We start from the raw sequence: 243,220 nt of genomic DNA on the forward strand, positions 1-243,220 counted from the left end.
GCAGCAGGCAGGAGGTGGTGCAAGGGGACTGCATTTTACAAGGTGAAGGGGGGACTGAAGCTGATTGTTTATGACTCAATGAAGCATTAAAATCAAATAAAGCTTTTCCTATATTGCTAAACTGAGCAGCATTATAGAAATCATGAAGTCAGACCACTTGCTTAAATGCGTTACAAACTGTGGACCGTTCTATAGAAACGTAAAAAACCTACAGCAAAATACAGGCCCTTCGGCCCACAAAGTTGTGTCGAACATGTCCCTACCTTAGAAATTATTAGGCTTACCTATAGCCCTCTATTTTACTAAGCTCCATGTACCTAAAAGTTCCTTAAAATCCCTATCATATCCGTCTCCACCACCATTGCCGGAAGCCCATTCCACGCACTCACCACTCTCTGAGTAAAAAACTTACACCTGACATCTCTGTACCCACTCCCCAGCACCTTAAACCTGTGTCCTCTTGTGGCAACCATTTCAGTCCTGGTAAAAAGCCTCTGACTATCCACATGATCAATGGCTCTCATCATCTTATACACCTCTATCAGGTCACCTCTCATCTTCCGTCGCTCCAAGGAGAAAAGGCCGAGTTCCCTCAACCTATTCTCATAAGGCATGCTCCCCAATCCAGGCAACATCCTTGTAAATCTCCTCTGCACCCTTTCTATGGCTTCCACATCCTTCCTGTAGTGAGGTGAGCAGAACTGAGCACAGTACTCCAAGTGGGGTCTGACCAGGGTCCTATATAGCTGCAACAGTACCTCTCTGCTCCTAAATTCAATTCCACGATTGATGAAGGCCAATACACCATACGCCTTCTTAACCACAGCGTCAACCTGCGCAGCTGCTTTGAGTGTCCTATGGACTCGGATCCCAAGATCCCTCTGATCCTCCACACTGCCAAGAGTCCTACCATTAATACTATATTCTGCCATTGTGGTGACCCACTTTCTGCTCAGGCGAACCGGCTCACAAGTAGCCAGCGCGTGGGGAGACTTTGATAATGCACCTCTGACGTCATTTCCACCCGGAGAGGGCGGGGGCTAGGGATTAAATGCCAGTGCCGCGAAGTTTGAATAAACTAGTCCCGAAACGATTTACTGACTGCGTGTCGTTATTTCAGCGCTGTGTGTAGCACATCGCTACATTGGTGACCCCGACGGTCCAAACGCGATTTGGACCGAAGATGGCCGACTCTTCATCTGTTCACACAGTTTCACTAAAACTGCCAACTTTCTGGACGCTGTGACCACACGTGTGGTTTAGCCAAGCAGAAGCCCAGTTCCAGATTCGGCAGATATCCTCTGATTCCACGCGTTACTACCACATGGTGAGCACCCTTGACCAGGAGACGGCCGCCCAGGTTGAGGATTTCATACAGTCGCCCCCGGAAGAAGGCAAATATGAAGCATTCAAAGCGCTGCTCATTGAGACCTTTGGCCTCTCACAGCGTGAGCGGGGTGCCCGCCTGCTTCATCTGGACGGTTTAGGAGACAGACTGCCATCAGCATTAATGAATGAGATGCTGGCCCTGGCTGATGGACACAAGCCCTGCCTCATGTTTGAGCAAGCGTTCCTGGAGCAATTGCCCGAGGACATACATCTGCTGCTGGCCGATACAGATTTCAGCGACCCCCGGAAGGTGGCAGCCCGGGCAGACGTGCTGTGGAATGCCAAGAGGGAGAGCATGGCATCCATCAGTCAGATTACCAGGCCATGTGCCCAACAGCGGACCAGACCAGGCCCAACAGGGGGGTGCACACAACACAGAGGCAGGAGTGAGGAGGCCAGTGAACAGTGGTGTTTCTACCACCAGTGGTGGGGCACAGAAGCCCACTGTTGTCGCCCGCCTTGCAAGGGCCAGGGCCAGGGCCAGCTGCCACTAATGACTATGGCGGCTGGCCACCAGGACTGCCTCTTGTACGTCTGGGACAAACAGTCGGGACGCCGCTTCTTGGTCGACACCGGAGCAGAAATCAGCGTCTTGCCCCCAATGTAGTACAACACCCGCAACAGGAAGCCAGGACCCACCCTGAGGGCTGCAAACGGCAGCACGATATGGACCTATAGCACCCACACAGTGCAGCTGCAGTTCGGTGCCAGCCAGTTCAATTGGGACATCACACTGGCCGAGGTGGCCCAACCACTCCTGGGGGCGGACTTCTTGCGAGCTCACAGCCTGCTGGTCAACTTGCAAGGGAAAAGACTGGTACATGCCGAGACTTTCCAGACGTTCTCCCTGGGTGAAGCCAAGTTGCCGGTCCCACACCTGGACTCTATCACGCTGTCCGACAACGTATTCACCAGAATCCTGGCAGACTTTCCATCAATTCTGGCACTGCAGTTCACGGCAGTCATGCCCAGACACGGGGTTCAGCACCACATCCCGACCAAGGGACCACCCCTCCACGCCCGCGCACGGTCTCCCCCTGGAAAAGCTCCGCCTGACGAAGGAGGAGTTCAAGAGGATGGAGGAATTGGGGATCATACGGAGGTCCGACAGCCCATGGGCCTCCCCCCTGCACATGGTGTCCAAAGCAGCTTGGGGGTTGGAGACCATGCGGTGACTACCGCAGACTGAACGAGGCTACAACTCCAGACCGCTACCCCATGCCGCACATACAGGACTTTGCTGCAAACCTGCACGGGGCAAGAATATTTTCCAAAGTAGACCTCGTCCGGGAATACCATCAAATCCCGGTGCACCCTGAAGACATCCCCAAAACAGAACTCATCACCCCGTTCAGCCTGTTCGAGTTCCTCTGAAAGCAGTTCGGCCTGAAGAATGCCGTACAGACGTTCCAGCGGCTAATGGATGCGGTGGGACGCAACCTGGACTTTGCGTTCATCTATTTGGACGACATCCTTATAGCTAGCAGTAGTTGCCAGGAGCATCTGTCCCACCTCCACCAGCTCTACTCCCGCCTGAGTGATTTCAGCCTCACGATCAACCCGGCCAAATGCCAGTTCAGTCTCGATACCATCAACTTCCTGGGCCACAGGATTACCAAAGATGGGGCAACACCTCTGCCCGCCAAGGTAGACACAATCCACCACTTTGCCCGGCCCATCACGGTCAAAGGCCTACAGGAGTTCGTTGGTATGGTGAACTTCTCCCACCGTTTCCTCCCCTCAGCGGCCCGTATCATGTGCTCCTTGTACACCTTGATGTCGGGTAAAGGCAAGGACATTACTTGGGACGAGGAGGCCGCTTTCGTTAAAGACAAAGAAGCCTTGGCGGATGCCGCGATGCTGGTGCACCCCAGAACGGACGTTCCGACCGCACTCACGGTGGACGCATCCAACACTGCATTCATCGGGGTGCTGGAGCAGCTCATCGAGGGGCGCTGGCAACCCCTGGCATTCTTCAACAAGCACCTACGACCACCCGAACTCAAGTACAGTGCTTTCGACCGGGAGCTGTTGGCACTGTATCTGGCAATCCGGCATTTCAGGTACTTCTTAGAAGGCGGGCTGTTCACCGCATTCACAGACCACAAACCGTTGACCTTTGCATTCACGAAGGTATCCGATCCCTGGTCCGCTCTCCAGCAGCGACATCTGTCCTACATCTCCGAGTACACGACGGACATCCAGCACGTCTCGGAAAAGGACAACATCATGGCGGACCAGTTGTCCAGGCCCTGTCCCTGGGGGTGGACTATGTAGCACTGGCGGAGGCACAGCAGGCAGACGACAAGATGCCCAGCTACAGGACCGCATTCTCGGGTTTGCAGCAACAGGACTTTCTCGTAGGCCGAGGTGAGAGGACCCTCCTGTGCGACGTGGCTACCAGCCAACCTCACCCCACCGTCCCGGCAGCCTGGAGGCGGCGAGTTTTCGACTCCATACACGGTTTGGCGCACCCATCTATCAGGACAACCGTCTGGCTGGTCTCCAGCAAGTTCGCTTGGCACGGACTTCACAAGCAGGTCAGTGAATGGGCCAGAATGTGCGTGCAGTGCCAAACAGCCAAGGTGCAGTGGCACACTAAAGCTCCACTACAGCAGTTCAAACCCACCCACTGGAGGTTCGACCACATTCATGTGGATATCGTGGGCCCCCTACCAGTGTCCCGAGGAGCACGGTACCTCCTAACTATGGTAGACCGGTTCACGAGGTGGCCAGAGGCGGTCCCACTCACCAACACATCTGCCGATTCCTGTGCCCGAGCACTGATCGCAACCTGGGTAGCACATTACCTCCGACAGAGGCGCCCAGTTCACCTCCAGCCTGTGGTCAGCTGTGGCCAGCCTGTTGGGAATGCAGCTGCATCACACAACTGCCTACCACCCACAGTTGAACGGACGAGTGGAACGCTTCCATTGTCACTTGAAGTCGGCTCTCATGGCCCGCCTGAGAGGACCTAACTGGGTGAAAGAGCTTCCCTGCGTCCTGCTTGGAATTTGTACAGCGCCCAAAGAGGATCTGCACGCCTTGTCGGCCGAGTTGGTGTACGGCGCACCCCTGGCCATCCCGAGAGAGTTCATACCAGCCCCAAGGGGGCAAGAGGAAGAACCCGCAGCAGTCCTGGACAGACTACGCGAGAGGCTCGGCAACCTGGCCCCCATACCGATTTCACAGCACGGACGGACCCCGACCGGTGTACCCAAAGACCTGCAGAACTGTAAGTTTGTGTTTGTACGAAAGGGCGGACACCGGGCGCCGCTACAGTGGCCGTATGAGAGGCCATTCAGGGTGATCAACAACAATGGGTTCACGTATATTCTGGACATTGGGGGGAAAGAGGAGGTTTTCCCGGTGGACCGACTCAAACCAGCCCATGTGGACTTGGCACAGCTAGTCGAGGTTCAGGCACCGCGGCACAGAGGCAGACCTCCCAAACAGTGTCCGGCCCAGACTGAGGACATTGCGGGGTGTATCGCCGGTTCTGGGGGAGGAGGGGTTATGTGGCGACACACTTTCTGCGCAGGCGAACCGGCTCACAAATAGCCAGCGCGTGGGGGGAGACTTTGGTAATGCACCTCTGACGTCATTTCCGCCCGGAGAGGTTGAGCACTGGGATTAAATGCCAGCGCAGCGAAGTTTGAATAAACTAGTCTCAAAACGACTTACAGACTGCGTGTCGTTATATCAGCATTGTGTGTAGCACATCACCTCACCATCATATTTGACCTACCAAAATGAATCTCTTCACACTTATCTGGGTTGAACTCCATCTGCCACTTCTCAGCCCAGTTTTGCATCCTATCAATGTCCCACTATAACCTTTGACAGCTCTCCACAACACCTCCAACCTTTGTGTCATCAACAAACTTACTAACCCATCCCTCCACTTCCTCATCAAGGTCATTTATAAAAATCATGAAGAGTAAGCGTCCCAGAACAGATCCCTGAGGCACTCCATTGATGACCGACCTCCATGCAGAATATGACCCATCTACAACCATTCTTTGCCTTCCGTGGGCAAGCCAGTTCTGTATTCACAAAGCAATGTCTCCTTGGATTCCATACCTCTTTACTTTCTCAATAAGCCTTGCAAGGGGTACTTTATCAAATGCCTTGCTGAAATCCATATACACTACAACTACTGCTCTTCCTTCATCAATGTGTTTAGTCACATCCTCAAAAAATTCACTCAGGCTCATAAGGCATGACCTGCCCTTGATAAAGCCATGCTGACTACTCATAATCATATTATACCTCTCCAAGTGGTCATAAATCCTGCCTCTCAGGATCTTCTACATCAACTTACCAATCACTGAGGTAAGACTCACTGGTCTATAATTTCCTGGGCTATCTCTACTCCCTTTCTTGAATAAAGGAAGAACATCCGCAACCCTCCAATCCTCTGGAACCTCTCCCGTTCCCATCAATGACGCAAAGATCATCGCCAGAGGCTCAGCAATCTCCTCCCTCACCTCCTACAGTAGCCTGGGGTACATTTCTTCCGGTCTCAGTGACTTATCCAACTTGATGCTTTCCAAAAGTTCCAGCACATCTTCTTTCTTAATATCTACATGCTCACACTTTTCAGTCTGCTGCAAGTCATCACTACAATCACTAAGGTCCTTTTCCATAATGTATACTGAAGTAAAGTATTCATTAAGTACCTCTGCTATTTCCTCCGGTTCCATACACATTTTCCCACTGTCACACTTGATAGGTCCTATTCTTTCACGTCTTATCCTGTTGCTCTTCACATCTTGTAGGATCACATACTTGTAATCCTGCCCGCCAAGGCCTTCCCATGGCCCCTTCTGGCTCTCCTAATTTCCTTCTTAAGCTCCTTCCTAGTAGCCTTATAATCTTCTAGATCTCTAACATTACCCAGCTCTCTGAACCTTTTGTAAGCTTTTCTTTTCTTCTTGACTAGATTTATACAGCCTTTGTATGCCACAGTTCCTGTCCCCTACCATAACTTCCCTGTCTCATTGGAATGTACCTAGACAGAACTTCACACAAATATCCCCTGAATATTTGCCACATTTCTTCTGTACTTTTCACTGCGAACATTTGTTTCCAATTTAAGTCTCCAGTTTCCTTCCTGATATCCTCATAATTCCTCTTATGCCAATTAAACGCTTTTCTAACTTGTCTGTTCCTATCTCTCTCCAATGCTATTGTAAAGGAGTCAGAATTACGATCACTATCTCCAAAATGCTCTCCCACTGAGAAATCGGACACCTGACCAGGTTCATTTCCCAATACCAGATCAAGTGCAGCCTCTCCACTTGTAGGCTTATCTACACATTGTGTCAAGAATCCTTCCTGAACACACCTAACAAACTTCACCTCATCTAAACCCTTTGCTCTAGGGAGATGCCAATCAATATTTGGGAAATTAATATCTCCCATCATGACAGCTCTGTTATTATTACACCTTTCCAGGATCTGTTTCCCTATCTGCTCCTCGATATCCCTGTTATTATTGGTCAGCCTTTAAAAAACACCCAGTAAAATTATTGACCCCTTCCTGTTCCTAACCTCCACCCACAGAGACTCCATAGACAATCCCTCCATGATGTTCACCTTTTCTGCAGCTGTGACACTATCTCTGATCAACAGTGCCACGCCCCCACCTCTTTTGCCTCCTTCCCTGTCCTTTCTGAAACATCTAAAACCTGGCACTTAAAGTAACCATTCCTGTCCCTGAACCATCCAAGTCTCTGTAATTCCCGTTATCAGTAATTTTAACCCAAACAAATCTGCAAGAGAAAGCACTCTCTCTCTAGTTATCATAACAAAGAAGCATTCTTACTTTTAACAAAACAAAGAAGCCATTTTGATTAACATATGCAGTAACATAAAGAAAAAAAACCCTTATACCAAGAACCCCCTTACACAAATAAACTCCATCAGATATCCCTTCAGCCTCTGCCAATCCAGAGAAAATAATCAGTCTGTCCAACCTCTCCTTATAGCATGTTCCCTCTAACCCAGTCAGCATCCTGGCAAACATCTTCTGCACTCTGTCCAAAGTCTCAACAGCCTCCCTATAAAGGGAACTGAATGCAATACACCAGATGCACCCTAACTAGAGTTTATAAAGCTTCAACATAACTTCCTGACTCTTGAACTCAGATCCTCAACTAATAAAGTTAGTTTTGACATAAGCTTTCTTTACAACCCTTTCAAAATGTATAGCCGCTTTCAGGGGGCAATAAACTTTGACCACAAGATCTCTCTGCTCATCAGCACTGTCACATGTCTTTCCATTAGCCTTACTGTCTCCTTATATTTGATTTCCCAAAGTGCAACACTTAACATTTGGTTGGTTTCATCTCCATCTTCCATTTTTCTGCCCTTATCTGCAATTGATCTATATCCATAATCCATAGCCCATCATCTACACTATCTATAACACCAGGGGTCTTCATATGGTCTGCAAATTTACTAATCCACCCATCTACCTTTGCAGCCACATCATATTTATGTATATACATGTAAATACTAAAATCCATGAAGATAACATCTGCAGTCTCCCTTCACTACTCACCTTTGTCATTTCCTCAAAAAACTCAAACAAGTTAGTAACACATATCATGTCTCACATAAAGGCACTGACTGTCCCTAAATAGATCTTTATTTTCCAATTGCTAATAAATCCTATCCATAAGATTCATCTCCAGTAACTTCCTTACTGCTGATGTGATATTCACCAGTTCATAGTTTCTAGGATTGTCCCTGTTTCCCTTCTTGAATAATGTAACAACATGCCAGTCCTCCAAGACTTTGTCTGTGGCTAGAGAGGACCCAAAGATATTGGACAAGGCCTCAACAATCTCATTTCTTCCCTCTCTCATAACCTAGGTATATATTCTGGCAGGCTCTAGTGACTTATCCATCATAATGTTTCTTAAGAGACCTTAACACTATCTCCTTTTTTTATCTTAAAATACCCTAACAAATTAACACTAATCTCCTTGTCCTCCATGTCCTTCTTGGTAAGTGCAGATGCAATGTACTTATTTAGGACCTCACCCACAATCTCTGCTTCTTAACATTCCTACTTTTATCCTTGAGTGGTCAGACACACTGCCTAATTCTCCTCTTGCTCTTCATGTATGCGTGGAATGCCTTAGGATTCTCTTTAATCCTGCTTGTCAAGGGCTGTTCATGGTCCCTCCTCTCTTTTCTAATTCCCTTCTTGAACTATTTCCTGACTTCTTTATAATTCTTAAGGGATCTGTTTGGTTTTTAGATTCCTAAATCTTATATATATTTCTTTTTCCTTCTTGACTAAATTTGCCACCTCCTTTGACATTCAATGTTGCTGATCTTGTCAGCCTTATCCTTCCTTCTTATTGGAATATACCTGTGCAGTTGGTCTTTAAACACATTCCAAAGAAGAGCAAAAGTCTATTTTCAGTATACAGTAGGATACAGTTCTTAGGAAGCTGGAAGAATTTAAAAGCAAATCCAGCATTAGTCAGTACGTACAGCTGTGGAAGAACATGAATCACAAGATTTGCTTGGAAAAGAGATGACAGGAGACAAAACAGATGCAAGGATCACTGCTAATTGAGGGCGGGGAGTTTGTCTTTATGGGCATAAATAATGAATAGATGTACATGCAGCTGGTAGGACAATCTCAATCATTATATTACTCTTTAGAGATGAGGCATATGTAGAAGTTTGCCATCGAATAACGAAATGCTTCATCTCCAGAATGATGCTGAAGTTGTGAGCAGTTATGGCAAGAGAGAAGAGGCACAATATTGCCGAATGTGATTCACTCAACTGCTGGGTATCTCAAACATATATATGTTAACCCCTCTGCTTCCTTGATGAGGGTGAAAAGATAGCATTTTTTATTTTCAATTTTCCATATCAAGCTCTTTATAAGGTAACAAGAAACCTTGTGCCTAAAATATTGCAACATGTGATTTGTGACTATAATGACTTAAACAAATTTAAATCATGTTCTCTTCATAAGTTTTTATTAAATTGCTTTCAAAGAAAGATGTACTATGTATAGAGTCATAGAGTAATAAAGAATTACAGCACAGAAACAGGCTCTTTGGCCCATCTAGTCCATGCCTAAACCCATTTAAACTGCCTACTCTCATAGCCCTCCATCTCCCTACTATCCACGTACCTATCCAAACTTCTCTTAAACATTGAAATCGAGCTTGCATGCACCATTTGTGCTGGCAGCTCATTCCACACACATTGTCATGACCCTCTGAGTGAAGAAGTTTCCTCTCATGTCCTCATTAAAACTCTCACCTTTCACCCATAACCCATGACCTCTGATTGTAGTCCCACCCAACCTCAGTGGAAAAATCCTGCTTGCATTTACCTTATCTACACCTTCGTAATTTTGGATACCTCAATCAAATCTCCTCTCAATCTTCTATAAGACCATAAGACGATAAGATATAGGAGCAGAAGTAGGCCATTTGGCCCATCAAGTCTGCTCCACCATTCAATCATGAGCTGTTCAGACAGACATACTTTATTGATCCCGAGGGAAACTGAGTTTTGTTACAGCCGCACCAACCAAGAATAGTGTAGAAATATAGCAATATAAAACCATAAATAATTAAATAGTAAAGTTAATCATGCCAAGTGGAAATAAATCCAGGACCAGCCTATTGGCTCAGGGTGTCTGACACTCCAAGGGGGGAGTTGTAAAGTTTGATGGCCACAGGTAGGAATGACTTCCTATGACGTTCAGTGTTACATCTCAGTGGAATGAGTATCTGGCTGAATGTACTCCTGTGCCTAACCAGTACATTATGGAGTGGATGGGAGTCATTGTCCAAGATGGCATGCAACTTGGACAGCATCCTCTTTTCAGACACCACCATCAGAGAGTCCAGTTCCACCCCCACAACATCACTGACCTTACGAATAAATTTGTTGATTCTGTTGACTCTGTCTGACACACAGTGTTGCAAGCACACATACTGAGGTCTGCCAGACAGGTAATCAATAATCCATGAAGCATCCACTTGCATCACTGTCAGCTTTTCATCCAGCAGAGCAGGGCAGATGGTGTTGAACGCACTGGAGAAGTCAAGAAACATAACCCTCACAGTGCTCACCGGCTTGTCCAGCTAGGTGTAGATGGTTCAGCAGGTAGACGATGGCATCCTCAACTCCTAGTCGGGGCTGGTAGGTGAACTGGAGGGGGTCTAAGTGTGGCCTAACCTTAGGCCGGAGGTGCTCTAGAACAAGTCTCTCCAGGGTCTTCATGATGTAGGAGGTCAATGCCACCGGTCTGTAGTCATTGGAGCCACTGGGGCGCGGCGTCTTCAGTACAGGGACGAGGCAGGACATCTTCCACAGCACAGGAACCCTCTGGAGACTCAGGCTCAGGTTGAAGACATGGTGAAGTACTCCACATAGCTGGGGGAACAGGCTTTGAGCATCCTGGGGCTGACACCATCCAGGCTGCAGCTGTCTTCTCATCTGTTCAGCTGTGAAGCCCACCGTGGTGGTTTCAAGTGTGGGAGGGCTGTAGTCACGAGAGCAGGGTGGGGGGCTGTGAGGAGTAGTAGGAGGGGAGAGTGGAGTATGAGCTGATTGGGGGCTGACAACAGATGAATCATGTGGGGGATGATTCTCCAATTCTTCTGGACATCCTCACTCTCCTGCCTTCTCCCATACCCTTTGATGCCCTGGCTAATCAAGAACCTATCTATCTCTGCCTTCAATACACCCAATGACTTGTCCTCCACAGCTGCTCGTGGCAATAAATTCCATAGATTTAACACTTTCTGACTAAAGTAATTTCTCCGCATCTATGTTCTAACTGGACTTCCTTCAATCCTGAAGTTGTGCCCTCTTGACCTAGGCTCCCCTACCATGGAAAATAACATTGTGATATCTAATCTGTTCAGTCCTTTTAACATTCTACATTCTAAAGAATCTGCTCCTAACCTATTCAATCTTTCCTTATAACTCAGGTCCTCCAGATCGACAGTATACTTGTAATCTTCTCAGTACTTTTTCAACCTTGTTTACATCTTTCTTGTACGATGGTGACCAAAACTGCACACAATACTCCAAATTAGGCCTCACCAATGCCTTATACAGCTTCAGCATCTCCTGTACTCAATACATTGATTTATGAAGGCCAATGTGCCAAAAGCTTTCTTTACAACCATATCTACCTGAGACACCACTTTCAATGAATTTCAATGAATACCTGAATTTCCAGATATCTTTGTTCTACCACATTCCTCAATGCCCTACCATTCATTGTGTAAGACCTCCCCAGTTGGTCCTACCAAAGTGCAAAACCTAGCACTTGTCTGCATTAAATTCCATCTGCCATTTTTCTGCCCATTTTTGTAGCTGGTGCAGATCCCTCTGCAAGCCATGATAGCCTTCCTCACTGTCGACTGTGCCCCCAATCTTGATGTCGTCCACAAATTTGCTGATCCAGTTAACCACATTATCATCCGGATCATTGATAAAAATAACAAACAACACAGGACCCTACCCCAATCCCTCCAGCACACCTCTAGTCACAGGCCTCCAGTCAGAGAGACAAAACTCTAAGACCACACTCTGTCTAATCCAATTTATTGCTTCATCCTGAACACCGAGCAACTAAACCTTCTTGACCAGCCTCCCATGCCGGACCTTGTCAAATGCCTTACTAAACTCCATGTAGACAAAACTGATATCTTGCCTTCAACCACTATCCTGGTAACTTCCTGAAAAAAAAACCATAAGATTGGTTAGACATGACCTACCAGGCACAAAGCCATGCTGACTATCCTTAATCAGTCCAAGTCATTCGAAATACTTATATATTCGGTCCCTTTGAATACCTTCCAATTTCCTTCTCATATTCGATGTCAGACACACTGGCCTATAATTTCCTGGTTTCTATTTAGAGCATTTTTATAACAGTGGATCAACACTGGCAATCCTCCAATCCTCGGGTACCTTTCTGTCGCAAAGTATGTTTATAATATCTCTCCTAGGGCCCTGGCAATTTCTGCACTTACCTCCCCTGGGATTCGAGGAAACACTTTGTCAGGCCTTGGGAATTTATCCACCCTATTTTGCCTCAGGGCAGCAAACACCTCCTCCTCTGCTATCTGTACCAGATCCAGGAAGTTGATGCTGTTCTGCTTAACTTCTATAGACTCTGTATCCATCTCCCATGTAAATACAGATGCAAAGAATGCATTTACGATATCCCCCATCTGTTTTGGCTGCACAGTTAGGTTTTGGTCTTCCAGAGGACTGATTTTGTCCCTGGAATCCTTTTGCTCTTGGCATGTCTGTAGAATCCCTTTGGATTCTCCTTCACTTGTCTGCTGGAGTCACTTCATGCCTTCGTTTAGCCTTCCTGAATTCTTTGTTGAGTGCTCTCTTGCATTTCTTGTACTCCATAAGCACCTCTTTCGTTCCTTCTTGCATATTCTTACTGTGCACTTCCTTTTTTTTTCTCTTAACCAGGGCTTCAATATCTCTTGAAATCCAAGGTTCCCTACACTTTTTATCTTTACCTTTTATTCTGACTGGCACATACAAGCTTGGTGCTCTCAGCATTTCGTTTTTGAAGGCTTTTCCACTTTCCAAGTGCACCTTTGCCAAAAAAAAAGCTTGTCCCAATCCACACTTGCCAGATCATTCCTGATACCATCGAAATTGGCCTTTCTCCTATTTAGAATCTCAACCCGCAGACCAGACCCACCTTTTTGCATATTTACTTTGAAACTAATGGCATTGTGGTCACTGGATGCAAAGTCTTTCCCTACACAAACTTTTGTCACCTGCCCTGTCTCATTTCCTAATAGCAGATCCAGTATTGCATCCTCTCTCATTGGGACTTCTACATATTGATGAAGTAAAGTTAATGTCTTCTATTATAACAACCTTCTGTTTCTTGCAGCAGTCTGCGGTCTCTTTACAATTTGTTCCTCTAAATCCCTAGGACTGTTGGATGGTCTGTAATATAGCCCCATTAGCATGTTCCTAAATTTCTTATTTCTCAGTTCCACCCATAATGCCTTACTGGTTGAGTTCCCCAGTCTGTCCTGACAGAGCATTGTCATGACATATTCCCTGACTAGTAATGCCACTCCTCCTCCTTTAATCCGTCCCTAATCTATTCTTTCACAATGACTAACCAATAGATTGTTTGGTATGTAACATTACAGACTATATAAAATCAGAGCTTTTCATGAGTTGCTTTGTATGAAGAAAAGTTTGGAATTCAGACAAAATCGGAACAGAACTAATAAGAATGTCGATTTGGGACATAAAATGAATGAGCTACTGAATAAATAAGTGAGAAACTACCTTTGGATAGAATGGGTCAAGTGAGTAGAGGATGTAAAAATAGAATTAGATCTGTGAATTTGGACAGAAAGATAAAAGATCTTTTAGGCTGCACCCCTGGATCATTTAAAAAATGAAGTTGAATCCACCACACACACCTCAGTTGCACATCCAGCAAATGTCACTGGATGGTGGTCTTTTTTCCTTCTTTATTCCCGGAGCATTTTGGCTTTATTACTTGAGGGAGCATGTGAATAATGTTCCTCCATGTAAATAAATTGAACTATGCTTTTGGTAGACTCTTAGACTTCATAGCAATAAATCATAAAACAACTATAATGAGAGAAAGGGAGTCAAAACAAATTTTGTAATCTTTCAAATATGAATGTTCTGTATTTTTATGAGATCATAAATTCATGTAACAACTGCTTTATTGTTTGATGAAATATAGTAAAAATATTCTGATTCATTGAAAAAAAATTGGCACAAAAATATATATCTCACTTACTTTTCTTTTGTTCAAACATGAAGGAGCTACTTTCCTGAAGTTTATTACTGGTATAAATGTGAATTTTTTCTCATTACTAAGTATGAATTTCAAAGTAAAGCAAAATGCTTTAAAATACACAATGTTATTGTGAAATTATAAATTTATAGCTAGGATGGCCACAGTGCTGTTGATTGAGAAATGTACAATTGACCCAGCAACAATGAACAAATTAGGATCATATGCAGTCTCAAGAGAACAGAAGTGAAGATACTTGTTCTTCACAGTGGAACTGTGGGAGATACACTGAAAAGCCTTTGAAGATTAACTACCATAGATTCTATCCTTAGTCAAAGTCGTGTATGCTTTGCAGATGTGAAGTACCTACAGTAGGCACCTCAAAGTCTCCATCATAATTGCCAACTAACTCATGTATCCTTAGCCCATAATCACGCAAAAGAAAAGAGGAACATTCAGGATGGCCTGATAACTACATCTGCACTAAGTGCCCCAAATGAGCTGAAGTTCCAATTAAGGAGTTGAAGCTGCAGCAAGACGATCTTCAGCTCATACAGAAAAATGAGGAGGTGATAGATGGAGCTACAGGGAGCTATAGGTCACCTCTAGTTTGCCGGAGGCAGGTTCCTGAATGACTGTCATAAGAGGGAAGAGGAATCGGCAGTCAGTGCAGGGTATCCCTGTGGCCGTTCCCCTCAATAATAAGTATACCACTTTGGATACTGATAGTGGTGTCAACCAACTAGGGCAGGCTGCAACAGCCAGGTTTCTGGCACTGTATCTGGCTCGGTGGCTCAAAAGGGAAGGGGAGAGAAGTGGGTAGTAGTGATAGTGTATTCCACAGTAAGAGAAAATGCCTATGAGATGGCTTTCTAAAGCAACGTGTAGTTGAGCCCTCTAGGGGAACAGCAGTTCTGGATTGAGAGTTATGTAATGACCCAGATTTGATTAGGAAGTTTAAGGTAAAGGAACCCTTAGGAGCCAGTAATCATAATATGATAGAATTCACTCTGCAGTTTGAGAACGAGAAGCTAAAATTGGATGTATCAGTATTACTAGTGTACTGATTGTGCATCCAGCTCCAATGCCATATTCAAGTTTGCTGACACCTCTGTCGTAGGCTGAATCAAAGATGGTTGCAAAACAATATATAGGAGGGAGACTGAAAATCCAGCTGTGTAGTGCCACTACAACAACCTATGGAGGAAACCAGAGGTCCATGACCCAGTATTTATTGATGGATCAGAGGTAGAGAGGGTCAGCAACTTTAAATTCCTTGGTGTTATCATTTCAGAGGACCAGTCACAGACTCAGCATGTAAGTGCAATTACAAAGAAAGCACGACAGTGCCTCTGCTGAGGAGTTTGCAAAGATTTGGCATGACATCCAAAATTTTGATAAATTGCTACAGATGTGTGGTAGAGAGTATATTGGCTGGCTGCATCACAGCCTGGTATGGAAATACCAATGACCTTAAGTGGAAAATTATACAAAAAGTAATGGATGCAGCTTAGCCCATCACAGATAAAGCTCTCCTCACCACTGAGCACACCTACATTGAATGTTGCAGGAAAGCAGCATCCATCATCAGGGGCCACTCATCTTTCCTAGCACCCAGGTCATCCTTTCTTCTCACTGCTGCCATCAGAAAGTAGGTTCAGGAGCCTTAGCACTCACACCACCAGGTTCAGGAACAGTGATTAGCTCTCAACCATCAGGCTCTTGAACCAATTTCACTTACCCCATCATTGAAATGTTCAGAACGCTAGCGATAGCTAGAAATTTGGAAGATGCAGGGAAGGTACATTCCAAAGATGAAGAAGTACTCTAAAGAGAGAATGAGGCAACCATGGCAGACAAGGAAAGTCAAAAGCAGCATAAAACCAAACAAGAGGACATATAGTCTTGCAAAAAATAATGGGAAATTAGAGGATTGGGAAACTTTTGAAAACTGACATAAAGAAACTAAAAAAGTCATAAAGAGAGGAAAGATGGTAAGCTAAACAATAATATAAAAGACAACACAACAATTTTTTCAAATATACATAGAGAAAAAGAGAGACAAGAGTGTATATTGGACCGCTGGAAAATAACGCAGGAGAGATAGTAATGGAGAACTCATGAATTGCGGATGAATTTATTAAGTATTTTGTGCCAGTCTTCACTGTGGAATACACTAGCAGAAATGCATGCTTAATAATGGAAATTTTCCCAACCACTGATGTTTAGATTATTATTTTTTATTTATTTAGAGATGCAGCGTGGAATAAGTCCTTCTGGCCCTTTGAGCTGTACCGCCCAGCGAACCCCAACAATTCAATTTAACCCAAGATTAATCACGAGATGATTTACAATGACCAATTAACCTACCTGCCACATCTTTACTATGTGGGAGGAAACCAGAGCACCTGGAGAAAACCTACGCATTCCACGGGGAGGACGTAGAGATACCCCTTACAGAGAATACTGGGACTGAACTCTGAACCTTGATACTCTGAGCTGTAATAGTGTCATGCTAGCTACCACATTACAGTGGCAACTAAGTCATGCCAACTGGCCTATAATTTATTTTCTTTTCCTTTCCTCTCTTCTTAAAGAGTGCAATGACAATTGAAATGTTCCAGTCATCCGGAACCATTTTAGAATCTAATGGTTCCTGAAAGATCATTACTATTGCTTGCATAGTCTCTTTGGCTGCCTTTTTCAAAACCCTGAGTTGTAGTTCATCTGGTCCAGGTGATTGATATACCTTCAGAACTTTCAGCTTCCCAAGCGCCATCTCTTTAGAAATAGCAACTACACTCACTTCTGCCCCCTGAGACTCTTGAATTGCTGATATGTTACTGGTGTCTTCCACATTGAAGACTGATGCAATATACTTATTAAGTTCATCTGCCATTTTTTTGTCCCCCATTACTACCTCTCCAGTTTCATTTTCCAACAGTCAGATATCCACTCTCGCCTCTCTTTTCCTCTTTATATATCTGAAAGCGTCACCAACCACAGATTTGGCAGCACAGTAGGTACAGCAATTGTGCTTGTGAATTTGCATTTAATGTGTATATTTTCTTTTTAGCCACAGGATAGGCTTCATTTCCCTTTTGAGAGTTTTAGTTAACAACCCTTTTTGGCCTAACGTTTATTGTTTATTTTCCCTTTAACACTGTTCGCATTAAAGTTTGTGAACTATCGACCTGCTTCAGTGTCTGTCACGCCGCACATGGGCCATATCCGAACCTGATAACAGAAAGAGCATTTTGTACCTCTTTTATATTATTGGCTAGCTTACCTTCATTATTCATCTTTCCTTTCCTTATGTTTTTTTTTAGTTGCCTTCTGTCAGATTTTAAAAGCTTCCCAATCCTCTAACTTCCAACTAATTTGTTTTTATATTATATGCCAACTCTTTTCGTTTTATACTGTCCTTGACTTGCCTCATCAGTCACGTTTGTGTCACCATCCCTTTAAGATGTATCTAACCTGCATCTTCTGAATTGACCCCAAAAACTCCAGTTGTTGCTGTTCTGCCATCATCCCTGCTAGTATCCCCTTTCAATCAACTTTGGCTAGCTCCTGTCTCATGCCTCTATAAGTCCCTTTACTCTCCTGCAATACTGATACATCTGACTTTACCGTCTCCCTCTCAAATTGCAGGGTGAATTCTATCAAAGTACGATCACTGTCTCCTAACATTTCCTTTAACTTAAACACCTTAATCAAACCTGGTTCTTTACAAAACACACAATCCAGAATTGCCTTTCCCCTAGAGGAGTCAACCATAAGCTGCTCTAAAGAGCAATCTCATAAAAGTAAAATGGAGGTCAGGGAGAGAATTGGTCCACATAGAGAACAGCTATGGCGATGGGTAAGATTTTTACCAAATATTTTTCCTCAGTATTTACCGAGGAGAAAATCATGGTTGCTCAAGGCATGAAGGAAACAAGTGGAGGTGTTCAGGAGGACTTCTGTATTACCAGTGAAAAGATATTTGCAGCCTTACAGCGTATTAAGGTGAATAAATTCCCAGGGCCTGACCAAGTGTATCCTCACATTTCATTAAACCCATGAACACTACCACACTACTTTTTTTCTCTTTCTGAACTACTTATTTAATTTAACTTTTTAAAATATGTGTATACTTCTTACTATAATTTGCAGTTTTTATTATTCAGAGTCAGATTTAATATCATCAGCATACATCATAAAATTTGTTAACTTGACAGCAGCAGTACAATGAAATACGTGATAGATAAATAATGAGAAAAATAGTTACATTAAGTGTGTGTGTTTGTACATATATATATATACAAACACACACACTTAATGTAACTATATTTTTTATATATATGTGTGTGTGTGTGTCTATTAGATAGTTCCGTTAAAATAAGTGCATAATAACACCGAAGAGTAGTGAGGTAGTGTTCTTGGGTTCAATGGCTATTTAGAAAATGGATGGCAGAGGGGAAGAAGCTGTTTCTGAATTACTGAGTGTGTGCCTTTAGGCTTTTGTACTTCCTTCCCAACCGTAACAGTTTGAAGAGTGCATGTCCTGGGAGGTGGGGATCCTTAAAGATGGATGCCGCCTTTGTAAGGCACTGCTCCTGAAAATGTCTAGGATACAAATTTCTGCAAACTTGCAAATCAAGTGTAAAGGCCACATCACGGCAAATTGGGAGATGAAAGGTTCGTGAGCTCATCTACACCAGTACCAATTCATGCCTTTTCTCGGGGCTGCAGGCCTGCTTTGGGCTATACTTTGGCTTCCAGAATGACAAATTTCTATTTCTATTTTGTAGATTCTGAGGTAGCTAATGAGGTTAATATAGGAGCTGTGGAGTATTCCACAGGTGGGCTAGATGCTTGAATAGATTATGAGGTGGTGCACTTCTTCTGCAACTTATACAGGGCCTCTTGTACATACAGTACCTGAAACACAGCTTCTATGCCATCCCAAAACCTCCATGTCCACTTTGAGTGGTCATGGGCCAGATGTACCCAGTAATTTGTAAAAGTGTTGCATTTCCCCAAGAAAGCACATCCCTAGTCTCACTATACTCTTTAAGAAGAATCCCAAAGCTGTGTACTGCATACATACTTTTATAATAAAAGAATCTTTGAAACTTTAGAAGGGGGAGAGACAGAAGAAAGGAAATTATAGGCCAGTTAGACTGACTTCAGTGGTTAAGGAGATGTTGGAGTCTATTACTAAGGATAAGGTTACTGGGTATTAAGAGGCACATGATAAAATAGGCCAAAGTCAACATGGTTTCCTTAAGTTGAAACCTTGTCCGACATATCTGTTGGAATTAACAGGCAAGATGGACAAAGGAGAATCAGTGGATTTTGTTTACTTGGATTTTCAGAAGATATACATGAGGCTGCTTAACAAGATAAGACCACATGGTATTACAGGAATGATACTATCATGGAAAACAGATTGGCTGACAGGCAGCAGACAAAGAGTAGGAGTAAAGGGGGCCTTTTCTGATTGGTTGGCAGTGACTAATGAAGTTCCACAGGGGTCAGGGTTGAGGCCCCTTCTTTTCACATTATATGTGAATGATTTGGATGACAGAATTGATGGCCTTGTGCCAAGTTTGCAGATGAAACGAAGATAGGTGGAGGAGTAGTGTTGAGGAAGCAGGGAGTCTGCAGACAGACTTAGACAGATTAAGAGAATGGGCAAGGAAGTGCCAAATGGAATATACTGTAGGGAAATGTATGGTCATTCACTTTGGTAGAAGGAACAAAATCATAGACAATTTTCTAAACGGGGAGAAAGTTCAAAAATCAGAGGTGCAATGGGATGGCAGTTCTCGTGCAGGTTTAATTTGAAGGTTGAGTCAGTGGTAAGAAAGGCGAATGCAATGTTAGCATACATTTTCGGAGGAGCAAGGATGTGATGCTAAGGTTTTGTAAGGTATTGATTCAACCACACTTGGGGTATTGTGAGTAATCTTGGACCCCTTATCTAAGGAAAAATGGGCTGGCATTGGACAGGGTCCAGAGGATGTTCACAAGAATTATTACAGGAATGAAGGAGTTAAGGTATAAGGAGTGTTTAATGTCTCTAGCTTGTACTCGCTGGAGTTTAGAAGAATGAGTGGTGAGCTCATTGAAACCTATTGACTATTGAAAGGTCTGTATAAAGTGGATGTAGGGAGGATGTTTCCTATAGTGGGTGAGTTTAGGACCAGAGGGCACAGTCTCAGAACAGAGATAAAGAGGAATTTCTTTAGCTAGAGGGTAATGAATCTGTGGAATTCATTAGCACAGGCGGCTGTGGAAGCCAAATTATTAAGTATATTTAGAAACATAGAAAATAGGTGCATGAGTAGGCATTTCCGCCCTTCGAGCCTGCACCGCCATTCAGTATGATCATGGCTGATCATCCAACTCAGAACCCTGTACCTGCCTTCTTAAAGCAGAGATTGATAAGTTCTTGATTGGTGAGGAGGGTCAAAGGTTATGGGGAGAAGGCAGAAGAATGGTATTGAGAGGGATAATAAATCAGCCATGATGGAATGACAGAGTGGACTCAATGGGCTGAATGGCCTAATTCTGCTCCTGTGTCTTATGGTCTAGAACTATATTGGAAACAGCAATTTGGAATTTGGCTTACAGCTTGCTTCTCCACCTTTTGAAGATGTAACAGAGTGAGCAGTTCAAAAAGCATAATTTGTTAAATGGGACACATGGTGGTTGATTGCAAGAGCACATCATTATTTAAGTATCAGCTAATAAATTAGAAAGACTTTGTATTTCTCATTAATAATAAACCTTGCATTGAGATGGGCCAAATAAGGAAATAAATTAGGGTTGCAAGGTATCAGCTATGCTGCAGTTAAATCTCCATCTGGAAATTACCATAAGACCATCAGACATACAGTAGGAGCAGCATAAAGCCATTTGGCCCATCGAGTCTGTGTTAACATTCAATCATGGCAGATTTATTTTCCCTCTCAGCATCATTCTCCTGTCTTCTCCCTGTTACATTTGCCATCCTTACTAGCCAAGAACCTGCTAGTCTCTACTTTAAATGCCTCCAATGACTTGGCCTCCATCACTGTCTAGAGCAATTACTGAGAGTGGTTATCTATAACTCCCTGTTTCCCCAATTATCCAAGGAGAAGAAAGCCTCCTTCATTTTCTCCTCCTCCTTACCTTCATCCCCGCTATGATCACTAAATCAATAGGACACGTATCCTCATGTTGCCTGATATGTCCTCTATGAATTTTGCATTGCAAGAGTGATTATTTTAAATCTTGCACAGTCATAAAGAAGAACAAGTGGCTACCATGGAACACTAGTGTGGGACATGCCAGTTAATTATCAAATATATCATTGTGGTTCCTCCTTTACGTGATAGTCGTTGCTGCCTCTTGGTGAATTACCTCACTCCTTCCCTCCTTTGAATGCCATAAATTTCAGCAAAATATGAATGAGTTACTCACAAACAATCCAAGCTGACAACAATGCACCCCTTCTTGATGAGTTTAATGCCTTTGATGCATGTTTTAGCAGAAGGGGAATAGATTACCACCATCTCCGATGCACAGGAATCCACAGGAACCATCATAGATGTAAGGTCAGTCTTCTGGTAAGTGAACAAGTGGAAAGGATCTGGTTGGTTGGAGACCCTGGCAGATCAGCTGGTGGGAGTGTTGCAGGCGTTTTTAACCTCTCTCAACTTGAATCTGAGGTTTCCACTTTTTTTACGAAGGCCTCTATAATTCCGATACCTAAGAAAAATAAGGTAATGTACCTTAATGACTACTGCCGATTCACTCTGACATCCACCATCATGAAGTTCTTTGAGAGGATGGTCTTGGTGTGTATTAACTCCAACCTCCCAGGCAACCTCAACCCACTGCAATTCACCTACTGTCAAAACAAGACTGACAACATATCCCTGGCCTTGCACTTATCTCTGGAGCTTTTGAAGAGTAATGATACCCATTTTAGGCTATTGTTTTTCAACAGCAGCTCAATCCTCAATAACTACTGAACATAGAAATTCCAAGCAAGCTCATCTCCAAGCTCCTAAGCCTGGTACCAACATTTCCCTTTGCAATTGGATCTTCGGCTTTCTACCCAACAGGTTGCAATCAGTGAGAATAATCAGCAACACATCTGCCATGAGTATCCTCAACATTGGTGACCCACAAGGTTGTCATCTCAGCCCCCTACTCAAGTCCCTCTGCACTCACCATCTAACTCTTGTACTCTAATTCCATCTATAAGTTTGCAGCTGACACCACCACAGTGGGCTGAATCTCAAATAATATTGTCTGACTATGCAGTCCATTGATACAGTGTCATTACAACAAACTTTCCCTCAATGTCAGCAAAACAAGAGCTAGTCATTGACTTTGGGAAGGGAGGTAGTGCACACACTCCCACTTACAACAACAGAGAATTGAGAGGATTAAAAGCTTCTTGTTCGTAGGAGTGAACATTGCCAATAGCCTGTCCTGATCCAAATACATAGATATCATAGCCAAGAAGGCACACCAGCATCTCTGCTTCCTTCTCTCCCACTGTGATAAGACTATTAAGCCATTCACTGGTACAATAAAGTGGACTTGTGACCTCTTAATCCACCTTGTTATGGCCTTGCGCCTTATTGCCTGCCTGCAATGCACTTCCTCTGTAACTGTAACACTTTATTCTGCATTTGATTATTGTTTTCCCATGTTCTACCCAAATACACTGTTGAAAAGAAATGATCTGTATGGATGGCATGCAACACAGTAATTTTCACTGTATCTCAGTACATGTGACAATAATAAACCAATTTATCAATTTCATGGCTCTCATCAAATACATACATCGATAGCACTCTTTTGATCTTTTTTATCTAGTTTTCACATAGAAAAATAAAATTCTGGATATTGCATTAATTATGGTTGGAACATCAAGAAGGAAGCAGATGATAGCTGGTAAGAAATTATAAAATTAATTAGAACAATGAATTTCTGGATGAATAATTTTACCACACAAGTTATACCTTCCCATTCAAGTTCAAGTTTATTGATATCATAGATGTACATACAGAGGGTATAAATACCACAAAAATCAGCATTTTACAGAAGCAGTACAGTATATTCCTAACATAATAAACATAAATCAACATTAACTTACCATGATCTCAGGAGTAAACTTTTACAATGAAAGTTAACTCACATCATTTATTCAACGTATTCAAACCCATAATTTTGTAAAATACTTTATGGTTTACAGGATTTTGCTTAATGATATTGTTTAATGGTATAAAATTTGACCAATTTGACCCCCAACTATTTTCATCTCTGAAAACAATTTTATAGCACTCTAACTCTTTTTTTTTTGTTCAGTTATTTGCACTGTATTTGCTTTTAGAATGGATTTGCTTTTAATTCAATCACTGAGCTTGGTTCTGTAGATATTCTGTCCCTTACTCTGTCAGGAATCTATTCATTTAGCTTAACATGCCTCAATAGATTTAAGGGCCCCAAATCATAGACTGTTGAGTCTGGCTGTTATCCCATGAGTAATCCATCCAAAAGGATCAGATTTTCATTAAAGCTGTACCTTTTTGGACCCTTTAATTAGGGATTTTACCAGGAACAAATGAATATGAACAACAAATAAATCTTCACAATCCATCTTATTTTATGTGCAATTTACTTTCTATGCAACCTATGGTCAAATATTTATTTTAGGCTTTGTCTCCTTCAATTACATCAAAATCTACTTTGTGATTCATGCTTTAACTTAGTATTCTGTACTTTTATCTTTATTTAATAATGTCTGATTTATATGGGCTGCTTATTCATTGCATATGCTATTTGTGGCACCATTTCATTATGAATCTGTATAATCTGTCATTGTTATTAATTGGGTTTTGTAAAGATCAGTAACAGAGCAAATATAAGATGGGAAATGTATTATAATGGAGATTCGAACTGCCTGGCTAGAGATCAGCTCTTGAAGTTGCCCATTTTTCCTTCCCTAAAACAAGCAGCAAGGGCAGTGCTCTCTCAACTTGCCAACTTGTGCAGCAGACAACAAAGGGCTCCAGGTTTGGCAAATTGGTACGTACACTCCAAGACCAACAGTTCCTGGCAAAGGAAGCATTGTCTAAATAAGCTTGCAGTCTTTACAGTGAGGTCAAGGGTGACAACATGGCTTTCTGCCTGAACATATTGTGCTTTCATGTGGGTAGTGTACCAGAGTCATAGCAATGTTTTAAAGGGATAATTGATATCTCACAGTAGGTTCCCTTTGTTCTGGCACGGTAGATCAAAAGGCCATGGTTAGTGGATTGGCACAACATGAAATGATCCTAATTGATGGCCTAGGTTTGGTTACGGGCCAACTGCAGGCTCAGGAAACAGAAGCCTTTGCATTGACAGAATATGTTGGCATTTAGCTATGGTACCATTATTGCCATGTGAGCACAGTAAAAGGCAGCCTGTACCATTAGGAAGCCACAAGTGCTGCATGCTACTCGTGGCTGTGGTTGTTTGACAAAGACAAAGGAAATGCGCTGAGCTCTGCTGGAATGGAGAGCGTCTCTGAGCACCCTGAGTACAAGGTGGGAGGGCTGGCATTCTGTTGAAATCAGCTCATATGATCAATTCCTCCTGCATAACAAGTCAATGTACTGCAGTGTACCAAAACTGCAGAAAGTTTGGAAAAGACTAACCCTTAGCTTCCAGTAACCGACACACCATATATCATTACAATAAATCTCCAAGTCATCAGCTCTTCCATATGAGAGAGCTCATGCTGCAGCTAAGGTCTGGATCCTCTGTGGTATGTGAAATCAAATAACTCTTTCATTATTATGCATCTTGGAAACTCCGTTATCAAATCAGTATTGCACAAGAACTGAAGCTACATTCTGCCTAATATGAATGGATCTGGCATACACAATCAACTTCCACACTTCCACTCATCTCATAAGCAGACAGTACAGCTAACACAACAAATATTCACACACATAATGCAGAGTATATTGGAAATCAATCATATAGCACCCAAACAATGTTTGCTACAGAGGCAAATTTTGCAGCCAACATGCAAGCATGAGAAAATATGAAACTCACAGCAGAGATTAGAACAAATAGACTTATTCATACACAGTGATTGTAAGTAGAGTACAAGGCAAAACAGTAAAATAATGTCTGTTTGACTTACACCTTCTCACTCTAAGTTCCTTCCTCCACTGAGTCCTCTCTGAATAATCTTTTATTCTTACAGGGTCTAATTTTGAATTTAAATATTTTAAGGCTGTAATCCGACAATCTAATGAAACTATTTTGTTCTCTAAATTTTTTTTTCAAATTACACCCAAAGTTCAAAACTATTGGTTAAATATCTTTCCCTCTTTCACACTGTTGCTTAGAGATTATTTGCAGCAGAGTGACCTAAGTGAAAATCTACAGAAAACCATTTGAAATCCTAAAAGTATATTGGTAGGAAATATTCTTTTTTGCCAAAAATCAGGTATAAAATTTAATTTAAAAATAACTTATGTAAAACATAATATGATAGTTATAATGAATTTATTTGTACAGGATTAGATTTAACTAAAAATAATTTAGTGGAATAGGTCGAGCATTTCTAAATAGAATCATTACTTCTGAGAAATTTAAGCCAAAAATCCCTTAAAAAATAACAATTTATGATGAAAATTTTTTAATGAATGAATTTGTTAAATCTGCTGACTAACTTGCATTTTTACCGATTGTCTTTTATGCAGAGAATTGGTAAATGTGTGCTACAGAGAACGGAGGTAAAGAGTCACAATATGTTATACGTTGATGACACTGTGATGTTGGTCTTGATTCATGAAAGGTTTATTTTGGCAACATTCAAAGGGTGGGTTATTCCTTCTCAGCTCATCCTAGACCACCCCCTCCCAGACCTCTTTCGGGAAGAAACTTGGTCAATTGAGATGTCTTTTCATGTGATATGTAATCCAGTAACAATCATATTGCCAAGTAAGTGAGTTCTCTAAAAGACAGAACCATTTTAAATACACCCAATGCTGTAAATGAACACTGCTTTTAACACTAAATAAAGACAGGCTTTAAAGGTTGATTGTGATATTCAATTGTAACTAACTTAAGGTGACATTGCCTGATTTTATTTTTAAAGGTAGTAGAATAGATTTTTAAAAAGAGAAAAGCAAAAGATGCTGCGATAGAAATATCTAAAAGAAATCAAAACCTTCCATTAAAAATGCATTAAATTTATTTTAATAACAATTTCACACCCACCCCTACAGCAAACAAGAATTAATATGTTTTCTATTATGGAGGACTGTAAGCAAACATTTTAAGACATCACTAGAAATAATTGTACCAACATTTATAGCAGTCTGGAACATGGCTACAAATAGTGATGTTATCAAATCCAGAGTATGAAATATTATGCAATTTCACTTCCAATTTAGTCAGTAAGAATAGTTCATTTTTCCAAAAATGACTCTTGCATATAGTTTGAAAAACCATACATGGGTTTAGAAGTTGTCTATTGAAAGAAATCTGCATCATACACACAGTTGGACAATGTATAGGGCAATGTCACAAGTAAGTCTGTAGAAGAAGAATAGCCCTTAACTCGGCAGTGGAGTTATCGGGGCACTGTCATGACGGTGTTTTCGTAGCAAGCTATTCTTGTTTTTACGAGGCCGAGTCACTTTGCGGGGTGGAAGTGACGTCGGCTTCCGGGCCAAGGTCTGCCCCGCACTCAGAGCCCTCTTGGTTGCCGCTGGCTGCGGACTCATCCGCGACTGCTGGAGCCGGTTCGCTTGCCACGTGGGCGAACCGCCACAAGAAGTTTTTAATTTATCATTTCATCTTATTACAGTATTTCTTCATTGAGACATTCCACTGCTGAAAATAATTGACAGAAAAATATTTCTCAGTTTACTGAGAAGACAGGAAGATCTAAATGACATTGCACAAAGGTTCAATTGAAACCAATCAATGTTATCTCAAAACAAGGACTAGGCTTTCTGATTCCCTAAACAATTAGATGTGTTGAGAAGTTTTCAGCTGTGTGAGTTAGGACTTACTTCACATTTATTATAATAGAAACCCAGGACATCAAAAAAAACTTGAAGGAAAAGGACAATGAGTATTGACCATTTGTAAATCAGTATCAATTTGACCCCTACACTACAATTTATAAGTTTATACATTATATTCAGTTTCATTACCTTGTAATGGTGAACCTCGTCAGCAAATTCTTGATAGGCTCATTGACATAAATGATGTTGAGGTGCTGCTGGGTTGACATCCACAAAACATATATAGAGCAGTCAAAAATATAATGGAAGGATATGACATTTTGACCATCTGATTGATTACCTAGTGCCAATCTGAACCAGTTATTTGACTAATTATTTATGTACACCAAGCTCCTCACCAATTCATGTGTCCCTTCTGCAGTCCAGTCATCTGGATGCAACAACAAGTAAGCAGCCAAACTGATAATCCTTCAAAAAGTTACAGGAGGATTCTGTTTTTTTTTTAAAAATGAACTGTACAGATTTTGTTCTTGACATCCAAGAGAAGCAGTGCTGTCTGAAATGAAAATAGAAAAAGTTTGAAATATTCAGCAGGTCAAGCAGCGTCTATGAAGAAAGAAATAGAGTCAACATTTCAGGTTGCTGAACTTTTATCAGAGCAGCTTTTTAATTACTGACACCTTCTTGGCAATGTATAAATAAGGATAGACATGCTTTTTTTTCTGGGTTTTAGGCTGGCATGGGCAACATCCAAAGCTCGGTCCCTGTTAAGTTCTGTGCTGAAATTGAAAAGGGACAAATTTTTCATGCACTGCGTTGTGGGTATGTAGAAAGAGCTGCAAGAGGAATTGCTAGAAATAGGTCTAATTACAGTCTTAAGATATTTAGACAGGTTCATGGGTAGGAGAGATTTAGAAGCATAGAGAGCCAACACAAGCAAATGGGATGAGCTCAGGGTGGCTCCTTGGCTAGCATGGACAGATTGAGCCAAAGAGCCTGTTTTAATGCTAACTCTATCATGCGGAAACGAGCAGTCAACGTTTCCAAGGATGCTGCCCACCCTGCTGAGTTCATCCAGCTTGTTTGTACATGTTGATTTGACCACAGCATCTGCAGTGTACTTTGTGTTAACTCTATCACGCTGTTGCAAAGAACTTTAAAGAACAGAAGATTATTCCACTCACTGAACCAGATGTGTTCTACGATTCAATGAAGATACAGTACATCTCAACTGATCCATGGGTCCGTTTGTCTGTCTTAGTTTCATTTCCCTCCATGTCCTTAATAGCTTTATTGATCTGAGACATAAATGGAAATTAATTTAAGATAATATCCATTTTTTGAGTGAAGAAGTTCCACAGATTTACAATTGGCTGCATGAAGGAGCATTTCTAAATATGATCAAAATCATGAAAGCTTCAATATGCCCCCTTAACTATGATTTCAAAGAACATAAACATAATTTATGTTATCTCTCATCTCCTTGCCTTTGGTGGTATCCTGAAAATACCTGGAAGATACTGAGATTTTATTATTGACCTCCCTCCAGTTGTTGAAGATAACACAAAATAAAAATAGTTTTATACCAAAAAAAAATACACTGCTGAACCATAAATGCTATTACATATTTGCAGACCCTGAAGAGCACCATTATCACAACTGGTTGCAGAAAATGTAAGAAGATTACTGGTATATATACGATGTGCCTTTTGAATGGTTTTATTTTTTTCTAAAGAGCAGTATTGCTTATGGGGATTAAATTAGATCTCACTGAGTCAGTTTTTTTTTTACATTTTGTACCAGTGAAGATGAATACAGCAACTACATTAGGTTCTTTTAATAGTTCTATCAAGTCATGAATGAAACATGGAGAAAAATAACTGTTACAGATTTTTACCATGGTTGATATTGTTGCTGAAAAATCCACTTTGCTTCTTTCTGTAGTTGCTTGGTCAAACAAACCAGATAGAAGAAGCAACACACACAAGATGCTGGAGGAACTCAATGAGTAAGGCAGCATCTATGGAAATGAACAACAGTCAACATTTTAGATCGAGACCCTTCTTCAGGACTGGAAAGGAAAGGGGAAGATGCTAGAATAAAAAGGTGGGGGGGGGGAAGGGAAAGCAGGATAGCTAGAAGGTAAAAGGTGAAGCCAGGTGGTTAGGAAGGGTAAAGAGCTGGAGAGGGATGAATCTGTTAGGAGAGGAGAGTGGACCATTGCAGAGAGGGAAAGAGTGGGATCCAGGGGAGGTGATAGACAGCTGAGAAGATATAAGAGGACAGAGTGGGAAAAAGAAGAAAAGGAGAGGAGAAAGGATTTTCTTTACCAGACGGAGGAATCGATATTCATGCTATCAAGTTGGAGACTACCTAAACAGAATATAAGGTGTTGCTTCTCCACCCTGAAGGTGACTTCATTGTGACATGAGAGGAAGCCATGGACCATCATGTCAGAATGGGAATGGGAATGGGAATTAAAATGTTTGGCCACCAGGAAGTTCTGTTTTTGATGGATGGAACAGATGAAGTGGTCCCCTAAATTACGACAGATCTCACTAATGTAAAGGAGGCTGCATCGGCAACATCGGACACAATAGATGACCCCAGCAGATTCACAGGTAAAATGTTGCCTCACCTGGAAGGACTGTCTGGGGCTGGGACTGTTTGAGGTGAGGGAGCAGGTGAATGGGCAGTTGTAGCTGCTTGCAGGGATAAGTGTCAGGAGTGAGATTAACGGGGAAGGACAAGGGAATCAAAGGGAGAGCAATCCCTGCAGAAAACCGGGGTTTAGTGGAGGCAAGAGTTGGCAGATCTAATTGGTCAGAATCAACATCCCACACCCTGTCTTACATTCGATAGTAAAAGTTTAACTGCTGGAATTAATAGTAAAATGGTTAGACTCTAGCAGATTTGAAAAGAGTAGCCAAACCAGGTGAAGAAGGTGAGTCACAGAAATTTCTCACATCACATTAGAAATAGTTTTCTTTGTGGGTAGACATTGAAGGAAAAGAAGTAGCAATGGAACAATGGTGCTGTGTGAGCAGAAAGTTATGACAGATGTTATAGTGCAGCTCACCTCCTTCTTGCTCAGTTACCCTGGGGAAGGGAATCAGTGTGACACGGACGTGTGAGGTGAGAATGAGAATTGGTAGAAGTGAAGCAAAGCTCTGTCTCCTGATACTTTTCAGGAAAGAATCAAATGTGACAGATCCAACACGGCTATCAAATACAAAGCTTGATTGGAATTGGGATCAAAGGTATGAAGAAGCTTTCTGTACCAACTACACTTGATAAGAATCCTTAAAAATTTTCTCAATGAGTTAGGTTATATTCAAGGTGGAAGCTCCAAACTTCAACTGAAGGAAAATGCTGCACCTAGACTCTGTATTGCTCCTTCTGAAGCTTATAGTCTGAAGGTTAAGGAAAAACAGAGAGCCCACAGGAAGCTAGTATCTGATTGAGTTTTCTGATTTAACTGCAACAGATGATGCCGTTAAGATCTTTGGGGATTATAAATTAATAACTAAAGTGAAGCAAAAATAAACTCTTCTTACATCCAACTGATTTGTTGGTTCAACTAGAAGGAGGACAGATCTTCAGAAGCTTTAACATGTTACATACTTACCAAACAAAGAATCATGCCAAACCATTTGAACTGCCCAGTCCAACTGACCTGAACCCATCGCTCTCCATACTCCTGCCATCCACGTACCTGTCCAAACTTCTCTTAAACGTTGAAATCGAGCTTACATTCACCACTTGCGCTGGCAGCTCATTCTACACTGTCTGAACCCTCTGAGTGAGGACGTTTCCCCTTATGTTCACCTTTCTTAGCCCATGACCGTGACCCTTTCTATTCCACATTCTGACTTCTTATATCTTCTCAGCTGTCTTTCACCTCCCCCAGATCCCCTCTCTTCCCCTTTCTGCAATGGTCAACTCTCCTCTCCTAACAGATTCATTCCTCTCTAGCCCTTTACCCTTCCTATCCACCTGGCTTCACCTTTCTTAATCCATGACCATGACCTTTGGTTGTAATCCCACCCAACCTTACTAGAAAAAGCTGGCTTGTATCTATCCTGTCAATACTCCACATAATTTTGTATACCTAATCAAATCTTCCCTCAATCTCTACGTTCTGAGGAATAAAGTCCTAACCTATTCAATCTTTCCTTATAAGTCAGGTCATCCAGTCTACCCACCATCCTTATAAATTTTCTCTGTACTCTTTCAACCTTACTTACATCTTTCCTGTTGGTAGTGACCAAAACTGCACACAATGTTCTAAATTAGGCCTCACCAAGGTCTTATACAATTTTAACATAACATTCTATCTCCTGGGTACTCAATACTTTGATTTATGAAGGGCAAAGTGACAAAAGCTTTCTTTACAAACCCATCAACCTGTAACTACTTTCAAATAATCATGGACCTGTATTCCCAGATCCCTTTGTTCTACTGCACTCCTCAATGCCCTATCATTCACTGTGTAAGACCTACTCTGATGGTCCTACCAAAGTGCAATGCCTTGCATTTGTCGGCATTAAATTCCATCTGCCATTTTTCAGCCCCATTTCCAGCTGGTCCAGATTCGGATGCAAGCTCTGATGATCTTTCACACTGTCCACTGCACACCCAATTTGCTGGTCCATTTAACCACATTATCATCCAGATCATTGATAAAGATGACAAACAACAAAGGACCCAGCACCAATCCCTACAGCACACCTCTGTCATGGGCCTACGGTCAGAGAGGCCGTCACCTAGTACCAATCTCTGAGTTCTGCCACAAACCAATGTCTAATCCAATTTACTACTTCATCATCAATACTGAACAACTGAACCTTCATGTCCAATATCCTATACAGGACCTTGTCAAATGCCTTGATAAAATCCATACAGATGACATGCACTGCCTTGCCTTCATCAACTTTCCTTGTAACATCACAAAACTCTATAAGATTGTTTAGGTACAATCTACCATGCACAAAACCATGTCGACTATCCTTAATCATGTAACACTTACCCAACAGGCTGGTATATGTCCAGGGGAAAAGGAGATCCAGCCACTCACCAACCCCACCTCCTGTACACGCAGGTGCTGTGAGAATCAAGTTTATGCCGCGCGTACACACACAATATGAAACTCACACCAGATACCACTATGGAAAACACTTTAGATATTTTATTAAAACTAAAAGAGTGCTATGCAATACGGTATATATGAAGGAAAAGAAAATAAAGTAAAAGGCGCCAACTTATCAAAGTTCAGTCAGTTTAGTGCACATCGTTGGAGCTCAACTATCGAACCATTCGACCCCTCGTCACTTGCCTCTGACCACCACGTCCTTGCACCTGGGACCACCCGGGTGGTCGACCGAGCAGTGCAGCCCACGTCCACCTTTGTCAGCATCTCCTTCCCGGCTTCCCTGAAAAGACCGCGGAACTCCCAAGCTCCCAGCCTCACAAGACAAAATAACATTCCCCATTGGTTAAAAAATGAATACAATCCCCATATCAGCAAGTCCAAAGCTAAACAACTGCAAGAGAAAACACTTATCAAACATAAAAGCATTCCTCCTCTAGCAAACCAAAGAAGCCATTTTGATTAACATACACAGTACATTGTACAATCAGTCCATGTCTATCCAAATGCTTATATATCTGGTCCCTCAGAACACTTTGCAGCAACTTTCCCACTACTGATATCGGCCTGGCTTGTCTACAACTTCATGGTTTATTTTTGGAGCCTTTCTTAAACAATGGAACAACATTAGTTAGCGTCCAATCCTCAAGAACCTCACCTATCACTAAGGATAATTTAATTATCTCTGCTAGGGCCCCTATATTTTCTGCACTTGCGTCCAACAGAGTCCAAAGGAACACCTTGTCAGACCCTGGGGATTTATCCATCCTAGTTTGCCTGAGGAAACACCTCTTCCACTGCAATCATTATAGGGTCCATGACCTCGCTGCTGATTTACTTCATTTCTATCAACTTTGTGTCTGTCTCCCGAGTAAATCCATTTAAGATCTCCCTCATCTCTTTTGGCTCCATGCATGGATTACCATTCTGATTTACCAGAAGACCAGTTTTGTCCCTTGCAATCCTTTTGCTCTTATCGTATCTGTAGAATCTCTTAGGATTCTCCTTCACATTGCTACCAGGGCAACCTCATGCCTTCTTTTAGCCCTCCTGAATTCCTTTTTAGATGTTCTCATGCATTTCTTATACTCTATAAGTACCTCAATTTTCCTACCTGCCTGTACCTGCAAAGCACCTTCTTTTCTTTCCAAACCAGCACCTCAATATCTCTTGAAAACCAAGCTTCCCTAAACCTGTTATCTTTATCTTTCATTTTGACAGATACATACAAGTTTTGACCCACAAAATTTCACTTTTGAAGGCCTCCCACTTACCAAGTACCCCTTTGCCAGAAAACAACCTGTCCCAGTCTACACTTGCCATATCCTTTCTGATACCATCAAAATTAGCCTTTTTCCAATTCAGAATCTCAACCATTCTTTTCTAATATTTGAAGCAAATGACATTGTGCTCACTAGATACAAAGTGTTCCCCTACACAAAATTCTATTGCTTGTCCTGTCTCATTCCCTAATTCCCTTAATCAGTCTTGTACTGATTAAGGAAACTAGCCTGAACACATTTTACAAATGCTATCCCATCTAGTCCTTTTACAGTATGGAGCAGGATCAATATTACCTACTATAACAACCATATGTTTCTTGCAACAGTCTTCAATCTGAATATTTGTTTCTCTAAATCCATAAGACTGTTGGGCGGTCTACAATATAGCCCATTAACGTGGTCATACCTGCCTTATTCCTCAGATCCGCCTATAAAGCCTCACTGGGCGAGTTCTCCAGTCTGTCCTGACTGAGCGCTGCCGTGACTTTTTCCCTGATTTATTATGCCACCACTCCCCCTTTAATCCCTCTTGCTCTGTTGTGTCTTGAACAACAGAAACCTGGAATGTTGAGCTGCCAGTCCTGCCTCTCCTGCAACCAAGTCTCACTAATGGCTACAATATCATAATTCCAGGTGTTGATCCATGCTCTGAGCTCATCTGCCTTTCCTACAATAATTTCTGCATTGAAATATACACAACTCAGAACATCAGTCGCACCATGCTCAACCTTTTGATTCCTGACTTTGTCTGAGGTCTTAACAACATGTCTCCACAACCTCTCCACTATCTGTTAGAAACATAGAAACATAGAAAATAGGTGCAGGAGTAGGCCATTCTGCCCTTTGAGCCTGTACCGCCATTCAGTATGATCATGGCTGATCATCCAACTCAAAACCCTGTACCTGCTATAGAAACATAGAAAGATAGATGAGGTGTATGTATGTCTTATGGCAGGAAAAACATACAAGATCCTAACTGATCACATGGAAAGGAGGTGTAGGTTCTCTCTCTGCACATAAAGTACATATTGCTCCATGAACTTAGACCATTTATTACTTGACAGGAGCTTTGTTGAATTGTAATATTTCATATAATCAATAATGCAAGTATACATAATGAGTCATCTCAACAGGCAAATTATGAGTGAGAAAATTGGAAAAAAAATTAACAACAACAAATAATATTAGAAGAAACAATAATGTCCATTAGTTTTCAACTTGTTTGAAGTCTTCTGGCTGGTCAGTAATTTGCTCACTGTAGACAAGCAGCATAGACTGTGACAGAAGTTACTGGTACATTAACCGCAGTGCTTGTTGTCTTTGTCAGGTACTTTAACTAACTTGCAGTAGCTGGCTTATAGTCTTCTGGCTAGTTAATCATTCCCTCAGTGTAGGCACTGTGACCAAGAGGTTACTAGCACATTAATCACAGCACTTACTGTTTTCATAGAATACCACTTCAGCTCACTTCCAGCTCCCAGTGGTTCCTTACATGTTTTCTTAATCAAGACCCAATCACCAGAAATCAGGGTTTGTCTTCCTTCTACTGTGTCCACCCAAGCGGCAGAAATGGTTGAGAAGCAGCCCTGACAGCTTGGGCTAAGTTCAGACAATAGTTAACTAAACTGTCTGACATAATGTGTGTATCAGCCTCCCTGATATAGAGGGCTCCTGGAAGTGACATGTATTGTATTGTGTTGAGATATAGCGTGGAATTGGCTCTCCAATCCACGCCACTGAGCAGCCCACCTATTTAACCCTAGTCTAATTTACCATGAGCAATTAACCTACTAGCTGGTTCGTCTTTGGTCTGTGGGAGGAAAGTAGAGCAGCTGGAGGAAACTCACAGAGTCAAGGAGAGAACATACAAACTCCTTAAAGACAGCAGCAGGAATTGAACCCAGGTACAGCTGTAAAGTGTTGTGCTAACCACTACGCTGCCATGCTGTCCCAATAGGACATAGGACAATCTGTTACCAGCTCAAATGAACTTAAGTTTAATTGTCGTTTGGAGTTGTTGTTATGCTACATAAGATGACAGAAAGAGCAATAAGCCATGGCACACCTTCCTTATGATACTTGGTCAGTCATTTTTTTTTAATGATTCCATTCAATCACTCTACTTGTCCTGACGATTCTGGATGATGTGGTCAATGAAAATACCATTCAATATTCATCAGTTGACATAACTCCTGACAAACACTACTAGTGAAATATGTTCTTTGGCCAAAGTCAATACGACGTGGTGATCTCCCAACTAGGAATACAGGTGTGCGTGTCCTGTGTGTGTGAGTCAGTAGCTTTCCTTGCTGGAATTGCTCCCACTCATCTTGAAAACTTACACAATATTACCAGTTTAATATCCTTAGTAGGAAATGTATTAACTGGAAAAGTGGACCAGGTGGAGCCGGAGCACTTAATTGTGGTAGTTTTTCCACTGCTGCAGGATTTATTTTCTGGCAAGTTGGGCATCTTTCTAACTTGTATCAAGCTTGTGCCCTGAATGATGTATTCCACCACCACTGGGACGATCTGTCAAACATCTTTTGCACCCCAAAATGTATATTTGCTGTACCAGATTATTTTGGATGTTCTTCTGCAGAGTTCACCTTTGATTCCAAAATTCCAGTTGTTGGGTTCACTATATATTTCCTTGATTCCTTCCAATGCTAACCTGTTCTGAAATTTCATCCACCAATGCATTTCCACTGCTTTCCAATGTAGTCATCTTAAAGTGGCTTTTACATTTTAATGCAGCAACTTTTGACAACACTTTCCTGACACGACAAGGTGGCCATTCTTGACGGGGATTCCTACAGCCTTAAGAAAACCTCTGTCTCCATAGAATTCCACAACCATGGACAACTCCAAAAGCATATTGAGAAACAATGGCAATATAATCTGATCTTTCTTTTGCCAATTTACAGACTTCAATCAAAGCTTTTAATTTTGCTTGTTGGATAGAGGCATCAGGAACCATGCTTCTTGATGCCAGCATTTCAGTTCCATAAATCATCATTCAGGTTCCATATATCATCGTTCAAATTCCTCTCTCAATCACTGAATCATCAGTGTATAGAATCAGATCTTTGGCAACGTAATAATGAACAGGATGCTGTCGGGCTCCATGTTGTTGAATTAAGACTGTTATGATATATTTCTCTTTGATATACAGGGTGAATTATGTACCTCTATCAGGGATTCTTAATGCAGATGCAGTGCACAATATCACCTTTAAAGTTTGAAATGCTTACAGCTGTTCTTCATTAAGAGTTAGAGGGTCACCTGAGCACTTTATTTATTGAGATACAAGGCAGATCAGGCCCTTCCAGTCCTTCAAGCTGCACCGCACAGCAACCCCTGATTTAACCCAAGCATAATCACAGGACAATTTATAAAGACCAATTAACCTACCAACCACTGCGTCTTTGGACTTTGGGAGGAAACCGGAGCACCCGGAGGAAACCCACATGGTCACGGGGAGAACGTACAAACTTCTTACAGACAGCAGCAGGAGTTGAACCTGGGTTGCTGGTACTGTAAAGTGCTGTGCTAACCACCACACTGCCATGCCTCCCCCTGTCCTTCAGGAGATCACTGAGTGGTTGAGCAATAGTTGATGGATCTATCACTAGCTTATTAATAGTTTCATCTTCAGTCATACGTATCTTCACTCCCTTGGTCTTTATTGGAGAAAGTTGTGACATAGCTGTCAATCTCACTGCTTCATCACTGTCATCCTCACTCGAGTCGCTAGGGGACTCTGCAGAATCTATGCAATGTCCATCCTGTAATACTTCGGAGTTCAGAGGGTGTCCTTGTTCCCGGCGTCTGCCCAATGTAGGCAGTAATTCAAATAGCAGTGCTGCACAAGGAAACTGTTCACTGTAAACTGTAATTCCTCAGGCGGAGCTTCAGAAGCATGTGTTCCACTGGGTGGAATGCCAGCAGTACTAGCATTACTTGTAGCATCACTCACAGGACCACCCACTTGAAATCGAGCCTGCGCTTTCTTACATTCTTTCAGTTCTGGAACTCTGGTTCCAATCTCCTTGCAACTCTACCCACACCTGTGCAGCATTAGCCCCCTCCAGTTCAGGTATAAACCATCTCTTCTGTACAGGTCCCACCTTCCCTGAAAAGAGCTCAATGGTCCTAAAGTCTGATGTCCTCCCTCCTACACCAACTATATTAAACTGGATGTTCTTCCCATTTCTGGCCTCAATAGCATGTGCACAGGTAGAAATCCTGAGATCACAATCCTGGAGGTCTATCCTTTAACTTTGCAGCTAGCTCCCTGAACTCGCTTTCCAGAACCTCATCACTCTTCCTACCTGTGCCATTGATACCCAGAAAGACCACAACCTCTGGCAGCTCCCCCTCCCGCTTAAGACTGCTGAGGACTCAATCTGAGATATCCCAGATCCTGGCACCTGGGAGGCAACATACCATCCACGAACCTCCTTCTCATCCACGGAATCTCCTTTCAGTTCCCCTAACTAATGAATTCAATAAGAAAAATGTTAGGGCCTGTACATAAAATGCTACATTACAAGATTATGTGTAAGTGAACAAAATTTGTATATCAAGAGTTTAAGCAGTTACTAGTGACTTCACAGATTTTTGTTCATTATCCAGCAATGCCATTATTACTGAGACATCCTGCTTTGCGATATTGATGTAGTTTTATCAAATCAATGAAACAATGCTCAGAGTGAGAGAAAAGAGATTTGGATTACATGACAAAATAACAAAGTTCTGCAGTATAGCTGGAATTTTATTATTTTTATAATCACAAACACCTGCACATTATTTTTGGTAAAGAAAGAGATACCTCCATGGTTATTAACTGTGGTACAGATGTTGTAATATTAACACACTATGTGTATGATTACATTCTCAAGTACAAGAATGGAGAAAGTGATCAGAATACAAAAAATGCTGAGCTGGTTACTTGCAGCAAGTGGTGACTCTTTCTACTTCCGTGTACAATACAAATACCAAATAAGATTGTGCCACTGCTAGAGTGCATGGGCATTATACTATTTACAACCCAGTAACTTGTTACCATAATGAGATTTGACCCCATCAGCTCAAGGAGGAAATATATGTTTGCAATGGATATGAAAAGGAATGTATCAGGAAATGTAGAGGAGGCTTGATGCAAAAGCAAAGCAGTGGAGACTATTTCACAGTAAACAGTACTAATAAACTGCAAAGTAACAAGCCACGAGGGCCACAGAGTAAGAGAGACCAGATACTTAACATGACAAGGCAACTGGAGGCTAGGAGCAACTGTTTGAGTCTGGCTGGTTGAATGGGAGAACAAGGACTGTGGATGAGAGCTGGGTTTAAATAGGCTGCAGGTGATGAGTTGGAAATGAGCGGCATGTGACTCCTTCTAGCTGGGTGGAGACTAAAAGGTGGCAGCCTGAGCAAGCCTGACAGATACAAAGCTCACATATTAATTACAGGAAAACTGCGAGTAAAGTATCAAGAGGAGTGCCATGAAAGACTTAGAATGGTGTGCAGCTTTAAACATTCAGACGTGTTGCTTTGCCTTAAGAAAAGAATGTGAAAGTCAAGTATGAGGAATCCCCAAGTTTATCTCATATCATATGCAAGCTGCTAAACATTTTGTTTAGTGATAGTGTTTATAATAGCAGTTGAAAGGATATGAGCATTGGTGAATTAATTGAACGAACCAAAGTATAACTCATGTCCTCAGCTGATCAAACTTTGGCTGAGGATAAGTTATGATTTTCCAAAGCCAGAATTTCTTCGCCTGAATCTGAAATCAATGTTGGCCTGCAGACACACTTCAGGAAGAGTTGTTACCCACTTCTGATCATGTCTCAGAGCCAAATGAGCTGTGTTGTCTGCAGCCCTGATTGTCATAGCTTTGTCATTGGCAGTCCTCAGCTGACTGAACCTTTTCCTCCCTCAAATGTCCACATGTGGATGGATGCCAAAATGTTGATAACTTGGTGCATTAGAACATAAATGTTAATACTAAAGCGCTAATGCATAGAGTAGCTTAGTGGAAACATCCACTACTGCCTCAAGAAGGCAGCATCTATCATCAGGATTGCCCACCAAATGGGTCACGCTATCTCCTTGCTGCTGCAGAAGCTCACAGTCCCACGTCACCAAGTCACCAGCTACTTTCCTAAAACTAACTTGTAGAACCATAGCAACGGAACGCTGCAGACCACATTTTGCACTGCCTCAAGCAGGTTTTTTATTGTATCTGTACCTCACTGTACTTGTACGTATGACAATACACTTGACTTCCACAGGCAACCAGAGACAATATATTTATCCGTAGCTTTCAGAATTTGCCACTCCAATTTTCTTCTTTATATCTTTTATTTATGAGCCCCACCACCTAGCAACCCTAGCCTAATCACAGGACAATTTATAATGACCAATTAGCCTGCTAATGGTATGAGTGTGGGAGGAAACCCATGCGTTCATGGCGAGAAACATACAAACTCCTTACAAATGGCATCGGGATTGAACTCTGAACTCCAATGCTTCAGGCTGTGATAGTGTCACACTATCCACCATCCTGTTGAATTGTAAAAGTGAAATGTTTCCAGATTAGCACATACTGTATTATATTAGAGTATGTGATAATGATGAAGATGTTTGATGTCCTGAACTGTGGTAGAACAGTAGTCCTGATGATGATGTAAACCGACAGGAAGAAAACTGATTCAGTATGGTTACTTTCTCTTCAGACTGAGACTGCAGTACTCTTGTCAGTGTATATGAAAAATATAAAAAATAAAAGGCTGGCACAGTATAAGGTTTTTATTCAATATTTTATTATTCAGACCATTGTGTGTATGTTAGTATTGTCATTGATTTGCAGGTTGGATTCAGCAATTTCCTTTAAACAATATAACCAACAAGGTTAAATAGAACACTGTCAGAAAATATACGCAGCTTTCTTCCTTTCCTGTATTTGCAAAGCATTTTCTTGGAAATTTTTTGTACTTCCTCCTAAGTGCTTTCAAATGAGAGTTTACATTGTGATTTTACAGTCTCTTTAAACCTATTTGCTCATGCATATGCATAGTAACACTGCAGTCTGTAAACAAGCAAATTTAAACAGATGACATTGAAAGGCAAGAATCGGTCTTTGTGTTGGGCAGTTTTTTTCAGTGACCTCTTGTTGCTTAGTCACAGAACAAGTTTTTTTAATTTAATAGTTTACATGAACTTCATGGCTTCATATTACCAACAACAATGTGCTGATTAAATTGGACAGCAGTGGGTTGATTTTCTTTTATTTCAAAGATATAAAATCTGCAAGTACAGATATATGGAACTATTTTGTGCAGGCTATCTCGTCCCATTCACATTATGTCAGCAAGTTATCAGTTTTTCTTCAACTACATTCCTTGAATAAATAGTCTAAAAGTCCTTTTTTCCAAAACCTCAGAGTACAATGGCCTTAAAGCATGATCTTATCCCACAGAGTCATTTCCTTGGCTATTCCAGCTTTGTCAAATTAGTGGGGCTGATTAATAAGCTTGCAGAACACACAAAAGTGGCAGAGTTATGAATGTCAAGAATGTTGTTAAAGAATCTGGTAGTTGAAAATGTCAGCAAAGAAATGGCAAATAGAGTTTAATCTGGATAAGTGTGAGGAATTGTCTCATGAGGTCAAATGCATGAGGAATGTGTACAATAAATAACAGAATCCTTAGGATCAATGATATACAGATGTTCCAGTCTATAGCTCCCTGAACATGGAACACAAGAAATTATGAAGGTAAAAATGCTATTTGGCATATTAGTTGTGCATAATATTATTATATAATATATATTATATAAATTATTTTATTATTGTATACAGAATATATGAAGGAGAATGGAAATCTGGTTGAATGATACTATTTGGTTGTATTGGAAAAATCCTAATCCACCTACTGTTTTTTTTGGCTCTCCTCCATTATGTCATGTTTAAGCTTGTAGAAAATTAGAAGTCAGACGTTTGGTACATCTTTTGAATTTGAGCAAACCTGGTGACCTTTCATTCAATATATTCATATGATTTAAATTTTCTTCTTTTTTTTACTTTTTCATTTTTTTAGGTAATCTTTTTTCTTCTTCTCTGTGATTTTTCAGATTTGACTGGAAGGGTTTTTCCCCTTTTTTTGTAATTATATCCTCAAATGGAACGCCCAGTCTTCTTTTTTTGTTGTTGTTGTGTTAGGTTACTTTAGTGGTTTTTTTTCTTTTTCTTAATAATGGCAATTTTTGATCTTTTTTTTGAATTGTTAAGAGGAGTTGTGGTTATTGAGGAGCTCAATATTATACTATATATGATTTTGACAGTGTACACTCCTTTTTTGTTGTTTGTACTTCTATTGGAATATGTATTTGATATAACTTCTCCTCTAACTTGTATTTGTCTTTATATATATTTTAAATCAATAAAAAAAGATTTAAAATGAAATAAATGAATGATGTCACAACAACAACCTCTCACTCAATGACAGCAAAACCAAAGAACTGATTATTGACTACAGGAGGATGACACCAGAGGTCCATGAGCCAGTTCTCATCAAGGGATTGGGGCTGGAGAGGGTCAGTAACTTCAAGTTCCTTGGTGTTATCATTTCAGAGGATCTGTGCTGGGACCAGCATGTAAGTGTCATAACAAAGAAGGTACAGTAACACCTCTGCTTTCTTAAAATCTTATGCAGATTCGGCATGTCATCTAAAACTTCAATAAACTTTTATAGTTGCACAGTGAATAGTGTCCTGACTGGCTGCATCGTGGCCTGGTATGGCATCACCAATGTCCAAGAAAAGCCAACAAGGAGTTGTAAATTCAGCCCAGTCCATCACAGGTAAAGGGATCCACATCATTGAGCACATGGACGAGAAAGCAGTATTTATCATGTAGGACCTGCACCATCCAGGCCCTTGCTTCATTTCCACCGCTGCCGTTGCAAAGGAGGTACATGAGCCTTAGGTCCCACACCACCAGGTTTAGGAACAGTTACAGTATTACCCTTCAACCATCAGGCTCCTGAACCAGCATGGATAACTGCACTCACATCAACAATGAACTATTCCACAATCAATGGATGAAATGATCGTTACTCCTGCTCCAATGCAGCATATACAAAATACAATAAGCATAAAAACCACAATAAAACACAATATGAATAAACAAGCAATCCTATAAAGCACAATGTACAAGTAAATATATGAGTGAAATACGAAGACAATGTCCAGATGCTTGTTTTGTAGATACTATAAAGCTCTCTCAGCACATCCTTGGCATTAGCGCTCATGAGACAGGTAACGTGGCTGGCCTTTAATTGTAAGATGCTGAAGTGCCTCAGAATAGTGATTGATAGCTACAGAAGAGTTAATGTACCAGCCTTTATTGATGTACACACAGAATGTGAATAATGGTTAATGCTGAAGAGGCTTTGTTATTCAGATGGCTCATTGCGTGAAGCTTTCTGTTGAAATAATGAATGCACTGCTATTCATGCATATGATGTACGTGCTTGTGTTAAGATAGTTTAATGTGAATAATATGTCTGTGTTTAATGTACTTGACCAAAACTGGTCAAATTTCAGTTTTCGTGCATAATGATGCTTTGGTTAAAATTTTGACATTTGGCATGCACACAATACAAAAGAAAATGCCAATGCAATTGTAATAGAAAAAGGCAGATCTGGCAGGAAGCTGTAAACATATCCATTGTAGGTTACATAACGCATATTTTCATTTGGAACCTTTGGCAAAGATTTTAGAAAAATATTGACTTTATTTGAATTGTGATTTTATTCTAATGTTGATAAAATACTTCTATATAAATAAAACTAGAGGCCACTTTTAAATAGAGGATTATGATCCCATAACAATTGCCAACTAAACCAGTGGATTTTCTGATACTATAGTTCCGTTGATTCTTACCACACATTCATTAAAGTGAGGAATAGATTTGGTAATTTAACACAGTGAGATTTAGGATGTCAAAATAAAACAATATGTCTGATCTATTTACTTTAGTAATATTGTGATATCAACAAGGCAAACATCTACTGAATGATCCAATTTTAGTTGAGATTATTTTTATTTAAATATGTCTATTATGAAGTAAAAGTGCTCTATGAGGGGTTGTTTCAATTCATGTTACTAAACATGCCCTGCAACCAAAGCTTTGCTTGTCTATGTTAATTTTATAAATCTGCATTATATGCTGTTGACTTCTACCGTAGCTGTGTTGGTGCCAGCTAGACTGTTACTTTCTGGAGGCCTAAGACGACCCATTTTTAATTCCAAGTTGTCGGAAATTACTTCAGCAAAATCAATACAGCAGGAAGATTGCATGCCGGAAATTCTTCCACATAGATTCAATCTTTTTGTGTGTAATTTGCACACATATGATAAGTTCGCTTAATTAATCGAGCATGCTGCACAGCTGATTAAACGATCACACATAGGATGTTTAACATAGGCACTGTATTTAAAAGTTAATCCCAATCTTATGCTCATTTTCATGCTCTGACAATTTTTTTCTGATTTAGAAGCATAGAGGGGCACTCATAGGTAATACCTTTGACTAATCCCCATTTACAGATTTTGCATTGCTTATAGGCCAACACAGTCTGCTTTCATACAAAAGTCAGTGCGCATTAGAAGAATTTGGAGATTCTAAAGGGATATAAGACTTAATTCCAAGCCTCCTAAAGAAGGAAGGGAAGAAGGTTCATCTATCTGCTTGCTGTTTAACCCAATGTTCTTGTTCCTCAAGTACTGCACATCATTAGTCACATTGCCTTAAGGTGCATTTGTCAATATTGCCAACCTGTACATCAGTAGATGTAAGATAGGCATGAATGCTCTATAAGGAACACCTTTCTTAAACATGAAATAAGTCACTGATCCCTCTCATCAGAAACTAAAGGTTACATCCTTAGTAGCACATCTAATGGTACTAAATTATTTTGTTGAAATTTGGAACCTGTGGGCCTGTGCCTAAGGCATATGTTAAAAAAACATATTGCCCGTGAGCACTGTATATAAGATGAATCGTAAGTAGTTTGAAACTAATCAACAAATATCACAGGTAAGTTTGACCTCCACAAAGCAATCAGTCACACATATATACATCAAACAATGGCTAAGAGTGCTTCACATAATTGTAATGATAGATTCCATAGTTCTGAGGCTTTCTTCAACACCTCTGTTGCAGATTTCATAGGTTGATATCCTACAGGTAATAATAACAAAATGTAAATATGTGGCAGCTAAAGGCAACAGATCTTTATAGACTCAAGAGTGTTAACAGGAACCTGCATGCTTCCCCTTTGTTACAGCTTTCCAAATTGTTTTTCTGAGCCTACTAGCTTTATACAGAGCACTCCTTGTGACACTATCAAAGCCAGTGGAAGAACGTGTCATGTCAGTGAATGCACCTGCAGATGACTGAGAAAGGTGATGGTGAGTAGCTCTGGACCTAAATGTCTTGAACAGGACCGTACATTCTACAACAGCGCAGTGGCACGGCTGGTCATGTTGCTGCGTCTTGCTCCGGTGATCCAGGTTTGATCCTGACTTCCAATGTTGTCCATCTGTGTCTGTATGGGTGCTCCAAGTGCTCCAGTTCCTCCTAAACCCAATTTCATGTTTGTTGGTAGGCTAATTGGCCAAAGTGGGAGGATGGCAGAAGTGTCAGGGTGGAGTTGATGACATTCACAAGAGACCTTTAGACCATAGGATATAGGAGCAGAATTAGGTAATTTGGCCCATCGAGTCTGCTCTGCATTTCACCACAGCGGATCTATTTTCCCTCTCAGCACCGATCTCCTGCTTTCTCCCTGCATTCCTTCACACCCTGACCAATGAAGAATCTGTCAACTTCTGCCTTAAATATACGTAAAGACCTGGCATCCACAACTGCCTGTGGCAATGAATTCCGTAGATTCACTACTTTCTGGCTAATGAAATACCTCCCTCATCTCCATTCTAGAAGAGTGCTCCTCTATTTTGAGGCTGTGTCCTCTGGTCTTAGATACTCCCACCATAGGCAACATCCTCTCCACATCCACTCTCTCAAGGCCTTTTACCATTCGATAGGTTTCAATCAGTTCACTCCTTATTCTTCTAAAGTCCAATGAATACGGTCCCAGAGCCATCAAATATTCTTCATATCACAAGCCGTTTAATCCCTGAATCATTTGTGTGAACCTCCTTTGAACCCTCTCCAGTTTCAACACATCCTTTCTAAGATTAAGGCCCCAAAACTGCACACAATACTCCAAGTGAGGACTCACCAGTACTTTATAAATCTCAATATTACACCCTGGCTGTTATATTCTAGTCCTCTTAAGATAAATTCTAACATCGCATTTGCCTTCCTCACAAGAGACTCAACCTGTAAATTATCCTTTAGGGAATCCTGCACAAGGAGTTCTAAATCCCTTTATGCCTCAGAGTTTTGTATTTTTTCGCCATTTTGAAAATAGTCAATCCTTTCATTTCTTCTACTAAAGTGCATGACCATACATTTCCTGACATTGTATTCAATCTGCCACTTCCTTGTCCATTCTGCTAATCTGTCTAAATCCTTCTGTAGCCTCCATATTTCTTCAAAACTACCTGTCCCTCCACCTATTTTTGTATCATTTGCAAACTTTGCAGCAAGGCCATCAATTCCATCATCCAAATCATCGACGTATAACGTAAAAAGAATTGGTCCCAACACAGACCCCTGTGGAACGCCACTAGTCACCGGCAGCCAATCAGAAAAGGCTCCCTTTATTCCCGCTATTTGCCTCCTGCCAATCAGCCACTGCTTTATCCAAGCTAGAATTTTTCCTATAATCCCAAGGGCTTGTAGCTTGTTAAGCAGGCTCATGTGAGGCACCTTGTCAAAGGCCTTTTGAAAATCCAAGTACACAATATTAACCAATTCTCCTTTATCTATCCTGCTTGTTATTTCTTCAAATAATTCTGTCGGATATGTCTGGCAAGATTTCCCATCAGGAAACCATGCTGACTACGGCCTATTTTATCACATGCCTCCAAATACCCTGTAACCACATCCTTAACAATTGACTCTAATATGTTCCCAAACACTGAGGTCAGACTAACTGGCCTATAGTTTCCTGTCTTCTGCCTCTCTCCCTTCTTGGAGTGGCATTTGCAATTTTCCAGTCTTCCAGAACCATTCCAGATCCAGTAATTCTTGAAAAATCATTACTAATGGCTCCACAGTCCCTTCAGCCACCTCTTTCAGAACCCTGGGGTGTACATCATCTGGCCCAGGTGACTTCTGGACCTTTCAGTTTCCCAAAAACCCTCTCTCTAGTTATGGCAACTTCACACACTTCATGACCCCTGAAACCTGGAACTTCCACCATACTGCTGTCTTCCACAATGAAGACTAATGCAAAATACTTACTCATTTCATCCATCATTTCCTTGTCCTCCATTACTACCTCTCCAGCATTGTTTTCCAGTGGTCCGATATCCACTCTCGCCTTTCTTTACACTTTATGTAACTTCTGGTATTGTTTTTAATATTATTGGCTAGCTTACTTTTGTATTCCACCTTAATGACTTTTTAGCTGCCTTCTAAAAGAGAATAGATTGTTGGTGAATGGGATTAATGAGATTGTTCTGTTCGCTGGGCTAAATGCAATTTGGCTTCTGTGTCTTAAACAACATGAGCAACAGAAACAGCAGTAGTGAGAGACACACAGAGAACTGGATATTGTCAGAGTGTCAGTGCTTAGAAAACAGATGCTGACTTCCTGAAAAAGGACATCACTTTCATGCTTCACAGATCCAATAGCACTTCCCCTAAGGCTACGCGTGAAATTACCTTGCAATGTGGTAGGAACCAAATCACTGCCTCCTGACCTAAACCACCTGATAATAGCAGTCCACAGGTGGAAGCTATGTTTCTGGCTGGCTGCCCAAAAATACATTTGTGATTGGAAGCAAACAATGTTTGAATGTCAATTTACTGTTACTAGCTGCTTTCCCCAAGCTCCTGTCGTGAAGTATGTCAGCCCCATTTTCGTTGTCGTAATTGTACTTTATCTATTGTCGTGATCAAAATCAGTCATCATAGGAGGGGTTGGTTGCCATGGCTGGAGTCTGATCTTCCTCACTGAGAAGCATTCCAGCTGTTCCTGTGCTTTAGAGTTTGTCAGGTGATTCATAAGCCAAGGTTCAATCCTCGCTTCTATTTCAGATATCCATCAGCTGCACCTTTGAATTCTAAATCTAATTTAAAAATTAAGGAATGCTGCATTCCAAAGAAACATCAACTAATCATCCTTGTTCATTCCCTCTGTGCCTTTCTTTCCTAGTCCTTGTGCTCCTGGGCATTGCTACACTTCTGCTTGTGGTGTGATTGACAGAATAATGATGACTTTCAAAAGACAAGATTGCAGATGGTTATTGAAAAAAAACCTGCAGTAGCTCTGGCCCAGAAAGTCTTGTTGCAGATTATAACTTATGGGGGGTGATTGATAAGTTCGTGGCCTAAGGTGGAAGAAGATGAGTTATTAACTTCAAACTTTCTGCATAATCACTCAAAGAGTTGACCTGCATGCGCATGTAACAAGAGCTGTGTAACTCATCTCCTTCTACCTTGGGCCACGAACTTATCAATCACCCCTCATATTGCCAAGAGGGGCAACCCCAGAGCTTGAATGTACTCCAGGCAGAGTGGCAATGGTGGGATCAGGGGTGCAATCCGTTCCACCAGCAAGACCTTGGCAGTCTATACCATATATGGAGAGCAAATGGATGGACTACTGTGAAACTTTGACCATCCTTTTGAAAGTTTGGATCCGCAGCTATGATTGCAGCAATGTGAGCCAGAAGCATAGTTGCAGAATTTGTATGAGAACAGGTGGAGCCTGTTTAGAATCAAGCTGAGCTTCATCTGCTGTACTCACAAAGGTAGAAGCAAAAGGATTGCTTCACATCTTATCCACATTAGACTGATTCAGGACTTCTTTATTGTCCAAAGCTGAATGCAGTGTTTTGGATCTGTTGATTGTTTGCTTTAGCCAGCATTTCATAAGAACATAAGAAAGAGAAGCAAGAGGTCCAAGTGACCGTCTGGGCCTGTTCTGTCATTCAATAAGACCGTGCATGATACAATTTTAGCTTCATCTCTACTTCTTGGTTGCTCCAATAATAGTTTGCCTGTCTCACCTACCAGAACTCTCTGAGGCAGAGTGCTTTATCCGTACAGAAGAAATTCCTTCTCAATTCCATCTAAATTAGCTGACCCTTTATTCTGAAACCAATTTCTTACTTCCAGATTTTCTAGTTTGAGGAAACATCCTCTCAACACTTATCCTTTTCTCAGGATAATATTACTTTCAACAAGATAATATTTTTGATTTTATTTATCATCGCAGGATCAGAAGTGGAGGGGTTCAGCAACTTTAAGTTCCTCGGTGTTATTATTTCAAAGAACCTGCCCTGGGCCCAGGACAAAAGTGCCATTATGAAGAAAGCATAGCAGCACCTCTACTTCTTTAGAAGTTTGAAGAGATTGGACATGACATCTAAAGCTTTGACAAATTTCTACAGATGTGTAGTGGAGAGTATATTAGGCTGGCTCCATCATATTCTGCTATGGAAATACCTAATCCCTCGAAAGGAAAATCCTACAGAAAGTAGTTGATATGGCCCAGTCCATTGTAAGTAAAGCCCTCCCCGCCATTGAGCACATGTACATGAAACGCTATTGCAGGAAAGCAGCTTCCACCATCAGGGACCTCTACCTCCCTGGTCATGGTCTCTTCTCAATGCTGCCATCAGGAAAAAGATACAGAAGCCTCAGGACTCACACCACCAGGTTTGGGAACAGTTATTATCCCTCAATCATCAGGCTCTTGAACCAAAGTATAACTTCACTCAACTTCACTAGCCCATCTTTGAAATGTTCCTACAATGAATGGACTCACTTTCAAGGACATCATCTAATGTTTTCAATATCTATTGTATATATTTGTTTTTCTTTCCTTTTGTATTTGAACAGTTTGTTGTCTTTTGCATTTTGGTTGAACACCCATGTTGGTGCAATCTTTCATTGATTCTATTATGGTTACTATTCTATAGATTTATTGAGTATGCCCACAAGAAAATGAATCTCAGGGTTGAATATGTACTTTTAAAATCAAATTTACTTTGCACTTGTACTCTAGCTCTTACAGATTTTGATATATGGACTTCAATGACCACCTTTCATCTTTACTATTATGTTCTGCTGCTGTGGAAGTATATTGGATTGTACTCCATCAGCTCATACCTGCATTCATCCCCTCACCCTCATTCCATGGCTCCACTGATATTATATTCAGTGGCCACTTTATTAAGTACACCCGTACATCAGATCCTGTACAAGTATCTAATCAGCCAAGCAGGTGGCAACAACTTAATGACATGGTTAAGTGTTTCAACTGTTGTTCAGACCCAACATCAAAATGGGAAAGAAATGTGATCTAAGTGCCTTTGACCAGGGAATGATTGTTGGTGCTATTCGGGTTGGTTAGAGTATCTCAGAAATTGCTGATCTCCTGAGGCTTTCACACACAACAGTCTCTAGTGTTTACAGAGAATGGTGTGAATAACAAGAAAAAATCCAGTGAGTGGCAGTTCTGTGAGCAAAAATGCTTTGTTAATGAGAGAGGTCAGTGATGAATGGTTCAACTTTACAGGAAGGCAATAGTAACTCAAATAACCATGCATTACAACAGTGATATGCAGAAAAGCATCTCTGAATGTGCAACACATTGAATGTTGAGGTGGATGGGCTGCAGCAGCAGATGTACTTAATAAAGTGGCCACGAGTTGTATGTAAACATGTGGCTTCCATTAAGCTCAAACCCTCAGCTGCACAGCCAGCCCCATAACTGAGCAAGTCACAACTTGCAAGAAGGCAATAAATCCTGATATTCTGCCCCCAGAACTGCCTTGTTGCTTGTGAAGTTGATTCAAATAAGCTATTGCTAGCATAAAGCATCAGGGCCATTCACAACTCATGGAATGTCCTGCACTTAGTGGTGTATCCAAGACACAGCATGAGATCAGATATGCTTCAATGTGCTCCATACTTCTCAGCAGCGGTCGACTGGAATACAGCTGCTGGCCGACCATCAAGGGGATTCTATCCATTGCTTAAAATCACTGCTTCCTTAACTCTAAGAATGTGTAAACGCATAGTAATAAACACTTTAAAAAGTTATTTAATATTTAAAATATTTAAAATTTTAAAAATAGTTTTAAAAAGTTGAACTTTTAAATAATTTTCCCCTCTTTAATTTTGCCTTCCATTCATATAACAGTGAACCAATGCTGCCCTCTACTGAATTTAGTTTATCTGTTCTTCAAAGATATAGTGCAATTATGGTGCCACCTACAGTATAGTAATATGGCTTTCTTCCAATTTCTTAAACAATTACCGATGGCTGATGCTTGGGGTTATAAGAACCAGTGTTGAGATGTAAACAAAATTTGAATCTGTCGTCTAGTCTATATATGAGAAATATGTGATCTGTAATCTATACTTCACCAGGGTGGGGGGGGGGGGTAAATTTATATGACCCTTTGGTTGAGGATTAAATATTGGCTAACTCACTGTAGAAACTTTCTGGCTCCTTTATTTGATATTGTCATGGGATATTTTAGAATCAACTCAGAGGGGAGTTGTAGCTTTTGTTCATCCATAAAAAAAATCATTCAATGTCCAAAGCCATCACGAAATGGACAACTCCTGAACTGCATACATGCACACTACCAGCAGAGGTCACTGGGCAGAAAGCACACCAACAAAAAAACAATCCGGAGTGTGAAGGTCAACTAAAGGATTTCTATCCTTTTCCTAAAGGGTAAGTGTTCTTGACACAAGTCAGTGAACAGGATTTCTAAGCACATGAGCAGGTTAATCAGTCAGTGTGGCAGTGCTGGATGCAAAAGAAAAATCAAGCAGTTAATCTCATTTCTTTGTCCTTTTCCAATAGTGTCTAAAATGTATACTTTAAAAAAAAAGCCCTCTGTATAGAGCGATCGTTCAACACTTCTTTGAGATCTACCAATATATGTGTAGGCCTCTGTTAGTCTTGATAGACCATGGATTTGCACCTTGGAATGTTTCCAGGGTGCAAGCCTGGGCAGGGTTTTTTTAATTGAAGACCGGCAGTTGTTCAAGCTGCAAGTCTCCCCTCTCCATGCCACCAATGTCGTCCAAGGGAAGGGCATTAGCTACCAATATAAGGACTAACAGAAATGGTTTCTAGATTCACCTCCTTGGCATTGCAGTTTTTCAGTTCTGTGCAACTTAACTGTTCCCTTGATACCAGTTAGGAACTTCTAAATAGAAGGTTCAACACTCATCTGACATATTGACCACATGTAGTTAAAAATTTATTCATTCCTCCTCCCCCCTTCAACAGCTATTGTCAAACAATAAGGGACAATTGTATGGTATAGTAATTGAGAGTAGAATTGCCTGCATCTTGACATCATGTAATTTCCTAGCACTAAATTCCTAGCATAAATAAAGCTAGTCATAAATGAGCTCAGATCTAAACAGGAACTTTTAATTTATTGATTTAAGAAATCTCCAGCTCTTTTCCATTTTCATTGGGCACTAAAACAATGTTTTTTTTTCTAATTTACTTCCCTGTACAATGTAAAATATAGGTTAATAATTTCATAATAAAAACATCTGATTAGCCTGCAACAAAAGATTTTCTCTTCTTTGTAACAAAAGATCATCTTTAGTTACAAGACTTTGCAGAAATAGTCATCTAGGGATAAGAAGATTGAACAAATACAATGAAAATGTTAAGTTTGTGACTCTTCAGATATTAGAACCAAAGCAGTTCAACATGAAGAAATGATAAGTGACTGGAACTTGTGCAAAATACAATTCTAATATTGACAATCCCAAGCCTGGCTGTGAAAGGAGGAGGATTATTTATGGGGCTAGCAACCCCATAAAAACCCAGTGCTACAGAAACACCAACAAAATCTCCAAAGATCTCCTTCCTAAAGGATCTTTGTAGATGGGCTACATCTGGGAACAACTCCAAAGAACATAAAAACATAAGAAATAGGAGCAGCATTAGGCCATCTGGCCCTTCCAGCCTGCTCCACCATTCAATCAGATTATGGTTCATCTGGCCATGGATTCATCTCCACCTACCTGCCTTTTCCCTATCACCCTTAATTCCCCTTCTATGCAAAGATCTATCCAACTTAGTCAAGTATATTTACTGAGGTAGCCTCCACTGCTTTATTGGGCAGAGAGTTCCACAGATTCACCACTCTCTGGGAAAAGTAGTTCCTCCTCATCTCCATCCTAAATCTAGTCCCCCAAATATTGAGGCTATGTTCCCTAGTTCTAGTCTCACCTATCAGTGGCAACAACTTTCCTGCCTCTATCTTATCTATCCCTTTCATTATTTTATATGTTTCTATAAGACCTCCTCTCATTCTTCTGAATTCCAGTGAGTATAGTCCCAGGTGATTCAATCTCTCCTCATCATCTAATTCCCTCAACACTGAAATCAAACAGGTGATCATCCCCGCACCGCCTCCAAAGTCAGTACATCCTTCCTCAAGTAAGGAGATCAGAATTCCACACAGTACTCCAGGTGCGGTCTCACCTATACCCTGTATAGTTGCATACCTCCCTGCTCTTAAATTCAATCCCTCTAGCAATGAATGCCAACATTCCACTTGCATTCTTTATAGCCTGCAGCACCTGCAAACCAACCTTTTGTGATTCATGGACAAGCACTCGCAAGTCCTTCTGCACAGCAGCACAATGCAATATTTAAACCATTTAAACTGTAATCTGCTCTTTCATTTTTCCTTCCAAAGTGGATGACCTTGCATTTACCTACATTGTAATCCATCTGCCAGACCCTTGCCCACTCACTTAACCTATCTGTATCTCTCTGTAGATTCTTCATATCTTCTGCACAATTTGCTTTTACACTCAAATTAGTATCATCAGCAAACATAGATACAATACACTCAGTCCCCTCTTCTAGATAATTAATGTATATCATGGACAGTTGTGAGGTCAGCACCGACATCTGCGGCACACCACTCACCACTGATTGCCAACCTGAGTAACACCTATGTATCCCAGCTCTCTACTTTCTACTAGTTAACCAATCCTCTGTCCATGCCAATACATTACACCCAACTCTATGTATCCTTATCTTATGGTTAAGTCTTTTATGTGGCATCTCATCGAAGCCCTTATCCAAGTAAATAACATCCATCTGTTCCCCTCTATCCACTGTGCTCATTATGTTCTCAATGAACTCCAGTAAGTTCAGGACCTGCCTTTGCTGAATCCATGCTGCGTCTGCCTGATGGATCTATTTCTTTCCAGATGCCATGTTATTTCTTCTTTAATGATTGCTTCAAGCATTTTCTAACTACAGATGTTAAACTAACTGGCTTACCTGCCTTTTGCCAACATCCTTCTTTGAACAGTGGTGTGATATTTTCCATCTTCCAATCCACCGGGAACTGCCCTGAGTCCAGAGAATTTTGGTAAACTTTCACCAAAACCTCTACTATAACTTCTGCCATTTCTTTCAGTACCCTGGGATGCATTCCACCAGGACCAGGGGACTTATCTATCTTCAGGCCCACAAGTTTGCTCAGCACTACTTCTTTAGTGATAGCTATTGTATCAAGGTCCTCATCTCCCATTGCGTTCATAATATCTCTCTTTGGCATGTTAGATGTGTCTTCCACCATAAAGACCGACACAAAATAATCAACCAAAGCCTCTGCCATTTCTTCATTACCCAATATCAAATCCCCCTTTTCATCTTCCAAGAGACCTATGTTGACTTTAGCCACCCTTTTCTGCTTTATTTGTTTATAAAAACTTTTAGTATTAATTTTTATATTTTGTGCTAGTTTATTTTCATAATCTAGCTTCCCTTTCTTTATTGCTTGCTTAGTGGTTCTTTGTTGCTTTTTAAAGTTTTCCCAATCTTCCAGTTTCCCACTACTCTTGGTGATTTTGTACCCACAAGCTTTTAGTTTGACGCCTTTCTTTATTTACTTAGTTACCCATGGCTGGTTCTCCCCACCCTTACTGTTATTGCTTTCAGCTGGGATATACTTTGGTTGAGCACCATGAAAAATATCTTTGAAGGTCTTCCACTGTTCCTCAACAGTCCCACCATTTAGCCTGTGTTCCCAGTCCACCCTATCCAGCACCTCTCTTGTCCCGTTGTAGTCTCCCTTGTTTAGACTAATACACTGGTTTTCAATCATACTATTGCACCCTCCATTTGTATGAGAAACTCAGTCATACTGTGATCACTCTTTCCAAGAGGATCTGTTACTACAAGATCACTAATTTTACCTGTCTCATTGCACAGGACCAGATCATAGATAGCACATTCCCTTGTAGGTTCAATAACATGCTGTTCAAGAAAGCCATTATGGATGCATTCTATGATGTCCTTCTCAAGACTGCATCTACCAATTTGATTCACCCAATCTACGCATAAGTTAAAGTCGCCCACAATATCTGCTGCTCCATTCATATGTGCCTCAGATATTTCTCTGTTTATTGCCTGTGCCACTGTAATGTTATTATTTGGTGGCTGATAGACAACTCCCACCAGTGATTTTTTTTTCCCTTTACTATTCCTAATCTCTACCCAGATGGATTCAACATTCTGCTCCTTACTCTTACATCGTCTCTCACTATCGCCCTGATCTCACCTTTAATTAAGAGCGCTACCCCACCTCCCTTACCTTCCTGCCTATCCTCCTGTATTACTTGATATCCTTGGATATTTAATTCCCAATCCTCTGCACCCTGCAACCACGTCTCTGTTATACCACTAAATCATAACCTTTTGTACTGATTTGTGCCACAAATTCACTGACCTTGTTTTGTTTACTACAGGCATTCAAATAAAGTGCCCTTACACTCATTGTGCTTTTAAGATCTTGTAATCTTTTACTCTTTTGCATTTGACTTCTCTTCACTCCATTCTTACTTTTCTCTTATCTTTATCCACACTTTTCTTTCTTACTTCTCCAATCTGTTGAACCCACCCCCTTACTATTTAGTTTAAAGCTCTATCCACAACCATAGTTACGCAATCCATGTCCCATCACGGTTCAGGTGAAGCCCGTCCCATTGGTATAGTTCCCTCCTTCCCTAATACCGGTGCCAATTTCCTATGAATTCAAACCGACTTCTCCCACACCAACCCTTGAGCCACGCATTTAACTCTCTAATCTTCTTGACCCTATGCCAATTTGTACATGGCTCAGATAGTAATCCATTGTGTTCAATTCTGGATGTTGCCTGGTTTGGAGAACAAGTCATATGAAGCAAGGTTAGCAGAGCTGGGACTTTTCTCTTTGGAGCATAGAAGAATGAGAGGGGACTTGATAGAGGTCTACAAGATTATGAGAGGCATAGACACGGTGGATAATCAGTACCTGTTTCCCAGGGCACCAATAGCAAACATCAGAGGGCATATGTACAAAATTAAGGGAGGGAAGTTTAGGGGAGACATCAGGGGTAAGTTTTTTACACAGAGGGTTGCGAGTGCCTGGAATGACTTGCCAGGGATGGTGATGGAGGCTAAAACATTAGGGGTATTTAAGAGCCTCTTGGACAGGCACACGGATGAAAGAAAAATGGAGGATTATAGGGTAGTGTGGGTTTAGTACTTTTTTTATGGATTATATGAGTCAGCTCAACATGGAGGGCTGAAGGGCCTGTACTGTGCTGTAGTGTTCTATGGTTCTACTATCTTTTTGGTTCTGCTTTTTTAACTTATTCCCTAGCTGCTGAAATTTCCTCAGTAGAACCTCTTTCCTCATTCTAGCTATGTCGTTGGTACCCACATGGGCCACAACAACTGAATCTTTCCTCTCCCACTGCAAATTCCTCTGCAGGTCAGATAAGATATCCTGAACCCAGGCACCAGGCAGGCAACACAGCCTTCGGGATGCTCTATCTTCACGACAAAGGTTGGCCAGGACAGAGGAGTCTGGTGAGCTGCTGTCGGCAGCCTATACCCCAGTAAAGGTGGTGTGCTGAAGCAAGTAAGTGTAAAATACGCTATAAGGTAGCAGCATATGGATGAGCTGGAGGCAGGAAGATGGATGATGAGAGACTGAGCTGAACAAGATGATGGTGACATGATCACAAGAATTCCAGCATAATGATGGGAGATTTTACCAGATGAAAGTAGACTTGCAAAATGGAAATAAGAATACTGAGAGAGAGGATGTGGTTTGGATCTCAGCTTGAACAGAATCAGCCTTTGAGATGGTATTTGCAACAGGAAGTATAAGTGACATGTTAGTTTCAAATTGTGGTTCCACTTCATTAGGATTCTGATTCTGATCCAAAACTAATTGCATATAAAGTGGAGAGGTGGAGCCAGGTGTAGACAGCACAAATGTGGAAGCTGAATAAACAGAACTAACAGCTCATTATATCCTGATGTAAAAATGGAAATGATCAGCCTAGTCACATTGATTGTGGTGGGCGGTTCTGAAAACAATCCCTGGTATTTAAATTCAAATTACATTTATTATCAACGTACATATAGTATATGTCTCCACATACAACCCTGAAATTCATTTTCTTATGGGCATTCACGGTAAATACAAAAAACTCAACAAAATTAATGAAAGACCACTGCATCCAACAAGACAAACAAACAACCAATGAGCAAAGGACAGCAAACTGGTCAAATACTAAAAGAAAAAAACAGTAATAATAATAATAATAGTAAACAAATAAGCAATAAATATCAGGAACGTGAGATAAAGAATACTTGAAGCTGAGTGCATAGGTTGTAGAAATAGTTCAGTGATGGAGTGAGTGAAGTTGAGTGAAGTTATCCCCTCAGATTCAAAAGCTTGATGGTTGAGGGGTAATATCTTCCTGAACCTGGTGGTGTGGGTCCTGAGGCTCCTGTACTTTCTTCCCGATGGCTGCAGAGAATAGGGAGCTTGACCTGGGTGGTGGGGGCCACTGTCTGCTGGATGCTGATTTCCTGTGTCAGCAATCCATGCAGGTGTACTCAATTTTGGGGAGGTATTTACTGTGATGGACTGGGCCGTATCTCTTTACTTTAGGTTGGCTTTTCTGTTCTGACCCTCCACCTCCCTGATGAGACTGGATCATAGAACTCCAGTTTCCCCTTCCAGTAGTTAATAATCAGCTCCATGGTCTTGCTGACATTTAACTGACAGGTTGTTGTTGTGGCAGCCCCCAGCCAATTTTTTAATCTCCCTTCTATATACTGAATCATCACCACCTATGATTCAGCCAATAATTGTGGTGTCTGTCATTAGCAAACTTTAAAATGATATTCAGGCTATGCTTAAGTCATAAGTACAAGGTGAGTGGAGTAGGGCCGAGCACCCAGCCTTGTGATGCAATTTCTTGTTGGCATACACAATAAATCCATAATAAAATAATAAAAACCATAATAGAATCAATGCAAGACTGCTGCAACTTGAGTGCTCAACCATTGTGCAAAATATAACAAACTGTGTGAATACTACAAGAATGAAATAATAATAACAAAAATAAATGAGTGATAAATATCGAGAACATGAAATGAAGAGTCCTTGAGAGTGAGTCCATAGGTTGTGCAAACATTTCAATGAAGGGTCGAGTGAAGATATCCCCCTTTGGTTCAAGAGCCTGATGGTTGATGGGTAATAACCATTCCTGAACCTGGTAGTGTGAGTTCCGAGGCTCCTGTACATTCTTCCTGATGGCAACAATGAGAAGAGAGCATGATTTGGGTGGTGGGGTCCCTGATGATGGATACTGCTTTACTGCAACAAAGCTTCATGCAAATGTGCTCAGTGGTGGGGAGGACTTTACTGCTCATTGAATGGACCATATCATATATTTTTTGTAGGATTTTTCATTCAAGGGAACTTGTGTTTCTATACCAGGCTGTGATGTAACTAGTCAATATACTTAGAAGAGAGTTGTCAATGTTTTAGATGTCATGCCAAATCTTTGTGTTCCTAAGGAAGTAGAGACACTGCCATACTTTCTTCCAAAGAAACCTTGTTTTGTGGATCCAGAACTGGCTTGCCCACAGAAGGCAAAGGGTGGTTGTAGATGGTTCGTATTCTGCATGGAGGTTGGTGACCTGTGGTGTTCCACAGGAATCTGTTCTGGGACCCCTCCTCTTTGTGATTTTTACAAATGACCTGGATGAAAAGGAGAAGGGAACGTTAGTAAGCTTGCTGATGACACAAAGGTTGGGGGTGTTGTGATTAATCTGAAGGATTGACATAGTTTTAAGGTGCTTGGAAATAGGTAAGAAATAGGTCGGGGTAAGTTTTTCACATGTGGAATACACTGTCAGTGATGGTAGTAGAGACGGATACAATAGTGTCTTTTAAGAAACTCTTAGATAGGTGCATGGTGCTTAGAAAAATGCAGGGCTATGCGGTAGGGTAATTCTAGGCAGTTTCTAGAGTAGGTTACATGGTTGGCACAACATTGTGGGCTGAAGGGCCTGTAAAGTGCTGTAGATTTCTATGTTCTATGTTCTAAACACCACTGTTCTATGGGGTCTCATGATATAGCTCAATCTTCCTGCCACTGCTAAATGCCATAATGAAGAATTGCCAGTTGTAACCTGTAGAAATTCTGAATTGAGGTTCATCTAGATATGGTTAAATTCAATTCAAGCCTTCACAAAAGACAAGGCACCATTCCACACTTTTCCTTCAATTACAGGTAGTTATGGCATTTTGGTGGCAGGAATTTTACACTGTACTGCTGCTGCCATGCCTTGGCTTGGATTAATTTCCACCACCCCTTTCAAACTAATCTACAGTACGTCCCTTTGCAACCTTCTATGTATAACTCCACCGATTTTCATTGGCAAACTTACTAATTAGACCACCTAAATTTTCATTCAAATCATTCATATACATATACATATATCTATATATCTATATATATATATCAAGCAACATTTTCATAGAATTGCCAAACACAGAGTGGGCTGAATAACCTATGGAGAAAGTAAATGAAGAGAATAAATTGCATCTATAAAGCTTTGGATAATGAATCATAAGTTATCTTTCCCAGGATTACGTGACATTTGTGTCTTCAATATGCAGGTCTTATGCATGCCACCATAACATGGTTCCAGAGGAATGGAAAACTGCAAATATCACTCCACTCTTTAAGAAGGTAGGGAGGTAAAAAAAATAGCTGAGTTAAACAAAATGCTGGAGGAACTCAGCAGGCCAGGCAGCATCTAGGAGAAAAAGTATAGTTGACGCTTCGGGCCAAGACCCTTCATTAGGACTAAACAAAAGAAGAAAAGGAATCAGAGTTAGAAAGTAGTCCAATCACAAACAGGAGAAGTCTGCTGATGCTGGAAATCCAAGCAACACACACAAATTCCTGGAGGAACTCAGCAGGTCAGGCAGCATCTGTGGGAAAGATTATAGCCAAAGTTTCGGGCCGAGACTCTTCATCAGGATTTAGTTAGCCTGACTTCAGTGATTGGGAAAATGTTGTAGTCCATTATTAAGGATCAGGTTTTGAAGTACCTTGAGGCACATTAATTAGGCCAAAGTCAGCACGGTTTCTTTAAGGGAAAATCTTGTCTGACAATCTATTGGAATTTTTTAAGGAAATAACAGGCAGGATCGACAAGGAGATTCAATTGATGTTGTTTTTCAGAAGGCTCTTGACAAGGTGCCACACACGAGACACATGAGGCTGCTAAAGAAGATAAGAGTCCATGGTATTACAAGAAATTTACTAGCAAGGGAAGAAGATTGGCTGACTGGCAGGAGGCAAAGAGTGGGAATAAAGGAGGCCTTTACTGGTTGACTACCGGTGACTAGTGGTGGTCTGCCATGTCAGTGTTGGGAGTGCTTTCTTTCACATTAAACATCATTAATTTTGCTTTCAGATTTGATAGCTTCGTGGCCAAGTTTGTGGACAACATAAAGATAAGTGGAGGGTCAGTGTTGAAGAAGCAGGGAATCTGTAGATGGACTTAGACAGATTGGGAGAATGGGCAAAGAAGTTCCAGATAGAATATACTGTTGGAACGTGCAATTTCTTGCTCCCTGGGTGAAGGAATAAAGGTGTAGACTATTTTCTAAACAGGGAAAAAATTCAGAAATCAGAGTTGCAAAGGGACTTGGGAGTCCTCATTCAGGATTCCCTGAAGGATAACTTGGAAGCTGAGTCAGTGGTAAGGAAGGCAAATGTAATGTTAGCACTCATTTCAAGAGCACTAGAATAGAAACACAAGGAGGCAATACTGAGGCTTTATAAGGCATTGGTCTAACCATACTTGGAGAATTGTCAGCAGTTTCGGGCTCTTATCGAAGAAAATTGGTGTTGGCATTAGACAGAGTCCAGAGGAAATTCACAAGAATTATTCCTGGAATGGATGGGTTAACATTTAAGGAGCACTGAACTTGTACTCGGTGGAGCTAAGAAGAATGAGGGGGGTTCTCATTCAATATTGAAAAACTTGATAGAGTAGATGTGGAGAGGATATTTCCTATCGTGCGAGAGTCTGGAACAAAAGGGCACAGCCTCAGAATAGAAAGACATCCCTTTGGAACAGAGAATAGGAGAAATTCCTTTTGTGAGAGTGTGGTGTATCTGGAATTCATTGTAGCTGTGGAGGCCAATTCAATGGGTACATTTAAAGTGGAGATTTCTGGGTTCTTGATTAGTGAAGGCATCAAAGTTTATGAGGGGAATGCAGGAGAATGGGGTTGAAAGGGATAATAAATCAGCCATGATGTAATGGTGGAGCAGACTTGATGGCCAAATACAGTAATTCTGCTCCGAGGTCTTATAGTCTTATAGATGAAATAGTGGAGTTCTTTTATGTAGTGGATGGAGGAGAAGAGGTAGGTGTCGTTTGTTGATTTCCAGGTGCTTTATAATGTGCCATGTAAAAGACTTATCCATAATGTGAGGATCCATGGAGTTGGGGGACAGGCGGGGTATTATATTGGCTTGAATAGAAAATTAGGTAACAATTAGTTAACATTTTGAGGATGTAACTATGAAAATGGACAAGGGAAAGCCAATGGATGTAGTGTACCTGGACTATCAGAAAGGCTTTGATAAGGTCCCACATAGGAGACTAGTGGGCAAAGTTAGAGTGCATGTTATTGGGGGTAGGGTACTGACATGGATAGAAAATTGGTTGGCAGACAGGAAACAAAAAGTAGGGATTAACGAGTCCCTTTCAGAATGGCAGGCTGTGACTAGTGGGGTACCACAAGGCTCAGTGCTGGGACTGCAGCTATTTACAATATACATTAATGATTTAGATGAAGGGATGAAAAGTAACATTAGCAAATTTGCAGATGACACAAAGCTGGGTGGCAGCATGAAATGTGAGGAGGATGTTATGAGAATGGAGGGTGATTTGGACAGGTTGGGTGAGTGGGCAGATAAATGGCAGATGCAATTTAATGTGGAGAAATATGAGGTTATCCACTTTGGTGGCAAGGACAGGAAGGCAGATCACTATCCGAATTGTGTCAAGTTAGGAAAAGGGGAAGTACAACGAGATCTAGGTGTCCTTGTTCACCAGTCACTGAAAGTAAGCATGCAGGTACAGCAGGCAGTGAAGAAAGCTAATGGCATGTTGCCCTTCATAACAAGGGGAGTTGAGTATAGGAACAAGGAGCTCCTTCTGCAGTTGTACAGGGCTCTGGTGAAACCACACCTGGAGTATTTTGTTCAGTTTTGGTCTCCAAATTTGAGGAAGGACATTCTTGCTATTGAGGGACTGCAGTGTAGGTTTATGAGGTTAATTCCTGGAATGGCGGGACTGTTAAATGTTGAAAGATTGAAGCGATTGGGCTTGTATACACTGGAATTTAGAAGGATGAGAGGGGATCTGATTGAAACATATAAGATTATTAAGGGATTGGACACGTTAGAGGCAGGAAACATGTTCCCGATGTTGGGGAGTACAGAACCAGAGGCCACAGTTTAAGAATAAGGGGTAGGTCATTTAGTACTGAGCTGAGGAAAAACGTTTTAACCCAGAGAGTTGTGGATCTGTGGAATGCTCTGCCTTAGAAGACTGTTAGATAGAGCTCTTAAAGATAGCAGAGTCAAGGGATATGGGGAGAAGGCAGGAACACGGTACTGATTGTGGATGATCAGCCATGATCACAGTGAATGGCAGTGCTGGATCGAAGGGCTGAATGGCCTACTCCTTCACCTATTGTCTATTGTTTATTGTTTATTAGAAGGCAGAAATTTGAGTTAAATGGGTGTTTGTCTGCTTGACTGTCAATGGTAAGAGCTGTGCTGCACTGGTCGGTGCTGGTTACCACAACCATTCACTATATTCATTAATGATTTGGAAGCAGGGTCCATACGTGAAGCATATCTAAATTTGTTGATGACACTAAACTGAGTTAAAAAGCAAATTGAGCAGAGGATGTAGAGATTCTACAAAGAGATATAGGAACTGTATGTTAAGTGAGTGAGCAAATGTTCTGGCAAATGGAGTGTAGTGTTAGTAAGTGCAATGTTATGTACTTTGGAAGGAAAAATAGATGATCACATTTGTATTTAAATGGTAATAGATTGCAACATGCTGCTGTGCAGAGGGACTTGGGAATGCTTGTGCCTGAATTGCTAAAGGTTGGTTTGCATGTGCAACAGGTTATTATGAAGGCAAATGGAAAGTTGACCTTCCTTGCTAAATTATTCAATTCATGAGCACTGAGGGTGTGCTGCAACTGTACAGGGTATTAGTGACATTACACCTGGAAGACTCAATGCAATTCTGGTCTTCTTTCTTCAGAAAAGGTAAGACCATAAGATATAGGAGCAAAGTAGGCCATTCGGCCTATAAAGTCTGCTCAGCCATTCAATCATGGGCTGATCCAATTCTTCCAGTAATCCCCACTCCACTGCTTTTACCCCATGCCCTTTGATGCCCTGGCTAACCAGAACCTATCTATCTCTACCTTAAATACACCCAATGACTTGGCCTGCACAGCCGCTCGTGGCAGCAAATTCCACAGATTTACCAACCTCTGACTAAAGTAATTTCTCCACATCTCAGTTCTAAATGGACGTCCTTCAGTCCTGAAGTTGTGCCCTCTTGTCCTAAAATCCCCTACCATGGGAAATAACTTTGCCATGTCTAATCTGTTCAGGCCTTTTAACATTCAGAATATTTCTATGAGATCTCCCCTCATTCTCCTGAACTCTACGGAATACAGCCCAAGAGCTGCCAGACATTCCTCATACAGTAACCCTTTCATCCCTAGAATCATTCTTGTGATTCTTCTCTTAAACCTCTCCAATGTAAGTATATCCTTTCTAAAATATGGAGCCCAGAATTGCACACAATACTCCAAGTGTAGTCTCACGAGTGCCTTATAGAGCCTCAACATCACATCCCTGTTCTTATGTTCTATACCTCCAGCAAAGAACACCAGCATTGCTTTCACCTTCTTCACAAACGACTCAACCTGGAGGTTAACCTTTAGGGTATCTTGCACAAGGACTCGTAAGTCCCTTTGTATCTCTGCATTTTGATTTCTTTCCCCATCTAAATAATAGTCGGCCCATTTATTTCTTCCACCAAAGTGCGTAATCATACACTCTCCAACATTGTGTTTCATTTGCCACCCCTTTGCCCATTCCGCTAAACTATCTAAGTCTCTCTGCAGGCTCTCTGTTTCCTCAACACTACCCACTCCCCCACACATCTTTGTATAATCAGCAAATTTAGCCACATATCTATTAATCCCATAGTCCAAATCTTTGACATACATCGTAAAAAGCAGCAGTCCCAACACCAGCCCCTGTGGAACTTCACTGGTTACCGGCAGCCAACCAAAATAGGATCCCTTATTCCCACTCTCTGTTTTCTGCCGAACAGCCAATGCTCCACCCATGCTAGTAAATACTCTGTAATTTCATGGAAACTTATCTTGCTAAGCACCTCATGTGCAGAACCTTGTCAAAGGTCTTCTTTAAATCCAAGTACACCATGTCCCCTGCATCTCCTTAGTCTCTCCTGCTTGTAATTGCCTCAAAGAATTGCAGTCAGTTTGTCAGGCAGGATTTTCCTTTCAGGAAACCATGCCTATCTTGTCATGTGCCTCCAGGTACACCATAATCTCATCCCTAACAATCGATTCCAACAACTTCCCGACCACTGATGTCAGGCTAACAGGTCTATAGTTTCCTTTCTGCTGCCTCCCACCCTTCTTAATAACATTTACAATTTTCCAGTCATCCAATACAATGCCAGAATCTATCGATTCTTGAAAAATCATCGTTAATGCCTCTACAATCTCTCCAGCTACTTCCTTCAGAACTCAAGGGTGCATTCCATCAGGTCCAGGAGATTTATCCACCCTCAGACCATTAAGTTTCCTGAGCACCTTCTCAGTCATAATTTTCACTGCACATACTTCACTTCCCTGACACTCTTGAATGTCTGGTATACTGCAGACGTCTTCCACTGTGAAGACTGATGCAAAATATGCATTCGGTTCCTCTGCCATCTCTTCACCTGTCATTACAATATCTCCAGCATCATTTTGTATTATCTTATATCTACCCTCGACTCTTTTACCCTTCATATACTTAAAAAAGCTTTTGATATCTTCTTTGGTATTAATCGCCAGCTTCCTTTCATAATTCATCTTTTCTTTCCTAATGACCCTCTTAATTTCCTTCTGCAAGTTTTTAAAAGATTCCCAACCCTCTGTCTTCCCACTAGCTCTGGCTTCCTTGTATGCCCTCTCTTTTGGTTTTACTTTGACTCTGACTTCAGCCACGCTAGAGTCCTTCTTGCCTTTGAAAATTTCTTCTTATTTTGAATATATCTGTCTTGCACTTCCCTCAGTTTTCACAGAAACTCCAGCCATTGCTGCTCTGCTGTCCTTCCTGCAAATGTCCCTTTCCAGTCAACTTCAGCCAGTTCCCCTCTCATGCTATTGTAATTTCCTTTATTCCACTGAAACCCCGACACATTGGAATTTATTTTTTACCTCTCACATTTCAATGTGAACTCGATCATATTGTGATCACTGTTCCCTAATTTTTCCTTCACCTTAAGCTCTCTTATCACCTCTGGATCATTGCGCAACAGACAATCCAGCACAGCTGATCCCCTAGTGGGCTCAACAACAAGCTGTTCTAAAAAGTAATCCCTTAGACATTCTATAATTTCTCTCTCTTGAGGTCCAGTACTGACCTGGTTTTCCCAATCCACTTTCATGTTAAAATCCCCAACAATTATCATAACATTGCCTTTCTGACATGCATTTTCTATCTCCTGCTGTAATTTGTAATCCACATCCCGGCTGCTGTTTGGAGGCCTGTATACAACTGCCATTAGGATCCTTTTACCCTTGTCATTTCTTACCTCAACCCATAGAGGCTCTACACCTTTCAATCCTGTGTCATCTCTTTCTAATGATTTAATATTATTTCTTATACTCAGAGCCACACCACCCCCTGCTTTTTTTTTCAATACGTTATATATTATATGCACTATAAAAACCTATCTTTTCGATACACTATATATCCTTGGATGTTCAGCTCCCAATGTCAGCCATCCTTTAGCTAAGTTTCAGAGAGGGCAACAACATCATATTTGCCAATCTGCAGCTGAATTTCAAGATCGTCCATTTTATTCCTTATGCTGTGTGCATTCAAATATAACACTTTCAGTCCAGTATTTGTTGCTTTCTGTTTTAACTGCACCACGCCTCTATTGCCCTGTAACTCATTCTGCTAGCTGTGATTAAGCCTCATTTCCTGCCTGTTCTTTCTATAATCTCTGTTGCACGCTGTCTTTGATTTATTTCTGTTTTCCCCTTCCTCAACCCTATCACTCTGGTTCCCATCCCCCAACAAATTAGTTTAAACCCTCACTAACAACTTTATTAAATGTGCCCACTAGGGTCGTGGACCCCTTTGGGTTCAGGTGTAACCCGTCCTTTTTGTACAGGTCGTACCTCCCCCAAAGAGGCCCCAATGTTCCAGGAATCTGAATCCCTGCCCCCTACATCAGTCTCTCAGCCACACATTAATACGTCTGATCATGCTATTCTTGCACTCACTAGCACGTGACACAGGCAGCAATCCTGAGATTACTACCCTAGAGGTCCTGCTTTTTAGCTTCCTACCTAACTCCTTGAATTCTCTTTTAGGACCTCCTCCCTTTTCTACCTATGTCTTTGGTACCAACGTGTACCAAGACTTCTGGCTGTTCACCCTCTCCCTTCAGAATACTCTGCACCTGATCTGAAACATCCCGTACCCTGGCACCTGGGAGGCAACATACCATACGGGTATCTCTATCAGCTGACAGAACCTCCTGTCTTTTCCCCTCAGTATGGAACCCTCTATGACTACCGCATTCCTCATCTTCCTCTTTCCCTTCTGCACCACGGAACCAGGCTCAGTACCAGAGACCCGTTCGCCGTGGTCGTCCTCTGTCAGGACATTCCACTCAATCATGCCGAAATGAGATAGCGATTACTGAGGGGGACGGCCACAGGGGTGCTCTCTACCATCTGAGCTCTTCCCTTCGCTTTCCTGACAGTCACCCACTTATCTAACAGATATACCCGTACTGGCTTTGGACGTGATGCAGAGGAGATTCACTGAGTTGAACCCAAAGATGAGGGAGTAAAACAGAACAAGATAATTGATACTCTGGATCCAGTGCAGCGCAAAAATCACAATAGGATAAGGAACACAATACTTTAAAAAAAAGCATGATAAATATAAATATGTAAGATAGCTTATATACTATACATAGATTGATCATCCATAAAATGATGTTAGGCACAGAAGTGTCTGTTCATAAGCTGACTAACGGGAAATTATAATGTAGTGTTGGGAGTGTGGAGGGGTGGGTTAGTGGTGGAAGCATTGACAGCTTTTGAGCTGGTGGTCTTGGTATAGTGCTACATAACCTCCTCCCTGATGGGAGTAGGACAAACAGTCCATGAGCAGGGTTGGTGAGATATCTCATGATGTTCCTGGCCCTTTTCTGTCATCTTTCTGTATATAATTGCTTGATGACAGGTAGGCTGGTGTTGGTGATGTGTTGGGCAGTTTTAACTACCTATTTTAGAGACTTCCTGAATGCTGCAGTTTGTTTCCGCATCATGCAATGATGCAGCTTGTTAGGATGCTTTCTACTGCGCATCTGTAGAATGATGTGCATAGTCCAGTTCTCTGCAGTTTCTTCAGAAAGTAGAGATGTCGGTAAGCTTTCCTGGTTGTGCATGATGTGTCCTAGGACCATGAACCACTGTGTAAGATGAGCACTCCTGGGAGTTTGAAACAGCTTGTAGTTTCCACTGCTGCGTCACAGTTGTAAACAGGGGTGTGAGTGCAATGAGTACTTTTCAACTCAATAACCATCTCCTTTGTCTTGTAGGACATTGAAGCAAGGGTTACTTGCCCGGCACCGAACCTCAACTCGTCACCTCCTCCCTGACGACCATCACATCATTGTTGGTGATGAGACCCACACTGTCTTGTCATCGGCGAAGTTGACAATGTGATTGCTCAGGTGTTTGGCTGTGCAGTCATGTGTGAGCAGAGTGTACAGCAATGGGCTTGGCACACATCCCTGGGGGCACCCATGTTGAGGGTGAAGGGGAGGGAGGAGCAGTTGTTGCATCATAACTATCTGAGGTCTATTGGTAAGGAAGTCCAACACCCATATGTGCAGTGGTACATTTAAATTGAAGACTAGGAGTTTGTTCACCAAGGTCTGTGGGACAATGGTGTTGACTGCCAGACTGAAATCCAGAAACAGCACTTTGGTATAAATGTGCTTGTTTTCTAGGCATGCCAGGGCCAGGTGCATGACAGATGATAGAGTGGTTCTGTCAGTAAACATAGTGGAGACTGTCCGGTATGGCAGGATGGAGTTTTTGGTAAGTGTCATTACCAGTTATTCAAAGCACTTCATGATGATTGGCCGTTGTTTTGTGCCACTGGGGGGAAGTTGTTTAACATAGAAACATAGAAATCTATAGCACATTACAGGTCCTTCGGCCCACAATGTTGTGCTGACCATGTAACCAACTCTAGAAACTGCCTAGAATTTCCCTAGCAGATAGCCCTATATTTTTCTAAGCTCCATGTACCTATCTAAGAGGCTCTTAAAATAACCTATTGTTGAGTTCTGAAGGTGTGGAGTTCTTTGGAACAGGGATGGTGGTGATTTGAAACATGTGGGGAAAGCAGCCCGGATAAGTGATGCATTGAAGATGTCTGTGAAGATGTTGGTGAGCTGGTGTGCACACTCCCTGAGTACTCACCCTGGGATGTTGTCTGGTCCAGCCTCCTTATGGTGGTTGACTCTCTGCAAAGTCTTCCTCATGTTTGCCGCTGTTGCAGACAGTGGCTGCTCACCTGGGAGGGGTAGCTTTTATGGGCAGCATTATGTTGCATGCAGAAAAGTTCCTTGGAGTGTCAGGGAGGGAGGCGTCACTGGTACAATCAACATTGTTTTACCTAGTGTAGTCAGTTATGCCCTCAATGCCCAGCCACGTACACTGGGGATCGTTACTGGACAGATATTTCTGAATTCTTTGAGTGTAGGCGGTCTTAGCCTTCTTGTTGTCTCAGATGATGTTTCTCATGGCTACTCTGCGAACCGTTCTGTCACCGGACTTGATAGCAATGTCTCAGGCTTTGTGTTCAGCCAGGGACTCAGGTTGGGCCGTGAGATGATGTTCTTGGAGTATGAACATAGTCTACACACTTACTGATGTAGCCAATGACAGATTAAGGCACATTTCTCGAGGTCTGTGTCTGCTCCATTCATGTCGGCCTCCTTGAACAGTTAGTCCTGTCAAAAACAGTCCTAAGGCATAGTGATTGCCTCATTAGGCCATACCGTAATGGGCCTCTCGATTGGTTTCTCCATTTTCAGCAGTGGTTGGTCCGCTGTGATTAACATTATGGAGATGTGGTCAGAGAGGCCAAGATGAGGGTGTGAGGTGATTTTGTAAATAACACATATGTTTGTATGTATATAGTCGAGTCTGTTTGTTTCCCAAGTGGCCCTGGTGACATGTTGGTGGAATTTGGGTAAAATGTCCTGTTGGTTAACATAATTGAAGGGACCATCATGATGCTTATTTAGTAGAGAGCTGATGGTATTGTAAATCTCTCCCAATGCATCCTTGGTGTTTGTGCTCGGGAGATGTAAACAGTGGTGATGAACACAACAGTGAACTCCCTGAGCGGGCAGCGTGGCGGCATTTGATTGCTAAATGTTCGTTTGCACCAGAACAGTGACTGCGAACTACAGGTGAGTAGATTTAGGATAGAGATGAGGAGGAACTGCTTTTCCCAGAGAGTGGTGGGCTTGTTGAATTCTCTGCCCAGGGAATCGGCAGTAGCAACCTCATTAAATAGATTTTAAAACACGGTTGGGTAGATTTTTACATAGTTGGAATATTAAAGGTTTTGGGAAAAAGTCAGAAAGTTTAGCCATGATCTGAATGAATAGTGGTGCATGCTCAATGGGCAAGTTGACTGACTCTGGCTCCTATTTTTTGTGTTCTTAGACCCTCCCTTTGCACTTTAAAGGCATCTTTTTTTCTTTTTGATCATTTACAACAGCGCAAACTGGTTGAACCTCTTTTACTGAAATGGCAAATTATTACAGACAGAAGTATACAAAAGCAACATCTTTTTAGAACCCTTGAATTAATGGCTAGTTTCATGGTTGATTATTTGAACTATTTCCAATGTCATTATGCAATAGTTTACAAAAGGACTTCAAGTTACTGTCCAAAAATGATAAGCTTCAATATCAATATAAATGAAGCATGGTAATAGTCCTTTGTCAGACTAACTTTAATTACCCACTTCAGAAGCAAATAAATTTGTAATTATTCATTATTCATGCTGCTTAAATTATTTCTTCTCCTGATGTAGCTGCCACCTTTTTTAGATACACCCAAGAGATTCTGCAGATGTTGAGCAACACACACAAAATGCTGGAGGAACTCACTCAGCAAGTCATGCAGCATCCGTGGAGGTGGATAAACAGTCGATGTTTCAAACTGAAATCCTTCATCTGCATCATTTTTAGATGTCTCATTAGTGTATTATATCAGGGTCCTGTGATTTTAAAAATTCCATCATGGGCTGATCCAAGCCCTGCTGCGAAATGAGAAGGGCCGGGCATGGGGCTAGCAACCCCACCCCTTAAAAACCCAGTGCTACAGAAACACCAACAGGAACTCAAAAGACCTCATCCCAAGGAAAGGAAGGATATACCAAGAAGATGGGCTACACCTGGAGGTAACATGAAAGAATGGCGCAGGACGGAGGGCTCTGGTGAGCTACCATTGGCAGTTCATGCCCTAGTAGGAGTGATAGGAGTAAGTATGATTTCAAAAGTAATCCAACTATGCAAAGTGAAAATATCATTTTGGAGTTTTATTCCCATAACTTATGAATCACTGAATGCCTTCTTTGTTCACCTAAAGAGCTTTCAAAAAACTCATATTAAGGTTAACTGGACTGAGCTCAACAACGCTATGGAGACCACTGTGGCTGGAAGAAGGCGAGCTGTATAAGTAGTTCAAAAAGATCAAAATTAGTGAGGTAGTGTTCCATGAGTTGGTTCATTGTCTGCTCATAAATCTGATGGCAGTGGGGAAGAAGCTTATCCTAAAGTAGGATGTGTGTGTGTGTCTCCCCTCAAGGTCCTCTACCCCCTTCCCCCTTTCTGACAGTAGTAATAAGAAGAGAATATAATGGGGGTCTTTAATGATGGATGACACATTTTTTGAGCCAGTGACTTTTGAAGATGTCCTCAATGGTGGAGAAGCTAGTGCCCGTGATGGAGCTGGGTGAGTTTGCAACTTTCTGCAGCTTATTCTGATCACATGCAGTGGCCCCTTCCACACCAGGCAGTGATGCAACCAGGGACATCTGTAGAAATTTGCTGGAGCCTTTGAAGAACTACCAAATCTCCTCAAACTCCAAATGAAATATAGCCATTGTTGTGATTTCTTTGCAATTGTATCAATATGTTAGGCCCAGAATAGATATTCAGAAAAGTTAACACTCAGGAACTTGAAACTGCTCACCCATTCTACTGCTGATGCCTTGATGATGATTGGTGTATGTTCCCTTCACTTCCCCTTTCTGAAGTCCACAATCAATTCCTTGCTTTTACTAACTTTGAGTGCAAGGTTCTTATTGTGACACTACTCAAAAAGCTGATCTATCTCACTCATGTACGGCTCCTCGACACCATCTGGGATTCTGCTTAAAATAAATAGAAGGTGTTTGAGCTGTGCCTAGCCACACCATCATGGATGTGGAGAGAATAGAACATCAGGCTAAGCACACGTACCTAAGGTACACTGGTGTTGATTATCAGCAAGGAGATGATTTTTCCAATCCACGCTGACTGTGGTCTCCCAGTGAGAAAAACAAGGATCTAGTTGCAGAGTGGGGTCCAGAGGCCCAGGCTTTGAAGCTTGTTGATTCATACAGAGGGGATGATGGCGTTCAATGCTGAGCTGTACTCAATAATCAGCCTCATGTAAGTATTACTATTGTCTAGATAGCCCATAGCAGAGTGGAGAGCCATTGAAATTGCATCTGCTGTAGACTGATTGAGAGGGTTAGGAAATTGCAGATCCTTGCTTAAGCAGGAGTTAATTCTAGCCATGACCAACCTCTCAAAGCTCTTCATCACAGAAAATTTTAGTGCCACACAAGTGCAACATTTAACCACCTGCCCATCATATTCAACAAGACATCTATTGCTGAGCTAACACCCTAGAGGCATTCATTGACCATAAACGTAACAGGAACAGCTACATAATTCCCGTGGCTGTGAGATAAGGTCAGGGGGCATGTACAGTATGCTGCAGTGAAGGATTATCTTCTGATCCCTAGAGGCAGTTTGCTGTGTAAAAAGGATAAGTCAGGGATGTAATAAAATACTTTTACTTGTGTGGACGCATGCAGCCCCTACAAAACTCAATAAGCTTCACATTGCAAGAGAAAGCAACCTGTTTGAATGCGACACCATCCCCTAAGCATTCAGTCCTGGCTGCAGGAAACACCATGGTAAACATTAATTACAGTTAACTAGGCTATTCCAACAGCACCTCCCACACTCATCATCTCTAAAACAAAAAAAAATAAAGGATTCACATGCAACATATACAAAATGCTGGAGGAACAAACATGCACTGAAATACCTTCATATACAAGTTGCCCCCCCCCCCCCACCCCAAGTCGCATACATCCTGAAAACAGATCACAAATTATGCAGTTTTGTTCGGTCTATGTGGAGCTCTCACCATAAAAGCACAATGACATATCAATTAAATAAAAGCAGACACATGGGAGATGGCTTTAACTGCTGTATTCACATTGCAATGAGAGAGAGAGAGAGAGAGAAGGGGAGAGAGGGAGAGAGAGAGGGGGCGGGGGAGAGAGAGAGAGAGAGAGTGAGGGAGAGAGAGAACAATGTGCATGTGCAGACTACAAATCAATATGTAGTGCTAAGGGGTGGGGGTGGAGTCATTGCTCTAAAAGAAACAGATCCATGCATTATACTTCCCCCCTTTATATTAATGCAACATAAATCTGTATATGTACAAAACATTTAATTTCCCTTTCATAAACCCATATTCCAAATAAACATGTTTTCACAATAATAGTCCATAACTAACTACATGTCTCTAAAGAGTCAGTCTTTTGGATGTCGCTTTGATTCTTTCAGGACAGTGACTCTGGACCTATGGAGTGGCATCAGGTTTGACAGGAGTCTTTCAATGATAATGTTCTCATCGTGCCTCCGGACCTGTGTGTAGCTTTGGGTTTGGTGGGTGTCTTGTCTAAGACGACATTCTCAGTTGCCGGTGTCACATTGCTGTCAGTGACATGATCACCACTTGGAGGTAAGCCCAGTGACGGTAATGTGTCCGTCTTGTTGGATGCAATTGACTCAGGTGTGTTCTTCAGTTGAGCATGCAGTATCTCATCCACGTGACATCTCTATGTCTGATTTCCAACATCCACTGTGTACATTAGTGGTTCCAGTTCTTATAGCTATCCTACTGGGTGTCCACTTGTCTTCGCAGTTACCAGATGCTAGGACGTCCTGTCCAATCTCGAGCTCCTTGCTGCTTGACTTGGCAACTGGCTGAACTGCTTATTCTGTACTTCCCTCCAGAAGTCTAGTTTGAGGAGGTTTATGGGAGATTCCTGCTCATGAACAGCATTGCAGGTATTTGATTTGCTGTCGCATGAACAGAGTTGCAATACACAAAAAGGAAGTTGTCCACCTTGTGCTGTAGAGAAATGTTTTCCTTGACCATTGTTTTAATGTGATTCTTGAAGGTTTGGATAAACCCTTCCGTTAACCCATTCATTACCGGGTGATGAGGAGCTGACTTGAAATGTCTGATGCCATTTGTCTTCATGAACAGTTGGAATTCTTCTGATGTGTATTGTGGTCCGTTGTCACTCACAATTTGTTCTGGTAAGTCACTTCTGGTGAAGGTAGTCCTCTGAGCAGAGACAGACTTTGCTGAAGTGGTTGACTTCATTGGTATACCTTCCGGGCACTTTGAATGAGTATCTACAGCAATCAGAAACATAGAGTTCATGAAAGGCCCAGCAGAGTCAATAGGTACTCTTTGCCATGGTGATGATGGCCACTCCCACAGTTATAATGGAGCCTGCGGGGGTGCATCTTGAACATTTCAGCAACCTGAACAGCTTTTGGCCAAGTTTTCAATCTGGTTATCTATTGCTGGCCACCATACATAGCTCTTCATCTTGACTGTACCCAGGTATCTTTCATGCAGATTTTCTAACACTCTGGTGAGCAAGATTATAGGGAACCATAACACGAGATCTACACATTAGCGTTCTTTGACATACCAACAGTTGGTGTCATCTCTCTGAGAACTCTGGAAACATAGGGTTACCAACAGCTGACCATCCTTGCATGGTGATTTCATAGACTTTTGACAATGTTGGGTCATTCCTTGTTTGCCTTTGTTGTCTGGAAATTGTTACTGGCAACTGGTCCAGCAATGCAATGCAGTGTGGAACACTTCTGCTGGGTCACAGTACCAAGACTTTTCTTCTTCAATTGCCAGTGGTGGAAGATGTGACCAGCATTGCTGTGTTGTTTGGTACCCTTGAACTCCTAGGAATAGTGCCCAACATTGTAACCGGGTGGCAGTCATCATTGGAAGGCCATTCCTAGGAATGAAATGGACACAAAGGGCTGGTGATCTGTCACTAGCATAAACTTTTGTGCATAGAGGTAGTGGTGGAAAGTTTTTATTCCCCATACTAGACTAAAAGCCTCCTGGTTGATCTATGCGTAATTGTGATTTGGGTTCGTCAGTGATCTTGAAGCAAACATAATCAGGTGTTCAGATTCATCTTTCATAACATGTGACAAAATGGCTCCAATGTCATAAGGGGATGTATCACACACCAACACATTCTGATGGGCAGGGATGAGTCAAAATGGGTGAGAAGTTCATCAGATCTTATTAGACTCTTTGTTTCCTTGAATGCTTTTTCACATCTTTCTGACCATTCCCACTTTGCTCCTGTCTGTAACGGTGCATTTAACGGATGCAGCACTGTAGCAATGTTTGGCCGAAACTGGTGGTAGTGGTGTATAAGGCCCAAGTATGATCTGAGTTGTGACATATTTTCCAGCTTGCGTGCCTGTAGCACTACTTCAATCTTCTCTTGTGACTTATGTAAGCCATGCTTGTCAATGATGTGTCCACAATACAAGATTTCATTCTTGAAAAACTCACATTCTCTCTCTTTGCACACAGACCACACTCAACCAGCCTGGTAAGCACTTTACTGGGTTCTGGAGGTGCCCTTCATCATAATTGCCAGTCTTGATGATGTCATCAAGGTAACATTGTTTTCCTGGGCTATCTTGGAACACTTCACCCTTTGCTGGAGCTGATGCAATGCCAAAGATGAAATGATTATAATGGAACAATCCCTTGTGAGTGTTGATGGTGAGGAATTTCCTGCATGACTCCTCAATTTCCATTTGCAGATGGGCTTGTGACAATCAATCTTTGAAAACCTCTCCCAAACTGCCAAAGATCAAAAATGTCATTATTTGTGGCAGGGGATACTGCACAGTACGCAGCACCTTGAAGTCCCTGCGTATGTGAATGGCTCCAGCCTTCCCTTTCTTGATCACCGGGACAATGAGCATGACCCATTCGCTCTACTCAGCCTTGGAGAGGATTCCAGATGCCTCCAAACTCTGCAGTTCAGTATCCACTTTAGGACATAGTGCTTAAGGCACTGAAAGTGCTTTATGGAAGCTTGGTGTTGCTGCTTCATCCAGTTCAATGTTGGCCTTCATGCCTTTGAGTTTACCACTCCCATTCTCAAACACCTTCTCATCAACATTAAGCAGCGGGCCAGTCTCTGGTCAGTGCTACCATTTGTGTTGTTGGTGTCTATTGAGAGCTTTGCTTGAGTGCCAGTCTAGTTGGACTTTTCTCAACCACTCACATCCAAAAAGTGCTGGCCCTCCACTTTTCAGTACCTGAAGCTCAAACTGCTGTGCTTGGCCTCCATACGTCATACTTACCTTCAGTTTTCCTTTGGGAGACACTTTTTTCACCTGAGTATGTCTTTAGCATCACTGGAGTCTTCTCTAAAGGTATCTTAGAGACAGTCTGTTATAGTCAGCCTCTGGAATTACAGACAAAGCTGGCCCTGCATCCAGTTCCATTTCCAGTTTTACACCAGACATATCTATTGTGCTCCATATGAATTTGTGACCTGCTTCAGTAATACTATGCAATTCTATACACTATAGTTCACCTTCATCAGGCGCTTTGTTGTTTCACATTCAGTCACTTCGTGCAATTGCTTAGATTTGTATGCGAAACTCTTCACTCTGTGCATTCTTTTCTCTTTAGTTGTGCTTTTTGTCTGACTTGCACACTCTCTCTATATGACCTTGTCTGTGACACTTTCTACAAATTTTCACCTTGAACCAATAGTCATTTGAATCATGGGAGGATTTGCCATATCAAAAGCATTTTTGGTTTTTTGCAGCATTCGAGGTCTTTTTATGTATTTCACATCCTAGCCTCCTTCTCTCTAGTTCTGCTGATTCCTTTGCTGCAGTCTCTAACGATGGCCATGATCAATCCCTGCTCTAAGGTTAGGTCCATTTCAGACAGTAGCCTGCTTTGACTATGTATGCCACATACAAACTTGTCCCTTAATACATCAGAAAGTCCATCTCTAAAATCATACTACTACAATGTATTCAGAAATGCTTTCATCTTTTGACTGGCTCCATTTGTACAACCTAAATCTATTAGCCATTGCCAGTAGTTTAGGGCTCAAGTGATTTTGTAAAATTGTAACAATTACATAGAACATCTTGCTGGCTGGCTTTTCAGGGGTTACTAGTTTGCTTTAAGAGGCTGCACCACCAATAACTCTCGGAGACATGAGGTGAGATACAGGCTTTTATTGGCTGGAAGAAAGAACAAGCAGCAAGTGACCACCATACAACATCCTGGAGACTGAGGCCGTGGCTGTGCCTCCAATCGCCTTTATACCGGGGTCTGTGGGAGGAGCCACAGGAGCAGTCAGCCGGGGTGGGGGGGGGGGGATAGGGCATGTCCAGACAGGTATAGGTAGTTCACCACACTGCAAGTCCTTGCACCCATTAAGCTAAGAAGTGCAGGGGTTTTCTTTTGCTTGTCCACATTGTTCGCGTTACCAAACAGTTCAACATTCTCGATATACGTCTCCCAGCCTTCATTAGTGCTATCAAATTTATCAACTTTCCAGAAGGAAGCCATCACCGTCTTATTTTTCACTTTAAATTCAGCGTATCTTTCACTGTTATTCGCAGGCCCTTTGGCTTTCTTATGCTATTTACCTCTCACTGTTTCACATGGTAACTGTCGGTTCAGTTCGTTATATTTTCTGACATTCAGGTTCGTGATTGTTGCCAGATTGTTGTGTCTGTGCTAAACTAAAAGCACACACTCAGGAGATGGCTTTAACTAGTGTATTCACATTGCAGCAAGGGAGAGAGAGAGAGAGAGAGAACAATGTAAATGTGTAGACAACAGTTAAATTATGTAGTGCTGGGGGGGTGGTTCATTCCTCTAAAAGAAACAGATCCATAAACTGCAAGCCCCTCTACCCAGGGAATCTGATAGATCAGGAAGACAGCTCACCAGCTTCCAAACACAACATATTTTTGTCATCATAAATCAACACCTGAAAAATTAATTTAAAGAAGCAGCTAATTAATTAGGAGAACCCTCTTCACCTATAATTTGGAATCAGATTAAATATCACTGGCACACGTTGTGAAATTTGTTAACTCTGTGGCAGCAGTACAATGCAATACATGATACAATATTGGAAAAAACTGAGTTACGTTAAGTATATATATGTATACTAAGTAGTTAAGTTCAAACAAGTAGTGCAAAAACAGAAATAAATAAAAAAAGTAGTGAGGTAGTGTTCATGGGTTCAACATCTATTTAGAAATCTCATGGTAGAGGGGAAAAAGCTGTTCCTGAATCCCTGAATGGATGCCTTCAGCCTTCTGTGCCTCCTTCTTGATGGTAACAATGAGAAGCGGGCATGTCCTGGATGGTGGGGGTCCTTAACGATACATGCCTGTCTTCCTGAGGCACTGCTCATTGAAGATGGTTTGGATACCATGGAGGCTGGTACCCATGATGGAGCTGACTTATTTTACAGCTTTCTGCAAATAAAATGTGGATGTCTTGCCACATGGAGTAGATACAAATTGCATGGATGCATTTAAGGAAAACATACAAATTAAATAGCAAAAGTAATTTCCTTAAATGCATCCATGTAATTCAGGAGTTTGGAGGCTGACAAGGAGCATGTCCTTTTCTAGCTTGTCCTTTTCACCAACCCCCCCCCCCCTTCTTATTCCGGCACTTTCCTCCTCCCTTTCCAGTTTTGACGAAGGGTTTCGGACGGAAATGTCAACTGTTTATTAATTTCCATAGATGCTGCCTGACCTACTGAGTACCTCCAGCATTTTGTCTTTATTGTTCCAGGTACCATCTTAGGCTGGTAAGGCAGGTAGCCTGTTCCTGCACTTTAAATAATGCGCATTCATTATTTTCTCCTTTTCCTTCAACACTATTTCCACTCGAACCTATTGCTGGCAGTGGTTGCCACAAATTGATCATAGGGACTCTTATTCCTGAAGCAGTCCTCATCAGAAAAACTAGTTGCCATTGGTGCGGGATTCTGAAAGGGGAGCAGACTGGTTGCGCATGTTTTATTGTCAGTTCAAGGCGGCTGTTGAGTACAAAGACTCTTTCATTGCTCTTGGAAACAGTTAAGTCTTGCGTTACGGCGCCGTGCGTAGGAAGGTCTGGATTTCAAGCTGAGTTTGTTGAAGTTCGCAGTCAGGCGGACGGGACACTTTAACCGTTACGACAGCAGCAGGAGGGTTTGTTTTGAATGAAGCACCAGCTTCCTGTCGGATCCTCCAACATGGCAAGCGGGGAGGGCACCGAGAGGCGGCGAGGCGACAAATATTCGGTGTTACTGCCCACCTACAACGAAAGGGAAAATCTGCCGCTTATCGTCTGGCTGCTGGTCCGATACTTCGATGAAAGGTACCCGGCAAGTTCTTTCCGCGGCTGTTAGGCGAAGGGAGCTCGGGGACCGACCTGGGGCTGCCCTTCAGACTGAGGCGGGTGGAGGGGGTGACGGGTGTTTGGTGTGAGACCCGAGCTGAAGGGCTGAGGAAGTAAATGGAGCCGGGGACATCTGCTGGTTAAGGAAGGAGACTACGGACTGCCATCCTGCACCCCACACTGTTACCAAAATGGGCAAAGGGCCGATTGACAGGCTAAATCCTTCAATCAAGATCTTTCCGAGTGGATTCCGCCCAAAACAAATACATTATTTTCCTTTCTGAATATGGCTATTAATCATAGTATTTCTTGTGGGATTGGCATGTTTGGCCTACGTCAGTCAGAGAATTGAGAGTAGAGATTGGGCCGCCTTGTTGCATTTATACAGAACGTTGCGTATTGTGTACAGTTTTGGTTACCTTGTTACTAAAAAGACCCCAGTAAGCTGCAAAGATTGCAAATAATATTTACAAGAATGCTGCTCGAACACGAGGGTCTTGGTTTAGGGGGAGGTTGGGTAGACTTGGCAAGAAACTAAGGGGTGACCTTATAGTGGTGGTACATAAAGTCATGAGGGCCATAGATAAGGGTGACTGCATGCAGCTTTTTCCCAGGAAAATAATTCAAAAACTAGAGGGCATAGATTTAAGTTGACATGGGAAAAATAAAGGGTCAACTTATTTACACAAAGGGTGGTATGTATATGGAATGAGTAGCCAAAAGAGGTGGCTGAAGCAGATACAAAAACAACTTTTAAAGGACATTTGACAGGTACATAGGAAAAGTTTCAAGGGATATGACCTAAATGTGGATGAGTAAAACTAGCTTAGGTGGGCATCCTAGTTGGCATGGACGAGTTGGGCTGAGGGCCTTTTTCCTTACTGCGGTACTCTGACTATGATCGTGGAGTTGTCCAGTTAGTGAAGTAAATAGTCAAGGGTGGAATGTACTGGTTGTAGGGATGGCCGAGTATTCTCCAATTGAATGTATTTCAGCTATAACTCAGGACATTGATTTGAAGAACTTTACAAAGTAAATGTCCGTTGTTCTCTACAGTTATGATGAAGCCACCTTCAGGTTGGAAAGGCAACACCTCATATTCCATCTTGGTAGCCTCCAACCTGATAACATCCATTTCTCTAATTTCCAGTAATTTCTCCTCACCTCCCCTTCTCTCATTCCATTTCCCATTCTGGTTCCCCTTGACTCCTTCTCTTCTCCTCACTTGCCCATCACCTCCCTCTGGTGCCCTTCGTTATGCCCTTTCTTCCATGGTCCACTATCTTCTCCAATTAGATTCCTCCTCCTTCAGCCCTTTACCTCTTCCACCTTTCACCTCCTAGCTTCTCACGTCAACCCTCTCTCCTGGTTGCACCTGCTAGTTTGTTCTCCTTCTCCGAACCCCACCTTCTTATTCTGGTTTCTATCACTTCCTTTAAGTACTGTTGAAGAGCCTAAGCTCAAAACATTGACTTTTTACTCTATTCCATTGATGCTGCCTGATCTGCTGAGTTCCTGCAACATTTTGTATGTGTTGCTCTGGATTTCCAGCATCTGTAGAAACGCTCATGTTTACCTAGATGAAAACTACTTATTGTCTATGCTAAGTAGGCTGTTTCATAGGGTAGTTGAGAGTCAGCCATGATGAATTTGCATATTGACTGATCAGGTATGAACGATGAATTTCTTTCTCTTGGTAACTTTGGAGATGCAATCTATTTTATGCCAACCAGTAGTTTCATGATTAATCAGATTCACTTTATTGCCAGTATGTGAAATATACTAGAATTGATTGTGATTCGGTGCCAAGCATAAAACACAGGACAATACCATTACAGACAACACAATAGCAAACAACAATTTGCAAGACAATATTGCAAACAGCCATGAGCAATCAACAATTAGCAGAAAAGTCACATGAGCAAATGTGAATATATGAACAGACTAAATCATTATCAACAGAACAAGGAGAACAGGAAAGACCATTTAAGGGATGTTGTGCAGGGACCGTTGGGATATTACACCTGAATGAGTTTTGTTAAGAAGCTGGATAGCTACAGGAAAGAAGCTTCAAAAATAACGTGCAGTTCTGATAGTGACCAATAGTAGTTTTTTAAATTCCGAATATGTTTCACAACTTGTATTTAAATTCTCAGTGGATTGTGTCTTTGGAATAACAGACCAAGTCTCTGCATAAGAGCAACTAATGATCACAGCACTACTATACCTGCTCTCTCCTAAAGATTGTCAGTTGGAAAGTGCCTCTTAATAGGATGGTAAGGACCGTGGCACATTAATGATGCATGATCTTTGAAAGGAACAACCTGATGCATTTCTTCCCACTTTCTTAATGTGTTCAAAAAATGTTGACTGGTTAAAGACTCATTTAAATGTATGAAACAGTCAATACCAAAGGCTGTTGTAAATGCAGGTTGCATTTTGCATTTGAAAGTCATGCTGTAAATGAGCAATGCCTGGTAAATCCATAAAATTCTTTCCCTCAACAGAAAAGGAAACGGTAAATGCCAAGCAGAAAGGTCATTTAGCTCATAGAAATCTGATTACTAATGCACCACCGAAGAGGCCAGAATGTCTTCCCAAAATTCATCCAAACTTTTTTGTTATAATTTAATTTAAAATACAGCTCTTTATTTCTTTCGGACACTCCTTAAAAACTGCCACTTTGACCAAGCTTTTATTCACAAATCTTAAAAATTTATATTCTGCTTTAATGATCCTATTAAGTGTTTTGTGATATTTTACTGCTAAAGATGCATGAATATTGCTATGAGGAAATACCCTGTATTTTCATGTGGGTGTGTGCCTTTTATCCCTCAGGCTAGGAAGTAGCTGCTCAAGTTATTATGATTAGCATAATGAAAGTTCTGTATATCATTCCCAGGTTGAGATGCTTTTTTTGCTGATCAAAACCAAAACTATGGTTATTGTTAACAAGAGTTACTGTTTACTATTAAATGTTAGTTGCTACCAGTTTACATACTTTCTAGACTTAGTTAATTTGATGTCCTTGTTACCTAATCTTTACCAGTGTCTTGATTCAACTTTGCAAAGTGATAGCATCTTAACAACTTATTCCTCAATTTGCTCTATACAGAAAAGACGGCGTACTTAATGTATACCATCTTTTACTTAATGGATACCCTCTTACTATCTTTCCTTTCAGTTAGTCCTGACGAAGGGTCTCGGCCCAAAACGTCGACAGTGCTTCTTCCTATAGATGCTGCCTGGCCTGCTGAGTTCCACCAGCATTTTGTGTGTGTTGTTGATATACTTAATGTGCTATCTTCAGGAATTGTGCTTTCCTTGACTTTAAAAGAGCTGACAACCATTGAGCTCTGGTTTCACTGACATGACGTTGCATCAGTTCCCTGCACTACTGGCAGCAGAAGTTGCAATGGAGTTGGACAGACTTCTAAGCTATTTATTTACTTAACATCGATTATATGGTAACACACCTTGTTGAGAAGAAATATTCCATCAACCATATCACTTGAGATCTCCTTCACAGATAGTCCCTTGAGATCAAAGATTACTTTATTCAAGTTATCTGAGTTATGAGATGGCTGCTGAGGCCAAAGTGCTAACTGCCAACATATCCAAGGGTGTGGGAGGAGATTGTGATGGGATAAGCCGGTGGGTTCCATGCAGTCCTTAGCTGCTAATGCAGACTTTCTGAGTACTCTCAGTGCATGGCTGCAATACTTTCAGTGCCATCTTGAGTGTTTTTTATCCATTTATATTTTGAGCAATCATGGATCAGGGCTTCCAAGGAGTCAGTGGGGTGTTGAACTTCCTCAAGGAAGCTTTGCGCACATCAGTGAATATTTTTTTTCTTTCCCCACCTAGTGATCTCCAATGAAGCTGGGAATAAAGTGTCTTGTTTTGGGAATGCAAATAACGTGGGCTGCACAACTTAACATAAAATGTACTTTCTAACTTTTTGTAGCATCAGTTTTTGAATTGAACCCCAATATTCTCAAACAGAAATGTTCTGAGAAATGGAGAATCAAGAGTCATTTATTATCAAAGAATATATAAATTATACAAACTTGAGATTTCCTTGCTCACAGGTAGCCACAAAGCAAGAAATCTAAAAGAACTGAGTTAAAGGAAAAACGAATAAAATAAAAGATGAACATTCAATGTGCAAGTGAAAGAAAAATATACAAATCATGCAAACAATTGAAGTGAGCAACAGCATTAAGAAATAGAATTGAGTCCTCAGATCCGAACCCCGGAGTAGGCCCAAAGCCTCAGTTATCAGTTCATCATATTAAAAGGCACGGAGCACAGTCTTAATTGCCTCAGCGCCATAGAGATGACCATCATGGAGAGCGAGTGAAATCAGCTCTTATCCTGGCCATTGTTTAAATTGACCCAACAATAGAACAGCAAAAGGCTCCAGTGCCCTGAGTAAGGAGTGAAGATCATGGAGACTGAGCAAAATAGGCTCTTGCCTCCAATCTGAGCCAGTGTTTAAATTGTAAAAACAGTGTATTGTACCTGTCACTAGGACCCAGGCAGCACTGCTGAGAAAGGCTTCTGGCCTAAGCCATGCCATCCAGCGACTCACTCCGGGCCCAGATTCTGTCGCCTAACCTGAAGCCGCTTTCACTCACTTGAGATCAGCTCAGTGCCCAGAGTGATCCAACCTTGCACCTGGGCCGGCTGAGTGAGCGTCAGAACCCCTCTGCCCAGGCCCCAACTTCTCTCTTTGGCATCCAGAGCGATCCATCGTCGCACCCAGGCCTGTTGAAGGAGCATAGGAACTTTCCTACCTCGGCCCAGAGTGATCCAACTTTGCTCCAGGCCAGCTGTACATGCATCAGAGCTCCAACTGCAATGATTCTGCAACACACCATTTCACTCATCTCCTAAGCTTGCCTCACCATAGCTCACACCTTCATTGTTTGCGGTGATAATTTAACGCAATTTACCCCAGCAAAGGTAATTTTAGTTATGATTTTAGTCAGATGTCTTAACTTTCTGACGACTAGAAGCTGTTCCACACATTTGGTAGCATCATCTTAACCAGAATCTAAAGCTTTGACGTTATATGTGTGTATGAAATACATATTTTTTCCTTCAATAATATATTTAATAGCTGCCTATGAAGATTTTGTAAGTTCTGTAACTGGTAATGTGCTTAATATGTTCTGCAGATTTTCTCTATAGTTCTGTCGCTAGTATATGAAGTGTTGTGGCTCATCTGGCAAGCATACTTTTGTTGCACAGTATCATAAATAGATATTGGCTGTAATGTCTTGAACTCTGTCCCACCATTCAATAACATTATTTATATCTGATTTATCTCCCTCTCCTCATTTCTCTGTGTACCATTGTATTTTGGTCCTTCCAATTATGTTGTGCCTGGATGGAGCGTTTTGAGCAGAGTAATTTACTGATGTTGGTATACTGATAGTTATAGACTGGCATTAAAAACTGAGACCTATGCAACAAAATAAAGGCATTGGCATAAAATTAAAGTCTTCTGGATTTTTGCTTTAAAAAGATTTTCCTCCCTAACTTTTTTTAACTAATAGATGCACTTAATAAAGTAAGAATGAATAATCTTATGTTGAAAGTGCTAAATGTAAATTGTGGCACAGAACACTCTAGATTAGTAATGAAAATTATGGCTTCTGAAGATGTGCTACAACAATACGAACATCTTAAATTGAATTGTGCCAGAACTATAGATTTCAACTTGCCATTATTTGTGCCGTTGGTATTTAAAGACTACTTTGATCGTAGAGATCACAGTGAACACAGAGGCATTTACAACCTTAGAGAAAACATACTGTCAACCCAATAATGAGAGCTTGATTTTAACTCCTGGACTAACATTGAAAAGCCAGAGACGTTTGCAGTGCACCTTTGTTCATCTATCTGTTTTTTAGCTGTATGTCATTATTGGTGGTGTATTTTCAAGTTAAGCCACAGTGAAATACGTTTTTATAAATTTTTGAACAGTTCAAAAAGGACATTTAAAACATATACCTCTTGATTTTGTACAAGTGAAAACAGCAGATGGTTATAAAGTGTTTTGTTTTTTCTGCCCATGCAGCAAAATTAATCCTTATTAGCAGTTTTAGGAATATTCCAAAGATTCAGTTTTAATTAGTTGATTACAACTTTACCTTTGCCTGCCCTTAATTTGAGCACTTAGTACACACAGTATAGTACTGAGGGAGGAGTACGTAGATGGAGTCATTCAGATGAAATATTAAACAGAGACTGTAGCCACTTATTGTATGGTTCATAATCAATGCTAAAAATCTTGCGACTATTCCAAGAACACCAAGGAATCTATTCGTTTCCCCAGGGCACAATTTTCTCAAAAGAACATATTAATATTCTTATTGCTATTTATGGAATATTATTGTACATCAGTAGTTCTTAAAATTAGAAGGTTAGTGTCCTCCTGGAATTATTGACACACTTCAAGCCATCTTTGCTGTAATCTGTGAAAGACCTGTAAAACAATTATAAGCCCTAAATAGGTGTTAGGCTCATTTCAAGAGCAGTTCAGTCACTGAGGGAGAGAAATCAGAGAAATTTGGAAATACCTTAAGGACCTAAGTCTAAGTTTCAAAATATATAAAAATAACTTCCATATTTGCTTGCATTAATAAGCACTATTCTCAAATGAATTCATTACATCATATCTTTGATACTATCAAAGACATCATTAAGTAGTAGAGCTAATAAAGACTTGATGTTTCAATCCCTATGATAAGTTGACACTCACAATGTTGGCAATAGGCTTGGAGTGGTGACGAAGAGGGTAGCTACGTCATCGGCGTCACCAGGTGGGCACCCTCCTTCTTTGACGTTTCGTTGATAAGCCCACGACGTCTCCAGAGGGCTAAATGGTGCTACCTGGCATCCCAGATACACCCCCTCAGTTCTGTATCCTCCTGTCTTCATTTGCAGCCCAGTTGTTGTCTTTCCTTTTAATCCAAATCCAATTGCTGCTTTCTTCTGCTGCATTTGACAAGGACTTGATTGTTTTTTGGAGGGAGACACCCCTCACTCATCTTCTTCAATAGATTGGTCATAGATATAGCAACGAATCCCCTGCATTCCACTTCTGCAGGGAAAATCTTGGTCCTCCAGCTGTTCTGAGCAGCTTCAGATGCCAGTTCAGGGTCTTTTTCCTCTCATAAACTTCTTCAACACCATCTTCCCATGGTACTGTCAATGCCACAGCATATGCCAGCTTGGGTGTTGTGGACCACAGGATTACGTCTGGCCGGAGTGTTGTAGCTGCAATGTCTGGGGGAAACACAAGCTTTTTCTCCAAGTCCACGTCCATTTTCCAATCCCAAGCAATCTGCAGAATGCTTATATCCTTTGATGTTGCTAGGTGCTCTGGAGGTTGGCCTGCTGGTACAAATCGTGTAATGTGGACATTTTTTTGCAGATGTTTGTGGGAGAGCATTTATGGTGGTTCGTCTCTGTTCCAAGATTGATGCCAGCTGTCTAAGAACTTGGTTATGCCACCAAGTATATTGCCCCTGGCTGAGGTTCATGGTGCATCCTGTTAAAATATGCCTTAGTGATCCAGGTGCTTGACAAAGAGAGCAAATGGGGTCTTCTCCCCACCATTGGTTCAGGTTTTGAGGTGTTGGTAGGAGGTCATAATTGGCTCAAGCTGGGATCCCTCCATCTCCCAGATGTCACACCAACTGAGGTTCCTCTTTTCCAGGCTCTCCCAATTAGTCCATTGGCCCTGCTTGGCCATTGAGATGGCTCTGGCATGTCGCTCTGTCTCCTCTTGTCTCCTCACCTCCTCCACCACGAGCCATCTCTTCTGCACTGATGTTGCCTTGTGCCTTTGAGGAGTCTTTGGGACAAGCCCGAGACAGGCTCTTCCATGTTGGACTTGGCCAACCACATCCCTGAAGTGAAGAGCAGACTTAGCACTCTGAACGGCTTCAGATATGGTCCACTTCCTCCCTGTTGCTACATGGGGGTGGGGGGGGGGGCACTGTTCGAATAACAGTATCTTCGGATTCAGTGAGGGTAGTGACCAACTTTGCTTTGGTACATTTGAATTCTTCCACAAGACTTGCAATTTGTATTTCCAATTTGCCATTCCCGTACAGTCCAACAGGACTTAAGCATGGTGGAAGTCCAGGCCACTGTTTCACATGTGTGCTGATCACTCTTTTGAGCTTTTCCACCTTGTTGTTGGGGATTTCATAGACTGCTAAAGGCCACATGAGTCTTGGGAGTATGTCGAACTGGAAGCACTACAGCTTGAGTCTTCCTGGCAGCAAGGTCTTGTTGATGAGATCTATGTACATGATGGTATCCTTTTTAAGTTAGGTCACTTGAAATTATTTTCTAGGTTTGGTAATAATTTAGTGGATGTCATATTGAAACTGTAAATCTTGTGTAAAGGTGCTTGAAGTAGCACAGTATTCATAAAGGTGGTCAGATAGTTATTGCAAAAGCATTATCAGTTTGGCTCTTTACATTTGTTTTAGTTTTCTCTCTCTGCTCTTTCTAAAAACTATGATTTTTTCAAATGTTGTTAGGCAATAATGTAATGAAGCCATCACAATAGGATCTGTGTGCTTTCAACTAAGTTTACTTTTTATTTTTGTAATCCCTTTGTTCTATTTTATAAATGAAATTATATTTGCAATATAGTCACATCAGTTACATTTTCCAGAATATAGAGTTGCAACAAAAAAATTCATGAAAATAATTTTAAAATATTTTGTATTATTATTTGGCTTTACATGAGTTTGCTTGTAGTAAATTAGAAAATACACTTTTATACAGTTACATGTAATGTGTTATGTATTTTCTTGTCAAAGTGACCTAACCTTTCAAAAGCCACATAAACTAATGGGAATACAATCTGAGATTAATTAGTGGCTAATTGTTGTTGGCTTGGTTTGGGGTTCAGTTGAATTTGTAACTCGTCTGGGTTTTGCGTTACAATATTATTCTGCTCATAGAATCATAAAGCATGGAAAAGGTCTTTCAGTCCATCTAGTCCATGCCAAAGCATTTAAAGACTCAATTAGGATTTAAATTCTTCATTTTTCATAGCTGACTCCCTCAGCACCTAAACTATGCTGAAGGCTTATTGGTGTGAGGAGCTACAGCATTTATGAAGACATATTAATAAAATTTGATTCCATGATTATGTGAGCCCAATCCTGACAATTTTTTTTCAATTCTTCCAATAAATGATGATGTGCAACTGTAAGGCAACACTAGTCTCACAGATAAATAAATCTTGTTAAAATTGGACAGAACTTGTGTGCTAAGAATAATTAGCTGAAATGAAAAACAAGGCCTTCAGCTTCAGTTGGAGACCTTGATTCACGAAATAAGGTCTAAATTATAAGGCAATATATCCAGAGTCCAATCACACCACAATTCCTATGCTGACTGAACATGGAACTCACACATTTTTTAAGTATATAAAAGGTAAAGGAGAGTCGAGGGTAGATACAGGACCAATACAAAATGATGCTGGAGATATTGTGATAAGAGACGTAGAGATGGCAGAGGAACTGAATGCATATTTTGCATCAGTCTTCACAGTGGAAGATGTCTGCATTATACCAGACATTCAAGAGTGTCAGGGAAGTGAAGTTTGTGCAGTGAAAATCATGACTAAGAAGGTGCTCAGGAAACTTAATGGTCCAAGGGTGGATAAATCTCTTGGGCCTGATGATGCACCCTCGAGTTCTGAAGGAAGTAGCTGCAGAGATTGTGGAGGCATTAACGATGATTTTTCAAGGATCAATAGATTCTGGCATTGTATTGAATGACTGGAAAATTGTAAATGTTGTTAAGAAGGGGGGAGGCAGCAGAAAGGAAACTATTGACCTGTTAGCCTGACATCAGTGGTTGGGAAGTAGTTGGAATCGATTGTTAGGGGTGAAATCATGGTGTACCTGGAGGCACATGACGAGATAGGCCAAAGCCAGCATGGTTTCCTGAAAGGAAAATCCTGCCTGACAAACCTACTGCAATTCTTTGAGGCAATTACAAGCAGGGTAGACAAAGGAGATGCAGTGGATGTGGTGTACTTGGATTTTCAGAAGGCCTTTGACAAGGTGCTGTACATGAGGCTGCTTAGCAAGATAAGATCCCATGGAATTACATGGAAGTTACTAGCAGGGGTGGAGCATTGGCTGGTCGGCAGAAAACAGAGGGTGGGAATAAAGGGATCTTATTTGGAACCGTTACTCTTTAGGATGTATGTCAATGATTTGGACTTTGATATTGAAGCGATAATACCAAAACCTAAATTGAATAAGTATCAGAAAAAATTTATAAAAATTGCATTGGCAGTAGCCAAAAAAGCTATTGCAGTTACTTGGAAATCAGATTCATTCTTAACTATGGATCGTTGGAATAATGAAATATATAGCTGCATCCCACTTGAAAAAAATTACTTATAATTTAAGAAATATGATATATTTTTGAAAATTTGGCACCCCTATCTACAAAAGATAGGAATAAATATATAGGTCCTTTGAAGATAAAATTATTAGTTATTTAGGGGGAAAAAATATATACTAAAGATTTTGAACTCCATGGAGCATGTGGGGATCCTCCAATATCCAGGCAATCCTTTCTTTCTTTTTCCTTTTTTTAGATAGGGATCTTAAGGAGGGAAGGGTTAAGGGGAGGGCTAATATTAATTTTTCACTATTATTCTATTCATTTTATGTAATTCTCTTTAAAATTTAATAAAAAATATTTTAAAAAATGATTTGGACTTTGGGGTTAATGGATTTGTGGCTAAATTGCCGATGATACAAAGACAGGTGGAAGAGTGGGTACTGTTGAGGAAATTGAGAGCCTGTAGAGCGTCTTAGATAGCTTAGGGGAATGGGCAAAGAAGTCCAAATGAAATACAATATTGAAAAGTGTCTGGTCCTGCACTTTGGTGGAAGAAATAAATGGGCAAACTATTATTTAGATGGGGAGAGAATTCAAGATGCAGAGATGCAAAGGGACTTGTGAGTCCTTGTGCAAGATACCCTAAAGGTTAACCTCCAGGATGAGTCGATGGTGTAGAAGGTGAATGCAATGTTGGCATTCATTTCTAGAGGTATAGAACATAAGAGCAGGGATGTGACGTTGAGGCTCTATAAGGCACGCTTGAGACCACACGGAGTATTGTGTGCAGTTTTGGGCTTCTTATTCTCGGAAGGACATACTGACATTGGAGAGGGTTCAGAAGATTCATGAGAATGATTCCAGGAATGAAAGGGTTACCATATGAGGAACGTCTGGCAGCTCTTGGGCTGTATTCCCTGGAGTTCAGGAGAATGGGGGGGGGGGGGGGGGGGTATCTCATAGAAACATTCTAAATGTTAAAAGGCCTGAACAGATTAGATATGACAAAGTTTTTTCCCATGGTAGGGGATTCTAGGACAAGAGGGCACAACTTCAGGATTGAATGACGTCCATTTAGAATTGAGATGTGGAGAAATTACTTTAGTCAGGAGGTGGTAAATCTGTGGAATTTGCTGCCACAAGCGGCTGTGGAGGCCAAGTCATTGGTATATTTAAGGCAGAGATAAATAGTTTCTTGATTAGTCAGGGCATTAAACCATATGGAGTGAAGGTCGGGGAATGGGGATGACTAGAAGAATTGGATCAGCCCATGATTGAATGGTGGAGCAGACTTGATGGGCCGAATGGCCCACTTCTTCTCCTATGTCTTATGGTCTTTTGGTCTTATTTCTATAATGAACAGTTGCAATTAATGGATAATGTTGATCAAAAATGTTACAAATTCATTATTCTATATAACAAAAGGACAAAAATAATTTCATGCAGTGGAGATGTTAATATTATGGAATTAGCAATAGAGCTGTAGGCAGATTGTGTCTGTCTATTATTGTGACTTGGATGAAGATCAAACCACATTGTATGAGTAATTAATGCAGAAAATCAGGTAATTACAAAGGGTTCACAAACTTTTTCTTGCAACTGTACTTTCTTTAGGTCATCCCTAGAGCATCCTGTGCTCCAAGGAAAGTAAGCCCAGTTAATTCCATCACTTTCCTTAACTAAAATTCTGCATTCCAGGCTACATCCTGATAAATCTCCTTTTGCACTCTCTACAGTGCAATCACATCCTTGTGCAACTTAAACGGTGTTCTTTGAAATTACAACGCAACAGCCCAAGTTTAATATTCTATGTCCTGACCTATAAAAATAAGCATTCCATATATTTTCCTCACCATTCCATTTAAAAACTTTGCAGTAATCTGTTTTGCTCACAATTGAAACCCACAACTAACCCACAATTCTCAAGAGCCTTAAAACAACTTGTTTTTTTGAGAATGAATGCATGTAACTGCTTCAGTTCTGCAAACACTGTGTACACCATGTATGCAAAATAGAACAAAGTGTTCCCCAAAACCGGTAGAGCCATTGTCTCACAGCTATAAGGAGCTGAATTTGATCCTGGGCTTCAGTGCTGTCTGTGTGGAGTTTGTCCATCCTCCTCATGACTACATGTTTTTCCCCTGGGTGCTTGGTTTTCCAAAGTGTGAAGGTGAGTGGTAGAATCTGGGAGGAGTGGGACTGGGGAGGGCATAAAGGGAGAATAAAAAGGGGTTAGGATTAGTTTAAAAGGACATTTGAAGCTTGGCAAGGTTTCTGGGTTAGAGAGCCTGTTTCAGTACTGGATGGCTGTGATGCTAAAAGATGAAAAAAAAACCATTAGGTTTTCCACTTTGTTCAAGTTAGCAAGGGAACAAAAACATGATTGCAGTCATTTTGCCAACTACACAAACATAAAAGGGCAGTTCATGTAATTCTGGTACTCTCATTTGACCTTTCCACCTTGCAGAATTTAACTATCTACAAGAATACTAAAGCCTATTCAGCAGGGTAGAGCGACTCTGGTTTGGGTTCAGGAAACTAAATCTATTGACAATGGAACAAATAAGCATTCCTTGTAGTGAATCTTTACCATTAATTGGAAATTTTTAGTTTATTGCCAATAATTAGTCTGGCATTGCAACTGGTTAATGATATGAGACTTATCACATACTATACTGGAGACCTATTTATTGACCACCTACAGATTCAATTTTCTGATAGCTGTACATTATTTTTGGGGTCAGACATAAAATGCAATGAAATTGGGCCAGATTTTGCTTTCATACAACAGCAACAGGTAAGGCAAAAGTATTGCCATCTGTGATTTAGTATCCAACTGATTTATCGCTAATGAAACAGCCATTGATTTCCATACTAAATTATTTTTTACAGAATGGTATTTATTTCAGGCAAAAGTTAGGTATCCTTTTATCGCTGTTATGTAATTTCTAAATAAAATAAGTACAGAATGATGAAATCATTTTAAATTTGAATGTATCCAGTCATTTTAGGTGTTCAAATCAATATTTATTTTTTAAGCAACTGTTGATGTATGGAAATGTAAGAAACTTTTACGGTAGCTTGTATTTTGAAATGTTTCTCTGAAGTACCAACAATATCACGATTTACATATTAACAAAAAAATTAACAAAATTGAAAATCAAAGAAAACAAAATGAAACCCTTAATATGAATAGGATGTTGCATATGGGTAGTGTTTGAGTGTTTAATTTGATTCATTTCAGGGTGTTCTATCGTTTGATAGTGAACTGCAAACATTTTAATTTCTAAAGTACGACTGAATCAAAGGTATTAGAATCGATCACCAACTAGTTCAGACTTTACTTTGTTTCCTAATTCTTCGTGTTCTTGCACCTAATCATGAACACCAAAATATTGCCCTTTTCTGCTCAGCTTTACTCTGCTGGTAATTTTGGCTGCCTTCACACCAGTGACATGCACATCTAATAAACAAATGATTAGTATTTTTGAAAATCATATATGACATTTTTTTTAAATGAAAATGTAAATTATGCATAGACTTTTATTGTCAACTTGTATATTTATCAGAGAGGGGAAATAAAAGTATTCTTCAAGTAAATCTGAAGAGTGTTGCTTCAGGTTTTGTCAAAATCAAAAAAAAATCTTGCGCTGTATATGAACTGTAATTTAATCATTAACTTTCCGTTCTCAGGTCAATGGAATATTTTCCATAGATACAAAATGGCTTTATTTTGATCACAAATTCCAAGCAATTAGGTTGATTAATGCTACAAAGTAATGTAGATACTGTTTACCCCCAACATTGTTGCAGAATGCTATGATACTGATCTAGTGTATTAACTGTTATCTTGGTGAGGGTCAGAGGGGAATTGAAAATACTGTTGTGGCAATTATTTCAAATACAGTAATTTTTTTTCCCCACATCAATCCACTATCTAACTGAAGCTTAACTTTCCTGCATAGATGGAAAATAGCTGTGCTGGTGGACAACAGCCAACAATACATTGTTGTATAATAAAAGTGCCAGGCATTGGTTGTTTTGTTGCTATGAGCCCAACATAGCAACCAGTTATAGTATACACATCTCCAGATGTGGTAAAGCTGAAAAATAGCAAGCACTAATTCTGTTCAAACAAACAAAGCTGAAATTGGTGCACACAAAGGGTAAAATTATGAATAATGTTTTTCAGATAAAAGCTTCAGTTTTCTTGTTTTAAAAAATCATTTAAATATTCCCCTTTTAGCTTGTGAACTATATTGCACTATGGATAAAATATGTTGAGAGTTTAAATAGCATTTAATAATCCTTGGTAATTATGCTTCTTTAAAAGTTAATTGCTTCCAAAAGTGGCATTTAAAATATTTTTGAGCCCAGCTTAATGAAATTGACTTATTGAAAGTTTCGCGAAATGAAGTGATACTGCTTTTAAGACACCTGCTGCCAGCATCCAGTGTGCTCTCACCAGTGGAACAGAGCTTGCATAGAAAGCAGAACTCCCACATGCTCTCATAACCTGCAAAGACCACTCAGACTTTTTATAACCAATTCAAAGATGCAAGCATTGCTTGCAGGGTGTTTATTGTCTATCCCCAGGTACATGTAATCAATGAGCATCTTTAAATGAAGTCCATTGCTTGTGGACAGACTGTTTAAATGTGAAAGACAAGATCAAACTAAATGCCTATTGAATTAAAAGGACTTATTAGCACTGCCTCTCCACACAATAGCACATGACATTTGTCAAATTATGACACTGCTCTACTTTTTAAGAAACACACATACTGATCTAATGTATCTATAAGCTTGGCCATGTTGCAGTTTTTCACATTTTTTGTGATCTTAGCAGTAATAATGATGCTATTTACTTTGAACTAACAGATCCAACCAGTACTGCTAGAATATCACCCATTTCTGGATTTAATGAAGTTGTCTCATCTTGACCCTTATTAGAAACATTTGCACATTGGCTCTTCTGTAGGAACGTTCTTATTCTTGAGTACAGTTGTTATTTATTGTCTTAAGTATTCTCTTGAATATCATAGTGTAGGATCAAATAGTCTGTGATTATTTAAAAAAAATTATTTTCTTTGAGATCATTCTTAGAACCGCTTATTTCTACTATTTCCAAAAAGTTCCATCTTCTCATTTCTGACCCACCAGGACTGTGCAAACCGAACTGCTGGACTTTGCAGTTGTGCACTGCTTTCAGAATCAGAATCAGGTTTATCACCACCGGCATGTGATGTGAAATTTGTTAACTTAGCAGCAGCAGTTCATTGCAATACATAATCTAGCAGAAAGAAAAAATAATAATAAATAAAAACAATTGTAAATAAACAAGTAAATCAATTACATATATTGAATAGATTATTAAAAAAAAGTGCAAAAACAGAAATACTGTATATTTTTTAAAAAAAGGTAGTGTCCAAAGCTTCGATGTCCATTTAGGAATCGGATGGCAGAGGGGAAGAAGCTCCACATTCTTATTTTAAATTGGGTTGAATAAGACTTAACTAGGACGTGAGTCTAAACATCAATATTTGCACTGTAGTCCACCACGTTGTGGATTGTGGTGTTGATCTCTAACTTAGAAACATTGCTGCTAATAAATGTTTTAACTTCATGTTCAGTTGGTCCTCCCAGGCCTGTTACTTCAGTGTCTCCTTTTAACACGTGAATTGGCGATTTTGCTTCTTCATTGAAGCGGGGGTAAGGAGAATTGGAATAGTGCTTTATTACATTGCTACTCATATGATGCAACCTCTTATTTAAAACAGCTTTGATTTTCTGCATCATGCATTCTTAGGTGAGTTATTACTGCCACAATATAAAGCCATCCAACAATTTTCACAGTAACTTATTTGTATTGTTTAGAATGGTATTGCAGCTCATTTGGACAGCTGGAGTAGTGCTTTTGCAGGTTGTGCTTTGCAATGACATACTGGTCAGTTCCTAAATCTCTTGCTATTAATCAGTATCATGTTTATTATCACTGACATACTATATTGTGAAATTTATTGTTTGGCGGCAGCAGTACAGTACAATACATAAAATAATTACTCTAAGTTGCAATAAGAAAAATAAAAAATAACTAATGCAAAAAGACGTTACATGGTTAATATACCAAGTCTTCTGAAAGCAGTTCTTCCATAAATGTGCTTTTGAATTCCTTTTATTCTTTTACTCCACTTTGTATTCTTTGTGGACAGACAATTCAAAATCTTCATCTTTATTCAAATGTACAGAGCCAGCCACGCAGCATAAAAATAGGTCTTATGACCCACTTAATTTATTCCAATTATCAAGCAACCATTTACACTAAATTTCCCCCATTTCTCTTGACTATTAAGCGATTCTAGTTCTGATATTTATTCACTTGCAGCACTGGAGGTCAGGATTGAATCTGAATCGTGGCGCTATGTATGGGCAGTTCTCTGCTGCACCATTGAGCCACCTTTGTGCCTGAATCTTCATCCACATTTGTGTTCATGTACTTGGCTTAAAATTTGGCTGATTTGCTAAGTACATTTTTTCCCCCATTTAGTAGCATCCCATCAGCTGTAGAGTTTAAATTTCTTCATTAAAATTATAACCATAAATTGTGCATTGTTTTGTTTGGATGCTTTGTGCTCAGTTTCGTAGTAATATTGAAACAGAAGTCTGGCACCTAACCTGTATTTATGACACACAAAATGTTGGTAGAATGCAGCAGGCCAGACAGCATCTATAGGAAGAAGTACGTCCTGATGAAGGGCCTCAGCCCAAAACGTCAACTGTACTTCTTCTTATAGATGCTGCCTGGCCTACTGCGTTCCACCAGCATTTTGTGTGCGTTGCTTGAAATTCCAGCATCAGCAGATTTTCTTGTGTCTGTATTTATGATGCTCACCTTGGGAATAGCAAGCTTCAGTGTCCGAATGGACAACAAAGTTTTGTAAGTAGTGTGAATCGTCTTTCAAATACAAAATAGTACAGACCAGCAACTCAAAATATAATCACCAGCATCTTCTTTGAATTTAGCTTTTTTCCCATTTTTTTTTATCAACATTGTGACGTTTAGCATAAATAGTAGATTTCCCATGATGATCCTTGAGACTGCAAATGGAAGCATTGCAAACAAGTTTTAAAGTAAAGTTTACTGTTGTAATCAGCCGAAAACGATTCACTGTTGAATCCAGGAAAACACATCTAATTGGATGCACAATTGGTTTAATGGTATAAAGCAAAGGGTAATGGTGGAAGTTCAAACAACACACACAAAATGCTGGTGGAATGGTGGAAGGTTGTTTATTTGGAATGATGCTAAGCCTATAGCTATTCTATATCAATGTTTTGGATGAGAATATACAAGGCACTGTACAAATCAGTGCAGGACTTTTACAGTGAACAGTGGGAGCTCGGGGAGGGTTGTAGAACACAAGGACTAAGAACTACAAGTACATGGGTCCCTGAAAGTGGCATCACAGGTAGACAGGCTGGTCAGTTAGGGCATTGAGTACAGACCTTGGGCTGTTGTAGCTGTACAAGGTGTTGGTTTATGATGACATTTTTGTGAAATGAGGGTGCAGATTTCCCTCTTATTTATTTTACAGCTGCACGGACTACACAGGAAATCTTCACATGGCTCGAACACTGCAGCACTTTTACATGCTTTTATTTGTAATATGCATATTCTAGCATTGGCTGTAATTCAGGGGGCCAGCGGTTTATTAACATTGGGCTACCAACTTCCATTCTCTGTTTATTGTTACAATTTAAATCGTGTTGCAACTTGAAACACCTAACGATGTAAATATGTTAAAGCTCTTAAAATGTTTCAAAGTAAAGGTTACAGTACATTTATTATTTAGAAAATTTAGGGATTATATACATTAACACAAAATTACAGGGTATTTCACAATTAGATTAACATTTCAAAATTTTGATCATAATTTCAAAATTATGGTAGCATTATATAAAAGAGAATTGCAGCTGCATGGCATCAAATGCTATGTGTGCAGGAGCACTTCGGTTATTGTGCAGCCGTGCACCCGCTTAGTTTAGACAGAACAGTGCATGAAGGATTGAATTATGTGGAAAGCTTGATCAGTTTGGGACTTTATTCATTGGAATATAGGCAAATGATAGAGAGTGTTGGCTTACATATATGGAGTTTGGTGCTCTTTTATGCCTGTGTACAGAGCTGGTCTATTTCTATAATCAGCCATAATTATTGAATTGCAAGTTCCAATAGCTCTTAAATTCCAAATTAGTTCTGAACTTTCTTCCCTTAACTTTTTTTCTGACCCTATCTTTTCCTCCAGTCCCAGTCCCTTTCAGTTTTAACAGTTCCTTCTAATCATCCCCAACTCCCCCTCCACCCACCAAGACCAAGGGATCAGTCCGCAGTAGAGACTTCCCCTTTGCTCCAACCCATCTAAGTGAGTTCTGAGTCTGATGTGAATATTTCAACTGCTCCCTCCACCTCTGTACCCTTTATTTTGGGTCAGTAGTCTTCACTTCAGATAGTGAATCTTTCCATTTCCTGCATTCTTGATTACTCTGACCTTTTTCCGTTTCAACACCTATTCCTTGTAAACTACTGATGTAGCATTCAGTTTTACTTTCACTAAAAAAAAACCCAACACTAGTATTGTCAGCAAAACTAAAGAATGGGATGGAGTTGTGGTCAGACAAGCTGATATTATCTCACAGATCTTAGCTCTCAGACATTTACTTCCTTCTATCTCTCTCTGGATCATGGCTGCATCACCGAATCTGGCCATTATCTGCCAGATAGTTACAGATCTCATTTCCTTAGATTTTTGCTCCGGAGCTCTCAGCTCTGCAGTATCGCAGTTCTTCAATCTTGTAAGATTCAGAAGCAGCACTGTTCCAGCAAACTCATTGTTTCAGCCAGCTCAAGCCCTGCAGAATGTATCCCTTCCTATATTGACTCCATTCTTTCTCACTGGGTCCAGACCCTTTGTTCCTTATATCTGTGATATCTTTGAACCGCAATCCTCCCCCCAGCACTTTGATATTTTCCAGTTACCTGGTTTCAATCTGCTCATTTGTGCTATTGATATTCAGTTCTTTCCGTTTGTCAGGTAGATGAACTGAAATTGAAATGCTCGTGCTGATTTGTTTTTTAAGAATGATTATATGTTTGCTAATCCTCTGGCTTGGTGGTAATGTGGTGTGGTGGGCATATACACCTATTTTCCATGTTTTTACACCTATCTTAACTCTGCATACCCAGGAGTTATGATGGAGATGTTTGGGGTGTTGGTTAAAAGATGAGATACACCAGTATGTCAAATTGTACATAATCTTACTCAATAGGAGTTGTGTTCAGAAGGGGAGTGCTGAAAAAATGAAGATGCTGACTCGTCTCAAATTAGACTTAAGAATATAGTTATCAGTAAAATGGACTTTGTAGTGTTAAATTGTATGACAATCTCACCATTTCAGAAATCAGTTTGGTGCAGCTTTGTGTGTCCAAATCAAGTGCCTGACTCACTGTTTTAGTTTATTATTATAGCTTATTAAAGATTTTTGGCACAATTGAATCATCAGCACACCAGAAATGCTCAGTGTTGTACAATCATCCCTGACCATCTTCTAGTGGATCAGAAAAAAGCAATAAGTCACCTCAATTTAGTGGATGCTGAGAAGTGGGTGTAACAAAAAAAAGAGAGCCAGATACATTAGGTAAAGAGGATAAAACACTATTAGGAAAATAAAATTTGCAGACCTTTAAAATAAGAAAAAGAGTGGCTCAGAATGCTGTCAACGTGTTGTGCTATTTTCAGCAAGTTTAGGTTGATTTATACACCATTTATCTTTGCTGCAAACACTATTATCACATAGTAGGTGGACAATCAGAATGTTGAATTAAATTTGTATTTTTTAAATTATAAATGTTACCATATCTTTTGAACTGTAACTCTTAAGTCAAAGTTCTTTCATCAAAATTTGAATCAGGGGTTGCAAAACTAATTAAGCTTAATGGAATGATAATGGCCAAGACTAACTATTGCTTTTCACTCAAAGCAATAATTTTTAGTAATACATGAAAAAGAGTCTTCTGCAATATGCACTGCAATGGCCAAGTGATTGATGCCAGCACGGCCAAACTGAATGAATGGAAATTGCCTGCTTAAATGGAGACAAATTCAGGGTTTTGCTTTTACTTAAGCTGTCAAACACACATGTCCTGGGCTTACTGAATGAAAAATTCCTTTATCTCCTGGACTCTACCAAGCCAAGTTCAAGGCGCTATAAGGAATTATCTTTTGGATCTCGAGCCAGGTCAGCCATCTTCAGATTTCATGAACCCTGTTGATTTTATTGGCGATTATAAAGTTCTCAAAAAGATAATTTTAAAATGTTGATTGATATAATGGATTTTAAATGTTTAACTGTGTTATGTTTTTAATTTCATTCATTATCTAATCTCAATAGCTAAATGTTTGTAAATGTAAGTGACAGACAGATAGAAAAATCAGAGAAGGAATTGGCTATTCGGCCTTTTCAGTCTGTTCTGCCATTGAAAACAATTACGCCTGATTCAGTGTTTTCACTCCCTTTCTATACCCTTTGATGTCTGTTGTATCTAGAAAGTTTTCCATGTACTTCTCAAATATATTCAGCTGCTTGGCTTCTACAACCTTTGGAGCTAAAGAATTCCACAAAATTGCCACTTAATGGCCAAAGAGTCATAAATATTGTCCCCTGAGTTCTAAGATTGTGACCCCAGGTTCTATAACCAGCCTCCCCTCCATTGACTCTGTCAACACTTGCTGGTGATTTGCGAAAGCAGGTAACATTATCAAAGACCCTAACCCTCCTCTTCACCGCCCCCACTCCCTCACCCCTCGACATTCACTTTTCCCTTCTCCCACTGAGCAAGAGATAGAAAAGTACAATTACTTTTTTTTAACCTTGTGATGCTACACAGCCACTCTCATTAATGAAGCCTCAATATTAACATTGGTATTCTGTGGCTGTCTGTAAGGAGATGAATCTCAAGGTTGTATATAGTATACATACTTTGATCATAAAGTACTTTGAGCTTTGAAGTTTGAATTTTTAATTTATCATGGTAAAGGGGTTGATCGAACTAATCAATAGTTTTGTTTATTCATCATTTATTTCTACTTAAGTTATTACAGCTGCTTATTTTATTGTCCTATCCTGAGCAGATTTTGTTAATGAAACTTGTTAAAAGTGTATGGTGTATCAACAGTGAAGATGTTTTCAATGTAATAAAGAAATACAGTCTAAGGAATTTTATTCTGCATTCAGTTGATATTTTCTATGGGACTAGCCACTTTCAAGTGGGAACCTGTTTGCAAAGTTATTTTTGAAGGGTCTCATCCACAATACAAAAACAGGATTCTCTTCATGTTTTCCAAATATTTATGGAGTAGGAAGGATGGGAAATTGCATTGTTGTATCACAGATTTCTTCATTTATCCAAATTGCTCCTCACTTTTCCTCAATAGTATGGGATATTGCTGTAAGTCACATTTTCTAAATTGCCTTCAGCTGGGGAGTACTCCCAATTTTGGGGACTGAATATTATTCATGGAGATTAATTTAAACTTAGGAAGTGTCATGTTGAATTTAGAATATTATAGCACAGATCAGGACCTTCAACTCTCTATGCCGACCTTTTAACCTAATCTAAGATCAATCTAACCCATGTGTATCCCTCCATTTTTCTATCATCCACACACCTGAGTTTATTTGAATGTTGTTAATGTATCTGCCTTTCCATCCACCCTGTCATGCACCCATCACTGTTTTTTTTTTAAAAAAGCTTGCCTTGACATTCTCACCCCCCCCCCCCATAATTTTCTGCAGTCACCTTAAATTTATGCCACCCATATTTTATGCTATCCTTTTCTGCCCTGGGAAAATGTTTCTGTCTATCCACTCAATCTACTCCCCTTATTATCTTGTTCACCTCTATCAATCAGCTCTCAATCTCCTTTGCTGCAAAGATGAAATCCCCTAGTTCATTTAGCCTCTCTTGATAAGACATGCTCTCTAATTCAGACACCTTCCTGGTAAATCTCCTCTGCACCCTCTCCAATGCTTCCACATCCTTCCTATAATGAGGTGAACAGAACTGAATATAAAATTCTAAGTGTGGTCTAACCATCGTTCATAGAGCTACATCATTACCTTAGGGTTCTAGAACTCAGTGCCCCAACTAATGAAGGCCAACACATCATATGCCTTCGTAACAATCCTATCAACTTGCACAGTAACTTTGAGGTATCTGTGGACATGGACCCCAAGATCCAAATGTTCCTCCACACTGCTAAGAATCCTGCCATTAACTCTGTATTCTTCAAATTCAATCCTCCAGGGTAAATCACTTTACGCTTTTAAGGGTTGATTTCCATTTAACATCCCAGCTCTGAATCCTGGCATTGTCCCGTTTGAACTGAGAACAGCCTTCTACATTATTCACAATTCCGCCAATCTTTGTCATCTGCAAACTTGGTAATCCACCCTTCCACTTCCTCATCCAAGTCATTCATAAAAATCATAAAGAACAATTTAAGTTTATTCTTAATTAGGCTAAAGCAAAGGTAAATCTTGCCTTTAATTAAGCGGATGGCAATTCAACTTCCAATCCTATTTTACTGATGTAGAGTTGAATGTTATCTGTTGCTTTGAAATACAGTACTGGATCAATCAAATCTTCAAATTCTGTTGGGATTCAGCCTGGATAAGTGTGAAATGAAACAGTTTGGAAGATTGAATTTGAAGGAAGAATACAGAGTTAATAGCAGGATTCTTAGCAGTGTGGAGGGATAGAGGGATCTTGGGGTCTAGGTTGACAGATCGCTCAAAGATGCTATCCTGACTGGCCTTAATGAATGTTTTCTTGCTTAAAGTGCAGTATCAAATTTCATTATTAATTTTTCAAATTTATTGTATGAGATTGACAATATTAAATCATCTTCCAGAAAAGATCGGTTACATCCCAAGATTTTCTGGAGCTGTGTAAAGACAGATAGGTAAAACATTTAGCACCTTTTGGACATCTATTATGAATGTTGATGGGTCCACTTACAGAAATAATAATTTTATATTGCGAAATTTTGATTTGGTTGCTTTGGAGATGGTGCGGGGGGGGGGGGGGGGTGGGGGGGGATTAGCCAGGAAGATGGATGAAGGATTTGAGGAGAGATGAAAGAATCTGGAATGTGTGTACCACACACTGTATGTCTGAGGAGAGATTTAGCAGAGATGTTCAAGTAGTCCGTACTTGTAGTGGAGTAGCTGAGGAGAATCTTAGAACTGGTGAAAGATGTAATAACCAGAGAGAACAATTTTAATAATTGGCAAAGGAACTTTGGTTACACAAGGGAGTTCTAATTTGAAAACTGTTGTTGGAAAGAATGTTGGATGCAGGAAATGTCTGTATATTTTAAGAGGAATAATCTTTAGGACTGGAAAATAAGTATTGAGTTGCTTTATCACGTAGGCAGTATGGGCTCAATGGATCTCCTTCAGTGAGATGAGATTCTGTAATACTTGTGAAGACATGTATTTGTGAAATGGAGACATCTCTTACTCCTTTATTAGGGAGAGAGAGCACCTGCGGTATGTTGAATACCGGGTCAACATGTAGTCTTTGGGGTAACTGCAAGTCTGTGTCTTTGCTGTTGCTTTGCTCACGTTTGAGTGCTCGGTGTCAGGTTCCGATGCTTTTGCCGGTGGGGGGAAGGGGGATCGTTGCCTGCTGCTGCTTTCGCATGGTAGGGAGGGGAACTGGGGGGGGGACTTTGGGGTTCTAACATTTAACTGTCATTCATTCTTTGAGGCACTCCTCTGTTTTTGTGGATGGTTGTGAAGAAAAAGCATTTCAGGATGTATACAGTATTGTATGCATTTCTCTGACAATAAATGTACCTTTGAAACCTTTGACTAGCAACGTTCTTATGGGAATTTTATATCAAATGTTTTCCAGTAGGAGGAACATACCGTGGTTCCTTCCTTTGAAAGTGCAGGGGAATCCATGCAATTTATTTTTGACTCCTGCTCCACCTTTTTTGTCGCTACTTCCACCAATTTCCTACCCAGAGTTTGCCCTGCAGTTTCCTCAGTGTCTCCCACCTAATTTCCTTGTATAAATGTAAAAGCTGAAATGGTAGAAATAATCACCAACAATGACATTAAAAGGTATAATCTTAGTTACTGGTATGCATTGGCGGCTTGCCAGAGAAAAAGGTGGAACTGTAAATGGTATAAAAACAGCACTGGCGTCTGGCTTATACTGGCAGTATGGTGCTTACCGGAAGATCCACCTCACATTTCTAGAAATATAGCCTGCAGGCAATAAATTGCAGCAGCTCAAAATTCTGGTTACCATTACAACATAGCACAGTGAATTGAATTTGAAAATGCACTTATTGTTAGTACGGTATTTTCACATTGTACTTTCCTTCTAATTCTATTCCATTTTAATTAATATGAATTCCAAAACTTTATTCATGTTCTCAAATTGCAGTGCTCCAGGTTCATTTGTGAGCTGATACTTTTTCAATAATGCACAGAATTCAAATATCTGAAAAAGCAGGTAGTAATAAAATTCAGTACACACATCAGCTTAATCTACAATGTTTAAATGTTTAACTCTTCATATTGTGAGCTTTTTTGTATTGAATGATCAGTGATACTGAAGAATGGCATGTGAACACTAAAATTGAAGTTATTGCTAAATTTTGATAACTTGGGTAGGTTTTCAGTTGTAATTTTGTTTTAAAAGGAGTCAGCTCAGTGTTGTTAATTACAAAGTTCCTGACACTTTACATACTTCGTACATCTTTAAATGAAATCATAATGTTAGTAGCCTGCTTGGCAGGAGTGCCAGCAAATACATTGAACTCTTTTTCCCTACTTAGATTACACCAACAGTTTTGTTTCATGTAACACTTAAGTTGCTTCATAGTGTATCAAAATAAATTATCAGGGATCTATTCATTTGTGCTACAATGTACAAAAGTTCAAAGTAACTGTAGAAGAAGTTTACACCTGAAGTCAATGTTTTTGAATTACTTTTGACATGCGCTTTATTAAAAACCGAGAAGGAACTTAAGTTAAAAAATATAGGTCCTTGAAGCTTTTAAAAAAAACAGCGAAGGATATAAATGCTCAACAGGCCAGGCTGCACCTGTAAGAAAAGAAACAGAGTTAATATTTTAAGTCAGAAACCCTTTATCAGAATATATCACTTTCTGACAAAAGGTCTTTGACCTGATACATTAACCGTTTCTATTTCTAGAGATGTGGCCTGACCTCCTGAATATTTCCAGCATTTTCTAAAAAGAAACCTGATTTCTTAATTTGGCATTTCTGGAAACAGACTCTTAATATTATAATAATGTACTGAATAATTACCTAATTTTGAATTTTAGGTACCTTATTGGTTTCACTAAATTCTTCTTTGTTAAATTATGGTTCTATTTAATGAAGCTATTTGTATAGTGTACTTTGTTTTAACAAGTCATTTGGCTGGTTACCAAAAGGCATGTTTTAGCAAGAGTCTGGTGGATCACTCAGTTTTATGAGCTTTATTTGTTATGTTGCTAACATATGCTAAAAACCTACATTAGAAATTCTATACCCCCCCCCCCATAAAAATGCATACCGTCTGAGGAATTTGAAAAGCAGTTTGTCTTAAGTTGAAGCAAATATATCATGTTGTCACAAAATGTTATAATCTGACAAAATCTTCAAACTCTAGTGTTGCTGCCTGTGGTTACTGGAACTTGAAGTATGAAATGATGCCTTCAAATATATACTTTTACTTTCTGAAAATTCACATGCATTTTCCTTTATTGATTACAAGTTTTTCTACTAGCCTCAATATTCTTTGCATCACAAGTGAGCTGGCAACACATAGGAATGGGAATTCACAAATGTGGGCATACAAAAAAGGTAAGATGCTAAAGGCAAACAACATCATCAGAACCACATAGAGAACCAAACTATGAAATGTGACTTTTCAGCTTGTTTTGATCAGGAGAATTTTAGCACAAACGCTAATACACTGGGTTCCGGTTAATTGGGGAAGCCACTTATTTGGGACAACTCTTAAAGAACAAAAACTAATCAAGAAAATTACCAGGATTCCCTTCATTTATTTGGGACATTATGCTGCTTAATTGGAGCAGGAGACTGTTGCCAAACAGGTTCTAACTGGAGTCGGTCTTGGTCATTAGAAGCTACACCATTCTTCTTCAAGTGATCAGTTTTTAAATTGCGTCAGTTGCATGTGTTTGCATTCAAAAAGCAGTATTTTTTGTCACTGATAGTTGGTGAAGAATAAGCAGTAAAACTCTTCAGAACTGTTTTGCTCACTGTGTTTTCAAGCATTCAAGCTTGGAGATGCCAGAAATGGTCAGGAGTGAAAATGAAACACATTCACTATTTCAACAAGTTAGGAGATGTGAAAGATTTGAAGGTACCAATAATCATCTTGAATGCTACAATGAAAATGAAGATTTGGCAGATACACATTGATAGCATTGTAAAAAGGCATTATATGCACTAAGTGTCTGCGATAATTTTGCTTATTGCATACATTAGATAAATTCCTCTTACTATTAGGAACTAATATCCAGTTTAAGAGTACTGAAGCAGTATTGGTAGAGTTCTAATTTGTTCTGTATTTCATTCAAATACGTAATTTGATAGTCAGTTTGTCTCTGTTTTATATACCTTTTTAACTATTTACATCATACTTCAGCTAATTGGGACAGCTGTTTAATGGGACTAAAACATACTGATCTTGATGTGTCCCAGATAACCAGAATCCATTGTGTTTTTTAATAAAGTGTAGTGCTCTGCTATAATAAAAGTTGAATTGAAATTCTGCACAGCTGTGGACATGGAACTTTAAAAGTGTTGATGAAAAAATGGTACAATTACACTTTTCTTCATTTAATATATGGGATTCCCTGAGTTAATGAAAGGGTTAGGTTCATTTAAAAAAAACATTCTCTATGTAAAAATCCATAAATGGTTTATACAGTAAAACAGTATACAGAATGCAGTTAATCAAAATCAAATGTTCTTGTTTTGACTAGCCAAAATAAACATGCCATTCATTTAATTTTGTTGCTGCCCGGTGGATCAGTGCAGATGCTCAAAGAGATTTCTTTTTTATCACCCATTTAAAATATTTATTTCATAGCCTTCTGCCTATTAAAAATACCATTAAATGTTACTGGCTTTCATGGACTCCGAGTTTGAAAGCTAGATTCTAAATATATTCCCCACTCTTCACTGCAGTGAATCTTGAGTGACTGAGGGATAACTACCTTTTGAGTATAGCATCTTCAAAATGGATATTTCTACATGAGGAGCTATGATTGCAAAGTTGGTGGAAGCATTGACTAAAACTAAAACATCAGCCTAGAAGATGGAGCATCTAGCATCTGTTAGTTCAAGTCACACACATAAGCCACTTTAGCTTATATTTTAATAATGTACAGCTGTAATTACTTTCTGTTGAGTTCTTGCCCATCTTAAAATTGGACTGCAGCTATCATTTACTCAAGCATCATAAAATGTTTCCCTAGAATCATACACATACTCTCAGTGACATTTTCTGTGTACGGTTTTTATTTTCTCTATTACTGGCATAACTTGAATGAAAGAGGCTTTCAGTGAATACTCACAGTTGAAACCAGGAGCATATTGTGAGATTTTATTGTTTTAAAAGAGATACTGCTTTGAAACTGGGATATTTGATCGCTGCCTTTAGAACTTGCACAGTCATCTTTCAGAATACCTTAACTGTACCACAATTGGCACACATGCTTTTTCAGCATTTATAATTTGTGGAATCTTATTAGTGACATTGCAGTCAGCAATTTGTTACTGCAGGCTTTGCTATGGCAATCATTGGCCAGGTAGAGTGAATCAAAAGTGTAAGCACAGGACACAAAGATGTGTCCTACTCAGAAAAAATCTACTTCACAATCTTTGGCATCTCATACTGCCGTCTTATAAACTGTCTCTTCGCAGGCTTTGGTGTTTTCAATGATCTCCTTCAGAACCATTACTTTTGACTGAAGACGACTCCACTCTGTTCTATTTCATCCTTTAAAAAATGTTAAGGATCTCGAGAGGGGTCAGATTTTCCATAAGATCATAAGGCATAAGAGAAAAATTTAAAAGGCAAGTCTGCAGATGCTGGAAATTCAAGCAACACACACAAAATGCTGGTAGAACGCAGCAGGTCAGGCAGCATCTATAGGGAAAAGTGCTGTTGACGTTTCGGGCTGAGACCCTTCGTCAGGACTAACTGAAAGGAAAGATAGTAAGAGATTTGAAAGTAGGAGGGGGAGGGGAAAATGCAAAATGATAGGAGAAGACCGGAGAGGGTGGGGTGAAGCTGAGAGCCGGAAAGGTGATTGGCAAAAGGGATACAGAGCTAGAGAAAGGAAAGGATCATGGGACAGGAGGCCTAGGGAGAAAGAAAGGGGGAGGGGAGCACCAGAGGGAGATGGAGAACAGGCAGAGTGATGGGCAGAAAGAAAGAAAAAAAAACGAGGGGGGAGAAAAGCTAAATATATCGGGGATGGGGTAAGAAGGGGAGGAGGGGCATTAACAGAAGTTAGAGAAGTCAGTGTTCATGCCATCAGGTTGGAGGCCTGATGGGAAGAGAAAAATTTAGTCCATTGAGTTGGCTCTGCCATTCCATCGTGGCTGATTTAATATCCCTCTCAACCCCAATCTCCTGCCTTCTCCCCATAGCTTTTGACATCTTTACGAATAAAGAACCTAGATATACCCAATGACTTGGCCTCCATAGCTGTCTGTGGCAATGAATTCCATTGATTCGCTACCCTCTGGCTAAAGAAATTCCTCCTCATCTCAGTTCTAAATGAGTGTCCTTGTTTTCTGAAGCCTCTCATTTTCTGACAGTTTTAGAAATCCCTCTCTCAGAAGCAGAACAAGCAAGGAAGATGAACTGCAACACTGTAATCAATTTGGCATCAAGCATCTTGTACAATAATGGCCAGACAACATGGCAGCAGTGGTATGCATTCATAATTGTTGAGGCCAGCATTTACAAGGTTTTCATATGTCAGAGGAAACAAATTTCAATCAAAGTTAACTTTGTACCTTTTTCAGGCATTGCAATGCAATAGCATTGGTATGGTATATTTCTGCACCATTAAGAATGTTATTTTCGCAAAATGGGAGTCCATTTCAGCAATGCTGGCATGTTCACATCTCTGTTACAATAGAAAATGACACCAAATATAAATGGAGTGTAATATGTTTCGAAAACTTAAAAATCCTGCATGTATGTTAACCTTATAAGTGAACCTAGATGTTACAGCTAAAGTAGGACAAGGTGCTGATGGAAATACCATAGGAAAATTTAGACTAGGGGAAAGAAATGAAAGAGGCGAGAAATGGGTAGAACGGTGCAAGATGAATGATCAGGTCATTATGAATGCCTACTTTAAAAGCCATTCAAGATGTTTGTGGATCTGGAAAAGTCCAGGTCATAACACCAGAAATCAAATTGACTTTATTACTATAAACCAAAGATTTAGAAACTCAGTGACTCAATGCAAAACATATCCAGGTGCAGATCGTAATAGTGACCATAACGCAGTAATAAGTCATGTAAAAGTAAAACTTAAAAAAACTAAAGAAGCAAAACCTTGAAGAATCCCTTGACTACTCACAATTAATTAAAGAAGAAAACTTAAGACAAAAATTTACTATTGAAGTAAGGAATAGATTTCAAAGTCTAGAAATAGAATATGTTGAAGATGATAGCAATCATGTAGAAAATAAGTTTAACCTTCTAAAGGATGTCTTGGTAGAATCAGCAGTCAGTGATTCCTAAAAAAGAAAAAAACACAAAGAGTAAATGGATGACAGATGAAATCAAAAATCTGATGGAAGAAAGTAAATCCTATAGAATATAAGTCCTTGGATAAAAAAGTTAAAAGCTTATGTTCAAAAGCCAAAGAAGAATGGTTAAACCAGGAATGTGACCAACTAGAAAGAATCCCTATTACTGATCCAAAAAAGTTAGATCAACAAATCAAGAATATCACTGGTAAAAGCCCTCTGTTCTTCAAGTGGATGTTTGAAAGCAAAGGACGGTACCATTATCATGGAAAAAGATGAGATTATGAACAGATGGCCTTTTTGAAGTTTTGAATTTGATCAGAAAGTTTTTCCTTTTTTTTGCTTTCACTCTCAGTTTGAGCTGCCCAGTTCTTTTTTCTTTTTCTTGTTTTTTTTGTGTTTTGGGTTTTTCTGTACATGTCAATTATAAAAGTTTCTTTATCTTTTTTTTTATGGATGAGGAGAATCAATTACCTTTCTCTTTATTATATACTATTAGATTAATACTATGCTTGATCTTGATTATATTTATTTTTCCTTTTATTCAAACTGTTATAGATATTTGTGATAATTCTCTTGTTTTATATATAAAATTTTACTTTTTTATTTAACTAATATAAAGATTGATAAAGAAAAGAGATTATGAACAGATGGACTGAGTATATTCAGGAATTGTTTGAAGACGATTGAAGCAAAAAACCAGAAATTAAGAACATTGAAGGTCCAAGTATTTTAAAATCTGAAGTTCTAAATGCAATAAATAAGATGAAGAAGGGAAAGGCAGCAGGTCCTGATGAATTTGTAATAGAACAAATTATTGCCCTTGAAGATTATGGAATTGAAAAACTTACTGATTTAATCAATGACATTTATGAGACTGGAATAATACCAGAAGAGATGAAAAAATCAGTAATTATCACTCTTCCTAAGAAACCTGGAGCAATAGAATGTGAATTACATAGGACCATAAGTTTAATGAGTCATATCGCTATATACTTCTAAGAATTTTGATGACAAGAGCTAAAAGTAAGATGCAAGTAGAAATAGGTAAAGAACAATGTGGTTTTGTGAAAGACAAAGGTACAAGAAATGTAATATTGATGCTAAGGAAACTATCAGAACAAGATATTCAAGTGCAAAAAGATTTGTTTGTTTTATTGACTATACAGAAGCATTTGATAAAATGAAGCACAAAAAGTTATTTGAAATATTACAGGAAACTCTAGATCTAGATTTGAAAGACCTCTGCTTTCCAGAAATCTGTACTGGGAGCAAACTGTCACTGTAAGAATAGATGGAGAAGTGAGTCAGTTTAAAAAAAAATCAAGAGAGGCGTTAGACAAGGGTGTGTTTTCTTCCCTGATTTGTTTAATGTGTATAGTGGAACAATATTACAAAAATAAGAGACATCTTGGGAATCAAAGTTGGTGGTGAAAACATCAATAATTTCAGATATGCGGATGACACTGTGTTAATTGCAAGTACAGAGGAAGAACTACAAAACTTAATTGATACAGTTGTTGAAGAAAGTGCAAAAGTGGGTCTATCTATCGATTGCAAAAAGACAATGTACGGTGATATCCAAATAGAAGGAGAATCCTATTTGTAGGCTGAGAATAAATGGGGAAGACAAAACAAGTACAGAACTTTTGCTGCTTTGGAAGCTGGGTAACATCAGATGGCAGGTGCAACATGGACATCAAAAGAAGAGCAGGGGTGGCAAAAGACACCTTTACGAGAATGAAGCGTGTACTGACCAACACTAAACTAGGCATGACAACCCACCTCAGAGTATTGAAATGTTACATTTATCCAGTTATTTATATGGCTCAGAATGTTGGACAATATCTAGTAACATGAGGAAATGAATTGAAGCAGCGGAGGCATGGTTTTAGTAGAGGATGCAAAGAATATCATGGATGAAACAAATAAATAACGAGCATGTCATGAACAGAGCAAGCACAAAAAGAGAAATAATGTACAAGATGAAAAGACAATGTAACTTTATTGGACATGTGATTAGGAAAGAGGAGTTAGAATGCATGGTAATTATGGGAAAGATTGAAGGGAAGAAAGCAAGTGGAAGGCAAAGACTAATGATGATGGAGACAGCAGCCAGAGAACTGGAAATGAATACCAATGAATTGATCCACTTGACCCGAAACAGGAGTGTGTGGGCCATGGCAGTCAAAGCTCAAACTGGGCATGGCCCCTGATGTTGATGATGATGATATGTTACAGCACTACAGCATTATATACAATGGCTGACTCCTTTCACTTTGAGTCTGTGCAGCTTCCCTTTGTGACTCACAAAATGCTCTTGCCTTAGCCCAGTCTCTGACTGCTGCGTAGCGTTAATTGAAGCAGCATTGTTAGCTCTGGGTTTGAATGAATGTGCTGCCTGAGAAGCCAAGGTGGCAGGAGAACTGATGCCCTTTTGAGGGGACCTTTCAGATTCTACAGAACTTGCTAACAGGTGATGGAGCCAGGTATCTGGTCCTTTTCTGTCTTCGTTCTTCTCTAAAGGAATCCTCTCTACAATTGTGACTGGACAGTGCTTATGATTATGAGATGTGAGTAGGGGAATATTCTTATTCCAATAGATGAGCTTCCATATGTTTTTTGTAGGAGTGATCTGCCGAGATAATCCTCTCTGCTTATGCAGGAGAGTGATCTGTTGACATACAGCGTATCCCTCAAGGTGCATTTTTCATCTCTACGGGAACATGAAACCCACTACCTACTGGTTTGAAGCTCTACCAATTTGACATAGATTTATGTAAATTTCTCTAGTGATACTGTGGAAAGTATTCTCGCTGCTGGCATTGCAGCCTAGAATGAAGTCTCTGATGCATAAGATCGCAAGAGGCTGCAGAGGGCTATAGACTTGGCCAGCTTCTTCACAGGCACAACACTGCTCTCCATTGAGGACATCTTCAAGAGGTGATGTTTCAAGAAGGTGCATCCATCACTGAGGATCTTCACCATCTGGGACACACTGTTTCCTCATTACTGCCATCGTGGAGGAGGTACAGGAGTTTGAGGAAACACATTCAACATTTTGGGAACAGCTTCTTCCCCTTTGGGATCAGATTTCTGAATGGTCCATGAACATTATTCCTCCTTTTTTTGTACTATTATTTATTTTGTAGCTTATAGTAATTTTTATGCCTTTGCATTGTTCTTCACCAAAACAACAAACTTCATGTCATATAGGTCAGAGACGATCAACCTGAATCTGAAAAATTGTATGTAGCTGGCTCAAAATGAGATTATACAGACAGACATTGTATGACTTCTGCCTATGCCTGCACAGCAGTTGTAATCTGACTAGGAGTCTGTGAAAAAGGATCCCTGTTAAGGTTTTCTTGAGGAACAAGTACTTTTTAAAAAAGGAAGTATTTGTGCCTCAAGAAAAGAGGTACTGGCATCTTGACTCTGCATAATCTCCTGTGAAAGCATTGAGATATTCCTCTCACAACCTCCTGCATTCAGTCAAGCAGATGTGACAGTTTGTATTTGTATCAGCCTTGTTTTGACAATTGTGTCCATCTAGTCTAACTTTCCACCCACATGTGTGCTGGAAATATCAAGTGCAATGACAAACTGTGTTTACCATCAAATTCTTACCCTTATTACACCACCCTCTCTGCAGTGTCTCCTGCATTCACTTGCTTGGGCTCCATTCAATATCTCCCCTTCCTCCATTGTGTCTTGCTGCCTCTTCTGTCCCCTCCTTAAGTGGAAGGAAAAGGGGCAACATCTGCCAGTATCTTGCAAACACCAGACTTGAGTTGTGACAAAACATGTTCACAGTAATCCTGTAGCACAGACATAATTGGAGTGTTTATGGTTGATCAGTTCAAAGTGGTTGCAATAAGCAGTTTGCGATTATTCCTCCAGTATTTTATGTGTGTTGCCTGTTTGTTGTTAGTTTGAAGCTTTGCTAATGAAAGCAGATTATAAATGGCAACAGCTGTACATGATGCTTGGGCCATGTTGGCACATCATTCTCAGGATAGTTTTCACCACTGTAGTTAGTTATTAATCTTGGTAGGGTCTCCTTTGTGTGGATGGACTCTTTCTCACTACTTTTACTTGAATGGAAGAATTCAGAGGCATTGATTAACCTTTCTTGATCAGTGTAGGAGTTGAGGAGCTAGAATATCAAGTTGGGATGAAAACAAGGTTCAAAGAAGGGGAAGGAGGTGAATGTGTGTGAAGTAATAGGAAACTGGTGAGGAAGGTTGGAAGGCAGAATTGAGAATAATATACTGACTAGACTAAGAATTGGTTATCAGCCAGAAAGTAAAAAGTGGGAACAAACTGCACTTTTTCACATTGGTAAGCTCTGACTAGTGGAGTTGGTGGTTGTGGCTCAGATGTTCACGATTCATATTAGTGATTTGGCTGAGGGGACCAGATGTCATATTCTCAAGTTTTCTGATCATACAGATCACAGGGGATTGTGAATAGGGAGAAGGAGATACAAGCTTCATTGAAATATGGATGAACTTGAGTGAGTGTGTAAGCTTGTGGCAGATGCATTATAACGTGGAAAATGTGAGGTTCACTTTCTTGCACCAAGCAGAAAGGCAAAGTATTTCTAAATGAAAATTTGGGGTAATGTTCATTTTCAATGTGTGTTTTTGACGTACATCACCGAAAGTCATGTTTCGATGCAATAATTAAGGAAACAAATATTTTTTGACATTTGTAATGAGAGAATTTGAGCATGAGAGTAGTTTACTGCAATTCCAATGCATCTAGATGAAATGACACCTTCTGAATTGTGTTTTGTTTTGGTCTCATATCTTTTTTTAGAAAAAGTATTTGTGATAGAGAGATTCCAGGGTGTTCTGTGTAAGGAATGATTGGGTAGATTGTGTCGAAGGGTCTCAGCCCGAAATATTGACTCTACTTTTTTCCATAGATGCTGCCTGGCCTACTGAGTTCCTCCAGCATTTTTTGTGTGTTGCTTGGATTTCCAGCAACTGCAGATTTTCTCTTGGTTAAGATTGGGTAGATCAGTTCTATGTTCACTAGAGCTTAGAAGTACAAGACAAAATCACATTGAAACTTAGAGGGTTAAGGAGTCCAGAACCAGGGCTCATGGTCTCAAAGTAAGAGGTAGGTCATTCAGAATTGAGTGAGGAGAAATGTCTTTGTGCAGAATTAAATATGTGTAATTATCTCTACTCTGGATAATAGTAAAGACTTAATCATTCAGTTCTTTCAAAACAGAGAGTGATAGATTTCTGAATAGGAATGAAATTAAGGGATATAGTGATAGTTTAAGAGAACGCTGATGACATAGAAAATTGGACATTATTCTAAAGATTGGCAGAGTAGGAGGACTATTTGTTCATGTATTTGTTTATGTCCAAGTATCGTGCAGGAACAGTAATGGTTGTAGATCTATCTTATTTCTTTGTTTATTGCCAGATCATGAAATGTCTAATTGCTCCAGATTTTGGGGGATTATTGTAGGTGATAAGTATGTTGCGTATTTGCTGCTACATCTTTCTAATTGATTGCTTGGAGGATCTGCCACCACTTCTCTCCCCTGCACATAATACCTTCCTCTTGGCCTCTGCTTTTTCCACCAGCACTTGTGTTGAACAAGCAAGCTCTTTTTTTTTACCATTTTAGCCCTCTTTCATTGCTGTCATTGTGTGTTTTGCTGTGTGGCCACGTGGGAAGCAGTCTTCAGGGCTTAGAGCATAGTGAAGTATCTGCAGATATGCCAGGTAGTCGAGGTCTATTCAGAAAGTACATGGGTCCCTTTTCAGCATATGATGATTCTGAATGGAAAAATTAAAGGGCAGATAGTGTAGAAACACTGAAAAGCTTTCCAGTCTTTGGTTAGAAAGCAAAATTAGCCATATCTTGGCAAGATGACAGTTTGCAATCTGAGCCAGAAAATGAAGGATCTAAAATTGGAGGGAGAAATTTCAAAGCAATAATGTTTAATTTTAAATGAACAATATTTGTAAATTAGTTGTGCTCTTGCCTATTGGTTAGTTTCTGTTACATTGGTTATGTGATTATATAATGAGGCAGACAAAAAAATCTGAATACAAAATACATTTACAGTGATTTGCATTCACTGCCTATCATATTTATGTCATTGACTGTAATTTTGCATTTGTAATTTTTGCAGCTATATTCTCATTGCAAATAAATTAAATATAGTCATTAGGTTTTTTTTCCAGATACCAACATCATACTGCTCACCCAGTTATCCACTGATTGCTATCTTTTGTCATCTACAAACATCATAGTAAGACTGCATATATTATAAATAGGAACACACTGGGAGGAAATTCAGATTAGCAGCTGTATTTTATCCTTCTCTCCCTTCCCTGTGATTATTGTTTTCTGAAATCATGTATACAGGGTAGAAGAGCTCATCTTCACAGATGTTGTCAGATAGGATGAAGAACAAGATTGTGGTGTGCTTATTTTTGTTGAGAACTAAACAAAGAGTAGTTTGCCAAACTTTGGTTATTCAGGATTTTTAAAAAAAAAGGTACTACAAATAATTCACAAATCAAGCAGCATTTGTGGAAAGGTAAAATCGGGAAAATGAGAGAACAGTAGTTTTGTTTTGCGGAGTTAGTAGGGAAATATGAATAGGATAAAGGGGGTAGCTTTAAAATGATAACCAGAAAGTTGTCCAGATTTTCCAAGGCAATTCCAGAGAAAATAAGCAAAGAAGTAAAAATCAGTCTGTGGTGCAATCAGGGATACAAGTGGGAGCTTTGGGCATTTGGGTGCAGAGTGCAGTAGAAATTCTGAGGGGTTTGGCTTGGGAGGGTGCTGATCAGAGAGAGGGTGCAGGGATGATGGTCAGAAGTTGGCAATCAGTGTGAAGGAGCCTGAGAAAGGTAAATGCAGATGGAGGGCAGATTAATTCTATGTATCAGGTACCCTGGGGATGTAGGCAGCAAGTGAGGCTGGAAACTGGGAGCAAACACTTAAGGTAGCTACGTAAAGGAAAGTGACTTTCAGTGCCTCTGAAACCTCAGCAATAGATGTCAAGTCCTCTCAAATGAACTCACCTGAAAAGGCCTACCTAACTTGACAGATAAGCTCTGCTTTAAAATGAGTGACACACACGGTTTGAGAGAACCTTTGATAACTGACAGCAAAGCATGGATTGCGAGCTACTTGTCCTTACTAATCATCAGCCTCTGTTTTAGCACATCTTACATATAGAGAAACCTAAACAATTTTCTGAAATTGAATGTACATTCCTATGCCTTACTTTCAACTGATGTCTTGGTGTTCTGACTAAAACTTTTCTAAATTTTCTAGTTACTATTCGTAGAGAATAAACCAATTTATTGAACTTGAGAATTCCATGTTTAAAATGCTTCTGTGTAAATGATAGAGTATTTTAAAAGTTACTTCACAGAGAGAATTAAGTTTAAATGTCACTGAAGTGTGTTTGGATTCCAATGATACTTCTAAAAGATTTTAGTAGCATTCAAAAGTAAAAGAGGGGTCAAAAGAAAGTAAAGCTGTATTGGTAAGGATGGCGGGTCAGAAATTAGCTGTGAATGCAAAAGAAGTTGACTTAAAATTAGTTGCATGATGCAGTTGGATCACTTACGTTCAGTTATGCACATTTGAGAGTTTGCTCCATTTCCGATTCAGATTCAGCCAAGCCAATGGGAATGATGGCCATTGTACCCATGAAGTGATGTCAAATAGTGTGCAGTGCATATTTCTTTGTTCTTACAAAATTCATTTTTGCATCTGAAGCATCCAAATAGCATGGACCACACACTCAAGCAGGGAGTAGCAAATCCCCTGGCAGCCGTCAAGTCCATCCATCTGGTCTCCTAAATGCTCACTCGTATGTATGGGCTGTATATACTTTAGGGATTCATAAGCTGTGAAATACCTGTATGCTTTTAATTAACAAATACGACACAAATATAATAAAATTTTCTGGTGAATTCTGAGTTTAAAAGGGGCAAGGAAAACAATGTGTTTAAACTGAATAGGCATATCTGCACCTAGTGAGCTAAATGCTGAACAACTGGGATTTTCAAATAATGGGATAATAGACTATATGGATCCCCACATTCATCCTATGCTGAACATTTCTCTTCAGTTTGAGCTTCCAGAAACCTGTCATGTTAATTCTCCCACAGACTTGCAGTTATCTTAACTACACCACTTCCCACGCTGGCACTTGTAAGAATGCTATTCCTTTCTCCTGTTTCTGCCACCTCCGCTGCATCTGTTTTCAGGAAGAGGCTTTCCATTCCAGGACATCTGAAATGTCCTCTTCTTTTTTTTTTCAGAAAATGGGATTTCCCTTTCCACTATCAATGCTGCCCTCAACAGCATTTCCATTTCTCGTACATCTGCCCTCACCCAATCACCGTTGCCCAGACATAACAGGGATAGGACTCATTATGTACCTCTCCATGAGCCTCTGCATCCAACACATCATTCTCCACAACTTCTGTTGCCTCCAGTGGGGTCCCACTACCACTAGGAACATTTTTCCCAACCCCCTCTCTGGCTTTATGCAATTATAACTCCGCAAATTTTTTTGTCCTCTTGTTCCTCCACGCTAATCTCCCTAAGTGCTACAGGTGCCCCATACACCACCTCCTTCATCACAATTTAGGACCCCAGACTGTCCTTCCAGATGACCTGTGAGTCTGTTGGTACCATTTATTGCATGTGATGCTTCTGATGTGGCCTTCTCCACATCGGGGAAACCCTACGTAGATTGGGGAATCACATCATTGAGCACCTTTGTTTAATCCACCAAACAGTCAGGAACTCCCTGTTATCACCGATTTTAAATCTGCTTCCCATTGCCACGCTAACATGTCTGCCCACAGACTCCTCTACTGCCATGATGGGGCAAGATGCAGGTTGAAGAAACAAGACCCCATATTCTATTGTCTCTAACCTGATAGCATCAATATCAATTTTTCTTATTGTCAGTAACCTCTCCCCATTGTTTTGTCTCATTCGTGTGGCCCCTCATTCCTTTTCCCTTCCTTCCTTCCCCCTACTTCTCAAGACCTGGCCAGTACCTCTTTCCTTTTATTCTATAGTTTATTCTCTTCTAGCAAATTCCTCCTCCTCCTTCAGCTCTTAGTCTCTTTCACCTGTCATGTCCCAGCTTCTCACATCATTTCCTTTCATCACCCTGCCCCTACCTACCTTCCCCCCCCCCCCTCACCTGGACTCCCCTTTTCCTGGCAGTTTATGCTCCTTTTTACTCTGGCTTTGGCTCTCTTCCTTTTCAGTCCTCATTATGGGGGTTTGGCCCAAAATGTCAACTGTTTATTACCCTGCATGGATGCTGGCTGACCTGCTGAGCTCCCCCAATGTTTTGTGCATGTTGTTCTAGATTTCCAGCACCTGCAGAATCTCCTGTGTCTCCAACTTTAATTCTCCATCTCACACATGCACTGAACTGCATTGTTCTTAACTTCCTACAGTATTCAGTGATGCCCTTGTAAACATGAGGACCAGGACCTCATTCCCTGCCTGCTAAGGCTGCAGCTCTTGGGAGTTGGTATTGAATTTTAACAATTTTAGGTAACCACTTTGATTCCTCTCATCAGGTGTAGTTGTACTGCTCTGTTTCTGTTGGTCACTTTTTTGTTCTACTTGTCTCAAACGGTAGCTTATAAAGTAATCATTACATTAACAATTTTAATTTGTGCTATATCATTGGCTTTCCTGCTATTTACACTGCAGCTTAACATGCTTGTTTCCAACACTTTTCAGCTCTGGAGAAGGATATTGACCTGAAATGTAGACTCTGTTCTTTCCCGCTAATGCTGTTTGAGGGTTGTCAGCACTCTTTGTTTTTGTTTTGAATTTCTGGCGTCTTTGTTTCTTTGCTCCAGGGTTTAGAGTATGTTATGTGGTATTCATTTGAGATTATCAGAAAGATAGGAATCTAGATAGGAAACATAAAAATGGGTTAAGATGGTTGTAATATTTTTTTCTTTTTTTCTTCAGCCTTTTCAGAAGGAGTACAACTGTTTAGCTATAACAGATTTTTATGATCAGGAGTTCTGATTTTTTTTAGAATTAATTTTAAAGTATCCATTATAAAATTGGAAAATACAGTTATTGCAATTTAACATTTTTGAAGAAGAATGTATTTTGATTTACATAGAACTTTAATTTTAAATTTGAAATATCTTAAGAGGTGACAATGCTAATTTGCCATAGATTGAGTTAGTGTGTGGCAAAGCAAGCTGTAAATTCAACCATCAGTTCAAAAAACCTGAGGCAGTACTTAATTTTTTAACCAGTTAATGGGGGTGGTATAGAAAGATTTATTTTCAAGTTGAGGGAGGCCAAGACAAATGTGATCTAACTTGTCTTATATTTCTACTTCACTTGGCCCAGAAATTGCCAAAGAGGGAAAATAACAGAAAATGCCTATCATTTGGAACTTTATACGGGTGATTCGTTGCAGTTGCTGCACTCTGGGTAGTAAGCTCCAGTAATCTCCTAATTCACACTTTATAAAATGGGATTTGACTTGATAAGCATACATGACAAGGAAGAACACAGATTTTCACTGCTTGGAAAGATTCACTTCCTCTGGTTGAATGATAGAAGTTGAATTTATTTGCCATGAAATCTATAATAGTGACAGTTTATTCTTCTTTGCAGTGGTTTTGACTATGAAATTATAATAATTGATGATGGAAGCCCTGATGGAACACTTGAGGCTGCCAAGCAGTTGGAGCAGATTTATGGATCTGATAAAATTGTAAGTATTTGTGTGGGAATGTACAATCCTTAAATTTCTGGGACTTTATGAATTCAATGTAAATTTAAACTCTAAGAATTTAAAGAAATGTTTCCTCTGACAGCTGGTAAGGGACTAAAATTGTGGCAAAGTCACAAGAACAGAACATCCTATTATTTAGCATTGGTAGACAGCTTTACAGAGATATTTGATAAGGATATCACTTATCGGAAGTAGAAATGTCATATTGTGGAAGTAATGACATAAGTATCAAAGGAATTCAACAAAGCTACTCAGCTATTCAAGCCTATCAAACTACAGTAGTTCCACTTGGTGCTTTTATGGTGTTGGAGTTGTTCCCTATTTGCAGTTACTTATGATTCTCTAAAACCGAAACCACAGCTAAAATCTGAGGTTGAATTTATAACCAAATTACATCAAATACTATTTTTAAAAAATCATTATTCAAAACCGAATCCTTTTCCTTGTGTTAATTTAACTGGTAAGTTCTTCAGTAATGAGTCATGAGCATCTGCAAATGGGGACTGTCTACAACACCAGATAGAACTACTGGCTTACCAATTCCAGGATTACTGCAAAGAAATTGTTACTTTTTCCTTAGTTGTGCCAAAGTTACATTTATATAAAAGTCACACTAATAGTCAAAGCTTTATTCAAGCTCTTAAATGCAAAAACAATGTATAATAAGTCAAAACATGAGGTAATTAATCTCAACAAACTTAATATATGGGAACAGAACTGGGCCATTCATCCCGTTGGGTCTGCTCCGCCATTCTATCATCATTACTTTTTTCAGCCCAATCACTTGCCTTGTCCCCAAAACCTTCAAAATCCCTATTTATAAAAGAACCTATCAACCTCCGCTCCCATAGCTGTTGGTGCCAATGAATTCCACAGGTGTAATTAACTGAGAAAATTTTTTTTAAATGCCACTAGTTTGCAGTGTTAAAGAAAGACACTGATAAAAGGCTATGTAATAGGAAAATCAAATCAGTTAAATCTAGAAAGTATGTAAACCCGGTGGCAACTAACATTTAATAGTAAACAGCAGCTCTTGTATAGGATAGTTTTGGTTTTGATCAGCAAACTAAGTATTTGTGCCTGAAACTTGTGGTTTCCCTTTATTTTCTGAATCCTAGACTCAGGATCTGTCCTTGTGAATGTTTGGGCTTTCTGTGATCCATATCCTCATGTTGTTTGATGGTTCAAAACAGAGTTAGATCTTGTTTCTTAGACTCGTTATTTTTCAGATGCTCCAGAGATGAGTATAAGGCCAGAGAGATGACATTTTCCATAGACCTGTTTCAGTGGTGGTCAAATTACGGTGCATCAAAGTTAACTGGGAGGCTGGAGTTGGTATGTGCCATAACCAGCCTCTCAAAGCACTTCATTGTGGTGGATGCCAGAACTACCAGGTGACAATCATTAAGGCAGGTTACCTTGTTTCTCTTTGGTACTGGGATGATGTTGGTCTTATAGCAGCGTAGAATCTCAGAGTGAAGCATGAAGAGGTTAAAAATGCCTGCAAGTACAGTGCCTTAAAAAGTATTCAGCCCCCACAACTATTTTCACATTTTACTGTCTCATTTTTAATTTTAAAATGTATTGAAGTAAGATTTTCTGAGCTAATCTACAAAACATTGTGTCAAATTGAAGAAAATTTCCAAAATCTGTCAAAATTTTACTAAAAATTAAAAACCAAAATTGTACGTCTGAGAAAGTATTCATCCATTTTGTAATTACTGCACTAACTTTCTTCAGGTGCAACATTACCTTATCAGCTCACCCTCTTTGTTCATGTAGAAAATCAGATGTTTTCAATGAATTCATAAGGATAAATACCCTCTCTCTCTGTAAGGTCCAATGGTATCGTAGATTTTCAAAAGACCAAACCAAAATGAAGACAAAAGAACATTCAAGACAAGGCAAGGAAATGATAATAAAGAAGCAGAAATCTGGAGAGGGGTACAAGATTACATCAAAGGCACTGAACATACCTCAGAGTGCAGTGCAGTTCATTATGAGAAACTGGGAAAAAATATGAAACCACAGCCACACTGCCAGGACACGCTGCCCCTCTAAACTTAGTTGCCTGAAGAATAATGGCTTTTGTAAGAGAGGCTACTGTGATGCCAACAGTCACTCTGAATGAGCTGCATAAGTCAGTGCCTGCAACTGGATATGAAGTTCATGGCTCCATAATCTAAGGCCTTCCATAAAAAGAATATTTATGGAAAAGTGGCAGAGAAGAAGGCCTGGCTAAAAAAAAAGCATATCCTTGCCCTTAAAGAACTGGCAAAGCATCACTTAGAAGCTACTGTAAAGATGTGGAAGATGTGGTTGGATGAGACGAAAGTGGAACTACTTGGCCTCAATGCCAAGTGGTATGTGTGGCATAAATCTAATACTGCACATCAGCCACGTAGCCCCATTCCTACTGTAAAGTATGGTGGAAGTAGCATCATGCTGTGGGGATGCTTTTCAGCAGCAGGGACTGGAAATCTTTCTAGCCTCTGCCAAAAAGCTTAAACTGGGGAGGAAGTTTGTCACAACGACCCAAAGCACACTGCCAGAGAAAATGAAGAAGACTGTTGTCATTGAGTAGCCCAGTCAGAGTCCATCGCTGCTCTCCAACTGATCTGGCACAGCTTGAGCAATTTTGTAAGGAGGAGTGGGCAAATCTTGCTCCATTGTGTTGCACAAACCTAATAAAGACTAATCCCAAAAGACTACTGGCTGTATTAGCTGTTAGAGGTGGTTCAACTTAGTACTGAGCAAAGGAAGGTGAACACTTTTTGAACTGTTAACACTGCAGTTTTTGAGATTTTAATTTTCCATGCTTTATAATTTTCTCTGTTTTTGGGCTCCACCATGGGGAGGAAAAGGAGCATGTGATTCACAAATAAATATCCTCAGTTAAATTGATCAAAATCCCTGTTGTAATACTCATTTATGTGAACAAAGGGTTGGGGGCTGAATACTTTTTCAAAGCACTGATCTGCGCAGAATCTCTGGATATGGCCAGGGATACCATCTGGGCCTGAAGCTTTCTGTGGATTCACTCTCCAGCGGACTGATTGCACATCTACATGGTGACTGAGTTCAGGCACATTGGCGGCTGTTGCGGTGCATGATGACATTCCATTCCCCTTCTCTGAGAAGGGTGTTGGCAATGCTGCCTGACTTCACTAAGTGATCTATTACAGCATGTAAGCCCTGTCACAACTGATAGCTTGGCTCAGATTGATTTCAGACAGGTATTGTCTCCTGGCATCCCTTGTAGCATTACAAAGACTATATTTTGATTTCTTATAAAGGTCAGGGACATCAGAATTGAATACTGCAGTGCTAGACTTAAGGAGAGAGTGGGTTTCCCAGTTTATCCATGGTTGCTGGTTTGGGAAATCCTGGATTGTCCGCTAGTATATCGTACTCAACGCTTTGGTAGTGCACAGGACTAAGACAATAGTACTGATGATACTACATTGCTAGTCTAGCTCATCTTCATTCTGTTGCAGTTGAATTATTGGCCATCACAGTATTGCCTTCATTTTCCCCTTTACCAATTGTGGTATGATTTATCCCTTTGCATTGGTATGTACTTCATTGGTCATTATTTAATTTTTCATTTGAAATATTCTGTTAGACTCTTTGTAATTGTCATTTCCTCTGCAGTTTTGGTTATTCCTGATATGTCACTTAGCACACAATTTTCAGCTCATCATTAGTTTGTCTAATTATATTATGATTGTTCAGGCATAAATGATTCAATACCACTGGGTTATTTCTTGTTCATAATTAAACTTATTTTATTTGTCATGGGTTCAGTGATTCAAAATGGTGTTTACAACAGCAGTCTTAAACAGCCTGATTTAATATTGCCACTTCTAATTTATGGGTGATTGAACTTAACCAAAATTTCTGCTGTTTGTATATCAGTAGCATGTTCTATTTGTCCGAATTGCTCAATGCCAGCTTGTGCACTATTGCCTCTTAAGTTAAAATTACAAGTTTTTAGTCATGTCTGTTAACCAAGAAAGCAATTCGGCTAAAAGATTTAATCTGCTACACTCTTCAGGCAACATCTATGTGGGGGATGGGACAAAAACTCAATATTCTATTCTTACATTTATGGGAATGATAAATTGATTTTATTTTTAGTGCTGTTTCTACAGTTTTTGGTGTTCAGCTGCAATCAACCTGATTCTGATGGGTTAGTTTACAGGGAGGTCCTGTTTCTTTCATAAATTAATAATAATATTTCTGCCATTTCATCAATCTCTTCTGAACATTTTAGAACTTGTGACATGAATCTAAGTAATATTTGGCATTTGATTTTTGTTTTAAGACTGTGCAAGTTCTCTGAATAGCATCTGCTTAAGCAATCCCCAATTTAGAAGTACTTAATTTTGACAATAATCTCAGAGAGAGAAGGAATGTTTCTTTTCCCGCTACTTTATCCTTCTGACATTGGTGGATTTCAAAACTGGAATGTAATCCCAAAACCTACAGTTCCCAATGAAGTTATTCAAACTTTGAAGATTGATTTTTATCTTCCTTTTTCCCACAAAAAAAACTTAAACAGCATTTTATTTCATAATAGACTTTATTATTAATGATAGTTTACTGATTTCATAATGAAGCATAACAAGAAGTCTGTTGTTGGCATTAAGGAGCCAACACTCATATGAAAAGGAAATTCGCCAGTGCCTTTTAGAATGAATCTTGTAATACCAAAAATGCAATAAATCATCTCTTTAACAAATCAGACTTGACTATTCCAATGCATTTTTGGCTGCCCTCTCTCTAGCTAAGATCATCCAAAACTCTGCTGCTTAATTCCACACCTAAGTGCATTCAGGTACAGTATTACTGCTGTACTTACTAACCCAGGCATGGGCAAACTACGGCCCGCGGGCCATATGCGGCCTGTTAAGCTTTTTAATCCGGCCCGCAGAACTTGATGAAATTATATTAATAAACCTTGTTAACGTTTTTTCCCCGCAATTCTGGCGTTTTCCCAATAGATGACGCACTCTATATACATTGACCTTTGTTGAGGTGCAGCGTATTACTCCACATTTGCGCTTTACTCTTTGTTTGGCTCGACCTATTTGTGTGAACAGGCGTTCAGCGTCATGAACATCAACAAAGCCAGCCACAGATCCAAGTTAACTGACCAACACCTCAGATCCATCCTGAGAATCGCCACAACAAAACTAAATCCAGACTTTGATGTGCTGGCTAAAAAGGGAGACCAACAACACTGTTCCCACTGAAATTAAAAATAAGTTTCTTCGTTGTGTTATGTAAAAAATGCATTTGAAAATATTTTTTTCAATAAGCCTTACATGTTACATGTCATTTCTGTTAAGTGATGGACATGAGTAGTGCGCAGGTGCACGTACGTTCTCAAAATAAAAAATGCGCTCCAGATCAAATAACGCACTCCGCATACTGGCGCGCCGTCATTGTTCTGTCTTTGTGCTGGTTGTTGTTGAGTTTTGGCACGGGACAATTGAATAAGAAGGAGCAGGACAAGTAGACCTGCATCTCCTACCGTTTTTGAAATAAAGACAGTCAGGAGGAGAGTGATGATGATAATATCTTGAAGGATAACAGAATTTTCAGTGCTTTAAAATAATAACTGTTACTATTAAAAAAAGCTGTATTTTATTCATTTAATTTTCAGTGTTTTAAAAGTCATTTCAATAAATAGCTAAGTACCTTGGGACTTCAAAGACAGATATTTTGTTGTAATGCATTTGTTCATTTTCAATTGAAATTAAAGCACATGTTTTCTACATATCCCATGATATTTTATTTTCTCTTATGAGGTATATTACCAAAACACTCCGTCCATCTGCTCCTGGTCCGGCCCCCCTGTCAAATTTTAAAACCCTTTGTGGCCCACAAGTCAAAAAGTTTGCCCACCCCTGTACTAACCTATATTGGAATCCAGCTAAGTGATACTGTGCTTTTAAAATATGCATGCTTTTATTCAAAACCCTACATTTTCTCACCCTTTCTTATCATTATCTCCTCAAGTTCCATAAATCTCTGAGCTAACTTCACTTCTTCTAAGTCTGATGTTGGTATAGATGCTATAACTCTAAGCTCTGGAATTCGTAAACTTTTCCACTTCTGTCTCTTTCTTTAACAAAGCTTTTAGTCTGCTGTTCAAGTATTTGCCTATGGCTCTGTTTCAATATTTATTTATATCACTCTTCTGAACAGCCCTGCAATGTTATGACAATACTGAAAATATTTAGAAATATAGCACAGTGACATGCACTTCTGGCCCAATGAGTCCTCACTGCCCATTTACACTCATGTGACCAACTAAGCTCTTAACCCATGTCCTTGGAATGTGGGAGGAAGCTCACACACCTGGAGGAAACACGTGCAAATACTAAGAGAGCTACAAACTCCTTTTAGACAGCAGCAGAACTGAACCAAGGTTGGTGTTGCTGTAATAATGTTTTGCTAACCATAAAGCTGTCATACCATCCTAAATTTTAAAATGTGACAAACTTCAGTAAATTTCAGAAAGGAGTATAAAGAACAAACACGTTTTGTTGAGAAGGGAGTAAGACATACACCCAGTTTATTGACACAGAAAAAATGGAAAGAGGACTTGGGGGATTTTATTGGCAATAATCTTATTACCAAAGGAGAGATTTAAAGTATGTATACAGAATGCAACTGAGATTCGTCCTCCCGCAGACAGCCATGTAACTAAAAAACAAACGAAACCTCAATCAACGGGCAAAAAAAGAACAGTTTATGCGTACGGCAGAAGTGAGCGAACAACACAGAATATTGAGCATCAGCCCAGGATTCAGGAGTATTGAGTTTAGTTCAGTTCAGCACCACAAAGCCAGTCTTCACCAATCGCCCCAGTCAAACTGCTCAAAGTCAGCGAGAAAAAGAGTAACCAGGATCCAGAGACTTGCAAAGTGAACTTCAAAGTCTCCCAAGGTGAGTCCACAGGCTCAAGCCTCACTGATCAATCCTTGCAGCGTGGAACCCAAGGCTTTTGTCTGACTGAAGCTAGCAAGAACGACAGGAAAATGCAGGCAGACTGCGCTGAATGCCCGGTCGCACTCCATTCTTTTCTTTGTCAACTTCAACCTTGCTTGATGCCTCAATCAAAGAGAAGCAATGGAGTCGTCCAGGCCTCCAAGCCACACACTTAGCTCGCAACCTCCACTGTGTGCATACATCTACCGATGCTTCTGGACACATCATCAGTGATGGTCCTGGAATCATCAGGTGTTTCGGGTCTTTCAACATCATACACCCTTCTCCAGGTGACCCAGCCAGGGCTATCAGACACCAGCTTGTGTCCAGATGGCTGGCTACATATGACTCCATGGCTCCCCTCTCTTGAGCCATAGTCATCTTGAGGCCCTCTCTGCTGCATCGGTGGTATTGCGGATGGCTCTCCTCTTCCTCTCTCCCTCGATGCCCAAATTCCTGAAGGCTAAGAACAAACTCTCTTGGAGACAGTAAAGCACCAGATCACTCAATCACACCACTGTAAATCACAGGTTCTAATCACACGCAAGTTAGTAGTAGATCATATTTGAAAGAAGAAGTAGTTTCATGAGCTGTCTGCAGGATGTTGCTGTTGGTCACGTTGTTCGCTGGCATCATCTTGAACAGAGAGTTGACTAAATAAATAATATGTTCAAACTCTTGACGAGATATCATGTGAAATGAAATGCTAATTGGTTTTATGTAAGTATTTTCAAGAACTTTTTTTGTTGAAGAAGCTAACTAGAGCCTTGTTGTATTACTAAGGCATGATTATATTTGGTAAAGAAGAGATGATGCAATTCCTTTTGCAAAGATTTATTTTTGGCTCTTCACAAATAACCTACGCATTGAAAACCACCTCACATTGCATATAAAGATTAATTTCATGCAACAGTGATGCATAATGCAAAATATTTATTAATTTACCTGTGATAACATTTGGTTTTCTTCAACAAGATTAGAAGGAGCATTTGATTCCAGTTTTGGTGCTGAATTGCTGTTAACATTATGCTTTTTAAATCTTTTCAGTGAATCATATAACAAAAATCTACCTTTTTCTCTGTGCAGCAACTGACACATTTAGAACAATGCCACAGATGATGTGTCTTAATGATAATGAATGTAATTTTTGGGTAATGTACAAAGTTGCCTATGACTTGCCTGTCCATTCGGAACAATTAACCTCTTGGGAATCTGTCTCACTGTAAAATTTGCCTCTGTTAAAATTCTAATTATGTTGCTGTAATTATTGTTTAATCTTTTCACAGTTACTCCGACCTAGAGAAAGAAAGTTGGGATTAGGTAAGAGCTATGAATGCATACCAACTATTTTAATTATATTTATGTTTTCAGTTTTGTAAATGATTGTTGAAAACATATATTGAAAATGAAGCTTTTTGGATGCTGATTTAAGTCATTCTAAGCCTTATTGTTAAGTCTCAGAATCAGACAGCATTGTTGTGTCAAAACAAAACTCAGCAGGCTGATCTTTGTGTTATTTTCCTTTGCATATCAGGCACTGTGGATAAAAACTGATTGTACTTATGGATTATCAGTCCAAAGGCTGAGACTAATAACCTGGAGAACTGTTGATTTTTGATTAATGTGAGCCTGATGTAGCCGAGTAAATGTGTCATAGGAAGGAACAAAAAAAATTATGTGATTCGGGTTGCATACTAAGTTTTTATGCAAGCCTGAAAATCTATATTACTTCTCCAAATTATAATGATTTTATATCATCTGCATTTTTAAAATGAATTAACTAACTGCTAGGGTATTAATTCTGCCTCTGATTCTGTGTCGAATACTATTGTTTGCATTCTAGTACTTCATACTATGTGTACCATATGGGCACAACATTGGGTGTTACACACCATTTAAGAGGCCCATTGTTGAAAACCTATTCGAAGTTGAAAGTAAATATATTATCAAAGTAAATCCATGTCACCATATACAACCCTAAGATTCATTTTCTTGTGGGCTTGTGGGCATTCACAGTAAATACAAAGCACACAACAGAATCAGTGATAGACTGCGCCCAACAAGACAGACAAACAACCAATGTGCAAAAGACAGCAAACTGGTCAAGTACAAAAAGAAAGAAAATGGTAATAATAATAATAAATAATGAATATCAGGAACAAGAGATGAATACTTGAAAGTGAGTTCATAGGTTGTGGGAATAGTTCAGTGACGGAGTGAGTGAACGTTGAGTGAAGTTATCCTCTCTGGTCCAAGAACCTGATGGTTGAGGTGTAATAACTGTTCCTGAACCTGGTGGTGTGGGTCCTGAGACTCCTGTACTTCCTTCCTGATGATGGTATAACCATATATAGCCATGTAACAATTACAGCACTGAAACAGGCCATCTCGGCCCTTCTAGTCCGTGCTGAACGCTTATTCTCACCTAGTCCCACCGACCTGCACTCAGCCCATAACCCTCCATACCTTTCCTGTCCATATACCTATCCAATTTTATTTCAAATGACAATATCGAACCTGCCTCTACCACTTCTACTGGAAGTTCGTTCCACACAGCTACCACTCTCTGAGTAAAGAAGTTCCCCCTCGTGTTATCCCTAAACCTTTGCCCCTTAACTCTCAACTCATGTCCTCATGTTTGAATCACCCCTACTCTTAATGGAAAAAGCCTATCCACGTCAACTCCATCTATACCCCCTCATAATTTCAAATACCTCTATCAAGTCCCCCCTCAACCTTCTACATTCCAAAGAATAAAGACCTAACTTGTTCAATCTTTCCCTGTAACTCAGGTGCTGAAACCCAGGTAACATTCTAGTAAATCTTCTCTGTACTCTTTCTATTGTTGACATCTTTCCTATAATTCAGTGACCAGAACTGTACACAATACTCCAAATTCGGCCTTACCAATGCCTTGTTCAATTTTAACATTACATCCCAACTCCTATACTCAGTGCTCTGATTTATAAAGGCCAGCATACCAAAAGCTTTCTTCACCACCATATCCACATGAGATTCCACCTTCAGGGAACTATGCACCATTATTCCTAGATCACTCTGTTCTACTGCATCCTTCAGTGCCCTACCATTTATCATGTATGTCCTATTTTGATTAATACTACCAAAATGTAGCACCTCACACTTACCAGCATTAAAATCCATCTGCCATCTTTCAGCCCACTCTTCTAACTGGCCTAAATATCTCTGCAAGCTTTAAAAACCTACTTCATTATCCACAACGCCACCTATCTTAGTATCATCTGCATACTTACTAATCCAATTTACCACCCCATCATCCAGATCATTAAAGTATATGACAAACAACATTGGACCCAGTACAGATCCCTGAGGCATACCACTAGTCACCGGCCTCCAATCTGACTAACAGTTATCCGCCACTACTCTCTGGCATCTCCCATCCAGCCACTGTTGAATCTATTTTACTACTTCAATATTAATACCTAATGATTGAACCTTCCTAACTAACCTTCCATGTGGAACCTTGTCAAAGGACTTACTGAAGTCCATATAGACAACATCCACTGTTTTACCCTCGTCAACTTTCCTAGTAACCTCTTCAAAAAATTTGATAAGATTTGACAAACATGACCTTCCACGCACAAATCCATGTTGACTGTTCCTAATCAGACCCTGTGTATCCAGATAATTATATATACCATCTCTAAGAATACTTGCCATTAATTTACCCACCACTGATGTCCAACTTACAGGCCTATAATTGCTAGGTTTACTCTCAGAACCCTTTTTAAACAATGGAACAACATGAGCAATACACAATCCTCTGGCACCATCCCCGTTACTAATGACATTTGAAATATTTCTGTCAGAGCAGTGAAAAGAGAGCATGAACTGGATGGTCAGGGTCTTTGATGATGCTGCTTTCCTGTGACAGTGATTGTGTAGGTGAGCTCAATGGTGGAGAGGTATTACTGTGATGGAATGTGCCATATCCACTACTTTTTGGAGGCTTTTCTGTTCGAGGGCATTAGTGTTTCTGTACCAAGCTTTGAAGCAACCAGCCAATATACTCTCCACAACACATCAATAGAGGTTTGTAAAAGTTTTAGATGATATTCCAGATGTTTGTGAAGTAAAGGTGCTTTCTTTATAATGGCACTTGCATGCTGGACCTAGGACAGATCCTGTTATGGGGACTGGCTCATAGGCCTCTGGCCTCTGGTTTCCTCTACCTATAGTCAATAATCAGCTCCTTGGTCTTGCTGGCACTTCAGTGAATTGTGGCAGCCCCCAGCCAGATTTTCATTCTTCCTCCTATATGTTGATTGATCACTATCTTTGATTCAGCCGGTAACTGTGGTATCATCAGGAAATTTTAATATGGCGTTCAAACTAAGCTTAGCTTCACAGTCAAAAATATGAAGTGAGCGGATCGGGGGCGGGGTGCGCTAAACACTCAGCCTTATGGTTCACCAATGTTGATTGTGGAGGAGATGTTGCTAATCCAAACTGTTGTGACTATACACACAAAATGCTCTGGGAACTCACCAGACCAGGCAGCATCTATGGAAAAAAGCACAGTCAACGTTGAAAGGTGGGGAAAAAGAAACGCCAGGCGATAGGTGAAACCTGGAGGGGGTGAGATGAAGCAAAGAACTAGGAGGTTGATTGGTGAAAGAGACCGAAGGCCATGGAAGAAAGAGAAAAAGGTGAGGAGAGCCTGGCGTTTCTCTCTCCCCTCCCCCACCCTTTCAAATCTACTTTCCAGCCTTTTTTCTCCAGTAATGCTGAAGGTTTTTGGCCCAAAACATTGACTGTACTTTTTTCCATAGATGCTGCTTGACCTACTGAGTTGATCCAGCACTTTGCGTGTGTTATTAAAGATCCTCTTTCCCTAACCCCCCCCCCCCCCCCCGGCCCTGATTAAGTATTGCACCTTTTCGGCCTCAAAATGTGTTGCCAGTGTTCGTTTTTGAGGCTTGAAGAAAGGCTGACAGTTGGGATGTCATAAGCACTATTGTGTTGTAGATGGGGAGGACATTGGAACTGGCCGTTGGTTGGAGAGTGTCATGCAGGCTTATGTTTAGTGAGTTTAAAACAAAACTAGTTTAAAATCATTTTGCAACTATACAGTACATCTTGCACAGTTTCTACCATTACAATTGTTCCTGCTACCTATCTCAAATATTTTTTTTACAATATTTTAGTACTGAACCAGCGGCTAATGTACCATACAGCAACAGGAATGGCTAATTATGATGAATCATAGCTGTAAGCACAAAACAAAATTATAAGTAAAAATAAATGGTTATAATTCTCCTGGGCAACACAATGTTTTCAATGCATAGACCGGGAAATTAACCTGAAATCGAAGCTCTAAGTGAAATTAGTTGGCTTGTACATTGCAACATTCACAAATTTGTTTCAGATCTCTTTTATGTATGGTCATGTCAAGTAGCGCACAACACAACTTTAGCCAGGTGCAAAATTCTTCTCTGTGTACAAAGCTAATGAAAGCAGTGAGACACTCACACCAAAGCTTATCTTAAGTCGAACTGTCCTGATCTGAAACATTTTTTTTCCTTACAGGTACAACAGCTTTGCTGTCATTTTTCTTTGTTTGCTCTCAAACCTTTCCCCTCATTACTGATTCCCTTTGGGCTCATGATTGTGTGCATGACTATCCCTTCTCAGCATCTTCACACCACGGTTTTCTGCTAATTATGTCTCTTATCCTTCTGGACTGATTATTTGGTCATCAGTCTTATCCCAACATCGAATCACCGTCCCTCTCCTGCTAATTCTAAATGCATGTCCAGCTCTCTTCATGCCTCTGATCTCTGTCTGATCTGATTGCATCCTAACTATCTCCCATTTTAATTCACTTTTAACTCCGTAACCCCTCTTTGTAATCGGCAGCCTAGCTACTTCCTCTTTTAGCTCCACAACATCACATAAGCCTCCTGTACAATAGAATTTCAGTTTCGGAATGACCTTGTATAAAAAATATTGTGAGTTTGTGCATAGCATCAGTTTAACATGCCTTTTCATTGAGAATTTCTGGCCTAGCAGACCAAATCTGAAGTAGAAGTAAGTGATAAAGTAGGACAAACCACATCTATTGCAACCCATTTTGTTCTTCAAGTAATGTTTATTATTGTTATAATATACTTTCAGTTCGTTTTCACATTTATTGTGCTTTTCGGAGAAGCAATATGTTACTGTGGTACTCTACCATTTAATGGGAGAGCAAAAGTATTTGAGAGCTGAGATCAAACTGATAATCCTGGCTACATACAGTCAGTTGCCACTTTATTAGGTATACCTGTATACCTCATTAATGTGGAATATCTAATTAGCCCATCTTGTGGCAGCAACTCAATGCATAAAAGCATGCATCAAGACAGTCCACAGGTTCATTTGTTGTTCAGACCAAACATCAGAATGAGGAAGAAATACAACTTAAGTGACTGCCATAAAATGATTGTTGGTGCCAGATGGGGTGGTTTGAGTATCTCAGAAACCGCTGATCTCCTAGGATTTTCATGCATATTAGTTTCTAGAGTTTACTGAAAGTGGTGAGGAAAAAGAACAAAAAATATCAAGGGAATGGCTGTTCTGTGGTGAAAATGCCTCATTAGTGAGAGAGGTCAGAAGAGAATGACCAGACTGGTTAAAGGTGACAGGAAGGCAACAGTAACTCAAATAACCACACGTTATAACAGTGATATGGAGAAGAGCATCTCCAAACACACAAACTTGTCAAACTTTGAAGTGGATGGGCTATAGCAGCAAAAGACCACAAAGTGGCCATGGAGTGTATTTTTTGATGATGTCCAATACTCGAATCATTGGCCACTGAGTATATTGGTTTGATATTCTTCTAACAAAATACTTAAATTGTAAAAGTATGCTGACATAATTACATCAATGAAATTTCAAAATATATTTTCTTTCAGTGAGTAATAATGTAAAAAATGCGTTTTCAGTAATAACCTGTTACTTTAGGCACATGTGGAATATGTTCAGGAAAGTCAACAAATACTGATTTGCTTAGTGTGCTTATCCTGAATGCTTGTTTTTATTCTAGGAACAGCATATATTCATGGAATGCAGCATGCCAGTGGTAACTTTGTCTTTATCATGGATGCAGATCTTTCACATCATGTAAGTTCATCTTTTTTTATTTGTTTATTTCACATTTAATGTACTTGTATAACCAGTCTCTTTTTTTTATTTCAGCCAAAGTTTATCCCTGAGTTCATAAAGTAAGCAATTTTCCTTGTTTCCAACTGTGTATTACATAGTCATACTAAATGTTGTGTAACTGTATCTTCTCAAGTGCTTGTCATTGAACATAGCATAATTGAGAAGTGATTCATTTCATGAAGATATCCATCTTTTCCCTTTTACATCAGTGTCAGTGATTTTAAACTTACTATTTTTATAATCATGTGAAACAATTATAAAAAGCGAATGGACATGAAATAAATTAACCTGAAGCTTGGCCTGATTATTTACCCTGATTAATTCAGATATTGTCCATGTCCACATTCAGAGTAAAATTGTCACTAACATTTCTCCATCTGTAACAAAAAGGTTACGTTGTAGCGGTGTGCTACAAACAGCGCTAAAATTACGACACGGAGTCGGTAACTGCAGTCGAAGGAAAAACTTTATTCGAAAACTTCAGCCTCACTTTTAAGCCTCTGTCAACCGGCCCCCCATGGCGAAGAGGCTCCAAAGCTCTGTGCTCGCAAACCCCCGTAGGCTATCTAATTGTGAGTCGGTTCGCATACGCTAGGAAAAGAGCCGCCACATAACCCCCCCCCAGAACCGGCGATACACCCCCCAATGTCCACAGCCAGGGCCAGAACCTGCTTGGGAGGTCGGCCTCTGCGCCGAGGCGCCGGAAACTCGGCCGGTTGCGCCAGGTCCACATGGGCCGGCTTGAGGCGGTCCACCGTGAAAACCTCCTCCTTCCCCCCAACGTCCAGCACGAACGTGGACCCGTTGTTCCGGAGCACCGTAAACGGCCCCTCGTATGGCCGCTGCAGCGGTGGCCGATGCCCGCCCCTTCGTACAAACACAAACTTACAGTTCCGTAGGTCTTTGGGTACGCAGGTCGGGTGCCGCCCATGCTGTGAAGTGGGTATGGGGGCCAGGTTACCGAGCTTCTCGCGAAGTCTGCCCAGGACTGCAGCGGGTTCTTCCTCTTGCCCCCTCGGGGCTGGTAGGAACTCCCCGGGGACGGCCAGGGGCGCGCCGTATACCAACTCGGCCGACGAGGCGTGCAGGTCGTCCTTGGGCGCTGTGCGGATGCCGAGAAGGACCCAGGGAAGCTCGTCCGCCCAGTTGGCTCCTCGCAGGCGGGCCATGAGGGCCGACTTCAGGTGACGGTGGAAACGCTCCACTAGCCCGTTCGACTGTGGGTGGTAGGCAGTGGTGTGGTGCAGCTGAGTCCCCAAAAGGCTGGCCATAGCTGACCACAGGCTGGAGGTGAACTGGGCGCCTCTGTCGGAGGTAATGTGGGCTGGTACACCAAAGCGGGATATCCAGGTGGCGATCAGGGCTCGGGCGCAAGATTCGGAGGTGGTGTCGGTGAGCGGGACCGCCTCTGGCCATCTTGTGAACCGGTCCACGATAGTCAGGAGGTAACGCGCTCCGCGCGACACTGGCAGGGGGCCCACGATATCCACATGAATGTGGTCGAAACGCCGGTGGGCGGGATGGAACTGCTGCGGTGGGGCTTTGGTGTGCCGCTGAACCTTGGCCGTCTGGCAGTGCATGCACGTCCTGGCCCATTCACTGACCTGTTTGCGGAGTCCGTGCCAAACGAACCTGCTGGAAACCATCCGGACAGTTGTCCGGATGGAGGGATGCGCCAAGTTATGAATGGAGTCGAAAACACGTCGCCGCCAGGCTGCGGGGACGACCGGACGGGGCTGGTTGGTGGCGACGTCACAGAGTAGGGTCCTCTCACCTGGGCCCACGGGGAAGTCCTGGAGCTGCAAACCAGAGACTGCAGTCCTGTAACTCGGAATCTCCTCATCTACCTGCTGTGCCTCTGCCAGTGCCTCAAAGTCTACCCCTTGGGAAAGGGCATGAACGGTAGGGCGAGAGAGCGCATCCGCCACGACATTGTCCTTACCCGAGACGTGCCGGACATCCGTTGTGTATTCAGAGATGTAGGACAGGTGGCGTTGCTGGCGGGATGACCAGGGGTCGGATGCCTTCGTAAACGCAAAGGTAAGCGGTTTGTGGTCCGTGAACGCGGTGAAGGGCCGACCTTCTAGGAAGTACCTGAAATGCCGGATTGCCAGGTAGAGCGCCAACAGTTCCCGGTCAAAAGCACTGTACTTGAGCTCGGGTGGCCGCAGGTGTTTGCTGAAAAACGCCAGGGGTTGCCAGCGACCTGCGATGAGCTGCTCCAGCACCCCACCGACTGCCGTGTTTGATGCGTCCACTGTGAGGGCGGTAGGGGTGTCCATTCTGGGATGTACTAGCATTGCGGCGTCAGCCAAAGCTTCCTTCGTTTGAACGAAAGCGGCGGCGGACTCCTCGTCCCAGGTAATGTCCTTGCTCGGACCCGACATCAGGGCGAACAGGGGGCGCATGATCCGGGCAGCTGAAGGGAGGAAGCGGCGGTAGAAATTGACCATACCTACGAATTCCTGAAGGCCTTTGACCGTGGTGGGTCGGGGGAAGTGGCGGACCGCATCTACCTTAGCGGGCAGAGGGGTTGCCCCGTCTTTAGTAATCCTGTGGCCCAGGAAGTCAATGGTATCAAGTCCGAACTGGCATTTGGCAGGGTTGATTGTAAGACCGTACTCACTCAGTCGGGCGCAGAGTTGACGGAGGTGGGACAGATGCTCCTGACGACTGCTGCTGGCTATGAGGATGTCATCCAAATAGATGAACGTGAAGTCCAGGTCCCGTCCCACCGCGTCCATTAACCGCTGGAACGTCTGTGCGGCATTCTTCAGGCCGAACGGCATGCGGAGGAACTCGAAGAGGCCAAACGGGGTGATGAGAGCCGTCTTGGGGACGTCGTCAGGATGCATCGGGATTTGATGGTACCCTCGGACAAGGTCGACCTTGGAGAAGATCCGGGCGCCGTGCAGGTTTGCCGCAAAGTCCTGAATGTGCGGCACAGGGTAGCGGTCCGGTGTGGTAGCCTCGTTCAGCCTGCGGTAGTCGCCGCACGGTCTCCAGCCCCCCGTCGCTTTGGGCACCATGTGCAGGGGGGAAGCCCAGGGGCTGTCGGACCGCCGGATGATCCCCAATTCCTCCATTCTCTGGAACTCCTCCTTCGCCAGTCGGAGCTTGTCCGGGGGAAGCCGCCGAGCACGGGCATGGAGGGGTGGTCCCTGTGTCGGGATGTGGTGCTGTACGCCGTGCCTGGGCATGGCTGCTGTGAACTGCGGTGCCAGAACCGATGGGAACTCCGCCAGGACCCTGGTGAAGTCGTTGTCGGACAGCGTGATGGAGCCGAGGTGAGGGGCTGGCAACTGGGCCGCGCCCAGGGAGAACGTCTGAAAGGTCTCGGCGTGTACCAGTCTCTTCCTGGGCAGGTCAACCAGCAGGCTGTGAGCTCGCAAAAAATCCGCACCCAGAAGCGGTTGGGCTACGGCGGCCAGTGTGAAGTCCCACGTGAACTGGCTGGGGCCGAACTGTAGCTGCACCTGACGGGTGCCATAGGTCCTTACTGTGCTGCCATTCACGGCCCTCAGGGGGGGACCCGGTGCCCTGCTGCGAGTGTCGTAACTTGTCGGAGGTAAAACGCTGACCTCAGCCCCAGTATCGACCAAAAAGCGGCGTCCCGACCTGCTATCCCACACATACAGGAGGCTATCCCGATGGCCAGCCGCCGTAGCCATCAGCGGCGGCTGGCCCTGGCGTTTCCCGGGAACTTGCAGGGCGGGCGGCAACGGCGGGCTTCTGCGCCCCACCGCTGGTGGTAGAAGCACCAGTGGTCATTGGGCCGGGGGTTAGTGGGCTCTGCGGCCGGGCCTGGACTGGTTTGCTGCCGGGAGCGTGGCTGGGTGATCTGTGCGATGGACGCCCCGCTCACCTTTTTGGCGTTCCACAGCAAGTCCGCCCGGGCTGCCACCTTCCGGGGGTCACTGAAATCCGCGTCGGACAGCAGCAGGCGTATGTCCTCGGGCAGCTGCTCCAGGAATGCCTGCTCAAACATGAGGCCTGTGTGTCCCTCGGCCAGAGACAACATCTCATTCATTAAAGCCGATGGAGGTCTGTCGCCCAAGCCATCCAGGTGCAGTAAACGGGCAGCCCGCTCGCGCCGTGAGAGTCCGAAAATCCTGAGGAGCAGGGCTTTGAATTCCGTGTACTTGCCGTCTGTCGGGGGCGACTGTACGAACTCCGCGACCTGGGCAGCTGTGTCCTGGTCGAGGGAGCCCACCACGTAGTAGTAGCGGGTGTCTTCTGAGGTGATCCGGCGAACGTGGAATTGGGCTTCGGCTTGCTGGAACCATAGGTCCGGGCGCTGTGTCCAGAAACCCGGCAGTTTCAACGAAACCGCATGAACAGAGGCGGCGTCGGTCATTTCTGGTCCAAAAATCGTTTGGACCGTCGGGGTCACCAATTGTAGCGGTGTGCTACAAACAGCGCTAAAATTACGACACGGAGTCGGTAACTGCAGTCGAAGGAAAAACTTTATTCGAAAACTTCAGCCTCACTTTTAAGCCTCTGTCAACCGGCCCCCCATGGCGAAGAGGCTCCAAAGCTCTGTGCTCGCAAACCCCCGTAGGCTATCTAATTGTGAGTCGGTTCGCATACGCTAGGAAAAGAGCCGCCACAACGTCATGATATTTTCACATAAAAAAACAACATTCTAGATAGTAATAATAAATGAATTCAGAATTATTAGTCTATTCATGTTTATACAAAAACTCTAAAATAAATATAGCATCTCCTGAATTCTAAATCTGCTCAAATTATGAAAGAGTGAATGATTAATTTTAATTTATTTTTCTTGGTAAATTGCTCTTGTTAAGCATAAAATGCAATCATGCAGGTTCCTTTTTAACTGTAAAGTGACTTCCCAGAGTTCCACTTCAAGAACTGAAGTAACGGCTTCTCTACTTAGATTTCTCTGTGGCATTCACAACATGTGGGGCTGTGGATTAGATTTTTTTCAGAGTTGAGAATACTTCTCTGGACAGCTATATGTGCACCTGTTTTTGTTTTATGAACAGCTTTGCACAGTATGGAAACAAGCCCTTTGGCCCACTGAGTTCATGGCAACTGTCGAGCACCCATGTTTACACGAATCCTATCCTATTTTATTCTATACACATTCCCATCAACTTGCTCCCCCTATCCCACCTCCAATTCTCCAACTGAGCTACACACGGGAAATTTACAATGTTAACATGATTTTTGGGATGTGGGAGGAAACCAGAATTCCTGGAAAAAAACTAATGCAAACAGGCAGAGCATGCGGAATCCACTCAGATGGAATGAGGTTGCTGATATTATGAGCAACCTCTAGCTCATAATATGAGATAATTTCAGAAGTTCTTTTGTAAATAGATTTAGAATTGCTTCCTTATTTTCTTTAGATGTTTTTGTAACTGAATTTTCTTGATAGCCAAATGATCTTTTGTATGGAATAAGTTGATATATGCTTTTGTTTTCTGACAATCTGAAAATAGGTGTAGTCGTATCAATGAAAACTTTTGCATTTCTTCCACTAAATCCACTTTGAATGAAATTTATCTTCAGTTTAGGTATTAAGTTATATGAAATGTATTTTAAATTAATCCATTAATTTAATTAATAGCATTATCCAAAATTTATGTTTATTATTCTAATTTAATTTAGAAAGGTACTCGTTGTTGAAGTGTAGTTTATAGACTATAAAGGGTAGTAACACAATTTGTTATAGAATGATTTTATCATCAGTTTTCTGTTTCAGAACATCAATTAATATAGGTTTAATCACTATTTTGTATTACATAATATTACAGAAAACAGAAGGAAGGGAATTATGATGTAGTGTCTGGCACTCGCTACATTGGAAATGGAGGTGTATTTGGCTGGGATTTAAGAAGGAAACTTATCAGGTATGCAGCAATGCATCATAAATACTTCGAATTCCTGCCTATAAGATTAACTGCAACACCAGTAAAATAGCATTGTAACTCTCCTCCTACTCTCATACTTGGGTCTTATCTAAACATGAGATTCTGCAGATGCTGGAAATCCAGAGCAACACATGCAAAATGCTGGAAGAACTTAGCAGGTCAGGCAGCCTCTATAAAATGAATAAACAGTCGACATATCAGGCCGAGACCCTTCTTCACGATTGAATAAAAAGGTGGTGGGGAAGAAGAACTAGCTAGAATGTGATAGGTGAAGCCAGGTGGATGGGAAAGGTAAAGGCCTGGAAAGAATGAATTTGATAGAAGAGAATGTACCATGGGAGAAAGGGAAGAAGAATGGGCACCAGTGGAAGGTAATAGGCAGGTGAGGAGAAGAGGTAAGAGGCCAGAGTGAGGAATAGAAGAAGAGGGAAGGGTGTGGGGAAAAGAGGAGAAATCTATATTCATGCCATCAGGTTGAAGGCTACTTCGATGGAATATAAGCTTTTGCTCCTCCACCCAGAGAGTGGTATCATTGTGGCAGAAGAGGAGGTCATGGGCCCACATATCGATCGAGAATGGGAATAGGAATTAAAATGGTTAGCCACTGACATATTCCGATTTTGGCAGATGGAGTGGAAGTGCTTAACAAAGTGGCCTGCAATGTACGTTGGGTCTTCCCATTATAGAGGAGGCCGCATCATGAGCACTGGAAACAATAGACCACCGCAAAAGATTCACAAGTGAAATGTTGCCTCAACTGGAAGGACTATCTGGGGCCCTGAATAGAGCTAAGGGAAGAGGTAAATAGGGAGGTGTAGCATTTCTATCACTCGCAGGGATGAGTGCCAGATGGGAGATTAGTGGATGGGGATGAATGGGCAAAGGAATCATGGAGGGGAGTGATATCTATGAAAAGTGGTGGATGGGGTAGTAAGGATATGTTTGGTGGTAGGATCCCTTTAAAGATAGCGAAGGTTGTGGAGAATGATACAGAGGCTTGTGGGTGGTAGGTGAAGACAAAGGGAACTCGATCCCAGTGAAGGCAGCAGGACGATGGGTTAAGTGCAAATGCCCAGGAAATGGGGGAGATAACTGTGAGGGTAACGTCAACAGTGGAGGAAGGGAAAGCCCATTCTTTGAAAAAGGATTGATGATCTAGAAAGGTTAACCTCTTCCTGAGAGCAGATGCAGCTGAGATGAAGGAACTGAGAAAAGAGAATAGCATTTTTGGTCCTGATACAGCCTCCTCTCTGTTGGTGAGTCCCAACATAAATTGGGGGACTGCTATGTCAAGCACCTCCACTCCATTTGCCAAAAGCAGAATTTCCCAGTGGCCAATCGTTTTAATTCCTGTCCCCATTCCCATTCTGACATGCAAGTCGATGGTTTCCTCTTCTGCTATGATGATTCTGCTCTCAGAATGGAGGAGTAACACGTCATATTCCATCTAGGTAGCTCCAACCTGATGGCATGAACTTTGATTTCTCCTTGTAAATTTTTAAATTTATCTCATCTGTATTTCTCTGGCTTTTTAACCACACTTCTTCTGTTCCTCTCACCTTGATTCCTGAGGAGCAATTTTGTCCTTTTTGTTAAATATTTCTCCTGAAATTCTCTGTACATTTATTAATGTTTGTCTTGTATTAGCGGACACTTCAAATGTCTGTTCTCTCGAAGTTTCAATACTCTCAAATCCTTTCTTTACTCTTCTAACAAGTGACTTGAATCTTTCTTTCAAGTGGAAAGAGCCCCACATTACTTCATCTTTCTTGTTAGTCATGACCGTCAGTTCTGAAGCTGTGCCCTCTGGTCCGAGACTCTCCCACTCTAGGAAACATCTTCTCCATGCCCAGTCTATCTAGGCCTTTCAATATTTAATAAGTTTCAATGATATCCACCCCCCCACCCCCAATTTTTCTAAAATTCCAGTCAATACTAGTCCAGAGCCATTAAGTGCACTGCACATATTAACCCTTTCATTCCAGGGCCATTCTTATGAACCTCCTCTGGATATTCTCCAATTCCACAACATCCTTTCTTAGATAAAGGGCCCAAAACTGCTCACAGCACTCCATGTGCAGTCCAACCAATACCTTGTACAGACATGTGAGGAATTTCTTTGGATGGAGAGTGGTGAGTCTGTGGAAATCATTGCCACAGATGGCCATGGTGACCAAATCACTGGATATATTTAAAGTGGAGTTTGATAGGTTCTTGATTAGAAAGGGTGGAGAGTGGAGTTGAGAGGGATGATTGGCCAAAAGGCCTAATTCTACTCTTATTTCTTATGATCTTATAATCTTAGCTCTATTTTTGTACCTTTTCCAGCCATTCTATGTACTTTCCACAATATGAAGACCAGAAATACTCATGGTTAATAATTATGAAGAACAAACTACTGTCTTTGAATTTCCTTCTCAATTATTACTTTTTATTGACCCTATCTGCACCAGGCTGTTTTCAGCATCCCAGTATCTTACTTAACTGGAGTTGAGGTTCCAACCCTATATTCAACCCATCTCAAAATGTTTCTCCTGCTTCCTCTGCAATGTTAATCCTAACAATCTGGCAGTCAACGTCAGTAGAACTTCAGGAAGAGTAAGACAAAGGAACACATACCAATCCTCGTAGAAGGATCAGAAGTGAAGAGAGTGAACAGCTTCAAGTTTCTGGGTGTCAAGATCTCTGAGGATCTAACCTGGTCCCAGCATATCAATGTAGTTATAAAGAAGGCAGGTCAGCGGCTATACTTTATTAGGAGTTAGAAGAGATTTGGCATGTCAACAAATACACTCAAATACTTCTATAATTATATGGTGGAGAGCATTCTGATGGGCTGCATCACAGTCTGGTGTGTGGGGGGGAGGGGGTGCTACTGCACAGGACCAAAAGAAGCTGCAGGAGGTTGTAAATCTAGTCAGCTCCATTTTGGGTACTAGCCTATAAACCACCCAGGACATCTTCAGGGAGCGGTGTCTCAGAAAAGCAGCGTCTATTATAAAGGACCTCCAGCACCCAGGGCATGCCCTTTTCTCAATGTTACCATCAGGTAGGAGGTACAGAAGCCTGAAGGCATACACTCAGCGATTCAGGAACAGCTTCTTCCCTACTGCCATTCAATTCCTAAATGAACATTGAAGCCTTGGTTGCTACCTCACTTTATTTTTAATATACAGTATTTCTGTTTTTGCACATTTTTTAATCTATTCAATATATGTAATTGATTCACTTGTTCACTTATTATTTTTTATTTTATTTATTATTTTTTTCTCTGCTAGATTATGTATTGCATTGAACTGCTGCTGCCAAGTTAACAAATTTCACATCACATGCCAGTGATAATAAACCTGATTCTGATTCTGCTTCGGCTAATATGCTTTTGAAGCCATCCTGTACTACCTTCATGATGAACTGTGGCAATGTTCCAATTGTATGTCTTCATAAGTGTGCACTCACTGACATCATTGGTGGCCGTATCCAGTTCTTGTCGCCTTATCAACATTACTGAGCCTATTAAGGTCCCTCAAAATCTTGTATGTTTCAGAAAGGTTATTACCATTCATTCAGTGAATTTAGACCCAATCTGCTGAACAATTCCCCAACCCTTCATCCCAAGAATTAACTTAGTGAACTTTCCTTGAACTATCTCTAATCCAAACATATTTCTTCTTCAGCAAAGAGACCAAGAAGTCCAGATGTGGCTTCATCTGTTCTGTCTTCCGTTACAACAAGCCATCTGTACTTTATATTCCACCTGCTTTGCGACAAAGACCAACATCCACCTGTATGATAGAATATAAGAAATAGGAGCAGCAGTTGGCCATCTGGCCTGTCGAACCTGCTCTGCCATTCAATAAGATCATGGCTCATCTGGCCATGGACTCGACTCCACCTACCTGTCTTTTCCCCATAATCCTTAATTGCCCTACTATGCAAACATTCCATTTAACCTCATTTTAAATATATTTACTGAGGTAGTCTCCACTGCTTTATTGGGCAGAGAATTCCACAGGTTCACCACTTTCTTGGAAAAGCAGTTCCTCCTCATCTCCATTCTAAATCTACTCTGCCGAACTTTGAGGCTATGTCCCCATGTTCTACCAGTGGAAACAACTTTCCTGCCTCTAGCTTATCTATCCCTTTCATAATTTTATATTTTTCTGTAAGATCTCCTCTCATTCTTCTGAATTCCAGGTAGTACAGTCCCAGGTGATTCAATCTCTCCTCATAGTCTAATCCTCTCATCTCTGGAATCAACCTGGTGGAGCTCCTCTGTGCTGCCTCCAAAGCCAGTATATCCTTCCTCAAGTAAGGAGAGCAGAACTGCACACAGTACTCCAGGTGCGGCCTCACCAGTACCCTGTACAGTTGCAACATAACCTCCCTGCTCCTAAATTCAATCCCTCTAGCAACGAAGGCTAACATTCCATTTGCATTCTTTACAGCCTGCTGAACCTGCAAACCAACCTTTTGTGACTCATGCACAAGCACTCCCAAGCCCCTCTATACAGCAGCATGCTGCAATTTTTTTGCCATTTAAAAATAATCTGCTTTCATTTTTCCCTTTCTAAGTGGATGTCTTCACATTTACCACCATTGTACTCCATCTGCTAGACCCTTGCCCACTCACTTAACCTATCTATATCTCTCTGCTGACTCTCTGTATCTTCTGCACAATTTGCCTTTCCACTGTTTAGTATCATCAGCAAACTTAGATACCCTACACTTGGTCCCCTTTTCCAGATCGTTAATGTATGTCGTGAACGGTTGCAGACCCAGCACCAACCCCTGCGACACAGCGCTCACCACTGATTGTCAACCAGAGTAACACCCATGTATCCCAACTCGCTGCTTTCTATTAGTTAACCAATCCTCTATCTATGCTAATACATCGCTCCCAACTCTATGCATCCTTATCTTATTGATAAGTCTTTTATGTGGCATCTTAAGGAATGCCTTCTGGAAATCCAAGTAAATAATGTCCATCTGTTCCCCTCTATCCACTGTGTTAGTTATATCTTCAAAGATCTCCAGTAAGTTTGTCAAACAGGACCTGCCTTTGCTGAATCCATGCTGTGTCTGCCTGATGGATTCATTCAATAGACAATGGGTGCAGAAGTAGACCATTCAGCCCTTCGAGCCTGCACCGCCATTTTGAGATCATGGCTGATCATCTACTATCAATACCCTGTTCCTGCCTTGTCCCCATATCCCTTGATTCCCCTATCCATAAGATACCTATCTAGCTCCTTCTTGAAAGCATCCAGAGAATTGGCCTCCACTACCTTCCGAGGCAATGCATTCCAGACCCTCACAACTCTCTGGGAGAAGAAGTTTTTCCTTAACTCTGTCCTAAATGACCTACCCCTTATTCTCAAACCATGCCGTCTGGTACTGGACTCTCCCAGCATCTGGAACATATTTCCTGCCTCTATCCCAATCCCTTAATAATCTTATATATTTCAATCAGATCCCCTCTCAATCTCCTTAATTCCAGCGTGTAGAGGATTTCCTTGCTCTTGTACTCAATTCCCTTTGTAATAAAGGCCAACATTCCATTAGCCTTCTTCACTGCCTGCTGCAGTTGCTCATTCATCTTCAGTGACTGATGAACAAGGACTCCGAGATCCCTTTGTATTTCTCCCTTACCCAACTCTACACCGTTCAGATTATAATCTGCCTTCCTGTTCTTACTCCCAAAGTGGATAACCTCACACTTATTCACATTAAACGCCATCTGCCAAGTATCTGCCCTCTCACCCAGCCTATCCAAGTCACCCTGAATTCTCCTAACATCCTCATCACATGTCACACTGCCACCCAGCTTAGTATCATCAGCAAATTTGCTGATGTTATTTTTTATGCCTTCATCCAAATCGTTAACGTAAATGGTAAACAGCTGTGGTCCCAATACCGAGCCCTGTGGCACCCCACTAGTCACCACCTGCCATTCCGAGAAACACCCATTCACCGCTACCCTTTGTTTTCTATCTGCCAACCAGTTTTCTATCCATGTCAATGCCTTCCCCCCGATGCCCTGAGCTTTGATTTTACCCACCAATCTTCTATGTGGGACCTTATCAAATGCCTTCTGAAAATCGAGGTACACTACATCCACTGGATCTCCCCCGTCTAACTTCCTGGTTACATCCTCAAAAAACTCCAACAGATTAGTCAAGCATGATTTACCCTTGGTAAATCCATGCTGGCTTGGCCCAATCCTATCACTGCTATCTAGATATGCCACTATTTCATCCTTAATAATGGACTCTAGCATCTTTCCCACCACCGATGTCAGGCTGACAGGTCGATAGTTCTCTGTTTTCTCCCTCCCTCCTTTTTTAAAAAGTGGGATAACATTAGCCATTTTCCAATCCTCAGCAACTGATCCTGAATCTAAGGAACATTGGAAAATGATTACCAATGCATCTGCAATTTCCAGGGCCACCTCCTTTAGTACCCTAGGGTGCAGACCATCTGGACCTGGGGATTTGTCAGCCTTCAGTCCCATCAGTCTTCTCATCACCGTTTCCTTCCGAATGTCAATCTGTTTCATTTCCTCTGTTACCCTATGTCCTTGGCCCATCCATACATCTGGAAGATTGCTTGTGTCTTTCTTAGTGAAAACAGATCTAAAGTACTCATTAAATTCTTCTGCCATTTCTCTGTTTCCCATAATAATTTCACCCAATTCATTCTTCAAGGGCCCAACATTGTTCTTAACTATCTTCTTTCTGTTCACATACCTAAAAAAGCTTTTGCTGTCTTCCTTTATATTCCTGGCTAGCTTGCGTTCGTACCTCATTTTTTCTCCCCGTATTGTCTTTTTAGTTAAGTTCTGTTGTTCCTTAAAAACTTCCCAATCATCTGTCCTCCCACTCACCTTAGCTCTATCATATTTCCTTTTTTTTAATGCTATGCAATCTCTGACTTCCTTTGTCAACCACTGTGGCCCCTTTCCCCCCTTTGAATCCATCCTTCTCTGGGGGATGAACTGATTTTGCACCTTTTACATTATTCCCAAGAATACCTGCCATTGCTGTTCCACTGTCTTTTCTGCTAGGCTATCCGTCCAGTCAACTTTGGCCAGCTCCTCCCTCATGGCTCCATAGTTTCCCCTGTTCATCTGCAACACTGACACCTCCGAGCTGCCCTTATCCTTCTCAAATTGCAGATAAAAGCTTATCATATTGTGATCACTACCTCCTAATGGCTCCTTTACTGCGAGATCGCTTATCAAATCATGTTCATTACATAACACTAAATCCAGAATAGTCTTGTCCCTGGTCGGCTCTCGTACAAGCTGTTCCAAGAATGCATCCCGTAGGCACTCTACAAACTCCCTATCCTGGGGTCCAGCACCAACCTGATTCTCCCAGTTCACCTGCATGTTGAAATCCCCCATAACTACTGCGACATTACCTTTGCCACATGCCAATGTTAACTCCCTATTCAACTTGCACCCAATATCCATGCTACTGTTTGGTGGCCTGTAGACAACACCCATTTGGGTCCTTTTGCCCTTACTGTTCCTCAGTTCTATCCACACAGACTCTACTTCTGCTGACCCTATGTCCCCCCTTGCAAAGGACTGAATCTCATTCCTCACCAACAGGGCCACCCCACCCCCTCTGCCCACATTTCTGTCCCTACAATAGCACGTATACCCTTATACATTCATTTCCCAGGTCTGATCTCCCTGCAGCCATGTCTCCGTTATCCCAACAACATCATAGTTACCCATTCGCACCTGGGCTTCAAGCTCATCCGCCTTATTTCTGACACTACGTGCATTCAGATATAGAATTTTTAACCCATTTCTCCTCTCTCTGTTTGAATCGCTGCTTATTGTGCTTAACCCAGCTCCCCGAACTCCCATCAGGCTATACGCCCCTAGAACTTTGTTGTCCTTCCTAAATTTACTTATTCTTTCAACACATTTAACTCCATGTTCCGTCAGACCATCCCTCTGTACATGAGTCCTCCTTATCACTTGTTCCGCCCCACCTTCCTCTACTACACACTTAATATTCCGGAACCGTGTAGTCCCCACCTGTCCTTTATTCTTCATCTCGCTATCCTCCCTCACATTCTGGATCCCCCCACCCCCTGCAAATTTAGTTTAAACCCCCCCAAGAAGCACTAGCAAACTTCCCTGCAAGAATGTTAGTACCGCTCCAGTTCTGGTGTAAACCGTCCCTTCAGAACAGATCCCACCTTCCCTGGAACAAAGCCCAATTATCTGCAAACCTGAAGCCCTCCCTCCTGCACCATCCTCTCAGACACGTATTAATCTTTATAATCTTCCTGTTCCTTGCCTCACTCGCATGTGGCACAGGTAGCAATCCTGAGATTGTTACCCTGGAGGTCCTGCTCTTCAGCTTCGCACCTAACTCCCTGAACTCCCTATGCAGGACCCCCTCACTCATCCTACCAACGTCATTGGTCCCTACATGGACCACAACATCTGGATTCTTGCCCTCCCTCTCGAGAATAACCTGCACCTGATCTGAGATGTCTCGGACCCCGGCACCAGGGAAGCAACATACCATCCGAGACTCCCAATCTTCCCCACAAAATCTCCTATTCCTTCCCAGATGCCTCGCTATTCCTTCTTTAATGATAGCTTTAAATAGGTTTCTGTATTTTTCCTTCTGTGAGGACCCACCGGTTCCTTCTGAATTCTTTCTTCATTTCAGCAATATTTACTGCCCCAAAAAAGGGAACAATGAATTCAAAATTGTACCAAGACATTTTTTACAGGAAAATGACAGGGTAGCGGTCTGTAACTTGAAGCTTAATAGAAGTTGGATGATACAATAATCTGAAGCTGAAGAATAAAACAACAACAGAATAGTTTTTTATTTAAAAAAGAAAATCTGTGATTTGGAATGGCTTAAGTCAGAGTCTAGACGTCAACTCAGTTATGATGCTGTGGCATAACTTGATGTTCATAACTTGTTCTTGCAAGGTATCCCAGAAATATTGATGAACTGAAATAGTTTTGTATGGAGGATTAGTCTAAAATTCTTCCTCACCATTATGCAAGTCTGATCAACAGCTACAGGAAACATTTGCTGAAGGTTACTGCTGCAAAGGATATTCTACCATTTTTTAATACAAGGGTTCACACACTTTTTCCAACCTGGACTGTGAATGGTTAAACAATGTGTTCAATAAAGACAGGAAAAGTCCAATTGTTTGTGTGTATTAGTTTAGTCAGATTGTTTGTCTATTATTGTGACTTAGATGAAGATCGCACTACATTTTATGAATGATTAATGCAGAAAACCTAGTAATTGCAAAGGGTTCAGAAACTTTTTCTTGCAGCTGTTTACTTGCCTAAGACTTTTGCACGTACTGTATATCTAAATCAGATTAAGTTATCCAGCTAATAAGTGTGGAATTTAAAAAGGCATTTGTTGTAAGTTTAATTGAAGAAATGAAATTACTTCAATTTTTAATTTGTATTCAATCTTTTTTTTAATTTAGCCGTGGAGCAAATTTTATCACTCAGGTGTTATTGAGACCTGGTGCTTCAGACTTGACCGGTAGCTTTAGGTAAGAATGTGGTTTAATAACTTCTGCTTTATATTTGTGTGGGTGTAGTTGTTTAACTTCAGGGCATGTTGAAGTAATTATATATAATCTAAACCACAGCAAAGGAATTCCACTTTTTCATTGTGCTCTCTTGTACAGGGAGAGTGGTGAAGGAGAAAATGTAATGAAGGAATTGAAAAGTTAATTCTGTATCTTGCTAGCTTTGCAGAATAGTTAGCTGATATATATCTGTACATAGCCATGGGTCTACTAGTACAGGTAGATTGGTTTGATAAGAGATCGTTACTTGTTTTAATGTGATACAATTATGGTCCACTGGCTGGCAAGTCATTTGAAATTTTTTTTTCTTTCTCTTCCCTACACATTACATCAATACTGCATTGTTTATAAAAAGGAGTAATGCTTTTTCCAATTTTCCTTCTGAAACATTTTGTGTCATTTTGAAAACACTGTAGCATCGTAGCTGATCCTAATCCTCCTCTAATATCACATGAGCACTCAGCATTTCCAGCAACAGGCCAACACAGGAATCAGAGAAGTGAAACCTGCCCCATCTCTCTCCTTGTTTTTTCTAGCATTATCCTGCTACTGTCTCAGAATGCATTACAAATCAAAATATTGAGCGCTTTGTCCTCCGTGGCTCAGTGCAAAATCACTAAATTTCCCATCAATCATTTCTGCAATACATTTATTTCCAGAGTTGAAAGATTTACACCACGTGAGAAAGGCTCTTTTATACTTGTTGAGGCGGTGCTTCTTGTTTTAAGATATGAATTGTCTTGTTGAAAGTAGTGTATTTACATACTGTATATTCTAAAAGTATTTTCTTTCCACAGACTATACAGAAAAGAAGTATTGCATAAACTGGTTGAGAAGTGTGTATCCAAAGGCTATGTCTTTCAAATGGAGATGATCATTAGGGCTCGACAACTGAACTACAGTATTGGAGAGGTATGAAAGGAGAACTTCAAAATATTTATAGAAATTAATTGGTCAGCTTTGTCCTTTACAAAATAGCTTGCTTGATATATGACTTATACATGCTTCAAAAATAAAATGGTCGGTTTTCAATATTATTACAAAATTACCCCAAGTATGATGAAATTGTGGGGGAGGGAGGGAGAGAGAGAAGGTAGTCTGTTACGTAAGCTGTTTCTTGTATTTCAATGAGAATGGGTGTTTCAGGTAGGTGCTATTTAATATAAGTATTTTAAATGATAAAAATGAATATAACAATTGTTGCTTCCTCTGGTAAAGAATCCAGAATAAAAAGATGTAATAGGAAAATTAATTGGGTATGATGGAGTGGGGAAAAAAGCATGTGTCCAATAGATTTTGTTGAAACTTGGAAATATTATGTGGATATTCAATGGAACCTTTAAAGGTTACAATCTCTAAAGTTTCTTGGATGTGTGTGTGTGTGTGGACATTATATATATATATATATCAAGGGATATATTTGAGTAAATAGATTTGCAATAGAAATGAGCCATGATCTAATTGAATGGTGGAACTAGCTCAAGGAGCTGATTGTGTCCCTAGTTTTTATTTATTTTTAGACATTGTATGTAACTCTGATTTGATTAGCTCATTCCTCTTTAAAATGGGAATGATTAGGGAACTATGTTATGTAAAATAGATGTGGCTCATGCAGTATCAAGTGTAGAACTGGATGTAATTTTATTCGCATGGATTGAGAGTTGGTTAATTATCAGAAGAAAATAATATACGGTTTGGGGGCGGTCTTTTTGACAGTTATGTATACATATATTATGTGATATGTTCCAAATATCTGTCTATATTTAACAACATTAAAGAAGGAAGCTGATAATGCCCTAACGGTTAAAGTTAAGTTGTATACATTGAAATATATAGTGAAAGGTTTTGTTTGTATCAAATTAAATCAGCGAGGATCATGCTGAGCAGCCTGTAAGTCTTGGCATGCTTCGAGTATCAACATAGCAAGCCCACAACTCACCAACCCTAACCATACGTTGTTTGGAATGTGGGAAGAAACTGGAGAGCAACTGATACACATGTTCACAGGAGAATGTATCAACTCCTTACAGATACCGGTGAGAATTGAACTCCGATCTTACAGCTGGTGCTGTAAAGCACTGTGCTAACCACCATGTTACCGAGGGATTAGTTTTACTAAAACATGGTTAAAGTTTCATGAAAAATACAGCCATTCTTATTTCTTCAGGACTCATGGTGAATGACATCATGTGATAAATTGACAAGTATAACAGAGCGAACAAAAAGAAATTACTCAAAATCATATCACCAGTGTCCCAGATACATTAAAGATGTATTATTATTAATAAAATTCAGGTCTGTAAAATTGGTAGATAATGTAGTGCTGCACTATTTCTTATTACTGAAATTTATGTGTACATTATAGTTGGTTAATTCTTGATACATAGATCCCTTAGTAATGTTCATATTTACATTCAATTAACATGTTTCACCCACTTCGAATTGTTGCAGGTTCCTATAACATTTGTGGACCGTGTGTATGGTGAATCTAAACTGGGAGGAAATGAAATAGTTTCGTTTTTGAAAGGACTGCTGCATCTCTTTGTCACTACATGATCGAGGCTAATATACCGTATGGTTCTGAAATATTATGTATCTAGAATGTCTTACGATTTGTAATGTTTCCTTGCTTCACAGCCTCATTGTAAATTCCAATCTGTATAAATCTGTAGCACACCTTAGTGAGTGAACAATTGTAACATGTGAAATAAATCATTCCTACTATCTCATTAAATATTAATTTTGTTTGACTCATTTTAATGCTGATAGCTCTCCTGCCACAAATCATATTGCTAACTTGTTTTGTAACCTGTTAAAGAATACAGGCATAGTCTAGTTTTGGCTAATCACCAACAATGCCTGCTGATACCAATATTTATCTTTTAGTCCCCAATTAAGGCAATAGATTTTATATTATGGTAACATCTGAATAATACTTTTCATATCAGGTATGATTTAGTTGGACATTCTTTTTATTATTCAATTTTATTCTGGGAATTTACACATATAAATTCTAATATTAGTGATTTATTTTAAGATGAAGAATAAACAGTTAACATTTCAGGCCAAGACAAATCATCAGGACTGAAAAGTGAAGGGGGGGGGGGAACAGATTAAGAAAGAAGGGGAAGGGGAAGGTTCTGATGATGACGGGTCTTGGCCGAAATGTCGATGGTTTATTCCTCTCCATAGATGCTGTCTGATCTGCTGAGTTCTTCCAGTATTTCGTGTATGTTGCTCTGGATTAACAACATCTGCAGAAGCTCTTGTGTTTAGTGACTTATTCTTATTTTCCCCCCCGAAAAAACTATGCAAGACATTCTGAGATTTTCAAGTTTTTCCATTTAACTAAGTTTCCAGACATTTTCACTTTTTTCTATTATTCATTCATTATAATATTCACTTTAATTATGTATATTATCTTTACTAAAGGAATAACCATAAATTCTCACAAAAATAAATTAAAATGTACCAATATCTATACATTCATGCAAATACATTATTTTCTATACTGACTGATCCTGTTTGGGTATAGGTTTTATATGTTTCACTTTTGTGTCAATAGCCTCAATAATTCTTTCTCTAGAATTTTGTATCCCTCTAGATTAGTAGTTCTCAAACTTTTATGGGCTACCACTCCCTTGGCTCTCAGACCACATCCCCAGCAATCCTTCTCTCTTTCCAGCCATTACATAAAAACTCTAAAGAATTTTGATTTACGACACAGTGAAAGAAAACAGGAACTGAAAATTCAAAGTAGTGAAAAATAATTGCAAATATTATTCAAATATATTTAAAGCTACAAATAAAATTGTTCCATCAACAATTTAAGTGTGCATTATTAGTCCAACTGCTTATTACTTCATTGGGTTTTCACCTTTTCAATGAGATAGATGGCCTTGGTGCCGTGAAATCTGCTTCTCATCTCATCTCATTAGACTGCATGTCAGTAATTTCCAGTCTGTTTTGTTGCTTTGAAAGTAGCTGGATAACTGCACTGAAATTATGTTCTACTAAATATAATGCTGGAAAGGAAATAAAGAATATTTTGACTTTTTTCCACAGTGCAGGATAGATTTCTTTCTGCAACCAAAAGTCTTGATATGGTTTTTGAACATCAGCTTCAGCTCAAAGTAATTTTTGCAGCAAGATCAGTTCATTCTTCATCCTTCCAATTAACACCTCACAGCAACTGTTCAGAAATGGATTCATTGCCCAATCTAGAATATAGATCGAGATAAAATCCTGAAAACTCTGACCATGTCTTTATGCAGCTTACCCAGTGGGCACAGTCTACTTGAAGATCATCATCTGGTATTCTTTTTCTTCCAACTCGAAGAGGCTTGGAAGTTAGAAAAGCATGTAAAAACATCTCAGGCAGTTTCCTTTTGAAAGCCATCTGATTTCTGTGTGAAACAGCAAGCATTCAGACTCTCATTCTAGATACAAACCTCTCAAAATAGTTGAGAATTGAGAGGGTGGGACTTGATTTTATTTGATGCTGTGATAACAGTATTTAATGATTTGGGCATCCGATCACTAAGGTGTTTTTTTTTGCAACAAGCAGTTGTCTCTGAATTACACAGTGAATGATAAATGTGTTAGGTACAGCTTCTCTAAGATTATAATAACTCCACAGTGGCATCCTGTCATTAATAGTCTGTTGCACAAGCAAGAATGTTGTTGAGTGGAATGGTCTCCTCTTTGAACGATTGCTCAGCAACCCAAAATATTGACTTTACTTCATATCTGTTTCTAGTCATCTTGCAAACAATAGCTTTTGAACCATGCTTTCATCTTTTATAAAGCAAACACAGCCAAAAAGCAAAGATTTGTTGCCTGGTAAAGTTGACAAATCCAACTCCAAAGCAAATTCTGTTGTCCTAGGTATGTTGTACAAAGTGTCTTCCACATTCTTGGATATTTCATCTATTTGTCTTTGAACAGAGTTGTCACTAAGAGGAATTGCTTTAATTATTTGGTCTGGTGACTTATGCAAAACTGTACTCAGAACCTCCCTTACTGCTGGCAGAATCAGTTCTCCAATTGGGCTTTCCAGATTTAGCAACGAACAATGAAAAGTTGTGTAAAGCATGCCAACCATCACTGTTTTGTTATGAAGCACTAGCGAATATGCTTTAAAGTGTTTACCATTTCTGAAAATGTCCGTGCAGTGGCTGAAAATAAGCCAAGTTCTTGTTTGCTTTATCAGAGTATATTCTCTCCACATGTTAATGACAATCAATGGCTTCATTGCCTGATTTGGAAAATTTACTGAAACAACAGACAAATTGGCTCCTATTTGCATGGTGCTGGTAGAAATCAATATTACAAATCACTCTATACTGTCTACACTTATTTTCATTTGGTTTGCTTCATTTTTATTACAGATTAATAGGAAATCCAGTTTTGTCATGGATTAATGACTACGGTCAATCATCTGTTGTCTATGTCCAACCTCAAGCGCTGCGGTCCATAAAGGATAAAGTTATGATGTCACAATAGCTCAGGCAAAACCTGACTGCCTGAAGGTACATAAAGTGGGCAGTGATATCTCATTTGGGCTGTGGACTGGAGAAATATGATAAAGACCATTCAAAAGGATAGATTCTGAACTTTAACCCATTGAACACCATACCCTAATTCGGAGGAATTGTGTAGCTGAATCATGCTAGCTAATATTGTACTAAAGTAGTGAACAGCAATAATGCACAGGCTGAGCCCAGAAATAACACTATTTCTGCAGTCCAGAATTCTCATGATATACCAAATAGAGACACAACAGATTGCTTTTCAACAACAACACGCTTTGAGCAAAGTCTAAGAGAATGATGATTAGCAAGAGATGAGGTGATTACGTGATCATTGTAATCAAGTAGGAGGAACTGAGGAGAAAATGGATATAATAAGTAATTAAAGTCTGTAAACTCTAAGCTGCCTCCCCCCTTGCTACCAAGACCACCCCCCAGTGCACCCTTTGTTTTTTCACTCCCTTATAAATTCCCACTGCCCCCACTGGACTAGATTTTTAAGAGTCATTCAGGAGAGCTTGCTCCCAAGGTTATCTCAATACCTCAATAATTGGTGGAAGGAAGACCAATGAGTGACTTACTTGGTTTTTATTTCAATTGAATTAATTCCTAGTCCTAGTTCCTTGTCTTTAATTGACATCTTCATTAATAGAACTCTTATTGTGATGGGAATGTAAACTAGCATTCTTACTTTTTGTGTAATCACAGGTTAACAAGTCTGTCAAAAATTGGTATGGGTTTTTCTTTCAATAGGACATGCTTTGTACTTGCTGATTTATGCATGTTTGCATACAAAATGTAATATTTTTGAGTTCATTCTTTTAAATAGGATCCAGAAATGTTAACCTTCTAACTTTGCATTATTTCAGGTTATTTGTGAAAATTACACAGGTATGTTTATCGCATAGTCTCATTGAAAATTGCATTGCAAGTTGATGTAATTGTGCTGTGGTGTACAGTACTGTTTGTATGAATCGTAACATCAAGACAAGATACATTTTAACTTCTATTAAAATGTGTAAAAGTTTCTTTCCTTAGTGAATTCTGTGCTCCTTCTGGTTCTGTCTAAACAAAATGATTTTCTTTAACTAGATTCTTACACATTTGACCAGATCTAATTGTTGAAAATAACTATTCTTGGACCTGTTATATGCACTTGATTGTGGTGAGTAAACAAATTATCAGTCAACAAATACCAAATTCTTTCAGACTTTTATGAGACAAATTTCCAACTGTCATGACTTTGCAAGTACTTATTCAGGATGGCTAACCTCTGTGCTGCCTTTCCACTAAGATTGTGAAAGGTGTGACTTTTTGTTCCAGTGTTAACATAAAACTAAGATAACTTTCACTTTTAGTCACAATGCATGCCCCATGTTGATTTAAATCTTTATTGTAACCTATTTTGATAAACCATGTAAAAGCAATGTTTATTTATGTATCTGTTGAAGATTTCAAGGCATGGTTGTCCAAATATATTCTAAGTAATGTTTAACTTAATCAATGAAAAGACTGTGTTTTAGAACAACTGTTTATTCCTAAAGTTCTGGATCTAAATGAACATCACAAATAAAATCTTCAGAAAGCCAGAAGTTGTATTTTTATCAGTTTTCATATCTTCTGTGTTGTAAACCAGCTTTTCAAGCAATGGATCATATTTGAAGTGTGGTCATTATATGCAAGTGAAAGTGGTAGGCATTTATACCCAAATGGAAGAATAAATAACTGCTGTATTTGGAATTCAGAACTAGCCAATAGGTCCTTGGTTTAAAATGCCAACTGAAGGGCTGCACCCCTTAAATTCTCTTAAAGCATCCATGTAGATTTAATGTTTTAATCCATGGTTATTCTAACATCTGTAGCTTTGACTCATGAGACAAACATGCTAAATTTGGGTTGGAAGTTTAATTAACAATTCATTTAGTCTTTTGGGTTTGCTCACAAAGATCTGACTGAAGAACTTGCTCACTCTTAAAAGGAGAATTGCAGTGTGAAGCCTGTGAAGCTAACAAAAGGAACAAAGGGCATCAAGGAATTTATTAAATTCAGATTTTGATATGTTAACAGTTCATCCCAAAAGTACTGAGCTTGGATGAATACCCAAAATTACCTTAGCAATTGTCTTAAAACATTAATATTGATTGTATTACACTAGGCATGATCAGGACAACAGCAAGCAAAGTATAAAGCAAAGCAACTTGCCAGTGCCTCCATTTAATATTTTACTTAGAACAAATTAAAATGAAATTAGAAATACTTATCCAAATACTTATCATTGACACATAGTCAATGATTCTGTGTCCTTAAAAATGGGACATCTAATCAAAAACTACATCTCTGCAAAAGTATCAGTGTAATAAAGAAGATTAGATGTGTTGTACAAAATAGTGGTATATGAATGCTGTGACTGAATAATTTTTCAAGCTAAGTTTCTGATCTTCCTTCATACAATAATTTGGGCAGTGGTTCATAAGGTAAGCTCAAAAATTTCTGAATAAAGAAAGATAAATACAAAACAATAGCCTTCTAATGTCATAACCATTTGGAATCACAGTAGATTAAGTTGCTTGTTATCTTCAAATGTAAATATGCCATCTGATCTTAAACATTTGTATCTTAAGGCCTTCCATTTTCTCTTCCACTCTTTTTTAAAGAAAGCTAGCTTTGTAAAATAATATAAAGTTTGTTCCAGTTGTTACTCAATTCTCTGAAACTATTAATTTATTTACTTGGATGTTTACAGACATTACCCTTGTTGGCATAAATATGGTACAAATTTGATGCTGACACAATAATGCCATGCTTTGTATTCAACAATAAAATAGTAATTTTGTTTACTGATGTATTGCATGGGGAATATAAATAAGTAAATGGTTCGTTTTAAGTGAAAGTGATTTGTGCATTGCTAATTTTCATCAGCTATATCTGAAGATTCAACAGCACTAACACTTTGCTTTGACCCAGAGTAATTTGAGATGAATATGGATGCAGAATCCGTCACTGGGCCTGAATGTCAGGTTGTAGACCTCATTGCAGCTATGAGCCTTGAAAGATATTGTACAAATGGCCCTGTTATTTTCAGTCTGGACAAAATGAAATCTAGCCTTTCATTTGTCAAAAGAAAGCTGGATTGGTAAATAATTTTGGCTTTGGACTTTTGGGTTGAAATATTTGTAAACAAAAAGATGTATATGTGATCATCAATGTTCAGAAGTGATATTTTTAAATTAATTATATCCAGAGAAAAGTTATTACCATCACCTTATAAACATCAATTCAATATCATGTTTATATTTCTTACTATTATCTAAAGGAGACAAAAACCAACGGTTGTCAAATTTGGAGATTTATAGTATTTTTAGTCTGCTTTTGTTTTTAGGAAGGTAAATAGATCATCTGAACCAACTCAATAGGTTTGCCTTATAGGTAAAATTTAGGCATATAGTTGAGGGGAAAAAAGACATTGGATCACTGATTGAAGTCTCATTTGAAGAATTGGATATTGGTGGTTGTGTTTTAAAAGCAAATAAAAATATAATTTGGAGGCAAATTAACATTGGAATCATCAATAATCTACAATTCATTTATTTTACGTATGAAGTACCTTCTTGAGATGAGACAAAATGCTGGTAATTTAATAGCAGGGCAAGCAGCATCTGTGGAGAGCAAAGCAGATTTGGACTTTTCTGGCTTCATCATTATCTTATCAATCAGATTTTTGTTGTAATTGATTATGTTTATATTCCAACTACAATAATATTCATATTTGAAAAATTGCAATTATAATTGTCGCATCACATGCACTATATGTATTCGTCTTTGTTCAAACGTGTTGTTAAAAAATTGGTTCTTGTTGAAAGTTGTGGTTTGCCAGCTCATCATCTATATGATCAGAGATGTTGACCACTTGTTTAACCATATTATGCAATTCAGAATTAGTGAAACCTTAGATTGTCTGATTTCTCACTGCACCAGTGTCAAGCTTGCACGAATGTTGGGTTTCATGTTGAATTTAATGGTTAGGTGCTTTATTTTAAGCTTCACCTTTTCACAGTTCAAAATAAATTTATTATCAAAGTACATATGTCACCATATACAACCCTGAGATTTTCTTGCAGGCATACTCAATAAATCCATAATAGAATTACAACCATAATAGAACCAATGAAACAAACATGAAGAAACCTAAACCTGCAACTCTTCTGCCACCTTTGTGAGTAAGTTATTCACTAACATTTAGCATGTCACGTGGCTCAAGTAAACTTAGCAGTGTGAAGCATCAGCATCATATTCTTGGTGTGTCACTTGCAACCTCCTGCTGTAACAAAATGGATGACTTCCCACCACTATCTCAGAAAGTAGTGCTGGAGCAGGCGGGAGGCGCAGTGATAACCCAAGTGCTGAATCAGGTTGTGTGCACATATGTGTGCTCCGGTCTGTGACTGCACGCTTAGCAGATGGAGGCGCCAGATGCCCTAGTTCGCACCTGCGCAGTGGCCTGCCCCGCCAGCAACTGGAGGGCGGGTGAGATGTAGCGCCCCTACTGGCTGCTTGATGAGCCTCGTTTTCACGCGCCTGGCAAGAATTCTCGCGAGAATACATTCAGGGTGCTTATGCAACATGAACTATTCCTATTGTTACAGCAATGCCCTCCCCATGTTAACCACTTTTGGAAAAAGTGGGATTGCTAATAGTGGGTAATAGCCTCGAAGTTTGGAGAAATTGCCCTGAAAGTAATACTCAACTCTGCTCTCTATTGGACAATAGTCCCCTATGCAAATGAGGCATACACGTCACTTCCGTTCTTTCTCGGTCGCCATTTTGGCCAGGGAAGGCTCTGTGAATTATTGTCGAAGAGAGAGTGAATTTTCGCCCCCCTCTTCCCCCTCGCCGGCTGCGCCGCAGAAAGTTGTTGGTCCGGAAGAATAGGTCGCTCGATCGGCTTGAGGTTTTCTCTCTCTTTTTAAAATCCCTGCAGCCGCTAGGTCCGGCAGCGTTCAGTTGTCTTTTCTCTCTCCTCCCCCCTCCCCACCTCTCTCTTTCTCTCTCTGCCTCTCAGTAAAGAGCTCCCTCTTTCAGTAGGCGCTGGAAGCACCGCCGCCCGGGCTCGATGTAAGGAGGGTGAAGCGGCGGCAGCAGGAGGAGGGAGGCCCTTTGTTTGCGGCTCGCGCTTCTTCTCACTGCTGCCGGTCCGGCCGGCCGGCTCGCTCGCGCTTAATTGAACAATTAAAACTAAATCTCAAACAAAACCACAAAGGTGAGATCGTTTATCTTTTCTTCTAGCAAGTTTGATATAAAACCGAGATTTTCGTGAACACAAAATAGTCCAAGAGGAGAAATGGGGAAAACCCAAACCGATTTTAAAATGTGGTTTAAAAAAAAGCTGGAACGATGTGTACGATGCATACAAGTAGTTCTCCTTTATCTTAAGCACTTTATTTGAGGACAAAGATGAATCGACCTGAGGTAGAGATCTAGCTGCAGCGATTGCTTTATCCTATTTTGTATGCTGCCTTTTCGCACGATTACAAATTGCATTAATGCCCGGATTTAATTTTCCAAATGCACAATTTGTTAGCAAACATCATTTGTACTGATCAATCATTTATAATTGTCAATCATTTGTGTTTACTGTTGTTCTAAGTTAGGTGGGGATTCGGAGATTAGTATAATTTACTATGTATCGATTTAATGTATATATGATAGGTCAAGTCACCCAATCGATGTTAGTCTTACCATTCTTAATCGTGGATTGCAATATTACCTAAAAACTGGAATTATAAGGTATTTTAATCTTTTAAAGGTGGCTGCTGTGTTTCGAGTTTTTTTTAATCTACGGATAAATTAGTTCAATTAATTTAGAGCTCTCTCAAAATCAGCGTTATTCCTGGCGTTCAAAATATAAAATAGTAATTGTTACCTCTTACTCTCTGAGCATCAGTCGTGAATCTGATCGAACATTTGTTTACACGTTTGCTCAATACCTTTTCTAGTGCTCTATGGTCTTTAGACAGCATGTTCAACCAATCCAGACAGAAAGGAACGCCCTAGACAGAAGACGGGGTGGATGGAAACTGTGATTTAATTTATTTGTTAATTTACATATAAGTATTCACGTGAGTTCACCTCGGTGACAGTTCTGCATATTTTATGATGCTGATAATATTAGGGATGGGATAAATTGCAGATGATAATGTTAAAATGTGCACCTCTGGACTGGTTGCCGGCTGTGACGTTGCTGTAAAATGGCGCGAGTACTGATCCACTGCAGACCTGAATAGATTTAGGGATCCTCAGTTCTGTAATTGCTTAAGTAGGAAATGTTTAGCACGTGTTCTTTGGAGAAATCATATCGTGATCCAGCCCGTTATCAGGTCTAGTATGATGCAGAATTCAGGCTTGGTGTTGAGGGAAAGACATTTAAAACTCTTGTGCATCAAATAAAATAGTTCATTTTTCTACTGGTTCTTGGAGTTGTTTTCAAATCCATTTCAATTATACTGTATTTTTATGTAATCTGATGGTATAACAATATTTCCATTCTTGCGTGCACAGCTGCCTCCACCCTTATTGTTATGCAGCCATGCAGAAAATGAAAATCAATACTCGGTGCAGCAGGAGGCGCTCTTCAGAAGCTGGTTTTGAGGCTCCAGATGCAGGATAAGGAGTTATTAGTGGAAAAAAAATGATTGAGAGGAAAGGGTTGACGCTCCCAATACAGCGCCACCTGTAGCTTAAATGGCGAAAATAGTGACTGAATACTTAGGGTTACAAATAAAGCACACTCTTGACTTGTGGTTTGCAACAATACAGTTAATTCAATAAAACCTCCCCAGATATGCTTTCACTGTTCCAATTTCGGGGATTCGTAGTGATTTACTTATGGCCAAGTATCATATTGAATACATCCATAAAATTGACACCTTGTTTTTAACTGGATCTATTTGATGACAGTCAGTGCAAGGCAAATATGCATTAGTGAAAAATGATACAAGTAATTCATTTTTATATTCCAGAGTAACAACTTACTTGAACTCAGTCAAGCTAAGTTAAGGATCTTTTGAGTTGGAAGTTTCAAAAGATGTAAAATGTAGTGATGTGAGACATTGACAGTATCAAGTATTCTGCCCCTGTATATAGGCACAGTTAACCTTCGGATGTTTAGGAACAAAAAAAATTACTTTGATAATCCTCTGTGTTACTCAAATACAACTGATCTTCTAATCTATTTGTCAGAGGATCAACTGTAAGTTTGGTTATCTCAATTTTGAATCATTTGTCAACATTTTGTCATAAACTAATTTTGTTGACTATAAAGATGTTGCATTTTTTAAAATATAGCATAAAGTAGATGTGATCTAATAAATTGAGCAGAACACCATGTCTTAAATTGTATTTGATATGGTTATAGGGAGAAGTTGAAACATTGCAGTTGTCCATCAATATTTAGAAACAGTAATGCCTCCACCCCTCAACTAATGAAGTAATGGGAAAAGTTCCATTAATGCCTAAGAAGAGATGATTGTGGCCGTACATTGGCCATCAAAATTATATGCTACGTCTATATGTATACTTCAGTTGTGCATTTGCCCAACCAAAAACCATTGAACTACTAGCAGCCCCAGGGAATTGTGAGGAGCCTGGTTATTTTGTTGCTAAGTGGCAATTTGTGATGGTAGAACACATTTTCAAAAAGTACAAACACGAGGAAATCTGCAGATGCTGGAAATTCAAACAACGACTCACACAAAATGCTGGTAGAACACAAAAGTACAATCCATTCTAAGCATGGGAGATTCTGCAGTTGCTGGAAATCCCTAGCAGTACACACAAAATACAGGAGAAACTCAGAAGGTCATGCAGCATCTATTTAAATGAATAAACTGTTAAACTTTTGGGCTGAGACCCTTCAGGATTGGGACTGAAGAGGGGAGATGCCAGAATAAGAAGGTAGGGGAGGAAACAACAAGCTGTGAGGTGATGGGTGAAAAGGTTAAGGGCTGAAGAAGAAGGAATCTGAGAGAGAGCAAATCATGAGAAGAAGGGTAGATACAGGAGCACCAGGGGGATATGATAGGCAGGTGAGCAGAAATGGTATGAGGCCATTGAAGAACCAGGAAGGGAGAGGGGAAAAAATATCAGAAGTTGGAGAAATCAATGTTCATGCCATGAGGTTAGAGGCTACCTAAGTGGAATAGGAGATGTTGCTCCTCCAGCCTGAAAGTGGGCCTATTGTGGCAGAAGAAGAGCTCATAGACCAACAAGTCGGAACTCATAGGGATTAAAATGGTTGGCCATCGGGAAAAGCTGCTTTTTGTGGATGGAGCAGAGGTTGTGTTGCTTATAATTTACTGCTAAACATTTTTCTGGATACTTCTCCCATATTACTTCCTCCTTTATCTTTATTTGTATTCCACACCATTCTTTATTTTATCTTGATTTGCGAAACTGCAGGAATTTATAGTGGTTCAGAGCTTTTTAGTGACAACTGACTGAAGCGATAGGATGAAAGAAGTTTGTGCTTAATAATTGGCATTAATTGGAGGTTGCCAAAGAAGTGATGTGATTGACTCTTGAGATTTTCAGTCATTAGATGTGGATATGGCAATGAAATTTCATCCTGACTAAAATTGTTAGTATTGCAAGGGTTGCACAACTGAATGTAATGGACTTTTTTATGATTCCAACTCTTTTAAATTCCAAAATTAAACTCATTTATCATGTGAGTACTAAATTTCTAACCATTATCTTTGGCTCAGATAAAGACTTAGATTAAGTTTCCCTTGTGTACAATGTTCTCTTGGAGTATAGTGGCAATCCTTATGGAAATGATATCCCTTAAAATGAAATCTTGTTTTTTTTTTGCTCTTGCAAGAGGGAAAGGTTGAAATAATATTTCAAGTATCAATGAATGGAAGGTGTAGAGTTGGCTTGTGAAGATGTATACATGAGTTTTTACAGATCTGATTAGATGAATCAATGTCAATATGTCATACTTTTTAGAAGTTCATAAAAAATCTTGACTGATCCATTGATGAATTATTCCAGTTCAGCTTAGCTTATTACATTGGCAGCATTTTACATGTGAGTCCAGGCTATTAATATCTTTGAAATACATAATACTACATTTGTGAAAATAAGCAAAATAAAGATGAAGTCATTTATTAGTTTTCATTTTGCAAACTTCGATGGGTTCTAGATTTCACCATAACATTTGGTTGAATTTAAAGTCCTCGAAGTGAAAGTTTATTTGGCATTTTCTCAGTGCAGACAGTGATTGTCAGTAAATTATTGAACTTGAGGTCAATGCTTTATCTTCCTATGCAAAAACTTAGTATTTTCATTGATTTGAAAGTGAGTAGCCAAAGATTCAAGTTGGATATTTGTGGGAAAGCTTTGCCTACACTTAGAAAGTTACTATTATTCATATTCTGTGAAGGTGCTATGTACATTATTCACAGAAATGTTGAAGACTTTATTAATTTGAGCATAATCTTCATGACAAATCAGTACAAAGCATAAATCAAGAATGTAAGTGAAATGTAATAATCTAAGTAAGCCATTGCAAAGCTTTCAGTGGTGTCTTTGCTGTATGCCACATGTATTTTAAAGCTGTCCTAACTGCTTTAGAAAGGAGTGGGAAGATTCATTCATTGCATTTACTAGTTTTGCATGTGCATATGTGGGAAAGAATGAGATTGTGTTTAGCTCATGTTTCTGCTCATGGTCTGCTAAATCCTAAAGGAAGATTGCAGTATACGGATCTTGATAAAGTTAAAAACAGCCTTTGCTCTAATGCCCCTTGGTTTATTCCTGATAGGCTGATCATCTGTCATGATGCCAAAGGATTACTTCAAATGAGTCCCAATCACTTCTTTAATCGGTCCTTTTGTGGTATTGATGTGACCATTAGAAAAGACTGCATCTCAAGTGTGAGGCATTGAAGGCGAAACGATGTTAGAAACTGGCAATGATGGGGGTGCGGCATGCAGATATCTGATGAAATAGCTGAAAATATGCGTTGTAAATTGGGCACCGTGGTAGCATAGGAGCTAGCACAACACTATTACAGCTGGGGGTGTTCTGGAGTTCTGAGTTCAATTCTTGTGCTATCTGTAAGGAGTCTGTATGTTCTCCCTGTGGAATGCATGAGTTTTCTCCGAGTGTTCTGCTTTCCTTCCACAGTTCAAAGATGTGCCAGGTAAGTTAAGCTGGTCATTGTAAATTAATCCTGTAATCAGATAGGGGTTAATTAGGGTTGATGGGGCAGTGTAGCTAGAAGGCCTACTCCACACTCTTGATGATAAATAAATTTAAAATATTTTAATGTTCCCTAATTTAAAGAAAACCTATATTACCTGGAGAAGGAGGGCACTGCTGTAGTGTGAAATGGACAGGTGATTCAAAACCTTGGCCTTTTTGCCTTTTATTATTTTATATGCCTTGAGTTTAAATACACAGTTTTGAGGTACAGTTGCTCTGCTTTTGTAAATTGAATATGCCACATTAGTTGCAAATCAGGATACCTGGCGCTGTGGAGCAGGAATTAAAGTGAATCATTGATTCATTTTGTGCACACGTTGCCACTGCAGTGAAAGAATTTATACTTGAGAGCTCACATTATGACTGCCTTCATAGAACAGTCTCAGAAAACATACAATACTAAAAAAAAATGTCCTGATTCATTGTTGCTGTCCTGTGTAATTTCACGTTTTGGCACCAGGGTTTTTCCTTTGTGTCTATCCTCCATAATGATATACATCTTAAATAAGTATCCCTTGCCTTATGTTTAAAAAAACAAGATCCCAAGTTATCTGACCTTCCCTCATTAAGTATTTGTAAAGTTTCTTCTGCACTCTTGTGTGCAGTCATCTTTTTCTTGTAATATGATAACTTTATATGGCACCCAAAGCTTTAGTTCAACAAGAGTTATATTTCTAGCTTCTGTATTTAACACTTAAGCTATTAAAGAAAATGAAGCATTTTTGATCAGTTCATTAACCAACCTGTCCTGTTACTTCTATAAATCTGTAGATCTTAGCTCCAGGATTCAGTTCATTAACCAACCTGTCCTGTTACTTCTATAAATCTGTAGATCTTAGCTCCAGGATTCTAACACACCATTTTGTTTCCTCTTTGTCTTTTCTTGTGCCCTTTCAAAGTGCACTATCTTGCAGTTCTCCAGATTACATCCCATATGCCACTTTTCTGCTCAGTTGATCAGACCACCACTACCTTGGAGTCTAAAATGAGCCTCCTCGCTTTAATATCTATCCATACTGCCTATATTTTATATGTAAATTGTTGTATGTTATGAAAAGAACCAGAAACACTCCTGTTAATACCTTTTCCGTCACAAAACATCAACTACTTTTAAATTTTCAAGTTAAAATGTACTCTATAGGTTTAGATGTGGCAAATTTTAAGTTTAATCATGTATTTAACTATAAGCCCTTAATTTTTAGTTATAAATGATCAACCAATCAATTATTTCTCAAACTCCCAACTTGTAGAAACCTTTCAATATGCACGAACTCCCGTAATGTTACTAAATTCAGAAGTCTGGTGTACAGACTTAGATTTGTGATTATGATCAGCAGATCTAGCATCCTCTCTCAATTTATAGTAAATTTTTTCAGACTTTGGGGTTTTTGGTGCCATTCATTACAATACTTGGAGATCTAAAGGTAGATAAGTCATCTGGGTTATGTGTACTACATGCCAAGGTTCTGAAAGAGGTAACCGAAGAGCTTGTGGAGACGTTAATGGCCTTTCCAAAAAAAAACTAGATTCTGGAATGGGTCTGGAAGATTGCACTCCACTCTAAAAATGGAGGCAAAGAAAAAAGGGAATTACAGGCTAATTAGCCTGTCTTCAGTGGTTGATGAGACAATAGAGTCCATTATTAAGGATGAAGTTTTGCGGTACTTGGAGGCACATGATAGGCCAAAGTCGGCATGATTTTTAAGGGGTGTTCTTTCCTGACTTATCTGTTAGGATTCTTTTGAGGAAATAACAGGCAAGATAGACAAAGGAGGATTGATGGATGATGCTTGCTTGGATTTTCCGAAGACCTTTGACAAGGTGTCACACATGAGGCTGCTTAATAAGGTAAGAGCCCATTGTATTCCAAGAAAGATACAATCATGGGCAGCAGATAATGTGGTAAATTGGATCAACAAGTTTGCTGATGACATTAAGATTGGAGGTGTTGTGGACAAGTAGGAAGGCTTTCAAAGCATGCAGAGGGATCTAGACCAACTGGAAAAATGGGCCAGAAAATGGCAGATGGAATTTAATGCAGACAAGTGTGAGATGTTGCATTTTGGAAGGACAAATCAAGGTAGGACATATACAATAAATGGTAAGGCACTGAGGAGTGGGGAGGAACAAAGGGATCTGGGAGTTCAGGTACATAATTCGCTGAAAGTGGTGTGGGTAGACAGGGTTGTAAAGAAGGCTTTTAGCATCCTGGTATTCATAAATCAAAGTATTGAGTATAGGAGTTGGAATGTTGTGGTGAGGTTTTATAAGACATTGGTGAGGCCAAATTTAGAGTATTGTGTGCAGTTCTGGTCACCTAACTATAGGGAGGATATCAGTAAGATTGAAAGAGTGCAGACAAGATTTACTAGGATGTTGCCGGGTCTTCAGGAGTTGATTTACAGGGAAAGATTGAACAGGTTAGGACTTTATTCCTTGGAGCGTAGAAGAATGAGGTAGAAGAATTTGATAGAGGTTTATTAAATTATGAGGGGTATAGAGAGAGTAAATGCGAGTAGGCTCGCATTTAAAATACGAGAGGACATGGCCTTAGTGTGAAAGGGGAAAGGTCTGGGTGAATGTCTTCACTCAGAGAGTGGTGGGAGTGTGGAACGAGCTGCCATCTGACATAAATGTGGGCTCACTCTTAAGTTTTAAGAATAAATTGGATAGATACGTGGATGGGAGAGGTCTGGAGGGTTCTGGATTGGGTGCAGGTCAATGGGACTAGCAGAATAAAGTTTCAGCACATACTAGAAGGGCTGAATGGCCTGCTTTCTGTGCTGTAGTGTTATATGGTTCTAAGAGTGGTTGACTGGCAGGAAACAAAGATTGGGAACAAAGGAAGTCTTTGACTGGCTACTGCTGTGGCCAGTGGTGTTCCACAGTGGCTACTTATTTTCTCATTGCATCAGTGATTTGGAGGATGGAATTGATGGCTTTGTGGCCAAATTTGCAGATGATACAAAATTAGGTGAGGGGCAGTTACTGTTGAGGATGCAGGAAGTCTGCAGAAGGACTGACAGGAGAAAGGGGACTGCAGGTTTCCATAAAGGTTAATTTGCAAGTTGAGTCAGTGGTACAGAAGGCAAATGCAATGTTTTAACATTCATTTTGAGAGGACTGGAATATAAAAGCAAGGATGCAGTGCCAAGGCTTTATAAGGTATTTGTCAGTTAAAGTATTGTGAACGGTTTTGGGCCCTTATCTAGGAAAGCATATGCTGGTAGTGGAGAAGTTCATGAGAAAGACTCTGAGAATGAAAGGGTTTATATAATAGCATTTGATGGCTCTGGGCCTGTACTCGCTGGTGTTTAGAAGGAGGAGGAGGTGATCTCATTGAAACCTATTGAATATTGAAAGGCCTAGATAAAGCAGATGTTTCCAATTTTGTGAACAGCTTCAGAATTAAAGGATAACTTTAATAGAGATGAGGATTAATTTATTTAGCCATAGGGTGGTGAATTTGTGGAATTCATTGCTGCTGATGTCTGTGGAGGCCAAGTAATTGGGAATATTTAAAGTGGAAGTTCATATGTTCCTGATTAGTAAGGTCATCAAAGGTTATGTGGAGAATGGCATTGCGGTAGAAAATAAATCAGCCATTGTTGAATGGCAGAGAAGACTTGATGGGTCAAATGAGATTTTTGTCACCATATTGAGTGATTTCTCTGTATTTTCTAATTTATGGACATCCATTTAAATGGAATCTATTCATTACCCAGGACTGGCTGTGTATTAAAATCTGTGTCCTAGATTTTCATTCATTTGTATAGGTTGCAAGAAAACTGTAGTACGAATTTTTTCTCCTTGAGGCAGAGAGAAAAAATATTTGTGTGTGTGTATTTTTTTTCATCTGAGCTTGTCCCTATACTAATCACTTTTTGGCAAGTGAGGTTCTGCTTTGAAGTTGATTTTTTTAAACTGCTAACTGACACAAGAATTCTGAAAGAAGGGAAGTGGATCTGTAACTTAAATTATTCAGGTAACATACAAAACAGGAAATTGTACTGCAGGAATTTTGATTAATTTCTGATATCATTCCTGGGTTACAAGCATCTGCCCTGTGGATAATACATGTGAATGAATGTACATAATGTAAAATTAATTTCAAAGAATTCTTCTGTATTTGCATTCATTCCTAAGAATGCAGAATCAGCTCATCTCTTTTAGTTATGTCCATTTTGAGTTTTTCATTATAATACTGTGGCGGTGTGGTTACCATATTGAGTATTTTGTAACTTAGTCTGTCATTAGGCAGGACCACACCTAGAATGTAGACTGGTGGTGCACAGCTTTTGCAGGAGAGACCACCTTGACAATAAAAATTGCATCTGAAACTTGGATGATGTTTCAATTTAACCATACATAGCCAGAAACTGATAAAGTTTTATATATATATATATATATTTAGATAACAGAATTTTTATTCATTAACAGATTAGTTTTTGGCCAAATGGCTACTGAACAGACCAATAATGGTTTCATTTTGTTAAAAGAAAAATACTGCTAATTACAACATATTTTGTGTAGTTTCTTAAAATCAGTTTTGATCTTCATCAGCTATAAGACTTCATGGCCAAGAAATCTAATCACAAAGAATTGGCATACTGCAGTTTAAAATTACATAAGGTGTTGATCAATTTTGCTTGTGTTTCTGTGTTACTGCCAGGTATTAATAAGGTAGGAACATTTTGGTGCAATTGTTTCGTACATTTTAATGTTATTTTTGGTGTTCAGCTGAAGCACATATAATATCTCGACTCAAAATGAATGCTATACAGAAGTAAAACACATCTCCTAATCTCACAGGCAGATCATATCAAGACTGCCAAACAAGCATGAGTAAACGTCTGAAAAAATGTATAGAAACAAGTTGTTAATGTTTACCACAGGAGAAATTCATATTTTAAAAAACTGGGTAAAGACTAATAACATAAAAACTGGTGAGGACTATAGCATGTAATTTCCAAGGAGGTGTCAAAAGGCATAAGGCCTCTTTGAATTCTTGCAGTTTTGAAAACACAATGTTCATTATAGGGATATGTGCATAAGTCACATTTATTAAAAAAATAGATTTCCCAAGTTTTATTTGAGTTTATAATGCATTAGTGAGCAATAATATGTTACATGCAATGTGTTGTGATAAAGGCAGTGTATTAGTATGACCCTAAATTCGTCTTGCATGGTTATTCCCTGTCACATGTGCTCTTTGCACTAGAACTGCATTCAGTGAACTGTTTAAAAGTACTGTGGAGTTCCTGTGTGCCCTCCCCACTCACCCATTGCCTGAGAGGATTGTGCCATTCTTCTCTGTTAGCATGCACTAATTCCAATCTGAAAGAATTCTGGTTATATTGTGTTATGAGTTCTAAGGGCTAATTCTTGAAATTGGCTGTGTGGAAAGGTATCACATGGGATATTCAACTTGGGCATTTATTTTCTTTTGCTTGTGGAAGTTACTCGGAGGTACTTTGGGACTGGTGGTTTTACATTTTTTAGGGCCTTTGGCTGCATTTAAAGGGATTGTTAATGGCTGAAGAAAAAATGCATTAATTTCTATCCACATTTCAGCAATAATTTTAATCTGCATTAATTTATCTCCTAATCATGCCCTCAACTTTTTTTGAACACTGGAATCTGGAATATCTGGCCATAAACCATATCAAAATGAAGCTGAACTTCAGTTTGTAACTTTCTTTTTATGCAGTATTATACATCCTAACCTGCATGTCCATATTAGTTTTACAAATTGATAGATCTGTGCTTGATTCAGCAAACTTAAAAATGGGTTGACAAGGTTAGCAGATACTAAGTGTGCAGTGGCCTGTTGCTAGAGCTTGTAAAATCACAGGAGACCATCCAGTCCATTGACTCTGTGCTGAGTTGAATGATCTACCTCTGCCCATTTGTTTGCTCTTTTCCAGTATTTACTGTACATCATGTTCTCTACAGTGCCATTTCAATTCCTGTTTGAAAGTCTTTATGAGATTTTACTATAAATCTATTTTGTGTTCTATTAAGGAAAACTGCATATCTCAGATCCTTTGCAATGAATTTAAGCCTTTTTTTGTTGAAATAATCACTTAGGGACAGTTTTCTTTCATAAGATATAGTCAGTTGTTATTTTGTTTGCCTCTGGTTAGTTTTTTTAAGTTAATACTGCTTAAACAATTTTCCTAGCACTTCCAACATCTATACATGTTGCGTTTGCTGGCAAGATGTTCTGTGCCTCTGTATGTGATTGTTAGAAACTTAAATGTACAATTACATTTTGTTAGCTATGGGCATTTAAAATTCAATATTCATATAGAAACCAGCTGAGCTGATGAATGGAACTTGGTCAATCTGGTGCTTTTGGCATTTTGAATTTGGAGAAAACTGGAAAGAAACATTATGCTGGTTGGATGAGATTGACAGGATCTTGAATTGCAGTATAGTTAATCCATTATACATATATGGCAATGTTTTGTGGGCAGCTGGCATAACTATAATATCTACTAAATGTACTTTCTTCGGACTACGATGGTTGCAATCTGCAACCTGTAGTTTCCCTTTGGGAGTGTGCTTCTAAATCATCTGAATAACCTGTTACTCTTGTGGTATCTTGAAAGAGTCAGCGAACTGGACTCTTGAAAATACAATTGTGTTGGCCATTGCTGGAGTGTATTTTGTTCCTGATTGCAGCAGTGGAACCTGGATTTGAGGGCAAAAAATGAAATGATGTTCAGTTGACTTAAGAGTCGAACCAGATTAAAAATCACTTAAGGGTAGAGGACAACCAGTGTTTAGCTCGTTATTCCGTGTCAGCCAGGATCCCTCACCTGAACCCATTCTGTTTCCTCACTACTACCATCAGGTGCGAGGTGCAGGAGCCTTAACGGGCCACACTCACCTCCCTGCTGAGCTGGCGTCGTGGCTGTGCACTCATTTTCCAGAACTCTGTGGTACAGTTCACATTTTTCACTCTTTTTATTTTTTCCGCACTTTAGATGTTTAATGGTCTTTGTTGTGGGGTTTTTCATGGGTCCTATTATGTTTTTGTTTTGTGGCTGCCTGCAAAGAGATGAATCTCAAGGTTGTATATGGTATTGTATAGATACTTTGATAATAACTGTGAACTTTAATTATCGGAGATCTGATTTGCTCTCCATATCATGTACTTGATACATCTCTGTTCTTTTAGGAAAGTTGATGTGGACAATAAAGTAGACAGAAATCTCATGGTACTTCTGATCAGTTTCAAATTCATCTCCGCACACAGTCATGGGGAGAACCTAAAACTCCTTACAGGCAGCAGTGGGTATTGTAAAACATATGCTAAACACTGCTATCATGCCACCCCTTGAATATTAAAATCATTTTGAGTGTGAAAATGAAGATGTGGAAGTTTCAGTCATTGAAAGCATTATATGAAAGTCCATTATCTACACTAGGGGTCTCTGCTGATCTTGTTCATTTAGTCAATCAGAAGAACACACACTGGATATATTCTTCAGTCATAGCTATTAGGAACCAATGTACCATTTTATATTATTATTATAGTAGTATTGTAATGTTCTAATTTATTCTGTCTTCCATTCATATATTAGTTACTCAGTTAAATGGTAGTCTTTTTTTGTATATAACTAACTATTCCCATGAAACTTTGGCTAATTTGGGCAACTGCTTAATTGGGTCAGAAAATACTAGACTCGATGTATTAACTGGAATTCACTGTATATGTTTTAAGCTACAAATCTGCAAATTCCTGCCTGACGTAGTAATGCAAATGATCACATTTTCAATCATATTTTTCTGTTGGGTCGTAAAAATGCAAAATCACATATCTTCATGTTTGTGTCTGTGTGTGCATATATATATAAAAAGTGTGCAATTGGATTTTTTAATCTCTAAATTATATATAATAGTGCAGCTGAATCTTTGAGATGTATCTTATGTTTTAAGTTTTTATTTGTGTTTCAGTGTAATTAAGGATATATTTAAAATTTGAAAGTGCTGGTTCATTTATGTTGTTTAAATGTTGAAGAATGAATAAAACTGCAATAGTGAAATCCTTTGTAAAGCCACTTAACATGTGCATAATTTTAATGTGAGATCAGTACACTCAGTAAGTACAACACCGTGGTGAAATTAAGGTTTGTCACTTTTATGAAGATATAGTGACAGTCCTTAATTTTTTAAGAATGACTTTGACTCTACAAATGCTGCTAGACCTGAGTTCCTCCATCTTTTTGTATTTTTGTCGCTCAGATTGAGTTGTATTCTGAGGTGAAGTTTCTTGCAGTCCACGACCACTGTTGTACTCTTTATTTTAGAAATCTATTATAGTAACATGGAGTTTTGCAATTGGTGTAGGAATTTGTGTTTCTAATTATAGACAATTTCAAGAGTTATTTTTTGCAAGGAGGAAAAGATGGTTCTTAACTTCAGAATTTAGTTTTGAACTTTACACAGTACTGTTTGCCATTTTGAAAGTCTTTTGAGAATAACTGAAGTTTAGAATTCTCTGAATCTGGAACATGCCTGCTTTTTAGATTAAAGCATGCTGGAAAATTTTATTTGCTTAGAAAAGGTATTATTAGGGAAGGTTTACTAAGAAGAGGGTCAGTGGTGTGCTAATGTAATGTTAAGGATCAGAAAGTCATCTGAACTTTACACAAAATGTTTGGGTAATGACCTCTAATATGCTGAATGGTGCCTAAGTTAATGGGTAATTTAAGCCACAGATAAGGGGAAGTTGGTGTTCTTACCAAGGTGAAAGTAAGGCTGTATTGTCGATCACAACATTGCTCTAAGATTAAGAGATAATACACAATGTCAAGTTTGTGGGTTGTTAATGCCAGAGTTGAAAGTAAAATCTTGTAGTAGTGCCTGAAGCGGATTACTGTATATATAGTAGGAGGAATTTTATTTCTCACGAAAGCTGCATGATGGCTGTAGAAGAATTGAAAGTTTATTTAAAAAACAGTAAAAGCTGAAACTGGTATTGTTGAAATAGTAACTCAAGTCTCTAAGTTAGAAGGGTGGAATGGAAAACTAAACTGAAGGTGTTAATTTTGCTTGTCTAGATGAAGAGGAAGCTTTTCCATAACCTCTAGTTAAGCTTCATTTGAATGAGGAGCCATTAACAGTAGGTCAGCATGGAAGTTGGGTGGAAAATTAAGGTGACAGGAAATTTGAAACTTGGGGTCACTCATGTTGACTTAAATGGGAGTCTTTTGCAAAGTAGTCAACCTATCTCTTTCTTGTTGCCTTGACAGAGGAGGTCACATGATGGATATTGAAATAGAAACATAGAAAACCTGTGGCACAATGCAGGCCCTTCAGCCCACAAAGTTGTGCGGAACATGTCCCTACCTTACAAATTACTAAGCTTACTTATAGCCCTCTATTTTTCTAAGCTCCATGTACCTATATTGAAATGAGTTCACTAAATTGGAAAAGTACAGGTAAATTACTTCACCTGGAAATGGTGGTTGGATCCTTGGAAGGTGGAAATGAAAGAGGATAAAGCATGCATTTTGCATCTTCTGTATTTGCTTGTGAAGGTGTTAGGTCAACACTATATAGGTTGGTGCTGCTGATTGCCATGGAGTTGCCATCAACTCATGGTGACCCTATAGATAGTGTAGTTGTCCATAGGGTTTTCGTAGCAAGATATGGAAGGCCTTTTTTCCACGCAGATACTGCTGCCCAGGTTGGGACCTAGCCAGTTTCAAACTCAGGAATATCTGCCGCAAAAACCAGTGCTGATGCCCCTATGCCAAGTGTGTTACGCTGCTCTGGGGTTGTGAAAAAGTGGAGAGTGAAGAGATTTTCAATATTGAAAAAATATGAGACATTCTACATTTCAAAATAATCTAGATTATGTACACTATAAAAGCATTATCATCAGTCCCGTTACCCTACTGCCTGTAGCTCACCCTTTCTCACAAGCCCATCAATTACTTTTTGAAACTTGAATTTTACTGTCATTAGCGTAGACTGGGAGAGTTTAGTGAATTGATGTAATAGTGTGTTTTTGGGCAGACAGTGTTCAAGGTGAAGATTGAACCTGCATTGCTTTAGCTGTAAGACAACTGTTACCTGCTTATCTGCTGTGCTACTATCTCGCTCTTGATGGTGAGCAAGAGAACTGCAAGCAATGTCCTTATTGAACTCTAAATTGAAAAATAAAGGGGAATTGAGTGCTTTAGTGTCTCTGGGTGTCTTGGTGTGCATTTATTTCATTAGGTGTTTCATATCAACCAGTCTTTTTTGCTATGGTTCCTTACTGCACTTGTGTTTCTTTTGACACCGGCACTAATTGTGAGGAAATTATTCCTCCCAAATCTGAAGGAATGGTGTAATTCTACTTGACAGTCAGTGCCAGCCTTGGTACTGCTTGTCATGTAATTGCAGTCTTGATGGCAAACCCAAGAAGGTGTGTTGCCAGTGAGATGTTGAATTCTATTTCAATGGCAGTGTAAATTGAACTGAAATTCAAAAAGGCTCAGGAGAAAACAACTTGTGTTGGCCAAACTGTAGGTGATACTCAAAAGTATGTTTACAATGCTGCAATCTATAATCTGAATTTTATAAAAATAAGTCAGTTGAGTAAAAGTAAAATACTTATCGTGCTAGCGAATTGAGGCATAGATGAATTATTACCTTGTGACTGCAACTATCGTTGCATATTAAACGTTTATGTTTAGGTTCACAATGAAGAAAGGCATCGCAGATAATGAATGGGTGCTTACTGAAATTCAAGCATGTTTTTTAAATCAGTAAGCAATTTTTAAATGTCTTGAATGTTATATCTTAAAGATTAGTTTCCCAATTTATGAAGTTGCTTGGACATTTGCATCACTTTTAAGTGTGACTTCTGGTAATGCACATCTTGTTGAAACTTGTGTATGTGATGTATTAGTTTTAATATAGATGGAGAAGCTTTGGCCTATTAAATATGCCAAGTCTGATTTTATAGCATTTTATTTTTATTTTGCTGAGCAATCCACTGAAGGCTCCTATGTATGGATATATTTTCCCTTATACACAAATTGTTAGCAAATCAAATTCTGGTACAGCATTTTATTCTACATTCAACCTGCTCCTGTGAACTGCTTTAAATAAGATAGTGTTTATGACATAAACTAGTTGCATTGTTTATAATGGAATAAGTTGCATGTCGAATCATACTTCAGTTTGCACCCATGGGTCTGCCATAACATTTTCATGCTTGTTCTGTTTTTTAAAAAAATACTAACAATGTTTTAGTCAGGTAACAAGTCATTCGTAAGTTGCAAGAGGTCTGCCTCTTTATGAATTGCACATAATAGCAATATATTAAAGTAATGCAAAGGAAGGATGGCATAGAGCTTCAAAATATCACAGTTACTTTCATTTTGAGCCCAAAGGCGTTAAATGTCGGACAGTTGTGTTGGCTTTATGAGTTATTGAATTAAGGACAGTTTAAAATGGCTAAAACACTTAGAATTTATACCTAAGTCGCAGTTACTTAGACTGCTTAATGAAAAAAAGTTGCTCAGTGGCTTGATACAGTTGAGGGTGATGGGAAAAGAAAAATTGTGCGCTGAACTAATGTCCGTTAGAGGTTTTTTTTTAGTGATTTCCTGTATAAACTAATTTATTTGAATTTATTGGTAGCTTCATTGGGTAATCGTCTTTCAACTAAAGTTGTAATAAATGCATAAGATGGAATCTTTGTTAGACACTATATGGGTCGAGAAGAATGCTTTCCCCATAATCTTGGGACAGGGTATTGTGATCATTAGATTTTGAGTGTTGCTATATACAACAGTTTGTTATTCATATATTGCTAATTAACGTCTGATAATTGTACCTCACCTTCATCAAGCTCATATGCGAACTTGACTCATTATCAGGCTCTGCCAAAAGCCACTGGACTCAGCAGTGAGAAAGCCACTTTTATTAACAATGAACGTTTGGTGTCAGTATGATTTGGATTCATCCGAACAGTAAAAGTTGATATGTTTTGATTAACGGAACCCCGATTTGAGCAAATGTGTAAATATTGCCTATATACAATTATCCGTCTGCAAGAAATAACAGATCATACACTGCATAAAGAAAGTGTATTTGCTAATTTCAGTTATTAAGATTGGGGGGGGGGGGGGAAGGAGTCCATTACAATTAAACCAGTCTAAATGTGCACATCATTGGAGCCCATATTGTCCAAAAGCTGGGTATGACCTTTACTCACGACACTGAATCTCATCAGTCACTTGGACGACTTCATCTCGCAAAGCAGTGTTGTAATCACGTCTTCCTGTTGGATCGAATCCTATGGTTGTCTCTCTCGATCTTCTCTCTGCATCTCCTGCAAGTAAAACACAAACCCCACCAGTGCCCGTCACCAATCTCTCTTTGCCCAGCTCTCTCTAGAACCTTCTCCCAATTCCACCATCCTGATTTTCTGACACAAAGTTCATAGTTGGACATCATGGCCTGTATTCTAAAAGCAGGTCACATTGCTTTTACAGGAAGCTGCTAAATAAAATGCCCTACATAATTACAGAATGCTTAACTTTATTACGATTTCTGTACAGTTGAGTCATTTCCATGAGTTATAAGGTCTTGCCAGGTTCAAAATTCCTCAGTTGCTTATCAGTTAGTGCATCTCTATTATAGCTCAGGTCAGAGTGTTTGGAATTCTATTCTGGTGCCATCTATAAAGAGTTTATACGCTCTCCCCTTGATCAATGTGGGTTTTCTCAGGATACGATGGTTTCCTGCCACAGTCCAAAGATGTACCAGTTATTAGCTTAATACCAGTGTAGCATGGAGAGCATTCTGACAGGCTGCATCACTGTTTGGTATGGTGGTGGTGGGCTACAGCACAGGATCGAAAGAAGCTACAGTAAGTTGTAAATTTAGTTAGCTCCATCTTGGATACTTATCTCCATAGTATCCAAGACATCTTTAAGGAGCAATACCTCAGAAAAGCAGCATTCATAATTAAGGACTCCCATCGCCCAGATCATACCCTCTTCTTGTTGTTACTGTCAGGAAGGAAGGACAGAAGCCTGAAGGCACACACTCACGATTCAGGAACTGTTTCTTTCCCTCTGTCATCCTAAGTGGACATTGAACCCATGAACATTAGTTCACTTTTATTATTTCTGCTTTTGCACTATTTTTAATTTAGCTATATGTATTTTTTACTGTAATTGATTTACTTATTTCTTTTCTATGTTATCATGTATTCCATTGTACTGTTCCCACTAAGTTGACAAATTTCATGACATGTTGGTGATATTAAAGCTGATTCTCTTTTTGTTTTTGAATTGGTCGTTGTAAATTTCCCTGTGTTTGCTAGTGTTAGATAGGTGCGTTGCTGGGTGGTGGGCTTGTAGGCTGGAAGGGCCTTTTCTGCCCTGTATCTCTAAATAAAATAAAAAGAAACAAAAATACAATCTGGTGGAATACACAAAAACAGTATTTTCATTTTGTTTGAATATGTATCTATTCTGTTCCTGTAAGAATGTGTTACATGTAGAATTTGCAGCATCTAAAATTAGGGGCTGCCCAATCGTTGATAATTAGTGTTTAACTGATATAAAATTATCTACATAGATGTCTAAGTTTGTTGCTAGTTTAGACAATATCACTCTGCTTATTGACATGTCCCAGTATTAGTTTGAGCTGCTGGTTATAATTCTAGTCCCCAGTGAGAGTTGTGCATCCAAAAGCATGCTAATAACCCTAATTGCTGCCCTGTGTGAGCAAAGTAGATCAAAAAGATCCATTGCCTCATGTAACTCTCCCAAGTAGATTGGTCAGTTTTTAATCGTTGGTGGCTAAGGCCTTGTGTCCTTGCTGAGAAGTGAGCCAGCTACATGTAATGTTACCCTGAGTAGTGTGCCCCATTTGCTGATTTCTCCAGATAGAGGGAGTATTACTCTATCAAATTGGAATGCCAGAGCCTGAATGTGAGAGTACGTTTCCAGGCCCATCTCTAGTATCAAAATATCTGTTGTCTTAATCATATCCACACCAATTTTTGTAGAAAAAATATTAAAGTGATTGGTTATTAGTTACTGTCTATGTTTGTGTAATGCTGCTTATCAGTCACCCAAAGCCAGATCCTAAAGTGAAAAAATGGTTGAACAGTTCTAGAGCCATGGAGTGAACTGGACTCCTTCTCATTGCAATCATGAAGCTTTAGCAAAACAAAAGCTAGTCTTTGGTTTGATCCTGAATCTTACTATTGGATTAAATAAAACTCTTCCATAAAAGTACATGGATAGAATTTCAAGCACATTCATTTCCAAGAAGCATTATTGAGTATAATTGACAAAATTTTAGAATTCCTTTATCGCCATCTGATAACCTTTGATATATTTTCATCATGGCCTTGAGTAACTGTGGAGGATACATCCATTCCCAATTTTACAACATTTTGAAATAATAAGCGTACAATCTTAACTACCTGGTGAGTGTACCAAAAAAGTGTTTATTGTGAAGCACCTCTTGTAACTGTACCAATTGGCCAGTAAAAATGTCTCAGATTAGTTCCATGTGCCCATTTTTACTGATATGTTATGCATTTCATTCTTAAGTATAACATTTTTGTACAGTGGATTAGTTTGTTTCTCATCTTGTCCTTTTTATGTTTTAATAGTCTAAAGTTGTATTTTATTTTCTACAGAGATCCAGTTCATCAATAAGCTGTTAAATCTGGGGACAAAAGTTCAGGTGAGATGTTTTATTTAATGAATTGGAGTGTTAACTTAAACTTTTTGCTGATCCAGGTATATTACATTTAATGAAATATCCTCCACTTGAAACATTAACAAGTTCACTCTTCACCAATACTGCCCCATTTTAATATTTCCCTCCTTTTTTCACTTCAAGATTTTCAGCAGCAGTGGTATTTTTAATATATTTATGTGTGGCCTCCTAGGAATATAGACTTCTAATTCTGATTTCTGTAACTTCCTAGCAGCCAAGTCTCCCCTGGCTACAATTTGGAACATCATAATTTTCTATTATTCAGAAATCACACACAATTCAAAGAGTAGGCCACCAAGTCCTGCAAGTTTGCCCCACCATTCTGTTAATAATGCTGTCCTCAACTCCACATCTGTGCTATTTCTCCATAACCTTCAATTCGTTGATCTTTCAAATATTTAGCCATTTTACCTTAAATATCTGGTAATCTGGCTTTCACTTTTCTGTTGCAGAGAACTTGAAGAGACTGACTGCCACCTGAGGAATTTCATCGTATTTTAATTTTAACTGATAGGTCCCTTATTTTGTAGGTGTGTCTCTTTGTGACTGTTGCACTAGTCAAAACATTTCAACATCACCTCGTTGCAAGCCTCTTTGGTATATTATTTTTGAATAAGGTCACCCTCTCATTCTTCTAAACTGTGACCTCTTGATAAGGCAACTCTCTTATTCCGGGAATTAGCTTTGTAAATCTCCTTTAGTACTACATCCACTGGTACTGTATTTAGGTAAGGGGATCAAAATTGTGCACGGTATTCCAGGTGTGGCCTTATTAACAGCTTTGTAATATAGGCCCAAGTGCCTTCAGATCCTTAACTACTTTTTAAACCTTTCTGCTAACTTGGTGATTCCATTGTATGAAAAGATGTGCTTTGTTTTAAAAAAGAAAGTTCTCAAAATTAATTTTTCTAATAAAATTCTTTCTTTAGTATTATTTATTTATTTATTATTCCGTTATTCTGTTTCCTAATCAATTTAAGGTGCTCTCTTTTTTTTATTGTGTATTTGTTTTATGGGCTTCACAAGTGCTCAGGCTTCATGTAGCCTGAGAAGCTAACATTTGATGCAATATTTTTGCGTGATGTTTTATTGCTGATTAATCTCAGAAGATTTCAACATTACTAGGCATCAGTACTGAGTCTTCATTTTTAAATCTCAAAGCCTTCTGAAAGGTTAACTGGGACACACTTGCAAAGCATGGATTGCTTCAATTTCTTTGTCTTTGAGGCTTTTATTTGGAATAAGGTTTCAAGTTGAGGGAAATCCTAAAATGAATTGTAATTTTTTAAAAATGTGCAAGAGTTACCAGGTTTTACTTCCCATTATATTCTGTGACTTAACCAAACAGAAATAAGTAGTTAATCTTTCTTTTTCCATATTTTTATTAATCTTCACATAGAAGAATACAGAGTACATGAGGATATATATTATGAATCAAAAAGGGATAGAATAGTACCGAATACATTATATTTAAATCACACTAGCAGTTGCAGTACCCTATATTCATAAATGCGTACATTAATTAAATTGTAATTTGAATTGTAATAATTTTATTATAAAAAAGAATCTAAACCCGCTACCAAGATCGAAGCTGTTTGGGAAAGAAAGAAGAATGGGAAGAAGTCCTTATAGTGATTTATGTTATTAGCCAACTTCTCCATTTAACACCAAATCAAAGGTTTTGAAAGTAGTTCAAAAATGGTCCCCACAATCTTTGAAAGTCTTGTTTAGAATCAGAAATTGAACAGACCTTCTCTAAATTTAAGCATGACATAACATCACGTAACCATTGAGCGTGAGTAGGCGGAGCAACACCGCCCTCCTAGATATGAGAAATAAAAGCCAATATAATCTTTAAATATATATTTAGCTAGAAATTGGTGTTATTTTATAGATTTCTGGCTAATTTAGTTGAAAGAACAGCATGATTAATTCTAGCCTTTAATTTTCATGATGCACACAATTATTGATTTAGCTTTAACTATTCCAGAAGCTAAAATACTTTATAAAACTACATTGTGATTCTATTTAGTTTTATCATATATGTTATTTTTTTTTAACAAAGATAGCATTATCAGAAGAGCACATAAGCGTGAATCAAGAAAAAGCTGTTTAGCCCATGAAATGCACTTCTTCCATAGAGTTCAATCTACCTTGAATTGTACCCCACCTGTTTAATCTGATTGGAATCTGTGTTTAAAAATGGCGGAGCTACAGAGTATCCCTCTATCTGTATATTTCTGCAGCTTGAATCATAAGCAGCCTCTGTTTGATGCACTCAGTCCTTTCTGCGTGACAGAACCATTGTGTGCAATTTTGCTCTCAGTTCTGTGGTGGAGATACTTTGGGCCACCTGCGCAAGGTGTAAGAAAAACAGAACAGTGATAAATTTTCTGCTTTTTTCTTGACAGACACAGTGCCTCTACTTAGAACTACATTCCAGCAGTGTAACTGAGATGAAAAAAGTCATTGCAGCCTTGGAGTTCTTTCAGTATTGTGGTTCACAACATATCAGAAGTCCCCAAAAATGTAAATTGCATTCATGCCATAGTGGTGTCATAGCTGGGTTCATTTCCATTTAATTCCATGCTGTCAGAATTCCACGTCCCATTCCCATTCTGATATATCTATCTATGCCCTCTACTGTCAAGGTGAAGCCACACTCAGGTTAGAGGAACAACACGGTATATACCGGCTCTGTAGCCTCCAACCTGATGGCATGAACATTGACTTCTCTAACTTCCGTTAATGCCCCTCCTCCCCTTCTGACCTCATCCCTGATATATTTAGTTTTTCTCCCCCTCCTTTTTTTCTCTTTCTGCCCATCACTTTGCCTGTTCTCCATCTCCCTCTGGTGCTCTCCTCCCCCTTTCTTTTTCCCTAGGCCTCCCGTCCCATGATCCTTCCCCTTCTCCAGCTCTGTATCCCTTTTGCCAATCACCTTTCCAGCTCTCAGCTCACTCCTCCCCCTCCTACTTTCAAATCTCTTATCTTTCCTTTCAGTTAAGGTCATGTCAAAGGGTCTCAGCCCAAAACGTCGACAGTGCTTCTCCCTATAGATGCTGCCTGACCTCCTGCATTCCACCAGCATTTTGTGTGTTGCTAGAATTTATTAGTGCTATTCAACTTCTTATTCCTGTCTTTTACTCAGCTCAGTTTGATCAGTGTACAGGTGGAGTGAGCTGACAACTTAGGAGATGATGTTAATTCTTTGAAATTTTGAAAATAGTTGGTGGAATGGGATTTTAAGAATTTAAAGAAATTATGCACACAAAGAAAGCAAATGAGGACAAACAAACATATTACCTTCATTCTTTTGGTAGTTTACTTGGGTTTGCTTAATGATTAAGAATGTTCTGGGTAAGTCATATCATACTTAATGGTATTCGGAAAATACTCCCATCAGGATTTACTTCTTCTCTTTTTGGTTTGAACAGAAACTATGTACCAACTTCCTGTTAACAACCTTGCAAATCTAAGAAAAGCTCGTAAGACAGTGAAAAAGATCCTTACAGATATTGGATTGGACTATTGTAAAGATCATATAGAGGTAAGTAAAAATTAATTTTTGGAAGGGGTGAACAGGATTGAATTCTCATTGCATGCTGTTTACACTATCCTTTTGTTAGCTTCTTGAAATGTAAGTACATTATACAATAATCTAAAATTCACTGTCCCGAGACGGAGAAGGTAGCTGATGTGGGTAGGTAGTTAATCTGACATGATCAATGATACTCTTAACTAATTTTATTATCGAAGTACGTATGTCATTACTATCTTGAGATTCATTTTTTGCAGGCATTTACAGGAAAATAAAGAAATACAATAGAATTTATATATAAAGACTGACAAACACCCTATGTGCAAAAGAAGACAAATAGTGCAAAAAGTGCCATATTGTCACCTCCTTTGATTCTTCCACCAACAGTGGTGCCATCAACAAACTTACATATAGTATTGGAGCTGTACTTAGCCACACAGTCGTGGGTATAAAGTAAGGCAAGTAGGGTACTAAGCATATAACCTCATGGTGTACTTGTGCTGATAGTGATTGTGGAGATGTTGGCTAAGAATCTGCAACTGCGGAAATTGAGGATCTAGTTCCACTCACATCTTGGAGTTTAGTGATTAGTGTTGAGGGATTGATTAGTGCTGAATGTTGAGCTGTAGTCAGTGAAGAGCATTCTGATGAAAAAGGTACAGGAACCTCGGGACGCTCACCACCAGGTTCAGGAATTGTTATTAGCACTCAACCATCAGGCTCTTGAACCAAAAGGGATAATTTCACTTGGCCATCACTGAAATATTCCCACAACCAACGGACAATTGTAAGAATTCTTTATCTTGTGTTCTTGATATTTATTGCTTATTTATTTCTTTTTGTGTTTGCACAGTTTGTTGTCTTTTGCACTCTGGTTGTACACTCAAGTTGGTGCGATCTTTCGTTGGTTCTGTTAGGGTTATTATGCTATAGATTTATTGAGTATGCCTGCAAGAAAATGAATTTTAGGGTTATATGTGGTGATGTATATGTGCTTTGAAAATAAATTTACTGAATGTCAGTAAACACTCTGGCCACTTGAGTCACACAGATCTTCAGTATTTAGCCAGGTACACTGTCTACGCCAGATGCATTCTGTGGGTTCACCTTCCTGAAGGATACTCTCAAATTGGCTTCAGAGACTGAAATCACAGGGTCATCGGGGGCTGTGGAGTTCATGAGGGTGTCTCCACATTTGTTAGTCAAAGCAAGAATAAAAAGCATTGCGCTCATATAGGAGTGAAATTTTATCATTTTATTTTGCTTCATTTTGCTTTGTTTGAGATGATGGCATTCAGTCACAGCTGTCAGGCATCCTTCTGTGATGCAAGTTCAGAAGAAACCCTTCTGGATTAGGTTATACTTGATAGTAGCATAATATAATGTGCCTGGAGGTTTTCTCCGTTTTGTGATGTCATTTGTCGATAACTTATATTCTTTTAGGTAGAATAGTATTCTTGCCTTCCTTGTGAACTGTATTACCACCATAAACTAAATCAATGGGCGCATGCATTAACTTTTGTGTTTGTTAGTTTTGCTTCAATTAGGGGTTGGGAAACACATTATTGGAACATAGTTTCTGCAGATTTTTAATTCAGGTGTTTGTAAATTTCTGTGAGCTCCCCTTTATCTGAAATGCCAACTGCAAATGCTCCCTGACCTGCTGAAGTTATTACCAGCATTTTTCATTTTCATCTCAGATTATTCACAATCTGTAATACAATACTGTATTTTCAGAAGAATGTGGCTTGTTTTTGACATTGGTTTGTCTTTTTAATGTCTTAATATTTGTTAAAGCTAATTGAGTTTGAACCAGGATAAATAGAATACTCGTGAATCTGATACATTGTGAAGCTATTTAAATTTAGTCATTTGATAGATCATTTTTACTGCTTTAAGAATTTCTGTGATGTACCAAGTAAAACACTGGACATAGAATAGTACAGCACAGTACAGGCCCTTCGGCCCACAATGTTGTGCCGACCCTTAAACCCTGTCTCCCATATAACCCCCACACCTTAAATTCCTCCATATACCTCTCTAGTAGTCTCTTAATCTCTGTCTATTCCTCTTTAATATCTTGTATACCTCTATCATGTCTCCTCTCGTCCTCCTTCTCTCCAAAGAGAAAAGCCCTAGCTCCCTTAATCTCTGATCATAATGCATATTCCCTAAACCAGGCAGCATCCTGGTAAATCTCCTTTGTACTCTTTCCAATGCTTCCACATCCTTCCTATAGTGAGGCGACCAGAACTGGACACAGTACTTCAAGTGTGGCGGCCTAACCAGAGTTTTATAGAGCTGCATCATTACCTCGCGACTCTTAAGCTCTGTCCTTCGACTTATGAAAGCTACACCCCATAAGCTTTCTTAATTACCCTATCTACCTGTGAGGCAACTTTCAGGGATCTGTGGACATGTACCCCCAGATCCCCCTGCTCCTCCACACTACCAAGTGTCCTGCCATTTATTTTGTACTCTGCATTGGAGTTTGTCCTTCCAAAGTGTACCACCTCATATTTCTCTGTGTTGAACACCATCTGCCACTTCTCAGTCCACTTCTGCATCTTATCAGTGTCTTTCTGCAATCTTCAATCATCCTCTACACTGTCCACACCACCAACCTTTGTGTTGTCTGCAAACTTGCTAACCGACCGTTCTACCCCCACATCCAGGTCGTTAACAAAAATCACAAATAGTAGAGGTCCCAGAACCGATCCTTGTGGGACACCACTGGTCACAACCCTCCAATCCGAATGTACTCCCTCCACCACACCATCTGCTTTCTGCGGGCAAGCCAATTCTGAATCCACCTGGCCAAACTTCCCTGGATCCCACGCCTTCTGACTTTCTGAATAAGCTTACCATGTGGAACCTTGTCAGATGCCTTACTAAGATCCATGTAGATCACATCCACTGCACTACCCCGATCTATATGCCTGGTCACCTCAAAGAACTCTGTCAGGCTTGTTAGACACGATCTGCCCTTCACAAAGCCATGGTGCAAAACAGAATTTGTGTTGAGCGTAGAATAAGAAGCTAATCTTAATCTCCTTCCTAACAGGTTTTGTATATGCACTATGGTATGTCTTACCTTAACCACTCTCTCAACATAGCCCTGCCCTTGGCTGCTCCCTCAATGACCAGTTGTTCCTTTACTCCTGAGTCAGGGGACTTATCAGAGGACAGGTAAAGTGCAACAACTGTAGACAAATCAGTTTAACTATGAATGCCTTAAGACTTGCAATCAGGGATTTTCAATTAAGACTTTTGGAAAAAGTTGAATTTAATGAAGAACACCATTGTAAATTTATTGAAGTTATATACTGTTTGATAGTCCACATAAAAGGCTAGATAACATGATCAATGCCCATGAAATTAAAGGGTCAGTGATAGCCTTGTTAGGAAATTAGCTTAAAGGTAAAGAATGGGTATATAGCTGTTTTTCAGAATTGAGGATAATGGACAGTAGATATAGAGCATGAATAGAGGATTATTACCATATGTTGATGTGGGAATTAGTTTTTTTGACATAAGTGAGTTGGGAGTGGATATCCAGGTAAAATTCCAAATAGTTCAGAACTTGGTATTACATTAAATGGTGAGGTGGACAGATACAGCCTACAACAAGATATGTTATCAGAACACAGAGATGGCACATGAAATTTAATAAAACAAAGCACTATGGTTTAGCAGAAAGAATGAGACAGTATAGACCGAATGGCAGAGTTCTTGAAAGAATGCGCAATTGGAAATGGCTTGGCATATTGAGGGAATGGTTAGTGAAGCTTATGGGAAAGAAGACAAAAGCAGGAAAGTTGTATAAGATCTTACAGATTGTATGGTGACCCTGTGTAAGGCACTGATTTGGTCCAACTAGAGGTTGCATCCTATTTTTAGCACAATAGTTTAGGAAGGATATTGAAAGTCCAAGATGTCTTATTTAAAAAAAACTGAAATAGTTCCAGGCATGAGGTATATTAGCTGTTGAAGTTGCGATGCTCTCCTTAGGACAAAGGAGGTTGAGAGGAAATTTGAAGATGTGTAAGAACATGATTTTTAATAGGGTAAGTAGAGGCAAATTAAAAAGTAGCAAGTAATAGCTCACCAGCAGATGCCTCAAAGCTGAGGTAGTACACAGACTTATAATTTAGTCAATAGGTATAATAGGATCCTTTATAACTGGTTAGGCCACATTACTAATTTGTAGAAATAAGACAATTGAGTAAAATTGGGCTTTTCAGCCCATTGAGTCTGTCTGCCATTCCATCGTGGCTGATTTATTATCCCTCTTGTCTGTTCTGCCTTCTACCCGTAACCTTTTGACACCCTTACTAATCAAGAACCTATCAACCTCAAGTTTAAATATGCCCAGTGATTTACACTGCATATGTGGCAATGAATTCCACAGATTCACCACCCTCTTCACTAAAGAAATTCCTTTTCATCTCTGTTTCAAAAGGGCGTCCTTGTATTCTGAGGCTGTGCCATCTAGTCCTAGACTCTTCTCTCCCCCGCCACCCTGACTATAGGTAACCTCCTCTCCATGTTCACTCTATTTAGGTGTCACCTTTATGGTGGATACTCTGGCTGTCAGTGAATAACAAGGTTTTCAGGGTTTTAAACAAATATCTGAAAAATTAAAGAATTTACACTTGAGGCCCATTATCTACTTGTGAGTGGTTAGAAGTAAAATTGTCTTTTGCAAAGTGGGCAGTTTATGATCTGGTACTTGGTGCTTATAAAAGTCATGAAAAAAATACACAAGGTTTTGCATAGTGTATTAGATTGACACCAGAAGGAAAGCAATTTGCCAGAGAATGGAATTGCCAGTAGTGCTCTGTTTGTCTAAATAATCACTTCTGATGTTAAAGCAATTGAATGATCCTGCATTGAATATCCTATTATTTGAAGAAGCTACTGAAGGAATTATGCACTTAATAATGCTGTATCACTTTGCTGCTGTTTTAAGTGATTTGTGATTGAAACTAGGTGTTTATGTCAAAAAGGGAGAAAAGGTTTTTCTGGAAGTTTCAGGAAAACTTTTTATGATTAATATGTTGAATACTAGTATTACACTTAATTTTTCATATACAACTAAAAATGTTCTTACAGGATTTCAAGCAGTTTGAACCAAATGACTTTTACCTAAAGAACACTACATGGGATGATGTCTCACTTTGGGACCCTTCTTCTACAAAACTACAGGTTTGTTTCATTTCAAAAACAGAAATGTTAACTTCCAGGCTACGTTTATGTTAATAATTATATCTAGTTATCAGGAAGAGCTTTTCTACTATATTATAACAGGAAATACTTGTTTTTGATGATTTGGCAAATGTAAGTTGGTAAATGCACTGTGCTTGTGATACTCAAGATTGATAAAACACTTTGATTAACCAAAAGGTAAAGTATTTTGGATTGTAAATTATTGTACATTTGTGTAGAGAAGTGCTCAGGCTATAATTGAAGAATGCAGTATAGTTACAAATCAATATTCCTCTCTAGATGTGAATTGTGATTAAATGCAGTTGATAAAAATGCCTCCAGCCTTCTCGTTGACTGGAGAATCAGCCAGCTTGTAAATTTGAAAATAGTATGTTACTACTGTAGTGTAGTTAGTAAAACTATGCCATGGCTAAATAGAATGCTACATAATTGATTTGGAGTAGATTCTGGCATTACATTTAAAAATAAAACTTGTCATATGTATAATAATATTGGATAAATTATGCAGTACCCTACTGTTATTTATATTTAATTCATAGGTAAGCTTAGATTGCCTTTTATTGCAAAATAGCTGAACAATTAACCCACTTTTTTTTCTCTTTTTCAGGATTATCGTACAAAGCCATTTTGTTGCAGCGCTTGTCCATTTGCATCCAAATTTTTTTCTGCCTACAAAAGCCACTTCAGAAATGTTCATAGTGAAGATTTTGAAAACAAAATACTTATTAATTGCCCTTATTGCCCGTACAATGCTGACAGAAAGACCCTGGAAACTCATATCAAGATATTTCATGTCCCTCTCTGGAAAGTACCTAGTGGAGGCAAGAATGCACATCATGAAAAGTCAAAGCAGGATAGCAATCTTAAACTGAAACATGCTGATAGCGTGGAACAAGCAGTTTATTACTGTAAGAAGTGTACTTACCGAGATCCACTTTATGATGTTGTCCGGAAACATATTTACAGAGAACATTTTCAGCATGTGGCAGCTCCTTATGTGGCAAGAACAGGAGACAAGTCAGTGAATGGAACGTTTTCTGCCACTAACGGAAGAGAGGATGGGACTGTGCACTGTAAACGTTGTCTCTTCATACCCAAAACTTATGAAGCCTTGGTTCAGCATGTTATTGAAGACCATGAACGAATAGGATACCAAGTAACGGCAATGATAGGGCATACGAATGTGGTTGTTCCAAGATCAAAACCCTTGATGCTGATAGCACCAAAGCCACACGACAAGGCTTTAGCTGCTGGAAATTATCAGAGTGTGAAAACTTCAATGCAGCAGAATATGAATCGTGTATCCATGTCCAAAAACGCACAGAATTCTGCTGTTAATCTTATGTCAGGTAGTGGTCGTCTGCCACCAAAATATGCTGTTTCATCAATGGCACATAACTATCCTTTGGGTCAACAAATGAGGCTCCCACTGCCAGGTGGTTTACCAGTTCCTCTTCAGCAACGATCACAAACGGTAAAACAACTAATCTCTGGTGGCAATGGGCGTCAATATGGAGTTGGTGCTGGTGAACAGAGGCGGCCATCTCAGATGCAATATAACGTTCAGGCGGGTAGCTTGACTGGGAACAGCGGATCCAGTCAATTACCAATGAAACAGTCACAGTTCAGTATTTCTCAAGCACAAAGGATGCAAGGATTATCTACTTCAGCGGTAAAGTCATTAGCTTCACCAACAGGCTTGAGTAATTCTGCTAGCCAGAGTCCTGCATTAGCTGGGTCTGCTGCTCAGAAGTGGAAGATCTGTACAATGTGTAATGAGCTTTTCCCAGAAAGTGTATATAGCATACACTTTGAGAAAGAGCATAAAGCTGAAAAGATCCAGGCTGTAGCTAATTACATTCAGAAGATCAATAGCTTCACAAGCAAATGTCTCTACTGTAACCGTTACTTACCTAGTGAAACGCTGCTTAACCATATGCTTATACATGGACTCTCATGTCCTTACTGCCGGTCCACTTTCAATGATGTTGAAAAGATGGCTGAACATGTAAGAATCCTTCATATTGATGAAGAAGTGGGACCCAAGACTGAATCAACATTAACTTTTGATTTGTCTACACAGAAAGGTAGTCGCAGTAATATACAGCTTCATGTTACTACATACAGTACCTCTGAGAGTGCCTCTGTGGAGAATACAAATTATCGATCCCAGAATCAGAACATGGCTTTTAGAAAGCCAGAAGGGCAACTGCAGCAGCCAAAACCACAAGTGAAATCTAAAATAAAGCCAGATTTGAATTCTATTTCTCAAACTCAATTACCTTATAAAAATGATGTTGGCAAAACCCTTTGTCCTTTGTGCTTCTCTATTTTGAAGGGCCCAATATCTGATGCTTTGGCACACCACTTGAGGGAACGACATCAAGTGATACAAACAATTCATCCAGTGGAAAAAAAGCTTACCTATAAATGCATTCATTGTTTGGGAGTCTACACAAGTAACATGACAGCCTCTACCATAACATTGCATTTGGTGCACTGTAGAGGTGTTGGAAAAGCACAAAATGGTCAGGATCGAAGTCTTGCTCATGCTAAGGTAACTCATTCACCAAGTGTAATGCCCATGAAGCGAGAATATGAGTATGAGTATGGGGACTTTGCTTTAATGAAAAAAAGGAAATTGGATGGTGAGGAAACTGTTCAGAGCTTTACCTTGGGAGAGGATAAACCAGAGGAGCCTGTAGTTTTAGCTATCGATCCCAAGGGGTATGAGGATGAGTCCTATGAGGCCAGAAAAATGTTCCTTACAAACTATTTTAACAAGCAACCTTACCCAAGCAGAAGAGAAATTGAGAAGTTGGCAGCTGGCTTATGGTTATGGAAATCGGATATTGCTTCCCACTTCAGCAATAAGAGGAAGAAATGTGTTCGAGATTGTGAGAAGTTCAGGCCCAAGGTACTGCTTGGATTTAACATGATGGAGATGCGAAAAGTAAAGCATAACATGGACTTTGGGCCTACTTGGAATATGCTAAATAACAAAGAAATAGATGGTAAGGAACCTGCTACTTTAAAGCCAAGCATGGAAAAAGTAAATCAGAAACTGGAGAAAGGGAGAAGAGGTTTAAGTCTGGGGTCAGAAAAAACAGAGGGAACTATTTTAGATTTGAGCTCCCAGATGGAGGAAAATTCTAATCCAAACTTGGGAAAGATGAAAGGAAGAGCTATGAACCTGCGTTCAGAAAGCCTGGAGGGCAATGCTTTAGACTTGAGCACTCAGGTGGATGAGAGACCTACAAACACCAGCTCTGCAGTGGTGGAGGGTACACCATTGGATTTGAGTGCTCAGATGGTGGAGGAGAGTCCTTCAATCAAGAGCACTGAGATGGTAGAAGAAAGTCCTTCAAATATGAGTTCTGAGATGGTGGCAGAAAGTCCTTCAAATGTAAGTTCTGATATGGTGGAGGGAAATGCTTTGGATTTGAGTTCCCAGATGGTGGAGAAAAGCCCTTCAAGTATGAGTGCAGAGATGGTAGAGGAGAGCCCATCTAATATGAGTGCTGACATGGCAGAAGCAAGCCCTTCAAATATGAGTCCAGACAATATAGAGGAAAATGCTTCAAATACTTGTGGTGGTGAAGATTTGTCATCAAGTGAAATGAGTGGTTTGCAGAGTAGGGAAGAAACTTCTGAAATGGTTCCTGAAGATTTAAATAATGAATTTCGAAAGCCTGCATTTACAGAAAATGCATCATTGGGGTTGAAGGATGATGTTTCAAACATGGATGAAGAGTATCCCGAACAATCTTCTGAATCAAAAGATAAGGAATCAGAAAGTGAAGATTCGGAAGATCTTTCTGAATGCAAAGAAGCTGGTTCACCAGCTGAGGATGGACTTGTATCTCCACAAGCATCTGATCAAGAAGATGTTTCATCTGAGCTGAAGCAAGAATTTTGGATCAAACGACCATGGACAGATGATGTATCCCAAAGTGAAGAGGAGGAAGAGCCCCCTCGGACCTCTGAAACAAAAGCTGCATTGGAAAACGATGAGCAAAGTTGGGGAGGGGGGCCACGTGAATGGGGTGGAGCACAGTTCCAAAATGAAGGAGAAAAGTGGGCCAAAGAACGGCCTGAGTGGAAAAACGTTTCGCCAGAAAATGAAAGTTTGTCTAATCCATTGTTAGAATGGCAAGGTAACACAGCAGATAGTGAAGGTGAGGAGCTTGATCAGCTCCTTGATCAGTCAAATGATGGTCTTTCTGATAATGTGGCAGAACCTGTTTGTGGATCCTCATCGGGTGTTGGGTTAAGTAGTCAACCTGCATAAAGTTTGACTTATTTTGGAGCTTTGCTGTGAATTGTGTGCAGTATCTGAAAATGAAAAAAGCCAGTGTATAAAATCTGAAGGACTATTCAAAGGTACAGAATTACAGATGGGGGTTGGGGGGCAGTAAAATGCAACTGGTTTTGTTGCATTTTGCCCTCAGGTTGCTTTACAGTTGTACAAAAGTGGCATTGTAATTTACTTTCTAAATGTTTTCTCATTTACCTATGGTAGTGAAAGGCCAACATGTACTTACTGGTTAACAGTGTACTGTACTATAGATTTCAATAAGACCTTTAAGTTTGTTATATTCATTTACTCAGTCTGCGTAGCTGGAATGTATATTTCTACAGTTTTAGAGCCATTCTAAGTGAAGCTTATCGTATAGGTCTTGTGTACTTGTTCTAGATTTACTGTATGATTCACCTTTTTTTAGTGCCCCTGCTGTCAAATAAATGCAGCATTTAGTTCACTTGATAACTGCTTGAAGGAGGTTGTGCTGTAGTGTCTGTCAACATTATTATAAAACTAGTTTTTATTGCACATATCCTTATACAACTTTGGTAGCATTTGGCCAGTAGCTTACTGAACATAATAACTGGCCTTACTGTAATATGGCAAATTGCTGTTTAATGTATCCTTTGCTCCAATATTGATGGTTACTGGCATTTCAAATGTTAATGCATTTTTAAAGTCTCCCTTCAGCCTAAATTACTTACAGAACTAGGAATGAAATTCATAATATGCTGATTTGACTGATTTGTGTTTGGATCAGCGCACATGGTGAATTGGGTAAAACATGGCAAATATTTAGAAATGCCTAGTTTTGCCTATTTCAAGGTTATATGTTAGGGATAAAAACACCATTATGGTGTTTGTATACATTGTATCATCTATGTAATAGTGTCTGTGTAGTAAATTTCATTTTTGTGATCTTTATTTTCCTTTGTACTTTTCATTTACACTTATGGAAAATAAAATGCTTTATCGTACTCTATTGTGTATGATATTTACATGCATTTTTACATTATGTATTTAACATAGTGGATAGTTTTAAATAAAATGCAGTCCTTATATCAGATTAAAGACCATTTAATGAAATTCAACAATATTTTAAACTTAAACCTTAAATACAGGCTGTTTTGTAAGTTCACAAATAGATATGTTTTGTAATCATTTTGAGCTATAAATATTCAGCAGAAATTTTTGTTTTTGGTCAGGGTGCAACTTGAATTACTGCAACACTGGTTATGTTTTATAAATTTAGTGTTTGTACATTCAGAGTACATGCTGTGAGCTTTAATTGCTTGGGTAGTTTCTTCATGACTAATTAGTTGTAATGATTCAGTAATCCAGTGGTTTTGTAAATCTCTGTAAAGTTGGATTACATGCATGGATAAATGTTAATACATTAATTTGTACTTCAGTTTTGAAGATAACACCTTAACTCAAGTCAGATTAGGAGTCTGGATTCCACTTTTTTTTCAGGTTTTACTAAGATATTGATATGCATTTTTGTTTTGTGTTATTGAAACTGTAAAAGCAATTTAGTTTCAGATAACCCTTTCAATTTAACAGAAACCAGGTTGTTTCTTTGCCGAACTATTCTTGTTTATGAACAAGTTTTTGCAAGGGAAAGTTTGAAGAAGAATCCTGACAAAATTCAGAATTTAAGCAACCTTACTTATGGACTAATATTATTCCTGGTAAAGATGTGTACTGCTGTCATGGTAGCATTTACTGCTCATACTTATCTGTCCTTGAGCTGCATAGCTTGGTGTCCTAGTTGTATTGGTATTTATCTAAATTTCTTCTTAGACTACTTTCTTTACCTAAGTGGGTTTGGTTTCAATTTCATTAGTAATTCAGAAAGATTTGTTTAACCATAGCAATTTAAATTCCCAGCTACAGTATTGAAAGCTGAAGTTGCTAGGTCAGTAGTCGAGGCTTAAAAATACTTATGGAAAAAAATGTTAATGCAGACTGCACTTGATGGATATGCTGGTTTTTGGGACTACTTCCTAACTGATAATATGGGGGTTTCTCTCTTTATAAACAATTTAGTAAAAAAGAAATTAAATGGTGTATTTTATGGTTTTTTTGTATGTTTTGATAATACATTTGTAAACATCATTTTCTAATCATGAACAATGCTATTTAGAATGTTGCACCTTTAATGTTGGCTGACTGCTTTGGAGGATAGAATCGGTATAATTGCTAGTATCAAAGTCTCTTTAAGCTCAATTGCTAACATATTATCTTCTGACTTAAAAATTGTAGTTCCAGATCTATTTTTATTAACATCAAGGAATAGGTCTAATTGCAAAGAATCATTATGGATGTGAGAGGCTTGAGTGTGCACTAAATATATAATTGAGGATGTTTCTGAAATGATTTCTTAGAATGCTAGGCAGTATGTAACATGCTTACATAACTTTACAAAAAGCTTTATTTGTCACATGTACATCTAAACATACAGTGAAATGCATCATTTATGTCTGTGCTGGGCAGCCTGCAATTGTTGCTTACACCAATGTAGCATTCTCACTACTTAATAATCCTAACTTGTATGGCTTTGGAAAGTGAGGGAGAAACTGGAACACTCAAAGCAAACCCATGCAGCCATGCGGAGAATGTACAAAGTACTTACAGACAGGAATTGAACACCAATCTAGTACTGTAAAGCATTGCCTGAACTGCTACCTATAATAGGTTTAAATTATTCTGGAAGTCAGCCATAGGGCAGACTGCAATGAGAATCTTTAAAAAATTATATCTTGGTTTGGTGTTGCAATCCAACTCCTTTTGCTGTAATAAGTACAAAGAACTGAGGTCAAAAATTGAATATAAAGTACATCAATTTCTTTGTAATATTTTGACATTTTAATTAGCTATAGCAAAGGATATTATACCAGGATCAGTTTTTTAAAAATCTCAATTTTTTTTTGAAATTCCTTACAGGCTTGCAAATGGTTCTATTTAGCATAGTAGCCCTGGAGCTAAAGCTTGATTTTGTGTTTGGTTCTACCATTTTTATAAAATTACTGAAATTGAAAGTGGAATTTCTATCTTTGGTATTATTCACAGTTGAAGCTCCTCAGTCTTTTGAGATGGTTTAGTTAGTGGCAGTCAAATTGTATGAACACTGGCCAGAGTTTGTGTTTGTGTGTGTTAATGTCACTGAATTCATAAGAACACTGAAATTAAGATGAAAATACTGTACCTAATCAACTTTAACCATGGAAATGGTCCTGAATGCATAGAATAAACCCCAAAGCTTTGTATAGCTGCTCTAGTATCTGAGGGGAAAGGGTATTTGAACTGGCTGATTTTTATCAGTTATTCAAATCTTGGACATTCAAAAGCCCTATTCCCCAGTTGTGGCAATAAACTGAAATACTGCATATATTGTAGTATAAGAGGCAAACTTTTATCAAGTTATGTCATCCATAATCACAAACCAAAAATAGATTAGTCATTCTGTTGTGCATATTATATATTGGCCTTGACATAATTTTCCTGTTCAGTCCTCCATACCATTTTCCAAAGTTATTAAGTCTACTGAGCTTCCATGACTCAAATTCAAAGAGATTGGTGAGAAGAATTTTTTTTTACTCTGCCGTGTGGTGAGACTATAACCGTGAGTGCTAACTTCCCATAGCAGGTAAACGTCATGTGGCATCTACTTATCTAACCATCTTAGAAACTAGGTGTTACAAGGTTGTCATCTATGCATTTATTTTCTGGAATGTAAGCCCAATCTATTTAATATTTTCTCAGAAGGCATTATATCTTTTCAGACAAATGTCAACTCATCAGAACTAAAGAATTGTTTTTAATTGCTAGATTTGGAAACATTCCTGATTTCTAAAAAATAATTTCATCCCACTATATATCAGTTGGTTGTCCTTTGCGTCCTTTGGTATTAAGTATAACCATTTGGTGCTTCCAAAATATTTTTTATGTCTGATCAAACAGCTAGCCTTGTATTTGCCGGCATGGATGCATGTTCTTGGGCACAGGGAATGAGGATCACGGGTTGACAATAATGCAGAAGGAGCAGAATTCAAAACAATTTCCAGGAGGCAATATCAGCAACATGTCCAGATTTCAAAGATTCATATTTTAGTGCCTGATGAAATCTTTTGTATTTCTCAACACCTGCAACATGGAAGATATGGTTGGACATGGGACTCAGATAATGATTCTGCCTACTTTTCCCCATGGCTATCAGGATAAGGATACAAGAACTATGATCATTTGTGTAAATGCTCAGAAGTAGCTCTTATTGGAAGTCATGCCTATAGTCCCAATGAAAAGCTCTGTATTAATTATGCTCCCATGTGATGTTTGTTACTTGATTTCAATGGGTGTGGTGTATTAAGAATAATAAATACTAATAGGAATATGTGATTGGAATTATGGCAGTAGTGAAGGTGACTGAATTTGGGATAAAGTGTTAGGCTGAAACTTTGGATATCCTCTTCCATCCTGGTGGGTTCCTGTGAAGTGAGCTATCCAGTACGTTTTACCAAGATGGTTGGATGTGGTTACTAATCCCTCTGGAAATGAAAACAGTTCCTTTCCTTGTGCAGATACTGCTTGACTCGGCTCATACAGCTCATCGTTGCTCCAGAGATAACTTGTCTTCACCACTAAACTACACCAACAACTGCAAATAATAGTACTGAGGTTTAAAAGTCTTGGTTACCTTTTGCATATTTCCTAATAACTTGCGTGCTGGTCTTAGTTTTGATTACATCTCTTTGTATCTCCCTGTAAAACCTCAGAACTTTACAGCACAGGGAAGGGCCTTCAGTCTATGATGTTAAATCAAAAGACCATATAACATAGGAGCAGAGTTAGGTGATTTGGCCACCGAGCCTTTATTATCCCTGTCAACCCCATTAGAGCCTTCTTCCCATAACTTTTGACCCCCTTGCTAATTAAGAACCTGTTGAACTCCACTTCAAGTATACCCAATGACTTGACCTCCACAGCCAAAACTTGTCTCTGTTGTAAAGACCTTTGATTCTAGGCTGTGCCCTCTAGTCCCAAACTCCCCCACTATAGGCTACAAACTCAACATGTCCACTCTAGCTAGGTCTTTATTCAACATTCAATGTGATTTCTCCACTCATTCTTCTAAACTGCAGTGACTACAGTCCCAGAGCCTGCAAATGCTTCTCAAATGTTAACCTTCTCATTCTCTGGATTATGCATCACTATTAGCTACAGGTGAGGTGCCAGATGATGAGAGAGAAAAACCTGGGAATTAAAGTCTAGTGATAAGCAAATTACTGGGGCAGGGGGGATTTTGAGGGATTAGATAAATGTATATGGTGGAAAGCTTGGCGCTGATTCGCTTGTGTGTTGTTTCCATGGGAGATCATATCTCACAAATATGCAATTTTCTTTCTGCCTGTACATGAACCATATCCATTCCCTGGATATTCTTGTACCCATCTGAACACCTCTTGAATTTGCTTCTACAGTCACCCTTGGCAGCATATTCCAGGCACTTAATGCTCACTGTATTTTTTTTTTAACTTGCGCTGAACATCCCTGTATACTTACCCTCACTTTTAGCCCAATTGTATTTTAAATTTTCTAATCTGAGGGGGAAAATATTCTAGTTGTTTTTACCTGGTCTATTCTCTTTAATTTTATGATCTATTATCAGCTGTCTACTCAGCATTTTTTTTATCCATAGGGATACTGTGCGGAATAGGCCTTTCTGACCTTTTGAGCTGTGCTGCCCAACGATCCCCCCCAATTTAATGCTAACCTAATCATGGCAAGATTTACAACGGGCAATTAACCTACTAAATGGTAACCTCTATTTATAGTGTGTATCCTCTAATGCAGGCATCATTTTGATAAACCTCTTATGAATCCTCCCCAAAGCATTCCTCTAAAGGTAACAAGAACAGCATGCAGTACTCCAAATTTTTATAAAACTGTAACCTGAGCCTATCAAGAGTCAGTCTTATAAATGACATATGTCATTGAAATTTGTGGTATAGGTGCCCCCCCCACAAAGGTTCCTATGAAACCTTTAAGCGGAAATGGAGTAAAGCGAAGAATCATTAATTTAGATTAGAAAAATTTTTGTAAAAGCAAAAATCCTCTGTAATGCTAAAACAGATTACTAACGTAGGTCTTTTGTAAAAGTGAAGTGGCGTAAAGTGGGTGACACCTGTAGTAAAAATTACTGGTAAGTTACAAAAACTAAATGGTGCAAAAGAGAAATAGTGAGGTACTGTTAGTGGACTTTACAAAAATATGGTGGGAAACATTTTGAGTGTGGGTCTTTAGGCTCCTGTACTACCTCCCCAGCTGGCTGGTGTTGGTGTAGCATCAGCACTGGACTTCACAGTAGATGGTTCTGAGTTCAAACTCAACCAGGTCCCAACCTGGGCAGCATCTGCACAGAAGAAAGGCCTGGCAATCTATTTCCATATCTTGTCATGAAAACCCTATGGTCCATGAGGTTATGAAGAGTCAGACAAAACTGCAACTGAACAACAAACCACCTTCCTAAACATAATGATGAAAAGGCGGATGGTGAGAGTCCTTAATGAGGATGCCCCAGCACATTTGCCATTTTTTCCCAACTTGTCACTTTCAGGGAGCTGGAGACTGGGACCCCAAGATACTTTTGTACTTCAGTGCTTCAATGGTTTATCCAGCCATTGTGTATTTGTGTTCCTTTTACATTTGCCGGGATTAAACTTTATTTGTCATTTTTCTGCCCAATAACTGATCCGTATCCTGCTGTATCCTTTGACAAACTTCACTGAAACTACGTAAGTCTTTTTGCAAGCTTATTTTATCCTTCGTAACAACTGATTCATCCAAAATCATAATGATCTATTTGCTGTCCCTTAGTAATGTACTTTTCCATTTTATATATATAATATATAAAAAAATTACCCATAATAACCTGTACAACTCCTCCCCCCCCCCCTCTAATTTGTATATCATTGTTCTGGATCTGTTAGCATTAAACATGGCGTTATAGTGGAGATGTATGTATATTGACTTGCATTTCAAATTTACGTTCATTGTTCTGTTATACATTCAATTCTAGCTAGATACATATGTCAAGGGACAAATATTCAAACCCTGATCATAACTCTGGAGTCCTAGATATGCTCTTGATTTCTTTCTCATCAGTGTAACTGTTTCAAGATTGTTTTTTTTTTACATTCTTCAGTACACAAGTCTGAAGGGGAACAAAATTATTGTTGCTCTGGATCTGACTCAACATAAAAGACAATCAGCATAAATAAATACATGAAAATACGATAAATATGAATAGTTAAGAGTAGCCTATATACATACACTGGCACATAAGGTGACTGACAAGAAATGATACATTGGTGGTTGGTAAAATGGCTTAATAGGTGGAGATGTTGATCAGCCTGATGCCTTTTTTGAATGATGGTATTGCAGATGCTGTGTAGCTTCTTTCCTTGATGGAGAGGAACAAACATTTCATGCGCAGGGTTCATATGCTTTGATGCAGTTTTGCTCCCCTACCTTAATGTTAAAAGACAGTAAGATACTGAAAGATTGCTGATTATCTGGAAGCTAATTATCTAAAGCTGTCTTCATTAGCAGAAGCTCAATTTCCTTGCGATAAACATTCAACCTTTTTCACAGCTCAATCAGATCATTTGTAATTTGAAGCAAAATAATAACTTGCCTCAGAGTTCCTTTAAAAATATACTTAATGCCTTTGGCTAATATGCTGCTTGAATTTTCATTCAACCTTAATTACCTACAAATTTGATTTCTTAATGCTGCTCTTCAGTTTCATCTTTCAAAATGTATGGCTTTATCCTATTCTTTATATATTGTTTATCAAGGCATGTTTCCTTGACACTTGGATCTCACCTCAAAAAAAATAAAACCTGTGTCATGTTAACATTTATTGTTTCTGAAAATGCAAGCAACCTGTTCCAAACTTCAAGCTCTGAAGTTTTCTTTCAACTATCTCACTTTTCCCCTTGTGAGTACAATTGTTCCTGCATTAACCAATTCTTTATACACCTCTTTTATCAGAAAATAACCTTGTAGTAATATACAATTGAATGGATGCAAAATCATATGGCAAAAGTATTTAGTTTAATGCAATTAATGAGTGACACAGCTGAATTTTAAGGTATTAGAAATATCAATGATTAAAATATGCTTTTTAATGGTGAGTCAGAGATTAGTGAAGAAAATCAGAATCTAGTTGTAAATGCTACTGTTTGCTAATTTGATGGATATTTAATAGCTTTAAATACATTCTGAATTGGCATGCTTGCTTTGGTAATTCAATATCAAAGTCCTAGAAAAAACTCCAGTCCTTTCATAGTGTGCTTCAGTGTGTCATTCTTGAGCTGTTACTAAAGTATGCAGCAAAATGATCAACACTTCAACATGCAAGTGCAGTTGAAATAATTTGCAGTAAGATAAAAAAAACTTTTTGATTTGGCAATTACACAATGATGATCAGTAATTGCAATTGAAAATTAAATTTTGATGAATTAAAAGACACTTAAAGGTTGATCTAAAAGTATCACAGCTCATACCGTGCAATTTGCCGACCAGCAAGCATCACCAAATGTGCTTGAGTACATATTATTCCAAAAGAAACTCTGCATTGAAGAACAAGATGAATAACTGCATATAAGATGGGCTAAGTGTTATAGAATGTTTTATCTTAGCAATTTTGTACAATTGAATAATCTTTTATTGCAGTCTCTCCTCCAGTCAAGGAATTGTGTAGTGATGGCATGAAAACACAGAAGTCAGGCAAGTCTTATCTCAACCTAATGGCTCATACTGGATACACCAATCTAATAGGGCATAATTTTCTGTATCTTTAGTTAACCAGGAATGCTGAGACTGAAAATCTTCTCAGTGCATCTTGTGCTGCTTTATTGGGGGGGGGGGGGGGTTGATTTTGAAACTGCTATCTTGAGATAAAAGCTAATAGTTGGATTACAGTCCCATTTTTTAATCAAAGGTTAACCTTTCATAGCCAAAGGAATATTTATCTGAAAAGTTAACTTTCAAAAAGTTTCGTTGAACATTTCCAATTCTAAATGGTTCTAATTGGTGCCAGTTCAAATATGATGTATAGGAATCCATTAAACATTGATAATTTTATATCAACATTGAAATAGTCAGTTTGACACTTGAATATCATGATAGCTGGACTAGAACTGATGTTAGCTGTAAAGATTCTTATTAAGTCACTACATGACAGTGCTTGTTAAAAACACATCTTTTGAAGTTGGCCATTAGGCCATTGTGGTAAGTAATTAATGTGAATCAAGTAGTTTTAATTTGGTGGCATTGTTTGAAACAAAACCTAAAGCCAATATAAATTCTTAATTCTCTGCTATAAATTACAGGAGAAAAATTCAAGTTCGTATGTGATCAGAATTCTCTTTAATATGAATGCATGTGGAGTCTAATCTTGTATGAATTATTTTGATGTTTGCAAGGACACTTGATAAAAACTAAAATTGGGGAAACTTTAAATTGGCTGTAGTTGGATATATTATATATTTTTTAAAAAAATATGTATAAACATCCTGTTGGTATGTGACTGATACATAGGCCAAACATCTTAGTTTATGCTAGTTAGAAATCCATGCACAGCTACAAGACAAATGTAGTAAATTAACACTGCACTAGTATTCTAAATAACTGGAGTCACTGTAAAAAAAAACATAATAAATCAATTTGTTTTTAGTAAATGCAATAATAGTCTTTCAGATGAAATGAAGTACCACAAAGTATTAAAAAAGCTGCACAAAATCCAGTATCCAGAATGAATCTTTCAGTACCTTCGAGCAGTTTTCAAGTAACAGCTGCAATAGATGAGTACCAACACACTAATATATCATTAATTATATCATTTTAATGTAGGTAAATCTTGATGCATCTTTAAAAGTAAATTTTTCAATTTAATTGACAGCTAATAATTTAAAAACTAAAAATACATCAGTGTAAAGAGAAATGCCAAATTTACAGTTATTACAAACTAGTGAATGACATTGGTTATGCTGGATTGATAATAGCAAATGAGAAGAATAAGAGGCAATTTGGAATGAATTACAAAAATACAACTTGTAGTTACTTTTACTCTCACCACTTGTTGCTATTACATAAAATAATTGTTCTATTAATTTTTATGCAAATGTAGTTAACATTTCACAAACAGCCAGTTTGCAAAGTAACATATCTCTCACCCAGTCTAATTCAGAGCTAGCAAAAAAGTTTGCTCTGCAAAACTATGTAGAAAACAAATTACCTTCAAAGTCTGTAAACATTTTGAGTAATAAGCTGTTCTGAATTCATAGAAGTGGCAATTTCAATCTGACAAGTGTTCAAAGTTTAATAAACTGGTGCTCTAATTCATACTAGAACTGGGTTAAGGATGAAAGGTGAAATGTTTAAGGGGAACGGTGGTGAGAGTGGAATAAGCTGCCAACAGAAGAGGTGGTTACAGGTTCAATTTCAACAGTTAAGCAATATTTGTATAAGTACATGAAGGACTATGGTCTGGGTGCAGGTCGACGGGTCAAGGCATAATTATAGTTCAGTTCTCACTAGATGGGCTGAAGGGGTCCTTGTGTGCTATACTGTTCTATGACTTACTGAAGTTTACCTGGGAGGCTGAATTTATGCAAATGTAGCATTGTGCATTTTTCACTCTCCTTTTTATATGTATCCATTTTTTAAAATTTCCATTGTGCTTGGTTAGATTGTATGTATCATTTATCAATAGAAATACAACTTGCCAAATGCAACTGCCTATGGGTGCTTCACTTCACAGAAAAAAAGCTGCTTTCTGTATGTCTGTACTGCTGGGCAAGAATTGTATGTACAGTTGACAGGAAGTGTGCTTTAACAGATAATTCAAATGCAGTGTTTCCATGATGTAAAACTGTTCCTATTAATGCCTTGTCGAAGATAGAAAACATTGGAGAATTGGTACTAAAAGTGTCTAGTCTTGGTTTGAAAGTTTGCGCAAAATGAGTCACTTACTCGTCCTTTTTAATATCCACAATATCTTAAGCATTTTATTTCTTCTACTCTATTCCTATGTTGATTTTAAAACTCAGGGCATTGTAAGTTTTACATCCTATAACAGGAAGTGTATTTTTGGATGCGAAAAATGGCAGTTGACCTTTTTCTAGCAGATAAAATGCCCAATTTCCCATGACAGGAAAAGTGCAGTATTCATAAGCATGAAATAATCAAGACAAATGAATATTAGATCAGTACTTGGTACTTAAACATAGATTTGAAAACCAGTGTGGCTTTTAAGACCTACGACATGAAGGTACACATGCCGCAAATTTAGATTCACTTTCATAATATGATTAACTGTTCATTGAATTATCACAAGGGAAGTAGTGTGCCAAAAAGCATAATGTTAAGTTGCCTTGGCCATGGTACAGCTGTGAGATTTTAGTGCGTTGGTGGAGCTGCAACTCCAGGCATTACAGATTGAGTACCCCTTATCCAAAATGTTTAGGGCTGGAAATATTTAAGATTTTGGAATATATAATGAAATAGTTTGGGATCGCCATCATTTCCAACTCTGAATTTATATGCCACTGGTAAGCAGTCTTTGTCTTACACTTGTGCATTACACATATGTACTAATACACCTGTTCAGCATTATCAAGGTTTTCATCAGTGACAATCTTGGCAAATTCATTAATTTCTCTGCCTTGTGATGTAGACACTTTTACCTCAAATCTTTAAAAATAAAATGCCATGCCTTTTCATAAATTTCTGCAACCTGACTGCTGAGTATTCACAATTACCTTCAATTTTCAGTTCATTAAGATAAAGCTTTGTTTCATGATCAACATACATTCACTCCAAAGCTGATAAATCCACTCTTTCAAGACACAATCAAGATCTTCATTTTTCGCTTTATGCTGTTTTTTTCTATTTTATCATTTACATATGTAATGAACAGAAGTTAGATCACTTCTCAGTACTGTCTGGTGCGTAGAGAGCTCCGTATCGCTTAGGAAATTTCCCAGCGTTTATGGAATTTTGTATTTGTGAAATCACGTCTCAATAACATTTTGGAATTTCGGATCAGGGCTACTCAACCTGTATTATTTCATTAATAACCTACAAGTAACACAATCCTAGAGTTTCTTCATGCAAATCCCTTTGTACTTTGAGTTGGTTTGTAGGATATCTCCACAGTTGCAATGAAGCATTTTACAGCCTTTGTCCAAGTGGAACTTAATGACAGAAACTGTACAAAACTTGCAGTCATGCCAGGTTCTTCACGTTAATGTAAATAGTTTCCTCTTGGGCAAGAGGAACAAAATTACCCTCACTCGTTTTGTTTAAAGAATGTCCTGTTGTGATTTGCAGGAAAACAGGCTTCAGTTCGGTATAGGTTGGGTAGCTCATATGCCAAATTCTGCTGGCTGATACAGTTACGTTTCTTCTAGAAGAGGAAAAATCATGTTAAAGTTTGGACAAAATGTCAACTGTAATGCATGGAATGTTTCTTCCGTTATAGAAGCTAATGCACTGTGCAGACTTCTATTGTATTTACCACAAAACTATTCTGGGATTAGTCAGTTACCACCGATTTATCCCACCCCCAGAAAAAAGTCCAAATGAACCAAAGATATTTTCCCTTAAAACATGTTGATAGTGAACAGGTGACTGAGCAACTGAACTGTTAAACAAATTTATAAATAAAATTTTCATGGTTTATGTATGGCTTTGTGCTTTTACTTACATTCAAAAACGGTGCATTGATTGAATGGAGGAATCTGCAAACACCCCGAGACACGCTGCCACAGTCTTTTTCTGCCTGAATCACTTGTTCCTCCAGCATAGCTGCACTCTGTTCAACCATCTTCACAAAAATCTGACAAAGATAAACTTGTGGGTACTGTAAAACATTTAAGGCTAAGAATCTAATAATATTCACCTAAAAGCTGTATCTGGCTTTAATGTTGCTTTTGATTTCAGAGTTAAAGTAAATCCTATCAATGCAAAATAATCAGAACAGAAGAAGGTATAAACCAATTAAGCATAACAAAGGATTATACCCAATTTATGGGCTTGCAGACATAAAGTTAGCTACTGCTAGAAGTTTGTCTAAATTGCCACCTTCAGAAATAAATGCCTTTGTTTTAAACTGGATGGGGCTTTATTTTTAAACAGTTTCCACTTCTTGGTTATAATTACTCCACAAAAGGAAACATGCTCTTCACACTGATCATTTTCAAGAATCCGCAGGAACAAGCCTGGAAGGTTTGCCAAACTAATACGTGGAATGGGCAAGCTGTCTTGGAGAAAGGTGGACAGGCTGAGCTTATATTCACTGGAGGCCTGAAGAGAGACATATGGCTGAACTTTACAAATATGGCATGTTTCTATTTGAGAATCAGAAGTCATTTATTGAAGAAAAGACAATGTTTTCTGAGGTTAGTCTTTCAAACTTCTTTCCAATGCAAATGGAAGCAGATATTGAATATTTTTAAGGTAGTTGGATAACTGATAAATAAGGGGTAAAGGGTTACCATGGAATGACATGAGATTACAAATAATTACATTGGACAACAAAGATTTTGCTTCCTGAATACCTTCAGGTGTATCTTACAAATTTTGGGCTACTGATAATGAAAATCACCATGAAATTTCTCTATCATGCACGTTTAATAAACTTATGTTTATTATTTTAATTCATAATTCAAGTCAATTAAAATGTTCCCTACAATGTAAGCTGGTAAGTGTCCTATCTTGTCCAGGCATGCTTGGGCAGTGTAGCTGCTGCATGGCAGGACAGATTTTAGTAATAATTATTGGGTTCAGGACTGTAAGGATGGAATTTGCTATCACCAGGCACAAATTTCTATGAAGGATTTTGATATCTGAGACAGATGCTTCCCAAAATAACTGATGCCAAGATTAAGGAAAGCATTTTTATTGGTCTACAAATCAAACAGGTCATCAATGACAGGCAATTTGAAGACTTTCTAGTGGAGCCAGAGAAATTACATGGAAGGCATTCAAGGAAGTTGTTGAAATTTCTCTTGGCATCTACTCAGCACCAAACTATATGCAGCTGGTTGAAAGCATATAAAACCATGAAATGCAACATGTCACTAAAGATTCATTTTCTGCACTCTCATTTAGACGTCTTCCCTGCAAAACTTGGTGCTGTTCGTGACGAGCATGGTGAAACCAGGACATTGCGGTCATGGAGAAAAGATACCAAAGCAACTGGAATCCATCAATGCTGGTGAATTATTGTTGGACACTTAAAGTTTGAAACCTCAGACACTGAGTACAAATGAAAAATTATTAACAAAATATTTTAACTTAGTTGAGCTATTGCAAAGCATCAGCACCATTATGCAACTAAATGCATTATATTCAATAAAAGTTAATTTTTTGTTTCTCCAAATTCCTATGGAATGCAAGTAGTCTGAAATTATATTTGTGTTCATTTTCAAGCAGTCTTATAAAAAAAAATTCTGAGAAAGCAACACTTTAGAAAAAATTTGCTGTCCTGTGCAATTCCATAGTCTTTAATAAACAAGCTGAAGGACTGTGGCTTACATCAGCTAATCTGTGTGTATAATATGTCTGAGGCTGCATGAACTTGCTGCTATTACTGAATCGGAAAGCAGAAGGCAACACCTACCCCCTGGAACAAATAAGCAAGCAAGTCACACAGACATGGAAGATCTCAGGTACAATTACTTGTTGGTATTGATCACAAAAGAGGCAGCAATAAGTACTCAAAAACTAGTTTTTGTACCCAGACCAGAGGAATATTAGTGAAAATCTTGATCCTTTTCATGAAATTCTATGTTTTTGATTGGAAAATGAATGCGCGCTTGAGCAATACAGTTACAAATGCTCACCTGCCATGCATTTGGTAAATAATAGTGAATTATAATTAAATTTAGTTTTTTTGCTAAAGAGGGAAAACTAGAGGATAAAATGTAATTAACATTAAATTTAGATCTATGTATATGTTAATATATCATTAGTTTGAACAAACTTTCCTGTGTGAGCTATGACATTTGCCATTTCTATCCATTTTACTAAGATTGTGAGCAGGGATATGTTTAGAGAAGCACTTTAGGTGTAGCTTCATAAGATTGAGAGCATGTGAGAGGATAGTTGGGTAAAAGATCAAAGAATGCAAATAAAAGGATGAATGAGTCATTTTGGCACTGAAAGGGAGTTTCTTTTTAATCTCACCATGCTAAACAAAAATATTAACAGACAATATGAGGAAATACAGTGAGTTCCTTGCCTTTTTTAAAGTCAAATTTGACTGATCTATTACATTGTAAGGCAGATGGGACTAATTGAAGGTAAGGGGAATCTAAGCAGGGCTGGGTTTATTAAAGAGATGAAGGTCAAAAGCTATTTTTTAAAATCTATTCTAAAATGGCCTACTGACAATGTTCAGGCATTTTTAACCCTAACTCTGGTAATGCGTACAGTCTACTAAAGGCCTCACCGAGATATCAAAGCCCTTAGAACAAGAGTGGAAGCATGTCACCCTTGAACTTGAGGGATTGCAATGATTTTCATCTTTTGATGATGAAAGCTGTGATTTGTCTTAGAAGATGTCAAAGGCTGCCAGTCATTTCCTAATATAAGTCTTCAAAAAATTAACTTAGCAAGTCTTGTAGAACTAGTTGACTCCAATTTCATTACTCTATCATTTTAATGATTACTGCCTGAAAACATCCATTTCATTAAAGTTCTTAAATTATACAGACTTCAACATAATATCTTTAAAACTTTTTTTAAAAGTTGTCCACAATGTATATTACATGGTGTTATTAATGAACTGTAGGAATTGTAGATGATGTTTAAGATCTCATTTGTAATTAAATAAATGGAAGGAATCTGTGGACACCCTGGTATTGGAATTTAAAGCAATAAAATCACTTAAGGATATTAGGATTTTTATTAGAATGTATTAGAATTTTTTCCAACTGGCAACATATTATCGATTACTGGATCAGCTATAATAATCCGATCCAAGTAGCAATCAGGCATTCTGCCAGAGGAAAATAAAACTCACTCTGATTTCCTCTGAACTTTGTACCCCTGCCTTCTGTCCATTTTTGCATTCTGAGAAATGTAAAATTCCACTACAGAGTCTGTTGGAAACTAGTGCACATTTTTCAATAATTATTTCAATTCAATTTATAGAAATCTCCAACAACGTCAAATACAATCCTACCACAAAGCATCACACCAAATTCATTATTTGAAAGTATTGCTTAAAAAAATAGGGCTCATTTTTTGGCATTTAATCAAGTAAATTGATAACAAAAGCAGTCAATTCAAAGTCCTATACATGGCAATATTGATGCTGATGGAGCAACACAGTAGTGTTGCAGTTAGCAAAATGCTTTACAGTACCAGTGAGTCAGGTTTAATTCCCACTGCTATCTGTAAGGAGTTTGTACATTCTTCCTGTGACTGCGTGGATTTTCTGCAGGTGCTTCAGTTTCATCCTACTGTCCAAAGATGCACCAGTTGATGGGTTAAATAGGGGGTTGCTGGGCAGCATAGCTGGAAGGGCTTATTCTGCGCTGTGTTGGCACGTGGCCAAGTGGTTAAGGCATTCGTCTAGTGATCTGAAGGTCGCTAGTTCGAGCCTTGGCTGAGGCTGCATTTGTGTCCTTGAGCAAGGCACTTAACTACACATTGCTCTGCGACGACACCGGTGCCATGTATTGGTCCTAATGCCCTTCCTTTGGACAACATCAGTGGAGTGGAGAGGGGAGACTTGCAGCTTGGGCAACAGCCTTGCCCAGCTTGCGCCCTGGAAACTTTCCAAGGTACAAATGCATGGTCTATTGAGACTAACGGAGGCCTACTACTACTATTCTGCACTATATTTCACATTAGTATTACAAGGTTTTCTGTTTTGCAAAAAGGCAGCTGGACATTAGTGGAAAGGCCTGATTAACAGGGTATATATAATTTAGTTCAAGTTGAAATCTTAATCACGAACCTGAGTGCTTTCTGTTAGTTTTACCCATAAGTCTGTCTAATTGACAGACCTTTATTTTTATTGTACAGAAAGGAGTCTAGATTAGCTTAGTAAGATGATAGATGATAGTAGGGATTTGGGTTGAGGGAAGGGGAAATAAAAAGGATAAATCCAGTGTAACAGGCTAGCATACTGGGCAAATTCAAATTTCTAATCACAGAAGTATTTCTAAAAATGTGTCAGAGAGAGTGGAGGATGGGAAATAGACAGCAAAAGAATACAAAATCATTCTTATCCCATCTGCCACACAAATGCACTTCTGACCACTGCTAGCATTGCTTCAGTTCAATGTGAATATTTTTACAATCTAGCAACTGATCAGGTGCAATCTACTTGTTTCTGTGACTAAAATTATCTCAAGCAATTACATGATGAATTGAGAGAATGGAATGATGTATATTGCTTAGTGTTTGCAACTGTTTCTCCAAAATAACAAGGATGCTCAGCTTACATATATTCAAGTTTGATACTGTTAGATTTGTGGACATTTCAAGAATCAAAGAATAAAGGAATATTGAACTATGGAGTAAAATGGAGAATAACTTCTTATTTGACTGCGGAACTAAATTCAAGACCTAATAGCCTCCTCCTGTTCCTTGTTATTGTATGCTATAAAGCAGTAGACCCCAACCACTGGGCCGTGAAGCATGTGCGAGGAAACAATATGAGTCAGTGGTTGGGGACCACTGCTATAAAAGCCTTAAAGAGCAGAGGCAATGGTTTTATAAAAAAAAAACCCATCAGAATTCATTTAATATAGTTTTGTTTTCCAATTCAATTTTGTCATCATACATGCTTCATAAATCAACCAAAATGAGTGAGTCTTAAAAATTGAAGTTATGCACAATAATATTGTCTGAGTCATATTGTGTCCTAACTAAACAAGGCAATCAACACAAAATAAGAGAACATGGAAGTGTAACAATCATCTAAATCTGGTATTCCTAACTCATATAAGATTCACATGACAAGTCGTCAATCCATTTAAGGTTTTGAATTCTAATATTGTATCACAAAAATGCTTAAAAATCATTACAAACCTCCATTTTATCAATCTTAGAATATACCTCCTTCATTTCTAGTGCCTTGACCTTCAGTTTTGGTATACTTTCATCCAAAATTTGAGAGGAGTCATTTCGAATCTGAAAATACAGAAAATAACTTACTGTGTACAAGTAATTTAGCTATGGAATATTTTTATGAAATTGATATATAAAAATCTATACCTTTGAAATCTTTGTTCCCACTAGTTAATTTCTTCATTCAAATTAATGCCCCATGGCCTCTCAAGTTCTGAGCACTTCTTATACATAATCGCAGAATGGTGGTTTCTAGCTGGCTCATTTTCAACAGCACATACTTTTCAGAGAGTAAAATGACACATCTGCTTTCTAATTTTCTAGTCTAGTCTATAACTTTCTTACTCTGTACATTGATCACCAATTTCCATTGTGCAGCTTATCAGACATTTGCTCGTTAAAAATGAGAAAGATTCATTTTATTCTGTGCAAAGTACATTGGGATTATTGACAGAAATTGCACAAAAGTAGCAATATGTGTCATCTAAAAAATGCTTACACTTCGTATGAAACTAGAGAATGAAGTGGAACAGATTTGTTTTCTAAAATGCTTGAAGATGAAGCAAACTGTCAGGTACAGATCAAGTAACAAACTGCAGTGCCTGTACACATCTAAATGTAGAGATCACGAGGTTTGGATGTTAACCACATGCAGGCAGAATGTCTGAGCTGCCCTCTTTCTCTATATATCTACAATATGTTGGGTATTTACTCACTAAACATTCCAGAAAATGCAAACACACACCTTATATTCCATCTGGGTAGCCTCCAACCTGATGGCATGAACATTGATTTCTCTAACTTCCGTTACTGGCCCTCCTCCCCTTCTTACCCCATCCCTTATTTATCCCCCCCCTCTTTTTCTCTTTCTCTCTCTCTGCCCCTCTCACAATCACTCCTTGCCTGTTCTCCATCTCCCTCTGGTGCTCCCCTCCCCCTTTCTTTCTCCCTAGGCCTGCCGTCCCATGATCCTCTCCCTTCTCCAGCTCTGTATCCCTTTTGCCAATCAACTTTCCAGCTCTTAGCTTCATCCTACCCCCTCCGGTCTTCTCCTATCATTTCAGATTTCCCCCTCTCCCTCCCACTTCCAAATCTCTTACTATCTTTTCTTTCAGTTAGTCGTGACGAAGGGTCTCGGTGCGAAACGTCGACTGTACTCCTTCCTATAGATGCTGCCTGGCCTGCTGTGTTCCACCAGCATTTTGTATGTGATTCCAGAAAATGTTTGGGTTTGTCCTTCAAGTGCAAATAATTTTTAATATTTTAGTCTTGTTATCAAACTTGTAGGCACTAATATTTTACTTTCACATGTGGGGTTTCATTCTTTCAAATGCCAATTATTGTTAGTGATTTTTATTTTCCTTCTATTATATTCTTAGAACTGCATTTACATTGAATAAAATATACCAAGTATTAGCTCCTGATTTAAACACTATGTATCTCACCAAGGATTCTTCAATTTGGTTGGTTACATTGGTATGACTGCTTTTGCTGTTCACATGATCTAGACCCCAAATGAATGGTTCTGCAGCATTTTGATTGTTTAGAAATACCCTTCAGTGAATGCAAAATTCAGACTCTTATTTGTAATTATGTTACTTGTTTTATGCCAAGATGTTTTATAGGGAAGCTACAGTATTTAAGTGTGTGTACACTCTGGGCAATTATACACCTAAAAATAAAGTCAGATTAAGTAGTCACAATTAGGTGTGAGATCTTGTTTGATGCAAAACTCAACTGGACGACATTGCAACTTTCCGAAGGGAAATTTTGCCTCCACAGATGCTACTTGACCCACTAGGTTCTTCCAGCAGAAATCTCATCATCTGTGGTCTCCAGTCAATACTGTACATTCCCATAAGAATAGGAGTATACAAACATTAGGAAAGTGTATTGTCATATACTTTGGTAGAAGGAATAAAAGCTTTGATTATTTTCTAAACGGAGAAAATCCAAAAATCCGAGGTTCAAAAGGACTTTTAAGTCCTCGTGCAGGATTCTCTAAAGGTTAACTTTAAGGTTGAGTCGTTGGTGAGAAAGGCAAATGCAATGTTAGCACTTATTTTGAGAGGACTAGAATATAAAAACAAAGATGTAATGCTCTGCTGAGGCCTCACTTTCCTACACTATATTCAACTTGTTGCTTGTCTGCCCATTGTCCTAATCTGTCTAAATCCTTTTGCATCATTCCTGCTTCCTCAGTACTACCTGCCCCTCCAGCTTTCTTCGCATCATCTACAAATTTGGCCAGAAAGCCATCAATTCCATCATCCAAATCACTGATATACAATGTGAAAAGAAGTGGTCCTAACACTGACTTCTGCAAATCACCACTAGTCACTGGCAGCCAATCAGAAAAGGTTCACTTTATTCCTACTCTGTCTCTTGCTAATTAGCCAATGATCTATCTAGGCTAGTATCTTTCCTGTAATACCATGGGTTCTCATCTTGCTAAGGAGCTTCATATCTGGCACCTTGTCAAAGATGTTCTGAAGATCCAAATATCACGTGCCTTCAAGTATCCCGAAACCTCATCTTTAAAGATCAACTGCAATATATTCACAACCTCTGAGGTCAGGCTAACTGGTCTATAATTTCCTTTCTTCTGCCTTCTTCCTTTCTCAAAGAATGGAATGAAATTTGCAATTTTTCAGTCCTCCAGAACTATGCCAGAATCTAGTGATTCTTCAAAGATCATTACAATGCCATTACAATCTCTTTAAGCTACTTCATTCAGAATCCTGTGGTGTAGTCCATCTGGTCCAGCTGACTTAGACTTTCAGACTGTTTAGCTTCCCAAGCACCTTCCTAGTACTAGCAACTGCACTCACTTCAGCCTGACACTCTCAAACTTCCAGCATACTCTTGAGTCTTCCACAGTGTAGATTGATGCAAAATACTTACTCAGTTCATTTGCCATTTTCTTATCCCCTATTACCACCTCTCCAGCTAATTTATATTTATTTATTGTGATACAGAGCGGAATAGGCTGTTCCAGCCCTTCAAGCCATGCCATCCAGCAATCCACCGATTTAATCCCACCCTACGCACAGGACAATTTGCAATGACCAATTAACCTACTAGACTATGGGAGGAAACCCTCTTGGTCATGGGGAGAAGATACAAACTCCTTTAATACAGGGGAGGGAACTGAACCTGGGTCACCAGTACAGTAAAGTGTTTTGCTAACCAATATGCTGCCATGCCACCAGTCACGGCAGACTGATACCCACTCTCACCTCTCTTTTCCTCTTTTATAAACTTGGTATCCTCTTTGATATTATTGGCTAGTTGACCTTCATATATCATCTTTTCACTTCTTATGGCTTTTTTAGTAGCCTTCTGTTGGTTTTTTAAAAGCTTTTCAGTCCTATAACTTTCCACTAATTTTAGCTCTATTATAAGCCCTTTCTTTTACTTTTATGTTGTTCTGATTTCCCTTGTCAGCAATGGTTGTGCCATCTTGCCTTGAGAATACTTCTTTGGGATACATATATCCCGTGTCTTCTGAATTGCTCCAAGAAATTCTAGCCATTGCTGCTCTGCTGTTATTCCTGCTAGCGGGCCCTTCCAATCAATTTTGGCTAGCTCCTCTCTCATGCCTCTGTAATTCCCTTTACTCCAATGTGATACTGATATATTTGACTTTAGCTTCTCTCTCTCAAATTGCAGGGTGAATTCCATCAGATTATGATCACTGTCTCTTAAGGGTTCCTTTACTTCAAGCACCCTAAATCAAGTCCAGTTCATTACGCATCACCCTATCCAGAATAGCTAATCCTCTAATGGGCTTAACCACAAACAGCTCTAAAAAACCAATTTCATAGGCATTCTACAAACTCTCTAGGGATCCAAAATCAGCAACAACCCGATTTTCCCAATCTACCTCCATATTGAAGTCCCCCATGATTATTATAACATTTCCCTGTTGACATGAATTTTCTACCTATTGTAATCTGTAGCCCACATCCTGGCTAATGTTTGAGGGCCTGGTATAGTCTTTTGACATTTGTAGTTTCTTAATGCTATCCACAATGATTCTACATCTTCTGATCCTATGTCACCTCTTTCTATTTCATTTTTTACCAGCAGAACCACCGCACTCCCTTTGTCTACTTGCCTGTCCTTTAGATGCAATGTGTATCCTTGGCTGTTAAACTCCCAACTATAATCTCCTTTCAGCCATGACTCAGTGATGCCCACAACATCAAACCTGCCAATCGATAACTGCGCTAAAAGATAATCTACCTTATTTTGTATATGGCGCACATTCAAATATAACATCTTCTGTCCTGTGTTCATCACCCATTTCGATTGCAACTGACTGCAATTTTGCCCTATCATCTGACTGTCTTTCCTGACAGTCTCACTACACACTGTCTCTGCTTGTATACCAACTGTCCAATCCTCAGCTCTATCACTGTTTCCCATCCTCTGCCAAATTAGTTTTAACACCACCCTCCCCCAATCCATCCCGCAAGGATATTGGTTCCCCCTCAGGTTCAGGTGTAACCTGACCTTTTTATACAAGCCATACCTTTCCCAGAAGGATCCATAAATCTGAAACTTTGCCCCATACACCAATTCTTTAACCACACATTCATCTGCCATATTATCCTATTCTTACCTCCACTGGCAAGTGACACAGGCATCAATCCAAAGATTACTACCTTGGAGATCCTGATTTTCAACTTCCTACCTCGGATTCTAAATTCTCTCTTCAGGACCTCCTCCCTTTTCCTACCTATGTCATTGGTGCCAATATGTACCAAAAATTCTGGCTGCTCACCATGTCCTTTTAGAATGCCCTTCTTTATAATCATATAAATTATGTAATTACCCTTCTAAAATTGGGGTGAATAAATTGGCAATGTTCTGCAATTCTACTACATTTGGTTTAGAAGGTGTTGTTGTAAAACGTACCATGTCAAGCATTCCACAAAATTCATCCAATCGAATTAACATTTCTTCAATGCTCTCCGTAAGTTCCTTAGCCTGCACATGGAAAAACACAAACTGTAAAAATCAATTGGCATTATTCAAAGAGCAGGAAGTTCTGTGTGCTCAAACTAACAATTTTCAACCAATATTATAAAACTATGCAAAATCATTCAAATTTATGTAGAATAGTTTACATATTATTCTCTGAAATGGTGGAAGAGTCAGAAACAATTAATGCATTTAAAAATTCCATGATACACACATAATATGTCCTGCAAGGCTACAGACCAACTGCCAGGAAGCATGATAAAATTAAGCTCTCTCAGAAAGAATGGACAAAATAGTCACAATAACCACTTGTTCTGCTGTAAATTTTGATAATTATATTAAGAAATTAAAGAATGTGAAGAACTCTGTAAAGACATCAGTGTTAAATCTATGTAATTCACAATCATTCATTTTAACTTACAATTCAATTTTAATTATTTTAGCCATGCAATAAAAAGGACTTATTCAAAATAAATTAAGAATTTAATAACCACATTATCCAAAGCAGATCTTAAACTTACATGGACTAAAATATTAAGGGTTTTCACAGTTTAAATTATGCATTTTTTCAGTCTGCAGTAATTAACAAGTATCAATGCCCTGATTTACTTTATTATTTTTCTAATGATACAAGAACATCCCCATTTAGGCTCAAAATGAGTGAAAACAAACAAGGTCAAGTGTACACGTTAGCTTACTAGGGAACCATTCAATAGTCTTATAGTGGCAGGGTGGAAGCTGTCATTGACCTTATGTGGTAAAGCACAGCTCTAATACCATATTCAAGTTTGCTGAAGACAATGCTGTTGTGTGCTGAATCAAAAGCACTGATGAATCAGCATATAGGAGGGAAATTGAAAATTTGGCTGAATGGTGTCATAACAACAACCTCTCACTTAATTTCAGCAAGACCAAGGAACTGATTGTAGACTTCAGGAGAAGGAAACCAGAGGTCCATGAGGTCCTCTTTGGAGGATCAGAGGTGGAGAGGGTCAGCAACTTTAAATTCCTGGGTGTTACTATTTCAGAGGATCTGTTCTGGACCCAACATGCAAGTGCCATTGCACAGCAGCATCTCTACTTCCTTAGGAGTCTTTGGAGATACGGCATGACATCAAAAACTTTGACAAACTTCCATAGATGTGCAGTGGAGAGTGTACTGACTGGCTGCATCACAGCCTGGTATGGAAACACCTATGCTTTTGAATGGAAAATCTTACAAAAGGTTGTGGATTCAGCACAGTAGATCATGTTTAAAGCCCTCCCAACCATTGAGCACGTCTACATGAAACACTGTCGTAGGAAAGCAACATCTATCATCAGAGTTTCTTACTACCTAGGCTATGCTCTTTACTCACTGTTGTCATCAGATATAAGGTACAAGAGCCTCCTAACTCTACCACCAGGTTCAAGAACAGTTACTACCCCATAGTCATCAGACTCATGAACAAAAGGGGTAACTACACTCAATTGCCCATCCACTGAGATGTTCCCACAACCAAAGATCTCACTTTATGGACTCTATATTGTTAACTCATGTTCTCATTACTTATTGCTATTTGCATTTGGATGGTTTGTTGTTTTCTGTACTCTAGCTGATCTTTCATTGACCCTGTTAGTTACTATTTTATAGATTTGCTGAGTATGCCAGCAGGAAGGTGCATCTCAGGGTTGTATATGGTGACATATATGTAGTTTGATAATAAAATTTACTTTGAACTTTCATCATAAAGTGTGTTTTAAATGCATCTGAGTACCACCTTCATTAATGATTTATTTCAAAAATAATCAGGAACATGCAAATAGATACAGATGACATTTAAATCTAGGCCTGACAAACACACATCACATTAAACCTTGAAGTGGGGTGCCGTGCGCAATCATAATCGATTGAAAACGGACGTGGGAGCACGGAGGAACATTGGGAAATCTCCAGGAAGACCTTCTTCGTTGCTGCTGCTGCTGTGAGGTCTGGGACTCTGCTGGGAAGAACAGGCCCCCAGTCCTCGGGGTCGCGTTGCTGATGGCCATTGGCGGGGCCGTCTTAATATGCTCGGCAGAGAATGGTACTTGGAGAAGCTGTGCCGGAGGGGATGGTCATTGGCTTGGAGTCCGCTGCAGTCAGGTCGCTTTCGGTGTGTGCTGCGTCTGCGAGGCTGAGTCAGGTGGCGCCGTGGAAGTCCATTGCGGGGGTATTCCCTTCTGCCGCCGGCGTGGGATGGCAAGTCTGTCGGGACCCTGGGGACTTGTGGAAACTGTGTGGTGATTCCTTTTGAACTTATAGTTCTTTAATATCTTTGGATATTTGGATAGTTTTACTGTGCTCATAATCTTTTTTTTATCAATTATGCTATTGTTTGCACTGTTGTAACTATGTGGTTTTGTGCAGGTCTTGTAACTTTAGTGTTTGATCTTGTTTTGTCTGGTATATTTGGAGCTCCTTTCTGGGGAACGCGCTAAGATGGTAGCGCGATATTAATACGCAGCAGCCTCTCCGGACTCTGGATTGGGGATTGCCAAACGTTATGTGGATTTTCTAGTGTCTGTTTTGTCATGTGCTTTTGTGATATCATTCTGGAGGAACGTTGTCTTATTTTTTAACTGCATTGTATTAGTGGTTTCTAAATGACAATAAACTGAATCTGAAGTGAATGGATCACACAGGGTTCCACTCCTGACCTAAGAAACAGTCCACTGTGTATATATAGAATATGATAATTTGCTGTGGTTGCATATATACAAGTGGGATCTTCAAGTTTCCTCTCATATCCCAATATAGGCCGGTAAGTAAATTGACTTTGGAAATTATCCCCAGTTAGCTAAGTAAAAAGTAATTAAATCTTCTCCCCGTAACCTTTGTCACCATTACAAATCAAAAACTTAAAATTGAATTAGCCTTCTTTACCTCAATCCACTGACTCAACCTGCAAATTAACCTTTAGGGAATCTTGAACAAGGAATCCCAAATACCTTTGCATCTTCAAGTTCTAAATGTGCTATATATTTGGAAAAAGTTTATACCTTTACTCTGTCTACCAAAGTGCATGACAATATACTGTATACCATCCGCCACTTCTTTACCCATCTCCCAATTTGTCTAACACCTTCTACAGACTCCCTGCTTCCTCAACCTTACCTTCCCCTCCAGCTATCTTTGTACCTTCCACAAACATAGCCACAGAGCCATCAATTCCATCATCCAGATCATTACATGCAACATGGAAAGTAGTGGACCCAACACTGACCCTGCAGAACACCACTAGTCACTGGCAGGCAAAAGCCCCCTTTTCATCCCAGTCTTTGCACTCTGCCAACCAATCTTCTGTCCATGCTAGTATATTTCCTGTAATACCATGGACTCTTACCTACTGACTGTCTTTTGTCGATCCTGCATGCAGATTAAATGAGAAAGGGAGAGAGGAAAAATAAGTGAGATGTATGTAGGATTGGTGTACACTGATTATTGATGGTTGGTGCATTGGCACAGACCCAGTCAGCCAAAGGGACTGTTTCCATGCTATTCCATTTTATGGCTTAGTGAATAGGAACATTGAGCAAGGAAGGTTGAGAAAGTAGTCTATGATTTCACACAACCTAGCTTGACCCAGTCCACACTTTAGAAAATATGTTTACAGATTATTGTACGGCACACTACACAACAATTTAGCATCCAGAGAAACACTGATCACCTTCTCTGTTTATTTCAGAAGTGTAAATAACCAAAAATGGGTGAGAATAGGGGCACAACTACAGATGGCCTCTTTCAATCCTGTGCATTGGAGACTCCATATAAGGCAGTGATGCAACCAGTCAGAAGGCTGTTGAAATTTGCTAGTCTTTGGTGACATATCAAATCTCCTGAAACACCTAACAAAGTAGAGATGCTGGCATGCCTTTTTCATAATTGTATCAATATTTTGGACCCAGAATAGATATTCTGAGATATTGACACCCAGCTGCTCACTCTTTCCACAACTGACCCGTTTTCTCCCAACTTCCCCTTCCACAATCAATTCTTTGGTTTTGCTGATGCTGAGTGCAAGGCTGTTGTTGTGACACCACTCAACCTATCTATATCTCCTGTATGTGTCGTTGTTGCCATCTGAGATCCTGCCAATGGCAGTGGTGTCAGCCGTAAACTGACAGATGCTGTTTGAACTGCGGCTAGCCACACTATGCTGAAAGAGTACAGCAGTGGAATAAGCAAACGAGAAGATGTTGCTATTGATCTTCCAATGATGAAGTCGAAGATCCAGTTGCAAAGGGAAGTAAAGAGGCCCAGATAATGAAGCTTGTTATTTAGTACTGAGGGGATGATTGTGTTGGGAGACTGCCTGAGGCGATTCCTAGTCAAAGTTATACTTAAAGCTACAGAAAAGATGTTCTTTAAGACCAGGCCCATTATAGACACAAAGGCCTTAGGCAGATGAATAAGGTATGCTACCATACTAGAAGCATGTGAATAAGTGGCTGTTGTTTAGGAATCTATACCCAAGGGATTGAGCTAAGAAAAACATAAACTAAATTCAAAGATACCAGCTGCTGTACTCAAATTAAACATTCATTAGATCTCAGTAAATTTATGCTGCAAAAACTTCATGTTATACCAGAGAAGCACACATACAGTCCCGTTGATAAATTCTCTTATGCCACTGATAATATCACAACAGCGTAGTTTTGGTCACCCTGTTATAGGAAAGATGTGGTTAATCTAGAAAGGGTGCAGGAAAGATTGACGAGGATATTGCCAGGACAAGAGAGCCCGAGTTAGAGGGCAAGGTTAGCCAGGCTAGGTCTTTATTCCTTGGAACAGAGGCGAATGACAGCTTACAGAAATGTTTAAAATTATTATGAAGAACATAGATAAGGTGGATGGTAACAGGCTTTTCCCCAGGGTGGAAGGGTCTAAAACTAGGGGACACAGATTCAGGGGGAGAGGGGAAAGATTTAAAAGGGCCAGCTTTTTCATGCAGTGGGTAATGAGTATATAGAACAAGTTGACAGGCGAAGTGGTTGAGACAGATAAAATAGTATAATTTAAGAACCATTAGACAGGAGGGGCTTAGAAAGATATTGGGACTAAATGGCTGGGCAACATGGTGGATATGTTGTATGACTCTAATCGAATGCATTGTGACTCTTGCTACAGAGTTGCATCCTTCATTTTTTTTTAATGTTACAGTAGATAATAAAGTTAAAAGGTTAAAATGGCTCATAACTAAATAACATGAGAATTTTGTTTTCTACTCCAGGGGAAGTTTCTAGTACTGAACTTAAGTGTAATCAATACAGCACTGAATTGAATGATTTTCTGAAAAGGCAAACACATTGCTAAACGTGTATAAAAAAAAACATAATACAGGTCCATAATCCCTTATCTGAAATTCTGAAATCCAAAAAGCTCCAAAAACCAAAGATTTTTTTGCCAACAGCTGACGTCACTCAGGTGTGACATGGCAGCACTAGCAGAGGCCGCCAGACGTCAGTTGTGGCTCAGCGCTCGTACTGGTTACACGTGCACTTGCTGTTCACTGATATTTTGTGTTCACTGTTGACTTTGTGTTTAATTCCAGTATGAAAATGTCAAAAAGAGCTGCAGATGCCCCTATGGGTAACAATGAGAGAAAGAGAAGGAAGCATCTATCATTATCAATAACGCAGAAAGTGGAGTTATTGCAGAAGCTTGATCATGCTGTGTCTGTGCGGCATCTTACTGAAGAATATGTACCACTGTATATGATTTAAAGAAAGAGACAGACAATTTACTGAAGTTTTATAGTGACAGTGACATTCTACATTTATTCCAGTAAGTCATTTACCATGTGTTTAATTTGGTTTGTTTGAAGCCGTATATTTCTATGTTTTCTTTCCATTATTCCCTAAACAATACAGTATAACAAATACTTAAATAGCTTTCACATTGTATTAGCTATTATAAGTAATCTAGAGATGATTTAAAGTATACGGGAGGATGTGCGTAGGTCTGGAGCTCCGCCGGTTCCTAAAGTCCACCCGCACTGAGACAGGTTAAATAAGGGGCTTGAGCATACGTGTCTTTTGGTATCCTCAGGGGGTCCTGGAACCAATAAGGAGGAATTCTGAAATCTGAAAAATTCTGAATTCCGAAATGCAACTGGCCCCAAGGATTTTGGATAAGGGATTGTGAACCTGTACACTGGAAATGTTACAGGCCAAAGGCCTTTATCAAAGCTGAATCTGAAAGTATTATTTCAGTTTCTCCCTCATACAGATGCTGTTTGTTGAAGCATCTTCAGTATTTGCTGTTTTCAGCATCTGCAATTTTAAAAGCCTATTTCAGCATTTCTGAAACTATCCAAATGTATTATTTCATCACTATCCCAAGTTTTTTCCCAAAAGTTTCATATTGGGAGAGGAGAAAATGAATTTACAACAGCCATAAGCAAGAGAAAATCTGCAGATGCTGGAAATCCAAGCAACACACACAGAATGCTGGAGGAACTCAACAAGTCAGGTAGCATCTATGAAAGAGTATAGTCGACATTTCGAGCCGAGACCCTTTGGCAGGACTGGAGGAAAAAAAGCTGAGGAATAGATTTAAAATGTTTGGGGAGGAGAGAGAGAACACAAGATGATTGGTGAAACCCGAAGGGAAGTAATGAAATAAAAAGCTGGGAAGTTGATTAGAGAAAGAGATACAAGGCTGGAGATGGGGAAGCCTGCTAGAAGAGGACAGAAGGCCATGGAAGAAAGAAAAGGAGGGAGAAGCACCAGAGGTAGGCAATGGGCAGGCAAGGAGATAAGCTGAGAGAGGGAAAAGGGGATGGGGAGGGGTATGGTGAAGAAAAAGGGGGTGGGGGTCATTACCGTAAGGTCGTGAAATTGATGCTCATGCCATCAGTTTGGAGCAACTATACTCTGTCTGGCAGAAAAGGTGGAATCTCCCAGTGGCCATCCACTTCCCATGTTACGTGTAATGATCTGGATGAGACCACACTCAGGTTGGAGGAACAACACCTATCTTACATCTGGGTAGCCTCTAACCAGATGGTTACAGGCACTAAGCATGGGTCTGTGGTGCAGAAGGGAAAGAGAGAGAAGGGAGTGGTAGTGATAGGGGACTCAATAGTGAGGGGAACAGGGAGAGATACTGTGGACGTGAACAGGACACCCGGATGGTATGTTGCCTCCCAGGTGTCAGGGTCAGGGGTGACTCAGATCACGTCCACAATATTTTGGAGAGGGAGGGAGAGCAGCCAGTCTTGGTATATATTGGTACCAATGACATAGGAAGGCAAAGCAAAGAGGTCCTGAAAAGAGAATTTAGAGAGCTAGGTAGAAAGCTGAGAAGCAGGACCTCCAAGGTAGTAATTTCCGGATTGCTGCCTGTGCCACCTGCCCGTGAAGATATAAACAGGATCATCGGGCAGATAAATGCGTGGCTGAGAAGCTGGTGCGTGGGGCAGGGCTCCAGATTCTTGGATCATTGGGATCTCTTCAGGAGAGGTATGACCTGTTCAAAAGTGATGGGTTGCACCTGAACCCAAGGGGGATCAATATTCTTGTGGGCAGATTTGTCAGAGCTGTTGGAGAGGGTTTAAACTAATTTGGCAGGGGATGGGAACTGGAGTTATGGGACTCAGGATAAGACAGATGGTAAAAAAAAACAAAGATAGTGTGCAGTCAGATTGTCAGGAAGGACAGACAGGTGATGGGACATAATCGCAGCCAACAGGGTGAGTATCAGTACATTAGGGATGCAAAATCAAAAACGGTAGCAAATATGGTTATGAAGGTGTTGTATTTCAATGTGCGAATTATAAGAAATAAAGTGGATGATCACGTTGCACTATTACAGATTGCCAGCTATGATGTTGTGGCCATCACAGAATTGTGGTTGAAGGATGGTTGTAGTTGGGAGCTGAATGTTCAAGGTTACATGTTGTATCGGAGGGATAGGAAGGTCAGCAGAGGGGGTGGCGTGGCTCTGCTGGTAAAGAGTGGCATCAAATCAGTAGAAAGATGTTGAATCCTTGTGGGTTGAGTTAAGAAACTACAAGAGTAAAAATTCCCTAATGCAGGTATATACAGGCCTCCAAGAGTGGCTGGGAGGCAGGCCACAGATTACAACAGGAAATAGAAAAGATGTGTCAGAAGGGTAAAGTTTATGATAGTCATGGGAGACTTTAACATGCAGGTTGATTGGGAAAATCAGGTTGATAACGGATCTCTCAAGAGAGTGAGTTTATTGAATATATAAGAGATGCTTTTTAGAACAGTTTGTCATTGAGCCGACTAAGGGATCAGCAACACTGGATTGGGCATCATGTGATGAACCGGAGGTGATTTGGGAACTTGAGGTAAAAGAACCCTTAGGAACCAGTGACCACAAGATGATAGTGTTCAACTTAAAATCTGATAGGGAGAAAGTAAAGTCTGACATAGCAGTATTTCAGTGGAGCAAGAGAAATTATAGTGGTATGAGAGAGGAGTTGGCCAAAGTAAATTGGAAGAAGCTGCTAGCAGGGATGTGAGCAGAGCAGCAATGGCATGCATTTCTGGGATAAATAAGGAAGATGCAGGACATGTGTACTCCAAAAGTGAAGAAATACATAAGTGGCAAAAGAGTACAACCGTGACTGACAAGAGAAGTCAAAGCTAATGTAATAAACAAAAAGGGAGGTCAGACAACAAAACAAAAATTAGTGGGAAGAGGAGTGAAAAGTTTTTAAAAACCTACAGAGAGCAACTAAAAGAATCATTAGAAGGAAAAAGGTGAAATATGAAAGCAAGCTAGGCAACTAATATCAAAGTGGATAGTAAAAGTTTTTCACTATGTAAAAAAATAAAAGAGATGAGAGTGGATATAAGATTGCTAGAAAATGAGGCAAGAGAAATACTAAAGGGGAAAAAGGATATGGCAGATGAACTGAATGAGTATTTTGCATCAGTCTTCACTGTGGAAGACACTAGCACTAGCAGTATGCCAGATATTGTTATGTGTGAAGGAAGAGAAGTGAGTTCAGTTACTATTACAAGGGAGAAGGTGCCTAAGAAGCTGAAAGACCTTGAAGTACATAAGTCACCTGGACTAGATGAATTGCACCCTAGAGTTCTGAAAGGTAGCGTTAGAGTTTGTGGCGGCATTAGCAATGATCTTTCAAAAATCATTGGACTCTGGCATGGTGCCAGAGAACTGGAAAATTACAAATGTCACTTCACTATTTAAGAAAGAAGGAAGCAGAAAGGAAATTATAGGCCAGTTAGCCTGACCTCAGGTTGGGAAGATGTTAGAGTCAATTGTTAAGGACGAGGTGATGAGTACTTGGTGACACAGGACAAGATAGTACAAAGTCAGCATGGAAAATCCTGCCTGACCAACCTGTTGGAATTCTTTGAGGAAATTACAAATACTGTAGGATAGATAAAGGAGATGCAGTGGATGATGTATATGTGGACTTTCAGAAAGCCTTTGACAAGGTGCCACACTTGAGGCTGTGTATCAAGTTAAGAGCCTGTGGTTTTACAGGAAAGCTAACAAGATGCTTAGAACATTGGCTGATTCAAAGAAGGCAGTGAGTGGGAATAAAAGGATCCTTGTCTGGTTGGCTGCCAGTAACTAGTGGTGTTCCGCAGCAGCCAGTGCTGGGACCACTTATTTTATGCTGTATATAAATGATTTAGATGATGAAATAGATGGCTTTGTTGCCACGTTTTCAGATGATACGAAGATTGGTGGCAGGGCTGTAATGTTGAGGAAACGGGTAGGATGCAGAAGGACAGACAGATTAGGAGAATAGGCAAGGAAGTGGCAAATGAAATATAATGTTGGAAAAAGCATGGTCATGCACTTTGGTAGTAAGAATAAATGTGCCGACTATTTTCTAAATGGGGAGAAAATCCAAAAGTCAGAGATGCAAAGGGACTTGGGAGTCCTTGTGCAGAACACTCTGAAGGTTAACTTACAGGTTGAGTCGGTGGTGAGGAAGGCAAATATAATGTTAGCATTCATTTCAAGAGGTCTAGACTACGAAAGCAGGGATGTGATGCTGAGGCCTCACCTTGAGTATTGTGTATCGTTTTGGGCTCCTCATCTTAGAAGATATTGCTGGCATTGGAGAGGGTTCAGAGAAGGTTCACAAGTGTTGATTTCAGGAATGAAGCATTATCATACAATGAACATTTGATGGCTCTGGGTCTGCACTTGCTGGAATTTAGAAGGATTGGGGGGGGGGGGGATCTCAATGAAGCCTTTTGAATGTTGAAAGGCCTAGACAGAGTAGATATGGAAAGAATGTTTCCCATGGTGGGAGAGTCTAGGGCAGGAGGGCACAGCCTCAAGACAGTGGGGCGCCCTTTCAAAACAGAGATGCAGAGAAATTTATTTAGCCAAAGGGTGGTGAATTTGTTGCTACGTGCCGCTGTGGAGGCCAGGTTGTTGGGTGTATTTAAGGCAGAGATTGATAGGTTCTTGATTCGGCATGCCATCAAAGGTTATGGGAAGAAGGCTGGGAAATGGGGATGAGGAAAACAAAAGGATCAGCTGATTGAATGGTAGAGCAGACTCAATGGGCTACATGGCCTACTTCTGTTCCTATGTCTTATGGTCTAAAAAGAGCAATTTAAGTTAGTCCCACTTACTAGCTCTCTGTTCACAGGTTCTAGATTACATCTCTCAAATTTGCATTGGGTACCCTTTAAATGCAGGAAGGTCATGGCCTCCAACTCTTTCAGATAGATTTCCAGGTTACCAACAAGCTGTCGCTAGAGAAAGATTTCTTCAACTGATCTCTAATTCTTTCAACAATTAACTTAATTCTTGGGGACATCATGTGATGACGTAAGATCGAGACGTGGAAATCCAGCTCTCCCATAAAAAACTAATAAATTAATGTTTAAGTGAAGAAAAAATAGTAAATACTTACTAAAAACTATGTCTAAATTACTCAGGATTTTCCTTAGATATACCTCCTAAACAGACGCAGAAGAAAACTACTACTTGAAGACAGTACAAGCTGGGCCGGCCACCATGAAGAAACCTCGGACTCAAGTGCATCTTACCTCTGGCGATACAGAACAAGAATCGGCAGCAACCTCAACAGTCTCCAAGAAGGAACAACAGGAACTGCGTGTGCTCAAAGCAAGGGGCATGAGCAAACATGAGCAATTTGAACTACAAATCCCAGCTACGATTGGAAGTGGAAGTGAAAATGAATCCGAGGTGGATCCGGATTCTCTGGAACATACAGATGAAGATGAGGAGGTAAAAGAAGAACAACAGGAAGAGGTTGGAGGTGGAAGATCTTCTGGAGACATAAGGGAAGCTTTGGCGCAAATAATGAATTAAAAGAATTAAAAACATTAAAAATAATAAAAGAAAATATTAAAAATATGAAGACTATGATAAACTGGTGAAAAAACAGGAGAAAATGGACAAGAAAGTTAAAAAGTTGGAAGAAATAACGGGAGACACTATTGAGAGAGTGAATAAAATGGAAGATAATATTCTTGCCTGGACATCAGAAAGAAAACGACTGTTGGAAAAATTAGATGTGCTTGAAAATTTTAGTAGACGAAATAATATTAAAATTGTTGATCTTAAAGAAGGGATAGAGGGAGAGGATCCAATAAAATTTTTTCAAAAATGGATCCTGGAAAATTTGGAAATGGAAGAGGGAACCCAGTTGATTGAAATCGAAAGGGTCCACAGAGCCTTAAGACCAAAACCTCAACCTGATCAAAACCCACGACCAATCTTGATAAAATGCTTAAGATATCAAGATAAAGAAAAGATCCTTAAGGCGGCTGCCCAATGTGCCTGAAAAAGAAATGAGCCATTGATGTTAGAAGGGAAAGCAGTTATTTTCTATCCTGATATAAGTTATGACCTCTTTAAGAGAAAGAAGGAATTTAATCCAGCGAAAAAAGTTTTATGGGAAAAGGGTTATAAATTTATATTGCGCCACCCGGCAACACTGATAATCTTTTTGGATGATGGAAAAAGAAGATTTTTTACTGATCATCGGGATGCAGAGGAGTTTGCACAAGAATTCCCAAATATTCGTTAGACACAGTAAAGATTTAAAAGTGAAACAGATTAAAGATAAAGACGGGGATAGTGAAGTGAGTTGATGGACATTAAGGACAGAAGAATATTTAAATATACTTTTAATTATATGATACAGGGGGAGAAAGGTAAAAATTTGAGAAATATTAATCGAGAATAGTGATATTATTTTTTCTTCTCTTACATACATTTTTCATGCTATGGGGGAGCTGGGGGAACTTCGGATCGATCGCTACGGGATTCACGTGTGTAATGGGGTTTGCCATGTCCCGCACAATGGAGGGGGGTAATGTTGTGTTTTTTTTCAATCACAACATTAGCAGGAGGGTTTTTTGTTGTTTTTTTCTTTATAATCTATTTTTCTTTTATCTTTCTTTCTTTGCCTGGATGATTGGAGGGGTGACACATTGCAACATGGAGAATTTTAAAATAATTCCCCAAGGTACTACGAGAGTTGAAATATTATGTATTATTATAGAGCGCAGTAACCCGATTGAAAATAATGACTAATTTACTGAATTTTTTAAGTTTTAATGTTGATGGGCTTAATGGACCGGTGAAAAGAAAAAGAATTTTAACATACATTAAGAAAATGAAACTAGATATAGCTTTTATGCAAGAAACACATTTAACAGAGATAGAACATCAGAAATTAAAGACAGATTGGGTCAGAACTGTTATTGCAGCTTCATTTAATTCAAAAGCGAGGGGGGTTGCAATTTTGGTTGACAAAACTTTACCAATTAAAATACAAAATGTATTAATTGATTCTGCCGGAAGATATGTAATTATACATTGTCAAATCTTTTCAGAACTATGGACTCTTATGAACATTTGTGCACCAAATGAAAACAATGTAAAATTTATACAAGAGGCTTTTTTTGCATTTGGCTGACACACACAATAAAATATTAATAGGTGGAGATTTTAACTTTTGTCTAGACCCAGTTTTAGATAGGTCAACAAAGGTTGTTACAAAACCAAAAGTAGCAAAATTAATTTTATCATTGATGAAAGATTTAAATTTGATTGATATATGGAGAAGAATTAACCCAAGAGAAAGAGATTATTCATTTTATTCAAATAGACATAAACTTATTCAAGGATAGATTTTTTCCTACTATCAGCGAATATTCAAGACAGAGTGAAAAATATGGAATATAAAGCAAGGATATTGTCAGATCATTCCCCCTTGATAATGACAATGATAATGATGGATAAGGAGGAATCGATTTACAGATGGAGATTTAATTCAATATTATTAAAACGTCAAGTTTTTTGTGATTTTATGAAAAAACAGATTCGGTTTTTTTTAAGATACAAACTCACATTCAGTTGATGATAAATTTATATTATGGGAAGCGATGAAGGCATATTTGAGAGGTCAGATAATAAGTTATACTTCTAAAATTAAAAAAGGAATATATGGTAGAAATAGATCAATTGGAAAAAGAGATTACAAAATTAGAAAAAGAATCTCAAAGATATATGACAGAAGAAAAACAAAGACAACTTGTTAATAAGAAGCTACAATATAATACACTTCAGACATACTGAACAGAAAAAGCAATTATGAGAACTAAACGGAGATATTATGAACTAGGTGAAAGATCACACAAGATTCTTGCTTGGAAGTTAAAAACAGACAAGGCTTCCAAAACGATAAATGCAATTAGAACAAGTGTAAATAAAATTACTTATAAACCTTTAGAAATCAATGAAACTTTTAAAATTTTTTATTCCGAACTGTATCACATGATATTGTTGAGATAGAAAGGCTTTTATCACAAATAACTCTCCCAAAATTGAATTCGGAAGAACAGAAGGGATTAGATGTGCCTTTTACATTAAAAGAGGTCGAAGAAGCTCTAGGATAACTTCAGAGTAATAAATCTCCAGGAGAAGATGGTTTTCCGCCTGAATTTTACAAAAAGTTTAAAGATTTATTAATTCCTCCTTTTATGGAGCTAATACACCAAGCGGAAAGAACGCATAAACTTCCAGAATCTTTTTCGACAGCTATTTTAATAGTATTGCCAAAAAAAGACAGAGATCTTTTAAAGCCAACATCATATAGATCTATTTCTTTGTTGAACACGGACTATAAAATAATAGCAAAGATTTTATCTAATAGATTATCTAAATACTTCCCAAAATTAATACACATGGACCAAACAGGATTTATTAAAAATAGACAATCAGCAGATAATGTAACTTGGTTACTTAGCATAATTCATTTGGCACAAAAGAGGGAAGAAATTAGTGTGGCAGTTGCTTTGGATGCAGAAAAAGCACTTGATAGATTGGAATGGGATTTTTTATTTAAGATATTGGAAAAATATGGATTTGGAGTAACTTTTTTTAAAATGAATTAAAACCTTAAGTACTAACCCCAAAGCTAAAGTGGTGACAAATGGCCAAATTTCAACATCATTTCAGTTAACAAGGTCAACTAGACAAGGTTGTCCATTATCACCTGCTTTACTTGTGTTAGCGATAGAACCATTAGCTGAATTAATTAGAACTGATTCAGATATTAAGGGTTTCAGAGTTAATCAGGAGGAATATAAGATTAACTTATTTGCTGATGATATTCTGATTTATCTAACTAACCCATCGCATTCGTTGCGTAGATTATCTTCTAGATTGGAAGACTATGGGAAAATATCAGGGTACCAAATAAATTGAGATAAAAGTGAAATTCTACCCCTTACTAAAGGAGATTATAGTCAATGTTGATTAATAACTCAATTTAGCTGGCAGATAAATGGTATAAAGTATTTAGGAATAAGAGTTGATAAAGATATAAAGAATTTATATAAACTAAATTATTTGCCATTATTGAAAAAAATTCAAGAGGATCTTGATAAATGGATGATGTTACCAATAACATTAATAGGTAGAGTCAATGCTGTAAAAATGAATATATTCCCTAGATTACAATATTTATTCCAAACACTACCAATACAATTACCGCAGAAGTTTTTTCCAAGAGTTAAATAAATGTCTGAGGAAATTCCTTTGGAAAGGTAAGATGTCAATAATATCGTTGGAAAAATTGACATGGAAATTTGACCTAGGAGGGTTACAATTACCAAATTTTAAGAATTATTACAAAGCAAATCAACTTAGATTTACTGCATCTTTTTTTGATGAAGATAAACCAGCATGGATTAGAATGGAATTAGATAAAATAGGAGAAAATATACCAGAAGATTTTATATATAAATGGGAATCTAAATGGAAACGGGAAAAGAAAGAATCTCCTATGCTAAAACATTTGATTGATTTATGGAATAAGATAAATGTTGATGATGAGATAAAGAAATCTTTATTAGCAAAGAGACCTTTAATTCAAAATAAACTTATTCCTTTCACAAAGGGATTAGATATATAGGAGACTGTTTTGAAGGAGGTATATTAATGTCATTTGACCAATTAAAGAATAAATATAAAATATCAAATAACACTCTTTTCTGTAATTTCCAATTAAGGGCTTATTTAAGAGATAAACTGGGTCAAACAATGTTATTGCCGAAACCTAATGAAATAATTCATAAAGGAAAATTTTAAAAAATTATTTCTGGTATGTATAATTTGATTCAAAAACAGGCAATTAAACAAGGAATTCATACGTCAAGACAAAAATGGGAAACTGATTTGAATATTAAAATTGATGAAACAAGTTGGTCAAGATTATGTCTTGACAGTATGACAAATACAATAAATATTCAACTAAGATTAGTACAATATAACTTTTTACATCAATTATATATTACACCACAAAAAATAAATAGATTAAACTCAAATTTATCTGATCAATGTTTTCGAGGTAATCAAGAAATTGGTACTTTTTTACACTCTACTTGGTCTTGTTTTAAAATTCAACCTTTTTGGACAAATTTAAGAGTTTTAATGGAACAAATTATTGGAACACAGCTTCCACACAATCCAATATTATTCTTACTAGGTGATATTGAAGAGATAAAACCGAAATCCAAATTGAACAAATATCAGAAAGAGTTCATAAAAATTGCATTGGCAGTAGCCAAAAAGGCTGTTGCAGTTACTTGGAAATTGGATTTATACTTAAGTATAGATCGTTGGTAGAATGAAATTTTCAGCTGCATTCCACTTGAAAAAATTACTTATAATTTAAGAAATAAATATGATATATTTCTGAAAATTTGGTGCCCTTATTTACAAAAGATAGGATTAAATATATAGATGCTCCAAAGATAAAATTATTGGTCATCTGGGGAAAGAAACATATATATACATTAAAGCTAATTTGAACTCCATGGAGCATGTGGGGATTTTCCGATATCCAGGCACTCTTTCTTTCTTCTTTTTTTTCCCTCTTTTTCTTATATATAGGGATAAGTTAGGGGGTTGGGTTGATATATATATATTTTTTTTTCCTTCTATTTTGTAACCCATTTGAAAATTCAATAAAAAAATTTAAAAAAACTAACTTAATTCTTCAAGTGACACCAAACTATCTCACTGCTGATTCGTACTTCCAATTCATCACCCATGCCTCTATTAATTTTGTGTAACTTCATCAACTCTCCCATTGTTTGTTATTACAAAGAAAACTACACTACCCTGTTCAGTCTCCCCTCATAATTCTAGCCAGGGCAACATTCTCATAAATCTCCTCTGCAGCCTACTCAGTACAATCACATCCCTCCAGTAATGGTGATCAGATTGTAAAATGTAAAATCTATACAGATTACCTGAAATACAGTACCCTCATCAATGCATTCTCAGAAAGTTAGGAAGGTGGTGTAGCTCCTGAAAGTATATAATTAACTTCTACCATTCCATATTTGATTTGTACCGACGATCAGAATTCTTCCAATAATTTACCCATTGCCCCTGTGCTGTGGTCAGTCTACTCCTTTCTTATTGATATTTACTAACTTCCAGTCCACTGACATCCCACCTGAAAGCAAAGTGGATTAGAAATGACTGTGAGAGTCTGTTTTATTCTCTCTTAAGTATTTTTACTTAAAAAAATCTGGGATGCACTTTATTCAGGTATGTCAATTTAACCATTCCCTGAGATCTAGATTTCTTAAAATACCCTCTATATATTTTACCAAAAACTTCACATTCTTTCTCAATGCCAAGTCTGAATCATTCCCAGTTTTTGGTGAAGGTACAAACACGGTAATCATTTAGAACTGTGAATATGACTTTCCTTCACCACAGAGGTCTGCAATGGGATTTTCACCCTCCTCTCACAAAAATACCTGAATGTCTCTTTTACCTGCCATTATTTTTCATGGATCCACTTTGTCTTCTTTATTTCTGTTCTACCATTCTAATTTAAATCCTGTATTCCTCTATTTCTTCTGCAGCATAGAGCTCTTGATATTTACAGTAATTTTTCCTTATTTTGCTCTATCTACTGTCTATATTCCTCAGCATCCATGATTGGTAAGAGTCTAAATTTGGGAGCGCTCCATTTTCTCTTGTTAGTAACATATTTGGTCAGAATATTACTATCTTCTTGAAAGTCTCCCACATTCCCATCACTAACTGACGTTAAAATACCTGTTTCCCAGTACACTTTTACCTAATTACATCTGAGGCTGTTAGAAATTACCTTAACCTAATTTTGGAACTTCATTGCTGGTTTCAGCTTGTCTTTTTCCAGAACTATGCTAAAGTGGACAATGATCAAAACCGCCACTGCTCCCAAAAACGTTCTTTCACTTGTCCAGGTTCACTCATTAAAAGCAAAGCTATGAAAGCTGCATCTCTTACTAATTGTGCTACATATCAATTTATAAATTTCTCTAGAATTTTGTGCATTCTGCACTTTTCACAGTTAGGCAGTCCTGGTTACAAATGTTGAAATCCTCTATTATACTGCACTTTGCAGAAAACCTGTCAACATGTTTGCTCTTCAACTGAACCCATACAGCTTTAGTCTTGAGCATTCTAACATGTCCCTGTATCATTACTTAACTTGACCATTTTGTTGAGAATTCTTGTAACTAGGAAGTACTTAGCTGCCTGTCCTACCTACTCTTCAAGTTATCTTTCAATAATTATCACAGTATCACACTTGCATCTATCTGCACTCCAAGATCACTGCATTTCCAAAACTTCTTACATAGAGGTACCTCTTGCTTCCAACTTCAGATCTGTAGTTGTTGAGGCCGATGCAAAATCTGTAGATGCTGCTACAAGTGAGCAGATGGTGCTTGAAGCAGCAGCTAGGTGGATAGATAGATTGGAAGGCAGGGCACTTCTTCCACTTTTTATATTGGGCTTCTGTGAAAACCTACTTACTGATCAAATCCTCCTGCTCCATTTTTAACACTCGTGGACTGATCCAAGAACAGGAGATGGCCAAGATGTTTAATGTCTATATCTCCTCAGTGTTTACCTCACAAAATGAGGATAATAGTAGTGACATCTTAGATTATATGTTAAATTTGAGGAAGCAGTTATTTGCAGCTTTGAAGTGCATTAAGGAAGCCAAATCCACAGGGTCTGACCGAGTGCACCCCTGACCTCATGGGAGGCCAGGGAAACAATCCCCAGAGGCCCTTGTAGAGACACTTGCTTTATCATTAGCCACTGGTGATGTTCCAGAAGACTGGAAAATAGCTAATGTTGTTCCATTTTTCAAGAAGGGTAGCAAATATAGGCTAAGGAATACAAGCCACTGAACTTAACTTCAGTTGTAAGCAGTGACTGGAGAGAATTCTGAGGAGCAAGATCCAACATCACTTTGATAGTCAAGGTCTAATCAGGAATAGTCAGCACGGTTTTGTTCATAGGAGGACATGTCTGATAAATCTTCTAGGTTTCTTAAAGAAAGGGGATGATAGGTCTGTGGATGTCATTGACATGAATTGTAGTAAGGCCAGTAACAAGATCCCATGTGGAAGGCTGATCTAGAAGTTTAGGTTGTATGGGATTCAGGGAGAGCTAGTAAGATGATTCAGAATTGGCTCGATGATAGTAAACAGAATGAAATGGTTGAAAGTTTATTCTCCAGCTGGAGGCCTGTGACTGGTAGGTGCCCCGGGGTCAGTATAGGGAACGCTTGTTAATTATGCTAATGACCTGGATATGAATGCCTGTGGCAGAATTAGAAAGTTTGCTGATGATACTAAATTTGGGGCGGGGGGGTCTTATAATAATGAAGTTGATTACAATGAAATGCAAAGAGATGTTGATCAGCAAAGTTCCCTCTATATTTTTATAGCTGCACAGACCAACCAGTGCCCTGAGGAGGAAATTTTTACATTATATAATTTTTTCAAGTACCTGAAAAGTGCATGGCACTTTAAAAAAAATTCTATAAAATAAAATTATAGCTGCATGGCAAAAAAGGCTACATGCATGGGAGCATTTCAATTACAGTACAGCCGTGCACCCACACAGCTTATACAGAAGTGTTGATCAGTTGGGGAGACGAGCTGAGCAATGACAAAAGGAGTTCAACTCAGATAAGTGCGAGCTGATGCATTTTGGACAGTCAGACTAGAGTAGGATTTATACAGTGAATAGCAGGACACTGACAAATGCTGCAGACGAGAGACCTGGGAGTACAAGTCTACAGTTCTTGAAAGTTACTGAGCAAGTAGACAGGATGATAAAGTAGACATTCAGGGCATTTAGAAGTATGTGCAGTCATTGCTGAGGCTGCAGTTGGAATATTATATACAGTTTTGGTCACCCGACTATTTTTAATAGGCATCCATTAGTCTCATGAGACCATGGATTTGCACCTTGGAAGGTTTCCAGGGCATAGGCCTGGGCAGGGTTGTATGGGAGACCAGCAGTTGCCCAAGCTGCAAGCCTTCCCCTCTCCACACCACCGATGTTGTCCAAGGGAAGGGCACTAGGACCCAAGCAGCTTGGCACCGGTGTCATCACAGAGCAATGTGGTGTGAAGTGCCTTGCTCAAGGACACAAACACGCTGCCTCAACTGAGGCTCAAACCAGTGACCTTCAGGTTACTAGTCCGATGCCTTATCCACTAGGCCATGCGCCAAACACCACCCGACTATAGTAAAGACATTATCAAGCTGGAGAGCGTGCAGAATAGATTTGAGGATGCTACCTGAGTTATAGGGAGAGACTGACCACAATGGATCTTTAGTCACTGGAGCATCGGAGAATGATGGATGATCTCATCCAACTTTATAAGGTTTATAAAACTTGATAACTTTATAAACTTATGAGAAGAATGGATAAAATCAACAGTCATCATCTGCTCCCCAAGGTGGGGGAGCCCAAAACTAGAGGGCACAGATACAAGATAAGACAGGAGAGATTGAAAGAGACCTGAGAGGTAACCTGATAGGGCAGTGAATACCTGAAATGAGCTGCAAGAGGAAGTAGTTGCAAATGCAATATTTAAGAGGCATTTGTACAGGTACATGGATGGGAGGGTCTTGGAGGATTATGGGTTGAATGCTGGCACATGGGACTAGCCAAAAAGATGCTGTGGTTGGCATGAACCAGTTGGACCGAAGGGCCTGTTTTCACACTGTATTACTCTATGATCCTATGGGCCAGGATTCTCCTTGTCTGATCAGTGGGGATGTCAATATGTTCAGAGATGACTCTTGATTAAATTGTCTTGCCATGACAAAGTTTGACACACAATGTTCACTTCCGCCATCTGATGCTGGCTGTAAGTAATGTGACACTTAGCACAATTATAACTCCCATGTTGAGGGTGTTGAACCTGGGAGAGAATGTTGGCATTAGCTCACTTATCCTGATAGGAGGACACAATGTTGGCACCATCACTTCAGTGTTTAAACTAGTTGCTCAGGCATATAGGAAGGCAGACTTTATTGTTGCCTACAAGATTTTTGCTGGGTTTGCAGTCTAAATCTTCACACTCTTTTATTGCCCAAATAACTAAAGGTTTGGTTGGCTTCATTGACATCCACCTTCCCTGAAAGTCCAAATTTCCAGAACTTCTTAGACTGAGGTTTTTATAGGAAAGAGTCATGTTGTATAGCAGGCGCAACTTAGTAGAGAACTCTGCAGATGTTAAGTGCAAGGCCATTCTCTTCTACAGCTCATTGAATGAGATGGTAATAATTTAGAGCTCAGTCTCAAACATACTGAAAGCAAGCTGGACCTCAGAATCAGTATCAGGTTTAATATCACCAGCATTCTGTATGTCATGAAATTTGTTGTTTTGTGGCAGCAGTACACTGCAACACATAGTATACATTAAACTATCCATTACAATAAAAAATATATTAACAATACATTAAATAAGTAATGCAAAAAGAGAGAGAAAAATATACTGAGGAAGTGTTCACTGGTTCATCGTCTCTTCAGAATCTGATGGTAGAGGGAAAAGCTGTGACTGACATGTTGAGTGCGTGTCTTCAGGTTCCTTATCTCCTTCTTAATGGTAGTAATGAGAAGAGGGCAAGTCCTGGGTGATGGGGGTTCTTAATCATTGATCACTTTATTGAGGCATTGCCTTTTGAAGGCTTCCTGGATGACAGGGAGGCTAGTGCCCATGATGAAGCAGGCTGAGTTTACAACTTTTCTGCAGCTTTTTCCAAACCTGTGCAGTGGCCACTCCATTTCGGACAGTGATGCAACCGGTTAGAATGATTTCCAAAGTACATCTGTAGAAATTTGTGAGCATCTTGATGACATACCAACTCCCCTCAAATTCTTAATGCAATATAGCTACTATTGTGCCTCCTTTGTAACGGCATCAACATGTTGAGCCCAGGATAGATCATCAGTGTGTTGACACCCAGGAATTTGGAACTACTCACCCTTTACACGTCTGATCCCCCGATGAGGACTGCTGTACGCTCCCTCGACTTACACTTCCTGAAGTCCACTATCAATTCCTTGATCTTAATGACATTGAGTGCAAGGTCGTTGCTGTGATACCACTCAACCAACTGATCTACCTCACTTCTGTATGCCTGCACATCACCATCTGAAATTCTGCCAGTAATAGTTATGTCGTTGGCAAATTTACAGATGCTGTTTGAGCTGTGCCTAGCCATACAGTCATGGGTGTAGAAAGAGTAGAGCAGTGCGCTACGCATGCATCGCTGAGGTGCACCAGTGTTGATTGTCAATGAGATGTTATTTCCAATCTGCATAGAATGTGGTTTTTTGGTGAGAAAGTCAAAGATCCAAGAGGGAGGAACAGGGTCCAGGTTTTTGAGTTTTTTTTAAGAAGAACTGAAGGTATGATTGTGTTGAAAGAACCGTATACATTGGTTCCACAGTGGAGACCAAAGATTGCAGACTTTCCTACTTCTATAAAGTAGTTCCAGTCCACCAATTATGATTCATATTAAATTGAAAATGAGTGTTGTGGAACCACTGGTTCAGATTGTGGCTTGTATGCCATCATGGAGCAAGACAGAGATGAATTTCTGCTCTCAACCAAATCAACGGAAGCAGCTCTACAGATGTAACTAGAACATAGTTTTCTTTTTACTGTTTTTTTAAATCAGATGCTTGTTTCTTCTGATTTCCAAATCCTCACAATGACTCTTCCAGACTCATTTACTAAACCACCACTTTAAACATCTAATTTTGCCTTTCTCCCTCTGAAATTGCTGTCAGGGTTCCATACCGCCAGCAAATAAATCCCCACTAGTAAACACCCCTTCAAGAAAATGGTGTTTGCCCCACCACTTCTAGAATTGGTCAAAATTCTCACCATCCTCCTACTTCTGCACTCACTAGGATGTGACACCAGTCGTACCTGTAATAGGAAGATTAACAACTTTGAGATCCTACTTTTAAATCTCATCCATAACACTCTATATTTAACATTGTCATACTATCTAACTGTACCCATAACGACCACATCTGTCTGTTCATCCTTCTAACTCAGAATGGTCTACAGCTTCTCTGTGATATCCTTAATCTTAGTAGCAGGGAGGCAACATTCCATCTTAGAATCATATCTGAGGTCATTCAAATTCCATTCTGCCCTTCCAGCTACCGAATGCCCCAACTTGATACCTCAACTCCCACATAGCGCATCCAGCTGTCATCCAAGGAGCTAATGCCTTCTCCACTATAGAGGCAAACATCCACTGGAGGGTGTGATATACTTAGACCGTACCTGTCAGTCTTCTTTGGCTGCTTGCAAATGTTTAGACTTCAGGTTGACTATCTCCTGAAACATAACAGATAATGCTCAAGGTTTACCTGCAGGTCGATGGAGCAATACCTCATCTCCCACCTAGGTAGCCTCCTACCTGCCGGCATGAACATTCAACTCACAGACCTCCATTGATACCCCCTTACCCCATCCCTATCTATAATTTTAGTCTGGTTCTCTTTCTCTTTTCCCCCCTCACTGCAATCTCCCCACCAGCCCTACCTTTCTTTCTCTTTTATTACCCATAATTTTCCACCTTCCCCCAGCCCATTTCCCTCCAGCCTATCACTTCCTAGCTCTCTACTTCATCCCTCCCCCATTTCTTATCCCCCCTCAACCATCCCATGTTACTTCACTCCTGATGAGGAGTTTTGGCCCGAAACGTCGTCACTACCTCCTCCCATAAATGCTGTCTGGCCTGCTGAGTTCTGCCAGCATTTTGTGTTTTTTATTTATTTCCAGCATCTGCAGATTCACTCGTGTTGCCTTTTTATTCCCTCAATATCTCTAGAGGCAGCAGGTCTTAGATTGTGACTCTTACTTACAAAGCCTTCCTCCTGTCGGTTTCAGCAAGCTTCAATGCATTTCTTACCAAGTATTCCTGCTGCCTGGAAAATGACAGTTGGTAGTGTTTCTTTACAAACCTATTGTGGCACTCCAACACCCACAGGTTTCAGGCAGACCAAATTATGTCACCAAAGTGATCGTCCAGCAGCACTTAACATTCATCTTGGTAAACCTAGTGCTGGGATTGTGCTTGTTAGTATACTCAAGGATACGTGTATCAACGTCAAAAGTCCTGGTTGAGGAAATCTTCGAAGTGCTTCTTCCAGTTTTCCTCACTGTCCAAGATGAGCTCTCCACCGTTTTATTTATTTGCAATGACAACACCTCAAATATTCAATTAAATTGGACAGCATGAAGTTTCAATGAAAATGATTTCAAACATCAATTTACCTCTCTCTTCACAGATGCTGCCTGATTTGTATAATTCCAAAATCTTGTTTTTAAGATACCCAGCTTCCCCACTATTTTGCCTGATGTTAAACATAAAACAAGCAAATTCAAGATGATGATCATCACTTTAAACCCCTGCAATTTATACAGGGGTTTGCTATACTGACAACTTTGTTAAAATAATGATTAAAACAGTAGTTAAAATATGGCGTTATCTACATCAGGCCAAACTGAGCGGGTCCGGTCCGACCAACCTACCTCTCGACAGGGATCAACTTTCAGACTCGCCGACACCATCTGCACGTCCTGTTGCATCACCCAGCTCTGCATCTTCCCGGCCGGCGGGTGTGACCCTAGTATCCCTCTTCTCCCGGCCGGCGGATTCAACTCCGAGCTCCCGCTCCCCCCGGCCAGTGAATCCGATCCCAGGCTGCTGTTGCTCCCCACCGGTAGGTCGGACACCGACGATTCCAACCCCAGGTTCCTGCTCCCATCGGCCGGCGGGTCCGACCCGGCTCGCTCCGATCTCGGGTTCTGGCTGCCCTCGGCCGGCGGGTCCGACCTCGGGTTCTGGCTGCCCTCGGCCGGCGGGTCCGACCTCGGGTTCTGGCTGCCCTCGGCCGGCGGGTCCGACCTCGGGTTCCGGCTGCCCTCGGCCGGCGGGTCCGACCCGGCTCGCTCCGATCTCGGGTTCTCGCTGCCCTCGGCCGGCGGGTCCGACCTCGGGTTCTGGCTGCCCTCGGCCGGCGGGTCCGACCTCGGGTTCCGGCTGCCCTCGGCCGGCGGGTCCGACCTCGGGTTCTGGCTGCCCTCGGCCGGCGGGTCCGACCCGGCTCGCTCCCACTCGGAGCTCAGGATCTCTCCAGCCGGTCTCACCTCCATCCTGCGCAATAACCCCGCTTTTCTGACGGTTACCTCGGCGACGGCACGATCACGTCAACCTGGCGCTAGCAGCCGATGCGCAACCCCGCCAGTGTCTGGCTTCTACCTCCCAGGCTGCAGGCGGCGCTAACACCGGCCGGGGGCGGGCACCAGCTGCCATTGATTCAAGTTCAACGATGCACCGAGGATCTGCAGCAGATTTACAGTCAACAGTACACAGCTTATCTGGCTGGAGTAAAACAATCCAACCCCACAACTGCGGCCATAATTAACAGGCCTGGTTAAGTCACTAAGTTGCACAGGAAAATAAATACGTTTTGACTGTAATACTTATAAATTGCAACAACCTTGAATTTATATCCATACAAAGAGAAGGAAGTCTTAGTCGTCACCACTTGCCAAAGAAGAACACTTAGAACTAACTAAAGCATTAAGGTAAATGGGAATAGAAAAATACAAAAAAAACCCAGAACAAACTTAAAATTCACGAGGCTATGCAACAGTCTCAGGAAGACTTTACCAACACCTCAGGTCTGAGGCCTTTCATCAAAAACGCTTGGGGTAAATTCTTACTAAAGACGGAGACTTAGCTGTCACAAGTGCAGGAGTGCTGGATGTTCCAAGGATTAGATATTGAAAAGGGACAGGAAGGGAAGTAAATGAGGTGAAGAGAGTTATTACTAATCAGGGATAGTATCAGAGTTGCAGAAAGATAGGATATCATGGAAGGAAGATCTACTGAGCCAGTGTGGGTGGAATATCAGAAACAAGAAGGGTGTTATCCTATTCACTGAGGAAGGAGTGTCACAGGTGACTTAATCTTAGAATTTTTATGAGTAATAAAATGTAACAAGGGTTGTAAAGATAGATTTTGCACATTGGCCTTCATAGAGTTGGAATGTTACATTGAAATTGTATAAGGTGTTGGAGAGGTCTACCTCAGTATTCTGTGCAGTTTTGGTCACCTTCCTGCAGGAAAGATGTACAGTGCCTATAAGAAGTATTCACCCCTTCCCCATAAGTTTTCATGTTTTGTTGTTTTACAACATTGAATCACAGTGGATTTATGTTGGCTTTTTTGACACAGATCAACAGAAAAGACTGTCCAAATGAAAACAACTTTCTACAATGAGAGGCATTGATCATGTGGGTTGTAATAGCCAGCATGAGAGAACATAGTTT

The 243,220-nt window shown here is 39.6% G+C and overlaps 3 protein-coding genes and 2 long non-coding RNA genes across 13 annotated transcripts; 2 read left to right on the top strand and 3 right to left on the bottom strand.

Annotated features, from left to right (window-relative positions):
• Positions 1 to 26,372: 26,372 nt before the first annotated feature.
• Positions 26,373 to 29,303, bottom strand: LOC132398911 (uncharacterized). 2 transcript variants are annotated; one of them, XR_009513841.1, is made up of 4 exons: positions 29,138 to 29,303; positions 28,425 to 28,538; positions 27,430 to 27,796; positions 26,373 to 27,103 (listed from the first exon to the last, which is right to left on the bottom strand). It is a non-coding gene; the product is annotated as an uncharacterized LOC132398911 (long non-coding RNA). The 2 variants fall into 2 exon arrangements; XR_009513840.1 differs by having other exon boundaries at positions 26,373 to 27,796.
• Positions 29,304 to 78,967: 49,664 nt separating this feature from the next.
• dpm1 (dolichyl-phosphate mannosyltransferase subunit 1, catalytic) lies at positions 78,968 to 152,978 on the top strand. Its single transcript, XM_059980501.1, has 9 exons — positions 78,968 to 79,438; positions 120,428 to 120,527; positions 128,837 to 128,870; positions 134,620 to 134,696; positions 134,772 to 134,797; positions 140,522 to 140,617; positions 150,131 to 150,199; positions 151,036 to 151,150; positions 152,690 to 152,978. The coding sequence occupies exons 1-9, from the start codon at positions 79,281 to 79,283 to the stop codon at positions 152,792 to 152,794; spliced, it is 780 nt and encodes a 259-aa protein (XP_059836484.1). The 5' UTR covers positions 78,968 to 79,280; the 3' UTR covers positions 152,795 to 152,978.
• Positions 94,109 to 117,381, bottom strand: LOC132399770 (uncharacterized). Its single transcript, XR_009514067.1, has 3 exons — positions 117,372 to 117,381; positions 113,384 to 113,574; positions 94,109 to 95,153 (listed from the first exon to the last, which is right to left on the bottom strand). It is a non-coding gene; the product is annotated as an uncharacterized LOC132399770 (long non-coding RNA).
• Positions 152,979 to 160,564: 7,586 nt separating the features above from the next.
• adnpb (activity-dependent neuroprotector homeobox b) lies at positions 160,565 to 194,839 on the top strand. 5 transcript variants are annotated; one of them, XM_059980490.1, is made up of 6 exons: positions 160,565 to 161,026; positions 167,767 to 167,880; positions 180,707 to 180,753; positions 184,227 to 184,339; positions 189,446 to 189,538; positions 190,167 to 194,839. In XM_059980490.1, exons 4-6 carry the CDS (start codon positions 184,232 to 184,234, stop codon positions 193,848 to 193,850), a joined length of 3,885 nt encoding a protein of 1,294 aa, XP_059836473.1. In that variant the 5' UTR covers positions 160,565 to 161,026; positions 167,767 to 167,880; positions 180,707 to 180,753; positions 184,227 to 184,231; the 3' UTR covers positions 193,851 to 194,839. The 5 variants fall into 5 exon arrangements, with proteins under 5 accessions (XP_059836473.1, XP_059836476.1, XP_059836475.1 ...); XM_059980493.1 differs by lacking the exon at positions 167,767 to 167,880 and having other exon boundaries at positions 160,565 to 160,754; positions 160,849 to 161,026; XM_059980492.1 differs by lacking the exon at positions 167,767 to 167,880 and having other exon boundaries at positions 160,565 to 160,754; positions 160,852 to 161,026.
• An 8,913-nt stretch (positions 194,840 to 203,752) lies between these two features.
• LOC132399767 (circumsporozoite protein-like) lies at positions 203,753 to 242,121 on the bottom strand. 4 transcript variants are annotated; one of them, XM_059980498.1, is made up of 6 exons: positions 241,827 to 242,121; positions 241,415 to 241,718; positions 216,942 to 217,013; positions 211,980 to 212,081; positions 206,638 to 206,769; positions 203,753 to 206,337 (listed from the first exon to the last, which is right to left on the bottom strand). In XM_059980498.1, the coding sequence occupies exons 1-6, from the start codon at positions 242,036 to 242,038 to the stop codon at positions 206,221 to 206,223; spliced, it is 939 nt and encodes a 312-aa protein (XP_059836481.1). In that variant the 5' UTR covers positions 242,039 to 242,121; the 3' UTR covers positions 203,753 to 206,220. The 4 variants fall into 4 exon arrangements, with proteins under 4 accessions (XP_059836481.1, XP_059836480.1, XP_059836479.1 ...); XM_059980497.1 differs by having other exon boundaries at positions 203,753 to 206,334; positions 241,415 to 242,121; XM_059980496.1 differs by having other exon boundaries at positions 241,415 to 242,121.
• Between the last annotated feature and the right edge of the window lie 1,099 nt (positions 242,122 to 243,220).

The sequence above is a fragment of the Hypanus sabinus genome, chromosome 9, assembly GCF_030144855.1.
Source record: "Hypanus sabinus isolate sHypSab1 chromosome 9, sHypSab1.hap1, whole genome shotgun sequence".
NCBI lineage: Eukaryota > Metazoa > Chordata > Chondrichthyes > Myliobatiformes > Dasyatidae > Hypanus > Hypanus sabinus.

Coding starts and splice junctions, on each gene's coding strand:
- dpm1 (XM_059980501.1), top strand. CDS start 79,281: ATGAAGCACCAGCTTCCTGTCGGATCCTCCAACATGGCAAGCGGGGAG. Junction 120,528..128,836: donor TTTATGGATCTGATAAAATT/GTAAGTATTTGT, acceptor ATCTTTTCACAG/TTACTCCGACCTAGAGAAAG. Junction 140,618..150,130: donor TTAAGAAGGAAACTTATCAG/GTATGCAGCAAT, acceptor TTTTTAATTTAG/CCGTGGAGCAAATTTTATCA.
- adnpb (XM_059980490.1), top strand. CDS start 184,232: ATGTACCAACTTCCTGTTAACAACCTTGCAAATCTAAGAAAAGCTCGT. Junction 184,340..189,445: donor ATTGTAAAGATCATATAGAG/GTAAGTAAAAAT, acceptor ATGTTCTTACAG/GATTTCAAGCAGTTTGAACC. Junction 189,539..190,166: donor CTTCTTCTACAAAACTACAG/GTTTGTTTCATT, acceptor TCTCTTTTTCAG/GATTATCGTACAAAGCCATT.
- LOC132399767 (XM_059980496.1), bottom strand. CDS start 242,038: ATGGAGGTGAGACCGGCTGGAGAGATCCTGAGCTCCGAGTGGGAGCGA. Junction 212,082..216,941: donor TTTGTGGAATGCTTGACATG/GTACGTTTTACA, acceptor CTGTATTTTCAG/ATTCGAAATGACTCCTCTCA. Junction 206,770..211,979: donor CTAAGATTGATAAAATGGAG/GTTTGTAATGAT, acceptor TATCTTTGTCAG/ATTTTTGTGAAGATGGTTGA.